Raw genomic sequence first — 280,985 nt, 5'->3', positions numbered from 1 at the left:
ACAGTTTAAAAATGACAATGTGTGAGTATTCCTGTGTGTGCTACATTTGAAGCAACATATCACCTAGAAAAGTAAAAAATAGCATAACGGAAACCAGCTTTTTTAAAAAACAAAACAAAAATGAAATCTACATAAATGAACAACAAATAAATCACATGCTTTGCAAAATAAATGACAGTACTAAATGCATGGCTTCTATTGGTCTTCCTAGACAGAAAATCTAATTCTATAATATAGAATACAAAAGACTTTTCTTGTGGGTATCCTATTGCTGAACCTTAGGTTGAAATCCTGTGCTTCAGAAATGGGAGAGAGTATTTCAGAAGTTTTAAGAGTACACGTTTTAGCATCCCTAGCCAGCACAAGTGGTAAGAAATAGACTAGTTGTAATCCAACAACATCTGGATAACCACTGTTAGGGAATTCTCCAAAAATAGCAGAGCATCCAAAAATATAAACAGGATACTTAATTGAGCAGACAGCTCACAGCAAGCAGAAGGTGAAGTGTTGTGGCTGTAAAAGAATTCTAGAACTTATGAGGCAAAGATGCAGAGTTCAGTCTTTAAAGTTTCGAAAAGGTTTATTTAAAAATATAAGAACCACATTCCTTGATAGAAAAGAATTGGGTCTAAGCCTATCTCTAACTCCATTATTTCTAAGATTCAAAAGAGGAAAAAACCTCCAAAACACAGTTCTTGGAGCCCCTGGTGGCGCAGTGGGTTAAGGCCTTGTGCCTGCAGGACTGATGACTTGAAGGTTGGGTTGCTGACCTGATTGAATCCAGCCCAGGGAGACCATGGATTAGTTCCCTCTATCAGCTCCAGCCCCATGTGGGGATATAAGAGAAGCAACCCACAGGATGGTAAATACATCTGGGTGTCCCCTAGTCAACATTTTTGCAGACTGCCAATTCTCTCACATCAGAAGTGACTTGCAGTTCCTCAAGTCACTCCTGACGCAAAAAGAAACTACATTTCTTCAAATACCCAGAGTAGAAAGAGGTCTGCATACAAAGGTAGAAAAAGCAGAAGTAAGACATGAGGTTTTATTTAGGAAGTGGGAAGAGAAAGAGAGAGAGAACAAGTGGATACATGAACAGATAGGAGCAGGGGGGGGATTCCCTCAGCCTAGCCTAATGCTAACCAACTGTTCCTTATTGAGGACTGCAGATGTCAGCATTGTGAGGTTGACTTGCAACAATTCCCATTTCTTCATACACATTAACTGGGAATAAGTCCTACTGCATTATGTTAATTCTGATTAGATCTACACATGTTCAAGTCAAGATTGTGGCCTCCAAGTGCTGTTGAACTGCAATTCCCAACATTCTTCACTGTTGTCTCAGTTTTAATGGGGGTTGAATTTGGTTGGCAAAAGAGGTTCTCTTGGCATCCTAAGTGATAGTGTAGGATATACAAAATGAAGTGCTACATTTATTAGCAGTGCCCTTTTTGCACTAAAAAAAAAGTAGATGAAACCCCCTTCTTTCAACTTTTACCACCGATAAGTAAAATGGCTGAATTGACTATGGGAGAGCATTTTCACTCAGCCTTAATCAATATGAAGCTGGAAGTCAGTTGCTATCCCCCAAGTACTAGTGCTACACTTCTCCAATTAGTATCAATAATTTATTTAGTTAAAATGTTTTTGCCCTATGCTTCAGTCAAGAGGTCTCTGAACATGGTTTACATATGTTCTGTAACAATAAATGCCGTTCTTTTCTCTCCAATCAGCTATTTATTGGGGAGAAGTGTTTCTCTCCTGGTTACTGCTTGTCAGAAGCTCTTTCATGGAAACTTTGTCCCATGCTGCTGATCTGCATGCATTACCTGAAGAGAAGAACTAGCAAGATTATATGTACATGTGTGAATCATGTGAATGAATTCTGTCTTGGATGATTAGCATCTATGTAGAAATGATGTGTTATGTGTGTGTATGTGTATGTCTCTGTGTGTGTGGAATAACAACACCCACTGCTGGTATGCAGCCACTGAGAGGTTTCTCAAATGGTGAGCCAAAAATAAAAAAATCTCTTGTTGCTGTAATAAGGCCCGTTCAGTGAGAAAATCTTCTATGCGTAATCTCCAATATCCATTTGGCTTTCCCCCCCGTTCATCAAGTTTAATTGTCAAGCAGGAGTTGTTTCAGAACCTAGACTGAGAATGTAGGCTAGTTTCTGAGAAATATTAAATAGTGCTTCTCTCTTCCTGCTTTGAATTTTGGCACCACATGAGAGTCTGATGTAATGCAGCAGAAGCTGATGTGACATTTTGTCAACACTGGCTTTTAATTGCTACTTGATCCTTTAATGCTTCCTTTCTTTTCTGTCCAAAAAGTTGAACATTTCAGATGGTTGTCTATTAAACCTGAAATCCAGTGGTATTACTCATTTAACTTTGAGTCCAGATTCTTATGTTTACTATGTGGGTGCTTTCCATCAAAATCCTTCCATTTCATTCTGGAAAACATTTTCTCCTTTTAACTCTGGAGAATTCTGAGAACTATTTTGTTTCATGTATTCATGCATTAATAAAATCCAGATTGGAACCAATTAGCCGACTGGATTCTTGCCTGCTTGCCAAACCCATTTCTCACTAGAGTAATATCCTGCACAGATGCAAGAATGAAGATAACAGCGGAAGAAGCAAGTTATTCAGAAGTAATTGTCAAAAGATTTCAGATATATGCTTTTGAGATAAGTTTTCTATTTCTCTAATTAGAAAACTATGAGGCTACATAAAGGGACATTCTGGTACAAAGCTCTAAGAGGATGTTTTGTGAAGTTCCTCTTCTTTTATAAGAATCCGGTCATCTGCTGATGCTCTTTCCTAGTGGGTCTTCGTAACAACATTGCAGCAGGACTTTTTCTCCAAATACTACTCCAAATAGTTCCATGGTAGAGCTAGGAAATTACCCTCACTGCATTTTAATGATCCCCCATTCAATTTGTTATTATATTACAAAGGTCCTTTAGAAAACCCAGGTTGATTTATCTGATCCTGTAACATCTATCTCTTTTTCTGGCTGGCTGGCTTATATTCCATCTCTTTGCTCAGCCTGGAAGTTATACAAAATGTACAAAACATGTACAAACAACAACAAAAATCAGAATATAAAAATATACAATGTAATTAATGATATTATGAAAACATAACTGGCTAGCATCCTGTTCAATATATACAAGGCCATAAGTTACATTAGGACATTGTAAATACCGAAATTTATGGCACAGTGGCGGAGAGTATGCCCAAACTTACCTAACAATCAGGCAATGCCTGATTTCTGAGATGTTGAGGAGGGGGGCCATGAGGGAAGAAGCACCCACCCTTCTCTTTATGGCAAAGGGCTCTCCAACAAACAATTGTGATAGGACTCCATGGGGAAATTCCTATGTTAGTAGTGGTGCTTAGCTTCTAAATGGAGTTACGGGGTTAACTACGGAGTCTTAACTACTTCTCTTGGTGCAGAATCTTGGCCAATTGCATTAAAGGCTATTTTAACAACTCCAGAATGTTTCTATATAGCTTTATGCTTTATTGTCTTTAAACAAGTTACTCCACCTATTGAACTGTCTTGTTTAACCAAGGTAGCAACTCGTGTTTGTTTTTTCAACAGGAATGCACTAAATACCATGACAGAATCACATCCTGTCTGACCTGAGCAGGACTATTCCATATTAGTATTTGGAAGGAAGACCACCAGGAATTACAAGTCACTAAAGCAAGGGTGTTAAACTCATTTTCACCAAGGGCCACATTAGCCTTACAGTTGCATTCAAAAGGCCATTTGTAATTGTAAGACTATAAATGTAATTATGTTGTCCTGGCACTGAAAGCCTCACAGGAAGCATAACATTACGTGGTGGTTCAGTTTTGGCCCATTAGGCCTTACATTTGATATGTGTGCACTATAAATTATAGTCAGGGGAAATCAATGGCAAATCTCTGCTGAAGAAATCTTGCGAAGTCACATTTTCTTTGCAGAAAATAGCACTTTTGAAACAGAAAACAATATTTGTCCATAGGCACACTATTTTCTGCAGAAACAGTGTTTCCTGCACACACAAAATGCTGTTTTCTATAGAATTCACCAATGACCAAATTTTGCACATAGTAGTCCCCAGTTGCAATATTTTCTGTGTGAGAAATAATAATAATAATAATAATAATAACAACAACAACAACAACAACAACAACAACAACAGACATTGACAAAATTACGATCTGACAACTGCAAAAAGCCACCTTACTGGGATCTGCACACATCATCTGAAAATACATCACACAGTCCTAGACACTTGAGAAGTGTTTGACTTGTGATTTTGTGATACGAAATCCAGCATATCTATCTTGTTTGCTGTGTCATACAATAAAATAATAATAATAATAATAATAATAATAATAATACTCTTTATTTATTTTCTCCTTTATCTTCCCAGAGGGATTCAGAGCAGATTACAGTACACATGTAGGCAAAAATTCCGTGCCCTTTGCACAATGAACAATGACATACAATACACAGATGAAGTAAAGGCCTTCCTGTTTTTCCATCTCTGGCATCTGGAGGCAATACTCAACTCCAGCTATGAGGAGGTGCTCTTGTTCCATTTTCCATGCTGTCATAAATGTCTCCATTTTGCCACTTGATCTACTTTCATTGCATGCTTTCTAACTGCTGGGTTGACAGAAAGCTAGGGCTGACAGTCAGGAGCTCACCCTGAGTCACAGCTGTGAACTGCTAACCCTCTGGTCAGCAGCTTTTTCCTGCAGCCAGCAGCCAGCATAGCCAACTGTTATGCTACCACAGTCCCAAATAACATTTTTGTATACAAATATCCTTTTTGCGCAGACAATGACAAACATTCTCAGCAAGGTTATTTTGACATTTGTAAAATATGTTTTCCAAGAATGTTTCAAATGTTTTCAAATATTCATTTCATCGCTATGCCGGAGGGGTCAGTAGGTACCAGAAAGAGAGGAACTATGCCCTACTGATGATATCTCCAGATGTGAAGTGTCATGCTTGGATGCAGTTCTTACTTGAAAAAACATACTTTTATTGAAATTGGTATCTTTTGATAAAAATGGTGGCTGAAATCCTGTTGGGCAATTACAAATACTGTTGGGCAATTACAAATATGTAATTGCTACATGTTAATGCTCCCTATGAATCCCCTAGTTGAGGACCTATGTAGGGACCATGAAAATCCCCTAAACCTCATACATATTGTAAGCAGTTACTGGAATAGATAGGGGTTCTTTCTCTTGTTTTTCAAGAAGTGCAATTCCCACCTTCTTGCACACAATTTCTGGTGTAAGGTAGATTTGCCACTGTGCCCTTTTCTGCCCCTTGCACCAGAAATTTAACATGGAATGGGATGGGAACATCAGGCAGCCACTTCTCAGTCTACTAGTATGGGCCCCATTTATTCCAGCAGCTGCTTAATAAGAATTAAGGTGGGATGGCAGGGTTATGACCAATACATAATATGTTATGGCCATACAGGATTATGCTAATTTTCTATTACTCTTTCTGAAAATAGTTACAGAATAAAGGAAATGGAATGGTTCCTAGATCACTTGCTATTGCAACATTTCTCATTGAAACCTTTTTCTCCCTTACCCTCTTCTCCAACAGTTGTGGTTCTTCTTTCAAATCTACAGGCTAGTTCTATCAGGCTGATATAGATGATGTTTAGAACAATGATCATATTTGCCCTATAGAGAATAATTCAGAGTAACCATTCTAAGCGTTCTGACTCCTGTTTATGAACATAGTTCCTCTTCCAAGGCAAACATTCCAAATAATTTGTGTACCACATTTTGATCCCCAGATAGTTTGACAACAGTTTAATGGGCTTTGGTTTAGCTGCAGCTGTGATTTCTAAATGGCCTTATTTGTTATTTGATTGTTTCCAACCAACGCTTTGTATTTTATCCAGAAACTACCGTATTTACTAGAATCTAGTTCACTCCTCAGTTTTCAAGATCCTAAAACCAAAAAGGAATTCACTGTCAAATGTAATGCAAAGTGGAGAGATAATGGAAAGAAGTTAGAAGAAGGAAGATCAGAGAGGAGCATTGAAAGAAAAGGCCAAGAGAGGGGAAGGAATAGAAAGAAGATAGAAGAAAGAAGGCTGTGGCTGTGCCAGTGTAGGAGTGACCTCCTTGGCTCCTGGGGCCTGCCACAAGAGCAGCAAGTGACCAGCAAAGGCACCTGGGGACTGCGTGGCTCTGTATGTCCTGACGAAGAAGAGGAACTTGAGCTTAGTGCGGAGGTGGCGTAAAAAGTCTGGGCATTTGGCAAGAGGGAGGAGAGGAGCTAGGTATTTACTAGCATGGGTTGCCAGGATTCAGATGTGCCATTGAATGTAATGTGCACTCTGGTTTTGGCTAAGCAATTTAGCCAAAAAAGGTGTGCATTATAATCAAGTAAATGCGGTAATTGTCAGCTGCTAGAGTGATCTTAATATAGGTAGATATACTATTAACACACCACACTGTACATCTAAAAATGTAATAATTTATGATATTGAAAAAAATAGATTATCATGTTAAAACAATTCCTGAATTAAAACCATTTAAGCCCCATTTGAAAGCATATCAGAGAGAAGAGAAAATGTATAATGCACATACCTACATCTCATTAAAAGGTTTCAGTTGGTTGTCAAAAGCCTGTCGGGATACAAAGTCTTTTTGAGTGAAAAGGGTTTCCATCTAGTGGACTAATGGAGAAATTGTACACAGCCGGCAAAGAATGTGGTTTCTCCATTAAGTACAAATGCTTAGCATGAATAAAGATGCTGTTTTGTTTTTAAGCAGCCAAAAAGGAAAATATTTTACACTGGGACAATGAAACTGGGCTGCATACTAACAATGTTTCCTTCAAGAAACCACTAATGTATATCACACAAATACATTCACACATCTATTTGCCCACTTAAGAGAATATATATAGCAAGATCTCTGGTTTTCAAATCACTTACAATATTATACCACTCTCTTAAATACTCTGCCCATTTTTAGCACCCATATACCTATAATATGGTAATGTAAACTCAGTGTGTACTTCATCTTTAAAGTAACATCAATTCCTTGCTGGTAGAAAAGCTGGATATTAGATGAGAAAGATAGATTTGTGTGAAAGGTCAGTTGTATAGACAATATGTTTGGAGTGGGAGCATTAATATAAAAGACTGAGAAATTACACTACCATAATTAAACTGGTTGTTACCCTACTACACAACCTTTTGTTGAATACTGACACTGTACAACAGATTGCAGATTTGCCACTGTGATTACTTATTAGCCCATTGTGCAAGTAACTGTTTCCACAGTGAATCAAGTGGTATATTAAAGGCCCTAAACAATAGTCAGACACCACCCAAGAATGTGATGTTTTGCATGGAACTATGAACTGAATATGTCAATTGCAAAACATCCTTAAAAGTATAAACAACACTGGAAGGAAATTTCACTGTGTGTGTGATGCCAAAATATAGCATCATACACCAGAAATGTGCAATGCCTTTTCCAAATATCATTTCTAGTGCTGCCATTGCATACAATACAGTTCTCTTGATCTTCAGTGCAATGAAATGTCTTAGTCCTCTCTATTGATTCTTGTCTAATTTGCAACATTCTCTAAATGCCCTCCCTTGTTTTTTTTATTGTTTACACTAAAATTCTTCCAACTCCCTTCCCTATCCCTTTAACATTCCTTCCTCCTGGGACCTCTCCTGAGAACTCAGTTTATCTGAGTGTGGGATTTTCTCTGTGAGACTGGATTGCAAATCCAGTTTAATTCGCTTAGCAAGAAGAACTGAATTTTCATAATCAACAAAGAACCTTTCAAATTAACATTCTGTGGTGGGAGCTGCCATCATGTTCACTTAAGCTCCAGTACAACAGTAAGTTAGGGCCGAAACCACTGAAACACAGTACCCCCAATTCCCAAGCCTCTTAGGTGTTCCTTTTTCTAAGTATAAAACTTAGTGTCTACTATCCACTCCACAAAATTGACTATAATGATGGACAAAGATTTATCTGCTCCATTCTTTCACACAGGTTAAACTACAACACCATATTTCTCTTGCACCCTCACAAGATCAGCCAACGAACGTCAGGGGATCTCTCCCTCAGGTATAAGAACAGAATAATCGCCTTCGTTCTTGTATGCTTAGACTTGTCACATATGCTGCTGAAAGAGGGAAATGAAACAAACATGCACATGCATTCAAATAATGTGTGAGAGAATAAGATGCTTGACTGATACAACGGGCCAGATGCTTGACACATCAGGATCAAGATCTTACATGTGTACCTCACTCCATACACACAACTCCATGTCCCCCACCATCAGCCAGGAACTGTCAGGCCCTGTTGCTGTCGCATCACACTGAGGAAGGAAAGAAGAAGAAAAGAGATTCAGACCATAGAGAAGCAGGTGGTGGGAAGAACAAGCCTACAAAAATTAAACCAGCAAATATGGAGTGCTGACTATACAGTCCCCCATTGGTTCTCACCCATAGAGCACAAGTTGGCTCCTATTCTAAGAATTTATTAACTACATTTCTGAATACAAAAAGAGGAAAAATAGAACATACACACACACATCATGTTGTGATGGCCCCCATTTAATTTTTTTGCTTGCCTTCTGTCTTTTCACTCAGCCATAATGGATTGCTTCTTTACAGAAAGTTAGCTTGTTTCCTTGAAAATACTACAACCTGTCCAATCTTTCTCTGAAAAGTAAACCTATACTGATGTCATTTTTCACGTTAAATATTATCTCTGTAGATTGGCACTTTTCATGCAAATGAAACTGTGTCAACACCAACCACCATTTTCCTCTCTGCTGCCTAGACTAACACTATGTCAACAAATGGAGATATTTGCACACACAAAGAAATGTTGACTGTTGCACTTTAAAAACATGGATCTTTAGCTAGAAAGTCAACAGAATTTACCCTTCTACCCCACCTAACAATGTTTGAGATTTGTGAGAAGAACAAGATGTTAAACCAAAGCCTGGAAAGTCAATATTTAACACAGTGTTGTCATCTGTAAATGAATAATGTCACAAAAAAATCAGACTGATATAATGTGTATTAGTCATAGGCAAGTGAGTAATTTGAATGAGTAAAGTTACCAGCTCCCATGAAAAACTGGTCTTTTATATCTATAACATTATCTGGATATAATATGGAAGGAAGGAAAGCAAAACATAGTACAACAACCCTGCTGTTAAGTAGTTTCCATTTTGCACAACTCATTTTACCCTAAACAGGATTGTAATAAACTAACACATTGTCAGAAGTTGATTAGCACTCCCCTTCCCCCTTTTTTGTTCTCTACCTTTTTTTCCCCCTTTTCCTAGTGTCATAGAATCATAGAATCATAGAATAGTAGAGTTGGAAGAGACCTCATGGGCCATCTAGTCCAACCCCCCGCTAAGAAGCAGGAAATCGCATTCAAAGCACCCCCGACAGATGGCCATCCAGCCTCTGCTTAAAAGCCTCCAAAGAAGGAGCCTCCACCACGGCCCCGGGGAGAGAGTTCCACTGTCGAACAGCTCTCACAGTGAGGAAGTTCTTCCTTATGTTCAGGTGGAATCTCCTTTCCTGTAGTTTGAAGCAATTGTTCCGTGTCCTAGTCTGCAGGGCAGCAGAAAACAAGCTTGCTCCCTCCTCCCTATGACTTCCCTTCACGTATTTGTACATGGCTATCATGTCTCCTCTCAGCCTTCTCTTCTGCAGGCTAAACATGCCCAGCTCTTTAAGCCGCTCCTCATAGGGCTTGTTCTCCAGACCCTTAATCATTTTAGTCGCCCTCCTCTGGACGCTTTCCAGCTTGTCAACATCTCCCTTCAACTGCGGTGCCCAAAATTGGACACAGTATTCCAGGTGTGGTCTGACCAAGGCAGAATAGAGGGGGAGCATGACTTCCCTGGATCTAGACGCTATTCCCCTATTGATGCAGGCCAGAATCCCATTGGCTTTTTTAGCTGCTGCATCACATTGTTGGCTCATGTTTAACTTGTTGTCCACAAGGACTCCAAGGTCTTTTTCGCACACACTGCTGTCTGGTTTTTTATGTATATGTAAAAGCATAAATAATTTTTTTTTTAAAAAAAAAGAAGTTGATTAGCACTATTGTTGCCTTTGCAACTAGGCATAAGGGTTGTGATGGAGTTCACAATCTGAATTTTGATCGAGGGTCAATTTGGTCCAGAAAAATCTGGACAAAATCCAATCTAATCGAGAATTCAAACAAAGATTTGGAAATCCAGATTACACATTCTTCCACACTGAATTGCTTCAGGAAAATAGAAATAGTTATAACTGGTATCTAGTATTGTACTTATGGATTCATAGAGTTATGGATCTGTATCTGTTCCATAGTCACAAATACTATATAAGCAAGTGATGGAACTGTTTTCAGCATTGAACTACGATTCTGGAGACCAGGGTTCAATTCCCTGCTCAACCATGGAAACTCACACTGAGCATCACCATCATGATTTGTTCGGGTATAATGAAGCTCCGTATGTGTTAAAGAAAAAACTACACTGCTCATCATAACATGCAAAAGCTAATCTAGGTCAGCAGTTAAGTAATTAGGTTTGGACCACACCAGGTGAGGTGTGACTGTGTGTGTGTATTAGCTTCTGCTCCTGCTTTTGGTTTTGCTTTTGGATCTCTCTCTTTTGGAAGAAGAGGCTGAAGAAGCCATGCTCTTTGTATCTTGCAATGCTTTTTGCATCTTGAAATGTTTACAAGGACTATGTAAGTTTGTTTTAGTGTAAGATTTATGTTTTGATGCAGCACTGTAAGTTTATGTTTGGACTCTGCTGTAAAGAGTAAAGTTTTGCTGTTTTTTCCTTTTGCAACTGTGCAAAGTTATTGTGTCTTTGTTGCACTAGACTGAATTCTACTTGAAACGCAACATGATTATCACAATCTTAAATCTCTCCCTCCCCCCCCTTTAACGGCCAGCAGCTATATCAAGTGATGGAGGTCAGAAGGATGACATTTCCGGCTCTCTCACACCAGAGATTCGCAGTGTGATGAAGAATTGTCACAGGTGGGCAAGAGATACAAACATTATACTTATGTGCTATAATCATGAGCAAAGCAGATCTCCATCTCTTGGTTTGGCTGCTGGCTCTTAAAATAGGCTTGTGCAGAAGTCTGGGTGATATTACTTAGTCATGCACTTGTAGTTAGGCATGCATTGTACCATAAAAGCCAAAACATTTTTTTACAAATCTGCATAAAATTTGGAGACATAGTAGATCACAAAGGATGGAATACTGTAGCCAAATTGCAGACTGGGTGGCTCCTGTATGTGTATGTGATAGGTATCAGTATCAGTAATGCCTGCTGCCAATAACATCTACCATTATTCAGAAAACAAAAACAAAAAAAACCCATGCTATATCTGTTGATTGTTCAGCCTCGCCAGTTCATACTGCTTTTGTCCTGGTATTATCCCCTTCTTACACCAAAGAGCTACTAAAGTTTAAGCAAATTATATGGACTGAGATTTTACAGGTTAAAGAAAAATATTTGGGACCTTGATATTAATGTACAGTTTGCCATGCGTTCTGCAGGTAGAGCCACAAAAATAATTTGAGTCTGGAAAGTTTTATTCTGTAGAGGATAATTTCCAGTGATATAATATGTCACTTGGTGGAAGTTTCTGACACCTTTGCTAGACGACACAGAGACCATTCAGCATGCCAGAAGGCCGCCAACATGTTGTTTCTTGTGCCAGGGTTGTCACCATTTTGGGAATGATTCCAGGCTGTGCTAAGTGCCTATTTATGCCACTGAGCTCTTATGCCTTCATTGTGCCAAGCAGCAATGCCTTCCAGCCTTTAAATGTCCCAGACAAACTACAGACCACGTTAATATTTTATGGACAGGGATCATAAGACTAATGGTACTATTTGCATGACCAAAATGCCTGTGAATCAATGGAATCCGCTTCCCAAAATATCCAGGTGCTGTCTTGTAGCCATCACCTACATGCTGACAAGCTGTTCAGGAGAAAAACCTTAACTAGAAATATTGCTGGTGCTCCATGTACCATGAAAAGCATAGAGAACACAGTTTCTCCTTCCAGCAACACTTGTGCCTAAAGATTAGAATAAAATCTAAAGACTCGAATTGCATCTACATCTACTGAAATAAACTGGAGCAATGTGCTCTGGAGCTGCCCCAGATTCAGTATAGCAGTTGGGGCCACTGCAGCTGTTTCACCAACCAAAAGCAGTTCCCCAGCAGAACCTTGCTGGCAACTTTGCCTAGCCATGTGGCTGAAAAAGTAATGTCTCCAGCAAGATTCTGCTGGGGAGCTGCTTCCAACCGGCAACAAAACAGCGAATTTGTTTAGCATATGGACACTGGATCAGACCAGTCCAACCCAGCTGTCCATACTTCAAAACACGAAGTTCATTCCAGATTTTCCAGGAAGCTCCAGAGTGAACTGTCATTCCCCTTCTGTCAAATTAACAATTGGAAGCATCACTTCTACTGTAAAACCAGCCATTCATTGTGTGGATTGCTCACAGCAGTTGCAAGATGAGTCCATTTTATCTGACTCATGTAGACCCAGGATGTGGAGCAATGGATGCAACTACAGGAAAAAGAGGTTCCATCAAAATGTAAGAAAGAACTTCCTGATGATAACTGCTGATTGACAGTGGAATATGTTGTCTTGGAGTGTGGTAGAATCTCCTTCATTAAAGGTTTCTGAACAGAACCTCAATAATCATCTGCCTGAAGTGCTTTGGTTGTGTATTCCTACATGGCAAGTGTTTGGACTGGCTGGCCCATATATTTAAAAAAAGTCTCTCTCTCTCTCTCTCTCTCTCTCTCACACACACACACACACACACACACACAGCCTTTGCTGAAAACAAAATGTATTTAGTTTCAAAGTGTACACCACAGGGGAAGGTATTTTTAAATATTCCAGCTGCCAAGGAACTCAGTTGTGACAAGATGATGTTGTGATTAGGCTGTCATCTAAACTAGGTATTTACTAGCATGGGTTGCCAAGAAAACACTACAGGAAGAGGTATTTTAATTGGGGAAAAAGATTGCACACAATGGTCATCATTAGAAAACTTGCTGGCCTTAAGAGCCACTAGGGAGTAAAATGTGCCACCAAGTTGAGTTGGTGCAGAGACTCTTGTGCATAAGGTGATGAAGGCCCATCCTGGGGGAAAACAGACTGAGAAAGCCATCTTTGGTGTTGCTTTCCAGGAAGCTTGGCAATATTGACCTTGGCTCACACTCCAGATGATTTGCTGTCAAGTCAAATTAAAGCAGCATGGAAACAATGAGAGTAGTCTATTTGCCTGCAAGTTTGTTCAGTCACTGATTGCATTCATACCCAGAAAAGAGCAGCTGTGTTTACATCCAGAGAGTCCACCCTCCTCATTCTAATTAATGCACGGCCCATTGATCACCCTGTGAATACACTTACAGTGCCATGTGCTCTTTGAGACAAAAATGGATCTGTGCAATTATAATTCAGCCCTGACATTCAGGCAAAGAGGCACACTGTTGCAAAGAGGAATGAAATCTGTTACCATTTGGGACATGATTCTACATTTGAAAACGGGCCTATGTCCACTGGAGTCAAGAAAATTTCACAAGTTCCCAAAACACAATCATATTCTTTTGCCGCAACAAAACAAAAACAAATGAACAAACCTCGCAAGCAATTCCACACACAGGATATTTGGCACTTTTAAATATATATGTTCTGGAATTAAATCTATTTTTAGGAACACAGGAAGTGTAATCATTTGTTTAACGATTATACACACACATAACAGACATCTAAACCCATGTTTACTTTTATTTCCCAACATTTTGTTGGAAGAGAGAAGGGTTCCTTCAAAGGTTCTACATAAATGTTTGTGAAATAGATGTACAGTACAACCCCTTATTCATCGGGAGCTGTTCCTGAACTCACTGTGGAGACAGGAACAATTTCCATCAGGAGTTGCTGTAGAGTAACCCACCCCAAGCCACGAAGAGAGGCAAGTAAGAAATAAAATTATTATAATTGTTATTATTAGAGTTATCCTGGATATCGTAGAAAATTTGAAAGTGGGGAAAACTGTGGGAATAGACGGTCTAGGCAAGAATATTATAAGAAGTTTAAAACATTATTAGTACCAGAATTGAAAGAATTATACAACAAAATAATAAAAAGGGAAAAGATCCCTCCATCATGGGAACAATCTAGAATTTTACTGATTTTAAATCCAAATAAAGACCCTAAATAGATCTATATCACAGATAAACCAAGATGCAAAGATTTTAACAGCGATAATGGCAAAAAGAAATGCCAAATTTAATGGGTAGAGTATTAAATATAATTCATATAATTTTTAAAAAATGTAAAAACAGGGATATTAGCCCTAGATATATTTAAAGCCTTTGATGGCATATCATGGCCCGTCTTAAAACTAATTTTAGAGAAATTTGGTTCTGGGAAGAGATTCAGAGGATTAATTAATTTATTATATTCAGAAAATTATGCTTCAGTATTGGTAAATGATGGCTAAACAGGGAAAATAAGATTAACTCAAGGCATTAAGTAGGGATGCCCCCATTCTTCAGTATTATTCACAATAGTAATAGAAAATTTGAAAATTAAATTATTTTTTGAAGATATGGGGGAAATTTGAAGAATATGTGTTTGCTGAAGGGCAAGAGAGCAAACCTGCAGTGGAAACAATGATGTTTTGGAAATAATATATTAAGCAGTTGAGTCCAAGGGGAGGTAGCATCCATCTTTATTTATTGTCAAGAGTTTATTATGTGGATAATATGTTTAATTTTTTTTTAAAAAAATTAAAAAGTGTTACCCTGGAGAACATAGACAATTCATAGAGAGATCTACTCACTAGGAATTTGCTAGGTCCTCCAGGCTGCCTCTATGCTAACTTTCAGTAGAAGTATACACTAGAATCATCTGGATATGATTCCAAAAAAGGATGCATTTTGTTGGATGTAGGTAGCAACACTTGGGTTTTTCTTTCTTTGGAGGAAGGAGCACAGGGAATCTCTGGTATCTTGTTAATTTTTTTTTCTTTTTTAAAGGACAAGTCGAACTTCTATAAAGACATCAAAACCATATATCCATTATCTGCTATATCAGATCTCATTCAGAGAGACAAAGAGATCTACACTGGAAAGAAGAATTCAACCAATAATCTTCTATCTGAACTTCTGTTCAAAGCCTCTCCCCCCCCCCCCTTCCATTTACATTCTTGTTTAAAGAATGTCATTGTGATAAAACAACATGGCATGGCTGCATCCTTTGGAAGTCTGAAGTCTGACAAAGTACTAGAAGTCTCTAAGAATTCTAAATGTCCCTTTCTAAACAGCAAATCACAGGATTCCATATGATATCGTCATGACAAGTGAGGTGGGATAATAGTGCTATAGCCAATGTTCTGGAATAGTAGGAGCTGCAGGGTGATAACATTTGGAGGTTCACACATTATGTTATATTGTTAACCTGCCCACCTCCATGTCTTAGGACTGTATCACACCAGCCTGTTGTTTTATCACAATGACATTCTTTAAACAAATTGAATGGTCACTTTTACATTTCACTTCAATTGCTATCACTTTGTTGACTCACATTCGCATGAGAAGTCTTCCAAATAGCCTCACTTTCTACTTGTGCTTGAACTGCCCAGGTCATGCACTCTATATTTTCCCTCTCCTATTTGCCAAAACTGAGTGGTTGTGCAGATTCAACATTTTTGCAAGACCTTCCTCTACATGGAATATTGGGACTGCAATGGAAGGGCATTATTGCACAAGGAAAGTGACAAGAACAGCAATATTAGATTCACTGATAGACTTTTCCCATCAATGAAAAGAGACGATCCAATCAATAGGGGAGACATTATAACATGTGGGTGGTTCCATCCAAAAACGTACCTATTGTGCTTTAACTGCAATTTATCAGCCTCATGTGATGAAGTCCTGAGAGAATGATCTCTTAACCTGCTGTATCAACCCAACCTCAGCACTTGGTTAATAATCTCTCAAGTAGAATACAGTAATCCAACAGCTGTAGAAATACTTTTAACTAAAAACTTTGAATGCTATTTGCGTGTTATTTCCTGGTTAGTTTCCCTCCCTGATTTCAAAGCAAAAGCAAAACAGTTTTTCTCCCCCAGCTTCTCACGAATATTCCTTATGCCAAGGCTGCAAGAAATGCAAGTCAAAACACAGCCTTTGGAGTGTAGCCAATGACAGCAATCAACATTAGAAAGAAGTCTTTCAGCATCTACACATCAAACAGCTGGTCTTATTAATCTCTAGATAGCATATGTAGACAGGGAGATGAGAGACAAAAAGGAGAATTTATCTCATTTTAACCACTGGAGGGCATTCATGTACTTACTTAAAGCTGTTGCTACATTTTGTAATGCTATCTAATACATTGTGAAGATCACTCAGACAAGAAAATACTGCCAGCTATTGCTTCAAACTGAATGAATCAGACAACAAATAGTAATAATAAACTTTATTTATATTCCACCCTCTCTCCCTGAGGGGACTCAAGGTGGAGCCCAATGGTTAGTTATTTTAACTGATTGCTTTTTTAATTCTTTACTTTCCCATTTCTTTGAAAAAGCAAATAAATGGTTTGTTTTGGCAAAATTTTAAAAGACAATCCAAATGCTACAACCTGTCATACTCAACATGGTCTCATTCCATCCATCTTGTTACTGCCACAGCAATCATAACATAGCAAGATGTACAACACAAGCTATCATTGGAACCATGGTTAAAAACAGGATAAAAGTCACACTTTCTCAGCCTCAGTGGAAGGCAAAGGCAACCTCTACCCTGAACTCCATGATAGGGCTGCCTTAGAGTCACCACAAGTTGGAAATGACTTAAAGGCCCTTAACAATAACAACAACAGCATCAATAAATGGTTGAGGAAAGGTTTCTATATCTATTTATTTATTAGCTTTTCATTTGTGTCCTGCTTTTATATTTTTCATTTCTTTACCACTTAGGGTCTTCATATGTCATACATAACTTGAAGGCACAGCACCACCACAATAGCAACATCATCAACAACTGAAAGTTGTGCTAATACTACAGTATAATTTTGTTTTGTTTTGCAGGTAGCTAGATCACATCATTTACAACATTTACTTTTACTTCATTGGGGCATACAATGACCATAAGGAATGGCCACAGGACATAATGCTTGTGGGCATTCAGTCTTTTGAAAGCTCTCGTAGCCACTTTCAAAACTGAAATTCCTGTTTCAAAAAGGTGCCATAGGCAGAAGAAGGAATCATATTGCGCCTGCAGCATGAGAAGAGAGGGTCTTATCCTTCCCCCACAATGTAATGGCCCTAATCCAAATAACACACGATCCTAATCTTTATAAATTAATATAAAGATAAATGAATACCTATTACTCATGAGACAAGGATATAGTGGAAGCAAATATATAACTGGAGCTTGGAGGAGTTGCTTTTCTTCAGTATAGCTGCCAGAATCTCCAGCCAGCACAGACACTAACCTTGTTACCTGGAGGATTCTGGGAACTATAATCTTTAAAAGTGACTTCCAAAATCTGTGTACTACAGTTCTTATGTGACCCTGTCATGTAGAAAGGAAGTGCCCTATTCCCTCTCCCAAAAGGACTGACTTTTTAAAAAGCAGCAGTAGACCTTGGAAGTAATGAACTACAAGTAACATGGTTTTTTTCCCTCAGTAGTTTTGAAGATAAGATAATCAAACCACATTTCAAAAATAATGTAACTACATTACAAAAGAACCAAATTACTTTCTTGATGTGGTGAGTAAACTGCTTTCCAGTATTATTTTAGAAGATAATTTAATAAGCATTTTCACTGGATTTTTTTCAAATTGTATGCCTTTTCTGGTGATTAAACAGAGGCCCCTTCTACACTGCCATATAATCCAGATTATCAAATCAGATAAACCATGTTATCTGATTTGAACTGAATTATATGGGTCTACACTGCCATATAATCCAGTTCAAAGCAGAGAACCTGGGTTTAAAATGGCATATACTGTAATCTATATTATCAAATAAGATAATCCACATTATCTGCTTTGAATTGGGTTATGTGAGTCTAAACTACCATATAATCCAGTTCAAAGCAGATAATGGGTTTTATACAGCAGTGTAGAAGGAGCCTGAGATTGCCATACTTTGGACTAACCTGAGAGTGTACGATTCAGTGATGCTCAGCAAAGTGTAAAGCAAGAGGGAAAGAAGTAGACACAGCATTTGAGGTGAACTGATTCAAACAAATAAATCAAGGTCCTGAGCCAGCAAAACCTGAGCAGGACAACCATTGGCAGGGCTCTTGAAGATCTCTCATTCATAGAGTCACCAAAAGGCAGAGTTAACTTGATGGCAAATACCAAATACCAGTCTTAAGGGGCTTTTTATAATGGATAGTAATGGGAAAGTAAGCAGAATAATACAGTAAGTAATTGAACAAGTTTTTTGTCATCACTGCAACATGTAATGCCAAGAAAACTCCATGAAAGAATTGCCTTAGGCTCATCATATTGTTTAAAATGGTATTCAGTAACAAAACAAATTACATTTTAAAAACAACTTTCCGAGCTTTAAACAGAACACAGTTCTGAGTGAGTACATAGGAAAAAAATTACCAATCTGCCTATTTTTCCTTTACAGACATTGGTTTGGATGTGTTCTCGAAGGCTTTCATGGCCGGGATCACAGGGTTGTTGTGTGTTTTCCGGGCAGTATGGCCATGTTCCAGAAGTATTCTCTTCTGACTTTTGCCCACATCTATGGCAGGCATCCTCTGAGGTTGTGAGGTATATACCTCACAACCTCTGAGGATGCCTGCCATAGATGTGGGCAAAACGTCAGAAGAGAATACTTCTGGAACATGGCCATACTGCCTGGAAAACACACAACAACCCCATTGGTTTGGATATCGATTTTTCTCATATTGTGGGAGCCTATAAACCCACAGCAGTTCTGAATAGTGGCAAAGCTCAGTCCTATGTATGTTTACTCCCATTGCATTCCCTGGGGTTAATACCAATGTAAAGATCATGCTTCTTCTTTTCAGGCTCACAACATCTAAAATATCTAAAAATAAGTTACCCTTCTAAAGTAGGTCTGCCACGTTCAGTATGAAGCTACAGTTTCTACAGCAAACACTGGCATATATAGCTTCTCTATCACCCCTGGAACTCTTGCCAAAATGCGCTCACGCGACCATGCAATTCCTTTGTGGAGCTGTGGGGAGATTGCTAAGAGTCAAGGGTGTGAGATAAACACATTTATTCACACCACTATTCATCTGAGTCTTAAACCTCAGTCTAGGCCACAAACCCAACTGTACAACTTGTGGCTTCTCATTCATTTTTATCAGGTGGCAATAAAATGAGCCACAAATTCATCTAAGACAGGGACAAAATAATTTGGGTGTGTTTTCTCCCAAGAACCATGCAATTTTACTTTTCCATTTAGTGCAAAATCAGTACTAGTTAAAATACACTCAGCCCCCCTCCCCCCCCCCCCCCCCACATTCATGGGTCTGCCTTTCTCAATGTTTAACAAGTTTATAGCTGTTGCTTACCTAGCTTGACTTTTTCATCCCACTCCTTCTACTGACCCTCCGCCTCTCCATCGTTTGGCCCACAACATCAGTTCTTCTGTCCCATTTCCTTCTGTCCCATTATAAAGTGCCAGCCAGATTTTAAAACTTTTTCCTGCAATTCCGCCAACCATGCCAACCCTTTCAATCCATTTGGAATTTAGCTGGGGTGGCTTGGTGGAAGATGAGAAAGGGTATTACAGGATGATGCTGTTGGCAAGAGACGATATATAGAGGAAAGGGGCGCAGAACTAATGTGGCGAGAGGGTTTATCAGCACCATTTTGAAAGGGTTCAAATTGTAGCTGGGGAGTTATAGTGGCAGGAGGGGAAAGGTAGGTATGGGCTCAAGCTATTAGTGGAAAAGATGTCTGTAGTGTGCATGCTGATGTGGGGAGCTCACTATATTCATGGGGTTTCCAGTTTTGATGGTTTCCTGCGTCCCTACCCCTACCCCTGCAAATTGAGGGCTGGCTACATAAAAGTGAAATAATAATGGCAAAAAAATAGCAATTACATATCATCCAATATCTAATGGATGTCAAATTGAGTTTCATCTTTATGGAATTCTAAAGCCTGTAGTTTGAAAAGGCACTAGAGCTCTCTGAGAATTGTAAATGTCCCTCCCTAAACAGCAAATCTCAGAATTCTATAAAATGAAACAATGGCATCTTATATATTCATATATAAGTTGACTTATGTACAAATCAGGGGCAGGTGTTGGTGCCAAAATTGTGGAGTTTAATTTGGATAAGCTAAGGATCATTTCACAAGGAGGGAAAAGCACAAATGCTGTTTTGTGGAAACACTGTTCTTGCCTTCCCCACCATGGCATTCAAAAAGGCAGAGAATAGAGGGGGAAGTGCTTATTTTAGGTTCCCCAGAAACAGAATAATGACTTATTTATTTTATTTATTTACAGCATTTATATTCTGCCCTTCTCACCCCAAAGGGGTCTCAGGGCGGATCACATTACACATATAGGCAAACATTCAATGCCTTTTAACATAGGACAAAGACAAACAAACATAGCTCCGAGCGGGCCTCGAACTCATGACCTCCTGGTCAGAGTGATTCATTGCAGTTAACTGCATCTGGCTTGCTCTCCTGCCTGCGCCACAGCCCGGGCTTAGTCACATGCAATAAAATCAGTGCTTCTACACACTTAGAAACTGCAACCAATGGTGCCCCTCACAAGAAGCAAGCTTCAAATGTGGGGTAGAGTTATCTTGCCATTTCTAAAGTGTGGGTTTTTCTGATGATTCCTAAACTGGTTGGCAAGTGACTAATCCTTCAATTCCCTGCATAGAGATGTGTAAAAATGCCCAGTTTAACATGTGATGGGAATTCCCCTTCACCCATTTGCAAACATAATGATGATGTCACTATGGAGGGAGGATCCGAGATGGGCAGTATTGACTCCTTTATTTCACCATTACCATTTTGGGACTGAGGAGCAGGGCCGTAGCCAGAAAAAAAATTTGGGGAGGGTTTTGAAAATTTGGGGGGGGGGGGGGTTGAACCAGTTAATATATGAGATAGTGCCTGGAGGGACTCTTTAATTTTTTGCATCTCATATACTTAGCATGGGGATTTGGTTAACCAGTTAAAATTCATGAATAGACCAAGGGTTTTTTTTTTAACCTGAAAAATTTCCGGGGGGGGGGGGTTGAACCCCTAACCCACCCCCCCACCCCACCCCGGCTACAGGCGTGCTGAGGAGGTGTAGCAAACATTCAAAGATATTCAAAACATTCAGGAGAAAAACATAGCAAAGCATGCAAATCCCGCGCTTGTCTCTGAGCTCACTCTTTCAACTTTCTCTTCCTGTATTATCTCCTTTCTCATAAAAGTCCTTTTGAACTCTTACCTACTATTTTCTCAACTACCTTTCTGAAATTCCTGCTGTGCTGTCAGCCTTTTGTTTTACCTATCAAAAGGCTAGCAGAGAGATACATATAAGAGAGCTAAAGCTTCATTCTCCCCCTCCCAGGTTTTCTGTTTATCCCAGATTATCTGGCAGTGTGGACTCATATAATCTAGTTTAAAGCAGAAAACCTGGGATCAAATCCTGGGCTATATGGCAGTGTGGACTCAGATATCAGAGTTCAAATCAGATATTGTGGGATTTTCTGCCTTGATATTCTGGGTTATATGGCTGTGTGGAAGGCCCCTGAGAATGAATTGCAGTCTTTCTATCAGGGCCGGCCCTAGGTATTTTTCAAGTGTAGGCGAACAGAATTTTGGTGCCCCCCCCCCCCCAAACCAATCACTAAAGAATAAAAGCGTTGGATAAGCGAAAATGTTGGATAATAAGGAGGGATTAAGGTAAAGCCTATTAAACATCAAATTACATTATGATTTTACAAATTAAGCACCAAAACATCATGTTTTACAACAAATCAACAGAAAAAGCAGTTCAATACATGGTAATGTTATGTAGGAATTAGCACCAAACATTGAACAGGGATATAGGGCAGTATGGACTCAGATAACCCAGTTCAAAGCAAGATATTGTGGGTTATTCTGCTTTGATATTCTGGGTTATATGACTGTGTGGATGAGCACTGAAAAATAAAAGATAGAAGTGAATAGAATATATATATATATATATACACCGTGTTTCCCCGAAAATAAGACCTCCCCAAAGAATAAGACCTAGCAGGGTTTTGGGGGGATTGCCAAATATAAGGCCTCCCCTGAAAGTAAGACCTAGCAGCTAAGGCTGCAGCAGAGTTCCATTGGGAAGCATGGCTGCAGGGCAGAAGCAGCACACATACATACACAGGAGGGAGGGAGGGAGGGAAAGTGCTTGCTTTCTGTGCCTCCCTCCCTCCCTCCCTCCCTCGCCTTGCCTGTCCCCCAGCCGAGGCTTGAAAACCTTCCGTGGCTGCTGCCTGCGCTGCCGTTTCTTCCTTCTCCGCCCTGGCCATGCTGGCCATGCTCTCTTCTTCCCAGAGGCTTCTGATTGGCTCCTGGAGCCAGGGCAAGGGAGGGTGGGAGGGAAGGAAGAGGGCTTTGCACTCGTCCCCAAGGCTTCAGCTTCTTAAAGGTACAGGACGCATTGGGATTCTCCTCTCATCCTTATTCCTATCCTATGCCATGAAACTGATTATTTTATACTGTTATTCTATTGCCATATTATTATCATCATATTCTGTTACTATTATATCCCATTATTATATTATCCTATTAATATATTTTAAATCATTATATTATATTTTTCTATTATTATTATATCATTCTATTATTATTCTATTATATTTTCATATTATTATATTATTATTCTGTTATTATTATATTCCATTTTATATTACCCTATTAATATATTTTATATCATTATATTCTATACTATTATTCTATTATATTATCATATTATTATTTTATTATTATTAGCATATTCTGTTATTATTATTATATTCCATTTTATATTATCCTATTAATATATTTTATATCATTCTATTCCATTCTATTATTCTATTATATTATCCTATTATTATTATATTATTATGCTATTCTGTTATTATATCCCATTATTATATTATCCTATTAATACCATATTATTATCATTTTCTGTTATTATTATATCCTATATTATATTATCTCATTAATATATTGTATATCATTATATTATTATTATATTATCATATTATTATTATAGTATATTATATTATTCATCATTCATGACTACATTGAAACTAGAATAGAGAGAAATCAGCGTGGAAACCTTGTGAAACCTAAATTACAAGAGGTACCATAGATTGTTGTACATGTAAATAATGGTAGTAACAAGAAATTCTTGATAGGATTCATAGTTTGTCTGGTTATGCTGGTTTGTGATGACAACTACTTTACAGTATATAATAAATGTTCATTTTGTTGTTATAAATGTGAGCTCTTCTTCATGGAAAAATAAGACATCCCCTGAAAATAAGACCTAGTGCATTTTTGGGAGCAAAAATTAATATAAGACCCTGTCTTATTTTCGGGGAAACAGGGTATATATAGCAGGGGTCCTCAAACTTTTAAAGCAGAAGGCCAGTCCACAATCCTTCAGACTTCGGAGGGGCCGAATTATCATTTGGAAAAAAAACACGGACAAATTCCTATGCACACTGCACATGTCTTATTTGTAGTGCAAAACAACAACCATGAAAGAACAATACAATATTTAAAAATGAAAACAATTGTAACCAGCATAAACCTATCAGGATTTCAATGGGAAGTGTGGGCCTGCTTCTGGCCAATAAGATAGTCAAGTGAATTAGGATTGTTGTTGTTGTGTGCCTTCAAGTCATTTCAGACTTTGGGCGAGCCTAAGTCTAAAATTATTTATTTATTCATTTACTACATTTATTTATTACATTTATATCCCACCCTTCTCACCCTGAAGGGACTCAGAGAAGCTGTATGTACATACAATATATTATATTATTAGCATAGCACAATATTAGCATTATATATTACTATATTGAACTATATCACTATACTGTAATATTATATGTAATATATAACATATAATTAATATTATTATATGGTATTAGTATATTGTATAACATTATAATATTATTATCAATATTATATGTAAATACAATATATTATTAAAATAATATAAAAATATTATATTATAAAACTGAGGACAGGGGCCAGGTAAATGACCTTGGAGGACCGCATCTGGCCCCCGGGCCTTAGTTTGGGGACCCCTGATATATAGCACATACGGTTCCTTCATGTGTGTGTGTGTATCTCTTATATATACATAGACATACACACAATGTGGAGAATATGTAGCAAGGTAGATAGATAGGTAGGGAGCCTGTATGACCGTGTTCCAGAGGCATTCTTTTGACATTTCGCCCACATCTATGGTAGGCATCCTCAGAGGTTGTGAGGTCTGTTGGAAACTATGCCAGTGGGGTTTATATATCTGTGGAAGGTCCAGGGTGGGTGAAAGAACTCTTTGTCTGTTGGAGGCAAGTGTGACTGTTGCAATTGGCCACCTTGATTAGCATTGAATAGCCTTGCAGCTTCAAGGTCTGGCTGCTTACTCCTGGGGGAATCCTTTTTGGGAGGTATTAGCTGGCCCTCATTGTTTCATGTCTGGAATTCCCCTGTCTACTGAGTGTTGTTCTTTATTTACTGTCCTCATTTTAGAGTTTTTTTAATATTGGTAGCCAGATTTTGTTCATTTTCATGGATTCTTCCTTTCTATTGAAATTGTCCACATGTTTGTGGATTTCAGTGGCCTCTCTGTGTAGTCTGCCATGGTGATTGTTAGAGTGGTCCAGCATCCCTGTGTTCTCAAATAATATGCTGTGTCCAGGTTGATTCATCAAATTCTCTGCTATGGCTGACTTCTCTGGTTGAGAAATCAGGACAGTAAATTAAGAACACTACTCAGAAAACAGAGGACTTCCATACATTAATAAATCAGGGCCAGCTAACACATAATAATAATAATAATAATAATAAAACTTTATTTATAACCCGCCACCATCTCCCCAATGGGGACTCGGGGCGGCTTACATGGGGCCATGCCCAGACACCATACAATATAACAAAATAAAACAATATATCATAACACAATATAATAGTACAAAAATAATCATATACGTTACAACATAAATCAGAGCAGACAGGGCGGGCCACATGAACATTTAATTAAAAACTCGGGAGAGAGAGGCATATAAATAAAGAGAACAGGGGTATAAGATGGAACAGTCCAAACAGTCCAAAGGATAAAATCCAAGGGGAGTAATCAAGAAGTATATAACATTTACTCCCCGAAGGCACATCGAAAAAGCCATGTTTTTAGATCTTTCTTAAAAGCCAATAAGGTGGGGGCTTGCCTGATCTCAGAGGGCAATGAATTCCACAGTCGGGGGGCCACAGCAGAAAAGGCCCTCTCTCTCGTTCCCACTAGACGGGCCTGGGATAGAGGCAGTGGCGAAAGAAGGGCCTCCCCGGATGAGCGGAGGGATCGAATAGGTTTATAATAGGAGATACGGTCACGAAGGTAGGTGGGTCCCAAACCGTTTAGGGCCTTATAAATGATGGTATTCACCTTGAATTGGGACCGGAAGGTGAACAGCAGCCAGTGGAGCTCCTTGAACAGGGGAGTAGATCTCTCCCTGTAGCTCGCCCCTGTAATTAATCTGGCCGCCGAGCGCTGAACCAATTGTAGTTTCCGGGCCGTCTTCAAGGGAAGCCCCACGTAGAGCGCATTACAGTAGTCCAGTCTAGAGGTAACTAAGGCATGCACCACCGTGGTCAAGTCAGACTTCACGAGGTATGGTCGCAGTTGGCGCACAAGTTTGAGTTGTGCGAAGGCCCTCCCGGCCACCGCCGACACCTGAGCCTCAAGCGTCAGCGCTGAGTCCAGAAGGACCCCCAAACTGCGGACCTGTGATTTCAGGGGGAGTGCAACCCCGTCCAGGACAGGTTGCCACCCAATACCCCGATCCGACGCGCGACTGACCAGGAGGGCCTCTGTCTTGTCAGGATTGATCCTCAGCTTGTTCCTCCTCATCCAGTCCGCCACAGCGGCCAGGCACTGGTTCAGCATCCGAGGGGCTTCCTTGGATTCAGATGGAAAGGAGTAGTGGATTTGCGTGTCATCTGCGTAGAGATGGCAACGCCCTCCAAAACTCCGGATGACCTCTCCCAGCGGTTTCATGTAGATGTTGAATAGCATGGGGGATAGAATAGACCCCTGCGGGACCCCACAGGTCAATGGCCAGGGGTCCGAGCAGGAGTCCCCCAGCTTCACCATCTGGGAACGACCCCCCAAGAAGGACCGGAGCCACTGCAGCACAGTGCCACCAAGCCCCATCCCAGAGAGCCTCCCCAGAAGGATACCATGGTCGATGGTGTCGAAAGCCGCTGAGATGTCCAAGAGAACCAGCAGGGTCACACTCCCCCTGTCCAGCTCTCTGCGGAGGTCATCCACCAAGGCGACCAAAGCCGTCTCGGTACTGTGCCCAGGCCTGAAGCCAGACTGCGAGCAGTCCAGAAAATCAGTGTCATCGAGAAACTCCTGGAGCTGCTTGGCAACCACCCGCTCCAGCACCTTGCCCAAAAATGGGAGGTTGGAGATTGGTCTGTAGTTGTTACAAATAGATGGATCAAGCGAAGGCTTTTTTAATAGTGGTTTTACTACCGCCTGCTTAAAGCAGGATGGAACTGACCCCTGAACCAAAGAGGCATTTATTATGGTCACAAACCAATCCAACAACCCATCTTTGGCCAGCTTGACCAACCAGGAGGGGCAAGGATCCAGAGCGCAGGTGGTCGCCCTCACAGACCCGAGAATCCCCTCCACGTCATCAGGAAGAACAAGCCGGAAAGAATCCCATAAGATCGAACAGACAGGTACCTCGGTTACCTCCTCTGGAACTACAATTAAACTGGAGTCTAGCTCAAGGCGTATCTGAGCAACTTTGCCTGCAAAATGGTGAGCGAAATCGCTGCACCTAGTTGCCGAGTCATCGGGAAGCCCCTGTGCCTCAGGAGGCCGTAGGAGCTCCCCAACAACTCGGAACAACTCCGATGGCCTATTGGCCGCAGACGCTATGCGGGCAGTCGTGAAAGCTTTCCTGGCTGCTCGCAAAGCCACGGAGTAAGCCCTAATAGCGGCTTTAGCCCGTGCTTGGTCAGACACATCCCGAGATTTCCTCCAGATGCACTCTAGTCCCCTCCGCTCACGCTTCATCACGGCCAGCTCCTCAGTGAACCAAGGAGTCGACGTGGCTCTACGTAGCGAGAGGGGACGTTCGGGAGCGATCGTGTCCAGTGCCCTTGCCAACTCCCTGTTATAGCGATCAGCCAGGGCATCGACAGGATCGCCAGTCTCCAAGACAGTAAGATCCCCAAGAGACCTCAGAAGTCCATCCGGATCCATCAGTCTCCTGGGGCGGACCATCTTAATGGGTCCACCACCCCTGCGGAGGTTAGAAGAAACGGCGATACTTAAACAGATCAGATGATGGTCAGACCATGACAATGGAAGAATATTTTGCTCTTCCACTCTGACTGTCCCACCGTCCACAACAAAAACAAGGTCCAAGGTGTGTCCTGCCTGATGTGTGGGCCCAGATATAATTTGAGACAGCCCCATGGTTGTCATGGCAGCCATGAAATCCTGAGCTGCTCCTGTCAATGTGGTCTCAGCATGAATGTTAAAGTCTCCCAACACTATCAGTTGTTGGGAGACAAGAGCCGCATTGGAGACCACTTCTGCTAGCTCAGACAGAGAGACTGCTGGGTCGCGGGGTGGACGGTACACCAGCAGAATCCCCAAGCTGTCTCGGGCTCCCACCTTCAGGAAAACACACTCGAACCTCGGAGATTGCGGAACGGCGCATCTGATCAGGGCGATGGACTGCCTAAAGATCACCGCAGCTCCTCCTCCCCGCCCCCCAACCCTGGCCTGTTGATGCACCCCGAAACCTGGAGGACACAGTTGGGTGAGATTCACACCTCCCAGCTCATCCAGCCACGTCTCGGTGATGCATGCCAGATCCGCCCCCTCATCCAGGACCAAATCCTGGATGATAGCTGTTTTACCGTTGACGGATCTGGCGTTCAAAAGCAGGACCTTGAGGTTGGGGGGTCTGTCCTGAAGACTACCGCACCTAGACCTCTCCAGGGTCGCAAAAACTCTGTTGCGCTTCTCCCCGGGTCGATAGTGACCGTGCTTTCTCCTCCCCCATATCACCTCAATGGGGCCACCTCCATGAAAGCCTTCTTCCCCCTGATGGATAAACTGGGTGGAATTGCCAGTTGCCGGGACTAGTCAGCTGTCCTGGCAAGGAGAGCCTCCAAGGGTACTTGTTTGTTTAGAGAAGGAGCTTCTCTCCACTAATGGGAGAGAAGGGTCAGTTGATTTATCATCAACATGAATGGGAAGGTGACTAAACAAGCCTGGAGTCTTGTTGTGGGATTCGGAGGTAGAATAAGCATGACTTAGAATTGGGGACTCTTGAATGTCAATACTCAGCCCGATGTCCAAGGGGCGAATCAGTGGGTCTACCAGAACCCTCCTGAGAGTGATGCCCCATTGTTGCAGTTTGGGCCCACACAAAAACAATTTTTCCCTTAATATTTTATCTTCCAAGCCAATGATAAGACGCAAGGAGCGGTTCCAGGATTGGTATTCTCTACAAAGCCAGTCGATTGTCTTGATTCTCACTTCCGACCAGCTTATGGATAAAATTTGTGCAAGAGATACCTGGACTGCTCGCTTAGAAGTCCACCTGCCTCTGTTCAATAACGAGTCTGAAACTTCCACTGCAACCTTGTTTGTTCGTAACAGATGTTGAGCGTTGCAGGAAGTCTCCAAAGATTGTCCGGCCAATTCAGAGGGCAGCACAGTGTTAGACTTCTGCAGGACATTGTTGGTTTCCTTCCCATCCCCCCTCCCCAGACCCATTCCCCCAGATAAAAACCCACCCTCCTCTCTAGTCCCTCTAAGGCCTGGACCGACGACCACCTTCTGCTCCTTGAGCTTAATTTCTCCATGGCCTTCCGGAGTGTTTAGTTCCTCATTTGAGTTAATAAGCCTGGTTGGTATAGTTGTTATAGTGTCTGTAGGAGAAGGGTATTTCACAATCAGGGAAATTCCCTTGAAGAGATGGTTGAGCTTCGCGTTCAGTATTTTCAGCTGCTGCAGGACAGTACCGAACGATTTCCCCAACAGATCGCATAAGTGCGAGAGTTCATTATTGCCCGGAGTTTCCTTCCAACTCATTTCTTATTACCTTCTCAGAAAGCCTTCCTATAGTATGCCACTCTGCTCTTTCAAAATTAGCACCTCAATCCTATAGTCTCTTTCTGTCAAGCTTTCACTCAGCAGTATATCCACCAACATACACAGACCATCAATTCACATTCTAAACCCTCAATTACCCATCAGTAAACTCACGGTACTCTCAAACCTAAGTGATCGCTTCCTATGACATTAATACCAGGTTAAAACCCGCTACCTATCACGGTCAATACAGTTTCCCTGCATAGAGATAAAAAGTTTCTCACTCCCGACTCTGTAAAACACACATACACAAACACATACACACAAAAGGAGGAAAAAAAAAAAAGGCAGGCAGCAGACTATGAGGATCTTATAAATGCTGCTTAATACAAGTCCACCCAATTAAAGATGTCTCGAGGCCACCTAGTTTGATGTAAATTCCAGATGCAGGGGAGCAGAGCTAGCGAAAGTGTCTTCCCTAGTAACACGAGGTCAGAAGAAGACTAGTGGAGGCCACCCGGTCCGGCGTGGCCTCCAAACGCCTGGTTCTGCTTGTATAGCCGATGCAGCCGATGCAATGGGCCGAGGGAGGCCGCCCGGTCCGGCGCGACCTCCTGAGGCTAGAATTTCCTATGTAGGGGCCAAAGAGGATTGAGGCAGGTCGCCCAGTTCGGCGCGGACCTCTAGGGCCAAAGTCTCTTCAGCGCTGTTGCAGGGGCTAGATCCTTCTCCCAGGTAGCCAGGAAAAGGCCAAGACCAATGGCCGGCAGCCTCCCTGTTCGTTGCCTCCGCAAAGGCCGAAGGAAAGGTCTGTGAAGGGGGGGGGAGGCCGCCCGGCTCGGCGCGGCCTCCGGAGGTCTGAATCTTCCCCCCTGAGCAGCCAGCAACAGACTGAGACCGATGCCAGGACGCCGCCCGGTTCGGCGCAGCTTCCAGAGTCTTAATGAGGCCGATGGAAAAGGCCGAGAGGGAGGCCCGATGGAGAAGGCCGAGAAAAGGCCCGAGGAGGGGGGGAGCGGAGGCCGCCCGGTTCGGCGCGCGCCCCACCGCCGGAGAGGAGGCAGCTGGAGCTGGGATGGGGGTAGGTCTCCCCAATCGACGGGCCCAAGCCGGCGAACAGCTCCAAGGAGGTCGCCCGGTCCGGCGCGGCTCCCACGGCCGAGGGTGGAGGGAAGGAAGGAAGCCCAGCCAAGGGTGGAAGGAAGGAAGGAAGGAAGCCTAGCCGAGGCCGCCCGGTCCGGCGCGACCTCAAACACACCAAAAGCGCTAGGGCAGTCGTCTCACGCTCACCATTCCTGCCGCCGCCAGCCGCCAGCAACTCCACGCTGCAAACTCAAGCGGCTCTCAAGGTTCTCCCAACAAAGGATTCCCCAGGCAGGAAGCAGCCAGACCTTGAAGCTGAAAGGCCATTCAGTGCTCATCAAGGTAGCCAATTGCAACATTCACACTTGCCTCAAACAGAAAAGAGTTCTTTCTCCCACCCTGGACCTTCCACAGATATATCAACCCCACTTGCCTACTTTCCAACAGACCTCACAACTTTTGAGGATGCCTGCCATAGATGTGGCGAAACGTCAGGAAATAATGCTTCTGGAATATGGCCATACAGCCTGGATAACTCACAGCAGCCCAGTTACCGAGTGCTCCTTCAAACAAAAGTCACAGTAACTTTGCCGCTGTGCTGCCATCCTTCCTCTCTGTCAATCCCCCCTCTCTCGAGCCTCCAAGAGTTACCCCACCCCCAGTTATAGGAGTCGATCTACATGCCCTATATCCCAGATTATCTGGCAATGTAGATTTATATAATCTGGGATCTGATGCTGGCATATAGGGAAGTGTAGATCCAGCCAGGGTGTTTCCAGATGTTGAAGCACATTGGGCACGCCAGAGAAACCCCCGCCAAAGACTACCCCCCCCAAAAAAAAAAAAACCAAAAAAACACCACAGATCACCCTCGGAAGAGGATATGGGAACTGAAGGGAGGCTCTAATGCAGTAGAGGCTCTAATGGCGGCAATTTCTTTCCTCCTTCCTTCCTTCACTCACACACACACACACTACTCCCCTCAGTCCCTCAGAGGCTTGGGCCAGCCCTCCCTCTCCTCTTTCCCTTCTCCTCCCCACCACCGACAACCCCTTTATCTCTCTCCCTCTCTCTCACCGGGCTAAGCAGCACGGAGAGGAAATGAAGGCTGCATCGATGCAGCTCGACACCGCGTTATCTGCCAGGTTCAGTGCTATAGAATCGCATTAAGGGATTCTTTCTCGCTCTCCCTCTCTATCATCCCTCTCCCTCTCTCATCTCCCTATCATTGTGCCTGGGCCAAGTGGGCTCCATGCCTTCATTCTAGTCTCCCTGAGGTGTTTCCGAGCCTTGATATTCTGGGATATGGGGCTGTGTGGAAGGGCCCCAGTCCTGGAAAAGTCGGCTCGGCTTGGGTTATCTGTCCCGGCAGTGAGGGCGAGAAGGGAGGTGAAGAGTGGACTTGGCTGAAGGAAAACCCGAAGAGGGAAGCAAAACACAGCTGGGAGGCCAGCTGGGGGTGAGGCCGTGCCTGTGCGTGCTCCTGCCGCCTAGACGCCCCATTCTCTTTCTTTCCCTTCCCCTCCTGAGAGCGCGCTACCTGAGAGTGCACCCGAGTTCATCAACTTTCTGCCCAACTCCTCACTCTCTCTCTCAGACTGTTCTTTCCCTACCTGCTCCTCCTTCCCTCACGTGGGGGCGGCGGTGCAGCGCACTGGAGCTGCAGATCGCGCAGCCAGCCCTGGCAGGTCACCTCCAGCGTGCTGCTGAGGAGGGCCTCGGCTCGGGATTAGGGAAACCGGGTGTCCCTAAGCCGGGCCTTTGGCCCACCTCGCGAGAATAGCTAGGCCCCAGATAGGTCTTCTGCGTTCGCCGAGGAGGGAGGCGGCAGCGGCGGCAGGGACCATTGCCTCCCTCCTCGGCGGCCTCATTTCAGGCCTAGCTCTTTGCCAAGGAGGGAGGCGATGGTCCCCGCCGCCTCCCTCGGTAAATGTACAGAGGGGCGCCGTAGAGGCTTCGACAGTGCCCCCCCTGACGTGCGCCCGACGCCGCCGCTTCAACGGCCTCCACGTTGCACCGGGCCTGCTTTCTATACATATAAAAAGGATGTACCACTGAATTACAGTCCTTCCCCTTAAAGTTAGCAAATATAAATGTAATACTAACTGCATAAAATCCGGAAAAATACTTTATTGCTTCAAGAAATCCTGACTTCTGAGATGAGTATGGGGAGTTATGGAAAGTTTTAGGATTTCCAGCTTTAAGGAGCATTACCTCAAGGAGGGAGAAAACATTCCAAGCAAAGAGCAATGTCAGACTGAAATGTTTTTCAAGCAAAATACCAACATCTGTGTGAACAGAGCAAACACTGAGTCAGATATTACATTTTAGGATGATGTGGAATTTTTGGTTTAGGAACCACAAGTCAAAAATCTCACAGTTATCAAATGACACTATCTACTTGACAAAATTCACCCTCTCACTTAAAAAATATTTTGGTAATGGAAGCAGGCAGTGTTATATGAACTAGTTTAACTGGTTTGGGCTTAAATAACTCAAACAATCACATTCTTTAATCTTGTGTAGAGAAAAAGTGAGGTATAAATAAACATAATAACAACAATGGTGATCTTATAGGAAAGAAAAATAGCTTTTTTTTCATTTTCAGTGGAAGAAAATGTGGAAACATTTAAGAGAAAACCCTCAACAGTTGCTTGTGTGATATTATCACATCTCCAAAGTCCAATAGATGAAAAACAGTTATTTGCCTTCAACCTCTACTGCTTTTTAACTTCATTAATGCCTCTTCTACTCTACCATATAAAATCCAGATTATTTCCTTTGAACTGGATTATATAACAATGTAGACCCATATAATCCAGTTCAAAGAGGATAATGTGGATTATCTGCTTTGATAGTCTGAATTATATGGCAGTGTGGGAGGAACCTCAGAATCAATAAACAAGATTACAGGAGGAAGGAAACAGGCCTATAGTACTAATAGAAGGAGTTGGTTGTGAGTGTTTTTAATTTACAGTATGTTCTTACTTATTTCCCTTTCTATATTGCTCTTTGTTACAAAGTGTCAATAGAGATAAGTGAAGTCCTTAATCTCTCTCTCTCTCTCTCTCTCTCTCTCTCTCTCTCTCACACACACACACACACACACACACACAAAGCTCAAATCTTTGAGTCTACTAGTAATTGTATAGCTGCAATTATTTTATCCAGGAAGAATTTTCATAGCAAAGGATCAGAGAGTGCCGTGCGTTGTTGGTTGACCATACCAGTCACTATTTAAATCAATGGTTCTCAACCTGTGGGTCCCCAGATGTTTTGGCCTTCAACTCTCAGAAATCCTAACAGTCTGTCAGCCAAAACACCAGGGGACCCACAGGTTGAGAACCACTGATTTAAATCAACTATTCAGTAAAAACCCACCAAGTGTCACAAAATGAGTTCTCCAACTTAACTCATGACAATAAATGAGCTGACTAGGATGTGGCTGCTATGCCATATGGGTGGAATGCATATGGAAGATAGGTCTGTGTGACACAGAACAATAGCTTGACTACAAGCCAGGTTTCAATTAAGGTTGGCTGGTGCAGTGCAAGTTTAAACTAGAAGAGAGGGGATCTAACAACTTTTCAGTGAGTGTGAGGAAATACATGCCTCCGTTACCCTCATTTCAAGACCTCAAATTGCATGCAAGTGTGCAGTTTACTGTATAGCAATGGCTATTAAAATCAATCAGTAAATTTTAAATATTAACTTTCCCATATCTATTTATTAAGTTACTGGCTTTTTTAAAAAAAACGGGGGGATTTTCCAATACTGTTAGTTTGATAGTAGAAAATGTTCTGCTCCATGTAGAACTTGATAAACTCACATGTAGAACTTGGTTTATTTCAACATCCTAGACCAGTAATGACAACTATCTAATTTTAATATTAAGTGTGCTACTTAAAATGTTTTCCTAAGCAATGAATAATGTATGTGTTCACTTTCATCTGTCTTCACTGCACTGACACAGACTAGATTCTAATTACGTTAAAGTATTTTTAAACTTATTAAACAGTTTCTGCTCCTGGTCAAATAAGCAGCAGAAATAAGGTAAAATAAAAAGCAGGAGTAATAATATTGTATTAAAGTTTAACTCTTAATACTCTCCTAAGTTCACAGTCTAGTTCAGGGCTTCTTAAGCATTTTCAGCCCAAGAAATGATTACGTGACCCCGAGTATATAGGTATCAATCATCCTCGAACTACGAGGGATCGCCTAAGTAAGTAAGTAAGTAAGTAAGTATATAGGTATATAAAAAGGTACTAAAATCAAATATTTACTTATAATAAATCAGCATTTAGCACCTGCTAAGTAAGCTGGTTTTCCTTTTTATAAAATATAGCTGAAATGTCTTCTGTAAATACCACAAACTAGATTAACTTCAATGTCTAAAATAGCCACTTGGTGATATTCAGAAATCTTTTACTGTTGGGACCCCAACATTGAGCTAAGGGGGCCCAATTTGGGATTGAGACCCGCAGGTTAAGAAGAAATGGTCTTAACAATGTGCTTCTTATAACCTTGGTATATACTACAACTGAAGTCTCAATGTCTCTGGAATAGTTTGCAGTTTTGTAGCAATGCATATCTTTTAAGAGTGATGCCTATAAGCACTATTAAGGAACATTTTAGTCCACTTTAACTAATGGGCCCTCTCACACTCAAGAATTTTACCAGCCATGTCTACATATTCCATGTGGCCTGCTGGGATCCATGGTTTAATGAAGTGCCAAACATATCTGGCCGAGAATTCTCAATACTTCCCTAAACTGGTAATCCCAGGATTTCATAGGGTGTTGCCATAGCAGTCAATAGCAGTCAAAGTGAAATCATAATGGACATTTTCACACAAGGCTTGTAAGCACATGTTTGAAGCTCCCTAGTCATAAGCAGAAGCACTTACCATCACTCAACATCATTGTAAAGTCATTCCAAACCAGTTTCCACTCATGCTGAAGGAAATCATTTTGAAACTGTATTCAAGATGTTTTCAGGTGGTGTGATTATCTACAAAAGCTCAAACCACAAAATCCTTAGTTTCAAAGATGCTACAAGATCCCTTTTATAAGCAGATACATGGTGCCACAATGGACATTATTACTACAGTTCTGGTATTATTAGAGGTATTAACATTTGTAAAACTGGTGTTAACATTTACACTGAATGCTAGTTTCTAGTAACAAACAATAAACTCCTCACAGTGAATGTACTGCCATACTACAGTATTATTTTTCCTACCATGTTGTTTAAAATAAATTAAAGGCAGTTCATGAAACAGAGCCACAGAAAGGTGCTGGTTGACACGCTAAATACATGAGGAGAAGGAATACAAAAGATAAGATAAGCACTTTACTTTAAAATTCCTCAACATGGAGAATGAATGACTTGTAAAATATAACATAGCATTCATTTTCTAGGCACAAGCATTGTTGCACTTGTATGTTTTTCAAAAGAAGAAATAACTGTGCACGGTAACTTCAATTTTTCATTGGGTGCTCTCCCTTTGCAGAAAGACATTTCCAAACGTATCACCAATATCTATATATATAAAAGAGTGATGGAATCGCGGCACCGAGGAAAGCAACTAAACTACGGGCCCCCCAACCTCGAAATTGGACAACACAACCCATCATCCACGCCTTAAGGTTGAAACAACATAAAATCACTTCACGCACCTCCACATGGAGAGAACCCACAACACACAATCGGGAGCCATGCCAGGGAGGGAGGGAAAGAGAAAGCATAATGGCTGCCGGCAACAGGGAAGGCAGGCAATGGGAAAAAGCTGTCCCCTGGGTCCTAGCGCCCGCCCATCAACCGAATCATTTATCTCCACTCCAACCTTCTACAATATCCAACCCATTTTATTTTAATACTCTATATTTTAAATATATGCTATGAACCATGACAATCAACACAATCTCTCTCCTAATATTTTAACACGCTTAAAATCACAACACCAAATAAAAAACAACACTCTTAAAACACGGGAATGCCAGACACTAAACAATCAGGGCCAGCGAACACCTCCCATGATCTGCCATGCAGGACACAATCCAAGCACTCCCAACAGATGGCCACCCAGCCTCTCAATAATAATAATAATAATAATAATAATAATAATAATAATAATAATAATAATAATAACAACAACAACATCATACAATCCTAAGGTTTGCAGAGGCTGACTATTTCTGTGGCCCTTACATGTCACATCTCTTTTTATGTTTGGAAACTTTAGAGTATTTGCTTATCTTTTTCACATAGAAAGAAGATAGTTGTATACTCAGAGAGGCCTGACTATTTCTGTGGCCCTTACATGTCACATCTCTTTTTATGTTTGGAACCTTTTGTGATGACCCATGGGCCTTGTAGTCCTGCTCAGGACATTGTAATCCCTGATGAAGAAGAAAACTTGGGTTTTTTACCTTCCCAGTCAGAACTGGAATCTTCTCAGCCAGATCTTTCCCAGGCAGATCTGGGAACCTTGCACCTGCAAGAAAGTTGTGTCCCAGAAGTATGTCAAACAAACCCAGAGCCCACATCTCCCGTGTTCTTGCGCCGTGAGTTTTGTAAACAACAGAGGGGTTTGGAAGCAGCTTCGCGCAGGAGTGCTAGAATTGCAGCTAAGAATGTAGCCAATTAAGACTGCTTTCCGTGAGAATCTTTAGGGAGTCAAACATCTGGTCCCAGAGTTTAGCTTTCGTTTCTGGTTCCCAGAGAACTGCTTCGGCGAGAAAGTTAGACTCTATATAGGTGTTTTACCCGCGTAGTAACTTCGCGGAGTCAATTCGTCAGCCTCCGGAGCGAGTTGTGTCTGGACAGCGCGCTCCGTTTCAAGCCTCGTTCCTGCTCAAGCCTTGCCCTGCTTTCCAGCCTTTGTTTACCTACGGACCTTGCTTGTTTTCCAGGACTATACCTTGCCTTGTATCACGGATTTTACCAAGTTATTCCATGGACCTTGTTCTTGTTCCTTGTTACCTTGTTCCACGTTTTAAGCCTTGCTTCAAGTATCAAGTTATTTCCTAGCCTTGCTCAAGTTTATGGACTAAAGGACCTTGTCATCTCCCCTCACTTTGCCTGGCAAAGTGAGTGTTTCGGTTATTGGATTACAACTTTGGAACATAATATTTCATATTGGACATTGCTTTTTTGGACTAATTTTGACCTTTCCTGAAAGGTCTGCTTCTGAACTAACTTTTACATTTATTTTTATTAATCTTATATATTTCCTTAATAAAGACATTAGATAGAATCTGGCCTCTGCGTATGGTTATTGGTGCTCTGTAGCCTGGGTCGTGACAGTTTGACTCCGCCACCCTAAGCACCAATTAACCTCGGCCAGAATGTCTACCGGAACCGTACCTGGGCCGAGCGGCCAGCCGATTACCTACACCATCGACAAGGATGAGGTGGATCGAATCCGTGATAAGCTCAATGCCCAGGATGGAGAAATAAAAGGTTTGAAGGAACGCGGAATCCGTCTACCGGCCATGGCGTTGCCAACCAAGTTTACTGGAGAAGCTTCTAAGGTTCATGTTTTCCGTCGCCAATGCCAAGCTTATCTAGAGGCCCGTGCTGCCGAATTTCCCCAAGAAGACATCAAGGTGGCATGGGTTTACAGTCTTCTAGACGGGCCAGCGGCCAACTGGGCGACGGCACTGTTCGACCAAGCCTCTCCACACCTAAGATCCGCGCAACGCTTCTTGGACCACCTTAAAGAGACTTGGGGAATCGAGGACAATTTGGAGGCAGCCGGTCACAAACTCCGTCGCCTCTTCCAAGGAGACAGACCTATGTCTCAGTACATAGCCGAGTTCCGAGTGCTGGCCCACAACACCGGCTGGAACGATGTAGCCCTCAGAGGACAATTCCGGGAGGGTCTCAACATCGAAATGCTGGAGGAAATCTCCAAGGTGGATCCTCCCCAGACCCTCGAAGCACTCATTGATCAATGTTTACGGGCTGAAGTCATGATTGCCAACAGGAAACAGTGGGTTCGAGGCCAGAGCGGTAGAGCTGGGGCAAAACCCCCCGCTCCCGCCAGCGTTCAGCCACGTCCAGTGTGGAGACCCCCACCACCAACCCCATACCCCAGAGGAAGCGAGGAGGTGCCGATGCAGTTGGGCAACGTGCGTCCCAGATTAGATGCCGCCGAGAAGGCCCGTCGTCAACGCTTAAACCTCTGTTGGTACTGCGGGAACGGGGGCCACTTCGCCAGAGAGTGCCCAGCCAAAGGGAAGCCCGCCGCCCGTCTTGCGGCGGCGTCCTCCACGGAGACGAAGGCGTCTGAGCCGGCTGGCACACAGCCGGCGGGGGAAGCCAACGACCGGGCGTAGAGAGGCTCGCCAACCCGGTCAAAAAACCCGTTCAAGAGCCGCCAACCGGGGTCCTGTTCCTTCTTGTGGTCACCTTATGGTCAGCAAAAAGGGGACCCGTCATGATCCACGCCATGATAGACTCCGGAGCCACCAACAATTTCATTGATAGAGAGTATGCCGACTCTCTGGGATTACAATATCATGATTTCAAGAATGCCCGTGTGGTGCAAGCCATAGACGGCCGCCCCCTCAAGACGGGCCCCGTAAGTCAGTGGTCGGAACCCACCAGGATGTGGATAAGGGAACATATGGAAGAGATTTCCTTCTTTGTTACCGAGGTTCCCCATTTCCCTGTGATTTTGGGAATTCCATGGCTGACTCTCCACGACCCAAGCATCTCCTGGTCCAACAGAGAACTGCAGTTTGCTTCACAGTACTGCCAAAACCATTGCCTTGTAGCCAAGGTCTGCCATGCCACAGACACCGAGCCCATCATCACCCTGCCCAAGAAGTACTCCGAGTATTGGGATGTATTCAATGAAAAGGAAGCCGAGAAATTACCCCCACATAGACCTTATGACTGTGCCATTGACCTGGTGGAGGGGGCCCCGATCCCGCGAGGGCACCTATACTCCCTGACTGAACCAGAGCAAGAAGCTCTCAGGGAATTCATAGAGACAAACCTTCGTAAGGGATTCATTAGACCCTCTCAATCCCCAGCCGCCTCCCCAGTGATGTTTGTGAAGAAGAAGTCAGGGGAACTACGCTTGGTGGTGGACTACAGAGCATTGAACAATATCACCAAGCGGAACAGCTATCCCCTACCCTTAATCTCGGATCTACTGGATCGGCTTCGAGGAGCCAAGGTTTACACCAAGCTGGATCTTCGGGGGGCTTACAACTTAGTTCGCATCAGAGAAGGGGACGAGTGGAAGACCGCCTTCCAGACCAAATTCGGATTATTCGAGTCCCGAGTTATGAATTTTGGATTATGCGGAGCTCCCGCAACGTTCCAGCATTTTGTCAATGACATTTTTCAGGACTATCTAGATAGGTTCTTGATAATCTACCTGGACGATTTTTTGGTGTTTTCTAGATCACAATCAGAACATGAGAACCACGTCAAAATGGTGTTACAACGATTGCGGGATCATGGACTTTATGCCAAGTTGGAAAAATGCGCTTTTGATCTACAAGAGGTAGATTTCCTTGGTTACCGTATCTCGCCTCTAGGGCTCTCCATGGATCCAGCCAAGGTTTCAGCAGTATTGGAATGGCGGGCGCCAACTAACAAGAAAGAGGTGCAGCGTTTCTTGGGGTTCGCGAACTATTACCGCAAGTTCATTCCAGATTTTGCCCGCTGGTCTGACCCAATCACTAGCTGCATCCGTGGAAAACAGCCCTTCCGCTGGACTGATCAAGCAGAGAAAGGGTTCCAGCAACTAAAGAAATTATTCACGTCCCAGCCAATTCTACAGCACCCAGATCCTGGAACCCCTTTTGTTGTGCAAGCGGACGCCTCTGATGTGGCAATTGGGGCTGTACTCTTACAACCGGTGGGAGACCACCTTCATCCCTGTGCCTTTTACTCCCGTCAACTAACCACACCAGAGAGAAATTACACCATTTGGGAAAAGGAACTACTGGCCATAAAGGCAGCCTTTGAAACTTGGAGACATTGGCTAGAAGGGGCCAAATTTCCCATTGAAGTCCACACTGATCATCGAAATCTAGAACATCTAAGAACTGCCCGCAAACTAAATCAGAGGCAGCAACGTTGGGCTTTGTTCTTTGAACGTTTTAACTTCCAGATTCATTATGTGACCCCAGCCCAAACCAAGCAAGCAGACGCCCTGTCACGTAAACCGGAATACGCTGCAGGACGCAAGGAGACCTTTGAATCCCAATTACTACAACCCGAGAACTTTGCCACGCTCACAGTGGGGAACACCAAATCCACTCCCATTGGTTCAACTTCCTCTACTCCAGGACCCATCTGTGCTCAAGAAATCAGGGCTAGTCAGCAAGCAGATGCCTGGGCGCAGGACCAACTTCGCCAAGGTCTGCATTTTCCCTTTTCGCTTAAAGATGGACTGCTATGCTATAGAAATCATGTTTATATCCCACCCGGACCGGGCAGGGAGAAAGCGCTTCGTCTGTGTCATGACTGCAAACCAGCAGGGCATTTCGGACTATTTAAAACCATGCATCTGATCCTAAGGGATTTTTGGTGGCCCAAGATCCGCAAAGATGTGGAAAAATATGTCAACACCTGCCCAGTATGCCAGCGCTCCAAGATAAGAAGGGAGAAGCCCTCAGGGCTTCTGCATCCCCTTCCTACCCCATCTCGGCCATGGGAAATAATTTCTGCGGATTTCATCACTGACCTACCACCTTCCTGTGGATTCACCACGATCCTAGTGGTGGTGGACCTTTTCACCAAGTTAGCCCATTTCATTCCCTGTGAAGGTCTTCCCACGGCCAAAGAGACTGCAGATCTATTCCTTCAACATGTTTTCAGACTACATGGATTGCCCAAGAGTTTAGTCACAGACCGTGGATCTCAATTCACCTCTCGTTTTTGGAAGGCACTACAAAAACTATTGGGCATAGACTCTCGCTTATCTTCAGCTCATCATCCCCAAACAGATGGGCAAACGGAGCGCACCAATGCCACTTTGGAGCAGTATCTTCGCTGTTATGTAAACTACCAACAGGACAATTGGGCTTCTCTGTTACCACTGTCAGAGTTTGCCTATAACAATGGAGTTCAAGCTTCTACAAAAGAAACGCCGTTCTTTGCAAACTACGGCTTCCATCCACGTTTCTTTCCCCCTGTCATTGAAACTTCAGAAGTTCCCGCAGCAGAGGATTGGCTGCAGGAACTCACAGCGGTACAACAACTTTTGCTCCAGCAACTAGACCAAGCCAAGGAGGACTATAAACGCCACGCTGACAAACATCGCCAGCCGGGCCCCGAAATCAAGGTAGGAGATCGGGTTTTCCTGTCCACTCGCTTTCTGCCCTCCCACCGCCCTTGCCGGAAGTTAGATGCCCGTTTCATTGGCCCCTATCCAGTGGTGGCGCAATTAAACCCCGTGACTTTCAAACTCCAACTTCCGCGTTCAATGCGCATCCACCCAGTGTTTCACCGTTCCCTGCTCCTTCCGGCGGATGGTGTGCGTCCTGATACAGACCAACCGGCCCCCCCTCCTGTTTTGATGAATGGGGAGGAGGAGTTCGAGGTTGAGGACATTTTGGATTCTCGCTTTCACCGCCGCCGCCTACAATATCTCATTGACTGGGTGGGTTTTGGCCCTGAGGAACGCTCTTGGGAAGACGCCTCCACAGTCCATGCTCCTGATCTAACCCGTCGCTTTCATCAGACCTATCCCGCCAAGCCGCGACCTCGCGCCTCGGGGAGAGGGCCCCAGTTTGGGAGGGGCCTTGAGGAGGGGGATAGTGTGATGACCCATGGGCCTTGTAGTCCTGCTCAGGACATTGTAATCCCTGATGAAGAAGAAAACTTGGGTTTTTTACCTTCCCAGTCAGAACTGGAATCTTCTCAGCCAGATCTTTCCCAGGCAGATCTGGGAACCTTGCACCTGCAAGAAAGTTGTGTCCCAGAAGTATGTCAAACAAACCCAGAGCCCACATCTCCCGTGTTCTTGCGCCGTGAGTTTTGTAAACAACAGAGGGGTTTGGAAGCAGCTTCGCGCAGGAGTGCTAGAATTGCAGCTAAGAATGTAGCCAATTAAGACTGCTTTCCGTGAGAATCTTTAGGGAGTCAAACATCTGGTCCCAGAGTTTAGCTTTCGTTTCTGGTTCCCAGAGAACTGCTTCGGCGAGAAAGTTAGACTCTATATAGGTGTTTTACCCGCGTAGTAACTTCGCGGAGTCAATTCGTCAGCCTCCGGAGCGAGTTGTGTCTGGACAGCGCGCTCCGTTTCAAGCCTCGTTCCTGCTCAAGCCTTGCCCTGCTTTCCAGCCTTTGTTTACCTACGGACCTTGCTTGTTTTCCAGGACTATACCTTGCCTTGTATCACGGATTTTACCAAGTTATTCCACGGACCTTGTTCTTGTTCCTTGTTACCTTGTTCCACGTTTTAAGCCTTGCTTCAAGTATCAAGTTATTTCCTAGCCTTGCTCAAGTTTATGGACTAAAGGACCTTGTCATCTCCCCTCACTTTGCCTGGCAAAGTGAGTGTTTCGGTTATTGGATTACAACTTTGGAACATAATATTTCATATTGGACATTGCTTTTTTGGACTAATTTTGACCTTTCCTGAAAGGTCTGCTTCTGAACTAACTTTTACATTTATTTTTATTAATCTTATATATTTCCTTAATAAAGACATTAGATAGAATCTGGCCTCTGCGTATGGTTATTGGTGCTCTGTAGCCTGGGTCGTGACACCTTTAGAGTGTTTGTTTATCTTTTTCACATAGAAAGAAGATAGCTCTATACTCAGAGAGGCCTGACTCTACTGTACATACTAAACATAAAGACAACCATACAACAGACATTCAATACCACCACTAACTCAAATTTCTCACCAACACCATCAGGCAACGCCACAGCAACGCGTGGCCGGGCACAGCTAGTAGCTTATATAGGGATCTGGTATTTTTTTGTAAAAAAAATGAATTACATTCTGCACCCCAACACCCAAATACTCAATTTGTATATCACAATAAAACATGGACCTCGGGCCCTTCCACACAGCCATATAACCAAGAATTATCAAGGCAGTTAATTCACAATTTCTTCTCTGAACTGGATTAACTGAGTTCACACTGCCATATAACCCAGTTCTAAGCAAGTAATGTGGGATTTTATACAGTGGTGTGGAAGAGGCCTTAATCTGTCTTTCAGGCCTGTTTAGTCCTGTCTCCCCCCTCCCCCTCTCCTTCCTCATCCTCCTCCTCCTCTATACAAGAGGACAGGAGAAGAGAAAGTTTTGAAGCTTTTGCTTTTGACAAAACCACAACCCTGCCATATCACCCAAAAATGACAAGTTGTGGTTAAACCTAACTATGGCATGCTTAAACAAACTAATCTTAAATCATGGTTTGATCATGGTTTCAAGTCCCACCAACATTTCAGTTAAGCTAAATTGGAAGTGGAAATTCCCGATCTCCTCATGGCTACACCAGACAAAGGGAAAGAGATGGAACACACAAGTCTGGGCTTGGCTAGCTTTGTTTTCACCAGTTTAAACTATTGTTACAATGTAAGCAATAATTAAAGCAAAATGGCCTGACCAGGTAATGATGACAGCAACAAAGATTTCAACGCATTTAGAAACTATACAAAGATCAGCAGCTAGAATGCCTTTGGCAGGACATTCCAAAGGTGGGTTCATAGTAATTGTTATAGTAAAAGGGAAAGAGAAGGGAGGATGATCACTTCCTGTCAGTAGTAGCTTGCACCTTCCAATGTTAGTGGGAAAGTGGCTCTGCCCAAAACTTCTGAAGTTTAGAGGAGTTTTTCAAGGTCATGAATCCTTTCATGAAAATAGTTTCCGCCCTTCAGAGGCCTCTTTTAAACATTTTGATTAACATGCCCTATGGAGATGGAAATTGCCATTGACAACTGCTTGCTGGTCTCAAAAAATGAAATGTATAACTAATTTAGGGTAGTCACATTTTGCATTTTGCAATGAGCCTCTATGTAAACCAGAGTTTGGAAGGTTTGTTATTAAAAGGAATTAGCTAGTTACACTTATGGAGAAAAATAATGGCTCACTTCTATTCACAAAGTTAAATCTACTCTTTCCATCAGTATATTCAAAGTAAGAATTTTTGCTTTTTATAGCTGTATAAGATAACTGATTAGTAACACCACATATCCATTATAACTATAATTATGCTAACGGTGTAACTATGATGAAGTTACACTGCAAAGGAAGTGTGATTGTTAAACTTCTTACACTCAAAACAGAAATTAGTTAATGCAAAAGGGAAATAAGAAGCAATTTGTGGGTTGTTGTGTGTGTTTCTGGGCTGTATGGCCATGTTCCAGAAGCATTCTCTCCTGACGTTTCACCCACATCTATGGCAGACATTCTCAGAGGTTGTTAGGTACCTCACAACCTCTGAGGATGCTTGCTATAGATGTGGGTGAAACATCAGGAGAGAATGCTTCTGGAACATGGCCATACAGCCCAGAAACACACACAGCAACCCAGTGATTCCAGCCATGAAAGCCTTTGACAATAAGCAATTTGTTATTTGTAACCGAACACTGACTAGATATGAGGAGAACACAGCAACTTAATCAGTACAAAAAATGCATGGGAGATCGCAGTCCTATTTTGCAATATATGATTAGGATCACTCTGTGGGATTTTACTTCTCAAGGGGCCCTTTGGTACTGTACAATTATAGCACTGTGATTCTACATCAGCTTCCATGGTTCCATCTAGAGAATACTGGGATATGCAGTTCAGGGAGGGGCATTTGAATTTTCAGCCAGAGAGCTCTAGTGCAGAGGTCCCCAAACTAAGGCCCGTGGGCTGGATGCGGCCCTCCAAGGTCATTCATCTGGCCCCTGTCCTAAACTTTAGATTAGGGTTGACCTGAAATGACTTGAAGGCACACAACAACAACAATCCTAATTTTGGACTATTTCATCATAGTCTGGGCCCCCAACAGCCTGAGGGACCATGAACTAGCCCTCTACTTTAAAAGTTTGAGGACCCCTGCTCTAGTGTCTCTCTAAACTACAGACTCCAGAAGTCTATGGGATGGAACACAGTGAAGTGGAAAATATAACTAGAGGGAATCAGGATAGTTTAAACTGTGCAGTTCAATCATAGATGGATGGTTCTGCCAAACATAAACAGAGTTGTGCCACATGTAGGCTTTGCCCCTGACAAATCCACTATCAATACCACAAATTGTAATCATCATGAAATAGCTGCAACAAAGGATCATGTCCCTTCAGGGTAAAATGTTTTTGTAGTTTGAAATACCTCCTATTTGTCACTTGTAACATCAACCTCAAATTTCTCTGCTGTATGCCATGTTGTTGTGGGAATAGAGGCCATATAACAGTTGTGAGAAACAGCAAGGCTGGTTGGCACAATTTTGAAACTATTAGCTTTATTTTTGTTTTCCCCAAATTTCTGTCCTATATATACAAACACACATACTCACACATGTGTGTGTATAAGTATGTGTATATGTATGAAGAGTAGAAATTTAAAAGAGAAACCACTGCACATGAATTATATACACTTTGCAAAAAGAGAGAAGCACATGAACCATCAAAATTAAGTGAGCATTTGGTCATCTTCCCCTTGAACAGCCTAATCTTAGAATATATCTCCAGAAAGGATTAACTGGGAACAGAAATCTACCTGCCTGGACATATTTACAGTTTGTCATATATAACATCCCAAAATGGTTTCAGTTATTGTCTCATCAATTATATCCTCTGTCATACATGATTTATAATGTTTCCTCATACTAGATTTATTCTAGTTCCACTGTCTCTGCAATCAAGTTTTTCTTGGGAGACTGAAAAATGTCTTTTAGCTTTTCTTGTCAACACCTGATTCATAAGCCTCAAAATACACCTGAGGCAAATGAGGTGATGAAATGCCAAGCTGGGTTACAGGATTAAGTGTGCTCACACCTCCTTTTGTTATCATTATGGTAATTATGCCTCAACAAGAAGTCTTAAACCAAGGCCTTACAAAGTCAGGGAGTGCATCGTTTTGAACAAGAATTGGCTTAGTGTAAGGCCAGAATATTTTAGTACCTTATTTCATGCCATTCATTCTCCCTCCTTTCTTTCAATATGAGACCTAAGACAGCTTACAATTTGTGTGTGTGTGTCAGGAGCGACTTGAGAAACTGCAAGTTGTTTCTGGTGTGAGACAATTGGCCATATGCAAGGACATTGCCCAGAGGACGATGGGATGTTTTGATGTTTTTACCATCCTTATGGAAGACTTCTCTCATGTCACCGCATGGAACTGGAGCTGACAGAGAGAGCTCATCCGCGCTCTCCCCGGGTTGGATTTGAACCGGCAACCTTCAGATCAGCAACCCAGATAACTCAAGTTATCAGTCCTGCCAGCACAAGGGTTTAACCCACTGCACAACCGGGAGCTTACAATATCTTGGCCCAAACTCTCAAAAGACAAAAAAAAATCCCTCTAGGTGAAGACACACTAACATATGGTGGAAATGAGATTTTAAAAAATCCTTTTGCAGAATTCCAGTACATCTCCCTTCTCCTCCCAAAGATACAGAATGTATGTGCAAATATTTCTGACATACTCCAAAGGAATGACTGTCTTCATCCCTTTGTAGTGAAAATCATTTCAGGGCTAAGGAATCTTCATCCAATGACTTCACTCTTGCTGCTTCATATTAAAACTTGGAAAAATCTTCACATTTGTATTCAGCATCCTAGATTTCTTCAGAGTAAGAACTAGGATTCACACAAATCTTAGAAGATGCAGATGTGTTGCCTTTTATACTACACAATTATAGTGCAATGATTCTATTTTAATTGCCTTGGCAACATGTTATGGAATCTTGGGATTTGTAGTTTAGGGAGGGTACTGAGGATTCAGAGCCAGAGGGCTCTAATGGCTCACCGATCTATGTATCCAAGGATCTACCCATGACAGTTAAAACACAGTACTATACTGTATAGTATGAAAGAGCTCTTTATTATTCTATTGTTCCTTGATTACGTATTTTTCTTTCAGACTCACCAGTTTAACTAAATGGATATTTGAGGCTGATACAAATTGAAATAGTAGTTGTGGCTACTTCTACCCTAGCAGTCATTTTGTGAGACCCATATGCCTTCTTGTCTAAAAGGTTTGGGATACCCTAAGAGATAATGGGTTCAAAACCCAAAACAGTGCCCTTTGTAGGAACGCCTTTGGGGCACTGAAATGTACTGTACATTTGTACTGTGCTTCCTCTTGTTCCTTGTTTCAATAAGAATTTTTGGATGAGGAAGTACTGTAAAGTTAGTGCAACCGAAAGATAAAGAAATGCAGCAAATATTCAGATGTAAACAAATAGGTATATGACTGGATAAGTGATTGTTCAGCACATCCTTGGTGTCTGAGTAAGATACAGAACAACTGCACAGAACTGCATATAAGGCAAACTGTCTCAGAACTATAAGATTGATGCTCCTGGAAAGCCTTCCAAGTATAACCACATGATAAGGTTAACATTTTCTCAATGTAAAAATATTTGTGGTGATAGAGAGGGAAGGGACTTGTGTAAGATTGTGAAACATAATAGCAGTTAACATTTGGCTGCAGAGCTCTACGATGACTATACTATGATCTATACTCAAGTTGTTTTAACATGTAAACATGCATAAACCAACTCAAACTTTTAGCTTCGACTTTCTCCTTCCATTGTCTGTACCCAAATTAAACTTCAATTGAATTTAAGATTACTTTTGCTCACACATGTCTATGTTTTAAAAAGAGGGACTTTCTATGATTAATAGGTTTGATTTAAGCATGTCTTACTCCACCCTACACCCAACTCTCTCTGTCTCTCTCTCATCAGTTTTGTAGCAGGAAAGGTATCAAAGGAATGTGACCTAACCAGGTAATTTCTACACATATGAAATTTACAGTCCCTTTTTTTCCCCCAAAAACACATGTGCAAACAAGTTCAGATTACAGATAGTAAAAGTCTTCCTTCAGCAACGTCTGCGCTATTGGATTGTGAAAATTGTGTAAACAACTCAAGTTTGTTTCACATATTTCCAGGGAAGACTGTGGGCTGAAAAGAAGAGAGCGTCTACCCATTGTTTCAGGGTAGGCAGCTTCCAACTGCTTGGTCCACAGGCTGCCGCTAGATGTTTTCATGCAATCCCATACCCAAAAGTATCTGTAAATATCTCAGTAGAATATTCAAAATACAGAAACTGAATAAACTTGAAAGCATGGAAGATAAATCATAAGAAGACACAAGACAATATTAGGAAGTGATATTTTAGCTTGGCTTCTAGATTAGGTAAATTGAAATGCTAGAGTCAGGCCCACCCAGACTGGCCCAAAAACCAGAACCTGTCTCAGTTTTCTCAGAGACATCCAAACGATACCTCCAGTAAAACCAAATTAATTTGGGAAAAAGCAGAGTTTCCCTGATTTGTTCAAAATTAATTAAACACCTGGTAAGATCAAGATCATATGGTAAGATCCGGATCTTACCAGGTGTGGGCCCTGCGTGGATTGGACTCAAGGGTCATGCCACACAATTCCCGCGCCCAATCCACACAGCTATCCAGGAGCCTGAAAAACTGAAAAGACACCCATCCCCTCCCCTCAAGCCCCAAATTTCCCAGTAAAAAATAAATAAAACTTACCTGGCCACAATTAAGTACTTCCTTGTGCCCTCCTGGAATGATGTGCCAGGAGCTGGGAGGGGGGCAAGGACGGATTTTCCTTTTATTTACTTTTTACTGGGAAATTTGGGCTGCTTTGGGGTGGCTGCCTGTCATCCCGATTGTTATTGGAATGGCACATAGACATGCACACGCACACGGGAAATCCTGGGTTTTTGAAGGGCAGTGGGGCCTTAAACCCGCTTCAGCCTTTGTTTTAGTCCCATCCCAAGGCTTAACTGAGGCTGCATCAACACTATAGAACTGGTGCAGTTTGACACAACTTTAACTGCTGTGGCTCAGTGCTAAGGACTTGTGGAAATCGTAGTTTAGTGAGGCATCAGAACTCTTTTCCAGAGAAGGCTAAAACCTATAATTCTATTGCATTGAGCCATGGCAGTTAAAGTGGTGTGAGACTGCATTAATTCTGCAGTGTAGATAGAAATTGTTATCTACAATAAGAATTGTGAGTATAGCAAATGGAGGTGGTACTTAATACATATCTATTCCAGAACATGTGCTGCTCTATGTATAACAGTGAGTAATTAATCATTCTTGTAGTTTATCGTTGTCTTCCAAAAGATACCTATTTGTATGGCGCTGGTCTCTCAATTCAAGTTTAACCCTCAGATCAACACCTTCAGTAGTAGATTTGTGCTTGGGCATTCTCAATATTACATTTGTATTTTTGGCCATCAATCATATGTGTAGAACTCTTGTCCAGAGCTATATTTCAAATGAAAGTGTCTTCCTGTCAACTATCTTCACTCTCTGGCTTCCATAACTATGTATAGAACCTATATGGTATGGACAATTCAATGAAAGATCTGGTATATTCAATGGTATCAATTTGATATTCAAAAAGATTGATTTATATTTGAGGACTTTTTTCTAAGTCTCCATTTTGATCTATGATTGAGCCACAGTTTAGAATGTCTTTGACTCTTCCGATGTCTTCATCATCTACAATCTGCTTGCTCTACCCATAAGGAATTGTTCTGGGACCCACTGCAGATGCCAAAAAACATGGATGCTCAGGACCCACTATGTACACTGATGTAGAAGAATGGCTTCCCTGAAATAAAATAGCAAACTTTACAAATAAGTGCCAGAGAGAGCCTGTGAAATGGCTAGAGGCTTTAGCAGTATATGCCTACACATTACTGAAATGCTTGTCACATGGCAAATTCAAGGTTCTTTTGTGATTTTCCTTATTTTTATTTTGTTGAACTATGGTGCTTGAATCCATAGAGCTGGAGCTGATGGATACAGCAAACTAATTGTGCTTTACAATCTTACAACAGCAGGCAGTCCCTCCTCCACAGAAGAATAGTGTTATGACAGATAAAATGTACTACTTGTATGAAATTGCTGTAAGAATAGAATCAAAGAGAAGACGTGAGATATTCCTTCATTTCCTCTTGATGATTTTTACTTGAACCTGGAAGATAATATATTAATGTTGTCACCCTAACATGCATAGAAATGAGATCATTCTGACATTTCATAAATTATGCTTTTGTTTTGATGGCTCAGCCAATGTTTTAATGAGGGTGATCTTCTACCGCTGCCTTTCCAAAGAAGATAAAATTTAATTGCAAATTATCTCAGATAATAATTACTCTTTATTTTCCGTTTAATATGCAGAGTGCATTGCAACCCTTATTTTTTATTGCTCTTTTCCCTCATTGCACAGAGCCTCCTAGTTTCTACAAGGTGTGTCTGATAATTTGCTGAGGTCAGATTTGAAGAGTGTTTTGTCTAAGTGTATTTATTATTTAAAACTGATTTTCATTATGCAATCTTCTGAGTGCAAAGTATGTAGACACCAAATTTGGATTCCTGATATGCAAAAACATTTTAAGAGAGAACTGTGCATCCAAATGAATACTCAGTGAAGACAAATTGACACACACTGTTTTAATCACTGAACCAATAAAAGATTTTCAAACTGGAAGCTACACCACTTAGTGCAAAGATCTTTCTGTGTGCAAAGGCATTTGAAGTTTTCAAAACCATTTTCACTCCCAGAGCCTGGATTGTGTGTAACCCCACCCTCCTTGCCTTTCGAAAAAGCCTTAAAACCTGGCTTTTCCAGAGGGCCTTCGACGACTAATTTTTGGGGGTTGATTTGTCTGCCCATTTAATTTAATTAGAGAGTGTTCTGCCATGATTATTGATACCTTGCTGAGTACTTCTGCCACGAAGCTACAGAAGCCCTCTATTTCGGCCTAGAACTGTTTTATCTCCTTGTTTTTAACATGTGATGTATGTATTGATTGTATGACTGCTTTTCATGTTTGATTTTACAATGTGTAATTTGTCACTGTTTTTATTATTGTTGTGAGCCGCCCCGAGTCCCCTCGGGGAGATGGGGCGGGATATAAGAATAAATTTATTATTATTATTATTATTATTATTATTATTATTATTATTATTATTAACAAAGTGATTTGTGCTTATGAACTATTTTAATTAGAAAATGGGCACCCAGTAAAATTTACTTTTCAAAAATGACCCATGGCATCCTCATTTCTCACCACCTGTGCAGTTATGATCATCTCCATTATTAATCCCTTCATTATCCAAAGTGGACATTAACTATAGGCTTACGTTTTTTCTGTTGGCAAGGGCATTCCCCACTGTGGTGAAACTGATTTTTTTTCCTCACGAATTCCCTCCACATGCAACATCAAATTCCTCCCCCCCAGTTTTCAGGGAGGGGAACCCAATTCCCCACAGATTTCAAAGGACATAGAGAAAAGCAGTAAAGTTAAAGGTTTCCCCCTGACATTAAGTCTAGTCTTGTCTGACTCTGGGGGTTGGTACTTATCTCCATTTCTAAGCTGAAAAGCTGACATTGTCCATAGACACCTCCAAGATCATGTGGTCAGCATGACTGCATGGAGCACCGTTACATTCCTGCCGGAGCGGTACCTATTGATCTACTCACATTTGCATGTTTTCAAACTGCTAGGTTGGCAGAAGCTGGGGCTAACAGCGGGAGCTCACCCCACTTCCCGGATTTGAACAGCTGACTTTTCAGTCAGCATTTTCAGCAGCTCAGCAGTTTAACCCACTGCACCACCGGGGGCTTCCACAAAAAAGCAAGGGGAGGGAAAGTCAAAAATGTTGCTGCCACTGCCACAAGTCTCCTTGTAGGATTCCAACATTGAAAAAGTCTTCCATTAAGGAAAGGCAAAGTCTGAATCCACAGGGAACCCACTAGCCTCATACCCATTGAGATTTTTCTTTTTACATCTATTATCATTGCTTTTTTATTTCCATAATGCAGAGAGAACCTTTCATGTGCATGGAAATATTTTGGTACATTTTTAATGTATGGATTCTCATATATCTTCTTGCTTTGAGCTTGTATTATTTATTTATTTATTTATTTATTTATTTATTTATTTACAATGTACATATACACGGCAAACATTCAATGCCATTAGACAAATGACATATATAGACAACTACATATAGACAGACACAGAGGCTTCTGGCTTCATGAGGATATGCTCGATTCCGGCCACATAGGAGCTGCTGCTTCATCATCCACTGTGACACCGAGTCCTTGATGGTAGTACTTCCTCATCTTCCGCACACTGCTGAATATTTTATGGCATCGTGAATTAGTTAAATTAGCCTCCCCACATAAGCGGTACCTAAAGTCCTACTTGACAGATGCAACCATCTTTCGGCTGCATAGGTCAACAGCAAGCTGGGCTATTAATGGTCAGGAGCTTACCCTGACCTGGGCTGGCTTCAAACTCATGACCGCACGGTCAATAGTGATTTATTGCAGCTGGCTACTAACCAGCTGCACCACAACCCGATACAGCTTTCCATACATTTGTCAAATATATTTTTGTCATCCATACACAATTTACAAAATTTCAAAATATTTTTATTCCTATTTTAAAATCCCTTGCAAATGAATGGAATTCCAAAGCAATATACATTCTGTTGTTGAAGGCTTTTACAACCGGAATTACTGGGATGCTGTGAGTTTTCCGGGCTATATGGCCATGTTCCAGAAGCATTCCCTACTGATGTTTCACCCACATCTATGGCAGGCCAACCTCTGAGGATGCCTGCCATAGACGTGGGTGAAATGTCAGGAGAGAATGCTTTTGGAACATGCCCATACAGCCCATACAATTCACAGCAACCTAATATACATTCTGTTCAAAAATTGATTTTTCCACCCCAAATCCAGTTAATTTTCTTCCAATTTCTAAATCTAACCCAGTTTATTAGTATCTTGAAGATTTCAGAAAAATAATTTTCTCTTTCAGAAGCTACTGAAGGGCTTTCAGCATCTGGTAGCAAATGCAGAACTATCAGGGAGACTTAAAAAAAATTATACAGTTTTACCCTCATTAATTTTGAAGTGCCTAGTTGTTGGTCAAAGTCAGCAAGAGAGTGGACCAACTCTATTTTCATGGCAATCTGATCTCATGAAGTATCACATAAAGAGCAAAATGTTGAAAGTGCTGAAGTCCTTTTTCATTGTGAGAGCAATGCAATGCATATGCTCTTTTAAGGGGTGTCAATACTCCCCAGCATGTGAAAAAAGGAAACCACGAATCATTCAGCCAGGGATCTGACTTCTTTAACCAGTAAAATTTAAGCAATAGCTATACTGGTATAATATCAAGACAAGATTTATGCCACAAACAGTTTAAAATCATCATCACCATCATCTGCTTCTTTCATTCAAAACAGAAGAGAATATAAAGTCTTCCACTAAGTCCTGTTAGAACTCACAACAAAGGGCTCCAACTTTATTATGACGAAAATTGGAATGCCTCTGTGCCAATCCCATCTCAGATAATGTCTCTCTGTGTTCTCATGACGCAGACAGTGGAGACAATACAATGAAAATTAAGAACATGCGGGCACATATCTAAAGTTCATTGCACCAGTGGGGAATTTAGTGGCAAATAATGAACCCAGAGAGAAGTAAATTTGCCCAGCTTCAGCTGATACATCAAGCTGTAACCCTTTCCAGATTTGGTTTCAGTGGGTCATAGCTTAAGTACCTTCTGATTAGACTTCTGTAATGTAACTAGAGTGTATACATGATATAGATATTGCAAAATGCATTATCTAAAATACAGTAAGACACTATATTTTGCACACCTGGAAAAATGGCACTGGTTTGCTTCTGGCCTCAATCTAAGCTGTTGGTTTAGAGCCATAAAGTCCTAAATAATTGGGCTTAAACAGGATACCTGAAAGTACACTTCTTCCAGTAGGGACCTGCTGAAATTTGAGCTCTTCAACACAGGGCTTGTAATGTGTCCCATCATGCTATGGATAGTTTGATGAAGCTATGAAGCACCATTTCCTCTGTGGCGCCATCTAGATTTTGGACATCCTTCTCAAAGAAAGCCAAGTTGCTCCAATTCTCTTGAAGTTTTCGCAAGTAGACAAAATTATATAATTTGGAAATGCCTTTATCTTTAAAACTGGACATGAAATTGGGTTTTAAGAAGCCGGAAGCTGTATCTAATGAATAATATGATTGTCTGGTGTATGCTTTAGAAATATGGTTATTCTCCCTCCCCATGACATTCATTTTCCATGAAAAGCTGGTTGTACAATTTGCACAACATAAACTAACCCATTCAGCTGTGTGATGTGAACTGTCATGCGAGACCAATGCAAAATAAAATATCACAACCTCAGCATTATGGGAATAGGAGTCTTAAAAAAGATTTTTATCCTTTTTGTTGTTTACAATTTTCTGCCCTGCTGCACATAAAAAATTACAAATAAATACTTTTCATAATTAATAGATAAATAAAAATAAAGACATGTATCATGACCCAGACATGCACCCTTGCAGGTGTGAGTTCATCCATTAATTTCAGTGCCATGGATTGTATCAAAAGGGATGAATGAAAAGAGTTACATCCTCTCCTAAAGAGAACAGGCAGCTTCTTTCATGCAGGAATGCATGTCAAGCTTTGAGCTTGGGACTGAGAGCTAGTTCACACATAATTAGTGGTGTTTCCTAATTGGATTCAATTATAATGAATGCTGTTCATTTAAACATCCAAGTGGCTTATATGTAACTATTTCACCCACGCAGTGATAAAAACAATTTAGCACATGAGCATGGTCCAGTTCTACTCTAGAGCTCTAAACTCTAACTGTGGAGACAAGAAAAAACTGTCTAGAACAAGACTGGCTCGAGGTTTGAGGAAGGCATTGGCAAAGAACCTACCACCAACACCAGTAGCAACATCCTGCAAGGATGGATTTGGAAAAGGCTTTCAGAGGGAGGTATTGGCATGGCGGATACAATCAAGAGATTAAGACCACAGTAGATGTGATACCTTGCTGTCTGGCCTGCCAGCACTTGCAATTGTGTGCCCTGCTGGATAGCTAGGAACACAAGAACTTCAAATAGTCCAGATTTATGTATTGGAAGCCAGCAATGGGAGATACATGCAATGGATACCTATCAGAAATGTTTATTCCATGAATAAACAGTCATATAGATTTGCATAACCTAAGCCAAGTAAACTATTCAGCTGACTCAGTCATTACACCAGAGATAGGATGGATAAGAGCTACTACTGTTAGACATAGCAGCCAACCTCTGTGTACAGTTGCTAGTTTGCATCTGTCTCTAAGGGCTGTTTCACACTGTCAGACTCAAGAGCTCTCCAGTTGAAGATTCTAAGTATCCATACCTAAAAGCTCTCCAAAATCATGCAGCAGTTAATTAGAAAAGCCCCTCGAAAACGTTCCATTCAGACCTTTGGCAAAATCCATCAGTCCTTCCCCACTCAAACACAGGCGAGGAAGGGAGGGAGGGGATCTGTCCAAAGCTAATTATAGCATTGGTGTCATGCAAACCTTGACAGATTATCATCATGGAACCAAAACAAGCTCTCCAATGTAGTGTTAAGACCCAATCTTCCAACTTTTGTCAGTAAAGTAGGGAACTTCCCTTTAAAAAGTGGGTGGGGGGATTAGTACAACCCACCAGAACATTAGGAAATATCTCAACTCTCTTTTTTAAATGGCCAAGCATCATAGAAAAACTAAAGAGTAGTCATTATAGAGAAAATATATACATGGAACTAGCCCCACCAAAACATGGGGAATTCACATACAGAAGAACTGGCCAGTGTCTGTGAAAAAGTAGTAGAAAAGATGTGATGGGAAAGACCTGGATGCTGTACTTTAAACTGTCCAGATGTTGACCCTGGACAGAAAACACAAACACATTCACAGAAGTTGGCCATTACTGAGAGCGCTATCAATTTCTTGAGAAAATGCTGAGGCCTCTTCTACACTGCCATATAAGATCCAGATTATCTACTTTGAACTGGATTATATGTCAGTGTAGACTCATATAATCTAGTTCAAAGCAGATAATGCTGATATGACAGTGTAGAAGGGGCCAGAATTAGATTCCAGTTGCCTTATTTCAATATCCTTTCAAGTGAAGACTGAATCTTGGAGCCAAAGATAAGGGGATCTTGACAGATCCCCTTATCAGGCAGGCTCTGTAGTTCCAGCCCTTGTCTATTAAATTTATTAAAACACACAAAAAGCACATCAACCATTTCTGGTTCTTTTCTTTTACAAGAGACCTGCTTTATGTGAAAAAATTTACTGTACCCAACTCCATCAATTTGAACAATACATCAAATACAAGTGGTATACAGCCCCAAACTGCATGTCTGTCTGCCTAGTGAAGGTCTGCTGACTCATGTAGGCTTAAAGTTTTACAGTATTAGCTGTACAGCTTTTTAATGTTAATGTGCAGTTATGATAAACAATACCATGTGTGGTACTGCATACATGTGCAATACATTCAGCTGTCTGGCAGATGAAAAGCCGTCTTGTTGAATTGTGTTAATGAGAGCTTTCAGAGAAAACAGAACATTGCATGGCTAGCATGATAACCAACCAAAAGAAAAGAATTTTTTTATCATCCCAGCGTTTGTTTTTCAGATTAATGAGCCAAATTTATGAAAGAATGAACAATTGTTAAGAGCAAGCTCTGGCATGAATGCTAGAAAATTTAAGCTCATGGCACGGACATTAATAAAACAAAGTGGAGAAGGTTCATCTTCAAAGTTGTGTTTGCATGAGGCCTAACATCCAAGCCTTAATACCTTCGTCCAAAAGAACGTGGGAAAGCAGGGAAATCTTTGTCTCTCAGAGGTGGCACAGCTATGAGACAACACAGAGTAAGATTGGCTAAAGCAACTAGCAGGTTTATCAGAAGGTGGAAGAGACAACAAAGGGATTGGCTCACAAGAAGAGAATAATGGGGTGCCACAGGTTCTATCCTGATCCAGTTCTATTCAACATCTTCATAAATGACTTAGAACATGGAATAGAGGGCATACTTTGTAAATGTATGGTGTCATACATTGTAAATGACACCAAACTATGGTTGGTGTTAGGCTTAATGACATCACCAGGAATTATCCCTATCATCTGAGGTTTAGTTCCTAAGGAATTGGTCAGTGCAGTAGTAGCCAATCGTTGAGATATAAATTAAAATGTTGCATATGCATGAAAGAAATTTCTGCATGCCAGCTGCTTTTCTAGCTGAGACAAAATATACCCGTGATAAATTGCATGTGATAAATTGATGTTTAGCAGAAGTTCTTCTCAAAGACAGATGGAAAACAAACAGTCTTACCCGCAACCACAAAGGCTGTGTGCTTTTGTGCTTTGGCACCTGCTGAAATCATGCTGGAACAACAGGCTTTCTCCTTTCCCAATACCCTGACATTCTCCTTTCTGCTCTTTAGATTTGAGTCATCAAGTTCAACTCTCCTTTATCCAACACCACCATCATGACTACCACCCAGACAGCCTGGCTCCTCATTGTATGAGAACATTCTTTCTCCATCAGGTGGTTTACAAGGAGTACTATGTCATGATTTGGGACAAGTCACTATGTGCCTCGACTGGTGCCAAGGAGCAATGGGGGGAGATAGGATCAGTTAAACACACATTTGGAACTAAAAATTTTAACATACAGGGAGTAACCAGAGAGCTGAACCTTGATTTGAAACATGTTTTCTTCCAGGAATAGAGAAGTTTTTACTCCATCTCCATTCCAGAAAGAACTGCGGGAAGTGTCCAGGGCATTCTTTGCCAACTCTCCCTGATTCCATTATTTTCTTGGCATGAAGAGCCTAGATTCTTAAGCATAGCTGTCAAATAAATATTCTCCTTTTTAAAAAAATGAAGGTTTAATACCTGATCACAAGACAGCCCTATGGTCAAGATATACACAAACAATTGTGGTCCAAACAACACTTTGGTTCCTATCCCCAACCCAGTATTTGCAAGTGCTTTCAGATTCATTCAAACTGAAGACACCATATTGGTGCTGGTTTTGACCGTTAAAGCCCTACATGGTTTGGGTCCAGGTTACCTAAAGGACTGTCTTCTCCCGTACAATCCACCCCAGACACTTAGGTCCTCTGGAAGGAAGTTACTCCAACTAGCCAAACCCCGACTGGCAACCACCATCCAAAGGACCTTTTCATCGTCCTCTCCACAACTGTGGAACGACCTGCCGGTAGAGCTCTGGCAGCTGGATCAGCTGTCAGAATTTAAGATGCAAGTGAAGACCTATCTCTTCTGGTAGGCCTACCTAGACAATTGAAATTATGAATTTTAAACTTCCACTGTATTCCTAACTTTTGTTTTATGTATTTTAATATGTATTTTATGGAAGTATGATTTAATGTATGTATTTTATGGATTATGTGTTTGTTTATGTTTTCGTAATGCTGTAACCCGCCTTGAGCCGTGAGGAGAGCCTGGCATGAAATAAAACTACTACTACTACTACTACTACTACTACTATATTTCACTGAATCTAACGTGCTATTGAATATAAGGCACACCTCATTTTTGAAGCTTCAAAATTGAGGGGAAATTGTTTTTTTAAGAATATTTTTTCAAATCTCCTCTATATGCACAGTACCTTTTGTGTTTATTTCAATGCAGCTTTGTAGTACAATCTTTCATATGAGATGAGCGGAGTATATGAAGAAACCTGCAAGTCATCTGTCTACATGAGTTTATAAAGCAGACCTGCAAAACATGGCCCGAGGCCTGCAAGCAGTCCGTACCAACTATTGCTAAAGCCCACCAAGCATCGCCCCTACCACCGCCGCCCACCTCTGCCACTTTCTCCCACCCACCACTTCTTGCCCTCTGCCACCGCTTTCCCACATCCCCACCACCCGCCTACCCCTGGAAGGGGAGGGAGGGAGGAGATAGGTTTGGCCTATATCATTTTGGCCCCTTACTACTAACCAGTTGTGCAAACCTGCTATAAAATATTAAGACTATGGACTCGTTGGGGAGGCAGGAAAAGCAGGAAGTGCAGTCCGAAAAATAGCAGTAAACTGCCATCAGGCTGAAGACAACATGGTGAGGACTTGGCAGCCCTGTTTGCGGCTGAGGTCCTTCCTCTTTTTCCTCCTCTCTTTTGGAGGAAAGACTGCTTTGCAGGGGGGAAAAATCCTGGCAAACCTAAGGAACAATTGAATCTAAGGCCCCTTCCACAAAGCTGAATACAATCCCACATTATCTGCTTAGAACTAGAATATATGGCAGTGTAGACTCAGATAACACAGTTCAAAGCAGATACTGTGGGGGTTTCTGCCTTGATATTCTGCGTTATATGGCTGTGTAGAAGGGCCCTAAGAAGCACCCAATTTTTAAAGACCTTTAAACAGTGTGACTTAGATTCAATGAAATATGGTATATCCCTTTGGGTTTTTTCCTGCTCATTACTTGGTAATTCAATTGTAAATGAGACGATCAGTGAATGCATGAAGTAGCTCGAATGTGAAACTCTGTGTTTAGGCTGCTATGACATTTCTATCTGGAAATATTTGTTTTGTGATTGCTTGTTCATATGTACTGGGTTTGGTTCCAGGACCCCCATGAATATAAAAACCGATGGATGCTCAAGTTCTATTATATAGGCATAGAAATATTGTATGCCTTATATATAATGGCAAGATCAGGGTTTGCCTTTAGATTACCTTTTTAAATATTTTCAGTCAGTGAATGGTTGAATTAATAAATATGGAAACTGTAGATACAGCAGTTATCAGCCGATGTTTATGAATTATCCCTTACTTCACTAAATTTGCATCTACATTGTAGAATTAATGTAGACACCATTTAATGGCCATCACTCAATGCTATGAAAGCCTGGGAGCTGTAGTTTTATAAGGTCTTTAGTCTTTTCTGCCAAACAATGTTGGTCCCTCAACAAACTACCATTCCCATGAGCCCAAAGCTTTGAGCAATGGCAGTTAAAGTGGTGTCAAACCTGCATTAGTTCTACAGTGTTAATGTACCCTCAATTATTCCATAACACATGATGCAACAACTCCTTAGTGAAAATGGAGTCATCTCATAACCCAATTCAGTTGGAAACGTGGTTCATATTATTTCATCTTGTGATTTCTCCAAATCTATAGCAGCCCCCGATGGCGCAGCAGATTAAACCGCTGAGCTGCTGAACTTGCTGACCAAAAGGTTGGCAGTTCAAATCCAGAGACTAGATTGAGCTCCTGCTATCAGGCCGAGCTTCTTCCAACTTAACAGTTCGAAAATATGCAAATGTGAGTGGATCAATAGGTACCGCTCCGGCAGGAAGATAATGGTGCTCCATGCAGTCATGCCGGCCTTGGAACAAAACATACAGAAATAAACAAGCACATACAACATATAAACAATGAAATTGTTCATTTAAACACACTTGGTACAGGATCTGTAATTAGATCTCGTGATGTTTTGCTTTAATTTAACAAAATACAGCCACAGGGTTTGGAAGTGTATTTGTTTGGAAGAGCCATGGTGCTTGGGAAGGCTTCTTTTTCAGCAGTGCAATTTTTCCAATTGAAACCAGACTTGGAAAAGTTACTTTTTTGAATGACATCTCCTAGCTGGGAAATTCTAGGAGTTAGCATCCCAAAAAAGCAACATTCCCAAGGTTTAATTGAAACCACCAGGGTCTCAAGATTTAAAGGTCAGAATGCAAACCATTCTATCTCAGCTTGGTTTCCAAAACCTCCCCTGTCTCCCCCATTGTGTGAAATATCTCCATAATGATGAAATACGTTTTTATACTAGTGGACAAACTATGGTGATAATGAGGAAGATAACAGCAGGAGGCAAAAGAAGAAGAAAAACACGTCTTGGCTGAGATCTTGCATCAAGAAGAATAGGGCTTGTCTAAATGAATAAAGAAATGTGGACCCTTCTCAGTTCCAGTACCAGCTGCCTTCATGATGCACAGGGACTTTCAGTAAGTATCCTGGGTTTTCTACCCTCAATCAAGCTTTGCTCTGCTTTGGACAAAGTATTCTTTGAATTCACAGGAAATGTTGAGGTGTACCAGGGCTTTGTGGTCATATGGACAGCTGAACTGGGTCTGTTTAAGCCCAATCTGCTGTCCATACAGACAGTCACTCTTTTCCGGTGCAGATTAATGCAGGGGGAAAACATGGGTCATCCTCATGTTACCACCACCACTCTTTTGCTGGTGGACGCCCCAAGGGCCCTTCCACACAGCCACATAACCTAGATATCAAGGCAGATAATCCACAATGTCTGCTTTGAAACTGAATATCTGAGTCCACCCTGCCATATAATGCAGTTCAATGTGGATTTTATGCAGCTGTGTGGAAGGGGCCTGAGAATGCCTAGCCATCACAGTGATGCAAGAATTGGGTGCATGCATGATCAACAAGACAGAGGGGGTCAATCATCTCTTCTTCTTGCTAATCATGCAGTTGCCCATTCTGACATCACATATATGGCTGGTAAGGGACATGCTCCAACAGAGCTCTGTAGCTGACTGGGAGCAATGGTGGAGGCGATACAGGCACAAGCCATCCCCTTTCCCTGTGCTGATCAAGAAAGAGCGATAGCAGCGGGACATTAGACTGAATCAGACTGAATTGTTGTCCAGACTTTACCAAACCCTGGAATATTCTGGAATTTCAAGCAAACTCTGGGGCATTCCTCTACTTCACCTAAAGTGGAACGAAGTTGGTTTAAAGCTCAACAAACATGGCATACTAATCAGAAGCCAATGTGCCTTATAAATACTGCCAGCAGTGCATTCACAATGAGTATAGGTTTTCTGGTTCATGTAGACAAGCTCCCAGAAGTTGTTCTTGTTTGCCTGACAACTGTTGGCTATATAACAAATGTCCATCCCAAGTCTCAGGATTTGGCACTATGATTTTATGGAGATCTCACAATGCTATTCTACCATGCAGTTATAAGATGTCGCCATTCTAACATGCTGAAATACCCAAGATGTATGACAAAAAGAGATGGGAAACAACAGCATTTATTCAAATTAGCAAACATTAACAGGTGCCCCAGTTACAGGAATTTTAAATGAAACAGATTACCTTAATTTGTTTTAGCCTGGGTTCAGGACCAGCTTGGGGACATAACTAGAGATGAAGGGAGAGTATTAATTCCCTTTCCTACAAAGATAACTGTAGGTTCAACCCTAAGGATACAAACTGCATTTCCTACTTCTTGAAAAACTATTTTGGCATGCGGTTCCTTCTTTCCATGCTTCCAAATTAGTACTAAGGACCACACAAGATGTGATACGAGAAATCTGTGACTAAATCTGCCAGTGCGTTTTGCTTTGCTTAAAATGGCATCTCCCAGAGGTGAAAGCAAATTGGAGGAAATTTTTTCACTATCTTGTTTCTTAGTTTAAATTGCATCCCTTCCCTAAAGGTGCTATTAGAGCATATAACATTAGGGTTTTCTTGCCCTCCCCGGCTAGTAGCAGCTTTGATAAAAGGTGATTTATACCATGGAAATGTCTTGTTGGGAATCTCTGCTTCTTCCTGAGGAATCTGTACAAATTAGATCTCTTTTGGAGGCCTTAAAATAAAGAGGAAAACATCAAGAGACTGTGTGTGTGTGTGTGTGCACTTTCAAGTTGTCTGTCAATTTATAGCAACCTCACAGGTTTCATAGATGTTTTTCTGTCTCTTAAACCCTGCCTATTCTCTATGGTTGAGCAGAAACCAGGAATGGAAGCTGTCTCTCCACAAATTGTTGGACTATAACTCCCATTACCACTCACCATTGGGCAGGTTGTCTCAATTTGATAGGGCTTGGAGTCCAGCATCTGGAAAATCCCAGATGCTCCAGTCATGCTATAAAGAGTTCAAGTCTTTGTTAAGGAAGTGGTTTCTCCTCCCAACAACCCTATGAGGTAGACTTATACTAGTGGTTCTCAACCTGTGGGTCCCCAGGTGTTTTGGCCTACAACTCCCAGTAATCCCTGCTAGTTTACCAGCTGTCAGGGTTTCTGGGAATTGCAGGCCAAAACATCTGGGGAGCCACAGGTTGAGAACCACTGGCTTAGAACATGAATATGGTTACTATGCAAGGTACCTTAGCTACATCATAAATTTCAAAAAGGAAAACATGTTTGCCATGACAAGCTGTGAACAACTATGACTGATACTTAATGTATAACACTTAATGACATCACCAGAGAATGTTCATAGAATGCAGGTCTTGGCCTCAAAACCTCAATGCCTGGGAAAATCCTGAACTGGTAACCCTAATTTCTAATACTGCCCTCTCTTTTCAAACCTGTTTTTTTTCTACTTAAAATAAAGTTTTAGCACTAGCTTGTTCATTGTACATGGCAAGGAACAACTAAGATTGAACCTACACTGTAGAATTAATGCAATTACACACTACTTTAGCTGCCCCGGCTTAATACTATGAAATTCTGGGAAGCAGTTGGTAAGGAACCAGCACTATTTGCATAGAAGGCTAAAGACCTTGTTAAACTAAAACATCAGTGATTCCATAGCATACATTTATAACAATCAAAGTGATGTCAACTGAATTAATCCAACACTATAGATGTACTATGAGAATGCTACTGTTCTTCCTTGATGTAAACACGTATATGCCTAGAAATTTTAGTTAAAAATCAGTTCCCAAAATCTGAGTCAACTTATACATGGGTGAATGTAAATACTGTACCTTAATTCTTTTTTTTTTACCATCCCCTTATTTGAGTAGTATGACAAAAGGAGAGAGTTTAGTCCATCCCAAGAGAACCTATAAAAACAGTAATCTACTCCAGTGGCCCCCCCCCTTTTTTATTTTCTTTTTTTTTGACCAGGGACCACTTTGATCAAGGACCACTTTCTAACACAAGTACCAAAAAGATTACAAATCAGTTTTTGGTCAACTTTAGATTTGGTTTGATTATTTGGGGTGTTTATTCAGAAAATTGCATTGGATAGACCACATCAACTCCAGTTTCTGATACAGAACATATGCCATCCAGTAGTTACCACGTGCTAGCCCACAGAAAACTATATTTAATAATCTAGAGGTGATGGGGTCTACCCGATGCAATTTTATGAATCAGCACCCCCAAAAAACCCAGGAACAGACCTAAAAACCAAGAAACCAAGAAACATATTTTTTTTTGAGGTTGGGCTGTGTTATTATCCATAGATTTTGTTAATTCTTGTGTAAAAAAAAGAGTGGGGAGGCTGAGTGTCAAGAGTCAGACGCCAGTTACAAAACAGAGTTTATTCCAAAGATAAGCCAAAAAATAACATAAACACAGGAAATATCCTTGAAACACTTCACTTATCAGTGTTTTGAGAGTAGATTGGACAATAGTGACTCAAAAACGAGCCACGCTAATTTCCCATGCTGGCATTCAATAAAAAACTAAATAACGCTTCAATTCAGCTTTGGAAAACAAATAGAATTAATTGCTGGAAAATAAACAAACTAGAAAAGCAGTAAAACTGCTTCCACGGTGCAGATAAGCCGAGAGCCTCAAAGGGATGATGAATAGCCGTCGTCAGAAGAATCCAAGGTCAGGTCAGGAGGCAGCAGAAATTCCAAAAGACAAACCAGTAGTCAGAAGCCGGGAGAAGTAGTCAGTCAGAGGGCGAAGACAGAAGCCAGGTCAAATACCAATCCAGAGTCCGAAGAGGGTGCAGTCATCCAAACCAGGTCCACGAAAAGGCACAAAGATGGTATCAGCAGATCCGAATCACAGTCCAAGTCCAGTCTTCACGAAAGCACAGAGATCCCAATGGCGCCTCAGCAACACCTTGCCACACGCAAAGTGCAGTGGCCAAACATTCCCATTTTATTCCCCTTCCTCCTGGGTGACCAAACACCCACACCCAAACACCAGGTGTCCCAAATCTACTCAGAGTCTGAACTCCACACAGCTAGAGTTCGTGGATCTGGAGTACCTAGCAATTCGTCGGAGTCCCAATCATCCTGCCCACACTTAGCCCCATGAACACTTAAAGAACCATCCTCCCTTCTCCAAGCATCCCAATTGGGATCAGCTCCTGCAGAAACCCCAGGTTCAGAAGTATCCATAGACCCCAAATCCCCAGACATCTCCGGTGGCTGTGCCCATTCAGTGCCCGCTTCCCCAGCCACCACCTGTTCTTCAGCATCCATCTCCCCATCTGAATCTTCCTCAGAAGATCCCCCATATAGCTCTCTAAGTCGCTTCCTGCGCAACTCCTCCAGTGAACCCTCATCACGAGGGTTTTTTCTTCCTCTTCGAATTCCATCACCATCAACCATAATCCCCGAAGGCGCAGTCACAACACTGAGGTTGAAAAAAAATACAAAAAGCAGAGTGTGAGACCCAAGAAACTGTTCTTAATGGCAATAATAATAATAATAATAATAATAATAATAATAATAATAATCTTACAAAAAACAAATCTCGGCTACCAAACATCTAAGAATTCTCACAAAATTTCACATTTGATGTACATGGATGACCTGAAGCTATATGGGAAAACGGAAACTGAAATCCAATCTCTGACCAACACTGTCCGAATTTTTAGCACTGATATCAACATGGAGTTTGGTTTGGACAATTGTTCGACAGTGGCATTGAAGAAGGGAAAAACCATTGAAGTGAGGGCATCAATATGCCCAATGGCCAAACAATAAAGTGTCACCAGCCAGAGGCCTATAAATATCTGGGCATATTACAGTTGGACAACATCAAGCATGAACATGTGAAGATTGTGGTCAGTAAAGAATACACACAAAGGGTCAGAAAAATTCTCAAAAGCAAGCTCAATGGAGGCAACACCATCAAGGCCATAAACACCTGGGCCATACCTGTCATAAGATATACTGCTGGCATTATAAATTGGACACAGGCGGAACTGGACAATTTGGACAGAAAAACAAGAAAACTCATGACCATTCATCATTCACTGCACCCTCGCAGTGATGTTGACCGGCTGTATCTGCCTAGAAGATCAGGGGGCAGAGGACTCTTACAAGTAAAACAAGCAGTCAAAGAAGAAGAACATGCCCTGGCAGAATATGTCAAGCAAAGTGAAGAACCTGCTTTGATTGAAGTCAAAAATCAGAAACTCCTCAAAGCACAGCAGACAAAAAACCAGTACAAGAAAACCGCACTACAAACTAGAGCTGACAGCTGGCACAACAAAACACTGCATGGAAAGTTCCTTGACAAAATTGAAGGAAAAGCTGATAAAGAGAAGACCTGGCTCTGGCTCACGAATGGGACTCTGAAGAAGGAGACAGAAGGCCTGATCCTTGCAGCCCAGGAGCAAGCCATCAGAACAAATGCAATCAAGGCCAAGATCGAAAAATCAGCTGATGATCCAAAGTGCAGACTGTGCAAGGAAACCGATGAAACCATTGATCATATCCTCAGCTGCTGTAAGAAAATTGCACAGACAGACTACAAACAGAGGCACAACTATGTGGCCCAAATGATTCATTGGAACCTATGCCTCAAGTATCACCTCCCTGCAGTTAAGAACTAGTGGGATCACAAACCTGCAAAGGTTGTGGAAAATGAACACGCAAAGATACTGTGGGACTTCCGAATCCAGACTGACAAAGTTCTGGAACACAACACACCAGACATCACAGTTGTGGAAAAGAACAAGGTTTGGATCATTGATGTTGCCATCCCAGGTGACAGTCGCATTGAAGAAAAACAACAGGAAAAACTCAGCTGCTATCAGGACCTCAAGATTGAACTTCAAAGACTCTGGCAGAAACCAGTGCAGGTGGTCCCGGTGGTGATGGGCACACTGGGTGCCGTGCCAAAAGATCTCAGCCGGCATTTGGAAACAATAGACATTGACAAAATTACGATCTGCCAACTGCAAAAGGCCACCTTACTGGGATCTGCACGCATCATCCGAAAATACATCACACAGTCCTAGACACTTGGGAAGTGTTCGACTTGTGATTTTGTGAAACGAAATCCAGCATATCTATCTTGTTTGCTGTGTCATACAACGTCGTTGTGTCAATAATAATAATAATAATAATAATAATAATAATAGCAGCAGCAGCTTTGGGGAGTAAACAGGATCTTATAAGAAGGTGCTTTCCCATTATAATTCCTGTGTTTGGAAATGGGAAATAATAATAATAATAATAATAATAATAATAATAATAATAATAATAATAATAATAATAGTTACTTTGGGGAAATCTCCTTCTCTCTCTTGCTCTCCTCTAACGGCATCCAGGAAGCAACAAGACGAAGAATGCAATGGCGCTGGCCTCCTTCTTTCTATCCCTCTCCTTCTCTCTCGCTCCCCTCCAATGGTGACACGCACCCCTGGCTCTGGACCTTATTTTAGGTCTCGCATTCCACAGGTTGGGAACCACAGATTTACTTTAATCTCTCTGCCACTTCTGACCTTTTAAAATGCCATGGCAGGAAAATGGTGCCAAATAAAGGCAACTGGCTCCCAGTTGTGGCATTACCCATTACTATTGTATGACTTTCAGCTCATCCACAGGAGACATCAAAATCCATAATTTTTTCACTAAAATTTGTCCTCAACTTATACATAACGTTTATTTATAAATGAGTATGTACAGTATATATATATATATATATATATATATATATATATATATATATAGGCGCTCCATGCAGTCATGCTGGCCACATGACCTTGGAGATGTCTGCGGATAACGCCAGCTCTTCAGCTTAGAAATGGAGATGATCACCAATGCCCAGAGTTGGACACGACTAGACTTAATGTCAAGGGAAAACCTTTACCTTATATACAGTAACTAGAAACTTTCTTCTCACAACTTCTCTTTTATTTTTCTTCCTGTTCCATATGGTTCAGCCATTCTGAGAACTGTCCAGCCCTGTATTGAGATAGCTATGGTTATTCCATACAAGGAGGGGCTTTGTTGTTTTTATCTTTTAAAATGAAGAGGAAAATTCTGAAACTTTGTTGAGTCGCTTAAATAATAAAGCAAAAAATATATATACCAAGCTTGACCAAGGTAGCATATTCTTTAAAAATGTTTCCATTCTCGTCAAAGGCATCACAGCAAGTTGGGCCTCTCTGCTAAAATAGCAAACAGAGGCAATCCCATGTGTTTTTACTAAAGCTGCTAATTCACTCTTCACATCCCTCATTCAAGTCATCAATCATAACATAACAAAAATAGAGCTCAGACTAAAGCAGCTGCTAGCATGCCACTGTAAGTGAACCTTCTGCCAATAGAACAAGCCCCGCCAAGTTGGTGTCATGGTGCAGGAGCGGGGAGGACTCAGCTTTTCACTCTCTCTTAAACTTTTAACTCTCTATTAAGTGTTTCAATCAATAGATCTTTAGTCAGAAGGTGACTAATAGGAACTGTAGCATTTTGATATCTCAGAAGCATGCCTATTCCTAGAGAACATCATACTGTTGTTCTGTGCCTTCAAGTTATGTCAGGCTTAGGGCAACCCTAAATCACAGGGTTTTCTTGGCAAGATTTATTTGTTTATAAGACATAGTTCTTGCTGTGTACCTTAAAATCATTTTTGTTTTATGGAAATCCTATTGAGAAATGTCATTAAGTTTTAATTGGAAGATTTGTTCAGAGGCAGTTTGCCTTTGCCTTCCTCTGAGGCTAAGATAGTGTGATTTCCCCAAAGTCATCCAGTAGTTTTCCATGGCTGAGCAGGGATGTGGTTTCCAGTGTTGTAGTCCAACATTCAAACCATCACACCATACTGTCTCTTTTCAATTAAAAAGCCATCAGTCATATATTTTTATTTAAAAAAACATTGTAATGTAAAAATGCAAGAAGTCGGAATTATAGATTTATTTAAGGTCAAGGTTTCATGGAGTTTTCTATCCATGCGAGAAAATATTGGAGACCATGTGAATCATAGAATGTCTCATACGAAACCATCAAGCATTTGATCTTAAAGCAAAATACTAGCTGACAGGTAAAGAAACTGTGAAAGAAAGCTCATTTGCATGTCATAGTTATCATGCATTTGGGACTGGCTACAAATATGGCTGCTGTTTGAATGTTATCATGTTCTAAATCTGCATCTCATTTCTTCAAATGGATTCAGGATTGTTGCCATTCTCCCTCTTCCACACTTCAAATTTCTTAGAAAATAAGAAGACTTATAGCAACCAAGGCACCTTCTACACTGCCATATGAAATCCCACATAATCTGCTTTGAACTTGATTATATGGCAGTGTAGACTCATATAATACAGTTCAAAGCAGATAATCTGGATTATATAGCAGTGTAGAACGGGCCCAAGGCTTCCTTCAGCAGTTCAGTAATAAACAACTAAGCCCTCCTCCAATTCAACAAGAAAGAAGCTGGAGGAAAGGACCTCCAAGACCTCATGAAACAGAATGACTGACACATGTGGTGCAGACCTTCAGATGTAAGGAAAAATTACTTCCCACAACTGTGAGATGTTTTCTTTAAATACTATTGGACATGTGTGTATGGACTGAGTACTATTAAAAGCAGTCAAGTTTCCTTCTGCATTGCCACTGAAAGACAACTTCAGTTCACCACTTGATGGCCCGCCCCTGCTGTTCCATGTCTTGGATTTATGTCCCTCAGACTGTTTACTGACTCCTTTACTTGGATTTTGTTCTGATTTATGGTTTCTTGACCTTGGACTGTTTTGTCAGGCAGCAGATGGAGAGAGTCTTTGTGGTGCAAAGGCTGTAAATTGAGTAAGTGCCTGGCACTTTAGGCAGGACATGGAAGGAGAGATGGAGGACAAGGAGGTCAAGCTAGTAAGCAATAAATACAGAAATATTATTAAATAAACGATGTTGCATAATGGGGAGGAAAATTAGAGGTGATTGTATTGTCGAGAACACAGCACCCTCATCCCAATGAATTAAAGTCCACTAAGGGCACCCATGACAAAATGGATGAAATTGTTTCCTTTCCCCACTTTCCGCAAAGCCTCTCCAGCCCCATGACAGACCAGCAGCAGTAGACCTCCCCTAAATGCCAATCCCCACTTTATATACCTTTATTCTTTATTAATAACCCACAAATATGTGATGATTTTTACTAGCGCACATGCGAACCAGGTCCGCTGCAGCAGATCTCTCACACAGGAAAGCCTTGATTTCTCCTTTGATAAAATGTATTCCTTTCTCTCCCCAATGTGTCTACTTGTGTCCCTTTTTGCAAACTCCTGCCCACGTTCCACATTATGCTTTTATCCCCTACCCTATCGTCTACAATATGTCTATACCCATCTGTCATAATACTGTATATTAATCAAGTTTTGATTTCTGCCTGGACAAACCAAAGGGGTTGTCACCCCTTGCTGACCTCACAAAGAAATTTCCTAAGAATTCAGGATGGGCTAATCCACAGGCAAAGAGGACCATCAAAAATTCATTAATCATAAGTAGTTCCACTGATCCTTACCTGCGCATGTGCGCATGATTTATGGTTTCTTGATCTTAGACTGTTTATCAGGCAGCAGACTGAGAGAGTAAGAAAACTGATAATATCCAGCCTCTTTAATAGAATGTAACAAACAATTTTCTTTGTCTGTTACCTCCCTCCCCACCTCTTTTATGAAATATGATATATATAGGGGGGACTTTAAGAAAAGGACAAGTGACACTGACATTTCCACCTTTGCCCGATCTCCAAAAAAGCCAGATAAAGCCATCCCCAGGAATGTCAGTCTGTGCCTCAGGTGGAGGGCACAGCCTGGACAAAGACTATCTAGACCAGGGGTCCCCAAACCTTTTAAGCAGAGGGCCGGTCCACAATCCTTCAGACTGTTGAGGAGCCGAATTATCATTTGAAAAAAATACAAACAAATTCCTATGCATACTGCACATGTCTTATTTGTAGTGCAACAACAACAACAAAAGAATACAATATTTAAAAATGAAAACAATTTTAACCAACATAAACCTATTAGGATTTCAATGGAAAGTGTGGGCCTGCTACTGGCCAATGAGATAGTCAAGTTAATTAGGATTGTTGTTGTTGTTGTTGTTGTATGCCTTCAAGTCATGTCAGACTTTGGCCGAACCTAAGTCTAAAATTAATTATTTATTTATTGCATTTATTTACTACATTTATATCCCACCCTTCTCACCCCGAAGGGGACTCAAAGCAGCTGTATGTACATACAATATACTATATTATTAGCATAACACACTATTAGCATTATATATTACTATATTGAACTATACCACTATACTATTATATAATATGTAATATATACCATATAATTAATATTATTATATGGTATTACTATTAATATTATATTGTATAACATAAGATTATTATCAATATTATATGTATATACAATATATTATATTATTAAAACTGATATAAAAATATTATATTATAAAACTGAGGGCGGGGGCCAGGTAAATGACCTTGGAGGGCCGCATCCGGCCCCCGGGCCTTAGTTTGGGGACCCCTGATCTAGACATTGTAAAGAGACAATACCAAGTACTGGATCCCATCTGGGACTGCCTCAGGTGCAAGCCATTTGGGCAAGGCTCAAAACAAAGAGACACTGATCACCTGAGATACATCAATAGACTTTTTAAAAATTTTCTTTTATCCTGCCATGCCTAGGACCAGACCTGAAGATTGCCACCCTTTGTCCCCTGGACCCTGGACTCTTCATTTTCATAATCTCATCATTGGCACACCCAGCCAGCCATTGACTTGGGATCAAGGGCTTAAGTTCTCCAAATATGTATTGAACTTCCTTGGGAACACCCTCCACCCAGGGAGACACCTCCAGGCAGTTGATTGGGCCATCCAGGACTTCCCTGCCTGGCAAGGAGGAGATTCCCAACTGCGTAATCAGAGCACTCACCACTTGAAAGGCGAGATGGTCTAGTCTCTCTCCCGATCAATCAGGAGTGGAGGTCCAGACGGCCAGCCCCCATGCTAAGACAACCACAGTCCAAAGTGGGAAAGTTAAATACAGACAATATTAGTGGGTGGGGTTTTTACTGTATAAAATGCCTACATGCTACAATAAGGTTATGCTTGTACATTCATAACATCCGTGCTGTACATTGAATCCTTTCTGAAAATCATAATAAAGTCTCTGTCGCTTGTCTTCATCACTGGTGAATCATACTTTGTCCAGGAATATTGGTGGTTAACTATGCTCACCTGGCATGTATCCTCCTTATACACGGTCTGTAGATTTTAAATTTAGAATTCAGTTGGGTTACATGTGACTTTTTTAGGAGATTGAAGAGGATAGGATTCTTAAAAGCAGGGTTAATGGTATGTCAGTGGAAGGAGTGAGGAGGATGTCAATGATCAGGAATTTACAATCTGACACAAGGAGGAGAGTGGAGAGAATGTTATTCCTTGGGAGGGAGGGGGCTATTTCAACATCACTTCTTCTGTTGTCAGATTTCATATCCCTTTCCCAATAAACAACATTCTCCTCTTAACTCATTTCTGCTGTGAGACTGTATATTTCATTCCCAACAAAAGACATTCACCCCACTCTCCCTCTAGAGTCAAATATAAAACCCTTTTGCCAAGGAATGAGAACCTTCCCATTCTCCTTCAGCTATTGTATTTAAAACTTTCCCCAAGGATCTTATCCTCCCTACTCTCCTAAAAAATCATATATCTTCACACCAACATGCTCCACACACTACCACCTCCTCCCCTCAATGCCATAGTGATGTGTTGTCACAGATCTGGCCATATGCCAAAAAATCAAGATTCTCTGGAAAAGCTGTGGTATAAGGACTTGTCTACACTGACCAAAAAAAACTATAACTGGTCACATATTCCCCCATCACAACCTCATCTCAGTGAAAGGGTGCGAATGTTCAACAATCAGTCCTTTCTCTGTGTCCTGCCAGATGTTCATGGCTACTCCCTTGCTCCCCTCCCGATCATGCAGCATGTTTGTAGCTGCTGCTTAACTAGGCCAACTTTCTCATACTTCTGCTGCACTTCACCTGCCCCTCCATGTCCCACCAAAAGTGCCAGCCCCTCACTCTTTTGACTGCCTTCGCACCACAGACCTCTTCCATCAACTGAGAGAGTAGTAAGAGAAGCCAAGCAAGACAGAAATGAGATTCATTACAGCTCATCACAAATAGTATTATATGATAGCATACAACCAGTTTAGATTACAATCAGTACAGATAGAAAAGTTTCTGAGCAGATAGATGATGTATGCACATCCCTTGGAAGGTTCCAAACACCTCCTTTCCCTCTCCCCACCCCATTGCACTTAATACCAAGATGAACATTTCTTCTTCCTCTCCTTTTTTCTTTCTTCTCAAACTCAGCTCTTCTTTATCCTGGGCCCTGAGTTTGGGAAGAAACATTCTCTCCTCAACCTTTCTCTTTTTCCAAAGAAATCAAACAGATTAGCCCAGCTAATATTAGAGACAGGTGATGCCTTCCTTCCAATTCTGGCAGTAAAACTTCCAGTTTTAATGAATGGCACATATGAAAATGCACTCACCTCAATGAATTCTCAAGAATTCTAACAAGCTAATTCATTAAAGCATATTTTGACCTTCAGTGCATTTTTTTTTCGTGTCAGGAGCAACCGGAGTTGCTTCTGGAGTGAGAGAATTGGCCGTCTGCAAGGACGTTGCCCAGGGGACGCCCGGATGTTTTGATGTTTTTACCATCCTTGTGGGAGGCTTCTCTCATGTCCCCGCATATTGATTTGTGAGTATATAACTTAATGAATTAACTTGAAAATAAGTGTTAAGTTCTAGCTAGTGTGGCTTTGGGGAACAGAGTTTACAGTGTGCTGTGTTCCACAATTTCCCTGAGGAGGAATTATTTTCAGATAGATTGGGCCAAGTAAACAATAACTTTTTCACCTTTGAGTAGACTAGTTTTTCAGACTAGAATGGAGATCCAGGTTTAAACAAACACTCACCCATAAAGTTTTCTGGGCAATTTTTGACAAGTCACTACTTCTCAGCCTATCTCATCTGCAAAGTTGCTGTAAAGCAAGTCCATGTGTGCCATTCCAAGTTCTTTAGAGGGAAAGGGGGCTTTGAGTACAATAAAGAAATAAAATGTTTTGCATTTCATATGTGAAAAAGAAGACCTCAAACATGGTGCCAACAATAAATTTCCTCTAAAGGGAAGGAAAACAATGCATTTGCTTCAATCAATTTGATATATGACTACCCCAGGGACCAGTCTAGTTTCTCCTATTCCATACAGGCTCGTTGTTATCCTGATGAAGCTGACCTTATCAATTCTAATCAGAACAAATCCCCTTGAAATAAATGGTGTAGAATTTTAATGCAATAACAAAATCAGACTCAAATCAATCCTATCATGAAGTGAGGAAGGGTGTGTTCTTTGTTTTTACCCCAAAAAGCAGTTTCCAAGACATCATTAACTTGGAAAAACATTCACTGGGAAAAAATTCGTCCCGCTCTTGCTGGCTTTTTTCTCCTACAGTGGAGTCCAAAATTTGTAATTGCTTGCAGTGATGTTTAAATTTACCCAAGGGTGGGCTCCAGTGAAGAAATAACATTGGATCTAATTATGTTTATATTCCATAAAACTTACACCATGCCATCAAGTACTACATAAAATTAAACCCTTAAACTTTGAAAAACAATGAAAACAGGAAGACCAAAGAAAATAAGAGATTCAAAGGAATTTTCCTACACCAAGTTTGCCTAAGTACTGTATTATTTCTGTTAAGCGACTCCAGGAGAATGGTCACCATTAAACTTCAGCCAAAAATGGATGGCACAACTAGATGCCATCCTAACTATAGGTATAACACACACACAAATATGGCAATCACCAACATTTATATACCTATAAACAATTCATATAATGTGTGGCAGTGTGCCCCCATGCCAGATACATAGTATTACTATTACAGATATGTAATAGTATAACCAGTACCCTCAGTTTACCTACCCATATCTGATAAAATATGTCTTCTCAATGAATTTTCTAGGTCCTCCAGGGTGACTCTATTGTAACTTCTAACAGAAGTTATTCATTTTATTAGGATTCACTGTTATATACATTGTTTCATTTGCTTGCTCAGTTTAGGTACATACCCCTTGCGAATACAGAGGTTGTATCATATAGTTCAATATGTTTGTCATAGTGGTGACACATGAGTGGATACAGCTACAATCTTCACTGTGGCACTGGGTATCTATTCTTAACAAATTTACATATGCAATTATTATTCTTTGGACAGGGACAGTACCAGCACACAGTACAGTGGAAGTACTGTTTGACATAAAACAATCGTTCTGGGAAGAAAATAAAGGAAAATCAAAAAGATTCAGTGCTAGAGAGAGGACAAGCCAAGCCAAGCCAAAAAATAAAGCTGAGAGTGAGCAGCAAGGCAATTGAACTAAAGCACCTCTCTAGAACCAGGCACAACTGAAAGCAATGGAGGTGCTTGCCCCATTAAACACACAGCTTGCATAAGACACGTCACAGATGTCTTCTGATTGGCTCAACAGTCAGGGCTCATGGGGAAACCCCATGTGAGCACACGGCAGCCTCTTTGTCCGCTGCCTGATGCCAAATAGGAAAGCAGGAGACCTGACCTGGGTGCCTCATTATTCGTTTCACCCCCCCCCCCTCAAAAAAAACAAGGTGGCTGAGCCCTTACCATTATAGACAACTGAACAAGCTGAACAAGCAGGATTGGCTGAAGGGAACCGACCAAACCAAATTCATGCACAAGCCTAGTAGATATTAAAGGTAAAGATTTCCCCTGATGTTAAGTCCAGTTGTTACCGACTCTGGGGGTTGGTGCTCATCTCCATTTCTAAGCCAAAGAGCCGGCATTGTCCATAGACATCTCCAAGGTCATGTGGCCGCCATAACTGCATGGAGTGCTGTTACCTTCCCGCCGGAGCAGTACCTATTGATCTACTCACATTTGCATGTTTTCAAACTGCTAGGTTGGCAGGAACTGGGGCTAACAGCTGGCGCTCATTCCTCTCCCGGGATTTGAACCTGGGACCTTTTGGTCCGCAAGTTCAGCAGCTCAGCACTTTAACACACTGTGCCACCAGGGGCCCCCTAGTAGATATCAAGTAGATATTACAACAATCTTATTGTAAGTAACCACACAAATCTTTAATCTGTTACATTGTGAACTCATTGCCGACACGAAAATATATGAATATATAGCTTCATCATGTAAGGATTGTAGTATTCTTGTATCAACCTACAGGGTTTACAATTTTAGTTGATAGTGTTTAAGTACTCTATTACATCGTTTCCAGTGAAGATTGTTAGTTGACACATAGAATCTGGATTGCAATCTAGTTTACAGAATACTTCCTCTTCTTCCTGACTTCTCTTAAATTCAGAAATGAAGTACATATGATGAAACAGAGTATCTATAAACACACATTATTTCCATACTCAACTGAGCATGAACTAAATTTACTTTCCTGCTGTTTTCTCTATCCCCCTTTCAGAAACCCACATCTTTTTTGCTTTTCCTGTCTGCCTGGTTGTTTTGACATAATTCATATCATGGCCATATTTATATTCCAGTATTTGCACAATTTGTTTTCTTGTTTTAACTATGCCAGAAGTTCTGCTTTATAGTGAGCATATAACCATTCATATTCATAGAAAGTAAAACCCTAATAATCTATATAGCAAGCATACAATGTCTACCCTCATAGTGGTATCTGATGTACAGAACTTTACAGTCAGTTCTCCATGTGCACAGATTCTGCACCCATGAATTCAACCATCCACAACCTAAAAAGTGGAGAAGAAATCTTCTAAAGAGATTTGATTTTTGATTAACATCTTCACATTTATCATACAGCATTTTTACACTTTTATACTGTTAAGATAAGAACCAGTAAAATGTATTGTTAGACTAGGGCTCTAGAAAACACCTCTTTCATCCATGGAAACACACTGGATGACATTGGGGAAGTCATAGCTTTCAGCCACAGAGGAAGGCAAGGGTAAACCTCTTCTGAATAAATCTTTCAGAGAAAACCCTATAAGAAGTCACTAGAAACTGGAGTCAATTAAACATATATAACAACTATAAGAGTCCATTGTGTTCAAGCAGATGTCTCCTGATCTGTTCCAGGATTGAATTGAATCTCCAGCTCAAAATTATTTAAACCTGTATGTACGTGCATATACGTGTGTATTTGTGTGTGTTCTTTCGTTGTGGGGTATAATACTCACAAGCCAGCTTACAATAACTAAATACAATAAAGACCAGATTTTCTTTCAACATTTGGTTATTCTGGTTAAAAGTTTTCTTTCAAATACGGAAAGAAAACGAAGAATCGTTAAGCACAAGGGACTACTGGCTCAGCCTACTGCCAAATGGCAAACATTTCTGTTTTTCCATGTTATTTCTTTACGGATTGGATTACATACCCTCACTCAGTTGTGCTATCCATCAAGACTTCTAGAGCAAAACACCACTGAAGGCAATACTGTTGCTTTGATTTCCCTCATTGTTTGGAAAATACCAGTCATAGTTTGGAACAGTTCTTAGTATATGGGAAACAAAAAGGTTGTGGCAGAGGTAGTTTTATATACCATTCACAGAATGGAGAGAAAGATGCACACAATAAAGATACATTGAAAGTAAAGGTGCTACCATCAATTCCTTCTAGGACGCAAAAAATCAATTATGATACTTCATCTGTTTTTCAAAACAAAGACATTTCAGATGGGTTTTTTTATCACAACATAATCCTACCTCGTTCACTGAATTTTAGAGGTTTCGGACAATGTCATGGGTGGCTCATAAACTCAAGAAATAAAGAAGGAGAGCTTTACCCAACCTTCTGTCCATCCAACCCGCAGAGCACTTCTGCCCAGTGCTAAGAAGGCTATGAATGAAATTTATATTTCTTCAGTATTTTATAGTCAATGTTTGGAACTGAGGAATGAAAATGACTGGGGTCGAGGGTTACTTCTTCAGTCCCCACCCCACCCATCCCCATGCATTTCTGACATTTCTTATAGCTGCTATTTTTTCAGGTTTTATCTAAACGAAAATGCACTTACTTTTCAAAACATCTTGTGACTCAGTTTGGGCTTGTTCCTACTATAATAATACATCAGCTTGATTAAACAAAGTTGACATCCAAGGCTAAGAGTGTTGCTTGCAAGTTATTACAAATCATTAATCATTTCATTTCTTTTGTTTTCTCAAAGCTCCATCTATAAATAGGCAGTCTGCTAGTTTAAGCCCAGGTAGTGACCTTGATATACAATTGATAAGGAACAAAAAGGGGACGATAACCAACCAGCTGTGGTTGACAAATACAAGAACAATGGCTACTTAGATACAGCCTGTTTAATAATATCCATTTATAACCCCAATTGACACCATAAATTGATTGAAGTTTTCTCCTCTGATCATTTCAGTTTCATCAATAAATATTTTATAAATAAGGCAGAAAGGAGTGAATCACCACTTAGACAAGATAAAAAGGAGAAATGTAAAATAATAGCAGTACCACATATCTAAGGCATAAAAACTGCTTCCAACCTCATATATTTGTATTTTGTACATATGTAATCCAGCAACACCATTTCCAGAGAAGAGAAAGGTAGCTTGATTCTCTCTCACCAGTTTTAAACATGAAATAACTCTTGTTCTGTTGTTGAGGATGATGATTCAACTTTTTCCCCATGAAGAAAGGATCCTGTTCCATTATCTGGGCGAACCCCAAAAGGGGCCTAGACAGAGAAGGAAAGTTCATTTGGGGGGGGGGGGGGGAGTTGAAGGAAGAAAACCATTTTCCCCATTTTGTCTGGCTATCCCCCCCTTTTTCCCATATTTTATTTATTTATTTATTTATTTATTTATTTATTTATTTATTTATTATTTAAACTTATATGCCGCCACTTCCCTAGGGCTTGGGGCAGCTTACAAGAAAGGCTAAAATCTAACAATTTAAAAACATCTTTAAAATATCTTTAAAACACACACACACACACACACATCTTAAAAACACTCATAACATCATAAATGATGGTTGTTTCCAGGGCAGGGAAAATAGGTGGGCGGGGGGAATAATAAGAAAACAGAGGGAAATGGTTTAACTCCTTCAATGCCCTTCCCTCAGTAAAATAGAGGATCCTTCTCTCTCTAGTGCCCCCTAGTGGCCTCCGCCTGGACAATGGAACAGTATCAAAAGAAGAAATGACAATTTAGCCTGCATTCACTAGTTCATTATTGATATTAGGAGGTTAAAAAAAATCACAGTTGTTTGAAAGCAGGGTTCCACCTTTTCTAACCCACATGTTTGTGCAGAGCCAGGTAGGAAAGCTGCATTCTGTTACAGAAGTTGAGCAAATAGAGCAAGGGGTAATTCTTCCAGAACCCTTGGTTGGCCAACCAATCAGAGTCTAGGTTAGCTCAGTGCGAAGGTGGTTCATTCTGTGGAAATCTGAAAATGGAAGTTGTCTTTCTGATTTTGCTAAGAAATATAAAATTGTTCCATTGTTTGCCCCATTTAATAATAATAATAATAATAATAATAATAATAATAGTAATAGTAACAATAACTTTATTTTTATACCTCGCCTCCATCTCCCCGAGGGGACCCGGGGCGGCTTACATGGGGCCAAGCCCAGAAGATTACAGTCACATCCAAATAAAACACATCCAAATATAAGCAAATCTAATAAAACACAATAAAATCATCAAAATAAAGCACAATTGGTTAAAAACCTAAGCGAGCTCATAAAATGAACTGGGCCAATGAAAGTGTGTAGAGTGAGGAATGTAAACTAGAAAAGATGTAAGCAATACAAACTGTATTCATTAGTAAGGGACTTGAGATGAGGTAAACATAGGAGTTGTTTCCAGCTGAAGGAGTAGCATAAAGTGCAATAGAAATGTTATTAATTACCAGTACAAACCATCTTTGATCTTTGTTCTGGTGGCAAACTGATTAGCACAGAATTCGGGCTTTCTCCTGTGTTTTTTTTAACCCAGAGTGCCATATATGCAATATGGGGAGGGGGGGGAGATATTTTCCACTTTTGTGGGGGTCTTGTGTCCCCTAACTCCAGGGAAAGTTTAGTGCCTATTATACACACTTTGACATCTTCTTTAACATTCATTCCTGTTTCCTATGTAATTCTAGAGTTTGGTGAGGTACTAGAGCCAGAGCCGGCCCTAGATAATTTTCAAGTGTAGGCGAACAGAATTTTGCCGCCCCCCCCCCAAACCAATCACTGAAAAATAAAAGCGTTGGATAAGCAAAAATGTTGAATAATAAGGAGGGTTTAAGGAAAAGCCTATTAAACATCAAATTACATTAAGATTTTACAAATTAAACACCAAAACATCATGTTTTACAACAAATCAACAGAAAAAGAAGTTTAATACATGGTAATGTTATGTAGGAATTACTATATTTGCGAATTTAGCACTAAACATTGAACAGGGATACAGGGCAGTGTGGACTTAGATAACCCAGATAGCCCCCAGGAAAAACTCTAAAATCAGGACAATAAATAAAGAACAACACTCTGAAAACAGGAAAAATCCAGACAGTAAACAATCAGGGACAGCTAACACCTCCCAAAAAAGATTCTCCCAGGCAAGAAGAAGCCAGGCCTTGAAGCCACAGGGCCATTAAATGCTAATCAAGGTGATTAATTACAACATTCACACTTGCTTCAAAGAAGAGTTCTTTCTCCACCCTGGACCTTCTACAGATATATAAACCCCACTTACCTAGCTTCCAAGTTCCCACAGACCTCACAATCTCTGAAGGCCCCAAAGGTGGGCCCGCACGGCATGAAGGCGGGAGGTCCAGGATGGGTGCGGCCGCCAGAAGGCCCAGCGCGGCTGCCAGATGGCCCGAAGGAGAAGGAGGTTGGGGGTGACGCCATCCTCCTGGGACGAAGGTGCCCCCAGGACGATGGCGCCACAGGCAAGTGCCTAGTTCGCCTTATGGTTGGACCGCCTCTGACTAGAGCAGTGGTTCCAGTTTACCAGCTGCTAGGATTTCTGGGAGTTGAAGGACAAAACATCTAGGGACCCACAGATTGAGAACCACTGCACTAGAGCTTTCTGGCTAAGAATTCTAAATATCTTTCAGTAAACTACAAATACCAGTATTCCATAGGATAAAATCATGTCAGTGAAAGTGGAATCATAATGTTTTAATTGTGTAGTGTGAAAGGGCCTGTCTGACCAACGACCTCATCACATGGACATTCAGCCCCGTCCTAGGACAGAGCCCACCAAAGCCCATCACATAAAATCATAGAATCATAGAATAGTAGAGTTGGAAGAGACCTCATGGGCCATCCAGTCCAACCCCCTGCCAAGAAGCAGGAAATTGCATTCAAAGCACCCCTGACAAATGGCCTGACATGATGCAGGACTACTTCCAGTGGGGCTCTTTGCTAGCTCCACGCACACTGCATCTTGGCAACATACTAAGCACCAGTCCTGAAAAGATGGGTGACTACCTGAGTTCTCATAGGACAAGCTGGGAACAGCACAGGAGCAAGCCAGGGCCAGATAGATTTCAGCATGGGATTGTTGTCAAACACACACACACACACACACACACACACACACAAATTATATCATTTCCTATAGTTGGTAGTTCACCAAGGACATCATAATGAAAAGAAATGAAATGATTCACCACACTGCCCCACAGATGTCCCTACTGTCTCCTGGCTTAAGGACCTCCATGTGATGAGGTCATTAGTTGGAATTATGAGAATGTACTTCTTTAGAAAATGTGAGTAACTAAATAGGATGACGAGGAAAAAAGAGTGATAAGGTTGATGATATTAACTTTCATTTCTTCACTTTAGGAGACTTAGGTTCAGCATTTACAGCTCACGTTATGCTCACCTGTAGTTCATTTCCACTTTTTAATATACATGTTTTAGAAATGAGGAGATTAGTGGGGTGTGTTGGGATAGAATGACTCTCCATCATACATCTAAATGTTGATCTAAATGCAAACAGAGAGAGCCTTGTGCAAGTATTGCTGGCAGGGGAGGGGAGATTGTCTCTGTAGAGACATTCAGTCAATGCCCCCCTTCTACATGCATCCACTAACACAATTCATAAATGCTTAAAGTTGGCTTGCAATTCAAAGAACTGTGGACATTTGGCACTGAAGATTCATCGCATCATATCTGCATGAACAATTTTTAAAAATTAGAAAGAACTGGCAATGGTTTATGAATAACTAAGTTATGCGCATTGAGAAATTGTTCTGAAAGGTTAATTATGGGTCTGGCATGGACAGGCTAAAAAAAATCAGAAGCATGTGGAAGGCATCAAGTTCACAATTTTTAACATGAGCAGCACTAACAGACCTTTCCTATTGCCAGGCACAACCTCTGTAATTCTACAAATTAGGCCAAGCCCTTGGGAATGGTGTGTCTGCAGCTGTTGAGCAGATGTGAGGATGAAAAATGAGGCAGATTCATCCAAATAAAACTGGATGGTTTTGCAGTTAATAAAATTACCACTAATCTGGTGCTAAATGACTACAGTCTCATAAAAAAGACTATGTGTTTCTTCTTAAAAGAGAAAAAAACACATAGAGAGGTTAAAAGGTAAAAGCAGCAGTTCATGGGAATCCCATTTCAAGTGGGAAGTAATTGCTATTTTTCACTAATGACAGAGATTGAGACTCAGGACTTCATCAGATGGAGCTGTGGATTAATTTAAAAAATTACTGTTCCAGGCTCGTGCAGAAGGACTTTGTAAACTATGACTAGCCATAGGAACTCTCATTTCTCCACATCACTGAAATGATTGAACATAGGAAAATCTGACAGATCCCATCCCACATTTTAAGAGCTTTTCCCCATTTCCAGGTGCATCAGGGACTCAGAAGATGATTTCTCCCCAGCTTCAGTTCCCCCATTTTCCACACTTTTTCCACAGTTCACTGACAAAACAACATGGATGACAGCTGGAAGTCTGTCTGCATCATATGATGGGCTCTGTGGTACTTTGTCTATGAACTGTTTTAGAACTGTGTGGAAATGTTGTGGCTCAGCCATCACGGCCTATATTTCATGAAGAGTTGGATTTGGAAACAGACTATGCTACGGATCCAGGAGACATTCCAGGCCCAGAACGAAGCCCCTTGGCCTTGCAGCTGCCTGATATTATTACACCAGAGGATCCATTAATTGGAGAACATTCCGATGCCTCAGCAATCTTGCCCACACCAGATGGTGTTGTTTTGGGCGAAGATGGGCTTTTCAATCGGAGGGAATGTTTTACGAGAGACAGGAACAAGAAGGAGGGAGTTTCAAGAAGCAAGAGGTTAGCTCTTAGGCTTGATAATGACTAACTGTTTCCCGTGTGAAGTTTTGTGGGTCCTGCATTCCCTTAATCTCACAACTTTGGAATCTCCTTAAAGGTGTTCCTCTTTGTGTTTCTTATTGCGGTGTCAACTTTGCCTTTCCTTGGAAGAGGTTCCAGTATCCAGCTCCTAGTCTTGTCTCCTGCCTGGAAACCACACCAGGTTCCCAGTTCCATGCAAGCTCTGCCGGGTTGTGACTCCCGAGTGGACCTTGCCTTGTTACCTTGATTTCCTTGTTCCTGAGTCGAGACTGACTTTGCCTTGTTTACTTCGATTTCCTTGTTCGTAACGGGACTTTCCAGGTGGATTATAGTGGCAGTCTGCAGCGCTTGGTTCTTGGTTCTTTTTGAAGGACTATCCTTGACTTTGCAGTGAAACTACCGAGTTTCACTGGTGGATTATAATAAGGACATTGCTGAATTTGTTTTGCATTGCTAGAGACTTCATATTAAGGACTATTACTCTTACTGACTTATTTCGCTAACTGCGCATAGATATATATATATGCCTCAATAAACTGTTTGTGTGTTATACTGGCTCCTGTCTGGTTTTCAGAGAGCTCCAGCAGTCTTGGGGTGCGACAGGAAACTGTAAAGGCTCAATTCTATGAAATCCTGGGAATTGTTGTTTAGTGAGACACCAGTATTCTTTGGTAGAGGATGCTAAAATTTTTGTAAAATGACACTGCCTATTATTCCATACCATTCAGCCATGGCAGTTAAAATACTGTCAAAACTACATCAGTTCTACAGAGTAGATGCACACTAAGGACCTTTTCACAATTTCCCCCTGTACAGTCACTGGCAAAACGACAGGCATGCAGGGTGCCTTGTGGTACCCTGCACATCGCCCACTTTCCCCCATCAGACGGGGGGGGGGGGGGATGGGACAAGGCATATTGGCATCCTGTCCCTGTCCCTATCAGATGGAGGAAAGGGTGGCAACGTGCTACCCAAAACACACCTTATCTTTCTTGTGACACTTCCTCGGCACTTTGAGAATCAATGTGATGGTGTTCGGCAGGTCCCCTCCCCAAAGTGCTACAAAGATTCCATTTGTCCTAATGTGATAAGGTAGTAGGTTAGCACTTCCCCAAAAGCAGCTATTCACAAAAGGCTGCAATTAAATAACATTACCTGGAAATGCAGAGGGCTGAATTGTGTTCTCATAAGAAATTATGATATTTCTTCTTTGTGGAGAGAGAGACTTTGAGCTGGAGAGGGAGGTCACTCCTCCATATATCCTGAACAAATTAAAGTCCCTCTTTTTGTCTGTGTTTTTGTCTTTGAAACATATCTTGCTGGTATTTTGAGTTTGACTTGATCTCATTTTATTTTTATTTTTTTAGAGCTAGTCACCTTTCCTTTTCACACTAGGAATTGTAACCACACATAATCTATAAGTGTTGTAGTGACTCCATCTTATTTTCAGTGCATTCGCATAGAGTATCAGCTTATGAATGCTAAAGATAGTAGGCAACGCACAGCTTGTGCTGTGCCATGTTTTATCAATGCTGAGGTACAGTTTGAACTATAATTTCATATTGCCTGGCAGGTATATTTTTTATTTAAAGAGTCAAATTCCTCATTGAATGAGGAAGAGCAGAGACAATGGTGCTCATCCCCTTACCCTTCATTAGTTGGTGGCATAGTCAATGTAGGCAGAGGAGAGCCTTAGACAACACACAGATGACAAGCTGGGAATCAGTCCATGACCTTTAGTATGAGAACAAAGATGCTATAAACATTTCTCTATTACCATCTGTTAAAGAACGGATGGTCCAACTGTCACATCCTGGTAAGAGCCCAGTTTTATGACTAGGCCAGGACAGTTAAAAACAGCCACGGCCAATCTCAAATTTGGATTGTATGTTCTTCAGCTCAGAATCTCAGAGATGTGGGGAAGGAACAGGACCTGCTGTTGCTGCTGTTGTTGTTTGCCTTCAGTTGTTTCAGACCTATGGAGATCCTAAGGTAAACATATCAGAGGGCTTTCTTGGTAAGATTTGTTCATAATTGGGTTGCCATTGCCCCAGCATTTTTCATGGTCAAATGGAGATTTGAACCCTGGTCTCCAGAATTGTAGTCTGATGCTCAAACCACTATTCCATACTGGCTCAGCCTGTGAGCTAGAAAAAATACAGTAGTACTAGCTGCATAGCTGCAAAGCAATGAATCTGTAATTTCCAATATGTTTTTAAGTATCACATATCTTAATCTGAGAGTGCTTTTAGAATCTCTACAAGTCTTTGAACAGCTATTCTGCCTTAACTGATAAACATTTGAGAAATATAATGAAGATTGAAGTTTCTCGAATTGGTGAGCAGTTCCAGCTGCCTCACTTGCTGTAAAGCAATTTCCTTTCCTCTCTTGAGAAAATATCCATAATGCATTGGGAGTTAAAGATGCTGTTTTGTCTGTGCAGCTGGTACTGTTGCTATTTCCTTTAGCATTTTTCCACAGCTGTTGGGACTTTTGTATGGTTTCCAGCTGGGAGTCATAACCTGAAGAATAGGTGCTGCTCTTTTCCTCAAACAAGGGCTGGTGGGCAGCCATGTATTCTGTTTTGTCATGAATTCCCATCCTGCGTTCATTCACTGTCTAGAGAGCTAAAACACATTGTTGTGATTTGTGTTCCATCGCAGCAATGTATGAAAAGTCCTTTTGCATTTTTTCAGAACTGAGCTGTGGCTGATTTTCTGAAACTTGACATGGAATCGCATACTCTCCAACATTTCACAGAAGAAAATTAGGACATTTTTGGACAAGATGGCAAAAGTTATTAATGGGGGGAAAAGCAACAAGAAACTGCAGGAGTTTGCTTTTGCCTGAGCCCACTGAAAAGGGCAGAATTCCCATCCCCTTTGCCCTCTCTTCTGCTGAATTAATTGACTGTAAATAACTTTTGGACCTTGAAATTAATTTGCAGGCATCGAAATGAGCCAAGAACAAAGGGGAATAAAAGGAGCATGAGATAAAAACTGGGTCATTTTTAGAGAAAAATTGTGATGGCAAAGAGAATGTATACTGTGGAATTTATTCAATTTGAAACTACTTTACCTGTCATGGCTCAATGCTATGGATTCCTGGGAGTTGTAGTTTAGTGATGCACCAGCACCCTTTGTCAGAGAAAGTTAAACTTGTAAAACTACAACTCTCAGGATTCCATATAATTAAGCCATGGCAGTTAAAGTGGTGTCAAACTGCATTCATACTATGATGTAGATGCACCCTAGGCCTGTCCCTGCCAAATTTGGACAGTTGGAAGATATGAAATTGTAGAGCCAGTCTTTCTCCTATGCAAGGCCAACATTATCTATGGTTCAATTGGTGCACTCACTGAAGGCCGTCACAGTCCAGGTGCCCAGTGCTGAAGTAGAAAGGCTACAGTTTTCTTCTTCTCCTTATCTGCTTTTTTTTTAATCTCCCATTGTTGCAGGCCCTTATTTATAAAGGAAATATTCCTTAAAATGAATTGCATGTTGTAATGAGTGCAATAATAAATGCATTTTATCCAGGAAAACACAATTAATATAGTGAATTCACTTTACACTGTTGATTCACATGATTTTCAGAGAAGACACATGCTGCTGTCTCAAGCTGTATGTTTTTCATGCTGCTGCTGAAGAACTGCCTTCCATTGAAGACTGATTCTTTTTCCCACAAGAGATTTTCAGAAACAAAATTAATTGCTATCCAAACATATATCTGATTCTTAATTCCAACGTCATAGGCTTGGCATTATGAAAAAGAAAAGAACTTCCTGCTTCTAAAAGTTCCTAGTGAAAACAATATAATTCTTTTTAAAAAACATTAAGAAAATGGCTTCAGAAGAAGACAGGTGCACATAAAGTAGGCAGATCTCTCTTGAGACAGGAGATCTGGGAGATGACTCACCTTATGAAATAATAACAAGTTCTCTGGTTTAGCCTCCATTGTGGCAGTTAATCTTGCAACTAAAGTATATGGATCTGCACTAATGCTTTCTCCTTCTAGTCAACAGCCTATTTAAACCTACATAGAGGAATGTAAGCTTTTAGTTTCGGACCCTAGGATAGCTTTGGCTGGATCAACTGGACTATGTCTTATTATCTTGAACATTATCAATGGATATTCCAGATCTTAGAAAGAGAACTCTTTCTTGGCGACCAGCACCTTTCAACCAATCAATTAAGCTAGATTTGTACTGGTTTAAGAATTGACTCAAACCTGTTAGTGAGCAAAACTCCTTCAATAGCCCAAACCCAGGGTGCATCCGGACAGCCCCTTTAATGCAGGACTTCCCACCACAAAAAGGAGGCTGTCCAGATGATGTATTTGGAACACATGAATTAATTCGCCACAAACCAGGAAAACCCTAATTTGTGGTGAATTAATTTGTTAGTGGGTTTATTCCGTGCCTTCCAAGAAGGCACAAGATAAATTCACTACTTTCGCTGCCTGGACTGCTCTCTCAAAAGTTCTGGACTTTTGAGTGGGCAGGCCAGACAGTAGTCCCGCATTTTTGAGGCTGAATCAGCCTGGAAAACTGTGAGGGCATAAACCCCCTCCCCAACCCCCCCCCCCCACACAAAACCCTAAAAAATAAAAAGGAAACTTACCAGGAGCCATTTGACTTCTTATCTGATGGAACATACCAATGATGCCCAAAATGAGGGGGGGGGGGGCAAACTGCTCCTGGCTCCCCCTATGTTTTTGGGTATCAATTGTATGTTCTCTCAGATAGGAAGAGAAGCCAAATGGCTACCAGTGAGTTTTCTTTTTCTTTTTAAGGGTTTTTTTGGGGGGTTGGGGGGTTGGATAGCCACATGTCATCCCAGGATGGCATGTGGACAGCCAAAGGGGGAAGCCTGTTTTTTCCCCTGCCTTTGTGGATTTAAACCCCCTTTGGAGCTGGTTTCTTAAACCTGCTCTGAAGTAGGTTTAATGTATGTGTGGAACTGACCCCAGTCGTGCTACAAAGTATAAGCACAAAGTTTGTAGACAAATCAGGGCAGCTTCCCCAACCTGAGGCCCACAGATGTGTTGGATTACAACTCCAACAATTGGAGAAAATGTAGAAAACTGAACTGACAGGAGTCCACTTCTCTTTTAAATGTATTTTCTCCATCACCAGCTTCATTTAGGCTAGAAAGGCTTCTTAAGAAACAGGAAGTAACTATTTATAGTGAAGAACAAACACATTTGGGACAGGGAGAAAATTGTGGAAACTAGAATTGACTGTTGGCGGTGATTATAATTTGCCAATTAAATGTAATTCCTTCGGAAAATTGTTTTAACCCTGAAAAGGCGTTTCTGGTCACTTTAGGTTTTATTTTTGTTATTGTTGTTGGGTTGTCTCCTGGCCTTAAACAGCCTGCCTTGAATTATTTATTTATTTATTTATTTCTAACATTTATATCCCGCCCTTCTCACCCGAAGGGACTCAGGGCGGCTTACAGTAATTATGTTTACTATACACCTGATTTAGCTGGGTTTTACCCAGATTTTAAGTATTAAACAAGCCTGCCTCCATTAAATGGGAAATTGCTCACCTGGAGTCTTCTGAGAATATGATTTCTCCCCGAGAACCAAATTTGTTAATTAATTAAAAGCATAGAGGAGGGCCTGGTGGGCATATTTGGTTAATTCCTCAACTAAAGTGACTTTGCCCTTTATGTTCAGAAAGAGGGCTTCCAGGCTGAGTCTCAGGCTACCAGCTGAATTTCAGGGAAGTTCTATGCTTCTCTTGATCTCTGGACAGAGCAGTACTGGAATGAATGAGGGTTGATTTTTGTATATGACTAGCTTAGGTACTCGGAGATGCCTGCGTTAGGTCTTTTATAGTGCTATCTATTCAAAATAGCCATTATTTGATTTTAGATTGTATGAATAGTCTCATTGGAAAATGCATAAGAATTTGGGTAAACTACAAGTCCCATAATCTGCTGTCATTGCCCCTATAACTCCCATTGCCCTCTTTTATTGCCCCCTAGACCCTTCTGTAATGAAGTGTGATTTTTTTTTAGCTTACAGATGCCATGTTTAATTGTGTTTTAAAAGGGTCAATGTTTCAATTACTCTGCACTCATGAGTTGGTTGCCATGGAGAAGTGGGTGGAGCCAACTGTCGTTTTGTGTGGAGAAGTGCAGGTTTGAAAAAGCAGCCATTAGTCTGTGCCCTGAGGAGGTACAGTTAAGACTGATCCTCAGTGAAGGGATCAAGGAGGCCCAAATGTTTGATTTTGAGCCAGTTTAAAATAAGTTTGGTGACTTATTTTAAGTTAGTCTGTGCCCTGCTGAGGTACAGTGAAGACTGGTTCTCAATTGGAGGATCAGGGAGACTCAAGTGCTTATTTGAGTCAGTTTAAAATAAGTTTGGTGACTTATTTTAAGGTAATCTGTTTCCAGATAAGGAACAGATAGTCTGTGATTGAAATTCACAAGGTGACTGCAGTTTAAAGCAGTAGGTAAAGAAGTGATGTTTTAAGAAGTTTGAAACACCTCAATATAGCTTTGCAACTGTTATTCAAAGTGCCTCTAAAAAGAAGTTACTGTAACCATTAAGCTTGTGCCTGAATAAACGTGTTATTGTTCTTTTTAACATCTCAGTCTCTGAAATATATATTACCACCAAAAAGCAAACAAGAAAGAAGAAAAATAAAATTTGAAAGTCTCCTCTCTAAGTAGCCAGTGGCTACATCTTCCATAGTGGTGGCAAGAGTTGATAATCCTCTTAACATCTGGTGGCCGCATTAATAAACATCTTTACATCTGGTGGCAGCTTTTAAATAAAGCATCTTTAATTACTGGTGGTAGCAGATATAAAAATATAATAATAATAATAATATAAATATAATTAACTAATAGAAACTCCTCCACATTTCCGCAATTGGTGTCAGAGGTGGGATTTTTTTAAAAAAGTTTTCCCCCTGTCTGACATCTTTGCACCTTCCAGTAGATAAAGTTGGTCATAACAACAGTGTGTGCCATGGTTGGTCCAGATTCATTGTTTGTGGAATTCACAGTGAATGCAGGGTGATCTACAACTCCTAAAAACGAGGGTCAATCCCCCCTCCCAAAAAAAAAACCCCTCCAATATTATCTGTATGCCATGGGGAGTCTGTGTGCCAGGTTTGGTCCAGATTTATTGTTGTAGAGCATTACAGTGCTCTCGGAAAGTGGGGGCCATATTGAAAAATACATACAAAGATAGATAGGTGGGTGGGTATATGTGGCTGTAAATATTGGTGATCCATTGTCATCCATTTCTGCTGGCACCAAGATTCACTGGCTCAATATGAACGTGTTTGTGCACATGTTGCACCTATGCAACACCCAAAAAAACCCAAGAAGGGGATAAAAGTCTGCAAAGAAAGTCTGCAGGGGATGAACTTGGACCCGTCATGCATTTGAATCATAGCAGATAGTAGTCCAGCACTGCTATTCATAAGCTTTCATGTTATACAAACCTTGGCAAGGAGGTACATAGGCTCCTGGGGAAAAGGAAATCCTCCCCTGAAAGGTTTGTAAGAGGCATTCCACAAGCCCCAGCAGCAACAGTGTAGGGCCTGGAGAAAGGCCTTGCATTTCATGTATGCTCTGGCAAAGCCATGCCAGATGCATGCCTTTCTGTTGGAATAAAGATTCGATTCAATCAGTTTTCATATATTACTATCCAAAGTATATAGCCCTATCTCTAAAACTAATAGCCCTGAAGGTAAGCAGGGCTACCTCTGGTTAGTATTTGGATGGGTGAGCACCAATGAATACCAGTTGCTGTAGGCTATATTTCAGAGACAACCCCCCCCCCCACACACCCCGTTCTGATTATCCCTTGTCTAAGAAAGCCCTAGGAAATCCATAGAGTCCCCATAAATTGACAGGCAACTTCTTGGACAGCTCCTTTAAAAATTCAAACTGTATACTGGAACAAATTCACCACCATTACCATGGAAACCACCATCCACCTCTGTAGTAGACCATCAAGTGGCCCATGAAATCGTGGGAACTTAAAATTATCTAGTGTTTGACTAATTCTGGACATGGATGATCAAGATCCAACATAGTGAATCCAATAGGAACAACATTATGAATCCAACATATTTCCATAAACAATTACACTTAAGGAGTAAATGGAGTGTTCAAATTTGATCAAAACCAGCAGAGTAAAGCTAAGAGTAATGCTTCTTCCTGTTATATTCATTCACTACTAGGCATATACACCACTTACGGGCTTTCCTTTATTAGAGAAACTGTACAAGTGTAAATTTGCTCATATGCATCCCTAATGTGGAAATACTAGAGAAAATTATGAGATGGGAGTTTCTTCTTTTCACAGAGCTTCCAAAGGACCTCTCACAAATAAAGCGTTTTGTGTCAGCTGTTGAGCTCAGCTTCCAGCTAACTCTAATCAAAACTGTTCTGCCTCGTTTCCTCTCTCACTGGAAGCGATGTGTATCTCCATTTCCTATTGGAAGCTGGTGCTATGGAGTGCTAAAACAGCTGTTGCCGTCCCTTTGCTGGGCTCTATATTCTGTGTATGGCCAGGCAAAGGCGTTACATAATGTGTTGCATGGAAATCTCCCTTGAACAAATGTGAGACATTTTCATTACATATTAGCTTACAAATTATGACACATGGCTCATGGGAAATTCATGCACAGCTGGAGCCAATGGTATTGCATGTGATTCTGTTACAAGACATGATCTAGTGGTTAACCCAGACCCTGGAGACCACCTCAGTAACAGCGTGTGGCTCCTGTCGTACGCAGGAAGATTGGGTTGAAAGGAACATTTTTCTTACATCTGCTGTCATGCATTCTGGGGCACAGAAAGTGTCTTTTGGCTTCAACCTGGTCACCACACCCCATTTCTATTTCCTCCCCACAGGAACCACAGTAACTAGGCTGGCCCCAGTCTGACTATGACTCCATCACATATGGTGCAGCTGTTCCAGACATTTTATAGTTGGCCACCACAGCACACAGAGATGTGCTGAAGGTCACATGAAATATGTTGTGCACTCTGATTTTCAGCACATACTTTCGCAATTTCCAGAGTTGATATCGTGGAGGAGCACATTGTTCCTTGAAGAATAGCAGCTTTCTCAATCTCTGACAAGAATATAAGAATGAATGAAGTGGTAATGTATTGAAATGTATTAGTTGGATAGGCAGAGTGATATAGATTTACAATAGTTATGGCTAAGGATTTGTTTTCCTCTCCACACTAGCATACCTCCTGCAAGTCGTTTTCCCTTGAAATAAATAATTTTGAGCTAGACTCTGACAAATGGCAATAACTTATTGCCAGAGTCAGGGCAGCTGCTGGTATGTTGTTGTTTGTTTTTAATCTAAAATGTTCCCCCATCTTTTCCAATTACCTCAGTGGAAGGGGTATGACGACAAAATAATTATGTCCTTTAAATGCCAGTGTGTGGTGTTCCAGAGCCTGGTTATATTGGCATGCTGAGAAAGCAGTAGATGTTTGCCTAGCAATTTTGTATGCTGCCTATATTTATCCAGGACACTGAATTAACTAAGGCTTGTGCTGCTATGGAAAAAAAATGACATGGGTGTTGGCTGTAGGTGACCAGCAGTTTTGGAAAACAGGATATACTCAGGTCACTCCAGAAAGAAAATGAACAAGTTCTCCCTCTATTCAAAGGTCTGCTGGTTTTTCATGAACCTCCAAGTTCAGTGTTAGTAGGCCTCCAAACTGAGTTTATAAGGATGTCTTTGCTTCATTTTTATATACCTGATTAATGAGGAAAGATTGAGCTCAAAATGTGACCCTGAAAAATAAAGCTGAAGCTGATGCCAGAGCCTAAGGACAAGGGATTTAGTTCTTTACCATGTTTCTAAGATCTAGTTGAGATGTCATGGCAATTTAGGGTTGTCAGATCTCAGTGCCTGGCCCTGACAATCTGGTTTTTCTGAGGTGTCTCCAGGTGCAAATTCTCCAATATTGGTGTTCTCTGCTCTGGGCAAGAGGAAAGGACTGTGTGTATATCTCCAGTGGCATCACTAGAGTTGGTGTCAGTACAGTAACTCATAGTATCACCTCAAAGCTATGGTAATTGAGAGCCACTGGAGGAGGGAAGGATCCTGTTTTGGTTGCTTCCCTCACCACAGCAAAGATGGGGAGGGACAGCACCATGGGGTTCCCCTGCTGCCCTGGAGAAAGAGAGAGATGGGGAGGAATGCAATGCCATCCTTACTGCAGCTCTACCCAGTCAAATGCCTCTCCCCCCTCCCCCTAGAGCAAGCAGTCCTCCCTCTCAGCCTGAGAATGGGATGATAGAAGCAGGAGCAGGTGGGAAGGTGACGTCCCCTGCCTGTCGAATGCTGCCTCTCCTCCCTTCCTCCCACTACGCTAGCTTGCCCTACCATTTGTTCTGGTAATGGGGAGTAGTCTATGGCTGCCAATGATGCCTCCTCCAATAGCCTTGTGCTGGTATCACCCAGTATGTTCCTCACTCCTTGCACTTTCCAGTGACATTGGTTACTACACTTCACTAGTTGAACTAGTAGAGCAGCAACATGCTACAGTTTGCAAGTCTTCATTGATTGGTTGCTGTAAGATGCAAGGATGTCTATCCATTTACAAGGGGTGTCTATGCATTCCAGGACTTTGCATGGATATCCTATACTACAGATAATAATGAACACTATGCAAAGGAAAGATTTCTGATTTCTAATACCATAGTCATGCTCAAGAACCTAGAAAAATGCCCAAGGAAAAAGGTTTTGCCCTGACATTAAGTCTAGTTGAGTCCGGCTCTGCGGGGTGATGCTCATCTCCATTTCTAAACCAAAGAGTTGACGTCGCCCATAGAAACCTCCAAGGTCATGTGGCCGGCACAACTGCATGGAACGCTGTTACCTTCCCACTGGAGCAGTAACTATTGATCTACTCACCTTTGCATGTTTTCTGCTGGGTTGGCAGAAGCTAGAGTTAACAGCAGGAGCTCACCCAGCTCCCTGGATTCAAACTGCTGGCCTTTCGGTCAGCAAGTTCAGCAGCTCAGCGGTTTAAGCTGCATTCAGCAAAAAGATTACACAACACAATAAACATGCAAATTGACACACAAAGATATCTGAAAAACAAGCCTGATGTAGGATCTCAGCCTATGACAGTTGTAGAAATAGAAAGGCAGCACACCAGTCCCTTTGCCCACAACCTAATACTGTACAACTCATCAACCTATTGATTACAAAAGGGACTCGGGGGAAAAATGAAAGATGTGTTCAGTTGAATGGCCAGCACTAACACATTTTGTGCTTTTGAACAGGGACAGTGAGAACTTAGAATTTTAGTGGCAGAACCTTAAAAAGAGGTCCAGGTCCACATTTTTTTAAATGCTTACTTTATGGAGGGACAATTACAAGGAGCTTCAAATTGAAAGCCCACTCTAGAAATAACAATTCTCACTTAGATAGAAATACTAATTGGAGACCAGCGTATGTAATAGTTGGGGTGATGGACACACAAATCCATCACTTTGACACAAAAACATACTTGGCGGCCATTTCTCAGCCTCCTCACTCCACAGAGTTACTTTGCCATTGACAGATTATGTACTTTCTGGTTCTCATTGGTAATTGATCTTGTCCCCTGAAAGATATTTAGATTTTTTTTTTTAAAAGTGCAGGAGTGAGGGAGGTCAATTTTTTTCTAAACTTGAGCTGCTCAAACTGTAGCATAATATGAGCACAATAAAATAAAATAGTTACTTCTGCATCCTGCTTTCCCAAAAGGCTTGCACATTCTTTGTAGCCTTGTCTGAGTGAGACAATGAGGAACAGATTTGTTCCTTCCAATTAAGTTCGACATTTCCCTTCTGTCCGTGGGTTGCATCCAAGAGGCCTGGCCCTTTGTGGACAATAGCTCATTTACTCCTGAGCCCCTGCAGAGGTCTGCTAGCAGCGCATAACAAAATATTTCCTCTGCACTCTTCCTGGACTTTTTAAACTCCAGGTGACCCAGAATGAAATCTGTTTTAATGGGGCCCTAGTTAAACAAGTCAACTGAGCCTTTGTTTAACCAGGCAGCAGAATGCAGAATGTTTTAGGGTGTTTAACAAAAACAAAAACAAAAAAGAAACACACACACATATTCTTGTTTCCTCCTTCGAGTTCAGAGTCACATGTTATTCTTCTTAGGCCACTGGAGAGAGGAAGTAATTTTTTATCACCTCTAATCTGCACTTAAGATGGGAACTGGCCAAATATTACTTCACTGGAATGGCTGGCATCCAGTCGATAATATGTAGTACAGCGCAAGTGAAATTAAATACTTTTAGGCCTTCTAATGTCAATGGAAGAGATAGCTTAGCACTCATATCAGAGGGATCGCAAATGTATACAAATAAGATTGCTGACACATCTTATCAGATAATGATGAAATTTCAGTTTCCTGCTTGGATGAACTTGGATGAAGGCAGCCAAGAGCTTCAGGGAGACCACCATGGTTTGTTCGAAGCGTTTCCTGCATCCCTGAGCTACTGCCATATTACACCAACATTTAAAATGAATTTGCTTTGGCAAAAGAACCAAGAAAATTTTAAGTGAAGCCAAAGAATTTCACAAAATTGGTAAAATTGCTTTGGTTGGAGTGGTAGGGATGAACCTGATTGTACCGGTAGCAAGGGAGAAGCCACATGTGTATACGACTCATAAAACACTTAGCACAATTGATAAACATTCATAACACCTGATATCCTCAAAAACAATTAAGGGTTTTTCTGTAGTTAAACTGTTTAACTATAAGTTACAGCAGTGGTTCCCAAACTTATTTGGCCTGCCACCCCCTTTCCAGAAAAAATATGATTCAGCGCCCCCTGGAAAGGGGGGCGTGGCTTAGAGGGGTGGGCGTGGCTCCTGCTCAAGAGGGTGGGGCTGAGCCTCCCCTAGTCCAAGATGCAGGGCTGTGAGGAAAGGTGGGCAGGGCCACAAATGGACAGCCAGGACTGGGATGGGCGGAGTTACGGGCTCTGAGGCAGGGTTGAGCTTCTATCCCTGTCCTGCGGTGCCTGCCAGGACACAGGAGGCGGGGCTAGAGGAGGGGGCAGGGCCTCTTCCCAAGTGCGTGATGGGGCTGAACCTCTAACAAGCACCTCAGGAGAGGTATAGCGGCTCAGCCCTGTCTCACGCTCTTGGGAAGAGGCCCCGTCCCCACCCCTAGCCCCATCCTCTGTATCCCAACAAGAGCCTCGGGAGAAGTATAGAAGATTCTCAGCCCTGTCTTGGGTTCTTGTGAAGAAGCCACGCCTACTCCTCTAGCTCCACCCCGTGTCTTATAACAAGCGCCTCAGGTTCTCAGCCCTGTCTCCGGCACTTGGGAAGAGGCCCCGCCCCTCCTCTGGCCCCGCCCCCGTGTCCTAATAGGTGCCATCACCGCCCCCCTGGATCACTCCAGCACCCACTGGGGGGTGGTAGCACCCACTTTGGGAATCACTGAGTTACAGCAATAATACTAGTTTCTTTCCATTTTGTCTCCAGCATTGTATCTTGTCAGTTTTTGTTTCTGAGAAAAATGGAGGGAGGCACAAGGTAATGGGATTCTGATGGATACATTTTACTCCTGAAACACATTTTGATGTGTTTGGGCAAAAGAGATTGTTACTCATGTTATAATTGTCCACGTTCCTTTGCTCCATAGCTCTGTAGCAAGTAGAGTTGCCTGAATGAAAAGTATAGGTAGCCCCTTTAGATTTAATGGCTGTGCAGAAAAAGAAACTTCAGCAGGTTTGCTTGTCACACATCAGGTAGCAAGCAACACTTGTTGAAATTCCCTCTTCTAGACAACCATTAAAGATACAGTTGGCCCTCTGTATTTATGGATTAAATTCCATGGTTTGATTTTTTAAGTTAAAAAAGCAAATATTTGCCATTTTATAAAAGGTACACCATTTTACTATGCTGTTGCATATAATGTGGCTTGCACATCTATGGATTGTGGTATCCACAACAAGGTCTTAGAACCAAACCCCAGTGGACATCAAGGACCCACTATATATCTCCTCCTCCTTTTCCTCATTATTATTATTCTGCATTCCTCCTCTAAGGTTAGGGTGACATGCATGCTTCTTTCCCCAGTTCCCCCTTGTTTTTTCACAACTTCCAGTGAAATAAAGAGCAAGAAGAAGTTATTGGCCAAACGTTACATCAGTGGTTTTCAACCTGTGGGTCCCCAGGTGTTTTGACCTACAACTCCCAGAAATCCCAGCCAGTTTACCAGCTGTTAGGATTTCTGGGAGTTGAAGGCCAATTCCTGCTTCTTGGCAGGGGGTTGGACTGGATGGCCCTTGAGGTCTCTTCCAACTCTATGATTCTATGATCTGGGGACCCACAGGTTGAGAACCACTGCATTACAAGGTCACAATCAACAATGCACAAACCTCTTCAGTCCAAATTCACTACTCCACCCTGACTTTCATATCACACCTGGCAAATTTCAACAGCTGTACAAGAATACAAAATTGGATTTTTCCTTTAAGTGCTGAGAGGACATGATTTTTTGAAGTAGGTCATAAAAATCTGATGTTGTTGTAGTTGGTCTTATGTAAAATGTTCTCCAATATATAACTCTTAGATGTGATTCTATAATGGTAATGGAGTATTTCAGATCAGAAGTCAAACCAAGAGCACTCAGTACTTAAAACAAAATCCTTTAGCTGATGATCTTTCAACTTCGTTTTAAGCACTCCATTCTGCTTGGGTAATCAATCTCAACCAAGATAAAGTGGGATGTTTTGAAAAACAGTTGGCTGTCCATATCAAAATACAGAGCTCTCGTAATACTCGAAGTATGGTGCTGTAAACAACAGTTCTGTTATTGTTTCTCTCCCTGTGTAATAATCTAGAATTATTTTTTTAGAATAAATTGACACCATCTTTTAAAGAGAAGGAGGGTTGGCTCTTCCTAAAAATTTTCAGCCTGAAACCGATCTCGGTCTTGAATTGCTGTGAATGCTACAGCTTGTTGAATTTTGCTTGAAATGTACCTTTCTATTCTGAAAAGCTAAAGCCTGAGAGAGAAAGAAAATAACTGAAACCAAATGTCATGTCACTGAGGCCAACCATAACACATGGAGCTCCTAAAATAACAGGAGAGAGATTGTGGTAATGCCTGACCTTCTGAACCAGGCATATGGATGCAACAAAACAGACGGCCCACAGTCACTTTAAACTGCTGCACTTATTCTCACAAGTGCCTCAAACAGTCCATTTATTATACACACAGGAGAACCAATTGGTAAGATTTTGTCCTGGCTTATACCACTTTGAGTTACAAGCAAGGGTGATATGCTGGAACGCCTAATGCAAATAGAAAATTCTGGACCTCTTGCATGGCAACCGGTTTTTGAAGTGAAACCACAATCCTACCACAATCTGAAATAGTATCATCCTAAAAAAAAAAAATGGAACTACGACTATCTACAAAATGTATAAGCCAGGGCTAAGGAGAAAGGTAGAAGAAAGGGAAAGTTCACATCCTCTCCCCACCTTTTCATGAAACAGGCACAATTTTGCAATTGAGATTTAAACTGAAATAATGGAGGATGGAACTAAAATTAATGGAAGCTTTACTTGTGAAAATGGCTTAAAGATTCCTTTGAACTGAACATAAAATCCATTTATAAAGCCACAGTTTCAAAACTTTACTTTTTTTGTAGAAGATGCCAGAAATCATGTCATATGGATCAGTGTAAAACAGGATCTCAGTTGAACTCTATGTACATATATAGATAAAAAGCAAATATTTTCAGCAGCATTGCAACCAATGTGGCTTAAACAACAGCAGCACCAATAGTAACAATGCATTCTTGAAGTGTGGACATGTGGACGGAACATGATTTTAGAAGCCTTTTTTGTTACCAGCTCTTTTTTAGGTTTGGAAGGGAGTTAGTTTTCAAAGCTGTAATTTAAAACCACAAAACTAATTCTGCCCCCCAAAAAATCCCAAAGGATATGTCAATATTTATGGTAGCATCTAGAGCACTGACCAAAGATACCAGCTTTCATGTTCTTATTCTATGCATGCTTGCTTAAATGGTATTGAATTTTATAATGGGAAATCCTTTTAAGTGGAAATGTTGTGTGGGGGGGGGGGGGTAGGACAGAACACTTAGAGATGTATAAAATTACTGACCATTTTTGTGATAATAAGTAATTAATTTCTATAATGTCAGAGGAGGGGTTGAGTTGAAATCTATTAGTACACTAGATTTTTTTCCAGTTGCAGATAGACATACCAAATTTGGGAAATTAAAAAAAAAAGAAATGCCTAAGGAATTGGTGAGGATTAAAAGGGTGTTTGCTGCCATATTAATTATTACAAGTGTATCTCTCTCTAAAAATAGGGGAATGCATGATCCACTTTAGAAAGCATACATATGAGTGTGGATGTGCTATTTTCAACATCAAGAGCTTTAATATAAGCAAAGGAATATTTGTTTTATTTTAGTACCTGATTAGATTTTGGTTGGATTCTTTAATGAATTGAATTGCTGTTATAGAGGGGGGGTTGGTTGAGTAGAGGGGGTCTGGCTTGTAGTTGCTTTATTTCTAGATAAATGTTTTCCATTGTGCCTCCTTTTTGTGTATTCTTGTTAAAGTTCCTCCCTCCTTCCCTCTTCCTCCTCCTCCTCTTCCTCCTCCTCCTTGCCATGCTACAAAGCTTTGCCCACCTCTCAGAATTTGGGCAACTTGTTGAGTGCATCAATGGTAGCTTTCGAAAACCAAATATTTCAAGTGTGGCCCAAAAGTCTGGGAACTCATTTCAAGATACAGTTAGCAGTACAAGGATTTGGCCCTCAGAGAGCAGGGACCTGCTTCAACAGAGGAGCAAACCTGAACTTGCTGCTATGAGATGCACACAATGACTTTCTGAAGGCTGACAAAAGCACTCTTGGTGCTCATGGTGGCCTATTTTGCATTTTTTTTAACCCTGTAAGTATTTTTTTTTACCATAAATGCTTCTCACAAAGAAGAATCAAAGTTTTCCACTATGTAGAAAAAAGGTTCCTTTTAACTGAGTTGGAGCATCTAAAGTTTTGTCCCACGTGCATGGTCACCTTTTCACGTATCAGTGTAAACTATTTACTCCTTGAAAGTTCCCAAATGGAATGCAATTGCAAGCAATCCACAATTCAGTTCTAGATTTCGACATGGACGTAGTGCCTTTTTCCTGGCACTCTAACAATAGAGTGAGACGTCACCAGATTTATGATCTTGCTCTGAATATTTGAGAAGATAAGAAATGTGGCTTGAATGTAATGAAGATAAGAAGCTTGCCTGAAGAGACTTTGGAACAAATTTAAACTAGCAAGCATTTGCACTTTTAAAGGCAGAAAGGGTGGTGGGGGGAGGGGGGTTCAACACATAAATCAACCTTGACAGGAGAAACTGAGATAGAAGTTGACTCCACCCGAGAAAAGAATATCTGCTTTCCAATCATACAATCTGCAAAGGAATATATACATGGGAAAACAATGTATACTATCTTCCAAACTCTATTTTACTTCCAAAGTCTTAGATTGGGTTGATAAGGTAAAACAGTTGACTAATTGTTTTATTTCCCCCTAAACTAGCCTCCATTTCACACCATATACATCTCAGTCTAAAAAAAATATCTACCACAGATCCTGATTTACCTCAATAAAAGGGTCATTTAAGATGGTCCTTTTCTGGGCCATGTTGTTCTCATTATCATCAGTACTGGTAAAGGGTGGGGTTTTATGACTTAAAATCACTTAATGAGAAAACATTTTTAAAAGGTAGCATTGAAACACTTGTCAATGAAAATACTTCCTGCTGTGCAAACTATATAGCTTGTGCAGATGTTAAAACTGTTGTTTCTTGCAAGAAATAATAGAGGTATAACAATGTGAATGGTATAGGAATGTGCGTGGACTGTAGTGGTTAGGGGACCTCCCCATTGTCTGGATTGTACAATAAAAAATACTGAAGAGACTTATTTGTATCCAAGACATTTATTGTGGCACAAACATTCACTTCAGATATATGAACTGTTATTCTCAACTTGTGCACTTGTGGGTATAGAGTGGGGGGGGGGGGAGAATGTCAACAACAAGATGAAAATAAAGAAGACATGCAAAAAGTACAACATATACTCATTATATTAAAACTGTAATGCAGGCAAAACAAGCACTGACAATTCACAGCAGCAGTATATTACAACTCTTTTATACATGGAGCATACTTCCCCAGACTTTGTGTGGATTTCTAAAATCATGAATTATAGGGAACCATATTATTTTCAATACAACAAATTATGGAGGTACTGAAAAGTGGGTGTAACTTCTACAGGAGGCCCCAAGTAAATATGTGAAACTCTGGAAAAGTAAAAATGCATATATCAGTTCTGCAGATATTAGGTCCCAACGTGATTGGTGATAATGCAGGCATCGTCAGCATTGCTAACTAAATGCCTATAATGGGTCAAGAAATTATGGCTTCTAGTCAGTTTAAATAAATTATATTAAATTTTGTCATTAGTACAAGTTGATTTTTCTCGGAAAATGCAGTGTGCACATGCAATATATGTAATTCATTCAGTAATTCAAACATCCAATGGATGTTACATCATTTAATGAATGTTACATAAATGTGGTTCAATGTACAAAGGAGCAGTGGGAAGCTAACGTGTTGATGCAGCAGACTGCAGCTGTTGGATACGCATCTGTGCTCCCTCAAGAAAAGTGAGGTTATTCCCATGCCTTCTCTTCCTTGATGTTGAATTATCCAATTCATCTGAAAACACAAGTTGTGTGGAGAACCATTACTTTTTCCTTTTGTTTCTGATAGACAATCATCTCCTACTTAACTCTCTGCAAGGAATCCATTAAGACCTAAATTATATATTTCCTCATTTCATCAAACAGACTCTTTCCCTTTTGAGTTTCTCATATTTCTTAGCTAATTTCTATCTTCAGCAAACCTCTGTTAAAACAATGAAACAAGAAGCTGTATCACTCATGGTCCTAATGGTTTGTGCTGGAATTATTAAAAAGAGAACTCAAGGGTCCTTTTAATAGGTAAGATTTGTTTGAATTAAAATACAAAGAATGAACAGTCAGGGTGGGTGGCCATGTGTTATGCACTGAGCCCTGAGGCTTTCATTCCTCAAAGTAAAGAGGTGTTTCCCTTGACTGGATTGATGTAAAAACACATGGCAAACACCCAAATTTTGCATTGAGTTGAGAGTTTGAAGAGAAAAAAAGGCAAATTCACTTGTCAACTCAAGTTCTTCCATCTTTACTCCACAGGTATAGATTATGATGATACCAATCCATTGCTTTAATTCTCCACCTATCACCCAAACCATAGTGAAAAGTCAGTGCATCTAACTGTAGTGCTGTAAACAGAATGATTTCAATAATTTATCTATGACTATGATGATGAAATTGAACCATCTTTTCCCCTCTAATTCAAATACACAGCTAATGATATTTGCAGTTGGTGACACTAAAGGCCACTAAAACCATATGGTCCAACAGATCCATTAATTCAAACAGGGAAGCCACAACACTAGAAATAAAAAAATTGAGTTTGCCCAAACTAACATTTTTTGCGTGTGTACATAGGTAGTGAAAGGTGTAGTAAGATGTGACATGTAACTCATACATTCCATAACTGTAGAGGGATTATGTTCCAGCACAAAGTAGGAGGAAAAAAATTATCCTCTATACATGATGCGAAGCTGACAATTAAATGTCAGTCCAGTCCCCTATTTTATCCTTTAGTACCATTCTATAACATTCACAAAACTTCTGTGAATATAATTACCTGTCCCCTGTCTCCATATTCAGTCTTCCTCCGCTGTGCATGAATCTTAAAGCCCAAGCAATGTGCATAAAATGAGAAGGATTGTGGTGAATATAGCGGTTGTGCAATGTAGTCCTCCAAACATTGTACTACAACTCCTGTCATTTGTCAACATTACCTATGCTGACTAGTGCTTCTAGGAGTTGCAGGCCCACATCTGGAAGGCAACATGTTCTTCATCCATAGACTTCAGAATTGGTTAACACTCATTTTCCATTCCAGTATTTGCTCCGAATGTTGCAAATATGCAACACCGGGGAAACATGACCATCCTAAGCTCATTGCAGATCCTTTGACTTTGGCAGCTATGATTTCATAGGGATGGATCATACTCACAATTTGTGGAAACATCTCTTGGTCACATGTTGATCCACCAGTAAAACTGATGTAATTTCCACATGTTGTGGAACAGAGCACACAACTCTTTCATCATGAGACTACTGGAGGAACTCCACTCCTGGTTCATTCTACTTGACACGGGGAGACTATGATTCTATAAATTCTCCCTCATCTTGTACCATGCCCATTTTAAGTGTTTAAAAAGAAATAACATGGCTCTACTTTTTTCTACTCTTTTCATTGACTTCAGTTGACCACAGTAACCTAGACCTTTCACCATTCCCAGCCAGCAAGGCTAATAACCATACTGACTGGTAATTATGAGTTTTTGTTCCATTGTCCTTGCAAGTCTATCCTTCGGGAAATACTGAACTCAATAATGCATGGATGGAAAGGTGCAAAATTCCATTTCCTTAATTTTAGTCTTGTTAAAAACCTTCTATTTTTTATTACTAAAAATAGTTATTACTAAATAACTTTCTGGATTTGTGCCCAGTACTATGAAGCATGAAGTTACTAATTTTTTAATGAAAAGCACCTCTTTAATATACAGTAGAGTCTCACTTATCCAAGCTGGATAAGTGAGACTCTACTGTATATTAAAGAGGTGCTTTTCATTAAAAAGCTGCCTTTTCTTATCCAATGTTCTGTATTATCCAATGCTGTCTGCCTCCTGCCAAGATCTACAGCTGTTTCTCTAGGCAGCAACACACAGTGGGCCAACAAAATAATGGGATTAAAAGTTTAAAAAAAAAGTATGAAAATGTAACACCAAAGTGCCTCTTAAAAGTAATTTGTGAAAAAAGCCAGAAACTTACTTGTTGCAAAAGTAAAGTAACTATTCTTTCGTACTGCACTGCAACCTCTTAAAGCCTTATTAGTCAAGAAAATGTTTAGTAGTTACAGCTGACTACATTTCTTGTAATGTATTACAGTAGTCTCGCTTATCCAACCTTTGCTAATCCAATGTATTATCCATTGTAGTCTGCCTCCCGCCGGGATCCACAGCTGTTTCCCTAGGCAGCAACGCGTAACGGGCCAACACGCCCAACAACAACACAAATGCAGTCACGCTCCCAAACAAGTGGCAGACTTGTTGTAAAACATGATGTTTTGGTGCTTAATTTTAAAAATCATAACACAAGTTGACATTTAATAGGCTTTTTCTTTATCCATCCTTATTATCCAAAAAATTTTCTTATCCAACGTTCTGCCGGCCCATTTATGTTGGATAAGTGAGACTCTACTTCCAAATGTTACTCTCTCTTTCATACTTACACCCTTCTTCCAGGGGTTCAAATAATTCATTCTTAAGACTAGCAATTCCAGAAAAAGAACAATAAAACAAAAAACAGATTTTATCACAAACATAACTTTCTTTGGTTTCTTTATGGCTACCTTTCTATATCTAAATAATAGTGAACTATGCTGGCGTTGTTGCTTTCTTAATCCAAAGCTGCACAAATCAAAACTTTAACCAGCGTCCAATCTTTAAAAACTAGCCTTAAAACCATAATATTTTTCTCCCTGCTTTATATCCTTCTGGAAACCAGCGAAATAATACTTTCCTTCTTCTCTGCTTAGGAAAACCATTATGTTGATTGAACATCAGCCAACATGTACATAACCAACCTTGCCTAAAATCTAACTCGGGAGGGAACAAAATTGCATTTGTGATACCATAGATAAGATTGTGTAAGGGCTTTCATACTGAAGTTGTCATATAAGACAAAATGCTCATCCTCCCCTAGAAATTTGAGGAAGATACAATCAAAGCATTTTTTTTAAAGAAGACAATTCTATATCTCACCTTCTACTTTCAAGTATTATAAGGGGGAATAGAGATCCCAGATGGTGGTATCTATCGTTTTGAAGTATGGCTGAAATAACAAAGGCAGATGCCTTTCAGTGTAAGAATATGTGAATAGATATGCACCTATACTATAGAGCTAATACAGTTTGACACCACTTTAACTTCTATGGCTCAATCCTATGAAATCTTTGGTAAGGCACCAACACTCTTTGGCTGAGAAGGCTAAAGATCTTGTAAAACTACAACTCCCATACTTCCATGGCATTGAGCCATGACAGTTAAAATGATATCAAACTGCATTAATTCTACAGTGTAGATGCACCCTATGAAGTACTCATCTTCATATAGCCAAAATAAATTAAGGTGTCAAGATCACGTTTAAAGAAATATTATTCAGAATAGTGCAAGACCATCCAATTTTTTCAGAAGTGCATTATAAAAGGCTGACAATTCTGAACTGTTCAATTATCTCAGCAGCAATATCCATTTCCAGATAAAGTGCCCTAAGTCCAACAATGATCTCTATTCTTCAAGATAGATCTTACTCATCTCTAAACACTTCACTGTGCATTCCCTTCTTCATTTTTGAATAAATTTTGGACTGTGCAGCTCAATTCCTATTATGGATTCAGGGGTTCAATGAGCCAAGTAAAAATGTAGCTTCACTAAAAGTGTACTCTGGGATCAAGAATTTAAAAGACTCCAGTCCCCTCCCTTTTAAAAGGTAAAGGTTTCCCCCTGACGTTAAATCCAGTTGTGACCGACTCTGGGGGTTGGTGCTCATCTCCATTTCTAAGCTGAAGAGCCAGCGTTGTCTGTAGACACCTCCAAGGTCATGTGGCCGGCATGACTGCATGGAGCACCGTTACCTTCCCGCTGGAGCGGTACCTATTTATCTACTCACATTTGCATGTTTTTGAACTGCTAGGTTGGCAGGAGCTGGGGCTAGCAGCGGGCGCTCATTCCGCTCCCAGGATTTGAACCTGGGACCTTTCGGTCTGCAAGTTCAGCAGCTCAGTGCTTTAACACACTGCGCCACCACCAGGGGCCCCTCCCTTTATTTATTTATTTATTTATTTATTTATTTATTTATTTATTTATTTATTTACAGTATTTATATTCCACCCTTCTCACCCCGAAGGGGACTCAGGGAGGATCACATTATACACACATAGGGCAAACATTCAATGCCCATAAACACATCAAACAGAGACCGAGACAGACAGACGCTGAGGCAATTTAACCTTCTCCCGAGGAGATGTTCGATTCTGTCCACAGGGGGAGCAGCTGCTTCATCATCCACTCTGACGGCACTTCCTCATTCCAGGTCGTAAATTAGTTAAACTTGCCTCCCCACTTTTTTTATAAGTGGTACCTTATTTCCTACTTGATAGATGCAACTATCTTTCGGGTTGCCAGGTCAGCAACGAGCAGGGGCTATTTTTTATTTTTAATTGACGGGTGTTCACCCCACCACGGGCTGGCCTCGAACTCATGACCTCATGGTCAGAGTGATTTATTGCAGCTGCTCAACAGCCTGCGCCACAGATAAAGTATAAAAGAAAATGATTGTGCTGAGGTCAGCAGCCTACCTCCATTCCCAGCCACCAAGGACAGAATCGAACCATCAAGCATTGCAACTAACTATTGTAGGACTGAATCATTGTTTTTCTCCTTTGATGATACTGTAACGTTTACTGTGAGAACTAACCTTTATTCACACTGAACATTGTATGAAATCACTGAACTCTTTAAAAACTCTTGTGTTCCCCAATAAACTGTTCCTCTTCTCTTCACCAAGAGTTTAGACTACTGCAACTGGTCTGCTTGTTCTTTAGGTGAAGGGGGGAGAACCCCTTTGACCAAAGGCTAGTTATCTTCCCATTTTGATTCAGTGTATCCCTCCACAATCTGTTTATACACTGGGTGATATGTGGCAGGTCTAATATTTAATATCCATTAAAAAAGTAAAATGCTAACAAAGCAACAGGTAATGAGCTACTTTCTTTATAACATAATAGGAACACATTAGCTTTTTCAAATAAGATTCCAATAACATTTTCTTTCATAGTTCACCAGCAACTCCAACTCACTGAATGTCGACTGCATATGTAAATATAGAACATGTCCAACTCTACTACTCCTTTTCACCAGCTACTAAGGAGGCTGTTCTGGTCCTGAACCGGTGCCTGGCCACTGTGTCGAGCTGGATGAGGGTGAACAAACTGAAGTTTAATCCAGACATGACAGAGGTACTCCTGGTCAGTCACAAGGCCGAACAAAGTATAGGGTTACAGCCTGTGCTGGATGGGGCTGCACTCCCCATCCAGCACAGGTTCGCAGTTAGGGAGTCCTCCTGGGCACATCGCTGAGCTTGGAACCACAGGTGTTGGCGGTGACCAAGGGGGCATTCGCACAACTAAGACTTGTGCGCCAACTGCGCCCGTACCTTGGGAAGTCTGACTTGGCCATGGAAATCCACGCTCTTGTTACATCCTGTTTAGATTACTGCAACACGCTCTATGTGGGGCTGCCTTCGAAAGCTGCAAATAGTCCAACGCGCTGCAGCCATGTTGTTAACCGGGGTGTTGCACTGGGAGTATAACACCCCTGTTGCGGCAATTCCACTGGCCACCTATTAGCTACCAAGCACAATTCAAAGTGCTGGCTTTAGCCTATAAAGCTTTAAATGGCTCTGGTCCAACTTACCTGTTTGCAGGCCTGTAGTGGGGTGCGGGGGTTAGGGGTTCAAACCCCCCCCCCCCGAAAATTTTCAGGTAAAAAAAAAACTGGTTTACTCATGAATTTTAACTGGTTAACCAATTCCCCATGCTAAGTCTATGAGATGCAAAAAAAAAAAATTAAGAGTCCTTCCAGAACTGCAAGCATTATCTCAAGCAAATATTGACAGGCCTGCAGCCGAGGGGGGGGGGGGTAGGGGTGCAACCCTCCCCCCCAAATTACCAACCTCCCAAAAAAAATTTTTTTTCTGGCTACAGCCCTGCCTGTCCGAATGTATCTCTCTCTATGAACCAGTTCAGAGATTACGATCTTCCGGGGAGGTCCTTCTCTCAGCCCCACTGGCCTCACAGGTGTGACTGGTCGGGACGAGGGACAGGGCCTTCTCAGTGGTGGCCCCACAGCTGTGGAACTCCCTACTGAGTGAGATCAGGTCGGCCCTCTCCCTCCTGACCTTTAGGAGACAGCTAAAGATCTGGCTGTGGAACCAGGCATTTGGCCAATCAAAGTAATATTTAAAGTTAAAGTGAAAGTTGAAAGTGCAATGACCCAGGACTGTTTACGGACAATGACTATGTCTTTGTGTGATATATGATGTTATTTTATGTGATGTGTTTAATAATGTTTAATGTTTTATTAAGGGATGGACAACTTTGATGTTTTATACTGGCATTGAATTTCTGCCAACACTGTGAACCGCTCTGAGTGCCCTTCAGGATTGAGAAGGGCAGTATACAAATACCACAAATAATAAATAAATAAATAAACTATGACATCACAATACCGAGAAATTTTGCAGTGAACCAAGCTTTTAAAATCTTTACTGAGGGTCTGGCTCTGGGTTCTCCCACCATTTGAAGTAAGGTGGATGACTATCAGGAATAGTGCCATCTTGTTGGTGGCATCTCCTTTGTACAATGGCCCCTATGAAAATTCAAACAACTCCTATTTTGTTGGTTTTAAAGATACTATTAGATATGTTGCTATTTGAGCTTATAGTGACCTTTACTGTAAGTTATTGTTTCTCTTTTAATATTTGAGCTCTGATCTAATACAAGCAGTCCCCATGTTACCGGCATGATAGGTTCTCTTATGTTTGTTTTTAAGATGAATCTGTATGTAAGTTGGAACAGAAACATTTTTAGTGTAACTACAGCCATAGGTAGGTAGGTAGAAAGGCAAGTAGATAGATAGCATAGGGAAAGGCTAACCCCCCATGGTGTTTGTTTCGCTGTCTGTGCCCCTGTTAAGAAGATTTCACCTCACTTTTTGTCCCGGTGACAATTGGATTTTAAAAAAATTGACTTGATGTGGAAACAATGATTTGTGTGAAAGCTTCAGTTGAGACACCTTTTTTCCATGATAACTCTTTCAGGAGTGAATTTCCCTTCCTGTGGAGTAGATTTCTCTCACTTCTCGGTTGTCTCACCTCCGTTCTTAACTATTGGTCATCTGAAAGTCAGGTGTTTGTAACTCAGAGACTGCTTATACCAGTGGCTCTCAACCTGTGGGTCCCCAGGTGTTTTGGCCTACAATTCCCAGAAATCCCAGCCAGTTTACCAGCTGTTATGATTTCTGGGAGTTGAAGGCCAAAACATCTGCGGACCCACAGGTTGAGAACCACTGGCCTATACTATTATAGTAAACATACATATTTAAATAAAATGACATTGTAAGTATGGGTAGATGCCAATTACCTTCAAAAGAAAAAGGTAGCTTCCCCAGAATGCATGTATGTTCATGGTATAACCTAAGAAAAGAGCAGCATTACAACAAAAATGATTTTGGAGGGGGACATCTAAATACTGATCCCAGGATCTGATCCCAGATTATCTGCTTTGAACTGGATTATATGGGTCTACACTGCCATATAAGCCAGTTCAAAGTGGACAATCTGGATTTTATATGACAGTATAGAAGGGGCCTTAATGATCTTTAATACAAGCTTTCTTTTTTGTTCTTGGTTCAAGAGAATAATCCCCAAGTCTACTATCTAGCCATTTGAATAGAATTTGACCAGTGCAGCTGTAATAGGCAGTAATTGCAGATCTGCACAACTTGTAGCCCTCAAGGTGTTTAGGACTCCAGTTCCCAGAAGCCCTAGACAGCTTGTCCAAAGGTCAGGAATTCTGGGAGCTGAAATCCAAAATATCTGGAGGGCCACGGGTTATGCTGGCTGGATTTAGTGCAAAGCAAGAAATAATCTCATTATTAACTATTTCCATTCAATTAAGGAGCATTGATTTTTTTCATCCATCCAACTTTCTTGATCAGGTCAGACAACAAGGTGACACAAGCTTTCATTTTACAGAATTTATATACAAAGGGAATGAGTAATTAAGGTCCAATTAAATGTTAAGGGAAATATGTGTTCTTGTCCATTAACATGTCTTCCTTCCAGAAATAGGAAATGCCTCATCAACCAGAATTGTAATATTAAGCCCATGTTTATGTCCCAGTGACCAAAGGGAGGAGTGATCTCTGCCTGCATTGATAACCTTCCTGATCATTCTAACTCAATATCAAAAGCAGTATCTTGGCAAAATGTAAGCCAGTGACTCTAACATTAGCATTCCTTTTCTTCTCCTGTTTGATTTTTAACACCTTTGTTTGATGAAGATGCCAGTGAAGCTTTGAGAGTTAGCATGAGGTATTCTGTGCGCTTGGGATGTTGTTGTATCCCAATGACCAATCATGCTGCAAGCTAAATGCAGGTCAAAAAACATAAACTGTTTTCCTTCTTGGAGAAACCATTTCTTTTAAATACATGTACAGTTTGGTCTCCATATTTGTGGGCTTACCTTTTGTGGATTTGGCTATTTATGGATTAATTTAATTAATATGTTCTCTCTAGAAATCTCTAGGTCTTCCAGCAGGTCAATACCTGCTGAAAGCTGACCACAGAGTCATGCTGGAGGATCCAGAGATTCCTATAGAAAACACTTCTCTAAGCATTTGTAAGTCATGCTCCTATGACCAACTTCCACTGGAAGTTGACCAGAGTTACACTGGAGGACACAGGATTCCTAAAGCAGTGTTCTCTCAGGTTAAAAAATAGTTTTTTAAAATTCTGTTTCTCCACCTTTTGCAGAGGTCCTGCACTACAGAAAAAGTGGTAGGCCTACAGTAGCTTGTTCCTTAGACCTAAAATGAAAGTTTTTACCTAGTAGTACTTAAAGTTTAAAGGGAAAAAACACCATTATTACTACTATTTACTACACTCCAGCAATACTACCACTCACTGTATGTTGCACTCTGCCTTCCATTTATTTCACTGCATGCTACAGGATGAAAAGCAGAGGAGCATCCCGTTGTTTCACTTCACTCCCCAAATAGACGAACCTGGGTTGACACTGGAGCTCTGCAATTACAAAGACCAGACAAACAGTGAACCAGAAGAATCAATATGGTTATAATCATTTAATGTATATATATAATGGATTTTACTTGACCCCTGGCTAAATCAGGGGTGGGCAACTCTGTAGGGCCTGGGGAGCAATTTTCCATCTCTTCCTGTGGTTGCACCCTTTACCACACCAAAATACAATTTTACCTCCCAAACGGCAATTGGAAGAGGTGCTGCATCATTTCCTATTGGCTTTTTGAAGATGAAATGGAAGGAAATGCAAGTATTGAGGATGAGGGGGTTTAAGTGGTTGGGGAGGCATTTTGTGCCTTCGTTTAAAAAAAAACTGGACAAAAATAAATGTGGTATTTTGGGGGACTTTGAAAGTCACCAAAGTTAGATTAGGGCCTGCATGAGGCTCATGAACTATACCTTCTTCATCCCCAATCTAAATGAAGGCATCACCAAACATCTGTTAACATTGAAATAAGAGTACATAGCACATTCAGCAATAGTAATCTATTTCAACGATGGTTGTAGAAGTTATTATTAACACATTCAAATATATCATATTAACTCTCAGGTATTTGTAGGGGAAGACATGTATCTGGAAGTGATGGATAGCACTTCTGTAAATTCAAGCAGGTACATATAGAGGTAATGTTGATACCCAGTAATGTCTGGCAGTGCTAGACATCTTGGGGAAGAGTAAGGTTAAGCTTTTTCTAGCCTATTCCTTTAAAATGAAAACATGCCATATGCCTTGGGACCACATGCCTGCCTATAGATTCATCATGCACTGCACTCATGAGATCTGCGTGACTGAAACTATTCAAAACCTAGGTATGCATGAGATGCAACTGGGAATTGCACACTGTCACCCATTTCAAAGACTGTTTTCTATACTGGTTTCATCTGTAAGTGATTGTCCAAATTTCTCCAGTAAAGACAATAGCCAAAGACCAAAGTTAAATTAGTTTCATCTCATCACTGTTATTCAAATCTTTAATCTTGCAAAACTACACAAGTTAAACACTGAATGGAATACTGAGAAACATTTAAATGACTGAACACCTATGCTAGGTATTTCTGTAAGTTTGCATTAACACCAGAAAGAGGAAACACATAATTGATATAAACCAGTGGTAGACAAATTGCAAGCCAATGATCCGCATGTAACCATCTTAAAACCCATTCTATGGAACCCCACCCTTAAATATTGTTGGTAAAAATGTTTTTCTAATCCTGTAAGTCTCTAGGAAGAGCAATACTCTATTAGAACACGGGAGAGGGGATCACCAGAGTATCCTTCTACACTGACCATATAATGCAGTTTGAAGTCGACTCGATGCTGCAGTGGTCACAAAACACACACCATTATTGTGTGCTGCAGCATGCATTAAAGGAGATACAAATAATTTTTAAGTCTCAGAAAAGTCTGACTTCAGTCAAAAATGTGCTGCAGCAGATGTCACTGTGTTCCAAATACAAGGTGAAATTGATTGCACAAAATGTGGAGTGCATTGAAGATACCTTCCCCTGCTGACACGCACTAAATAAATGGTCTCTGCAATAAATGCCCCAAAGGCACGGCTGGGCAGCATGAGGACCCCCCAGGGAAGAGTAACTGATTACCTCCGCTGCTGTCACTTACACCTTTTCCCTACCTATATGCCTCTGGTGCACAGATGCACATCTCTCCCAGAAATGAAAAACAAAACAAAACTGCAAAGCAGTACAATACATAGAGTGCAATATATGTCTCGATATGATGCCTCATGAACTTGAATGTATGCTGTAGTTGTTTTTCTTAATCTATCCTATTATGCTTATATTATTGATGTAATCTGATTATTGTTTATGTGATTTTAATATGTTGTAAGCCGCTTTGGGTCCCATGAGGGAAAAAAGCGGGATATAAATAAAGATGATTTATTATTATTATTATTATTATTATTATTATTATTATTATTATTATTATTAATTATTACAACAAGGTCAGGTACCATGTTCCTTCACAACCACAAGTGAAGTAATGATCACATGTGCTACTTTTAAATCATATGTGGGAATGAAGCCTACAGTATGGCCCTGGGAGGCAACATTGCTCACTCCTGTAAGAGTCTAAATGCTCATGTGTGCAAAAGAGAAAACTTTGTGCATAAATGTGATCATTAAGATACACTTCTATCAATCCCACCGAATGACTTAGAACTGCCATTAAATTATACTTGTGGAATCACAGAGTGTTTTATCAATAGCTCCTGTTTGCCCATGAAACTTTCATATATATTTTTATTATCATATGAGGGTTGCCAGAGTACAAACTGGAGAAGGCACCAAAATATCTAATGATTGCATTAAAGAGGGGTTGCTTTCTCCCTGATTACATAACAAGCAACATTAGCTGAAATTCTCTCTTTGAAATAACAATTAATGATACAGGAGACTTCACTAGCATTGAGTCTGGCAACACTATCACACACAGCTATTTAGTCATAAAATATTCTGTAGAACAATACTCAAGCTGGGGATAAAGTAGCAACAGCATTTTTTATGAATGGCTGAAAATTCATTGTGGGGAAGATCTATTATACCTAATCCCAAGGGTTTCTCCTCTTATTCACTCCTTTAATGCAGGGCTGTTGAGGACTGGGTGACTGACTTTGAAGTCTCTCATTCATAGAGTCACCATAAGTTGAAATTGAGTTGAAGGTGGTTAACAACAACAGCAGCAGCAACGTGTGTGTGTGTACAGGATGACCCCTGTATCCACAGGATTGGTATTGATGGTTTCACTTATCCATATCAAACAAAGTATGTCTTTTCTAGATTTTTTCTAGGTCCTCATGCAACACTTTATGGTGTTCTTGAGCAGGAAATCCATTATTTCAATAGGGTTCAATATTATCCATGGTTTCACATATCACAAGAAGTCTAGAAACATATCCTTCGTGGATATAGGATTAGTACTGTACTCTTTCTAAACCTTTTTTCCAAAGACTAGCTTCAAAAGAAAGTGAAATTTAAATAAAAAGATCCAGGTACTTGTTTACACGCACTTGGTTAATGGCAGCAACATCTCCATGCCCTGAAGTACATTTCATTATGCCATATGTTATCAGAGTAGTAAGATAGTGTTATCTTGCTGACAATTGATTTTGCAAAGTTATTTTAAACACTTCCCCACAAAGCAAAATATTTGAGTCTATTTAAAAGTCACAACATCCTCATAATTATAAAATGTGTTGACAAACACTATTATATGTACTAGTTTAAGAACACATTAAATATGAATAACCACTATTGATACATATAACACTCAATAAGAAGAGACAAAGTGAGCTGAAAATGTAGTATACTGAAATGAAAACGTAGTATAGCTAAATTACACTACGTTAAATGACCCCGTTGCTTATTCTGTAATAACCCATAGTACATTAAAAGAACCCACATTACAAATCATTCAGCAAACATGTTATTAGAACGTTCTCCAGCATCACACTCTGCAAATATGCTATGTAAACATTGAAGGAATCGAGCCAAAAGCTCACTCTCAGTGAAGCTGCTTTCCTTTTCTACTACTCTTTGAAGCAAAAGCTGCCTAATCAGCAAGTTACATCTGGAAATACAGTACCTGAAGTCCACAAAATATTAGGGGGAAACTGGAAAAATTACTTTTTATTGTTAGGTTGTAACTCAGAATACATTGCATAGAAAATACATTAAATATTTAAATGCCATTTATTGTCTCTTAGATCCCTTTTGTACATACAAAAACATTTGCTAGAAGTGTTACGAAATCACAGACACTTACAAAATTTTGGCCTTAATACAACATCTTACAACATTAATTAAACATTTAAAATGAATAAAAATGCCCAGGGCTATCTCTTAATCCTGCACAAGGGTCCAATATAAAGATCGTTCTTGGATTTATGAAAAAGCATTGAAGAATGTCTATGTGAATGACTCGGTATAGGCCTCTTATTTTTCTTCACTGAAACATACTTCTCTTCCTTAGGAGGAGGCACATGGATTGGTTTCCAAGGTATGGGGTTGCAAAAAGATGGAGCTGGATGGATACTTCCATCTAGGAATCCTGAAATGCGTCAGAAAGCACACAAGATTAAAAAACTCGTAATACCTGGATTAATAATAGCAGGAGTTGCTAACATTAACATTCATTTCCTATCATTTGAAGTGTTGAGGAACTTTGTTACGATAGAATATTATATACAACATTGCAGAGGTTATTTTACTTTTTAAAAAACTGTCCATATAAGACTACAAATCATTCTTCCAACCATGGTCCACAAACTGCCTAATTTCCTTTCCTACATTAATCAAGCTGAACTTTCACTGTTCACAGTGGTTACAGTAAACATACCCTGCATGTATTCACTGTACACATATATTGATGGCCTCTGTTTTCCATGACAGATTGATAACTGAAATTTCATCTCACAATATGCTAAACAAAGGTATCGCACACTGTAACAACAAACAGAAAAATGCAATTTTCGAGGAGAGGAAGATGTATGTATTTTAAAGCCATTGCTGAAGTTCTGGTTTTGACTGGCCTCCTGTAACATATGTCATGTAATGCTCAACTTAACCCTTCATATAGTTCAGTATGGTTGAACTAGAGCTAGATATCTACTAGGAGGGCTAGTCCACAACCTCAAGTTTTTGCCACATTAATAGTTTCATCTGTAATGGCCTCCAGGATGCAGTGAAAACCTTTTAGAACAGTTAGTAGAACAATTATTTTATTTGGATAGCACTCCGACTCGCTCTGAGCTTTGCTGTTACAGCTCATTTAGACACCTGCAATACTATGCATGCATAAATTCTCAGCTCGATTGAAGAAAACATCAGGTGGTCAAGTAGATTCATAAATTTGGGTCAGTTAACCTAATTCTACCATTATAATATCATAAAATTGAGATACAATGTTATCTTAGCAAAGAATCCTAAATCTGCTCCATACTCAAATGTTGGACAAACATTAGAGGCTGCATTAGGTATCTAAAGACTTATATTAAAGAGGCTATACTCTCTTAGAATTCCTACCATTTATCTAAATATTTCTTTGACAGGATTTTTGGAACTCTCTCCCAAAGGAAATTAGACAAGGTCCTACACTGTCTTCCTTTCTCAGGGATTTGGAAACCTGGATGTTTCAGATTGCATTTGAGAACACCTAGTCCCTAGTTATAAATGCCCAGTCCCTAGGTTCCATAATATTCTGTTCTCTGTACTTCACCCAATACTCGGCCGGCCCTATGATATGTTGCTTGCACTGTCCCATGTCCGGCCCTTTTATAGCCTGGTCACGCTCATTGTACTATGGCAATTGGTTTCATTGAGTACTGTTTAGATTGAGTTTTAACACTGCTGTTTTTAATTCTTAGGTTTTATTGAATGGTGCTTTCATCTGGATTGTTATATTTAACTATGTTTTTATTTTAATTGTATTTTTGCTTTGATGGATTGTTTTGTATTTTTGTCTATGGGCATTTGGTCCCATAAGTTCGCTGTGCCAAGTCCCTTTGGGAAGATGGTGGTGGGGTATAAGAATAAAGTTGTTGTTTATCAATATCAAGATTATTTCTCAGGTGTTAAATACTCATTTGCTCTCAGTATATTCTCATGTGAACAATTTGGATGGACCTGAAGGATATAACAGGATACATGTTGATGGTAGCCATCACCAAAAGGAAATTGTGTAGCATGTCAAGCCTTTTCCATCTATTTTTTCTTTTTGTCACAATTGTTCACTTATAATGATGGCAAGATTTTCAAATTACCTTAGCAGGCACTCAAATATTCAATTGCCCACATTTGATAAAGATACATATACTATTTTTGTAATGTTTTATGAGCATTTATGTAATTTTTTTCCTTGACCCAAACGGTTAAGACCAAAAGTTAAATTAAAAATAAACACAATACAAAAATGCAAGGAAACTTGTTACAATGTCATAGCCTGAAACAAAAAGCTCATTTTAAAAACCCCTCTAAAACTGTTGCTTCTGTGAATCCTGAAGTAACTGAGTGCCCCCCCCTTCCAACACGAAAAAACACTTAGGAAGGGGAGAGATTCCTCCCTGCCTATATAAACTCATTTTTTCTAGCCTAAGACCTAACCTGAGGGAATACCACAGTCTGTCAGGACTAATGAAGAACCTTGTTTTGGGAGTCTTTCCTACAATCTATTCAATGATATTGGATTTTACACATTTTAAAGTAGCATCTATTTTAAGAGAGTCGACATTTATATCTGATTTGCTATAAGGTACACATCATCACTATGTAGATACACTGTCAGATATCACGTAGTACCTACTTATATGGTACACCTTCCACTTTTATAGGGCTAAGTGGGAGCAGGCTCCCTGCGAAAATGGAGAAATTGTGAATAAAAATGTCTCTAGGTCCTCCCAGTGGTCAGCTCCCAGATGTTGATCACAGAGTTGCACTGGAAGAGCTAGAAATGCCTATACCGCATTAATCAAATCTATGAACAATCAAATCCACAAAAGTTAAGCCCAAAATGTGAGGGATAATTGTAATTAAAAACAAAGCTATGTGGAAGTTGCCCAGTTTTTCTCCCCAATAGCTCAGCAGTGTAATTAATTACATAACCCTGTATCTGGAAATGGTAGTTCATGCAAAGATATATTACTGTCAATCTTTATGCTTAAGCTTCTTTGAGTGTCATGACTATTCTTTCAATTACATGGGATGAGGCATGGAAACAAGTGTCAAGGCATTTTGTGTTTGCAAGGTTCTTGCCTGATTTGAAGCAAGCCCTTCATTCCCTAACAGCTTCTAAGATGCTACGCAGCAGGGTTTCTCAACTCTATGGAAAAAAAACTTTTTTGTTAGCACTGGGTAGGTGAGACAGGGAAAGAAGTCAGTTCTTCAGTTTTTCCACACTTATGGTTCTCAGCATCCAACCAATATTATTGGAATAGCTAAGTCAAAAGCTATAGCTAAGTTGAAAGTTAGTTTATTTTCATTACGGCTTAATTTTTTAAACACATTTCCCCAAAAGGAGAACATTCCTTATGGGCTATACCTAAACTATGAAAGCAAGAATGCAATCCTTTGCCATGACAATCCTCTTCGTCTGAAAAGAAATTTCAACACATATTTTAATGAGGTGGTCAAAACAAAGTCTGGTATATTTTCCATTTTGTGAATAAAACTGGAGGGGAATATTTTTAATATATCACTTAGAAAGTGATGATAGCTGTCAGCAAGTTAACTATGTCTCAATACAAGGCATGAAATAAATATATGTCACAATTTGCAATCAAACTAATACAAAAGTGCCACTGGTATTTGTGTTTACTTATGTCTCCCAAGAGCAACAACTCTCTCAAAATCTTTGTGTTAACAGATCTATAACAGCAACATATTTGGCAAATGAGAAAAATGAAAAGGAAATGTAGTTTAAATGATGTATAGTTATAGAAATTATAGGCTTTTTAAAGGAAAATAAGACAGTCACACTCCTTGAATGTGTCTTTCTTTAGGAAAATGGTCAGAGTAAGGACATAAATCAGCCAGGCTCATCTTGACTCCTCCAGCCCTTCAGCGTCCGGAGACCGGAGCCGTCATAAATCAGCATGGAACAAGCTGGTGATAACTCCGACATCCCAGGAAAGGTAATGTCGTCGGATGAGAAACTGGACTTTTTGATGACTTTGATGACAGAGATGAACTCATCGATTAAAAGTTTAGCATCTGAATTTGTGGATATTAAAACAACCTTGTCAGAAATTAAACACCATGCTGATGATAATGAGTCAAGAATTGAGTAGTTAGAAAAAGAGACTAAGTTTTTGAAAACTAAACTAATCGACTCTGAGAACCGGATGAGGAGAAGAAATCTGCGGGTGAAGGGGGTCCCCGAGAATATTAAGGACATAAGTCAGTTTGTGATAGAACTGTGTGCTAACTATGGCATAAGCCTCTCAGAAAATGATATTGAGAGAGCTCATAAATCACCCCCCTTCAAGAAGCCTCAGTCTGCATTCCCTCGGGATACCATTGTGGCTTTCGCCAGAGAGAAAACTAGAGACCTAATCTTTAAAAAGCTGAGATCTATTTGGAACCTACACTATAAGGATTACAAAACATTTATATACCCAGACTTGGCAAAGGAAACGAGGCAGGACCGGGAGGCTCTACGTCCGATAACTAGAAGCTTAAATAAGGCTGGAATTAGATTTATGTGGAGTTTTCCTGCCACAATATTGTTCCATAGAGATGGAAAAAAATTTACAGTTAAGACTTTAGGAGAAGGCATTGAACTGCTCAAAGATCTGGGTATTTACCAAGACATGGCCGGAGATAAGACATTTGGCAGAGGGCCAGAAGATGGACGAGAAGTGCCGAAGGACACCACACGAGAGGAGAGAGGGGGAGGAGAAGAGGCAGAGAGAAAGAAAAGACAAAAAACTGGGAATAAAGATAATTATCAACGCATGCAAACCAGAAGCACAGACAAACAGTTTGACTAACTTTAAAGTCCAAGGGGGCAGCAGAATTATGCTACCCAGCAATTTCAGTTTAAAGGAAAGATTGTGAATAACTATAAGGGAAAATCTACAATCTACAATGAGGGGGAGGTTGGGTTTTGGTATATTGTATAATGGTGTAGGGAAGGTGATTTTCTTCGAGACAAACTGAGGTATAATTTTATGAGGGCTTTGCCCTTGAAGTTAAGATAAGGGACTAGGATAAGGGATCAGTGTTGTACCAAAACAATCAAGGAGGGGAGGGTAGGCAAGACACCGGCCCTGAGCAAGCTGTCTGGTAAATGGTAGGAAGTAGCTTCCTTGCCATTCCTTCCATAGTCAGCAGGGAGGAATCGAAATCCAGACAGGGAGGAGGGGAAGGGAAGGGAGGAGGGGAAGGGAAGGGAAGGGAAAAAAGGGAACAGTTACTCAGAATCATGAAATAAAGGGAATGAAAAGTAAATGGAATGTTAAGCAAAATGAATGTTATTTAAATGTTGATGGGTGATTTAAACATTATGTCAGTGAATATTAACGGTCTGAAATCAGAAGTCAAAAAGCATAGATTATCCAAACTTTTATCTGAAAATCAGATTAGAGTCGCCCTCTTGCAAGAAACACACAGACAGGATACAAGAACTAAGCTGTTAAACTTTACTAATTGGGAAACTCAGTATGAATCTAAGGGTTCAAGCAGATCTCGAGGAGTAGCTATTATTATAAAAAATGACCTAAATTTTGAAACAGGGAAAGTAATCACAGATGGGGAAGGGAGGTTTATAATGGTATGTGGGAAAATAAATAATTGTAAAGTTTCATTTATCAGTGTTTACGGTCCCAACCAGAGGCAAAAAAGATTCATTAATAAAATCTTTAAAAAAATAGATCAAGAGGCAGAGGGGGATATCATTATTGGAGGGGATCTGAATTTAGATCTGTATAAGAAAAGAAAGAATGGGGAGAAAAATAAAGTTAATTTTAAGAAATGGAATATTCAGGAAGTCAATGAAAGAACTGGAAGAAGAGTGGACACCCCCACATTTTATTCAACCAGGCACAATTCATTTTCTACATTAGATTATTTTTTTGTGGGTAATAACAATACATGGCCTATAATTGAAACATCAGTGGGAAGTAGGTGGCCAGGAGATCATGCTCCACTCTTTCTTAAATTAGGAATTAGCAGTAGGAAGATAGAATATAAATGGAGATTTAACCCATTGGTTACGTTCAAGGATCAAGATAAACAGGAGCTAAAAGAAGAAATAAAACATTATTTTAGAATTAATAGATCGCCTGACTTAAAGGAAAACACAATTTGGGATGCCTTTAAAGCAGTGATTAGGGGAAAATGTATCACAATGGAATGGGGTATTAAAAAAAGATTAAAAGAGAGAGGAGAGGAACTAAAACAGGAAGGAGACAAATTATTTCAGAATTTCCAAAAAAACCCTTCAGTTCAAAATAAAGAAAGATGGAAAGAGAATAAGAAGGTATTAGAAGATTTGGAAAAAATTGAAGTAACAAAAAAATACTTATTCGTAAAGAATGATTTCCATGTTAACTCTATAAATAACACAAAGAGATTAGCAAGCTATTTAAAAAAAAAGAAAGGGAGAAACATGGTAAAAAAATTAAAGGATGAGAATGGTCAAATTAAAACCAAGGAAGAAGACTTGAGGGAAATAATGGCAAGTTATTATGAAAAGTTGTATGCAAACAAAGAAACAGAAAGGTCAGAGGGAGTTGTTGTAAGAAAATTAGACCCACAGGACCAAATAGGACTAAATAAAAATATTACTAGTAAGGAAATTGAAGAAGTTATTAATAATCTTAAACCAAACTCTTCCCCCGGACCTGATGGTTTTACCTCTAACTTTTATAAAATATTTCAAACAGAAATTACTCCAAATTTAGAAATCTTATTTAATGAGATACTAAAGAATAGAACAATCCCTGAAACATGGAAAAGATCCGAAATAATCACAATCTTAAAACCCAATAAAGACGAGTCCGATCCCAATTCTTACAGGCCAATCACCCTATGCAACGTTGATTATAAAATTTTTACAAAACTCCTTGCTAATAGATTAACAGACATAATCCCAAAACTGATAGGGGAAGACCAATACGGTTTTATTAAAAATAGAAGACTCGCAGACCCAATTAGAAATATACTCATGGTAATCAATCAAGCTACTAGAGAAAAAGAAAAACTGTTGTTATTAAAATTGGATGTCTACAAAGCGTTCGACACGGTCAACCATCATTATCTTCAGCAAGTCTGTGAAGAATATAATCTGGGGAGAGAGTTCTGTGAAGTAATTAAGGAACTTTACAAAGATAACCTAGCACAATTACTTATAAATGGAACCAGGACAAGAATAATCAAGATTAATAGTGGAACTAAACAAGGCTGTCCACTCTCCCCCATTCTATTTGCTTTGGCAATAGAACCGTTAGCAAATTTTATTAGGGAGGATGACAAAATTAAAGGTTTCAAAATTGCAAGGGAATTAATCAAAATTAATTTATTTGCGGATGATGCCATGGTTTTAATGGGATCACCAATGGAATCTATAAAAGAAGTTATTCAGACCGTAAAAAAATTTGAGAATCTGTCAGGATTGGCCATTAATATCCAAAAATCAGAAATTTTACATAAAAATCTATCTTGAAAAGAGTTAAAAGAAATACAGACCATATCTGGGATAAGATTAGGAGAAAAGAAGTTAAAATATCTAGGCGTTTATATTCCCAAAAATTTAAACAATATAATTCAATTAAATTATAACCATTTATGGAAAAAAGTAAACAATCAAATTCGTAATTGGAATAATCGGAACTGGGATATATCAAACAAAATTAAGATAGTTAAAATGATGATTCTCCCCAAATTTCTATTCCTATTTCAAGCCCTTCCATATAGTATCCCCAGTAAAATAATTAAGAAATGGGACAACTCAATAAAAACCTGGATAACAGGTAGAAATAAAAATAGAATTCCCAATTCAGTATTCTATTCCTCAGAACAGCACGGAGGATGGGGGGCACCCAATCTACAAGACTATTATGAAGCCTGTCAACTAACAAGATTGTTTGAATTAGATTTTGATGACTCAAGAAGATGGGTCAGAATCGAAAAAACAATAAACGGATGGCACAATTGCCTATGTTTAAAAGGATGGGTAGATAATAAAATTCTAAAAGAAATTAAAGGAGGGCCAATGATCTCATCCATGGAGTGTTGGAAAAAATGGCAAGGTAAACTGCCAATAAATAAAGTAGATATACTCCCAATAGAGTTTTTAAATAATAAAAAGGAACAGATATTTGGTAAAGCGATAACAAATTTTAAACAAAATGGAATGAAATTGATAAAAGACCTCTTAAACCCAGATGGGACAATCAAGGATTGGGAAATGATAAAAGACATTTGTGGGCAAAGTAACTGGCTTCTTTGGAGTGGACTGAAACAAAGGATTATGAATTGGAAGAAAAAGGAAGGTCCAGAAACAGATTTTGACCAAATTTTAAAATGGAAATTAGAAAAGGAAAAAGGCCTGATGGGTTTTATTTATAAGATATTAATTGAAAAACAATATAAATTGAAACAAACATTGGCTGAGATATGGAAAGAAGACATGAATATTAACGACTCTGATATCGAATACTGGATCAACTCAATTAAAAAAATCAAGCAGATAAGGATAAGAGAAACCCAAAGGAAAATACTGACTAAATGGTATAGAACCCCAATCCAATTGGCTTATATAACTAAAACAACCACAAAATTGTGTTGGCACGGATGTGGGATAACTGGCTCATATATTCATATGTGGTGGGAATGTGATAAAGTGCAAAAATTTTATAACAAGGTAAAGAAGGAAATGGAAGATTTAACGGGACATAAATTGATTTTGAAAAATAAAGAATTCTTCATCCAGAAATTAGATAAGAATAAAATTACTAAGGACTGGGGGGAAATCATAAAATACATGTTAGTTGCCGCTCAAGCAACAGTTGCCTTGGGTTGGAAAGAACAAACAAAATGGGATAGAGTCAAAGGACAAAGAAAATATAAAGAATTGAATCATTCTCTACTTACGATTGATCAATTAAAATAATATCTGAATGGAAGAAAGTACTGTTCCCAGAGGGAGGGGGAGGGGGGAGGGGTGAAAAACTACTGGACATAAGTGGGAGATAAAAGTGGAACTAACAAGTGTAATGTTACCGAGAATATGTAATTGGTGTGTATGTTGATGGATTTTGTTGTTGTTTCGCTGATATCTACAATAAAAACATATTTAAAAAAAAAAGAGTAAGGACATAAAGAATAAATCACATATGTGGTGTCATGGTCTGAAGAGCAATTAATTTCAACATGACTTAAGGCCTGTATAGTTTAATGTTGGTCACAGTCAGTCAGAACTGACTCCTATATTGCTCAAAATTTAGCTCTAGTCTGAATTAAGCAAAAGGATGATTTTATTAACTGTCAAAATCAAAGAAGGAAAAACAAAAACACAAGCATGGAAGACATTGAACCTAGGGAAATTTTTATATGTTGTTCTATATCATGATCTAGCAATATAAAACTTGATCTGGTCATGTAAGTGTGATTTATTGTTATAATTGTATTATTTTACCTTGTTTAATAATGTGTATTATGTCGTTATGTAATGTTGTGTTGCTTTTATGACTGTAAACCGCCCTGAGTCCCATCCGGGAGATAGGGCGGTATATAAATAAAGTTTTATTATTATTTATTATTAAAACCAAAAGAAACAACTTAAGCAGATCAAAAATACATTTAAAATTTGAGAAAATTAAAATAAATATAAAACCATATTTATTTTGGCATATTTCATATTTGTTGTGGCATTCATGACCACTTTCATATCTTGCATTGATCTGAGGTTGTTTTTGTTCTAATGATTCATGACTGATGTATATAAAGATAAATCAGTTTGGTAATATTTTTGTTTTACTTCACAGAACTAGGATTTTATTTTATGAATCACTACAAATTGCCTTGGCCACTTATCAAGGGAAAGATAGAATACACATTTCATAAATATACTTGTTCCTACACATTTGCTGGTTATGTAATATGGATTTGATTATTCACAGATTACTGCATTTACAGCTGCCTCCACTGCTACCCTAAATAAAACCTAAAAATGCCCTAAATACGACCTAATGTTCTTTCTGGGCATTTCTAGGTTCTCCAAAACAAAACTATGGTCAACTTCCAGCAGACATGCCTACAAAGTGTTTTCCTAGGTTTCAAAAAAGTGGGGCCATATTCATGATTTCCCCACTTTTGCAAGAATTCTATGTCTCTAACTTCTACAAAGGTTAATGGTCAACTGTACATATGTAGGCAATCAATTCATAATAAGGTAGTCTTTGAAAAAAATGTCAGAATGCATTTTTAAATTCTCAACATGTCAACTCAGATGATCAAATTTAGCATTTTCAAAACCAAGAGATATAAAATGATTTAACATTGAGCTATGGAAAACTAATACAAACACATATACTTTAATACAGTTTGTAGTCCTGAATACAGCAGGCTCACTTGTAAATGGGAATTTGATGTCATTTTTTTATAAGTTCCACTGATTCAACAGTTCCATTGATTCAATTAAAGTCTGTATTAATAACTGGATTTAGACCACACTCCTCAATGTGGGGCAATATCTGCCTTTTGTGGTATGTTTTTTTTTCATCAACTATAAATAAAAGTTGCTAGCTCTTGAACACTTTTGAATAAAAACCTTTGAAAATAAACAGGAAAAATATCAGAAAAAAGATACTACTATGCAAGTTATGGAGGTATTATGTGTACTACAGATACAAACCAGTATGTTTCCCATTGTCGTTGACACAAACAGCTGATTCTGGACGGGTCTTCTGTTTAGCGTTTTGCAGCCATTCTTTGAACATCTTTTCTGATTTTTGTTTTTTCTCCTGCAATTCAGCTTCTAGCTGCTTTTCCTTCTCCTACAAAAAAACAAAAGCCAAACATTTGAACAAATATTCTTACAAAATGTTTCTAAAGCTGGAAAGACCGTCAAAGCAAAATGAAATGAATGCTAAGAAGTATATACATTTTGATCTTACTTACATTTTTTAAGAAAAAAAATGTTTGGGTTGTGACAAGACATGTATTACAAACTACAAATACTAGCCAAGATCCTATTTCATCAGATTTAACTATGACAGAGTCCTTGTGTTTTGGCAATGTCTAATGAAGCTACTCCCACCTCCCCCCGCCACACACACACACCTTTTCAGCCTGGCATTGCCCCATCTGAAAAGTTTTTAAGATGCTGCAGATTACGGTGCTGGGAAATGATGCTTAAAGTGTTCTTGTTGTGAAGTGCATTGAGAACCCACACAAAATTGTACATAGATACCATTTTCCAGCACCATGACTGGCAGTACCTGGGAAACCCTTCAGATATGGCGCTGTCATACTAAGAAGGTGGGTTTTGCCAATCACATTGGGTTGTTAGTAACCATCAACATGAATTTCCAGCATTTATAAGACCATAAATCTAGTTTACAATCTCAAAACTAACTGAACAGGATGCCAACCACTGTTTTTGAGAATGCTTATCTCCTTATTTTGTAAGATCTACAGTTTATTGACCACAGAGAAAAGCAAAAGATTTTTAGAAACTGTAAGCATCTTTCAAAATCTACAATGTGGAGGGCACCTGATGTGGAGGCGTGCAAGCTATTCAATATAGATATCATATGTCCCTCAACCAGCCTTATTTCATGTATATCCCTATTTGAGAAACAAATGTTGTGTCTTCCACACACAGCATACATGTTCATCACCCCACTGATACATTCAAAGGCATCTCCACATCATAGTGTTACACAATCAGAAGCAGAGACCACACACTGTATCATTGGTGCCTGAATGATTCAATAATAAAAGAAAATAAAACCAACAAATAAGCAAAGCCACATGGTAAAAAGACTCAATTTTCACAAGTCAAGTTGAAGAGCAAAAACAAACAAACAAACAAACAAAACCCCAACAACGAACAAACAAACAAACTCAAGCCAGGTCACAAAACGTTGATTAATTACATCCCAAAAAGGAGGCTAAAGTGCCCTATTTTTTCTTGAAATGACAAACTGGGATCAAACATACCTTCTCATCCTTCTTCTTCTGGACCTCTTCTGTGTTCTTTTTCTTCAGCCATTCCAGATACACTTCTCTTGCTTTTTCCTTTGACTGTGCTTTCTTAAGTTCTTTGGCTGCTTTTTCTGCCATCTCTTTGCTGAGCTTACGTTCCCTTTCCCTCTTTTCCTATAGATGATATTGAGTATTTTAGAGAAAACAGGTGTACAAACTAGAAATATAATAAGGATAAGAAGATGGGAGGGGGGAAGAGGAAGAAGAAGAAACAATAACCAATGATAGAAGCTACAGTTTCGCTACAATTAATAGTTGATGTGCTTGAGCACATATTAAAGAGAACAAAACTCTTTGAGGATTGAATCAGCATATTAGTCTTTGATGTAAACAAAGTGCATAGAATTGTGATGTCAAAGTCTTTTCATGGCCGGAATCACAGGGTTGTTGTGTGTTTTCCAGCTGTATGGCCATGTTCTAGAAGTATTCTCTCCTGACGTTTTGTCCACATCTATGGCAGGCATCCTCAGAGGTTGTGAAGTATATGGAGAAAGTAAGCAAGGAAGGTTCCTTGCTTAATTTCTCCATATACCCCACAACCTCTGAGGATGCCTGCCATAGATGTGGGTGAAATGTCAAGAGATAATACTTCTGGAACACAGCCATACAGCCCAGGAAACACACAACAACCCTGAATAGAATCGACTCAGACAGACCTTTATGAAGAACTTCTGTGCAGTTCGTGCAGTGTAATAGAACTGTCTCTTAACATTCTATGATTCTATGTTTCTAGTTTGTCTTTTCCTTCCAACTATTATCTGCAACAATGTGATTGACCCAGCTCTCATGTCTCATCAACAATGGTTCACAAGATATTAACACTGATGGTATGTCTGTTATAGTTATTCAAGCTGGGAAATACTGAGCCAGTTTGTTGTTTGTAGCTCCATTTAAAATTAAAGTTGGTGAAAAGAGGTTACATATAGCCCATTCAAGGATGAATGGCTATAGGGGGAAAACATATTGGACCTCAGAAACAAAGGATCAGCATCGTAACTGCTCATGCTCAATAACTTAATTAACCATCTTCAATCTGAACCCAGTCTGAGCAATTTTTCTCTTGTTATTTACTAATGGTGATTATGTTATCTCTTAATTAAAGAACAGTTTTGTAAAATAAGTATTTGCCAATGAGTAGTTCGACTGCAATCATATCTCAAGAAAGAGTCTACCTAGACTGTTTGGCTTGCCTTGTGCCCATATTAGCCAGGGAGCATGCAAAGGTCTGGCTGGAACACAAGAAGATACATCAGAACCTAGTCAAATTCTTTCCACTGCTCAGGCTTATTTCACAGTAGCTGGCATTGATTCAAAATTTGCCTATTTAATTCAGTAATTATTACCAAATCTAATATTGCTGAATGTTCCCTCTTAAGGTATTTGCTGATCTGGGATGGTGCTGGAAACCATTTTCTCATTGCCCTGCAGTTCTTCCACACCATCTCTTCTATAGCTGCCTGGATAAACCAGGGAGAGGGCTGTGAGCTGCTGCTGCTCAGGGATTCAAGCATACCATTACCTTGTTCCTGCCCTGTAGCTATTTCCCTTGAAGCCTGCATGCTGGGATTTATCTTCCTGTATTCTGAACTGTCTGGTGCTTCCTCTCAAGGTGCAGGGGGAGCTGTGTGTGCACATGTCTTCAAACTACCTGTTGATTTATGCCAATCCCATGAACTTCATAGTTTTTGTAGGCAAGGAATAGAGGTGGTTTTGCCAGTTCTTTCCTCTGAAATATAGCCTACAGGTTTAGCAGTCTTCCTTCCAAGTACTAACCATGGCTGGTTCTGGAAAGCTTCCAAGATCAGACAGGATCTGGTGCCTATAGGGTAATAATTAGGTAACTGGTGCTGTAATGCCTTAGTAATGTACCCATGCCCATCTGCTACCTTCAATGAAAAACAGAAGGTTAGGCCTCTACTTCTAAGGGATCTCAGACAATGTTTTGACTCAGACTGCCTGCCTTTTATTTTGGGGGATGTTGCAGAGTCCTCCTGCTGGCACTGGAAGCAGGCTTGCTCTCATTCTTACTCCTAGCACTTTACATTTACTATCATTGAAATTACTGGCCTTTACATATCTTAACGGGAATGAAGGAAAAGCAGTCAACTTCCACTGTCAATAAGCGCACCATCTTCAAATTAGTTAAAGCTAGATACTATCTGCAATTTTAGCATATTATTACTATTATATTATACTTTTATTTTAAGATATGACTGGCAAAATATGCATTTTCTCCATTAAATGAATATAATGTTCTATTGTACTAAGTACACTGAGGTGCACAGATGACTTCAAAGCCCTCACCCCAAATTAACATTTTTACCACCAAATGTCCCTAAATGCCACCTGTGAAGGCATTTTTACCATTTTCAGTCCTCTAGGTGATGGCCCTGGTGGCGAAGCACTGAGCTGGAGACCGAAAGGTCCCAGGTTCAATCCCCAGGAGCAGCGTGAGCGGCCGCTGTTAGCTCCAGCTCCTGCCAACCTAGCAGTTCGAAAACATGCCAATGTGAGTAGATCAATAGGTACTGCTCTGGCGGGAAGGTAACGGTGCTCCATGCAGTCATGCCGGCCACATGACCTTGGAGGGGTCTACGGACAACGCCGGCTCTTCGGCTTAGAAATGGAGATGAGCACCAACCCCCAGTCAGACATGGCTGGACTTAATGTCAGGGGAAAACCTTTACCTTTACCTAGGTGATGGCTAACACCTTTTAGGGCTGTCTAGAGGCATGTGCCCCTTCCCTATAAGTAATGGAACTTGAGAAGGGTGGTAACCCCAGGAAAGTCTTCCCTAGGCAATAACAGCTAATTATCTCCAAGCTTACAGTTAGTGCTCTGATGCCTTGCCCTGTCTCACTAGGGGTGAAGCATGTGGAATCTCTGCCCCAAACTGTCTGCACTGGCCAATTTTCTCTTCAGATTTTATTTAAACAGTTCAATAAAGTGGATCCATATTTATGTCTGCTCCCTTTATTTCTATGTGGGTTGGCATTCAGGGAAGAATCTGCTCATGGTGGATTACTCCTCCATGGCATCCCAAGAACGCTGTTTATCCCCAGCTCACTAGCTCATCTATATGGAATCCCATTCATCTCTGAAAACATAAGACAATAGTGGTTGTTTTTCAGACCACTGTCAGCCTTTTCCACCTGGTGCTGGTGTTAGCATGGAATGCAATATCACTGTACCCATCTACAAAGTGCTTCTTCAGAAACACTGCTGTGGCGCTAATGGATTGGAACATGTCACGAAGGCTTTACATATTCAGAGTGTCTGAAAACATGACATATACACTGAATATGTTGTTTTGTGGCTTTAAGTTATTTCCAACTTATTTACACTAAAGAAATCTAGTTATTCATGATAACTTTAATAACCTTTGTACCATCAGGAGTAGTATTACACTGAAAGGCACAATCCTAAATTGGACATATTCCAGAGGGAAAGGGACTACAACAGGTGGAGAGGGGCTACAACAGGGGGCATGCCACTAAATTTTGATGGCATATTAGTGTAAAAAAAGGATGATGCATGTGAATGAGATACTACGAGCATTTATTACATAAAAGTGAAAGTTATGGTAATGTCTAGTTAATGTAGTAAAGAGTTGGGAAGGTATTAAAAGTATTGGCTGAATGTCTGAGGGGATTTTTTAAAAGGCTGGTGAGACAAGGAAAGCTGAATGTGCCAATGTTAGAAGTTATTTATGATTAGGAGTTCGAGATTTGAGTAGAGTTAGACAAGGTCAGAATTAGGATCTGAGTGGGAAATGTGAGCGCTACTGCCAGTCAAGAATAAGCACATTAAAAAGGTAATGTCCAATGTTATACTCAATTTCTGTTTCATAAAATATTTTTGTATTATACACTTGTGCCCCTGAGAATGTCATATAAGGAATATTGAGAAGCTTGAGATCAGACACATTGTGTCTGTGATGGGAACAATTAATCAATGGTGTTGGTGTCCACTGGAGAGACTACATGAATACGTGTTTCATAGGAACCATGAGGGTATCATGGTTCCTATGAAACCATGTAGTTGCTAATATCCTGTTTTTCCTTTTTCTGGAAGTGTGATTCTGCTGTATTTAAAGAGGTCTTGCTCTGCAGGCACCTTGTTTTCAAAGAAAAATGCAGGGTCAGTTTTATTTTTTGACATCACTGTGCCAAAACTGGAGGCCCAGTGGAGATTTTGGTAGCAAGCCAAGCATTCAGGTACATATGGCCTAAAATCATAGAATAGTAGAGTTGGAAGAGACCTCATGGGCCATCCAGTCCAACCCCCTGCCAAGAAGCAGAAAATCGCATTCAAAGCACCCCCGACAGATGGCCATCCAGCCTCTGCTTAAAAGCCTCCAAAGAAAGAGCCTCCACCACAGTCCGGGGCAGAGAGTGCCACTGCCGAACAGCCCTCACAGTGAGGAAATTCTTCCTGATGTTCAGGTGGAATCTCCTTTCCTGTAGTTTGAAGCCATTGTTCCATGTCCTAGTCTGCAGGGCAGCAGAAAACAAGCTTGCTCCCTCCTCCCTATGACTTCCCTTCACGTATTTGTACATGGCTATCATGTCTCCTCTCAGCCTTCTCTTCTGCAGGCTAAACATGCCTAGTTCTTTAAGCCACTCCTCATAGGGCTTGTTCTCCAGACCCTTAATCATTTTAGTTGCCCTCCTCTGGATGCTTTGCAGCTTGTCAACATCTCCCTTCAATTGCAGTGCCCAGAATTGGACACAGTATTCCAGGTGTGGTCTGACCAAGGCAGAATAGAGGGGTAGCATGACTTCCCTGGATCTAGATGCTATACCCCTATTTATGCAGGCCAGAATCCTGTTGGCTTTTTTAGCAGCCGCATCACATTGTAGGCTCATATTTAACTTGTTATCCACGAGGACTCCAAGATCTTTTTCACACGTACTGCTGTAGAGCCATTCTGTATCTTTGCATTCCATTTTTTCTACCAAAGTGAAGTATCTTGCATTTGTCCCTGTTGAACTTCATTTTGTTAGTTTTGGCCCATCTCTCCAGTCTGTCAAGATCGTTTTGAATTCCGCTCCTGTCTTCTGGAGTGTTAGCTATCCCTCCCAGTTTGGGATTGTGCCTTCTAACCCTTCGTCTAAGTCGTTAATAAAGGTATTGAAAAGAACTGGGCCCAGGACAGAACCCTGCGGCACTCCACTCGTGACTTCTTCCCAAGATGAAGACGACGCATTGGTGAGCACCCTTTGGGTTCGTTCGCTTAGCCAATTACAGATCCACCTAACCGTAGTTTTGTCTAGCTCACATTTTACTAGTTTGTTTGCCAGAAGGTCGTGGGGGACTTTGTCGAAGGCCTTACTGAAATCCAGATAGGCTACATCCACGCGTTCCCTGTATCAACCCAAACTCTATCGAAAAAAGAGATCAGATTAGTCTGGCATGACTTGTTTTTGGTAAATCCGTGTTGGCTATTAGCAATGACTGAATTTGTTTCTAGATGTTCGCAGACCACTTCCTTAATGATCTTTTCCAGGATCTTGCCTGGTATCGACGTGAGGCTGACCGGACGGTAATTGTTTGGGTCGTTCTTTTTTCCCTTCTTGAAGATAGGGACCACATTTGCCCTTCTCCAATCTGCTGGGACTTCTCCTGTTCTCCAAGAACTCTCAAAGATAATTGCCAGTGGTTCTGAAATAACCTCAGCTAATTCCTTCAATACTCTTGGATGTAGCTGATCTGGCCCTGGGGACTTGAATTCGTTTAGAGCAGCCAAGTATTCCTGGACGACTTCTTTCCCTATTTGGGGTTGGATTTCCCCTAATCCTTCGTCCATTCCATGTTGCTGAGGTTGAAGATGGCTTTCTTTTTGTGAGAAGACCGAGGCAAAGAAGGCATTAAGTAGTTCTGCCTTTTCCCTGTCCCGTCTCCATCACCCCATCTTCTCCTTGCAGAGGCCCTATTGCCTCCTTGTTCTTCCTTTTTCTACCAACGTAGGCAAAAAAGCCTTTTTTGTTGTTTTTAACGTCCCTGGCAAGCCTGAGCTCATTTTGCGCTTCAGCCTTGCGAACCTTTTCCCTACAGGAGTTGGCTATACGTTTGAATTCTTCTTTGGTGATTTCTCCCCTTTTCCACTTCTTATGCATGTCTCTTTTGAGTCTTAGCCCAGTTAGGAGTTCTTTGGACATCCATTCTGGCTTCTTTGCGCTTGTCTTGTTTTTTTTCTTTGTTGGCACTGTTTGCATTTGCGCCTCCAGTATTTAACTTTTAAAAAACTCCCATCCATCCTTAACTCCCTTGTCTTTTAATATTGGCGTCCATGGAATGCTGCTCAGTATTTCCTTCATTTTTTGGAAGTCAGCTCTCTTAAAGTCCAGAATGCATTTTTGACTTGTCTTAGTTTCAGCCTTCCTTTGTATTGCAAACTGTACGAGCACATGGTCACTTGCCCCTAAGGATCCAACCACTTCGACTGTATTTATCAGGTCCTCTACGCTTGTTAGGATGAAGTCAAGAGTAGCCGATCCCCTTGTTGCCTCTTCTACCTTCTGGACCATAAAATTGTCTGCAAGGCAAGTGAGGAATTTGTTGGACTTTGTACTCCTGACAGAGTTTGTTTTCCAGCAGATATCGGGATAGTTGAAATTGCCCATGACTACTATATCTCTTCTTTGTGCTTGTTTGGTCAGCTGTTGACAGAAGGCTTCATCAAGTCCTTCATCCTGACTCGGAGGTCTGTAGTAGACACCCACAAGATCTCTTTGAGTCCCGGTTCCCTTGATTCTTATCCAGATGCTTTCAAGCTGGTTTTCCGGATTACAGTCTTACATTTCTTCTGCATATAAAGCTACTCCCCCTCCTCTCCCCTTTGTTCTATTTCTATGAAAGAGGTTATAGCCCTCAATGGCTACATTCCAGTGATGGGAGTCATCCCACCAGGTTTCAGTGATGCCTATGACATCATACATGTGGTGCTGTGTTAAAAGTTGAAGTTCGTCTTGCTTATTTCCCATGCAAGCTCCTGTGACTTTCCCCTGAGCTGTTTATTTGGGATTATTGTGCTCTTGGTACTTGGTCCTTGCTGTGTTTGTGCAGCCCTCCGTTTAGCCTTTTGGCGGTTCCCTGTGGTCGTGGGTAATATAGTGTTTGCCAGGCTGTTGTTCCCCTCCCCCAGTGGATCTAGTTTAAAGTGCGCCTGATGAGGTTTGTAAGTCTGTGTGCAAAAAGATGTTTTCCTACTTGTGTGAGATGCACCCCATCACTTGTCAGTAGGCCATCCTCCTGGAAGAGTAGGCCATGGTCGAGGAAGCCAAAACGCTCCTCCTGACACCATTTTCTGAGCCAGTTATTGATCTGTACTATTTTTCTGGCCCTTGTAGAGCCGTGTCCTACAATGGGGAGGAGGGATGAAAAGATCACATGTACATTACACAGTTTTAGCTTTGTTCCCAGAGCTCGAAAATTGTTTGTAGTCTTTTGAAAAGTATGCCTAGCGGTGTCATTGGTTCCTACATGAATCAACATAAGGTAGGGAGGGTGATGGGGCTTTAGGAGCCTGCTGAGCCTCTGAGTGGGAGGCAGCATATTTCTCGAGCCATCCCATCTGGTCTGGAAATGATGGCTTCCGTTCCTCTAAGGAGGGAGTCACTTACTACCAAGACCTGTTTCCTTTGAGAATTGACAGGGTCCCTTTTGTGCAAGACAGTGTGTAGGTCCCCTGAAGAGTGTTCCAGTTGAAGTGAATCATGTAGGTGTAAAGTGTTGTTCTCCTCCTCGACATCCCCAGTGCATTCATCAATGGCAATCCATTGAGATGCGTCCAAGAGCCCATCACTCTCCCAAGGGTGTTCCTGTTGTGCCTGGTCTACGATTGGGGATGGAGCATCTGCATGAATGTGTAAGTGTGAATGTGGTGATGCATCGCCTCTGTCAGAGCTATCCTCCGTGCATTGATCAAGGGTGGCCCACTGAGTGGTATCTAAGTAAATGTGGTCCTCCACAAGATGTGTTTCCTGATCAGATATTAGTGGTGTAAGAATTTGGAATCTACTGTTTAAGTCAAGCTGAGCAGAAGTATTCTGCGGAGGTTGCCTGGTCCTGTGTCTCTTTCTACGGGTGACCTCCTTCCAAGCCTGAGGGTTGTGGACATTTGAATAAATCTCCCCATAAAATTCCTCATCATGCTGTTGGTGTGATGTAGGTTGTGTATCTAGAACAGTGTGTTGTGCAGTGTCCAAGAAAAGCTCAACTTCCTGAATGCCCTTAAGGGTCTTAATATGGTCCTCGAGTTGTTGGATCCTCTGCTCCATCAGAGTAATCTGTTTGCATTTGGAGCAGATGTAGTTGACTACTTTTTATGTGAAAAAGCGGAACATGCCACAGCTGGTGCATGAGACTGGAAAGTTTTGCTTTCGTTGCATCTTTTGGTGAGTGAAGTAGCCTAGTGGGATCTTTATACAGTTAGGTAATATGCACACACTTTATGTGTAGACTGCCAAAAACCACCTCTTTCTGTGTGTGTTTATGTTGTTTTGTTTTCTGCATGTACTGTAAAGGATAGTTAGTAAAGGTGTCTTTTTCGCACGCGCCGTTAGGGCACAATGCCTGCTGTCAATCAACTTAAGTACCTGGCTCTCTTTCAATACAACAGTCACACAACAGTTAGACTTTGATCACAGAAGCCAAGCCCACACTCAGTTTCCAATCTTGACCAAATCTTAGCCAAATCTTACCTGAAGCCAGGGAGCAAAACTTTCCTCTTGCTGCCTCAACTTCTGTGAGAACCAACTTTGATACTAGCAGTAGAGGAACTATACTCTTAACTAAGCAAAAGTATTTCAATTATTATTTACATTATTAAAAACTATCTGAACTAGTAAGAAAAGAACTAAGGCTAGTGCAGGAGTAATTCCTAGTGAGTACAACTGTATGTTTATAAGTAGACATAGACAGGATTGATCTGTTAGGTATGTTCAATCATAAATTGATGTTAATTACTGAGACAGAATTTTTCCTAGAAGCCCTATGTAAGTGCTTGTAGGAAAAAAATCTGATCCGTATTTTCCCATGTAAGAAAGTTAATATGGTGTAGCACTGTTGAGTGTCGGATTAAGATTCCCAAGAAATGCAAACCCACTAAGTGACCTTGGGCAAGTAACACTCCCTTAAGTCTCAGAAAAAAGCAATGGTAAATCCCCTTTGAATAAATCTTGCACAGTAGGATCGCCCTGGAGTCGCCATGATCCTGAAGTGACTTAAAGGCACACAACAACAAACTATGTAAGATAATCATTTCTGGTGAACTACATGAAGTAGGAAAAATAATTTCATTATAATAAAAACCCAATGTGTTTGATAGGCTGATAACCAAGCATATTATTTACAGCCCAGATTAACTACTATAAAGTAGAAACATGTCAACATGTCAAACACATTAAATAAAACGTAGAACATAAATTAATCACCCGTTTCACCTCTTCATTCTTTCGCTGGACCCATTCTTTGTGTTTCTCTGCAGCAATTATTTTTTTCTTTTCACGTTCTTCATCCTCTTTTATTTTTTCCATTTCTTTATGCATTGCCTATAGAGAGGGGCAAAAACCATCTTGATTGCTTTGCACACAGTTCAGTAAGTTTAGATCTTAATACCTTCTCACTGCAAGTATTGGGCAAAATTTATTTTAAAGCAACAAAGATACAACAATTTCCCAGTTTTTCTTCTCCTAAATATGCTTTAAAATATCAAAAAGACACTAGTAATATTCGTATAATCTGAATCATATAATCAACAGACTAAAATGCAGCTCTAGTAGTTCCCTTATTAATTCTTAGGGTGGCACATAACATGCACAGGACCCATAGAAGGAAGAGACTACAGAAGTCTCTCACACACATTATTTGCATTGTCTGTGTAACATTTTTTTTAAAAATAAGTCAATATAATTTCAATAATTCTTACCATTGTTATTTTTCAACATTTCTATAGTATTTTCCATGAAGAACTATTTCGTGATTTTTCCCTTTGTGCAAAAAGATGCAAGACAGGGCCTGCACTTTCCATCAATATGGACTGTCTGCTCCTTCCCAGATATCCATTCACAGCTATATGGGGATGGATGTTTCCTACATGTGTAAAAGCCAACATAGGTAAGCCAAAAATTGTGCAATTAACATACTTTTCCTAAGATATCAACTGCACAAGTTTAGGCTGTGTAACATTATGGCCCGACAGAGATGTTGCAGTGGGTGGGAAAGATATGGAAGTGGTCAAAGGAGGGGCCCATATTTTCAATCTACTGAATACAACAGACTAAATTAAAGGAAGAATTAGGTTAGAGACTTTCTCAAGGCAACAGATGAAGTGAAAACTGAAATGTTTGTAGTAGTGCATTTTTCCAAATGTAATCTTCAATATTGTTTTACCATGAAGGTGAAATACTAGAATGTAGCCAAGTACAGTGACAAAGAAGGTATTTTTATGATGTTGCTAAAACAGTATTTAAACCTCATGCTGGTAAACAAGACATTCCAACGCCACATTTTATTACTGAATTCATGTAGACCAAGACCTACAATGTTGCACTTTATGACAATGCCACATGACTAAAACAATATCCCTGAGTTTCAGTCAGGCTTTTTAAAAATCTAGACTAAACAGCTGAAAAACACAACTTGTCCCAAGAAATCTATTGCATCTTGCCATTGGCATACCTATTTGTAATGTAATGCATGGGACAATGTTCCATGTCATTATGTGACTAAAAAAGAATGCTAATGAGCAAGTGTAGGTGTTTGGATAAGAAAGAGCCCCCTACCCCAACAACTTGACAAATGTAATCTGAAACTTTCCATCTATATGTCTTTAAAATCTATTGTTTATTAAAATAATAAAATATCCTGTTTGCAAAGATAAATATACACTATCAGTTGCTTCACAGCCAGGCATTCGGAATACCTTGGAGACCCAAGAGTTCACAAGAGAATAACTCCATTGCTACCCCCAACAACAGTAAATATATATTTATACACATTTCCAAATTATTTTGGTGTGATTAGAATGGATTTGATGGGGAGGGAACATACTACCTCACTTCTGTTGTTTCTAGAGGAGTGGATGGATGGCAGAAATTGCACGTGCTCTTGTGAACTGTATGTGTATGTGCTCTTGGGATGAGATAACCTATAAAAATCTCTTTGTTCAGTATGAAGCAAAACAGGGGAAAATGGCCTCTGCAAAGATATGTGAGACCCAAGGTTTGGTAGGTTTCTAATTCAGATGTAACAAATCATTGTTTCTCATCACATGAATGTGGCAAGCCTCAGGCTCATGTATGCTCATCTGCAGAACCGGCCCGAGATCATTTTAAAACATACGCGGAAAAAAAATTCCGCCCCCCCGCGGTGCGGGAGGCGTGGCCACGCAACGCGGGAGGTGTGGCCAGACCTGGCCCCGCCTCCCGCATCGTGCGACCACGCCCCTGTGTTGCGTGGCCACGCCCCTCGCGCTGCGGGCGGCGCAGGAGGCGGGGCCAGGGCGCGCGATGCGGGAGGCGGGGCCACGTCTGGCCCCGCCTCCTGCACAACGCACCCTGGTCCAGCCGGGCTGCGGCTGGAGTCTCTCCAGGACACAGCAAAGGCTTTGCTGCGGCCTGGAAGGCCTCTGCCACAGCTTGGCTGCCCCAGGGCGGCTGGGCCAGGGTGCGCGGCGCGGGAAGTGGGGCCAGGGAGTGCAGCGCGGGAGGCGGGGCCAGGGAGCGCAGTGCGGGAGGCGGGGCCAGGGAGTGCTCGATAGCGCCCCCGCAACATGGCGCCCAACGTGGGGGCGTGGTGGGCGTCCCATGTTGGGCCGGGCCTGCTCATCTGCCTAGGCAAAGGAAAGATATTTAACTAGAAGTTAGTAATAAAATGCAGTTTTCTATTCTAGGCTTGTTAACAAACCTGGACAGAACTCTCCAGATAATCATATTTCAGTTCAATAAAATGAGATGGCGGGGGGGGGGGGGGGCGGTGCAGTAGGGGTGGATCCTGTTGTCTGGGAATGTAGCTCCTTCACATACATGTCAGGCAATGTTAAGAAGACTACGTCTATCATTTCCCAGCCATGATTATAATAATATAACTCATAGAGAAACTCTGGTGGGAAGGGTCAAGTTTCTGCTCTGGAGATCCTTTAAAGGGCAGATGAATTGCCAAAAATACACCAAAACAGGGAAAGGGGGGGGGGGGGAGAGAAGGACAGAAGCATAGGAAAGGTGAAGCAACACTCTTGGACATTTCTATTTTTAAAATATAATCTTTATTAATTTTCTAGATTAAAATATTGATACAGTAGAGTTTCGCTTATCCAACCTTCACTCATCCAATGTTCTGTATTATCCAACGCAGTCTGCTTCCCACCTGGATCCACAGCTGTTTTTCTAGGCAGGCAAGGATCACAGATTTTTAAAAATCTTCACAAGACTGAACTTTTTACGGATTTAACTTCCGACTATGTTGTTACTGTAAGTTCATTTTATGCAATTCTATCCTTATTTGTAGTCAACTTTTTAGCAGTCTATGTTTGTGTAGTCAATGTTTTCAATACATTGAGATGTTTTGGTGCTAAATTTGTAAATATAGTAATTACTACATAACGTTACTGTTTATTGAACTGCTATTTTGGTCGATTTGTTGTAAAATATGTTTTGGTGCTTAATTGGTAAAATCATTACATAATTTGACGTTTAGTAGGCTTTTCCTTAATCCCTCGTTATCCAACCTTTTCGCTTATCCAACGTTCTGCCAGCCCATTTATGTTGGATAAGCAAGACTCTCCTGTAGGTCCAAACTAGATAAAAATCCAAAAAGAAGATAAGGTATGTGGTAGGAAAGGGTAGAGGTATGACAAAATATAGTGCAGAAGAGTGAAGAGTAAAGAATAGAAAGAAGAGGAGGCAAGGTGAAGAGAAGAAAAAATAAAAAAGAAGGAAAATGGAGGAGGGGGGATAAAATAGAACATAAAAACAACTTCCTAGCATCTTCTTCAAGGTGTTCACCTTTTCTTTCTTCTTTAAATCTAGTCTTTTCTTTCTTGCTCATCTCTCCTTTTCTTCTTTTCATGTTGTCATTCTGGTGAGTGGTGTTGCTCTTCTCTTGTGTCCTGTCTCTTCCCCCCCCCATTCAGTTTATTTTAAATATTCCATTATTCTACTCCAATCTGTTTCTTTTATTGGTTTTCCTTTGTTTTTTGCTAATAAGAAGTAAGTCATTTCTAATAAATCAATTCATACTTTTGGGAACCACAAAAAGATCTCTCTAGCAGTTAGGGAGGAGTTAACGGCCATAAAAACATCTTGCTCCAGGGCCACACTTTGCCTACTCTTGTCACAGCACAATAAATCAAATACAATGTAATGTGCCCAGACGTTTTATGATTCATCGCATACCTTGGCTTATCTGGGCACAGCATAAACCATTGTGCCCTAAATCCTTAAATGTAGACATATATAAACCATGGAAAATAAAGGTTCCAATCAAAAAAAGTTCAGGTTTAAATCATTATTACAGTTAGATAAGTAAAATGTAGTTACCAAGCAAGCAGAACACATAGGACAAGACACACACTTGCAAACAATAGAGAATCATCAAAGAATGGGCAAGTGAAAAAGCATCTATGGAGTCATTATAATATAAAGAACGAAGTAATTTTTAACGGGGGAATGTGTTTTTCCGTATCTGTTTAGTCAGTGCGAGATGTAAAGAAAATATTTACCTCCATAGCTTGTGCTTGAAAACGAGCACGCAGCTCTTTTTCTTTGCAAATGAACCACTCTTCCCATGGTGAGAGGGAATTTTCCAAAGATGACAGATCTTCCGTGTTTGTGTCGTTACTGTGTTCAGCACTGTGAAGCAATACTGTATAAGTCAGATGCTATAACTTAGATGACCATCATTATGGAAACATTGTAACATTGGATTACACAGTGGGAGAAAGCTAGAATATAAAATAAATAAAATACATCTAAAATATTTGAACATTTTAACCACTCTTCATCAGTATTCTCATTTCAAGAGGCCAAAAAACCCTGTGTCGTAATACCATATTAAAAGTCTTTTTAGTTCTGAATTGAAAGCACTTCACAAAATGAGAACAATGCGGGAGAAAGCTGTTTTACACGAGCCCAGGAATGGCTTCTGCAAGCTAAGGTGTCCTACAATGGAGACACTTCTTGCATATTTACGACACTGATGTCATTGTGACATTATATACAATGTTTTAGGGAAATAGAAATCACTGGTAAAAAAAGATACTTTGCTGTATCATCCCCAATCTAAGAGGATTTTGGAGCCATGTCACATTAATGTAAATGCACTCACATGATGATGAATGGATTCTTTAGTTTAGACCACATAATGTGAATAAACACATTCATTTAAAATGGAACCTATTTTTGGACAGTTTGGACAGGTTACAGAACCCATCTTTTCTGATAACAACATTGTATAACCTATTATCCTGAACAACTTCCTTCACTTTCCTAACCAAAACTGAAAAATAAAGTCAGATTGTTAAAAGATCACTTGTGGACATTACATTATTAAATAGTTTAAAACCACACAAAATAGTAAAATGCATTGCTTTAAAAATCAGCTCTGACTATCTGCAAATCCTTGTGATACCCTTTATCTGGCAAAAGAAGCTTCCACAACCAACATTTCTCTTAATACAAGTTTGAATCATGCCCCTGCCACTGTTTTTAGCATGCATGCTTTAAAATTATAATAAAAACAATTTTTCAGTAAATATGATTCTTTAAAAATGGTTAAACTATAACTATAAATTCCATTTTGCGCATAGTTTTGCAGCTGACCTCCTTTTTTGCAGGTTGTCTTATTATTTTTTAAAAACAAATCACAATGTTGAATTTTTTCTACTGAACTATGGTTGAGACAGAAAGCAAAATCTCTGCCTCCCATTCAGAAGGTCATTTAGGTCATTCAGAAGTATGATCCCAGCCCATGGAGATGTGTGTCATTTGTATACCCAGGATGGACTGAGAACAGTGCTGTGTATATTGTTTTCAACTAGCTTACTTTGAACGTTATACATAAATATAGTTCTAGCAGGAACTTTTTCTTCCAGTGAACATCTGAAGTTTACCTGAAGCTATGTAAATACCCTTTATTGCACCCAGTGAACACTTCTGATCAAAAACTGAACCAGGGTGACTCTAAACCAGTGTTTCTCAAACTCTGCTCCTTTGGGCTTCAACTCCCAGAAATCCCAAATATCTTACCAGACGTTAGAAAAAGTGGGGGCTGCAGTGCAAAACATCTGGAAGGCCAAAGGTTGGGATGAAACCACTGCTCTAAATCCATTTCTCTGGAATCCAAGCAGATTCCACAATCACATTTTCCCCATTTGTTCCATTCAGCATCGTTGTAGCAATACACATTTACCAGTGAGTTTACATCACCTTTTTAAGGGTAGACCACCAACACTTTAGTGGAAAGTCTGAAGTCCCTTATGTCTAGACATAAATGATTTTGTTCATCTTCAAGATTCAACACTCAACTGTCCTGAAATTTGTTATCTCCTCTCCATATCCAGGGGTTCTACATCCATGCCACAACCCAAAAGTATCTGGGAAAAAATTCCCAAAAGCAAACCTTGATTTTGAAAATAAAGAGCATTAAACTGATGTGTAGGTATACTCTGCTGTAGCCTTCCACCACTTCAGATTCTCAGGCTCTCTCTAGCATCATTTGCATTGTTCATCATTTTATATAGGGACACAATTTTACTATAACATTGTGTGTCATGGGATTTGAGCAACCATGAATTTTGTTATCCATGGTGGGTTCTCAAACAAAACCCTAAGGGAAACCAAGGGTTCACTGTAATGTGCTTATTTGAAAAATGTTGCTTTCTTGGAATCTCTGACTTGATTTTGTCCCTCTTCCTGACTATATTCCCATTTTTTAAAATGTTTGTGCTGTGACAGAAATCCCGCAGCTTCCCTTTGTAGAACTAATGGTTTTCATTTTAACTGAACATAATAATCCCTCTTCTTTCCCCCCTCATGCTTTCAAGTCATGCAGCACCTTTGCTAACACTGGCAAAGGTGATGAGCAAAAGCTAGGAGCTCTCTGCAGTGCCATGGCCACTATACAGCAATTAATGGCAGCAAAGGAGATTATCCAGCCGGGAAAAATGGGTTCAACCCAAATTGACAGTGCACTCTGCTCCCACAACCAATGCAGTTCAGAAGCAGGGCTAATCTGGCTTTCTTCCAAATAGGCAACTAAAAGACAATGTAAGGACAATTATCGATATTATAGACTACTATGAGACAAACAATGAAAAAAAATGGCCTTACTTGCAGTCGACGCTGAGAAGGCCTTCGACAACATCAATTGGGACTTTTTTAAATTATTAATGAAAGAAATAGACTTAGGTTTCCAATTTACAAACTCCATACGGGCTATCTACGAAGATCAAAAAGCAACAATTTGGATCAATGGCCTCAAAACTGAAGAAATAAGGATCAATAAAGGCACCCGTCAAGGATGCCCTCTCTCCCCCCTTATCTTCATTTTTGCCTTGGAAATTCTACTATAGACTATAAGGGAAGATACGAATCTGGAAGGTACTAGAATCAGGAGTAGCCATTATAAAACCCGAGCATTCGCTGACGACTTGATTTGTGTTATAGAGGATCCAACTGAAGATATAAAAAAATGGTTAAACATAATAGAAGAATACGGCAATGTAGCAGGCTTTAAAATCAATAAAAATAAGTCGATGATGCTGACAAAAAATATAAACAAGATGGAGCAAGGAAAATTAATTGAAATTTCGGGACTCCAAGTCGTAAACAAGATTAACTATTTAGGAATATCAATTACCGCCAAAAACTCGCAACTGTTGAAAAACAACTATGAAGTGAAATGGTCAGAAATAAAAAAACAACTGGAAAACTGGAAAAATTTAAAACTTTCATTATTAGGAAGAATCTCGGCAATAAAAATGAACGTTTTGCCAAAAATGTTATACTTGTTCCAAAATCTTCCAATTCTCAGAAATATGTCCATATTTAAGAAATGGGAAAAAGACTTAACTAAATTTATTTGGCTGGGAAAAAAAGCAAGAATTAAATATACCAATCTGATTGATGATACAAAGAGAGGAGGTCTAGGAATGCCAGACCTGAAATCATACTACGAAGCATGTGCCCTAGTATGGGTTAAAGACTGGACAACATTAAAGAGAGAAAAGATTCTAACTTTAGAGGGCCATGATCTTCGAATCGGATGGCACGCATACTTGTGGTATAACAAAACAAACGTAGAAAAGAACTTTGGAAATCATTTTATAAGACCTGCAATTATGAAAATCTGGAACAAATATAAAGTAAGGATATATTCTAGAACCCCACTCTGGATATCCCCGCTAGAAGCGGGACAAAGGAGACTACTAGGCTGGAAGAAGTGGCCCACATATAAAGATATATTAAAACAGAGTGACGGAAGACTAGAAATGAAATCCCAAGAAGAACTCAAGGAAAATTTCAAAGACATATCGTGGTTCCAATATAGACAACTGAGAGAATATTACAATAAAGACAGAAAGGAAGGTTTTATGTGTAAAGAAACATTCTGGGACAGAATTATGGCTTCTGAAAAAAAATTGATAACAAAGATATATAAAAGGATCCTCGAATGGCAAACCGAGAAAGAATTTGTAAAGGACTGCATGATAAAATGGGCATTAAATATCAAAAAAACAATTCATATGGATCAATGGGAAAACCTATGGAACAAGAAACTAAAACATATGTATTCCTATGAACTGAAGGAGAACTTGTTAAAAATGTTCCATAGGTGGTACATAACCCCAAAAAAATTAGGGCTCATGAATAAATCACTACAGAGCAATTGCTGGAAATGTAAAAAAGAACAAGGATCATTCTTCCACATGTGGTGGACTTGTGAAAGAACAAAGAAGTTTTGGAAAGAGATACACGAAACTTCACAGAAAATACTGAAGATTAAATACCAAATGAAACCAGAACATCTACTCCTGAGAATTACAGAAGAGAATTTAAAAGAAAATGATGATCTCTTATTAAATTATATGATGACGGCAGCAAGAATTGTCTTTGCAAGAAATTGGAGACAAGAGAAGATTCCTGACGTAGATCAATGGATAACAAAATTGATGGAAATTAAGAATATGGATAAACTTACATACTTACTTTCTAAACATCAAGGACCAAAGAAAAGTACGGATTGGCAACCCTTATTAGACTTTTTGGCAAAGGAAAAGCACATTAAAACAATATAACTATAGAAGGAATGGGATATGTTATTAAGAACAAAAAAAAATAAAGGAATATAGGGAAGCTACGACAACAATACATATGAGAAACATTTGGGAAGATACCCCAAATTACTATTCTTCCAATATAGAGAAAGATGGAAGTCAAGGAAACCTTATTACTTTTTTTTTTCTTTCCTCTCTCTTCTTCTTTTTTTTCTCTTCTTTCATTTTCCTACTTTTCTTCAATCCATTATTGTTCCCCCACTTTCAATGTTTTTCTCTTCAAAAAAGCACATAAATAAAATTAAAAAAAAGAAGAAGCAGTGCTAACATAACAGCAGAATCTGAGGCAAGTTTGAAGCAAATTATTTTGGACCAGCCTCAAGGTTTTTTGTCCATGTAGAGGCACCCTGAGACTCATAATGGATAAAAATGAGGGCTTAATCCTTCCTTCTATATTTCTATTCAGAATTACCTCCCAAATAGGCAAAACAAAGTCGGAGGAAGTGACCATGAATCACACAGTGGGAAAAGACACTTCTCTCGGCACTCATATAATAAAACTTACAATCATTTTTCAGTAAGAAAACTGTTGGTTCACACAAATAACATAGCTTAAACCTCATTGAATTAATTAGCCATGACGGGGATTGTACTGTCAATGAAGTACCAAATTCCGAATAATGTACATTTCACAATTGTATCCATCTGTGATTAACAAGTAAAGCTAGGCTATACAATAAATATAGAATATGGTGTAAATATCAATTAGATTATTATTAGTATTATCTAAATATTAATAATTGATCTTTATTTAGTTTTATTGAGGGTTTGTGCCACTTTGACGCCATTCCGTATTATATTGATCAGAACTGTTTGCATTATGATTTTCAGACTTGACGCTTTGTGACAGCAAGAAATAAGACAATCAGGAAAGCTATTAAAGCAGATATTGTGCAAAGGCACATTACTATTGCTTATCCTCCTCAATGGATTGTCACCTTATCGTGGTGAGGGGGCTTGCATGTTCCAATGAACCTGCGTGCACAACCACCGGAGTCATGCATTCCCAGGAGGGGCTGCAGGGGAGGTTCCAGACCAAGCACAATCCAAAGACCTGAAGACCTCAACAGCGAATCAGGTGGAGAATAACATGGTACATGTTACAATGGCTGTGAAGGAGGAAGAAGGCTGCAACAGACTGGGAAGCAACCATAACTGTGTCAACCATGCCACTGGTTGGGACTCCACCCTCTGAAGACTGTGTGTTGATCGGCTGTGCACTGACCTCCACACATTAAAAAAACTCACGCACAGTTGTCTTCCAAGAAAATAAAAACAAATCAACGAAAGTCCCACGTCAATCAGCGAGTGGTGACAGGGGCAGGACTGTGAAATCCGGAAGCCCCTAGTCACAGAATGGCACATGGGCGGTGGATATGGACTCATTCACTCTACCTCAAGGTCCAAGGCAGTTGAGTAGTCCGGCAGCTGTATCCATGACTGAGCAGCCCTTTTTAGGATCCACTCTGCTTACCCCACACGGGGAAGAGGCTAGAACATAGTCTAAGTTTGTTCTGTCTGTTGAGCATAGAGGGTGTATGCCATGATTAACATAGTCTGCCTCTCTTATTCCTGACTGGACTGCTGCATCCAGAGAGGTCACCACCCTGCGGCCAAAAAAGAAAAATGAACTTTGGAACATGGAACGTACGGACACTGTTGGACAACCCAGACAATTAACGCCTCAAACGCAGGACTGTTATTATTGCAAGGGAACTGAGACACTTTAACATCGACATACCAGCACTTCAGGAGACCCGGAGAGCAAGAGAGGGACAGCTGAAAGAAGAAAAAGGAGGCTATCCCTTCTTCTGGAAGGGGCTGCCTGAAGAAGAGCGAAGAATACACGGAGCCGGCTTTACTATCAGAAATAACCAGGTGAAACACCTGCCTGAAGCACCCATTAGCATTAATTAATGACTCTCAAGCCTCCAAATTAACCTTGCCAAAAACCAACAGGCAACCATCATAAGTGCCTATGCACCAACACTAGATGCTGACATGAAGGAAATTTTTTACTGACAGCTGGACCAAATGTGCAGAACACTACCTTGTCGTCACCAACACACTCTTCCACCAGAAAAACAAGCTGAAGACATCATGGAAGCATCCTTGGTCAAAGCATTGGTACCTCTTAGAATATGTAATTACACGTGCCAGAGACCGCTGAGACGTGCTTCTCACAAGAGCCATGACAGGCACTGATGACTGCTGGACGGACCACAGGTCAATCCGATCCATGATGGCTATCAAGATCGCCCCCAAATGCAGACTCCAAGGAAGAAAGATGAGGAGCAAAATGAACATCCAAGCCCTTCAGGAGCCCTCCAAACAAGCCCTTTTCCGAAAAACACTCAAGTATCATCTACCCACAGAACACCCTGAAAATGTTGAGGAACACTGGAACAAACTGAAGACTGTCGTCATCACAGCCTGTGAAGAAACCATTGGATACCAAACTAAGAAACATCAAAATTGGTTTGATGAAAATGACAAGGAGATCCAACAGTTAATTGATAAGAAAAGGAAAGTCTTCCAAACATGGCAGAGAGACACCAACTGCGTTACTAAAAAAAAGATCTATGCCAGTGCAAAAGCTGAGGTCCAAAGAAAGATCCGAGAACACAAAAACGTCTGGTGGACAAAGATGACTGAAGAAACCCAACACTTGGCAGATACCCATGATGCTCAGGAACTTTTAAAGCCGCTAAGGTCATCAATGGACCAAGAAATCATGGCATACACCCTCTACGCTCATCAGACAGAACCAAACTACTGAAGGACAAAAAAAATCAATTGCACTATGTTAGAAAGAGCACTACCACAACCTCCTGAATCGCAGCTCCAATGTAGCCAAAGAGGTTCTCTCACAAATCCCGCAGCAACAAATCAGGGACAAGCTTGCAGCGCTGCCTAGTCTGAAGGAAGTCAGCAATGTCATCAGCCAACAAAAAAATATCAAAGCCAGCAGCCCTTGGGATCCCTGCTGAAATCTTTAAAGAGGGTGGACGTGAGCTGACATAACAACTCATTGAAAAAGTGTGGGTGACTGAGAAAAACCCAGCAGACTTCAGGGATGCCACCATCATCAACCTTTTCAAAAAAGGAGAAAGAACAGTGGAAACTATCGAGGTATCTCCCTTCTAACTTTTGCTGGGAAAATCCTTGCAAGAATCCTTGCAAACCACCTTCTACCTGTCTCAGAAGACACTCATCCAGAATCCCAGAACAGCTTCCGCCCCTCCAGAGAAACAGTGGACATGATCTTCACTGCAGAGCTCCAAGAAAAATGTAGGGAACAAAATCAACCTCTATACATGGCATTCATCAACCTTGCAAAGGCATTCGACACAGTGAATCACAGTGCTCTCTGGATCATCCTCCAAAAAATCGGGTACCCTGACAAATTTGTGAACATCCTGCGGCTCTACCATGATGACATGATGGCAACAGTCTTGGATAGCAATGGCTCCCAAAGTGACCCATCAAACAGGGATGTGTTATTGCCCCAAACTATCAGACAGATGGCAAGCTATTTTACCTCAGCAGACTGAAAGCCAAAACAAAGGTCACAACATGTTATAGAACTCCAATATGCTGATGACAACGTAGTCTGTGTGCATTCAGAAGATCTACAAGCCACTCTAAACACCTTTGCAGAGGCATATGAGAAGCTCGGCCTCTCATTGAATATCGAGAAAACCAAAGTGCTCTTCCAGCAGGCACCATCCAATCCCTCTGCAATGCCAGGAATACAGCTTAATGGTGTAACATTAGAAAATGTTGACCATTTCCGCTACCTTGGCAGCCACCTCTCAACAAAAGTCAACATTGACACTGAAATACAACACCACCTAAGTTCTGCGAGTGCAGCATTTCTCCAAATGAAGCAGCGAGTGTTTTGAGTATCGGGACATCCGTAGGGACACCAAGGTGCTTATTTATAAAGCTATTGTCATTTCAACCCTGCTGTACATCTGTGAAACATGGACTGTCTACAGACGTCACACTCAACTCCTGTAAAGATTCCCTCAGTGTTGCCTCCGAAAAATCCTGCAAATCTCTTGGGAAGACAGGCAGACAAATGTCAGCATGCTGGAAGAAGCAACGAAGACCAGTTGAAGCAATGCTACTACCCCATCAACTCTGCTGGGCTGGCCACATTTGTCTAGATTGCCTGATCACCATCTCCCAAAGCAGTTACTATACTCTCAACTCAAGAATGGGAAACGCAATGTTGGTGTACAGGAAAAGAGATTTAAAGATGGGCTCAAACTTAAAAACTGTGGCTTAGACACCAAGATCTGGTGAGCACTCTAATTGGAGGTCAGCTGTTACCAACAGTGCTGCAGAATTTGAAGAGGCATGAATGGAGGGCCTAAGGGAGAAACGTGCCAAGAGGAAGGTGCATCAAGACAATCTTGACCAGGACCGCCTTTCATCTGGAAACCGATGCCTTCATTGCGAAAGATGCTGGTCAAGAATAGGTCTCCACAGACACCTATGCATCCACTGCCAAGGTACTACACCTGGAGGACCATCATCCCTGAACTACGAGGGATTGCCTAAGTAAGTAAAGTACTATTGCTTATAGGAGCTTATAAAGAATCATAAAAAACAAGCATGGAAAGGCTGAAGTGTTGGTTATTTACTGTGAAAACTCACTCTTCTAGGTGCAGAGGAGTCATCTACCATGTGGATTAATCTCTGTGCCAGAACACGAGGTATTACCTGATCTTTCAGAATCTACTTTTCTTCTTTGAACTCTGGTAGGGCAAAGGCATGATAGTGGATGCTTCAAGAAAATTATGAAAGATCACATGACTCCTGTCTCTGATCTGGTAATGCACAGTTCATTACTCCTCTTCACCAGCCAGCAAACTGATGCTTTCATGAGAATGCTAACATATCTTACATTCTCAACATACTGTAAGCATTCACCAATATTTATTATTACATTAATTTCAAGGGTGTGGGGACAGGAACTGCCATCTTGTACCCTAAATATATTATTCCTGTTGAACTTTTCCAGACTAAGAAAATATTCACACAGATGGAATTAACGGATTTTACTCCTAGGTAAATGTGCCTAATCTAAGTGTTAATAAGTAAAAATGATTCAAACTTTGCTGCATTTATACCCTGCCCTTCTCACCCCGAAGGGAGCTCTGAGCAGCTTGAAAGTAGGCAGCAATTTAATGCCACATATACAGACGCAAGTACAATTCAATTCCGCATATACAGAAACATGCAACATAAAGAATAGGCAGAAGTACAAAAAATCTGGTCATTTCTGTAGCCCAGTCTGGATATACAAAAGCCCTATTGAATTTGGTGTCTTAAAACAATATTTTTAGTCACAGTTTGCTTCACCCAGGCTTGTGTAGGTTACCAAGATCATATACTTGTTAAATTGCCATAGTTAGCAATTTGAAACTTTATTGTTTTATTCATACGTATATTTTTGTTCTACACTACAATTGTTATAGTTTTTTTATGATGTGCTTGAAAATGTATGATTAGCTACTGTTGCAAAAGTTGTTGAGATGCATTAAACTAAGTTCAAAAGCTGTCTAAATTCAAGAGTGAGCTTCATGACTACTGTAATACTTGCGATGGAAAATACAATGGGCCTTTGGTATTTGCTAGGGTTTGGTTCCAGGACTGTCAGTGAAAACATGCATAAATAAAGCTGATTCAATGTACAGTAGAGTCTCACTTATTCAAGCTAAACGAGCTGGCAGAAGCTTGGATAAGCAAATACCTTGGATAATAAGGAGGGGTTAAGGAAAAGCCTATTAAACATCAAATTAGGTTATGATTTTACAAATTAAGCACCAAAACATCATGTTATACAACAAATTTGACAGAAAAAGTAGTTCAATACGCAGTAATGTTATGTTGTAATTACTGTATTTACGAATTTAGCACCAAAATATCATGATATATTGAAAACATTGACTACAAAAATGGCTTGGATTATCCAGAAGCTTGGATAAGTGAGACTCTACTGTATTTACTTAACTCAGGCTTAACAACAGGATTTAGGCTGTCTCTGCCAATGCTTTGGTGTAGTCTTTTCCCTGTAACATGAAGCAGTGATTCCCAAACTTTGTCTCTTCAGGTGTTTTGAACTTCATTTCCCAGAAGTCTGGTTGGGCAATTGTTAGGAATTCTGGGAAAAGGAAAGAGCTTGAGGTTGTTTGGAATTGTGGGAGTTGAAGTTCCAAACACCTGGAGGGAAGGCCGAGGTTTGCCCATGCCTGGTGTACTGTAAGGGCAATGTCTCTATTGTGGTTGTGATCCACTCTGGCGGGGCCTTACCTGTGGTGCCTCATCCTCTGAGGGATGCCTGACCTGCTGCTGGCGCCCTCCTCTTGCTCCCTCCGATTGCAGCCCTGGAGGCTTTGCGAGATCAGGGAGTAGAGGGAAGCCCGGCGGCCCCCCTCGAGGTCGGCGTCGGAGCTCGCGGCCGAGGGCGGGGTGGAGTGGGCTGCCCCTCGCGTGGGCCTCGGGGGCGTGGAAGTGGGCATGGTGGTGGTGGTGGTGCGAGGGACCTACGGGAGGTAGACGGCGGCACAGTGAGCCCCTGCCCCGCTTCCCCCCCCCCTCCTCCTCCTCTTCGCCCGCCTTCTCCCTCCCCGCCTGAGGGGTTACCTCGACCTCCCTCGCCGCCTCCGCCTCAGCTGCGAGGGGGGGAAGCCGTTCGACCCGACGCCGGCGCTTTGAAGCCCTCCCGGCGGCCCCCGCGGCGCAGGCGGCTCCGCCAATCGCCACAAAGCCGCCGGAGCCATGGCAACGCGGGGGACGCTTTTGAGGCCTGCTCGCCCCGGCCGCCCTCCCGCCTTCCCTTTTGGCGCCTCTTTGCCCGCCTCGAAACCCGCCGGTCTCCTCTTCCTCCTCCTCTCTTTTGGGCCTGAACTCTTTCCTGTCTTCTTGCGTTCCCCCTCCCACACGTTTTAAGTATAAAGAAAAACAACGTCCTTACGTTTGAAGTCGCCCCCGCCCCTTTCTCCTCATCTCTTGAATGAATTACCTCAACAATGCCTGTTTCCGTCACCACCTACCTAAAGCCATGTCTTTCTTCCATCAGGATAATAAAGCCTTTTTGAGAGGGAGCTGGGGATGGATCTACGCTGCCCAAGAAGGCAGTTTTGAACGGCCTACTGCATTATTTGGCATTGTAGAGTAGTCATGGGCAAACCTCGGCCCTACAGGTGTTTTGGACTTCAACTCCCACAATTCCTAGCAGGAGGTAGCCTACTAGGAATTGTGGGAGTTGCAGTCCAAAACACCTGCAGGGCCGAGGTTTGCCCATGCCTGTTGTAGAACCAGCCTAGGTATTATAGAATCATAAAGCTGGAAGGGATCTCGTGGGCCAAGCAGCAGGAAAATCGCATGCAAAGCACTCCAATAGATGGTCATCCAGCCTCTGTTGTTTATTCGTTTAGTCTCTTCCGACTCTTCGTGACCTCCTTGACCATCCCACGTCTGAGTTCCCCTGTTGGCTGTCGCCACCCCTAGCTCCTTCAAGGTCAAGCGAGTCCGACTGCTCACTGGAGGGAAGGATATTAGAGGCAAAGCTGAAGTACTTTGGCCACATCATGAGAAGACAGGAAAGCTTAAAAAAGAGAATAATAATAATAATGATGATGATGATGATGATGATGATGATGATGATGATAATAATAATAATAATAATAATAATAATAATAATAATAATAATAATAATAATAATAATAATAAACTTTATTTATACCCCGCCACCATCTCCCCAATGGGGACTCGGGGCGGCTTACATGGGGCCATGCCCAGAACAATACAATATAACAAAATATAATAGAACAACAAATCATAGCACATTAAACAACACAATAAAAGAAAATATACACTACATTAAACAAGATCAAAGAACAATAAAAAGAATGATGCTGGGGAAAATGGAAGGAAAAAGGAGGAGGGGCTGACCAAGGGCAAGGTGAATTGATGGCATCCTTGAAGTGATTGACTTGTCCTTGAAGGAGCTGGGGGTGGCCACAGCCGACAGCTGGTCCATGAGGTCACGATTAGTCGGAAGCGACTGAACGAATAAACAACAAAAAGAAATACAGTTTGTTACTGCCTCCACATTTTCTCCCTCTATTTGTCAATTATCAGTCTGGTTGCCATAATCTTGGTTTTCTTGATGTTTAACTGCAGCCCAGCCTTTTCACTTTCTTCTTTCACCGTGGTTATAAGGCTCCTCAGCTCCTCCTCACTTTCAGTCTCCGTTTAAAAGCCTCCAAAGAAGGCGCCTCCACCACACTCTAAGGCAGAGAGTTCCACTGCTGAACAGCTCTCACTGTCAGGAGGTTCTTCCTAATGTTCAAGTGGAATCTCCTTTCCTATAGTTTGAAACTGTTGTACCATGTCCTAGTCTCCAGGGCAGCAGAAAATATGCTTGCTCCCTCCTCCCTATTGCTCCCTTTCCCCCCAAGGATGTGCTCTGAGGCTGCTTCCACACTACAGAAATAAAGCAGTTGGACACCACATTTTTTTTTTGTGTCAGGAGCAACCGGAGTTGCTTCTGGAGTGAGAGAATTGGCCGTCTGCAAGGACGTTGCCCAGGGGACGCCCGGATGTTTTGATGTTTTTACCATCCTTGTGGGAGGCTTCTCTCATGTCCCTGCATGGAGCTGGAGCTGATAGAGGGAGCTCATCCACACTCTCCCCAGGTGGGATTCGAACCTGGCAGCTTTCAGGTCAGCAACCCAACCTTCAAGTCACTTAGTCCACTACGCCATCTGGGGGCTCCATGGACACCACATTAACTGCCATGACTCAATGCTATGGAATCCTGGAAATTTCAAGTTTTGTGAGGGATTTCCTCTTCTGCGTCAGAAAGCTCCCAGAACAAAACTAGATTCTGCAGTGTGGATGGTCTCTGAGAATGCACCTATGCTGTACATACAGGCATGGGCAAACATTGGCTCTCCAGGTGTTTTGGACTTCAACTCCTATTCCGGTAGGCTGTTAGGAATTGTGGGAGTTGAAGTCCAAAACATCTGGAAGACTAAAGTTTGCCCATGCCTGTTATAGAGCCAGCCTAGGTTTCACCCAAGGGTTTCCTCTGAGGCTGCTTCCACTACAGAATTATAGCAGTTTGATGCGACATTAACTGCCATGACTCAATGCTATGGAATCCTGGGAATTTCGAGCTTTCTGAGGGATTTCCCCTCTTCTATCAGAGCGTCCTAGTCCCACAACAAAACTACAGATTCTGCAATGTGGATGGTCTCTGAGAATGCACCTTCGCTGTACAACAGGCATGAGCAAACTTCAGCCCTTCAACTGAAGTCCAAAATACCCGGAGAGCCGAAGTTTGCCTATGCAAACTGTACAATGAATACATCTTGGCACTACTTTATCGGCCATGGCTTAATTCTGTAGAATCGTGGGTACTTTCATAAGATTTTTACCTAACTCGGCTACCACGAGATGCAGAGCTAACCTTAAGAAATTGGGCTATGAAGTGGAGACCACGACATGCGAGCGTGGAGATGAGCAAATGCAGCCTGGGGGATTAAAGATTGAGCACTGTTGTTATATTTCATACAGTAACCCTGCCATCAATAAGTAGACTTTGTTTTAAAACAAGAATATGTAATTTTCTCACTTTAGGGACTTATTTGTACCACCTCATCTTAACATTCACTTACATCGAGACCATAAGGCCCAGAGTACTACTTATTTTGGGGCTAATGCAAGCAATATTTTTTTACAGTAGATTTAATTGAAAATAGACATAGAAGAAAACCTCCTCTGCAGGATCTTGTTAATCTAGATCATCCTCAGATACCATGGCTTTAACATTGCCTGCATAAAGTGACACCTGCCTAGGCCACAACTGCCTGGAGAAGGTGATCTTATAGATGTTATCTGTTTAGAATATCCATCAACAAACCTTTCTCATATTGTTCACATTATATTTAAAATATATTTGAAGAGACAGATCATATAGCAATATAAGGGTAGTCTGAAAAGAACACATTTAAAAACAGGAATGATGGTTTAGATTACAGCTGTTAGCTCCAGCTTCTGCCAACCTAGCAGTTCGAAAACATGCAAATGTGAGTAGATCAATAGGTACCACTCAGGCGGGAAGGTAATGGTGTTCCATGCAGTCCTGCCGGCCACATGACATTGGAGGTGTCTACGGACAACGCCAGCTCTTCAGCTTAGAAATGGAGAAGAGCACCAATCCCCAGAGTCGGACACGTCAGGGGAAACCTTTACCTTTACCTTAGGTTCCAGGACCACCCGCAATAAGTGAAAATCTGCAAAATAGGGCCACTATATTTATTTTGATATTTATAGATTATTTTAGTAGTTATACACTATTTTAAGTCTTTATCAACCAATCGCCTCCTTCTCCTGTTGCCACTTGGGCTCCTTTTCTCTCCCTTTGGCTTCTCCTTCCTCCCTTCCTTAGGCTGTAAATTGTAATTTTTTTATGATTTATGCGAAGTAGTGAGGGAACACTGTATCTGGTAGTTACTCTGGACCGTTTTCTGACTTATAAGAAGCACTGCTTGAATATCAAGCAAAAAGTGGGTGCTAGAAATATCATATGAAAGCTGACTGGCACAACATGGGGATCACAACCAGGTACAGTGAAGACATCTGCCCTTGCACTTTCTACTCTGCTGCTGAGAACATACCCAGTATGGAATACATCTCACATTAAAACAGTGGATGTGGCCTGTAATGAGACATGCTGCATTATCTCAGGATGTCTACACCCTACACTGCTGGAGAAATTATACTGTTTAGCCGGTATTGCACCACCTGACATCTGTCCGGAAGTAGCAGCCTGTAATGAACTGACCAAGGCATTTGACATCTCTGGCCCATCCTCTGTTCAGGTATCAGCCAGGGCAGCAATACCTTAAATCAAGAAAGAGCTTCCTAAGATCTACAGAGTTACGCACAGGAACACCTCAGCAAGCGATTGTCCAAAAGTGGCAGGCTAAAACTCGGAACCTCAATCCATGGCTGATACCAGAAGTTAAACTCCCCCCTGGGCTCACAGAAGTGGGTGACTTGGAAGGTGTTAAACAGACTGTGCTCTGGCACCATGAGATGCAGAGCCAATCTTAGGAAATGGGGCTCTAAAGTGGAGTCCATGACATGCGAGTGTGGAGAAGAGCAAAAACCACAGACCACTTACTACAATGCAACCTGGGCCCTGCCATATGCATAATGGAGGACCTCCTCACAGTGACACCAGAGGCGCTCCAAGTGGCCAGCTTTTGGTCAAAGGAAATCTAACATAATGCCAAGTTTTTAACTGTATGTTTTAAATACATTATAACTGTATCCTCAATTTGCTTCTGACACAATAAGTTGTTTGTAATAGATGTTTTTGGTTAGACTATAGCTATCCAACACTTTTGTTATTGGAGTGTTCGAAGGAATACTACTATATTTTATTCCGTATAAGTTACAGCTTATCAACACAACAATTGAAATGCTTCACCATGTTAAGACGACTGCTGTTAAAAGATTTAACATACACAAATCATTTAGTCATTCATCATGCACCAATGTTGTAACAACCTATTATATAAATGCTGCAGTGCAGGAAGGGGAAAATAAAAGTGTGAATGACTGGTTTGCCTTAATGCTTCAAATACACAAGACAAACTTGCAGTTTTGGCTTTTCAACAGTAGTTAATTAAATCCTGTGTGTGCAAGCAAAAGCAGATTTTGAAATCTGAAGAACTCAAGTGGGGAGCAAGAGAATTTGAAATATATTAATTTTCTCATTGTAATATTAGCTATAGGTTGCAGGCTTTCTTTTAACATTCTTCTGAACATTAGTTTTTTCAACAGTCTACTAATGATCACCATTTCCAGAAAGTCTTGTTTTACATGGCAGTTCCTACACAACCTGATATTTTCTTCCCAATAGAGTCCAATATCACCTATACTCCAAAAATGTTTACAAAGCTGAATAAATTGTTTTCATTTCACAATGTCAAATACAGGAATTAGTGCTGTGCAAAACTTCACTTGCACAAAAGCACTACCATCTCTCAGAGTGAGACTGAAACACACACACACATATACACACATACTAGATTTCAGCCTTCTGTAAACATTGCTGAGTTCTATATTTAATTTTATTTTTAAAACAATTATGGGAGCCAGTGTGGTGAAGTGATCTGTGCTTTGGACTAAGCCTCTGGGAGACGAGGGTTTGAATCGCCGCTTGGACATGGAATCCAGTTGAGTAACATTGGGTAAGTCACACTCTCTGAGCCTCAGAAGCATGTACACAAAGAACACACTAGCCTACTGCTTGCCACAAAATAATGAGCAAAAAAGAAAAAAAAATGCTGTGTGTGCACATCTGAAAAAGGTAGCATTCTGGATTTAAGTGAATCATTATGAATATTGTAGCTTTTAGCTCTGAAAGCACATTTCATATGGCCAAGTCTTGTTTTGAATAGTATACAGTAAAACGTCACCTTACAACACATACCAGCATAAACATTCATATTGAATTTGCAAGTCTATTTCAGCAATGGAAGTATACAAACACAACACTTCACCTCAACCCTTGTTCTCAGTTTCTGTAGATTTTACTATGAATGATTCAGGCTTATAAAAATTACAGTATACAAGAATGATAGCATCCCATATTTTGTACAAGCTAAATAATTTTTGATATACAAAGTTTCTGGTTTTATTATAACAACAATGTACAACCAATGTTTATTTACATTGCCAAAAATATATAAACCACAATTTAAACATTCTGCTACTGGCAGCTGCTCTATTTCAGGAGGTAGCTTTAATTAACAAAATGCACTGAAGCCACATTTCCTGTCATGTATTTTATCCAATAATTTACAATACAGAGGGAAAAAATCTTTTTATACACACTATATACAATTTAGTTTTCCTAAAAGCAAGCTAGATTAAATCATTTTGCAAAAATTGAGCCAGAATTTCTGGTATGGCAGTGGAACTTCAAAAAAATGTTAGCATTTGTTTTGAAAATGCTATGATTTAGTTTGATCATGAATTCAACATTTTATGCTGCACAAACTTCAAACTAAGGAGAACAAGGATCAGACTTAGTAAATATGAATCGAGCAGGACCTTAAAATGCAAGAATTAACTTTATCCCAACCTTTGATTTTAATTGAAGCCCATTTACACACTACTGTAATGTAGCAGCAAAACATGTTTCTATGTGGGAGGGCAGCTTACATGTTTCACTTCTAAGTTTAGGAGGGTCCCAATAATTTTTATTCCAAATACAGTAGAGTCTCACTTATCCAACATAAATAGACCAGCAGAACATTGGATAAGAGAAAATGTTGAATAAGGAGGGATTAAGGAAAAGCCTATTAAACACCAAATTACATTATGATTTTACAAATTAAGAACCAAAACGTCATGTTTTACTACAAATTGATAGAAAAAGCAGTTCAATACATGGTAATGTTATGTAGTAATTACTGTATTTACGAATTTAGCACCAAAATATCATGATATGTTGAAAACATTGACTACATAAACACTACTAAAAGGCAGACTGCATTGGATAATACAGAATGTTGGATAAGTGAAGATTGGATAAGTGAGACTCTACTGTAAATGCTATGTTGAGGCCTATTATACTGAGTGCAAAGTACTATGTGCTGCAGTTGCAATTCAAATTACACATATACTCATGTATAAATCTATTTTTTGCAGAAAAAATAGGGTCCCAGCATGAAGGCAGTGAGAAAAGGCAGAGGTGAAACGTTTCTAGCCCTATAATGGGCCCAAACCAGACAAAGAAAGATTTATACATGAGTATATGCATAATTTGAATTATAATTGCAGTACATAGTACTTTGCACTCGGTATAATAGGCCTTTTCTCCTACCTCACTTCGGCCTCAGCAGAGTTCGGTAGCAATGTAGAAGAGCCATTTGGGGCACCCAAGGTGGAGCATAGTATGGCCATTTTTAGTAGGGGCTTTCTGCACAACCTTCTATGCAGATAGACTGTGGTCACTATTTTTAATAGGGGCAACCCCTATTCAAGAATCCAAAATGCCTCTGCCACTTGCCACTGTGCTCAGGCTGAAAAAGAAGGTAGGGAAGACTGCCGTTTTTTCTTCAGTTTGGGTAAAGGTAATGGAATGGGAGCTTCTCGCTTCTGCCTCTTGTTCTTAATAGAGTCAGATTGCTTACCTTTCCCTTTTCATCTTCCCACCCCGTTCCCTTTTTCAAGCTGCATTTTTAGTCTTTTCCTCATTAATATTCTGTTTCTTACCCATATTTGTATAGATGTAAACATTTTCAGATCAGCAATGCATTTTACCATTATTCCCCATTGTGTCCCCTCAAATAAACAAAATCTTCTCCTCCTCTATCTCTTAGGTATGTTGCCTATATGCATTTTTGAAAAAAGAGGGAAATGACTGTTTGTTACATATTCGTAGTATTTGCTCTCTATGGGTCATAGAAAAATCTAACTTTGGTCACCAAACCTACCCTTGGCTTATACATGAGGTTGACTTATACAAGAGTATATTCAATGTATTTCCATTGCTAAATAACATTTTCCCCATGACAGCTGTTTATGATGTTACACAGTGTAGATTTCTATGGCCCATTTTATTATCCCAAGACTCATAGCATAACTCAAATATTCACAGGCCTTCCATCACACATGTGCAGTTCCATCTTGGTGACCCGGGCGTAGCCTGTCCTCCTCTAGGTTAAAATGCTCTGGGGATCCATGCCCTCTATATTTTCCTCATTCTGCAGGTAACGACATGCTCCCATTTGTAGGCTGCTCCATATGCACAGTGGAGGTTGGGGAAATCACCATAATGGCAGAAACCAAACACAGATTTGGAGATCAGGAGAAAAAGCAAACTGAGCCCACAGAGTAACACATGAGTTTAGCAAACATGTTTTGATACTTGGCTAATAAGAGAAATCCCCAACTTGTTAATCGCTAGAATTCTAAAGATAGAGCATATTGTATCCAGAATTCATCATGAGAGCTGGAATTTTCTATAATAATAATTCTGTAAATTCTGTACAACATATTGAAGTAAAACCATATTCCAGATCAGTTAAGCCATTGATTGTATAAAGATATGTTTTGTCTGTATTTGTCTAACAGTTGCACATGGGAAGAATACTGCCAGATTTTGGCCCTGCAGTGAATTGTCCTGAGATTGAGTCAGAAATGCTATACAAAAGTTAGCAACAATTATTTCCCCTCCCCTCATTTACAGCTTTGTTGTATTTTGTTTGATCGTAAAACGTGTCAGATTTCACATTACAACAGAAGCAGTAAGTTACAACTGCATACTCATCTGAAAGAATATTGTAAGAACATAAACATAATATATAACTGGTTGCCAAGGGAAAAGGGAAGTTAAAATGATTATATAAATTTTGGTTTTCCAATTATTTACACTAAGAGCAACAGCTCTTATTTTAAATGATAGCTCAACACATTTACTGCTTATATCCCTTTTTTATATCTAGCATCAAACAATGATTTTTAAAAAGTGCTTCTAGGTAAAAAAGAAAGTTGAAAAAAAGCTAATGTCTATAGGAACGATCATGTCCTTTTTAGCACATGGTATGTAGTGAAGTCTTTCAGTCTTTAATCCTTGGGATGTTGTAGGCATAACGAACCAATGGAAAACCTCTGGTTTGATAAAAACAGGCACGCCCACAAGCCTGTACTTGATCTGAACTGTCAGAGACAAAAGAGTCCTCTTCATCAGCATAATCCGAATGGGCAGACTGGGTACCACAATCTGACCAATAGCCATCTGGCCTTTGACAAGGGACTACTGTCAGCGCAGGACAACTGTGAGATTTTATTAAGTGTTTACATGGTACAGGCTTTGATATAAGCAATGACTCACAGCACTCACACATGGTAAGGTTGCCCTGCAGATGCGTGTACATGCCACAATCGTAATAGAAATCCTGTGTCCCACAGCCACCTTGAGTATTGACAGCAACTGTTCCGGTACCATTCTTCTTGGTGATGTGCCATATTAGCAACTTCCAATCTTCCTTGAATTTAGGGTTGAAGAACACATACAAGACTGGATTCAAACAAGCGGGCAATGGGAAAAAGATCAGAGTGACGGATTTCATGATCTCAGGGCTAATAGAGATTGCAGTGATGAGTGGTGCAAAGGAGAAAAATGCCACAGGGCAAAAGAATATGCAGTTGGTGAAGATTAGCCAAGCAACATGTTTAATCATGCTGGCTTGTGTGTTCTCAGACAAGTCTTCTTTTTCCAAGTTGCAGTAAAGTTTGGTATAAATAATAGCCATTAGCAAAAAGGCTAAGGAGTTTAGGAGCACTAAAGTCACTGTAAAGCCCAAGGAAGGTGTTTCCCCAGTGGGAAAGGGTAGGCAAAGGGGTGATGCAGAATACTCTCCCTTATGGAAAAGTGGCAAACACCCTGCTACCAATGCACAGAGGAAAGCAAGAGTGGCTGCAATTCTAAATTGCTTTTGATGATTGCTTTTACCTTTTTTAAGAATCACTTTTGCAGATAAGCTCCGCTCAATAGCAGCTAGCATTAGAAACAAAATGGCACTTTCTGAAGAGAAGATAGCCAGAAATCCAGCACCTTTACAACCACTGCCTGTCTCCCACCAGATACCATATTCTGCAAACCTCCCCCAGGAGACTGCATCCAGGAAAGTTAATATACCGGTGTAGATCCCCATAAGTAAATTAGATACAGAAATCAAGCCTATAAACAGTTTGCATGAAGGCAGTGAAGTACAAGAAGCAAATATGGTTAATATGACAAGCATGTTGAAGAACAAAGCAACCAGAAAAATAAACCAGACGGTAAGACGAATCATCCAGCTTCCAAGTAAGTATTCACAGGGTTTGAAAGCACCTTAAAAAGAAAAGAAAAACAAAAGAATAATTTAACGAAGTAAAAAACAAACAAGCAAGTGGCTAGTTAATGATATGTTTTCTTAACATTGTTAAGGCCATGCATTACTTCTGGAAACAGCATTTAAAAACCTACATAGAGTTAGATGACCCTAAAGAAATGCAAATATAGCATTATCTATAAAATCCCCCTGAAGTGATAATAATTCAAATGAGGAAGAACCATCTGAAAATATCTCTCAAGCAAGAAGGGAATGTTTTAGATTTTAGTGAGGCTTCAGCTAATTGTACATTTACAGCACACAGGCATAAATAAACCCATAAGGCTCTATATTACTATTTCTCCCACCTCCCTTTTAAAAAAAGGGCCCATGCTCTAGATTTTATTTATTTTAGATTTTACTTTTAAGACATCATTTTATTATTTCTATTTTTAAATCATCCTTCTTCCACTGAAATTAAGGTTAGTGCATGATAGTATAAACATTATTAAAACAAATAAGGTTATAATTGAAATACGCCCCATAAAAGAACTAAAAAGTAGTAAAAGCATTACAAAACCTTGACTACAACCATTTTTGGAGAGATCTAAATGGACTTGTTGTCTACATTGTATTTAAGAAACCCATAGACTGTCTTAGCAGTTATAAAATAATTCTCAAGGAAGATTACAATACAAAGAAATGTTATTTTATAGCACCACATAACATTTATTACTACCAGGAAAGAGATTATTTGAAAATAAGCACAATTTATCTTACGGGAAGTTTGTCACAGTTGATTAAAATGTAAGGCAAAGCTTACATTTCCAGAGGTCCAAAGAACTAGGCTGTGTTAGAAGATTCCCTAGTTCTATTACTGTGTGCATTTGGCTGACAACTCGTTTCCAGTGATCAAATCCCATTAATTTAGCTCAGGGGTCCCCAAACTAAGGCCCGGGGGCCGGATGCGGCCCTCCGAGGTCATTTACCTGGCCCCCGCCATCAGTTTTATAATATAATATATTGTATATACATATAATATTGATAATAATATTATAATGTAATACAATATAACACTAATAATAATACCACATAATAATATTAATTATATATTCTATATTACATATAATATTACTCATAATATTACAGTATAGTGGTATAGTTCAATAAAGTAATATATAATGCTAATATTGTGCTATGCTAATAATATAATATATTGTATGTACATATAATTTGTAAGCCACTCTGAGTCCCCTTTGGGGTGAGAAGGGTGTGATACAAATGTAGTAAATAAATGCAGTAAATAAATAAATAATAAATAAATAAATTTTAGACTTAGGCTCACCCAAAGTCTGACATGACTTGAAGGCACACAACAACAACAACAACCCTAATTAACTTGACTATCTCATTGGCCAGAAGCAGGGCCACACTTCCCATTGAAATCCTGATAAATGTATGTTTGTTAAAATTGTTTTTATTTTTAAATATTGTATTGTTCTTTCATTGTTCTTGTTATTGTTGTTGTTTTTGCACTACAAATAACACATGTGCAGTGTGCATCGGAATTTGTTTGTATTTTTTTTTTCAAATGATAATCCAGCCCCTCAACAGTCTGAAGGATTGTGGACTGGCCCTCGGTTTAAAAAGTTTGAGGACCCCTGATTTAGCTAGTTGACATTATGGCTATGAAAAGCTATCCCCAAAATTAGACACTGTAAACACAGCAAGGATTTGGTGGAAAAGTAGCGGCAACAGCTTTGAATCTACTAGGATAAGCTATTTTTCTTTTCTTTTTCTTTGCATGCACTTCAGTTTGGAAATCAGAAGATAATTTACATGACCAATCTTAGCACCGAAATTTGAAATCCTGCATTTGGTAGATATATTGGGGCTGATAGTAGCTCAGATAAGCCACTGTACTACAGAAACTATCTTGCACCTTTTACTAAAACGAGACCATGGCCTTCAGCAGGAATTAACAGAAGGAGAAAAAACAGGGATGTCTAACACTTGACAGAAATGTGAAAGATTAACTACACGGTTTGAGGGAGACATGCAAGCAGCTGCTAAAATGGTTGAAAGTATAATTGTTAGATGTGATGCAATCAGTCCCTGTGTACAGCTGGTAATGTAGAACTTACACTAAATGCTTGAGTGAAAAAGAAAAGAAACTGAAATTAAGTGGATTGTGACAAAGAGAACTGTGTTCAGCCCATTAAAAAGTATTGGAAAGAATTTACAGTTGAGAATAGTTGAGGCACTTTTTAAAGAAGCCTAGCTACTTTGAATTCATTTTTAGAAAAAATGTAATCCCCAGATCTTGAAAGTGTTGACTATCAAGAATCAAGATGTGTTTATTAATCACAAATTATGCCTGACTAATTTCACAACTTTCTGTAACAAAACTACCAAGTTTTGTGGATCATGCAAATAATATATATTAATTTCAGCAAAGCATTTCACCAAGTGCCATGATATGGCAACATGATAAAATTGTGGTCTGAATGCTACCATGTGTTAGGAGGCTCCATTACTGGTTGAAGAACCAAAACCAGCAAGCTCTGTTTGTACCAGGAGGGCCGTCTCATGTGGAATTCCTCAGGTTTCTGTGGGGTTCAACATTTTGTAAAATACTTTGACAAAGGAGTAAAGACCTTGCTTACCAAGCTGCTTATAAGAACAAACAACTGGATAAAATAAAACAAGATTCAAAATGATCTTGATAAACTGATGGACTGAACCAACAAGACGAACTTCAACAGAGATAAAAGTAAAGTACTATATTGAAATATCAAGGCATACATATAGCATGGAGAAGATCTGGCTTCACAGTAGTATGTGTAGAGATGATACTGAAGTCCTAGTTTATTGCAAACCAGAGATGGAGAAAGTGCAACCTGGGGCTACATGGCCCCGAGAGCCTCACAAAACCCCACTAAAATGTACATCTATAGTTTTACTAACCAAAAGTGGCTCAAAATAGCTGGAAAAATGGCTGCCTTGTCTCCATAAGCCCAAAATAGTGCTTAGTTCACCAACCTTCCCTGACAAATTGGTGATATGACAATTTTAAGGTAGCAATGCCAATACTGCCCTCAGAGGGAGGGGGGCTCAGTCTCTGATCCTTCTGCAGCTGATATGCTCAGCTTTGTTGTAAAATAAAATCTGAGACAACTGTCTGAAGAATAATTTTTTAAAAAAAGTGAATCCAAACTTGGAACACATCAGCAGAAGTCAAGTTCTATTCTACCCTATTATTGTATATAATTCTGGACACCACATTTTTAAAAAAGGAAATTGACAAATGGGAGCATCTGTACAGAAGGGCAACCAGAAAGATGCATGATCCGAACAGCTAAGTCTCACGGCGAATGGATAAAAGAGAAAGCTTTGCTTGGCCCAGAGAAACAAAGATTAAGAAGACCACAATGTGGACACTTTCAAATAATGGAAGACCTGCACTCTGTAGTTGCAGAAGGCATGTTTAGATCCAACAGGCAAATTGCAGAGGATCAGATTTCAATTGTTTTGGCAGCTGGTAGACTCTCCTTCAATTGTTCAATCAAACATCTGTTAAAAAAAGCAAAATGTCAAGGCATAAATGTAAGAAAGAAAGCAGTACTTTACCTGTTGTGGGTGTACAGTGAATTATGGTTTGTCCAAGTTCTTCATTTTCATCACCATTTAGAGCATCTGTATCTGATGTGCCTAAATGAAAGAAGATTAATCAGATAAATATTAAAATATGGAACTACTTGATAGTTTTCAATTAAAAAAACAAAATTGAAGCTTAGTATGTGACATTTTCACTTAATATTAAATTAAAATATCTTAGAAGGTTTATATTCTTGCAGATATTGGAGAACAAGTCAGCAAAGTTCTTAGGCAAAACCTTTAATTTCTAGTCTGTTATCTGTACAAGGCTACAAATAAATGAAGGCTATATAATCTATATCCAAGTTTAATGCATGAAAGTTCACAGATCATAGCACAGCAGAGCAGTAATAAACATGTCCTCAAATTGGAATGGAGAAGAGGGAGTCTGAATCTTCCAACACACATCAGCAGCCACAGAAAAAAAAAAGGATTGACGAATTTCCTCCCCACAAACTATTTTAATCTATTCCATCTGAATAAACTAGCAGCACAGAAACGTGACAGCTGAACAGTTTAACATAGGAGGGTATAATGAGTATTGTCCATTTCCAACTCAAGAAAGTTATTCTTTGACTGAAAATTCCTAGCCTCTTTTCTATTTTTCCTCATTCATTCTAATGATCTCACCACCATTACAGATTCCAAATAAGGTGATCACACTAAATTTCCAACCACTTAAACATATGGTTACTAAACCAGATCACTTACCTTGGTCATTTGAAACTGATTGACTCTGACTCTGATGGCTGGAATCTTCAGTGTTAGAGTTTAGGTAAGAGTCACAAGACCAGAAGGCACAGCACTGATAAGCATATGGAACGGATAAGGATCTAGACAGTTAAACAAGAATGAGAGACAGCTTTTCTTTATTTTTAAGCCAGCAGCAATTCAAATTTACCATTTCCCCAAATCCCTCCCAATGAAAGATTTAATATAATTATAGAATTTCCCAAAGAAGTGAATTTATAAGAAAGAGAAAAAGACAAAATGCAAGTTCTGACATTACTACAAATCTGTTGTGTAACTGAATGTCCAGGTGAGCACAGAACTAGGCACATACCTGTCATTCTCACTGTTTTTATTTGTATGAAATCATTCACTGCACACCTCTGATGTTCCTTTTCTGTATCCTTTTCTTGACAAATGCCAATCCCCCACCCTCTCTCTCTCACACACACATCTACAGAAAGGGGCTAGCTATGATTTTATTTATATTCAATCATATAGCTTACAGCCAGTGAGGGCAACCTTCCCAGAAGACCATGCCCCCATATTTGATCTTGTGCCACTGGATTCCAGCTGAGCATTGATAGCAGGGGAAAAAACCCAATTTGTTTTGAAAACAAGTAATACAGACACTATACATCTTTGTTTTAAAGTAGAATCACACTTCCCCGTGTCTTCTGGAAACATGAGTCTGCTTTAAAAAAAGATTGTACTCTCTACACTCCTTGTTTTTAAAATAACTGCAACTTTTCTGACACAGCCAAAATTCATCAACAGAAGAAATGAAAAATTGAGTGAGTGGACCATTTTGGTATTTCCTATTGCTTGCTTCTGGCTTACAACTGCAACAATGTTGATAACTATAAAAACTTGCAGTCAACACCACCAGTAAAACACAGTATCACAAATAATCGATCCAACATCGCAAGTTTATTTATTAAATTTATTTATTAAACTTGTATACCGCTACTCCCAGTTTGGCTCGGAGCGGTTTAATAAGTTAACTTATTAACAACTGTGCAACATGTGCATGATCCCAGATTCAGTGACTGACTCACCTGAGTTTCATGAAATCCTTTGCAGAGAGTGCCTCTTTCAGTTCAGTATTGCCTACTAGTTTAAGCTGGTTTAGCCCACTCAAGCTTCCAGTTGGAAAAGAAGTCAATGCATTGAAACTTAAATCCCTAAAAAGATATTGGCAGGAACCAAATGTGAGCAAAAAGATAAGATGCAAAATATCTGAATAAGCAAACCTTATTGGGATTAGCACATGCAGGATTAATCCAATAGCAACTCTGAGACATGATGACTTCCCAAGGCCACCCAGTGAGCTGTGCAATTCAGAAAGAATATGTTTGGCTCTAGATTCAACACACTATCCACTTTCCTACATTGGGGTTTTAGGTTCTCTTGCTGTTTTGGGAGATGGCCAAATTTAGGACCAACCATCTCCTCTGACCAGTAAATCTAGAAAGTGGCTTTGACTATCCTTGATTTTCTTTTGCTTGCAAATGCTGCTTTTTCCAAAGATACAGTGGTTCCATCTCAAAGCAAGTGGCCTGTCTGGAAAGCTAGCTGCTGAATGCACCTGGTAAACTAGGTGTAGGAGACACTGAAGAGTAGAATTTTGAGAAAGAGTATGAAAAAAGTGATAGGGGTGTACTATCATGATGGGTAATACTGGGTAATCTAATGAAAATGCTTGTCTTAAAAATAGGTGACCATTCACAGTACATAAATAATCTACAAAACTACTGTAACAAGATATGGAGGTGACAATTTACTTATATAGCTACATACAGCCCGAATGGTGGTCTAATTGTTATTAAAACAGGAACATGTATTTTTGAGAAAGAGAAATTATACAGTTTTATGATTACAACTTGGACTGTGCTGTATGACATACTTACAGGTTGGTAATAGCACCAAGTGTAGTAAAAGCTTCCTTATGAATCTGGTGGATCAAATTTCTGCTGAGATCACTGCAATTTGAAAGAATACAGTGGAATTGGTGCTTTACATTGACACATCCAAATGCCTACTGTTTGAACTTCAATGATTATATCATGTTTATGTCACAGTAGGTTTCTAGCAAATAAGTAACTGCAGTTCAACTGTATTTTACAAGGTCGTTGTGACATTTTTTATACAATTCAAGGACCTCTCATATACTAGAAATCTGAGAAACAATACCTCTATAGTTTGGGGTTATTGACACAGCTCTAAAGTTATCTAGTTTGAAAATATAAAAGTCTATTCCTTTTTTAAATGAGCATCAGCTCATCTGCATTACTTTGCATTTCCTCCCAATTTAACTACTAGGGAGGAACTCAAAACTTTGCAACCCAGCATATGGTATTAATGGTTCATCTGTACTTTCTTTGATCAAAAACTTGTAATACTTCTTAAGAATGTATGTGTTTTTGTATTACAGAACTCTAACAAGTCTTAGATCTCCTAGCATTAGTCCTGCTAATTTTTCTAGCCCCAGTTTTTCCAGAGTTAATTTTATCAACATACCAATTCATCCAAAAAAAAATTCATGTCAGGAGCAACTTGAGAAACTGCAAGTCACTTCTGGTGTGAGAGAATTAGCCGCCTGCAAGGACATTGCCCAGGGGACGCCTGGATGTTTGATGTTTTACCATTCTTGTGGGAGACTTCTCTCATGTCCCCGCATGGGGAACTGGAGCTGACAGAGGGAGCTCACCCACTCTCCCCGGGTTCAAACCGCCAACCTATTGGTCAGCAATCCTGCCAGCACAAGGGTTTAACCCATTGTACCACCAGAGGCTCCATTATTAAAATTATGAACACACATAGCTAGTAAGTGATGAAAGTGACTCAGAAAATATATTTTTTTAAATAATACTTAAAAAAGAAACTAAACCATGCCATTGCATCACCCCAGAAACTAATACATCCTAAATTCTACCTCATGGCTCTCTCCCACAAAAACACTTCCTAAGTGTATTGAATTTCTAGTTTTCTGACTTAATTTTAATTTTTTAACAAGAAAAGCTAAAACTATTTTAGATATATAACACTGCAAAGATTACACAACTACTTACTGGACACTACAACTAAACAATTACAAGCAGTCCCCAAGTTACAAACATCCCACTTACAAATGTCTTCTAGTTAAGAACAGGGTGAAATAACAGGAAATGAGAGAAATCTGCTCCTCAGAAGGAAAATTCATTCCTGAGTTATCATGGGGAAAAGGTGTCTCCACTGAAGCTGTATCACCATTCCTTGTTTCCACAACAAGCCCACATTTTTCAAAATCCATTTATCACAAGGACAGAAAGTGAGGCGAAATCTTCTGAACAGGGGCACAGACATCCAAATAAACGCCACAGGCGTGTTAACCCTTCCCTATGTCATCCAAAGCGCTATATATATGTGTATATATATGGCTGAAGTTACACTTAAAAATGTACCTGTTCTGACTTACATACAAATTCAGCTTAAGAACAAACTTATAGAACCTATCTTGTTCTTAACTTGGGGACTGCCTGTATATAAAAAAACACAAATGTCTCCCTCTCTATCTGATAGTTTTAAACCCTTATTATTTCCTTTAAACAATAATTTAATCACACATCTACTTACAACCAAACCCTACTAATTAATGAAACCCAAAATAGCTAATTGCCTTGTTGTGAAAGGGTAATGGACAGGTTCCAGTCTTTCTTAATGCTAGTCAGCGATTAACCTTCTAAAGGTTAGAGATGTAATCAATATAGTAAATTTCTCAATTTCTGCTATTTAACACATCTTCATCAGCCATTCATCTTATGTTGGGGAACCTAATTTCTTTCACCTCTAAGCATACACAAGTATTGTTGAAGTTATATATTGTAACATTCTCCCAAATGTTCTGCGCTTTTCCACAAGACAGTATACCGCATGTTGTAAAATGTCCTAACACCGTGCTCATATTTTCCATATTTGTTTGCTAGAAGAGATCTGACAACTAAATGAGTTATCAAAACTTAAGACACAATTAAAGATCCATTTCTTCTGGCACACATACCAGTCAATTTTAAACTTATGAGTTTTAAATTTGTATTGTATTAAATATTATGTTTTAATCTTTGTATTATGTATTTTGATATAGGTATTTTGTTTTATCTTGGTGTTTCAACTGTGTTGTACCTCATGTCAAGCCATGAAAAGAGGCAAGTAACAAATAAAATGTATTATTGATATTGTTCTTATTACTACAACTGCTAGAGCTTCCCTTATACATCTTAGAAACCCCTGTAATATTATAATTTCTGCTTTTTATGTGGTATTGTTTTAAACACGAGGATTAGAGAAGTGCATATGAATGAAATATGGACATACTGGCCACAAAAGGATAAAATAAAATGAAACATTTTGCAGAGTGCTGGTCTGGACACAGTTGCAGACAGATAGGTATTTTACAGATTATTCTTTTGCTTAAGCATGCCAAGATTTACTAATATTAAGCACATCTTTTAGCTCATGTCATTTCTCTTAAGGCGAATATACTTACAGGGTACGTAGAGATGCTAGTCCCTGGAAAGTATCTTCTCTGATTTCCTCTATCTGATTATGCTGTAAATATCTGAAATTCAGAAATTATTTTAATCAAGGAGGAGGCTCACTAAGAGAAGGCACGTTGCATTATAGCCTATTTCATTCAACCACAAATAAAAAATGAGCTCTTGAATGAAGACTCAAGACAATTCTTCCATTGAAGAAAAGGTGAGGATGAGAGACCATGTTCAAGCAAGAAAGTATAAGTCAAAACAGAAGTGAGACAGCATTGTTTTATGTTAGCAAATGGTTTAAATTGTGGTACAGATGATAACACTATCAGTGGATTTAGAATTTGTTGGAAAACAGCTGTTAGACCCACCAATCAACAAAATTATATGTGTGTGTGGTAGTGGTGGTGAGGAATACATTGTTCTTTCCAGGGCCTGATACTCTTAGTCCATAGGATTTGTGATCCACATTGGAACCACTGGAAGCCATGGGTAGTTGTACTGCCTCAGTTGCTATTGAATTTCTGAGACACGTGAACAGCTATCACCTCCTCTGTATCAGAAAAAGGAAATGAAATGACACGAGGAAGCGAGATAATAAAGTAGATTAGACAAAGTTTAAATTAGAATCCAAACTCTGGTGAAAAGGTAGTGAAAGGTTCAACATATTGCCACTTAGTGTTTACTGTCAGTTTTCCATTACAAACACAAAACATAGTCTAGGGTGAATGCTTGTTTTAAAACGCTATCTTCTTACAGCAAAAGTTAACCTGACATAATGATTCATGATTTGTGGCACAGATACCGGGGTGGAATGAGATTTGTTCTGTTGTGGGAGTTACTTACATTTCTTCCAGGGAACTGCAGCCTTTAAAACTTGGAATTTGTTTTATATTGTTATAGGACAAATCCCTTGACAAGGGGGAAAAAGAAACAAAGAGCATAGTTAATTTTATGATTTAATGGGAAGATTCCAGATTCTATAATAGAGCCTCTTCATAGTATTTGTTGTAAATAATTTTTTTCTTAGCCATCTCTTGCCACTCCAAAGGGGTTCAATATCACAGTGCATAATTTAAACTAGATAACTAGACTGGTTTCTTTTGCATATTAACCTGACAGTAGAGCACAATGGGCGCTATTTCTAAATAGACATATATATGAATTAGATTAAAATGGGGTTGAATGGTTAGATTAAAAAAGTGTACTATGAATTAAAGAGAGACAACTTAAAAAAAAATAGCAGCTCCATCTGCTAAATGGAGAGGAGGTAAAAAGAAAGAGAAAGTAATACTACTGGTTGCTTTCCCAAATATCTGTGATTGTTAAGTTCTATACATTTCATATTTTTTCAGAAACTAGGGAAACAAATGGGTACCCAATGGATAAACGATATACTTCCCTAAATATCGATTAATCAGGTTATCTCATTTGATGTTTAAGGTAATGCCATGTAGTGGAATTTCTTGCAACCCTACAACTTTGTCAGCCATTTTTAGAACATTTGTGCAATAAAATGCTCCTAATACCAAAATCCGGCCTGGCAAGTCTTTTATTTTTGCCAAAAGTTAATTCTTCCTTAGCACATTGTGCTGGTTATATTCCATTTCAAATCTACAACATTAAAGGTGACCAACATCCAAGGATATGGCAAACATTAATATATATTGGATTGGATATCCATAATGAGAGGCAAATTCACATCATGCAAATTGATTTTCCTCTGAAATAAAAATGAGTAAGCATCTACTTACAAAGTTCGAAGTATCTTTTGCTCTTGACACAAATCAACAGGAATAGTGCTTATTTTAGTGCCCGTAAAAGTCCTGTTTAATAGAGCACAAACATTTGAGTAACCTTTGAAAGGCCTATATTAGCACTATTTTAAAAGCATCAACCTTTCTAGAAGATTAAGGATATCTAACACTGTAAAAATATTTTTAATCTAAGTGTGCCTTTGAACAAATGCTTTTGTAGTACTGATTTATTAATTAAAAACTGACCTGTCTAAAAACATCTTCCATATCAATTTTTTTAAAAGCTGAGTTAAAAAATACAAATATTGTTAGATATAACAATAGTTGCATTCATACTAGAACTGCTGAAAATTATGTTTCGTTGGCAGTGAACAACATTGCTGGTGCCTAATCTTGGGTGTTTCTGAAAGTTGGAGTGTTCACATTAACCTGGAGCAAGCCAAGCACAGACAACTTAGTGTTTTGTCCTGAGAGAGATTCTGGCTTTTCACTTTACTAAGTCATGCTCCTGAAGGTAATGGCACACTCTGTTTTAAAACTTCATTTTGTTGGAGGAGAAACAAACCCACATTCCTGGACCTGGTAATTAATACATATTGTCTCCTAGCCCACCAAGTGATGTACTAAAGATAAAAAAATTAAAATACAGAAATAAACACTTTAGAAAATGCAAAAAAAAATTAAAATAAAATAAAAATAGTTTTTAAAATAATTGAAAATAAAACAGACGGTGTGATTTCAAACACCAAAGGTCACAAAGAACAACATTGTTTCTGCTGCCTGCCAGATACACAAAACAAATGAAGCCATCCTAATTTCTTTTGACAGAGACTCCCAAAAACAGTGTGCATGGCATGCTATCTAGGCTTGTGAGCTACTCATACAAACAACAAGGCCTCTACTGAAGAACTCAAATTTTGGGCAGGCCCATATTAGAGGAGGTGGTCTTTGAGAAATTCTGACCCTCAAAACATTTAGGATATTGTAAGTCTAAAATCAGCATCTTGAATGTACCCTGGAACAAATCAGAAGCCAGCGAAGTTCTCCTATGACTGGTTTAGAGACTATTAAGTCTCTAAAATGCATACTAAACACCAGTCTACCTGTTGTCTTTGTATTCGTTGCAACTTTTGGGCATTATTTCAAAAGCAGCCCCATACAAGGATTACATTAGTCTGTTTAGGTCATATCTAGGCTATGACTATCACTAGCAAATCAATTCTTTGCTGCAAAGGCTACAGTTGGCAAACCAGTTGAAATCGGTGCCATTTGACCCATTAAAAGCAATCATGAATATAAGAGAACCGACAAGCCAGGAACTTTATCTTTCAAAGTGTGTACAACTCCATCGGAAACAGGCTGCAATCACAGGTAAACTTTCCTACTGACCAACATGTCTGTCTTATCTGGATTAAGCCTCAGTTTACTCAACAACATGAGTGATGCATTTCTAATTATCAAAGTCATTCCATTTTCAAGGGAAGCCAAGTGGGAACAATGAGGCAATAAGCCCCAGCATGCTTGCTCTTTACCAGCAAAATAAAACTTTTAGAAATTCTGATTTGCACAACTTTCAGCATTAGGGAAAAAACCTATACTTCCTCATCTTGTATGTTCACATCACTGAATTCCCTAAAATCTAAAGAGGCCCTAAGCTGTTGATAAGAAATCAGATTTCCTAGTCAGCAATATTTTTCTTAAGACATTCTGAACATTTTTTTTAGTTTAGTTTAATTTCATTAGACTCTAATGTAAAGCACTTACAGACTCTCCAGATTGCTAGTTTCTGTCAAGTTAGGAAATGATTGTACCATGCTGGCTCCACGGATGACTCTGAAGAAGAAGCAGAAACATGATACTCATGGCTTAATCACTAGCTTGAAACACAGGCAAATGTCACAAGAACACAGACATTTGGACCACAACTTGATTAACACATATTTTAATGAATATTACAAAAATATTCATTAAAATATTAATAAAAATTCATTAAAAGGGGTACTTTGATTATACTTTTTCCTGCATGGCAGGGGGTTATATTGGATGGCCCACGTGTTCTCTTCCAACTTTATTATTCTATGATTCTATTTGGAGAAAAATAGGTTCAAAATGTTGATCGTCTTCTAATTGTATGATTCTATAAGATGCTTCAGTTTGCAAAATATTGCTGCACCCATTAAGTATTCCAAAATGCAAAGCTGTTGAACCGTTTGTTTTAATTTTCCATAGGTCCTTCTGCAGCCCTTCTCGAAAGTGGAATAAAGAATATACAGTGGTTCTCAACCTGTAGGTCCCCGTGTGTTTTGGCCTACAACTCCCAGAAATCCTAGCCAGTTTACAAGCTGTTAGTATTTCTGGGAGTTGAAGACCAAAACATCTGGGGACCCAGGGTTGAGAACCACTGGAATATGAGCTTATCACCTTCTCATAAATGTATGTGGCAGGAAGCAATATACAAAGGAAGCATGGTGCTTCTAAAAACAGAACCATCACATTTCAATAATATCCACTGTCAAATACATGCTAAAACAGATTAGATCTTAGTTCTGAAGTGAAGATAAAAGAGTAATCTAAACCAAATCCTTATTTTACTTCAAGCTGGAGGTGATAGTACAAAAAAACGCACACACTTTACAGTTTAGCTAAGATTGGCAAGGGTTTGATTGATCAAACCTGCCAACTTCATGTTATTAAAGGGTGTGCATTTTAAAGGATGTGGGTACTCAGCTGAGCTTATGTAAACATGCCAAAACATATAATCTACCATCTTCTACTGAGTGTTAAAAAGAAAAGGAAAAACAGCAAGAGAGAAAGGAATGCTCACAAGCAAGCACAGTAAAACAACAAATAATTTATCCATCTAAATTCATAAGAGTAAATAAAGGTCTGTAAAATTTAGCACACCAGAGTTATAATGGTATGAATTAACAATGGAGCAGTTAATGTGTGTGTCAAAGGGAGTATGGCAAGAATACTATAATGTAACCTAACAGGAATAGCATCTGTACATAGTGAGATACAAAATGGAAAAATATATGTAATAAAAAAGAGATCTGTGAATAGGAATTCTGCAGCCTGGTTATAGTAACCTAACAGGAATAGCATCTGTACATAGTGAGATACAAAATGGAAAAATATATGTAATAAAAAAGAGATCTGTGAATAGGAATTCTGCAGCCTGGTTATACAATACAAGGTTGAAAGAAAGGTAAATTACATGTTCTGCTTTGTTAAGACTTAGCCATGAATCTAAGCAGTCTTAAAAGGGTCTTGAGATATATATATTTAAGACAGAAAAAAACTTGAATAAAGGTGCAACAAAGACGACAAATACTATCTTTGCCTGCCTTAACAGAAACGAAGTTTCCACATCAAGAGAAGTAATAGTTCCTCTATATTCTATGCTGGTCAGACCTCATCTGAAGTACTGTGTTCCATTACGGGCTCCTTACTTTAAAAAGGACACAAAGAGAGAATTTTGAATATATTCAGAGAAAGACAGCAAGGATGATAAGGGACATGGAAAGCAAAACATATAAAGAAAGATTGAATGAGCTGTGCATGTTCCATTTGGTGAACAGATGGCTTTAGGTCATGACCACATCTCAAGGACTACCATACAGAGGAGAGTGCAGGCTTGTTCTATGTTGCCTCAAAGGATAGATCTAAGTCTAATGTTTTTAGGATACAGGAGGACAATTTCAACTGAATATTAGAAAGAATTTTTGGTAATTAAAAGCAGCTCAGTAGGTGGGATCTTCTTCTCTGGGTGTCTTCAAAAAGAGGCTAGACAGCTACTTGCTTTAGCTTGAGATCCAACACTGAGCAGGGGTTGGCCCTCATGGCCCATGAGACCCTTTCTAGCTGATTAAAAACAGCTATTTTTAACAATCTCAGCTACATACATTAGGGGTGGACAAACTGGAGTTTTCTAGATGTGGTATCAATGAACAGTTAGCATAGCCAATGGGAAGACATGATACAAACAGTAGCCTACAAAAATTTGGAGGACCCTAAGCTGTCCATTCTTGACATACAGCATCTACTGAGGAAACAATACAACTGCTTCTATAATCAACATACAGCGGGGCCCTTTCAAACCATGTATATATCAATACTTGGTCTTCAGAGAACAGTTTGAGTGTCTAATTTATATTGGGCAAAATAGATGACAGTGTTACTTCACAGATCTTTCATAATTACCAAGGAGCAATGCCATTTGTTTGTAATGGTATTCTCTTTACTGCATAATGTCAACAGTCGGAATTCCATTGTTAACACATCATTACAATCATGCTTGTGTAACAGATTTTATCAACCACGTCTATTATAATTATGAGATTGAGAGTGCTCCTGCTGTTGTTTTGCGTTTTGCAACACTTAGCAAAGCCATTACCAACATTCCCATAATAGTTTTATTATGACTACTAAATAAGCCAACAGAATGACAACCTGCCATAAGAATATGAATTATGTTTATTGTAATCTTGCTATAGATTTGTTATCTTCAAGAAATAACTAGCCACAGTTATAGACTATTCCAAAGGTGAAATCAACAGGATTTTTTAAAAAATGTAGGCAGTCCCTGATTTACAAATAATCAATTTACGTATGACTCCTAGTTACAAGCATGGAGGGGAATGGTGGCGTTAAGTAGGGCTAAGAGGAGGCGCGCGCCAGCAGTGTGTGCCAGGCCTTTTGGAGTATTTGAAAATTTTTAAACATTTACATGCACAGGTAAAAATAAATACTACATTACGACACACATCTGTCCAAACAGTGTTTAAAGTAAAGCTCCATGTAATTGTTTTTTGTTTGCTTTGGTTAGTATGGTGTGGGAGTTAGAGCCACTGTGAGATTTTTACTGCTGTCTGTATCCTCATTACACAGATTTAATGTCACTTCCTGTCCCTGAGATAACAGGAAGTGTGAGGGGATCTATCTCTAGGAAAGAAAATTCACTCCTGTAAGTGTTATCACAGGAAAAAGGTGCCTTCACTAAAGCTTTATCACCAGTCCTTGTTTGCACAGCAACACAACATTTTCAAAATTCAATTGTTACAGGAAAAGGAAGGTGAAATCTTCTAAACAGTGACACAGACAGAAAAACAAACAATACAGGAGTGTAAACCCTTCCTGTGCTATTCAAAACAAACAAACAAATATTTGGCTGGAGTTAAACTTAAAAACACACCTCTTCTAACTTATATACAAATTCAACTTAAGAATACTCCTACAGAATGTATCTTGTTCGTAACCTGGAAACTGCCTGTATATGCATTTAGGACTGGAGTACTAAAAATAAGTTTTTAGTTTTTCATAGAAAAATAAAAGAGGTAGGAATATAGTAGAATCAACTGAAAGAGTACTTACAGGGAATGCAAATCTGACAAGTTTTGGAAAGCCGAGTTCCCAACAAAGGATAATGGGTTATCATACAAGTGTCTGGGTTAAAAAAAAACAATTATGTGTCAATCCAGAGTTGCTTTTTTATCAATTAAAGGGGAAATATAATTATTTGTAATAAAAACTTACATAGTTCTTAGAAGTGGATTCCCTATAAATGCACTATCAGGAATCATGGAAATGGAATTACTGTGAAATCCCCTGAAAAACAAACATTAGGAGGGGGAAACACATACACGAACAATCAAAATCTGATAACAAGTTGCAACGTCAAAATACACTTAGAGTTGAATGCACATAGGGATGACAGCTCAAACAAATGGTATCTTCACAAGCTTGGTGGGACCCTGTACATTCTTCATGGCCAAAACCTGGAAATGACTTTTGGGGGTGGGGACTAGAACGCCCAAAATTTCCCATACCAGAATACTCAGAGGAACAACAAGTCAATAAAATAACCTTTTCATGCTCTGTTGACGACAAACATGTACAGTTCACATGTGTATGCATTTGTGTGTGCTCGTGTTAATTATGAACTGCAAATTCCATTATTTCTCATCATTGGTCGTGCAAGCTAAGGGCAATGGAAACTATAATTCACAGTATCAGGAGGTCCAAAGATTTACCTCATTTATGGCAAAGACTAAACAGACTAAGATACTGAATTATGATGATTTATTACTGAATAGTACCTGTATATTTTTCAACAAATGTTCATAACGCAAATAAACTAGAGGTACTGATTTAAAAATGTAATCTGATTATTCAGGGTAAATTCCTAGAGCAGTGAATCATAACATGTGACTCTCCATTTAGACTTCAGCTACCAGCATTTCTCACCATTGGACAAGCTAGCTAGGGCTTCTGGGAGTTGGAGTCCCAAACACCTGGAGGGTCACAGGTTGTGCACTATTCTAGAATATCCCTGAATGAGCTACTCCCCATCTTCTCTGCCAATAGCTATAGCTCTGAACAAATATTGTTTTACATTGTTTACATTCAAATATTATAGTATACATTAAGATAGGGGAGAATCTACTAACACTATTAAACAGAAAGCTGAGATTTGTTTTTGAAAGAGCAGATTTACATTCCATTGAAGAAAAAAGACAGCACCAAAGATAAAATCTATGTGTATTCAATTTATAGGTAAATCTGTCAAACTATAGAATGTAAACGGACTTTTACAAAAAAAAATAGCAAAATCTGTTTTTCAAGAACTTTCCCAGCATCATTAAAAATAAAGAATAATAAAGGAAGAGTTCCAGCTAGTTGGTTTAGTCACTCTGTGGCTGGGGAGGGGGGTATCAATAAAAAAACTATTATGATACAATTATTATAATCCAAATCCAAAATCCAGTTCCATTTTGATTTTTAGTTTCATTCTGACAATATTAATAATAACAACAATTATTTCAGTAGCACTCACAATTCCTTCAGACTTGGAAGTGTTTTAATTGCTTCAGGGAATTCAACCATGTTGTTATAATTTAAATCCCTGGAAAAAACAACATTGGTAGCATTATCCAATATGGCCTTTCAAAATTTAAAATAGAATTGCACACACATATGAAAAGACACATAGCTGATAAAAAGCCACAGATATGACAGATCTTCAAGTTGTGTAGTACTCTAGTCTCATGATTACACATAAGCACTAGCCACTGTCCTCAATTTACCTACAGGTTTGCTTTTTGTTTACTGACCAATTTGATGTATAAATTCCAATAGCTGTTGTTCGGTGTTGAGTTAAAAAAACCATAAGAAGGTGGAGACAAGTTATTTTCTAGGAACTGGGGTGACCGCAACAACAGTGCTTCTGAGGTGGCAGTGCCTAACCAACAAGCTTCTGGGCTAGATGAAAACATTTAAGTAGGCCCTGCTTTCCCTGCAGCCTTAACATTTCTTTTATATATTTCTCTAGCTATCTTACGTCCTCCTTTTTTGCATTCTTTGTCCAGTGAGCTAGACCCCACCTATGGAATTCTAAAGTATTGCATAAACAAATCTCTCAGTAGTTTCTGCTCTTCCACTACAAGGGGGGGGGGGTATTCTTTCTGCTATACAACTACTTTGTTTTGGCCCTCTTTCTCTGAGTTTTCTGGCCTAACATCTCCACCTGTCATTCTCTTTTGTAGTAGAAGAAAATGGGCTAAAGTGAATCAAAACCAATCTTGGTGTCATGGACTTGTATCTGCTGTGTGCAAGACACCAGAACACCTCCATGCCATGAGTTCACAGCCAAGTTCTTTCCCTTTGTGGGAAAGAACCTGATAACACAAACCAGCTCAAACTGCAAGACCTGGAGGCTGAATGGAGGAACATTTGGAAGTTGAGGGGGTGGGGTTTGGGGGTACTGAACTGAGAAGTTGCCCGCATTTTCTTCATTTGTATCTTTGCTGTATACTAATAACCTAGCATTAAAGAAATTTCCAATACTTCCTTGAGTGATTTTAAGTGCTACTAAGATTCTGCAGTCATCACACTTGGAACTTTGAATAGTTAGTTACGAGTTTTCTTTAAGATAAAACTTCCACAAACTTCTAGTCATCATTGCCATGGTTGCTAGCCAAAAGGACTGTCAAGTGGACACATAAACTACTTCTACCTCAGCTGCCAAATCTTCTGCCCATGCTGAAACACTTAGGAAAGAAAAACAAGCCATGTTGTGACCAGTTCAGTGTTTTGCAACAAAGCATTATAAATATTTCTATAATACAACTACTACAACGTAATTATAAAGCTTAGCCAAAAACTTTAAAGGATTGTTTCAAAGTTTGACAGCATTAAGTCTTTTGTAATGTGTTTTATTCAATTACAAAGACCTACGGGCAGGAAGGATACTTACAAAGTTTCTAGATTGTTTAATCCATCAAAACAGTGATGTCCCAATGTTTTTATTTTATTGTTATGGAGATGCCTAAAGGAATACAAAGAAGGGAAAGGGGAAAGATATTAACAAGTTACGTTTTAAAAAATAATTTTCCTTGATAACAAAATGCACTGGTCCACTACCCTGCAAAAAAAAGTTGGTGGGATTTTAATGCTAATGCTAATAATAATACGAAGTCTTTGCTGTCATGGAAAATCAACATGTACAATAAGGAATAAGAATAAAACATTACATAAACATACATGAAATAAAATCTCCAACATCTATCACTACCCATCTCAGCAACTTCAAGCACAAGTCAGCAGCTTGATTGGTGAATCCAAGAGAAAGACTGACAGGTGAGATCCTCCTCCAGCTGGAGATCCAAAGGAAAACAATTCCACAGGTGCAGAACCAGGTCTTGAAAGGCTTGCAGCCTTGACAGAGTTGTGCACAACAATGGAACAGACAATAACGTTTTGCCTGTGAATCTGAAATTCCTAGGTGTTCCATATCATGCCAGCTGAGCTGCGAAATATTAGGGGAGATTAAAGGGTAGAGCCTTAAATACCAGAACCAAAAATCTGAAACAGGCCTTGATCTGAACTTGGTAGCCAGCGAAGGACTGTAGAGGGAGAAGAAATGGTGAATATTTAGGAAGATTTTAAACCCCAGATAGCACTGTTCTGAATTAAAGCCAGAAGCAGATGTGAGCAGGAAGACAAACCTGCTAGTAGGGTACTACAATAATTTAAATGTGACATAAACAAGGTTTGGATGATCAGATGGGTAGTCTCAACTATCAAAATCTAAGGATCCTGTGGAAGTTAAAAATATAGAAATTACACTGTGCCAAAAAAAGAGTGGAGGGACAAATTACCACCCACAAGAATCTTCAGGCACAACTACATTGTTGAATTAATGCTATTTGATACCACTTTAACTATCACAACAATGCTGTGGAATCACGGAAGTTGTAGTTTTACAAGATTGTGATCCTTCTCTGCCAAAGAGTGCTGGTACTTCACATTAATGGCCTTTCTAGTACCAATGTTCTGTTCACACAGTGGCCGACATCATGTTCTTTGAATCAGAACATGATAGCAATAACACCCTCCCACTCACATTATGTTCCCCAATGATAGAGGACTACTGCCTCAAATGTATTATTTAGAAGTGTTATTTGTCAACTGAAAACATGGGCAAATTATCAGCTATGGGAAAAGGATGCAAACATAAATATTTTAAAGTACATCCTCTCTCCTCAACAGGTAACCAAATTTTCAAAGCCAATTCCCATGAGTACTTCATTAGGCAAGATGATTCTCATACACAATAAGATTCATTTAGTGATTGCTTTAAGCTAGCAGAATCACATCTTTTCTTTGACTTAACAATACAGTACTTTTATATACAAGTTAGTGTTAAACAACAGATGAACTGAATTTCCATGTAAATTAGATTCCTACTCTGATGACAAACTAAACACTTACAGAACAACAAGGCTTGAGAGATTTGTAAATGCAAAGTCAGGGATGTCAGTTATTTTGTTGAGTGCCAAGGTTAAGGCTTGTAGGGAGGGAAGATTGCTGAGTGGAATAACAGGGACTTCAGTCAAGTTGTTATCATCCAGCCACAGGTGACGCAGTTGAACCAGGCCCTCAAAACTATCTTCTGGCACTGCAGTAATGTGATTAGCATCTAAACGCCTGCAGAGAAATGATATGAATATATAACACATCACAAAAAGTATGAGAAACAGGCTTTAAACAAAAAGCTCCAAAGTCTGGAACAAGAGCTTTAAAAGTGAAACTAAATATACCATATATACTCGAGTATAAGCCGACCCGAATATAAGCCGAGGCACCTAATTTTACCACAAAAAACTAGGAAAACATCGACTCAAGTATAAGCCGAGAGTGGTAAATTTCAGGAATAAAAATAGATACCAATAAAATTACATTAATTGAGGCATCGGTAGGTTAAATGTTTTTGAATATTTACACAATACTGTAATTTAAGATAAAACAGTCCAACTCTGCTTAAATCATCGCTCTCATCTTCTTCAATGTAAATGTGCTTATGTATCCTTTTAATAATAATAGAGTAAAACTAATAAATGTAATAATAATAATAATAATAATAATAATAAATACAGTAAAATAATAAATGTAATAACAGAGTAAAATAGCACATGTAATAACAATAATATCAGAGTGAAATAATAAATGTATTAATACTAATAATTAGAGTATTGAGCCGCCCCGAGTCCCCACGGGGAGATGGTGGCGGGGTATAAATAAAGTTTTTATTATTATTATTATTATTATTATTATTATTATTATTATTATTATTATTATAAAAACAGGCAGCTTCACAACTACCCACTGATTCAGTAAGATACTTTTAAATATATGCACCTGCTAGCCCACTGTAAGTAATAATTAATCTCTTCCCCAATGCATATAAAACTGACCAGAGACCTCAAAATAGGTACTCTCTAAATTTAAGCTGAAAATAGATTTAGTTAACAATGATTTGAAATATCCCCTATGAGAAGACATAGTTGTAAAACATGTTTATAAGTTAAGAGTTTACTGATATCTTTTAAGTACTGTATATAGTTATGTATAAGTTGGAAAAAAATTGAGAATAAATCAACTTAAAACATGTGGATTGGCTTATCTACCGGTCAATGCTATAAACAGAAGACAATAATACTGTGCTCCCCACCATTTGGGATGCTTGAGGCAGAGTCATGGCAGACATTTTTAATAAGGTAGCTTGGCAAGTGAGGCTTATGTGCTGCATTCTTCAAGCTTTCCCATACTGCTGCAGAATGCTGCTCAGGCGAAAAAAATAGCGAGGAAGGACAAAGGACTGCCTTTCTTACTCCAGTTTGGCAAAAAAAAAAAGAAAAAGAAAAAAAGAAAAAGGGTGTGTGTGTGTGTGTGTGTGTGGTTGAAGCACTGTTTCCATGCTTACCCAGCCAAAGGGGGCTTCCCTTCACCCAGCACAAAGTCTTGCACTTTCTTTGTTGTTCTCTCATTTTTTCCAGGTTGCATTTTCATTCTTTTACCTCATTTATATTCCTTTCCCTATCTATATTTGTATAGACATTTTAAGATAAGAAATGCAATTTACATCCCACCCCAAATTGTAACCACTCAAATAAGCCTCTCCTTCTTGTCACGTTTCTTAAATATGTTCACTCTATGAATTTTTGAAAAAGAGGAGAAAAGATGGGTTTGTTAACATGGCCCAAAGTTTTACCCTCACACTAGTCATAAAAAAATCCATACGTTTGGCCTCCAAACCTGTCCTCAGTTTATACATGAGATCAACGTATACATGGGTGTATATGGTAAGTAATGTTCTGTAATAGCAATCTTCCATATAATATTTGAAGAAAACTGTACATATTAATTTTCATACAAAATAATGAGAACCTTCTCTCTTCATATTGTACTTGTTACTCAAATAGTTTCACTATGCGTTCTAATCATCTTTACAGCTTTTGTGATATGTACAAGCCACATTAGCAAACTATTATGAAATAAAAATAAAAATTAACAAGATCCACTTCAAACAACTGCGTATACTCTTTCGATATTTGTATCTCACCCTTTCATATACAGCAATAGTGAACCTTTATGCGGCATATTATTCAAATGTTACTGCCTGAACAGTTACCGGTATATTATTTTTACCTAATGATAACACATGTTCAGTAAACAACACACCTGGGTCTGTTAACCTGGAACTCCAAAGCAGCAGGGTGAGGCAAAAGAGAAACGGTAGTATTGTTAAGTATTTACTCTTTACCCACCTTGCTACTTTCATCAACACAATCATAATTTATACTGTACCATTAATGTATATGGTACTTTATAAAAATAAATAAAAACGAATCACCCTGTTAAATATGTATAATCTAATTTTGAAAAAAAATATGGAAGGAAAGAAATGCATACAAAAATGAGAAAGACAATCCACTTACAAAATCGTACTTATACTAGTACACATAATCTGAATGCACAAATTCTGACAATAATATTAAACTGAAATCCCAAAAGCTTTAGATAACAAGAAGCGGTTTAATTGAGATTTAGAGGAGCAGGACAATGGAATCACTGCCTAGTAAGGGTGATTTTACCATGTTGCAACAAAAGGTAGCTGAGGAAGAATGCTAAAAACCAGAATGAAAATTAAAGCTAAAGATTTTCTGCAGCAAATCTCTCCTTCTTTACTATCCTTTCACTTTTCCAATTTTGACAAACACCAGTCATTGTGTGTGGCATGTGGCTGGTGCCATAAAAATATCCTCATGACTACTTCCTCTCCTTTAATAACCTGAAATGCAACTCATCCCATATCTTTACTTAACAAAAATAGCAATCAGTGAGAAAACACACAAGAATGTAAAATAGAAGCAAGAAAAGAAGAAATTCACATGTGTGGAATCAAGACATGCGTAAACTCCAGACTCTTCTTCAAGAACTTATCTATTGTCGTGTTTTCATTTGGTAAAGGAGACATGAATGTTAAGATGTTACAAATACAATACAGGTATAGTAACAAGGTGTGAATCTTTCATTTTAAAACATGTAGCCATTGTAAGCAAAAAAATACATAATTGTTTGCATTGAATTGGCTACACAGGGCAGGAAGAGCGAATAATTAATGCTGCTCAACTGAAATTCCATATGGTCTATAGCTAATAGGCCACTATTATCTAAGTCATCTGCAGTTAGCTTCAATGCAGTAGAAATTTAAATGGGTTGGTTGCTTCTCCTAAAATCCAAGACCAAGTTAATCAGGCTATACTAAAATTGCTTTCTATATTAACACAAATATATTGTGGAAACAGGGTGATAACAGCACTAGGTTATTACTGAGGTCAGTTCAGATATACAACCTGTAAACATTTTCATGTTGTATATATTCACTCTATTTCAGTCTGAATGTTTATGAATATACTAGGGCCTTGAATCGTATCAACTCAAACAACAGGTCAAAGTTTTGTTAATGATTACACAAAACCTATGGTACATTAAAATAATGATTAATTGGGAAATGAATAGTTGTTTTGAATACATTACAAATGCAGTGAGAATCAGCTAAAATAATACAGTATTTCCTTTATTTAAATCCTACTCAAGTTAGGTGGAAACTTCGAATATCAACACAAGGAAATAAGCCTATGACTCATATCCTAACACGAGTATTATTTTAAAATATGCACCAAATTCTAGCCCCCAAACCTTCAACAATTAAACTACTTATCTAATATCTAGCACCCTACACATAATCAGATCTGGGCCATTCCTATTTTGAGCCAAACGAAACAAATTATGCCTATATGTTATTTTTTTTCTTTTCTGAAAAGAGGAGTTGCTATCCAGTGAGTAACATTTCTATTACTTTCTGCCAATTTACTCTCATATGAAGAATAAATATGTAAATGTGGTGACAATTTAAAATGATGTGTCTACTCACTCTATATATCTTAAGAAAAACGTTTGTGGTGTTTACTTCGTCTTAAGTTCAAACAAAATTGTGAGGAACAAAATAATGTTTTATGTTACTTAAAGAAAAATCATTGCAAGCTTAAACATGCATGTGCATTGAAATTAATGTTAAAGGAGAATTTAGTCAAAAAGTCTATGAAACTGAAAATACAATAATTTAAGAAAAATGTACTGTATATACTTGAGTATAAAATTATCAGTTTATCTTCACCCTTTAAACTATTTCTAGTAATGATCTTAATTGGAAGGCCTCATAATAGTATTGTAGATTTAGAAATAGGTTAAAAAGGTTTCCCCCTGAGGTTAAGTCCAGTCGTGACCGACTCTGGGGATTGGTACTCATCTCCATTTCTAAGCCGAAGAGCTGGCGTTGTCCGTAGACACCTCCAAAGTCATGTGACCGGCATGATTGAATGGAGCGCCATTATCTTCCCGCCGGAACGATACCTATTGATCTACTCAAATTGGTATGTTTTCAAACTGCTAGGTCTCCAGCTCAGTGCTTTAACGCCACCGGGCCGAAGATTTAGAAATACCCATCCTAATACTCAACAAAGAGAAATGTAGGATACTTCATTTAGGCATAAAAAATGAAATGCACAGATACAGGATGGGTGATGCCTGACAGGACAACAGGAAATGTGAAAAAGATCTTGAAGTCTTAGTGGACAAGTTGAACATGAGCCAACAGTATGATGTAGCAGCTAAAAAGGCCAATGGGATTTTGGGCTGCATCAAAAGGAGTATAATGGCTAGATCAAGGGAAGTCATGGTATCCCTCTATTTGGCTTTGGGTCAGACCTCACATTGAATACTGTGCCCAACTCTGGGCACCACAATTTAAGAGAGATACTGACAATCATAGAATCATAGAACAGTAGAGTTGGAAGAGACCTCATGGGCCATCCAGTCCAGGTGGAAAGTGTCCAGAGGAGGGCGACTAAAACAATCAAAAGTCTGGAAACCATGCCCTATGAGGAGCAGCTTAAAGAGCTGGATATGTTTAAGCTGCAGAAGAGACAGTTGAGAATAGACATGATAGTCGGAGTTCCGGTGAGCGGTGATGGCGGAAGGCTGGGCTTGCTGAGGGTTCTCAGCAAGCCAACCGCTGAAAGTGGCAAGGTAGAGTGATTGCTCCCCTTCTCTTGGTGGATTGATGCCGGGGAAGCCACAGAGCCTGGCTGGCACCCATCGATGGCCTCAAAGACCGTCCTCCCCTCAAGAGTGGCATTCGAGAAGGCCCGATAGAGTAGCCATAGGTGGAGGCGGATCACGTCGCGGGAAGCGAGGCAAAAAGCCTCGTAATCACTGCCGACCCCTCTTGTTTTAAACAGCAAGAAAGAAGAAAATAAGAAAGCTGGGAGTCTGGCATGGAGAAATAGTGAGTTTCCTAAGAAAAAAAATCTATTCCTCTAGGGAGGAGGCTTTCCCCTAATAATGGACTATAAAGTTAAATTGCAAAGGGTTCTTTCTTCTAAAGGGAAATAAAGGGAAGAATCCAGAAAAGAAATAATCTAAAAACAGGAAAAGTTCTCCCTCACTACAAACTATGCGAAACAGAATAAAGTGGCAAGAGATATAATAGTTAAATTTGTGAGGAAAAGAGTAGAGATGAAATTTGAAGGCAAAATAGCACAAGTCCGACATTCTATAAACAAGAAAAAATTGCAATACTCAAGGAATTCCCAATAACAAGTCTAAACATAAGAAGGAAATAGCAATTTTAACGGTGGAACTTAAAAAAGAAAACATCAGATTTAGGTGGGAAAAAGTTGAAGGAATTATGATAACATATAAAGAGAAACAATATTGGCTGACCACAGAAGAAAAGGCAAAGGATTTTTACAAAATACTAAAGAAGGATATTGATTTAAATCCACCCCCCGACAAATCAAAAAAGAAAAGAAATAAAAAGTCCAAGATTTCACTCTCTGGAGGACGAAGATATGCAACAAGGACAATCATCCATGAATCTGGATAACGACGATAAAGATGAAATCAAGGCAAAGATACATGAAAAGGGACATGGATAGATTAACTTCTTTTAAGGGAAAAAATTTTTTACAGGCAGACCAATGAAATCAACTGTCTGGGGATATTTCAAAGAATATATGAATTGGTAATTGAAGATCAATACAATTCTCCTAAAGACTTTGTTAGACTTTTAATCACAGCAAGGAAGACCGAATAGAAGAAAAGGGGATAAGAATTGCAAATTAATCTCCATAAGGAACAGAGAAAAAAGTGAAGGAAAGACCTAGAAAAAAAAGAATGGAAGACCAAAAGAACCCCTCCCCTCCCTCTTACCTTATTTGTTCCTGGATCTTACCATACCTTGACTTCCCTCCCCCTGTCCCTTCCCATCCTATCCTATATCTTAACCCTCCCCAACTATCCTCAGTTATCCTCCCTCTTTTCCTAAACTACCTTTTATGTAATTCTGAAAGTGACTGAATAAATATGATATAAAAGAGAATAGACATGATAGCCATGTATGAATATGCCCCACTTTGCTAATGCCCGGTTCGCTCCTGCAGAATTCAGGGAAATGTAATTTAGGGAAGCTGAAGACCTCTCTAATTAAGAAGGCTCCACTCTAACTACATTTCCCAGAAATCTGCTGAAGCAAATTGGGCAACTGGGAGATGAAATAATAATAATAATAAACTTTATTTTTATATCCCGCCCCATCTCCCCGAAGGGACTCAGGGCGGCTCACAACAGGGACAAGCCCAAAACAATGACACAACATATTTGGCAAAAACTTAAAACATTTCAACGATACACAAAATAAAACAATGGACAATAAGTTAAAATCCAAGCAGATAAAATCAGAGTAATTAAAAGCAAACCAGCGGGGACAGGTTTCATAAAGTGCTGTACCATGGAAATGAATAACAGTGATAAAGTGCCATACGCTTTTAAAGCATAAAGAAATATTCTGATGACAGCTCTATTGGGCCTATTCATTCAAACGCGCTCCGGAACAACCATGTTTTCAATTCCCGGCGGAAAATGGGCAGGGAAGGAGCTAACCTGATCTCTTTAGGGAGAGAGCCTCCCTAAGGGAGAAAGCCTCCAATCTATAATGCGAATGTGATCTCATCAGTGGACGCAGAGCAATGGGTTCAAATTACAGGAAAGGAAATTCCACCTGAACATTAAGAACTTCCTGACCATAAGAGCTGTTCAGCAGTGGAGCTCGCTGCCTCAGAATGTGGCGGAAGCTTCTTCTTTTGAGGCTTTTAAATAGAGGCTGGATGTCTATCTGTTGGGAGTGCTTTGATTTGTGCTTTTCTTGCATGGCAGGGGTTTGGATTATATGGCTCATGTGGTTTCTTCCAACTCTATCATTCTATCCTCTACTCTCAGCACTGTTCTAACCTCTACTGCGGATTGTATTTTCACATGACTCTTACTACTCTCTTCTGTTGCTTCACCACCACTATATCTACATGAGTCATGAAACTCAAGCACATCATTCTAGAGGTGAAAACCCTGGTATTGACACAAGCAGTCACCTCAGAGTGTACAGTGGAGATAAACTGCTTTAGAACAACTGATGTCTGGCCTGAACTTTGTTCTTTTTAAGTGCTACTTCAAAAACCACAAGGAAATCACTCCAATGACTGTGAAGTAGCTATTAAATTTGAGAGGGAAACACTGATAAGGCTGGATACAACAGAAATCACATTATGACAAGAACAGCAAATCCACTATGAGTGAACAAGCACTTTTCCAGCTTGTATGCTACTTGTAGTACAGCATGCCTTGGCATATCAGAATAAAACTTATTCAATTTCATAAATGCAAACACTACAATTTCTAGCTGTAGATCACAAACATGACCCAAAGAGTGCTTGCCAACACTTCTTCTTCATCCTGGAAAGAAGTGATGAGTGGAGTGCCGCAGGGTTCCATCCTGGGCCCAGTTCTGTTCAACATCTTTATTAATGACTTCGATAAAGGGTTAGAAGGCATGATCATCAATTTTTCAGATGACACCAATTGGGAGGGATAGCTAATACTCCAGAAGACAGGAGCAGAATTCAAAACGATCATAACAGATTAGAGAGATGGGACGAAACTAACAAAATGAAGATCAACAGGGACAAAAACAAGATACTCCATTTAGGCAGAAAAAATGAAATGCAAAGATACAGAATGCGGGACGAGTGGCTTGACAGTAGTAAGTGTAAAAAAAATTTAAACATGACCCAACAACGTGATGTAGCAGCAAAAAAAGCCAATGGGATTTTGGTAGGAGTATAGTGTCTAAAACCAGGGAAGTCAGGCTATCCCTCTATTCTGCTTTGGTCAAACCACACCTGGAATACTGTGTCCAATTCAGGGTACCGCAATTTAAGGAAGATGTTGACAAGCTGGAATGTGCCCAAAGGAGGGCGACTAAAATGATCAAGGGTCTGGAGAACAAGCCTTATGAGTAGCGGCTTAAAGAACTGGGTTAGCCTGCAGAAGAGAAGGCTGAGAGGAGACATGATAGCCGTGTATAAATATATGGGGGGAAATCACAGGGAGGAGGGAGCAGGCTTGTTTTCTGCTGCCCCAGAGACTAGGACGCGGAACAATGGCTTTAAACTACAGAAAAGGAGATTCCACCTGAACATTAGGAAGAACTTCCTCACTGTGAGAGCTGTTCAGCAGTGGAACTCTCTGGCCTGGAGTGTGGTGGAGGCTCCTTCTTTGGAGGCTTTTAAGCAGAGGCTGGATGGCCATCTATTGAGGCTGCTTTGAATGCGATTTTCTCGCCTCTTGGCAGTGGGCTGGACTGGATGGCCCATGAGGTCTCTTCCAACTCTATGATTCTATGAGAGAAGACACGTCTGTATCTGTAGACCATTTGGCATTTGAGATATGTTTTGCACAAAAAATATGTATGTAATAGATTAATTCAGTAAACACTTCTTATTTAGTGAAAGTATGATATTTGTATAATAACTAATATTAAATATTTAATTTGGCTATAATGGCAAATTAGGTATTTAGGACGAAGGTTGATTATCTATTTGTGACTGAATTTAGAAAGGCTACGAAAAGGGAAAACTGTTGGAAAGTACTTAGTTTATTCTTCCTAAAGGAAGTCAGAAAGATCTGATAAAGATATAACACTCTGTGATCACTTTGTATATTAATACTTTATATAATTTGCTATCACATTAAATTTGTCAGTACAGCAGAGTCTCACTTATCCAACATAAACGGGCAGGCAGAATGTTGGATAAGTGAAAATGTTGGATAATAAGGAGGGATTAAGGGAAAGCCTATTAAACGTCAAATTACGTTATGATTTTACAAATTAAGTACCAAAACATCATGCTTTACAACAGGTTTGCCAGTGGTATGGAAGTGTGGCTGCACTTGTGTTGTTGTTGGGCGTGTTGGCCCACTACACGTTGCTGTCTAGAGAAACAGCTGTGGATCCGGGTGGGAGGCAGACTGTGTTGGATGGATAAGTGAGACTCTACTGTACTTGTAAAGTCCGGAGTGCAACTGCAATTTTGAAGCAGGGTTTTAGCACCACATACAACATTGTTAATACCTGACATAATTCCCTCCCAAGTGTTGTACAGTAGAGTCTTGCTGATCCAACATAAGAGCCGGCAGAACATTGGATAAGTGAAAATGTTGAATAATGAGGAATTATTAAACAGCTGTTTCTCTAGGTAGCAACATGCAGCGTACTAGATGCACCATAGTGATCTGAATATTGGGCTATGGATGTGGAGGCCAGAGGGCATTTATCCTGGAATTTAATAATAATAATAATAATAATAATAATAATAATAATAATAATAATAATACTTTATTTATACCCCGCCACCATCTCCCCGACGGGGACTCGGGGCGGCTTACATGGGGCCATGCCCAAGACAATACAATAAACCATAACATAATACAATTAAATAATACATTACATAAAATAAACAGTACAACATAAGATCAAAACAGCAATATAACACGAGCGGGCCGCATGAATACTACATTTAAAAACTAGATTAAAAATTAAAACTCTGGGTGAGAAAGGCATCAGAATAAAACCTCGAGGGACGGGACATCAGATAGTGAACCAGTCTAGAGGATAAATATTGGGGGGGAGTAGCATAGAACATTTACTCTCCGAAAGCACACCGGAAGAGCCATGTTTTTAAATCTTTCCTGAAGGCTAAAAGGGTGGGGGCTTGCCTGATTTCAATGGGCAGCGAGTTCCACAAGCGAGGGGCCACCGCAGAAAAGGCCCTCTCCCTTGTACCTACAAGGCGGGCCTGAGATATAGGTAGTGGCGACAGGAGGGCCTCCCCTGATGATCGGAGAGGTCGGCCAGGTTTATGGTAGGAGATACGGTCACGAAGGTAGGCGGGTCCCAAACCGTTTAGGGCTTTATAAATGATGGTCTGCACCTTGAATTGGGACCGGAAGATGATTTAGACGCACTCCTGATCGCCACAGCCAAGCACTTTGTACATGCCAAGAGACATTCTGTTGTTTATTTTGCGCGCACTGGGGATAAAATGTGGAGAAGTCTGGCTCCAATGAAAGCAGAGGGAGGATGGAAAAGGGAGGAGGGCTCAAGGAGTCCGTTACCTGTGGAAATCAGTGGCAAAGGGCATCCTCGGGGCAGAGAGAGCCTTTATAAACCGAGAGGGATGATCCACTGTGGGAAGATCTGACCCACGAGGCAAGAGGAGGAGGAGGAGGAGGAGGAAGAGAAAGGGAAGGGAGGAGGTTGCCTCCCTCCCTCCTGCACTCATGCTCCCCCTCGCATCCCATGGCGGTCCCCAAAGACATGCTGCAGTCCAAGCATTGAGCAACCTTGAATGAGTGCAGCTGGAGCTACAACACATGCGCGGACAGACCCACTGAGCGTTGCTGAAAAACAGCTGTTTTTCCAGATAGCAAAGCACAGCAGGCCTCTCCAAGTGCTGGGTGCTTGCCAGGAGGCAAAGGTCTGCACTGGTCGTGTCTCGCCCCTCCCAGCGGGCACCCAGCGCTTGGAGAGGCCCGCTGCTTGTTGCTGCCTAGAAAAACAGTTGTTTCTCAGCAACGCGCAGTGGGCCTCTCCAAGCACCTCGCACCTCTCCAGCATGTGGACAGGCCTGCTGCGCCAGCTCCAGTGCATGGAGAGGCCCCGCTGTGCCGGCCCGTTGGATAATATGGACTGTCAGATAAGCGGAGGTCGGATAAATGAGACTCCGTACTTCTTTGTAATCTCTATGGCTCTCACACATTGGTGGTCTGTGCCCACACAGAGGCTTTTCAGTTATGATCCATCACTTTAAATGATTTTTGGTGGCAGACCATCCACGTCTGTAAGTGCACAAAAGAAAATGCAAAGACCCCCAGTTAAAATTAGGCAGCTTGTTTTTCTTTAACTCATAACTCCTCCAAGTCTGCTTCACTTTCTCTGTTTGCTTTGGTGATTTTATTTCAGTTTTGAAAACAGTTATCCAACTTAAGAACAAACCTACAAAACCTATCTTGTTTGTAACTTGGGGACTGCCTGTCACCAATTTATTAATGTACTAGCTGTGCCCAGCCACGCGTTGCTGTGGCTTATGGGAATAATTTGTTGGGCAGGTGGAATAGTAGTGAATAGCCTTGCAGCCTCAAAGCCTGGCCGTTTTCTTCTTATGGGAATCCTTGTTTGGTGAGCTGGAATGCAATGGAATAGGCTTGCTGCTTGGAAGGCTGGGTACTTGCATTCTAGGGGAATAGTTTTTTTGGGCTGCTAGAATTGCAATGAATAGCCACGGCGCTTCAAAGCCTGGCTGCTGCTTGCTACCTAGGGGAATACTTGGTTAGCTTCAGTAGTACAGAGTAGTATCGCTGCTTCAAAGACTGGCTTTGATTGTTTCCTGTCTGGAATACTCCTGTTTTCAGAGTGTTTTTTATTTACTGTCCTGGTTGTAGAGTTTGTAATGCTGGGTGTGAACTCATTTTCATGGTTCACAGCAACTTAATAATAATAATACCGTAGTAATAGTGATGACTCTGAAGTGGGGTGTGTGCAGAGAAAGAGAGCAATTAGCACTGAATGGCCTTGTAGTTTAAAAGCCTGGCTGATTCCTTTCTGGGGGAATCTTTTGTTGGAAGGTGTTAGCTGGCTTTGATTGTTTCCTGTCTGGAATTCTCCTGTTTTCAGAGTGTTCTTTATTTACTGTCCTGGTTGTAGAGTTTTGTAATGCTGGGTGTGAACTCATTTTCACGGTTCACAGCAACTCAATGGTAATAATAATAATAATAATAATAATAATAATAATAATAATAATAATAACAACAACGACAACTCTGAAGTGGAAGGTGTGCAGAGAAAGAGGGCAATTGAACTGAATGGCCTTGTAGTTTCAAAGCCTGGCTGTTTCCTCCCTGAATAATAATGAGAAGAATAATAATAGTAATAATAATGACTGAGGTGGGAGATGGCCAGAGAAAGAGGACATCTTAAAGGGATGAATAATCCCTCTGAAGAGCATCTTAAAGTGCTGGGTCTGTTTACCTGTAGAAGAGAAAGTTAAAAGGAGACATGACAGCTATGTATTTCTCTCAGGGCATGCTGTCGCTTCTGAGGGGGAAGGGGGCCGACAGTTTATGACAGTTGCATAAATCTTTTTGGAGCAAGAGAGAGGAAGGGGAGAGAACTCACACCAGTTTTCTAGTATTTTGCATGCTAAGAGTTATTTGCTTTAAGATTACACATCTCAAAGTCTTTCAAAGCATTTTTTTGAGAACAAATCTATAAGGAAACTAGCTGTGCTCGGCCACGTGTTGCTGTGGCTAATGGGCATCCTTTGTTGGCCAGGTGGAATAGCAGTGAATAGCCTTGCAGCCTCAAAGCCAGGCCATTTTGTTCTTAAGCAAATCCTTGTTTGGTTAGCTGGAATACAAAGGAATAAGCTTGCTGCTTGGAAGGCTGGGTACTTGCATTCTAGGGGAATGGTTTTTTGCCAATTTAAATTGCAATGAATAGGCTCGCTGCTTCAAGCTCTGGCTGCTTTCTATATAGGAGCATTCTTCCTTGGGCAGGTTGAATGGGACGGAGTAGTCTCGTGGCTTCAAAACCTGAGGGTTTTCTATGTAGGGGAAATCTTGGTTGGCCAGACTGAACAGCAGTGAATAGCCTCGGTGCCTGAAAGCCTGGCCGCTTTGTGCATAGGGGCATCCTTTGTTGGCCAGGTGGAATGGGACGGAATAGCCTCATGGTTTCAAAGCCTGGGGGTTTTCTATCTAGGGGAAATCTTGGTTGGCCAGGTTGAACAGCACTGAACAGCCTTGCTGCTTGCAAGCCTGGCTGCTTTCTGCCTGGGGGAATCCTGTGTTGGGAGGTGTTAGCTGGCCCTGGTTTTTCCTGTGTGGAAAATATCCGTTTTCAGATTGTTGCTCTTTATTTACTGTCCTGATTTTAGAGATGATATTGTTCTTTATTTTTATACCATAGTCATTATTATATCTTATAGTTATAATCCTATATTATCTGCTTAGAACTTGATTATAGTATGAGCCCCCTTCTGCACAGCTATTTAAAATCCACCCTGAACTGAATTATATGTCATTGTGAACTCAAGATAATCCAGTTGAAATCAGATACTGTGGATTATCCTGCATTGGCATTCTGGGTTATATAGGTGTGTGGAAGGGCCTAGAGTCTACACTGCCATATAATCCAGTTCAAATGAGATAATCTGTATTTTCTAGGCAGTGTGGAAGAGGGCTAACTGAACCTTGGCTGTCTAACCTTGTAGAACTAAAACTCACAGGGTCCCATTAGCATTGAGCCAGGGCAGTTAAAAATGGTTTCAAAGTGGGTTAATCCTATAGTGTAGATGCATATAGAAAAGTCTGGAAACCTTACGCAACTACAACTCCCTGGATTCAATTAGCATTGAGTCTGGACAGTTAAAGTGGTATCAAACCGGGTTAATCCCATAGTGTCAATGCACATAGAGAAGGCTGGAGTCTTTCTAAAACTACAACTCCCATGGACAGCTAAAGTGGTATGAAAGTGGGTTAATCTCATAGTGTAGATGAGGCCTGGGCCAACTCGGTCCTTCCCTCCAGGTGTTTTGGACTCCAACTCCCAGAATTCCTCACAGGCCAGGCCTGGTGTAGATGCACACAGAAAAGATTGAAGACCTTGCAGAACTACAACTCCCAGGGTTCCATTAGTATTGAGTCAGGTCAGTGAAAGCGGTTTCAAAGCGGGTTAATCCTATAGTGCTGATGTGCCCAGAGAAGGCTGGAGGCCTTCTAAAACTACAACTCCCAGGTTCCTATTAGCATTGAGCCAGTGAAGCTACAGTGGTATGGAAGTGGGTTAACCCTGCTGTGTGGGGCAGGCTGGGGTTACCGGGGTCTGGTGGAGCCCCCCCCCTCCCCCGCGCTGGGTGATGTCTTGCTGTGCCGCTCGTTGGCCACCTTCATGCGCTGCACCCCTGCCATGGCCAAACTGGACCCTGCTGCTGCTGTTGTCGTGGCGTCTGTGGCGGGCGGGCGGTCCCTCGTGTGGCCACACCCCCATGCATGTGCAGTGACGCCACTGCCCCCTGGCGCCGACAGGGAGCGCGCCATTGGTCTGGCCCGCATTTCCCAAAGCTAGGCATTGTGGTTGTTGAAGTCCAAAATACCTGGAGGGAAGGCCCCAGTTGGCCTGGTGTAGATCTCCCTGAAGGCACTCCTGCATTGCCAGGTACTGCTAGGCTGCACATTGTTAACAGAAGCTTTCCACAGAATATATACAGTCGGGGATGGTGGTAAAGATGGATGCAGCGGCTTTTAGAGGCTCGTGCGGGAGCGTCGGTTGGGGGGGGGGGTTTGCTGAGCGCGCACCAGTTCGTGTTTGACGCATGCGCTGTTTGTTTGTTTTTTTATGTTTTTTGGCTTTTGGGGTCCCTGTTTGTTTCCAGATGTTGGGTTTTGTTCCAGGAACCTAGCGGCAGGGCCGCTGGGTTCTGTTGCCAAGTTTTGAGGTTCTGGGGCGTTTAGTTTTGCTGCTTACTTCACGGCCCCCAGGCCATTACCTTTTTATATATATATAGAAGGTCAGGTTCTATTCATGCCAAAGTACAGTGACATAAAACTACTTTTGTGTTCATTTTTTTATTAGATTAGTCATGTTGGCATGTTCTTTAAACACAAAACACATAGGAACAAAATGAGGATACATTAGTTTTCAAATGTAAACCTTTAAACTGCTCATCATTTTCTGAATTTGAGGTTGAGGTTCAATGGCTATAATATGCTTCACATGAGGTTACCCTTTATGGCTAATCAGTTTTGACCAGTACAGAAAAACGAAGTCTAACTGTAGGATCAATACTGTACCGTCATTTTCTGTTGCTAGTTGTCATGCTACATTAATTTTTTAACATCTGTTGTCTAATTAAACAAAAACTGACTCCTTTGCTTTCACTATCTTGTTATTTCAGATCCATAGCAAAAGTCCCTATTCTTTATTAATGATGTGCTAAGATTGAATAGCAAGAGGAATGCATACAGGGAATTATTTTCAGCCCTCGTCTCTTTAGGTTCAACATGCCAAAGCAGGTTTTCCAAAGCATCTTTTGAAAAATCGGTGTCTACATTTAAACAGAGCTAGGAAATAGTACATTTACTTTGCTTCACAGCTAGTTTCACACAACATCTGTTATAGAACAACGTAGATGACAACGAAGTCTGTGTGCATTCAGAAGAAGACCTACAAGCCACTCTAATACCTTCGCAGAAGCATACGAGAAGGTCGGCCTCTCACTGAACATCGAGAAAACCAAAGTGCTCTTCCAACAGGCATCAGCTAATCCCTCTGCAATGCCAGGAATACAGCTTAACGATGTAACATTAGAAAATGTTGACCATTTCCGCTACCTTGGCAGCCACCTCTCCACAAAAGTCAACATCAACACTGAAATACATCACCGCCTGAGCTCTGCGAGTGCAGCATTTTTCCGTATGAAGCAGAGAGTGTTTGATTATCGGGACATCCGTAGAGATACCAAGGTGCTTGTTTATAAAGCCATTGTCCTCCCAACCCTGCTCTACGCCTGCAAAACATGGACGGTCTACAGACGTCACACCAAACACCTGGAGCGTTTCCATCAGCGTTGCCTCAGAAAAATCCTGCAAATCCAGGCAAACAAATGTCAGCATGCTTGAGGAAGCAAAGACCACCAGCATAGAAGCGATGCTCCTATGTCATCAACTTTGCTGGACTGTCCGAATGCCCGATCACCGTCTCCCAAAGCAGCTACTCTACTCCGAACTCAAGAACAGGAAACAGAATGTTGGTGGGCAGGAAAAGAGATTTAAAGATGGGCTTAAAGCCAACCTTAAAAACTGTGGCATAGACACTGAGAACTGGGAAGCCCTGGCCCTTGAGCGCTCTAATTGGAGGTCAGCTGTGACCAGCAGTGCTGCGGAGTTCGAAGAGACACGAACAGAGGGCTTAAGGGAGAAATGTGCCAAGAGGAAGGCCCGTCAAGCCAACCCTGACCGAGACCGCCTTCCACCTGGAAACTGATGTCTTCACTGTGGGAGAACATGCAGATCAAGAATAGGCCTCTTCAGCCATCTACGGATCCATCCCCAAGATAGCGAAGACGAAGGACCATCATCCTCGAACTACGAGGGATCGCCTAAGTAAGTAAGTAAGTACAGCTAGTTTTGCAGTAATGACCTGAAATGGTGCTGCTCTTTTGCCTATAACAGACAATTAACTACTTTTCAGTGGAACATAATAGGAGTTTCGGCCAGTTATGCATTATTAGGCATGTTTTGGCTCAGTGTGAACAATAGAAAGGGGAGAAGGAAGGCTCTCATGGATGGCTGTCTTGTGCTGTTAGTTGGTGGGGTATTGTGCAGCTAATCAGGACCACTAGAAAAAAGGAGGAAGAGAGAAAGGAGACAGAGAAAACATGAGCTGCAATAAAACTCAGGTTACTGAATTTAAAAAAAACTTTTTAGAACTCCCCTTTAATTTCTGCATCTGTCCACTTTGTTTGGTGTCATAGGAAAGAGAAAGTGTGTTGTTTTGCAAGGTAGATTTGCCTGCCTGACTTACCAAAACAGCAAGTCCTCAAAATCTGCAAATTCTGCAAATGCAGCAACAACCTGCCTTGGTCTTCTTATTTCAAAAGATAGAAATCCCATCTCACAAAGATAGAGATCCGAGGCAGATGAATGAAAGGGTGAAAAGAAAGTGCCAAGCAAAGACTGGTTTCAAGGGTCTTTGAATTTTCCTTAAAATGTCCATGTTGGAATATATGACTAGACTATTCAGGAAAATCACATAGTATTTTCTTATATTTTTCAATGGCACAGTAGTTAACAGTAATGGCAACCCACTAATAATGAATAACAAAGCAAGCTACCCTTTTGGACAGCAGTAAAAGTAACACGAAACCAATTTGCAAAGAGTTCTTGTAGAAGTTTAGAGACTAAGTGTATTAAATAATTTGTCGGAATTTGAAAAACTGAAGACCTATCTCTTCTATCCAGTTAAGTTTTAACTATGAATCTCAAGTGAACATTCTATGTTCATTTTGTTTCAATTTTTGTTCCGTATGTGCAGAAAGATGTTTTAATATATGCTTTTATGATATGTATTTTAATACTATGATGTCTTTTAACTATGTTGTTCCCTGCCATAAGGAGAGGCATATTATTATTATTATTATTATTATTATTATTATTATTATTATTATTATTTTACCCATCTCACCCTGCAGCATGGTAATATTCCAAACTTAAAAGAACTATGTTTTTGAAGTACAGTAGAGTCTGACTTATCCAAGCCTCGCTTATCCAAGCTTCTGGATTATCCAAGCCATTTTGTAGTCAATGTTTTCAATATATCATGATATTTTGGTGCTAAATTTGTAAATACAGTAATTACAACATAACATTACTGCATATTGAACTACCTTTTCTGTCAAATTTGTTGTATAACATGATGTTTTGGTGCTTAATTTGTAAAATCATAACCTAATTTGATGTTTAATAGGCTTTTCCTTAATCCCTCCTTATTATCCAAGATATTTGCTTATCCAAGCTTCTGCCGGCCCGTTTAGCTTGGTTAAGTGAGACTCTACTGTAATTCTTAATGTGCTATCAGAATAATGTTTAACTAGTTCCTTTTAAAAGTAGAATTCCAAACCTTGCATTGAAACTAATATACTGCCTATGTACAAGAGTGAAAGTTACAGTTGATATAAAAAGATTTATGAGGCATATTGGCTATTACGTGTCTGCTGTATAATAAATGCATTGAATTATTTTTTTTAAAATAAATATATTTTTGAAAAAAATGAATATATTGCCATTCCAATAATTTTAATATATGTTGAGTTAATTCTAACTGCCTGCTTCTAACTCAAAATGTTAGAAAAAATCATGTTAACACCAACATGTGACATAAAGTATATTTATTAAAAACACTGAAGTCTGTCTTTACACTACAAGCATAATTTTATTAGGTGGGTGAGTGGCTGGGCCTCTTATTAAATTATTTGAGCAAAAGTAATGTCCCCTATTTGAGAAATGTTATACAGTGTGGGTTTTACAGCAATTATGACACACACACACACACACACACACACACTCACAGAGTCCCATTCAGGATCAATTAATCCATTGGGTTGGGTTGCAAAATAGTAACGTTCTTCCAAGTCTACATGTATTTTAGAAGAAGTTTTGTGACGAGTTTGTCCTTTAGCAACAACTTATGAAAACCAGGAACGGTTGTTAGTAAGAGGAAAGAATCTTAAAATGTCAAAACCTATTAATTAAAATTAGGCACAGACTTAACATAGCCTCATCTATTAATAAAGATCCATTACATTATTCTATGATTCTATAAAAGACAAGGAATGAAAGCAGGGGGGCATCAGCCCCTCTGACACCTAGGCAACACCGGGTATATATGCTAGTTTTGTATAAATTATGTTAAGGCTGTGTGTTTAAGGTGTATATTAAACATAAATATATTTCATTTTTAGATCTGGGTTCCATCTTCAAGATACCACCTTATATATGCAAAATATTCCACAATAAAAAACCCTGAATTTCAAAACACTTCCAGTTCCACATATTTGTGCAAGAGATTGTTGTAGTAGAGCCTGTGAGTAACATTACAAACAGTAGTATGGGTGTTAGAAGGGGGGAAAGGGCTACTCGGGAGAAGGAATCCGATGATGAGCAGCAGAGAAAGAGGATTCAGGACATACTTACAGCACCTACAGATGAAGAGTCGTTTGAGGGATTCTCTGGGGATGATGGGTCAATGAGTGAAGGAGAAGAAGGAGACACCATGGATTGGACTAAGATAAGAGAAGTGCAAGCTATTTGTGAGGCACCAACAACTAGTGATACCTTTATGGGGTTCTCTGGGGGTGAAGACTGGCAATCAGGGGATCCAACTGATTCTTGGGGGGATCTAAGTCTTGACAGGAGATGGAGGAATGGTGGGAGAGTCAAGGGAATTCACGTGAAGAGCTGGGAGCAGCTGCGGGGGATGGTGATGGGGCAGTGGTCATCTTCTGATGATGGTTTGTAGATAAAAGTGGGTTCAGGAGTGAGGGGTCTTTGCAGAAGGCAAGGTGTTGATGTGCGTTCGTGTGCTGTGTATTGGGAAAGTTTCTTGTAGTATTGCTGCTGCCTGTTTCATGTTCGGCGTTGGACTCGGATCTGCAATTTGGACCTGAACCGGTTTGGCTGGAGATGCTGCTTCTGCGGACACTGGAGCAATGATGCTTTGGATTCCTCCTGCGTCAACCTTGAACTTCGGCTGACAACGCTTCTCTTCTTGCAACTCCCTCTGTTAACCATTTGTGTACTGTGCCTTTTTGTATTGCCTTAGAGCACTTTGTTTGACTTGTTGCTTTTTGCATCTAGTTGATCTGGATTACATTTCTGTTTACCTTTTGGACAAGGTCTGGTTTGGGTTTTTGAGTTTTTGACCAGTGGAACTGCAATTAAGTATCCCTTTTACTTTTGTTTCAATAAACTCTGTTTTGAAGACACTTTTAAGTCTGGCCCTTTAAGGAATCTGTGATTCCAACAGAGATTTTCGATCGGTATAGTTCAGTTTAGGAAAGTCTGCCATTTGCAAACCCATGCAGGCAATTTCCAGATGTTTTTAAAGTCAATATTAAAATAATGAACAGCACCATGTGCACTGTCTTACAATTACAATTTCAGTGATATCTAGAATGCAAAATATGTTCAAAGATAAATAAAACTGAAAAGAAGACTTAATACAGAAGCAGACAATAATTCATTTGAAAACTTACAAGGATTGCAGCCCGCTGAGTCCTCTGATAGCCCCATTAGGAACGGTTTTCAACTGATTGTTCTGCAGAGTGCTGCAAAATTAAGCATTAATAATATAAACAGATTTGAATAACCATTTTCACCATTATTAAATGCCATTTTTCTTCCTATGTCAATCTGTATGTCTTCTCTCCCACTAGTTCTGAGCTGAAAATCGACTATAACTTGTGCCCTGTGTGAGGATAAGGGAGATTTTCATATCCTCCTTGAATGACTATTACTGCTATGGGCCCTCAAGTCATTTCCTACTTATGAAAGCCCTAAACTGAACTTATTAGCGATTTTTTTGGGCAAAAATTTGTTCAGAAGGGAATTGAGTTTGCCTTCCTCTGAGTTTGACTTGTTTGGGTCATTGGGTTTTCAAGGCTGAGCGGAAATTTGTACCCTGGTCTCCAGAGTCATAATCCAAAATTCAAACCACTATACTATGCTGGCTTTCCTTGAATCATGTAATGTCTTATAATTCCAGTTCTCTTATTGCAGAAAGCTATTAGAACCAGACTGGTGAGGTGAGAGATGCCTTTTGTAGTTTAGTAATTATACCTCCATCTCAAAACATTTTTCTCTGACTCATAATCTTATGTTTAATAAATGGTGATCACCCCGGAAAAATTCAGGTATAAGCTAACTTATACAGCAAGGAGTTTTTTTTAAAGCTTATTATCAAAAATATTTGGATGTGTTTTAATTCTGGTGTTGTTTTTAAAAAATCACAGTAGCCGGCTGCTAGCTTACAGAGCAGCTTCTATTCACTTCTAATTCAAGATAAACATTACCCTTCAAATCAAATATGTAACCTGCAATTAAAATGAACAATGAGAACATTTAATTAAATCTACAAACATTTTATTTCCCCAGCACCTGAAAGGTTAATGCTGCATTCATATTATGAAGGAAGTGACAATATAAACAGCATTTTTCACATTACTGGCACTCTGTGGTTCAAAAAGCTACAGCAAGACACTCAGTTCTGTTAATTCTATCAGCAAATATGCTGAGTGGACAAGAAAGTAGTAGAGAACTACCCCATGAACCTCTGAAATTTGATTACTTACAGAACTCTGAGTTCCTTCAACCCAGACAAGGCCTTGGGATGAATAAAAGCAAGGTCATTGCCAGCCAGTCGTCTGGAAAAGATTGTAGAAATAATAACAAAGCATGAAAATCCAGCATACTTATATTTGCCTAATATATTAAATTATCAGTGCATCAAAATGTTCTAGCAGCTGATGTGCCCCAAATTAAATGGCACATTTTTGCTTTTGCTTTTTATTTGCAAGAATTCACTCAACTCATATGTTTTTTAAAAAAACAATAATGAATGGAGTTATCATAATCTGTATATGCAAGCAACATTTAAACCACAAGCATCAAGCCACAATCACCACTGTGTGAATGACAGTCTGCTGCAATAATCCTATATTACACAAGGTAGCCTACACAAGGAATCTGAGTAATAAGATACACCTCTCAAGCCAAGATAATCATTTTTATTTCTGCATAAAGGCCTATAACGTGTCAAAAGTCAGACGCCAACTGAGAGCAAAATATAGTTTATTAAAGTAATCGTCCAAAAATAGTTCAAAGAATTAGCAGAAACTTAAAACACTTAAACTTCAGGGTTATTAAGTAGTTAAAACAGAAGAAATGCCAAAAACACGAACTGACATATAATCCGGATTAACCAGAGATAAAATCCGGACTAAACATAAAATACTTGAACTTAGCCCAAAAGCGCAAAACGGGCTTAAAATGGTGAAACAAACAAAAGCAAACAGCTATGAAGCCCCCCAAACCTTCCCAAAATTCAGGAGTATGAAAGTAGCTTTAAACCAAAACAAACACCCAAACCCGGCTGGAGAACTCTCTGTTGAGAGCAGCAAAGCAAGCGGAACAGAAAGACGCTGGCGAGCCCGCAGCAAACCGCTGCGGGAGCGAAGACCAAGCCAGGAGTTAAAGGAGCAGAGCAGGAAAGCGTTGCAAAGCCGGTCCGAAGTCGGGATAAGCAAGCAGCGTCAAACCGCTGCAGGAGCAAAAGCCAAGCCAGGAATTGAAGGAGCAGAGCAGGAAAATGTCGTCAAGCCGGTCCGAAGTCGGGATAAGCAGCCAGCGTCAGGGTCAAGAGCGAAGCCAGTAGTCAGCAACAGAAAGCAGCCACGGAATTGAGAACGACACCAAAACACGTTTTGGGAGCGAAGAGCAAAGCCGAGTCGAATTCCAGTCCAAGGTCCAAGGAGTTGAAGTCATCAAAAGAAGGTCCACGTCATGGAATGGCACAGAAAGCCAAAACAACGAAGGCGAACAGCAGATCTGTTGCAAAGTCCCAAGCCAGTCTTCAGAGTCACGTACAGAAAACCCAATGGCGCCCAGCAACACCTTGCCACACGCAAAGCATAGTGGCCAAACATCCCCAATTTATTTAGGTTTCCTTGGGCGTCCAAATTTCCAACGCCCTAGGATCAGGTGTCCCAAATTCTTCATCAGAATCTGAGCTCCAAACAGCCAACGCCCTTGGATCAGACGTCCCAAATTCTTCATCAGAATCAATATAATTCTGCCCACACCCAACTCTGTCCACACCTGTGGAACCACCCTCATTCCTCCAAGCAAACCATGTGGGATCTGCTTCTGAAGATACCCAAGCCTCTCCAGCATCAACAGCATCCATGGATCCAGATTCCTCCCCAAGCCCTTCCGGAGCCCGTGCCCAATCTATGCCAGCTTCCTCTGTCACCACTGGTTCCTCAGCATCCATTTCCACCTCATCACCCTCTCCCAAATCCACACATGAAACTTCCTCAGAAGATTCCTCATCAATCTCCCTGATTCTATTTCTATATAAATCTTCCAGCGAGCCCTCCTCACGAGGATTCTTCCTTCCTCTCCTGATCTCACCATTATTACTCACAGCCTCAGAAGACTCATTCACAACATAACGTCTACCAAGACTATAGTAAAAATAGCCAAAGCAGAATTTCTACTGAATTTCCCCAGAATTAAAAAAATACATATCCCAGTTCTCACTGCAATTTAGTCCTACTGTTTCATACTTTTTCTCTGTCATCCATAGATGTAGCACTCTTTATATATTAAGTGGTTTCTCTCCATATCCTATGCAAACCCCCAGTAATTTAGAAATACCTTCCGTCCAGATAATGCTTCACATTACAGTACTTGAATTCCCAACACAAAAAACCACCACTTATGGTGAATGTCATGGATCAACACGTATCATGAGAAAACATGATGTCCTGTGATGCAATGAGAGCTGAAATCTCTCTGAGTACAGTAGTGCCTTGAAACCATTAGCATGCAATTGGCTCTGATGTTATTTTATCCAATAGTTTAAGTCAGGGATATCCAATAGTGTAAGTTGTTTGAAGCTACAAACCAACTATACTTGGAGGTCCAAACTATTAAAAACCCATTTTAATAGTTTCAGAACTATCCAGAATCTTAGCCACAAGTCAAATTATCCACATTTCAGAATCACAGAGAATGGTGGTTAGTTTAGAAATGAAGTAGAAACATCTGATCTCCTCCTTACAGTCATGAAAAAGGGTGGAGGGAAACTTCAGGCATAAGGTTCACTAGACCTTGTTCACGAAGCACATTAATATGGGTTATGTAAAAGTAACATTTCTTCATTGTATTCCTGAAAAATACCCTCCAAAATACTGAAGCCCTCATCATTAGCTGAGAAACAGCTTTGAAATGAAATTACTAATTTATCTTTTCTGTGTATTCTCTTCAAATATTTATTCTGTAGTAAGTCTTTGTAGTTATATGGTTCAATTTCTTCAGCTGGAAATACTTATGACACTATTTAGGCAAGAGATAAGAACAGGCTGAACATCTGGTACTGCCTTGTTGCCAGCCAAAATAAGAGATCATTTTCAGCCAAATTAGTTGTTTCCTTGTTTGCTTTTATGTCTCGGCTGAGATCTGAAGATGCCGGTACAGATTACACTATGTAACAAAATTTAAAGAATTTTTTGTTTCTGGTTTGAAAGTATTATTTCCTGTTCAATTGTGTGGTGCTTACTTTGAAAGTAGTTGTTATACTTCAGAAACTTCATTTTTGTGGCTGTCACAAATTATGATTAGTTGGTTTGACTTTATCTAAAAGCATATGCTACGGCAATCAATGCCACAAAAAAATCTAAATTTTTAGCAAACATTGCATCTTCAAAGAACCATCCAGCTGAGCTGTTCCAAATGGTTAGAGGTTTGTTAAACCCCAACCCTCAAAATGGGGTCCCTGATCATTCGCCGGCCTGCTGTGAAGCATTTGCTCGGTTTTTCGCAGACAAAGTTGCTCTGATCTGCTCTGACCTGGACGCCATGTTAATGGCAGACTCTGTGGATGTAACTGGAGCACCTGCCTGTCCAGTCTTGATGGATTAATTTCAATTGGTGTAGCTCGAAAATGTGGACAAGATCCTTGGAGAAGTGAGAGTAACCACATGCATCCTAGACTCCTGCCCATCTTGGCTGGTAAGGGAGGCCAGAGGGGGTTTGGCCTAGTGGGTGAAGGTGGTGGTAAATGCCTCTTTACAGGAGGGCAAATTTCCAGTGAGCTTAAAACAAGCTATTATACAACCGCTGTTGAAGAAACCATCACTGGACTCCACTTAATTGAACAACTTTTGGCCTGTGTCCAACCTCCCCTTTTTGGGCAAAGTCATGGAACGTGTAGTGGCCTCACAACTCCAGGGGTTCTTGGAAGAAATGGATTATGTGGATCTGCCGCAATCTGGATCTGGCGCAATCCGGTGGAATCTTGATAGGGGAATGTGACCCTGTTGGTTCTCCTGGACCTCTCAGCAGCCTTCGATACTGTACACCATGGTATCCTTCTAGGGTGCCTTGCGGAAATGGGTCTTGGAGGTACTGTTCTACAGAGGCTCCAGTCCTTCCTGGAGGGTCGTACCCAGAAGGTGTTGCTGGGGGACACCTGCTCGGCTCCACAGCCACTGACTTGTGGGGTCCCGCAGGGTTCAATACTTCCCCCATGTTGTTTAACATATACATGAAGCCACTGGGAGAGATCATCCGGGTTTTGGAGTTGGGTGTCATCTGTACGCAGATGACGTCTAACTCTATCACTCCTTTCCAGCTGCTGCTAAGGAGGCTGTTCAGGTCCTGAACCGGTGTTTGGCCACTGAGATGGTCTGGATGAGAGCCAACAAATTGAAATTGAATCCAGACAAGACAGAGGCTGGACAGGGTATGGGATTACAACCTGTGCTGGATAGGATTACATTTCCCTCAAAGACACAGGTTCGCAGTCTGGGAGTGAACCTGGACTCATCACTGAGCCTGGAGCCCCAGGTTTCAGCGGTGACCAGGAGAGATTTTGCACAACTAAAGCTTGTGCGCCAGCTGTGCCCATACCTTGAGAAGTCTGACTTGGCCACAGTAGTCCACACTCTGGTTACATCCCGTATAGATTACTGCAATGCGCTCTACATGGGGTTACTTCTGAAGACTGCTCGGAAGCTTCAACTAGTCCAATCTATGGCTGCCAGATTGCTAACTGGAGCAGGGTACAGGGAGCATACAACTCCTGTCACACCAGCTCCACTGGCTGCCAGTCTGCTTTTCAAAGTGCTGGCCTTGGACTATAAAGCCCTAAACGGTTCGGGCCCATCTTCTGCCCAAATGTATCTCCCCCTACGAGCCCACCAGGACTCTAAGATCATCTGGGGGGGGGGCTGCTCTCAATCCCGCCTCCTTCGCAGACACGACTGGCGGGGGCGTGAGACAGGGTCTTCTCAGTGGTGGCCCTCAGGCTGCAGAACTCCCTCCCCAGTGACATCAGATCTGCGCCCTCCCTCACGGTCTTTAGGAAGACACTAAAAACCTGGTTGTGGCACCAAGCCGTTAACAACAGCAATAAGAGACATTTAACCATACGTGCAATGAAGAATTGACATTGGATTGGCCTTGGATTGACGCTTTCGTATTGTGTGATTTTAATTGTTTTTACTTGCAATGTTTTAATCTGTTTTTTACTTGGCATGTTTTAAATGCTATGGGTTTGACCATTTTTAATACTCTGTTCATTTTTGTATAGTATGTTGTAAACTGCTTTGGGTCCCCTAGGTGAGGAAGGTGGCATATAAATGATGTAAATAAATAAGTAAATAAATAAATTGGTTGGGACTCTATGAGATATTCATTGAAAAATTATAGCAAAATGTGCTGCAGGGTATCCCGCAAAAACAAGTTTTTGCAGTTTAATTAAATATTTTCTATGTTTTTATAATAGAATCAATTAGGAAATGACATTTATAACCCAAGAACAAAAATCATGGTACTTAGTGTTAGGAGCATGTGAGGACACATTTCCTTAACTCGAAGTGACAGAATAAGAAACACACAAAAAAACAGCGATATTTCAAATTTAAGGCATATGGAAAATGATATGTGCACCTGGAGAACTATGGAGAACTGTTATTTTTAATGTATAGCTTGCTTTTTGGTTCAGCAAGCTGAAGTCAAAGCTTGTGATTTGCTAAAGCATTCCCTTGAGACATTACTTTTCAGCTGATGTTGTGGCGCTATATCTTCAAATCTGAACTATGTTAAGGCCAATACTTCTATGATCAAATTACAACCCAATTTTCTTTTCCTACTGAATACCAATCAAGTCTGAAACTGATCAAAATACTGATTTTAAAAAAATTGGTGGACATGAGTGCGGTGTTGTGGATAGAAACTATAGGCAATCAATGTTCTTTGGAAGGAAGGAAGGAGCTTAGTGAAACTGCAATTGGGCAAACATCACAGATGAGGATAAAGAAATCACAAAAAGGAGAATATGAGACTAAAGTTAATCAAGAATTGATACATGGGGAAGAAGTGGCTCATCAGAGTACGATGGCTATTCCAAAAAGGTTTAAACTGATTTTAGTTCTGACATCCCAGTATTTTGAAAAGTATCCTATAGATGAAAAAGGAGGCGAATGTAGAGCAAAAATTGGAGTAGCCTACTGCAGCAGGTCCTAGACTCCTTGAGGACTGCATATTTTCAACCATTTATGCTAAAAAAAATTATATGCCATTTCAAAAAAAAAACCCTCTTCTGATAATAATAATAATAATAATAATAATAATAATAATAATAATAATAATAATAATAAATTTATTCTTATATCCCGCCCCATCTCCCCGAGGGGACTCGGGGCGGCTCACAACAATAATAAAAACAGTGACAAATTACACATTGTAAAATCAAACATGAAAAGCAGTCATACAATCAATACATACATCACATGTTAAAAACAAGGAGATAAAACAGTTCTAGGCCGAAATAGAGGGCTTCTGTAGCTTCGTGGCAGAAGTACTCAGCAAGGTATCAATAATCATGGCAGAACACTCTCTAATTAAATCAAATGGGCAGACAAATCAACCCCCAAAAATTAGTCGTCGAAGGCCCTCTGGAAAAGCCAGGTTTTAAGGCTTTTTCGAAAGGCAAGGAGGGTGGAAGCCTGTCTAATCTCCCTCGGGAGTGAGTTCCAGAGGCGGGGGGCCACAGCGGAGAAGGCCCTCTCTCTCGTCCCCACCAGCCACAACTGCGAAGGTGGTGGGAGCGAGAGGAGGGCCTCCCCCGAAGAGCGAAGAGATCGTGCAGGTTCATAGGGGGAGATGTGGTCTCTGATGACAGTGCATTAGATAATGCCAGCAATAACAGTGTCATGGAGTCTTCAGAGAAGAAAGACTACAATGTTTTAGTATTTAAATTTGTTTCCTGGACACACTTGGATATGTTCTCAAGTTATTTTCAACATTGCTTTATTAAACTTGCTTTATTATCACTGTTTTGGAACAAGAAGGAGTTTTTCCCTTGTGTAGTCGCATTCCCATTTTTCAAAAAGGGGGGGGGGGGAGAGGTGTGACTATTATCCAATGAAATAATGTATATTTGAAGTTTAACATTCCCAGTGAAATGTTTGATTCAGTGTTAGTTGATTTATGATACTCAACATTCAGATGTTTCACTCACTGGGATTACTGAACAACAGAAAAAGGGAAATGACATAGAAACACTGGTGAAAATCTTTGGCCCTACACAAAAGACTCCCTGGCTTTTCTTTCCTCCATTTCACCCTTTTGTGAAATCCCCAAAAGCCCCTTTCTCTGTTCCGGATAGTATGGTGACCCCCTTACTCCAACATATGGATGAAATGGCCTTCTTCCATATCTTTTATAAGTACACATGAGCTATGCAGCTGTACAAACATCACCTGAAGTTCAAGGAAAGTTTGCAAAACATTTACTGTAGCTGATATTTAAGTGGGTTCACTGTGGATTTTCCACAGAGAAACACTTAATATTATCCATCTCAGAGTACAGCGATTGGCCAATCTTAAAGAAGAAATTAAAGCAAGAGGGAAATCCTTGACACATTTACCAATTTGTTAGAAGAAGGTCTCAATCCTTTTAGTGTCCATCTAAAACCAGAGGCTGAACTGCTGACCTGGAATTGTCTCATAAACTCATATATAGTGTATGCTATGGACAAAATTGCTCAACCATGTGATCAGGATTGTAATCCAAGCCTGAGACTTACAGAGCATGAATACCAGGACAGTATAAAAAACTCAAGAAAATAAACAATACAAACTGACAAAATGAACTCAGTGGCTACTTGAGTCCACTGCCATGTTAGAACCAAGAATCATCTCAAAATAATAAAAAACAAAAAACAAATACAGTAACCTGTACAGGGCTATAAAGACTTTGTAAAAGAGGTCGGGAAATTGAAGCCAACCCCTCCCTGGATTTCTAACTTCTATATCATATTCCAGGTTGTTGCATATCCATGTTAACATTTGGAAGAGAACACACCTAATTAAATACTACGACAAAGTCCTTGGTGGTCTGCTGTTCCTAACAGACTTTGACCAATGCCATTTCAGTAACTTTTAATTACTTCCATATGAGTTTCTGTTACTGACAGAGACTTCCACTATATTCATAAATATTACAAGGTTCCTGGGGATATGTTACAGATAGTTTGAATTTACTAACCGAAAAACAGAGATGTAAGTAATGCTTAAAGCTTCCCTGATTTTCATCTGTGTTAAAACTGGGGTTTATTTAGGCCTATCCTTCCATTCATTAGCACTTACATTAAGTAAACAACCACCTCTTCAAAGAGCTATGAACAGAGAGGAGATGAGAAAACAAGCTGATAATATAAATATGGCATGGAGAAGTCTTGATTAACCATTAAACTAATTATATCTCTGGACTCAGGACAATGGGAGCTTCTAAATATAAACTAAAATGGTGAACACGAACTATGATTACTATAATATCTAGGCTTGAATAGTTCTCTGTGGAATTCAGGAAAAGCCAGATGGATGCAAAACTAGTCAGAGAAGTATGAAGCATTTAAATACAGTCCCTATTTCAAATCTGTCTCTTTATCCAGGTTTGCAAATTAGATTGATTTGTGATTGTTGGGGCCCTCATTTCATAAATGTCTATGTTTAGCAACTTAAACTCAAACTGTTATAAGAGTACTTTAATTGGTTAACAAGTGAGGGCCTGAATCTAATTATTTATTAGTCTTAACTAGAGCAGACCCACTGAATCAATGTGTGCTTGATAAGTCAATGTGTATGTAAATTCAATTGATTTTAATGAGTCTACCTTAGTTAGGACTAGCAATCAGATAGAGAGACCTAAGATTTTAAGAAACTAGAATTGCGTTTAACATTACAATGCAAATTTACACAAACTGAACTTCTAAAAACCTGTTTTAATTATTTTAAAATACGCTGAAGAGATACCTAAATGGTGGTGGAAAACACTATAAATAGCAAGCAGTTCCCAGAACCAACAAAAATTAAAATGCATCACTGTACAGAAACAAAAACGTTAATTTTTCATACCTTCATTCATGAATATTAAAAAAATCTTATCAGAGGATTGGGAAATGGTTCCAAACAACAACTAATTTAACACTAAGATTACTTTAAACAAGGATTGCCAAAAAAGTGAAAATTACAGAGGTTCTCAGTCAAGTGATTGTCTTCAAGCCTTTGTGGTTAGAATTATGTTTGAAAACATGGATTATATTTCCATCTTCCAAATCTCAGCTGTAGCCATATTTACTAGGTACAGTTTCTTATCAACCCTATTGCTAAGAGTTTGTGTTCTATCTAGAAAAGGTATGAGTAAAAGGAACCATGACCAACACATGCTCTTTTTGACCATTTCTATCCTGGTTATCTTCTTTCATAACATTTCATCTTAAGCTCCAAAGGGGCATTCTGGAAAGAAAGAGTAGAGATTACCTCCCTGGTGGGCATTCACATGCAAATGATGCACTGATTACAATGCAAAGAGCTAAATTAGGTGGGAGTTTTAGTCTGATTCAGCTGACTAATACTTCAAGCAATCAAACAATTGCTGTTGGCTCTGACAATGTTGCAGAAATCTGAAGAAGTTTCTTCACTTTTGGAAAAAAACTGTCCATCACAGACAGGATATGCTTCCAGTGCATTTGATGATTTTTCTGCAGGTGTAATCTTTTTCTATTTTCTACACCACAGATCAAATTCTTCCATCAGTGTGTCAGTATCTTGAAGGCATTCACTGTAAAGTTCTGTGCACTTGTTCGAATTGGATTTTAAATGGCCACAATTATTAGGGAGGAACACTTGCAGTTCCTGAACTACTTCCCTGTGCCTTGTAAACTTTTCTTGAAGCTGACTGCATAAAAAGTCCAGAAATGGGATGTACACATTTAGCCTATAATATTCCATTGGTGTTGATGAAGTTGCCTGCATGTTGCTTTTACAAGTCTGTCTTGAACAGATGGGAGGAATGCTAACTTCTCTACCCACAGACTCCACCACTGATCTTACTGTGTCAAAAGTTCTCCTGAAATTCTTTCACAGATTCTGTGTGCATCTTCTTGGCTTTTTCTAAGAATTGCCAACATATTGCAGACCACAGAAACTGTTTATATCTACTCTTTGTAATGTTTTGCTAAACTGAAGGAATGATGACAGAAGCTTTTTTAGAATGTGTATGGTAACTACAAATTCCGGAATTCAGAACAGCTAAAAACAATGTCCAGCTTGGGAAGAAGTCTTACTGTTTATAGAGGACTCTCTTTTAGTTCCTCAAGTGTTCTCACCACCACACTGGAGCCTCCGGTGGCCCAGGGGATAAAAGCCTTGTGACTTGAAGGTTGGGTTGCTGACCTGAAGGCTGCCAGGTTCGAATCCCACCCGGAGAGAGTGCGGATGAGCTCCCTCTATCAGCTCCAGCTCCATGCGGGGACATGAGAGAAGCCTCCCACAGGGATGGTAAAACATCAAACCATTCAGGCGTCCCCTGGGCAACGTCCTTGCAGACGGCCAATTCTCTCACTCCAGAAGCAACTCCGGTTGCTCCTGACATGAAAAAAAAAAAACCACCACACTGTCAACAAAACGTAATGTTGCTCAAAGTTTCACAAAGCGCCAACATGCTGTTTATTCTTGATTCAGTTCAACAGTTTCAGTCTGATGAATGAAGAAATTGCACATAGATTATATTGTTCCTTGGCAGTTTATGACAGGTGAAATGCTGCAAGTCTTTGCTAAGGCTAGATTTAGTGAATGAACACTGCAGTGGATATAGACAGCCATTGGATACTTCTGCCAAATAACTGCCTGTGCTCCATTAATATGACCATTCATATTAGCAGCTCCATCAAATATTACAAGTTCAGCTCAATTTTCCCAGTGTTTTCAAAATAATGCGTGCAGGTCCTCCACTTGTCATATCACTTATCTTCACAAAGCCTATAAAGCAATGGTTTTCACCCTGTGGGTTCCCAAGTGGTTTGGCCTACAACTCCCAGAAATCCCAGCCAGTTTACCAGCTTTTAGGATTTCTGGGAGTCAAAGGTCAAAACATCAGGGGACCCACAGGTTGAGAACCACTGCTATGAAGTCTTCCCTTATTCCTGCAACTATGACAGCAACGTACCTTTACTGAGAACGATAACTGTTCAGAGGTATTCATATCTAAAGTTTCATCTCCCAAAGCAGAGAAACACTGTTATACACTGCAGCTTGAAACATATTTTTTTACTATGTTGTCACCGCCAATGTCTATCAGTTCATTCTGCATTTGAAAACTACTATACTGGGCATGAATAGCTGAAGTTTTGAGATGACTTCTCAGGTCAGTGTCACCTGATCTAGCACGAGATCTCAACAAGGCCCTGAAATTACCACCATTGTGCAAAGGTTCTTCACAGGCAATAGGTCCTGAATAATTGTTTCCTCTTAGAGCCAGTTCTTGTCGGCCACAAAGGACAGTAGTTTCAACAATTGGCAGAAGTTTCTTTCTGCTTTCTTCTGCTTTCATTTATCGTGATGATGGGTTACATCAGAACATTTTCCACTGTGAATTAGCAAGAAGTTTTCAGTCAAACATAAGTTGTTTTAATTGTTTTCTCTTTTTTGGTGTACATTGAAGACTTCTGTTGCATTTTCCCATCGCACAAATGGCAGCAAATGCCCTGTGGCAGCAAAGCAAACAGTTTCTTCCAGAAAGGGCCCAACATGAGGTGAAAATATAGTCCTAAAGGCCACAGCCAGGATACCCACCCCAAACCAGGCAGTTGGCCACATAATGATTTATACTTCCAAGGGTGTGCTTGTGCCTGGCTCTGAGGCCAAGAGAGTATGACTGCACAGCTTGCAGAACTGATCTGATGTCTTCTAGTTTGTTAGGCCATGAGTCTGACCAGGCAAACCTGGAGTGCCTCTCAGATACAGGGGAAAACCACATGGCCTCCTCCAGAATGGCCCCAGCCTGAGGCAACAACAGCCCAAAGGCATGAAGGCCAACATGAGGTCTGATCAAAATGCAGACCTCAAAATGAAGGCTTTCTAATATACTGGCAAAGGCTATAAAGCTGAACACAAGGCCTAGAACAGGATGGACGCCTCCCAATATAATGGCAAGATTTAAGGCCTGAAACAAGAGAGCCCCACTAATATAGTTGCAAGAGCTAAGCCTAACATGAGGGCAAAGCTTAACTCCTAACATGGGGCATGCAATAAAATGTAGGCCTCAGTATGTGATGATACAGTTAATTAGTGGAATTGCTGGTACCTACCTGGGGCTGAGAGAGTGTGACACCTTCCAAACAACAATTCATTAAGCATTATTTTAAAGGAAGGAGTTGTCTGCAACCTTCCTCTGTGGCCAGAAATCATGGCTTGAGGCTGAGAGTGTGTGACTCACCCAAATTTATTTATTAAGAGTTTATTAAGAGTTTATTCTAAAAGGGGGGGGGGAACCTCTGCCACGATGTGCTTTTCCTCTCGAAAAGGGGAGGGCGCAAGGAGGGAAAAGCCTAATTCCCTGCCTCCTACCTCAAGCTGAAGCAAAGAGCAGAGGAAGGGGGCTGAGAAGTTTTAAATAGCCTGCAGCTTTGCCCCTGTCAACCGGCCGCACCAAGTCTGGTCTTCTTCATGAGGGCCTTCAAATTCCACCCTGCACCTTAGGATTTACCTGCCAGTTGTGGATGGGTCAACTTTATTGTTTCCACTATATCGGTTATTGCTGCTAATGCTATGTAAATTGGTGAAAAGGTTGGTAATAACAGTGTGACTAAACTGACAAAATTTGAGATAGTGTTTGCGTTCTGGGGGAACTCTTAATTTTTGCTTCTCATAGATTTAGCATGGAGATTTTGTTAACCAGTTAGAATGCATAAGGAAACCATTTTTTTTTACCTGAAAAATGTGTGTGTGTGTGGGGGGGGGGGGGTTGAACCCCTAACCCCTCTTCCTTTGGTTACAGGCTTGAGGCTATTTGTGTTGCTTTGCTTGAGGCTATTGTCCTTGAGTGGACCCATTTTGTATCAGAGGCAGTTCGGACTGAGTAGGTTGGTGAGGCTTTTTAAAAAAAGTTTCTGTGCTTCTGGGGATTTCAGTGGAAAAAATAAAACACTGTTACAGAAAGATCGGAGGGCAAATCAAGTCAAGCAAGATTTTATCTCCCCAGTAAGAAGAGAAAAATACATCTAGTTCCATTTATGTCCAGTGCTTTCTAATGATTAAACTGTCTTAATTTGCTATAGAAAAAGGTGGGATAAAAATAAAAGTAAATACATAAATAAATAAGGTGCACAATGATGCCGATCACACAACTGTAGCTATACCTGCTATAGAACTCAATCAGCTGTACCTAGTCCCAGTTCAGCAAATTTTCCTGAGGAAATAAATTAACTTGCTTAAACATTAAAGAGCTTATTAAAGAGCTTATTAGAGATTTTTCTTATACAGTAGAGTCTCACTTATCCAACATAAACGGGCCGGCAGAATGTTGGATAAGTGAATATGTTGGATAATAAGGAGAGATTAAGGATAAGCCTATTAAACATCAAATTAGGCTATGATTTTACAAATTAAGCACCAAAACATCATGTTATACAACAAATTTGACAGAAAAAGTAGTTCAATATGCAGTAATGCTACGTAATTACTGTATTTATGAATTTAGCACTAAAATATCATGATGTATTGAAAACATTGACTACAAAAATGCGTTGGATAATCCAGAACGTTGGATAAGTGAATGTTGGATAAGTGAGACTCTACTGTATTATCAAATTAAAAACATTATCACATATTATCTTTGCAAAAACACATGGCACTTTGAATATTCACAAATATTTTCATCATATCACAACAATTCTTCCAACCAGAAAGAAACTGTGTATAGTCAGCTATCTAATGAGCATGATTCTCAGAAACATGTTACCACCTTTTGACCAGTTACAATCCGTTTCTGGGTCCAATTCAAAATACTGGTTATGATCTACAAAGCTCTATATAGTAGATTATATCTGGTCTCTTCCAACTCTATGATTTTATGATCTCCCAATATGAGGATTGGCAAGCTCTGAGATCTTTGCAGGAAGACTTTCTCTCTTTTCCATCACTCCCACAGCAACATTCAATAAGGATATGAGAAACAATCTTCTTTATGGCTTCTTCAAGGCTATGGAACTACCTTCCCCAAAAGGAACAACTGTTATCTTTTCATTTTCCTTCTGCTGGTAGGCAAAGCTTTTTTTAGTTAGATAGGCTTTTGGTCATAAATTGATTATTGCATAAAGGATTCTAGTCTCGGTGGCATTCTACCTCTTACATTATGCTTCAAAAGCTTTAAATTCAATGTTTGGTTTTAATGTGATTACTTTTTAAATTGTTCTTCAATGATTGGCTTGAGTGTGTTGTGTTCTAATCCATGCTGTATGTCATCTTAGGCAGGATAAAAAGAACCAACAAAAAGTAACATTTAAATCAAAAGCCCTCCAGCTTATATTCTAATACAGGTTATATCTAATTCAGTAAGTAAAACTTTATTTCTATTCCAACCTATCTCCCCGAAAGGACTCAGAGCAGCTCACAACATAAAATGCAAACATTCAATGCCATAAAAGACAACAATTAATTAAGAAAAATTCAGTTCCTTGTCTGTTTTTTAAAGCTTCTGACAATTAATCAAGAGCAGCTGCAGCCCAAATTTATGATGTTTGTATTGAAATGATATACTACAGTATTGTTCATTATTCTGAACCACCTTGTTGTGCTATTTACAAAAGACTCCTATAAATATATCCACATCTCACGTCTGTCTTACTGGAATGTTATGTTTGAACAAATAATTCAAAAGAATAACAGTTTGTATTATTCTTTGTGTTCAACTTAATATTATCAAAGCTAGTACTAACTTAGTCCTGTCATTTACATAGTCATAGGCAATAAATAGGAAACATTTCTGGGTAACCAGAATGAAAAATCTTTGTAAAACATTTCCCCTACATCCCTTTAAGGCCAAAAAATACAAAATTATTGACATAGGTATGTGCCACAAGGCAAACTAATAAAAATTTGGCTGATCCCATCTACCGTTTTGTGGACTATAACTCACCGAATTTTCCAGATAGCATGGTCCCTGATTATGCTATCTAGGGTACAATGGGAACTGCATTTGAAAAAAAAAATGTGTTCTGCTCTGAGTAATGACACACCATTTGGGAATAACATCTTAGTTGAAGGATGAGAGAAAATGTGACCCTGCCAATGCTGTATAGCAATTTTGATCAGTTTTCACCACAGGTTATGAAGGCTAAGACTAGTGGGAGACGAAGTCTAGTATCAGTAGAAACACTGCTACTCAAAGATCCAGACCCCATTCCAATATTACTGTTTAGATCAGTGGTTCTCAACCTTTGGGCCTCCAGGTGTTTTGGACTTCAACTCCCAGAAATCCCATCTAGCTTACCAGCTGTTAGGAATTGTGGAAGCTGAAGTCCAAAGCACCTGGAGGCCCAAAGGTTGGGAACCACTGGTTTAGACTAAAGCTTAAGAACGTAAAAATAAGTGCTTGCAAGCTTGTTTGTTTTTTTAAAATAAAAAAAAAACAGATGGATAGGTCTGGTTTAGAAAAGATGTAACACACATAGAAATTGGCTGATATTGTAAAATATTACATTTTCTGCATTAAAAAAACAGATGGGAAGCTCTATGTCAATGAGTGGAAAACCCAAAGGGATAGTACAAAAATTTCTTTCTCATCCTCTTACAACATGACCTATTCTCTCCATGTATAGCCCACAGTTCTCAGTTTGGGCACAAACTTGAGGAAGAAATATCCCCAAATGTGGAATATTTAAGGACACAGAATACCTGGTGATCTCCAAACAAAGCCCAATGCTTACATGGTGAGCAAGACAATGCATTTTCCTATAAAGTTTTGCATTCTGTCTCAAAACATCCTGACCTTTCTCTTCCACCTATTCACATCAGCTGCATCTGTCCTAAATTTGGCTGACGGGAAGCACTGTGCTGCAATACATTTTATAGAAGCTATAAAATCAGTCTACACCACTCCATTTAAAGCAGTTGAAATTGCATGGGTTCTCTTGTTATCTTTGGATAACACCATAATTAAACTATGTCATCACTGCACAATCAAAATTAAAATAATTACAATTAAAATGATCCTATGTAGCTGGCAAGTTTGCTTTGAAGTTAAAAAATTTTTTAACCAGTAAGTACAATGCCTTCTTTGTTTGCAGTGAATTCTCTGCAAACAATTTTTTATTTTAAATGCATTTTTCAGTCAACCTTCATTCAGTCTTTTCACTATAAAACGATCTTAAGATGTAATACTTACAGCTCTTCAAGATAAGGGAAATTCTTGAATGCATCCTCAGGTAATCTTGTTATATTGTTCATACTGATATCTCTAAAATGTGGGAAAGAAAAAAAATCAGTTGTATAGGTAGAATGCATCGATCAGGCAAACGTGCTACTACATCTGAAGACAAATCTGAAGTAGCTGTCTGTGTGTGTTTTCAAGTTACTCCTTAACATATGCTCCATGAATTTCATGGGGTTTTCTTAGACTAGGAATACAGAAAAGTGGTTCTGGCTAATTTCTTCCTCTACAATATAGCTTACAGCATCTAATATTCATTGGCAGCCTTCTATCCAAGCAGCTATTTCTGTGATAATGGAAAATGTGATCATGGAAAATGCTATCTGGTAAAAACAATTTCTAATAGCCTATTTTCACCATTTGATCTATTTATGGTCCAAATCACACAAAATTGATTTTATACTATTTTCTTTGTTATAAGCTGTAGCTGTAATGAAGTAAGACACCAGATACCGCCCATAAAAGTATATACACACAAATACACACTAAGGAGTCAATCCAGCTTCTGAACCGAACCTAGCAACAGCAAGTCCTCTGAATCAAATCTTGAATGATTAAAATAAACACTTATCTAAATCCTACTGATTCACTGGGTCTACTTTATTTGGAATTCCAATTAGGGTAAAAAGTGAACTCGTTTTCAGAAGGCCATGGCATTGGCCATGTACCTCCCCCCCCCCCCCCAAAAAAAGAAAAAAGCTTAGCAGCAGAACCATAGCTTGTAGAATTAAAAAAACAAAAGCAAAACCAAACAAATATGGAGGCAAAGTAAGTCCATTAAGAGAGTACGCTTGGATTGATGACTGGCTATTGGGAACAGAAGGTGGGAATATAGAAAATATAATGCAATATCCTAGAAAAGAATATGACTGGCTGGAATTTGGCAAGGAGCACTCCATGCTGAAACATTGTCCTTTAAGGCCTAATTCATTTATTCTTTCTTGGAAAATTGAGCACCATACTAAACAGGAATAAAAAAGCAAGCTAACTTTTTATATGGCATGCTTTGTGTAAGATGCTTTGAAACATGATACAGAAATATAAAATTAAAGGCTGGACATAACAGAGGTATTATTGACTTGCTTTTCTGTGTTGTTCTATCAAGCTGTGAGGAAATGTTTGCCCTTATGAGATGCAACATATAACGTGTAGTGAAATAATGTTCAGGCTTCCCGAATGTGTACTTAATTCTCAGCTAATGCTCCCAAGATGGTTGCCTAAATGGGCTTTCTATGTTTTCGTAGTTATAGCATCTCTGTGTTCTTCGGTCAATAATCATGAGAAATGTGTATACAAACTCTAGCATACCCCTAAAGCGACTCTTGTAGTAATAGTAGTTATTCACTTTTAAAAGATACACGACCACCCAGCATTCAGGCATTCATAATGTAGCAAAGGTATATAAATGAATGCATTCAGACCTGATAAAATAAAACCCCTTAGGCAAGTGAAGCTTCTGGGATAGCTGACAAGAATAGCAGGAACATGCCTCGGCTCTACCACATTCATACTTTTCTACTGAATGTATGTGAAAGTCCCCAAGGTAATAGTTTTAAGCAGATTTCAATTTTAGTGCATTTGCAAACTTAGGCAAGTACCTACTTGATAGGTATGCAAAGCAATTTGTTTGTTTCCTCTTACAGCATGCCAAACTTTGGAGAGTATTTTTCCTTATGTGCACCATTGCTAATTGTATGAGAGGCTTACTAAGGGGAGCACAAGAGGCTAGAATACTACTGAAGTATTTATTTATGAGGGTTAACTGCTTCTCCAAAATAAAAATAAAAATAAAATTGCAGCCTTGCTTAGCTTTAATCTTAAAAACATAACACAAGTTTTTGGGAATCAAACTCCACCACACCACAATTTCAGTTTAACTATTATGAGTACCTATGGTATTCATTATTATTTCAAGAAACTAACACATCAGGTTCTCAGCTTTTAATGCATCATATTACTCTTGTCCTTCCCCAATACTATGATAGATATCCACCATCAATTTAAACCCCTGGGTTTATAAGATTAACAGATATATTTACACATGGTAGATTCTCACGTTGTTCCTGACACCAAAAAAAAAAAAAGATAGAAAACATAAGTACTAACACGAGAAACTGAGTTTGTACTGCTCTTGCATGTATCATTTTTGCTGAAACAATCTGTCACTTAAACAGAACTTGTTACTACAAAATATTATTGCAGGGGGTTGGACTGGATGGCCCATGATGGTCCAACTCTATGATTCTATAAACTTAGAAAGTAATTCCAAAAATTGCAAGACTTTCTGATGTACATACAGGGAACACAATCATAAAGCTGTCTGGATGAAATACCATAATGCAGTGTAGTTCATAGCTTGAAGTTTATTATTAATGTACTGGTAGTTTTTCCCCAATTAAATATAAAGGTAGTGAGTAGTATGACAGATATTGACCTACTGTTTACTGGCTTTCTTCTCTCAAACTCCTCTGCCAACAATTTGTGCTAAACAGATTTTTGTTGCTGCTGCTGAGATTAGCAAGCTTCAATGACTGAAATGAATGGGAGATATTTTAGCAAACACTAGAAAATAGCAACTGTGAAAGTTGCAGATTTGGCACTATTTTGATACAAGAATGAACAGCTGGCATGTCCACTCCGGTAGAGTTTTGAAAAATGGATTGTTTGGGTTATTTCTGTCTGAAACAGGCCAAACACAAGCGTTCTAGAAAATGACAGCATAGGGAGAGGAAAGAAAATGCCTTACTGTAGAAACTGTGATCCTCCAGATGTTGTTAAACTGCAAATCCTAGTAACCTTGGGCAGCATAATCAATGCTTGCAGTTGTCATCCAACATAATCTATTACATGGTTCACACCCCAATGCAGGTATCAGACAGGGAAAAAAAACATGGGTTCAAAACTCATTTCCTTCTTTGACTTTCACATTTTTTTATTTGTCACCTTAATTTAACCAAGTCAGATTGTTTCCTCAAGTAGATGGCTGTAAAAGCCCCTTCCCGTTTTGGAATGCATATGCATTCATTCAACTAAGCAGAAGGAAATATGAAGGTACCTTAACAATCACAAAGAAATAGATATGTGTGAAAGCCATATTTTAGTAGAAGCATGCTCCCACTCTTTCAGAAACACCCCCCCCCAAACACACACAGTTTGAAACACCATTTTATGAACTGAGCTCTAAGAAAAACATTTTACATATGTGCATCTCAAAAGAACACTTTAAAATCCCCACAGTATTTTATGTCTCACACAGGAATTACTTCATTCATGACTGGAATGCAGCATCTGTTTGAATGGAAAATAAACCGTTCTTTCACAGTAACACAACTGTTTGGGAAAAATATTGTAAAAAGGCACTTTTTGTCAGTATATACCACACAGCCAGCAGACCATGAAAATTCAGCAATACACTTAGAAGCTGTTACATTCCCACACTGATTTAAGTCAATACACATTAGAACATCAGGGGTGAATGAGGAAATAGTATTCGGTGAGGGCAATCTATCCCATTAGCATGCATCTATTCTCATATGCACAAAATTTTTTTTTCATATATACAGTACCACTTTTCTGCTAACGCATTATTTACCTTGCTATCTATTAGTCATCCACAAGCAAACAGTCCTGAACATTTTCTGTGTTCAAGTAATACCACCAATAACAAAAAGTGATTTTAAGTGGAAGCATTGTCTCATTTTAAAAAACTTTACAAAATAAAAAGTCACATGCTAAATTAGTATATAGATGGCATCACACCCTACACCAACACCATTCTGGGGTGTCCAGATCTGACATCTCTTCCAAAGGTAGCAATATGTTTTATCTAAAGAGGATTTTCCAGTATTGACAAACAGTTCTAATGCATAGCGAGACCTTTTTTATAAATCTTCCTCCCTCCAAACACTCTAAAATATGCCATGAATTCCTAAATCCTACATTTATGCCTGGATGTTTGATGAACCTTCTAAAGAGAATTGGCAATTGGCACACAGGGATGCTGCATTATGAAGGAGGGATCAGAGAAACCTGAATGTGTACCACCTGGTATGAACATGAACAGTGTCTGTTAGTGCAAAGTTGCCACTGTACCACCCATAAGAACAGACACTAATAACAATGCACATTGCATTATAAATGAATAACCGCAGCCTATACTTCCAGAAGCTATAGGTGTCACTGGATAATTAAACCACATCCATAAAGACTATCAGCTACTCTATCCAGTGCTAGAGTGAAACCTGGCAGATGTTCTAAAACAGCCTTGACTGGATGAGATGACAAAAACAAAAGCGGCTCCCTGGGAACATCCAAGTGTATTTTCTTCACTTTGAGCTCAGCAGGTGCCTTTCAATATGAAATTTGGAATCAAAGGCCTGAACTCTGCTGCAAGTCGCAAATAAAGTAGATATGTTAGATCACTGGACTTTATGAATTGACTCATTATTCAACAACTAATTCAACAGAACTACTCTAATATGGATGAACAATAGGATTTGTCCTAACACAGTTTAAAAATTGAAGGATTTACCTAAGAAATCTTGAAATCAAGAGATATTAGAACAGCTGTAGTGCTCCAAGGGGTATAGCGAAGAGGTTCCCAGCATGTTAACTGGGGGCAGGCTAACTCTGCTACAAGAGCTCTAGAAGTTTCCAAATAGCACCTGCACAAGGGGCAGGAATAACCCACTTTTGTGAGTCACAAGTCCATCTACACTGCCAGATTACAGTGCAGATTTACTGCACTGAACTGGATTATATGGCAATGCAAAACTCATATAATCAAGTTCAAAGCAGTTGACCTGCATTCTGAAACTATGGCAGTGTAGATCCAGCCACAGAGACCACAAGGAAGAACCAAAGTTCCTCCCCAGACTGGAAGGTCCAGGATTCCATAGCATCAATGAGCCATGATAATTAAAGTAGCATCAAACAGTTACTACTCAGAGTAGTAGCCAATACATGTTTTTATGAATGTTGATATATGTTAATAATTTTTAATCTGATTTATAGTGTATTGTATAATTTTTATATGTGTGTTTATTGTAAGCCGCCCTGAGTCCCCTCCCAGGTGAGAAGGGCGGGATATAAATGTTGTAATAAATAAATAAATGATACAATATCCAAAAACAATTTAAAAGATATATAACAAATAATAAGTGAAAAATTAAAATCAAACCAATTAAATTCTATATGTGAGGATTGAGTATGTTTTATAAACACAACTTAAGTTTTTTAGAATCAAAATGTAAATGGAAGTACTTCTGAAACTGAAAAGCAAAATCAGCATTTTCAAAGCTTGCTAAAAAGGCAGTCTGATTTTCCTTTTTTATGAAGCACAGCTGAGGCTTTTGCTTTAGAACATATTGAAAAATATCAAGTAAGTATCTAAAACAGCCACTAGATGGCATTCTGAAACCTTTTCCTGTTCCCAAATATTTTGCAACCCCCACATGTAGTTACAGAGACCTCATAAGGGGTCGGGACCCACAGTTTAAGAAGATTTGATATAAACAATTTTCTTGCTGAACCAGGCACACCAACAGCATAAAATCTTATCTTCTAAATTACTTGTTGCTTTTATTAAACCAAGAACAATTAACCATATCATCAGCTATCTAAAGCAAAATGTTAAGATAATGGTCTCAAAATTAATTTAGATTTGCATTAAAGGCTTCCCTGAGGCAAAGGTATACACAATAACTAGAAAAAAGAAGCTCTCTTATCAACACTTTACTATGAAAATAAAGCAAAGAATTATCCATAAAAGTAATATGTAGAGATTTAAACCACCCATAAACATTTTTCTTAAAAACAGGGTGATGTCTGTGAGTAGACTAGGCATAGCCAAGGCACTTTCTCTACATGTCCAAAGGCATGTGCCTTTTAGAGCTAATATTATTATCAGCAAAGATAAGCAGCCCCAGATAATAAATTATATTTATTCAAAACTAGGTTGCATACATTGGGGTCCATCCAAGACAAGAGTCTAAACTGAAACAAAAACCACCAGGATGGACTAAGGAACAACAGATTTAGGCTTGGACAAATCACTCTCTCCTAATTTCACTGTTGGGATTAATGTCCTTTGTGCAGTTGTTCTGGAGAAATAACATCAAGTTATGTCAATTCAGGACTGGAAGCCAGTATGGAGTAAAGACTAGGACTCTGAAGACCAGAGTTTGGATCCCCTTAGGAAAGTCACACACATTCAGCCTCAGAGGAAATCAAAGGCAACCTTCTCTGAACAAATATTACCAAGAAAACCAGCAACAGATTGCCTTAGAGTTGCCATAAATTGGAAACAACTTGAAAGTACACAACAGCAACTGTAAACTCTATAATTACTGCCCAAATGAAGAAATACAACTACAATAAATTCTCAATTTTCCTCACCATTCATATTAACCTACAGGACTATTCTAATTTGAAGAGTGGTAACCTAGTTGAAAGTGTTCCTATAGGGCAGGAAGAGTTTCATTTGCGGCATAGTACTGATATAGTTTTGGAAGCTATGTTCCTTTAGTAGTAACTTTCTACAAGTATGTGTAGTGTATGACTCAGAATCCATCTCTATAAAAAACTGGTCTACAGGATCCCAACAGATGTTGTGCCTCCTTCTCAGTACAGTACAGTCTCACTTATCCAAGCCTCACTTATCCAAGCCATTTTTGTAGTCAATGTTTTCAATATATTGTGATATTTTGATGTTAAATTCGTAAATACAGTAATTACAACATATAATTACTGCGTATTGAACTACTTTTTCTGTCAAATTTGTTGTATAACATGAAGTTTTGGTGCTTAATTTGTAAAATCATAACCTAATTTGATGATAATTGGCTTTTCCTTATTTATTTCGTGTCAAAAGCATTGGTACAGCAAATACATTTCAAATAATGGAAATAAAATAAAAAAAGAAAAGAAATCACAAGCAACTAAATAGTTTTGGACCAAAAGCAGGCAACAGCAACCGCATTGTCTGTAGCTTTAAGGCTGTTCCTTAATCCCTCCTTATTATCAAAGATATTCACTTATCCAAGCTTCTGCCGGCCCGTTTAGTTTGGATAAGTGAGACTATACTGTATTTCAAAAAAGTTATTTTTTTAAAAAAGAGAAGGGCACTGACTGCTTTCTTTTGTACATGGGAGGTGTGCGTCCTTCCTAAAACTGTACAAGCCATAGAGCTGATGGTACTTTTTGATTGTACCACACTGTTATTGTTTTTGAACTTTTTGATTTGCTCTTTTTAAAATGTTTAGTGTGGATAGATGTTAGCCATCTTGAGTCCCCATGGGGAGAAAGACAGGATAAAAATAAAGATAATAATAATATTTATTTATTTATTTATTTATTTTCCCTATTTATACCCCGCCTATCTCACTCCGCAGGGGACTCAAGGCAGCTTACACATGGCACAATTTGATGCCCTAAAACACATATAAAATTAAAGCTTGAAATATTAAATATTTTAAAAAATTAAAACACAAAAATTTAAAACATTACAGTTGAAAATCACGCCATCCAAAACATTGTGGTCTAAAGCCATTCCGAGGTCATTATACATATTAGACATCCATTATTGCACTGCACAGTTATCCAAAAGCTTGATCCCAGAGCCAGGTCTTCACTTTCCTTCTGAAGGTCAAAAGGGAGGGGGCTGATCTTATATCGATGGGGAGGGAGTTCCACAGCCGAGGGGCCACCACTGAGAAGGTCCTGTCTCTTGTCCCCGCCAGCCGCGCTTGTGAAGCAGGCAGGACTGAGAGCAGCACCTCCCCAGATGATCTTAATATACGAGGTGGTTCATAAGGGGAGATATGTTCAGACAGGTAAGCTGGGCCAGAACAGTTTAGGGCTTTGTAGGCTAAAGCCAGCACTTTGAATTGTGCTTGGTAACAGACTGGCAGCCAGTGGAGCTGGCATAACAGGGGAGTTGTGTGCTCCCTGTACGTCTCTCCGGTGACCAACCCGGCAGCGTTGCAGTAATCTATTCGGGATGTAACTAGAGCGTGGACCACCGTGGCCAAGTCAGACTTCTCAAGGTACGAGCTCAACTTGTGCACAAGTTTTAATCTGGCACTGCAGGGATTCCAGGCTCAACGATGAATCCAGGAAAACCCTCAAGCTGTGAACCTGCATCTTCAGGGGGAGTATGACCCCATCTAACACAGGCTGTATCCCTATGCCCTGTTTGGCCTTACGACTGACCGCGAGGACCTCTGTCTTGTTTGGATTCAATTTCAATTTTTTTGCCCACATCCAGTCCGACACAGCTGCCAAGCACCGGTTCAGGATCTGAACAGCCCCCTTAGGGACAGGTGGGAACGAGTGACAGAGTTGGACATCATCTGCGTACAGGTGACACCATACTCCGAAACTCCGGATGATCTCTCCCAATGGCTTCATGTAGATGGGGCATGAAGCATGGGGGACAGTACTGATCCCTGTGGGACCCCACAAAAAATGGTTGTGGGGCTGAGCAGGTGTTCCCCAACAATACCTTCTGGGAACGGTCCTCCAGGAAGGACCGGAGCCACTGCAAAGCAGTACCTCCAAGCCCCATACCCATGAGGCGTCCCAGATACTGTGGTCAAAGGTATCGAAGGCTGCTCAAAGGTCCAGCAGAACCAACAGGGACACACTCTCCCTATCCAGTTCCCAGCGTAGATAATCTACTATGTCGACCAAGGCTGTTTCATTTCCGTGTCCCGCCAGACAGCTCCAGATCTAGATAATCCGTGTCTTCCAAGAACACCTGGAGTTGTGAGGCCACCACACGTTCCAAGATCTTGCCCAAAAAGGGAAGATTGGAAATAGGCCTGAAGTTATCGAATTGAGTGGGATCCAGTGATGGTTTTTTCAACAGCAGTTTTATTACAACCTGTTTTAGGCTGGCTCGAATCTTGCCTTCCCAAAGGGGGGCATTAACCACCACCTTCACCCACTCTGCTAAAAACCCTCTGGCCTGCTTTACAATCCAGGATGGGCAGGGGTCTAGGATGCATGTGGTTGCTCTCGCCTCTCCAAGCACCTTGTCCACATCTTTGAGCTTCACCAATTGAAAAGAATCAATCAAAACTGGACAAGCAGGTGTTTATGTTACATCCTCAGACTGCCGTTAATATGGTGTCAAAGTCAGAGCAGATCAGAGCAACTTTGTCTGCAAAGGACTGAGCAAATGCTTCACAGTGGGCTGCCGAATTGTCAGGGGTCCCATCTTGGGAGGTGGGATTTAACAATCCTCTGACTACTCGAAACAGCTCTGCCGGACAGTTCTTTGCGGATGCAATATTAGCTGCAAAGAAAGATTTCTTTGCAGTGTCTATTGCCGCAGTGTATGTCCTCAGGAAGGCACAAAGCCATGTTCGGTTTGACTCGCTCGGCTTCAAATGCCACATGTACTCTAGTCTCCTCTTCTTTCGCTTCATCGCTGCCAGCTCCTCGTTGAACCAAGGAGATGGTTTAGCTCGGCTATTCCAGAGGGGACGTTCTGGAGCAATCGTGTCTACTATCCTAGTCATCTCCTCACTCCAGCGAGAGACCAGAGAATTGACAGGATCACCAACCAAGGTGGCGGGAAACTCCCCAAGAGCCGTCAAGAATCCATCCCGATCCATAAGCCTCTTGGGGCAGACTATTCTAATTGATCCTTCACCCTTGCAGAGGTTAGGGGGCAAAGTAAGCCTAAACCTGATCAGATGATGGTCGGTCCATGAAAATGGAGCAATGGTCAGCTCTTCCACACCGCCACCCTTCTCCCATCCCTGGCAGAAAACCAAATCTAATGTGTGTTCAGGTCTGTGGGTCAGACCAGATACCTGTTGGGACAGCCCCAGGTTGCCATGGTGGCCATGAAGTCCTGAGCTGCTCCAGAAAGGGTGGTCTCAACGTGGATGTTGAAGTCCCCAGCACTATGAGCTGTTAGGACTCCACCACCAGCCTGAGATCACCCCTGCTAGCTCAGGTAGGGAGACTGTCATGCAGCAGGGTGGTCGGTACACTAGCACAATCTTTATTCTGTCCCGGTCACCTACCATCAGGTGGACACATTCAAAAGTGGTTGACTGCAAGATGGGGCACCTGATCAGGGAGATGGAATCCCTATAGACCACTGCGAACCCGCCTTCCCTCCCTCCAGATCTTGGTTGGTGCTGCACAGAGTAGCCTGGAGGGCAAAGCTGGGAGAGATTAACCCCCCCCCCACACACACACACACACACACCCAGCCTCATCCAACCAGGTCTCCGTTATGCATGCCAGATCTGCACGCTCATCCAGAATTAACTCCTGGATGGTTCTCATTTTTTCCATTAACAGACCTGGCATTCAACAGCACCACCCTTAATTTGGAGGGACCACCACCCTGGGTACTCAGTTTTCCCTCACCAGGAGTCTGTTTTAGATCTACAAATACCCTTTTACATTCCCTAAGCCGATTTAGTGGTCTCCCTTTCCCATATCTCCCCCTCCCCATTATTACTCCTATGGGGCCCCCCAACCACTGGAACTTCCCCATCCCCCATCCCAACTTGCTCTCCTGCCTTCCATCCATGGCTCAGTAGTAGTTGTTAAACTTGATGGCTCTTCATTAAAAACTGGATCTCCCTTCCACTCATTTCCCACCCCTGCCTTACAATCTTCAAACCCCTCCAGCCCACCCCAGCCTCTTCCATCCTCACAAAGTGCAAACATAATTGCTAGATACAGGGGGCTGAAGAGCAGCGTGAGACATAGGTCTCTAGATCTCAAAAGACTATAAAGCGCAAGTATGCAAGAGTCTATGACGTGCAGACAGGTAATATAAGAGTCTATGAAGTGCAAATTGGTTGTGCTGTAAAGTGCAGCCAGTGGGTAGGGTTAGCAATTAAAGTGCCAATAGTTAGATCAAGTCTTAACAGTGCAATGTCCAATAGCAATAGCAGTGTAAATGGCAGTGTAAACAGGTCCAGATCTTCATTCTCCCACTCCTTAGGTCTTACAATTGATAGATTAAATTTTTAGATAGAAAGCCCTCCTCCCAGGATATCAATAGATAAAATAAACAATCAAGTCCTCATACCAGCAAATAATGAAGAGCCTTCTAGGGGGAACAGCAATGTTGAAAGTGGAAAACCAACCCCAACAGTGCCAGCAGCGATGGTGAGCTGTAGTTCTCAAAGGCCACAACAATAACCTTTGCAATGGCAGACGATAGCGATGTTCCAATAATCGCAGTACAACTACAACAGCAAGGTGGAAACGCTGGAGGGCACCAGGGCAATCGGAGGCAGCAACAATGCTGAGACGAGGATGATTGAGCAGTCAGGGAGGCACTGGGCAGTGAGAAACGACAGCAACTGTAATGGATGGCGAGTAGTAGCTGAAGCAACAAGAAGGCCTCCAGGAAAAAAGGGGGCCTCTAACAACAGCGGTGGCAGCACGAGTAGAAGCCTTTGAAGCCTCTGAAGTAACAGGCACTGATGATTAGGCGCTGGCAGCCTTGGAAGCAGCCAGCCACAGATGAAGAGCAGCCTCAGATGGAAGGCAGGCTGCCACGAGTAGAACAGGCAGGCAGGCAGGGTTAGGCCGAGCAGAGCGGCTGGCCGTGGGGCAATGGTCGGCCCTGAGAAATTCAAAGCGAAGGGAAGTGGTGTTAGCTGCAGGGGAAATACAACTCCCCCCCCCCCAAGCTGGTCATCAACGATGGAGAGGTTGGGGACCAGCAGTGGCCCTGGTGACAAGAGGTAAGTTCAAAAGCAGCAGCAGTTGTTTAATATAGAGGCGCAGAATGGGGAGCACGTTCTAGCCGCGTTGTAATGGCGGAAGGGGAGCAGGAAAATGTTCATGAATCTGAGGGTGAGTTGGAATCGGAGGAGGAAACTTTGCAAGTACCCTTATTCCAGGAGGCGAAAGGAAACAGAGCAGAGACGTCATTCAGCTAGATTAGCTGCCAGAAATGCAGCTGAATAATTAGGAACTGCCCTAGTAGCTGTGCAGGGACTCAGAGCTATAAAGCAGAAGCAGATGCAGCCAGCTATTGCTGGTAACAAACTGACTCTAATGCCTTCACTTCACTCTCCTTGTGCCTCCTTTGAGTCTGCATCTGGATTTATTGCTGTTTCTTTAAAGTAAGACAGCTGTTTGATTTGGGAGACTACCAGAGACTGTGTTTGCCCTATGACTTCCTTGTTTCTTTTTGCATTATTCCATTGAATGTGCTATACTTTATGTTTGCTGAAGTAAAGCAGTTTTCATTTACTTACCATAGTGTGTTAAGGTTGTTGAGAGACAAAACTGGACATCCGCTCTGGCTTATTATAAAAGTAGGAAAGAAACTTATATAAGCAATGTTTATGTGTAAGTAATTAATGGCAATTTGCATTTTGCCAGGCAAGAAGTTAGATCCATTTACTTCCTGTGATTTACTATAAAAGCAGCAGATGCCCACTGAATGTAATAACTAGCCCACGAGTCATTGTGTAGAATTAAATACTACTTATTCACAGCATTCTGCAAAATATGGCATAGCTCTGCCTTTTCAGAGCTTTCAGATCAAATGTATTTTACAGCTGCAAAGCAACAGTCAGAGAAGAAGGGTTCGTGGCTTCAGTTCAAATGGGCCAGGATCCAAATGATTTTGGATAGTATGAGGTATGGTCATTTGTGTATGTCCATACTATATGCAACAAAATTCATCCAACTTGGGAGAAACATAAAAATAACCACAGAAAGAGAAATCACAAACAGACAAATTAGAAATGTGCTTTGGTAGATATTCATCGAAGCCATGTCCTACTCCTGCTTACTTTAGCTCACTCAGCCCAAACATTGCAACATGTATGTATTCCATTTCTTGTCATACTATGTCTACCTTCCCAGATTCATGCTTCTCACATTCCATGTTCCTGAAATGTGTTCTGCAGATTTGGACCTTCTCTTTTACCTCTGAGCCCATCAGCAGCTGAATGTTCTTTTGGCTTGAACTCAGTTGAGCCAGTAACCAAAGTGCTACATGTACCTGTCCTCTGTTGTATCCCATTAGTTCACTAAGTGCCTTCCTATCTGGGAGGATCATCTTCTGGATTAACTCATCATACGGCTTTCATGGTGATGACATTCAAAAGGGGTTTACCATGTTTTCTTCTACACAGTAGAAGCTTTGGCTATGCTGTCACTGTTGTCTTTGAGAGTACCCCTGCCAGTGTCAACTTCCACTACTGTTCCTGCCAGAGCAGACAGATGCAGCCAATGAGGCATCAACAGCAGAGTCAATTGACCCAGAGTCAAATTTGTGCCTTGCAGCTGCTTAACCCTCAGCTGTCCAACCACAGCCCATCACTTGAAAGAGACAATAAAATCAATCTAAATATACAACAACCACAATTTCAAAATTAGAAATCGTACCAACACTTTCATCCAGTGCCACCCTTGAACAGATGCCCATGTATGCCAAGGACCTTATGAAGGCTCTGAACTGTGCCTAGAAGTGAGAGCCAAAGCATATTTCAAAAGGGTAGAATGCCTGAAAAGGCACATGGAATGGGAATGGGAATATGAAGACAAAAGCTTTATGAAAAAGAAAGAAAATGAACTCCTTGAGCTACAAGAGTTACAGCAGAAATTGGATCAGCTCTCCTGGACATCTTCATGCCAGCAAACTGCCATCTGTTCACCAGTCTTTTCTAAGCACTACAGCGGATAAGGGCGGCCCATCTACACAAATCAGCACAGGTCAGTATTGTCCAGACTAGGCAGCACCTTCCTCAGAAAGATATTCAGAGTTTTCTTTGAATTTTGGGAAGGAGCACCAACGTTTAGCAGAAGATGCATCAATTTTGTGGCCACGTAGAAATCAGTTTAACCTAATGCACATAATTTTATTGTTATTTTTTGTTATTTGATTGTGCTGTATTTTTGTGTTTTATATCTATGTGTTATTCATTGTTTACTCCGTTTTCTGTATTTTATTGTATTGCGCTTACTGTATTATTTATGTTCTAAGTTGCCCCGAGTCCTCTGGGGAGAGGGGGCGGGATATAAATAAACATTGTTTAGTTTGGCTCCTCAGAAAAAGCTTATCTGACATGGGAGACCCTACTAGCACTGTTACCATTAACACAGCTTCTTACTTCACAGGAGCACTCAATCTCATCACCACATAAATTTAGCTACACTGTGAAAGATAGTACCATGTACAATGTTTCTAAAATTGTTATAAAAATTAAGAAGACTTGTGTAATCTGCCTCTCATACTTTCAGACTAACTAGAGAAATGTATGTACTGTACACATATGGATTACTCCTATATCTAATGATGCCACACTCTGGATTGAAAACAAGTTACACCCAGACTGAAAAAATATTGGGGAAGGAACACTAGTTATTAAATAACTATGCCAAATAGTACTTAAACCCCCTCAAGACTAATTTGTAAGCTTTCAAAACAAGAAAGTCAGGTGCTTCCAAACATTACATACGCACATGATGGTAAAAGTGATACTAACAGAAGCCTATGTAAGCAGATTTATGTTTTAAAATCCCTACATGTTTCCTTTTTCTTTACTTTCTTTCCTGTTTATCTGATCTTTTAATGAAGAAAAAAGTGTTTCAAAAACTTGCCTTTAAAACCCTGTTACATGTTTTATTAAGCAAGCTTGACTTGTTTACTACCTGAGGGTTGAATGAAATCCTTGGAGCTCCCATTCAATGACTAAGGTCTCTGATATCCAATTTTTTCATTGTAACTTTTTACAAAATGCACTTTTCCATATTTAAATAATATCCTTTAATATTACCAAAGAACACTAAACAAGCACATCCCTTGCATACCAAGTCTGAATATAAGGAATTATTCTTTTAGTTATGCTAACAGATATCTGGAAGCCTCTGGTGGCGTAGTGTGTTAAAGCGCTGAGCTGCTGAACTTGCAGATCGAAAGGTCGCAGGTTCGAATCCGGGGAGTGGAATGAGCACCCACCGTTAGCTCCAGCTTCTGCCAACCTAGCAGTTCGAAAACATGCAAATGTCAGTAGATCAATAGGTACTGCTCCGGCGGGAAGGTAACGGCACTCCATGCAGTCATGTCGGCCACATGACCTTGGAGGTGTCTACAGACAATGCCGGCTCTTCGGCTTAGAAATGGAGATGAGCACCAACCCCCAGAGTCAGACATGACTGGACTTAACGTCAGGGGAAACCTTTACCTTAACAGATATCTAAGGTAGCATGCCACAGAGCTGAATGGAACAGATCCATTCAAGGTGCTTTCTGAGTGGCATCTAATACACTTCACTTCAATTAACAAAATCATGAAATTTCTGTGAATGGACACCAGATCCTAATAAGTGTTAGCCCATGGCTTTTGAAAGAAATACAGGACTTTCAAGTAATGATGGCAACCAAAACTATTCTAGCATCATCTCAAAAGCAATCTTTTCCTATGCTTTTTCTGTCTAGACTGGATAATGGCAATAAGATACAGATCAAATGATGGATAGTAGTGAAGTTTTTCTGAATAAACACACTACAGCTAAGCTTAATTTTTTGCCACTTTACTACGGTCTAGATTAGAGCAGGGCTTCTTAAACTTTTTCCAACTATAACCTTTTTATCTGAGAAATGTATATAAAATAGATATACAAGTCAAACATTTACTGATAGTAAATCATAATGAAATTTATTTTAAAACAATTTACTATACATGTTTTACGTATTATACATGGATTTGATTTTTAAAATTCTCTTTAGTAATTTCTAGATCAGTGTTTCTCAAATTGTGCTCCTCCGGGTGTTTTGATTTTAGCTCCCAGAAATCCCAGCCAGTTTACCAGCTGTTGGAACTGTGGGAGCTGAAGTCCAAAACATCTGAAGGAGCACAGATTGAAAAATTCTGCTCTAAATCCTTCAGTGTGGCTGTATAAGTCAACTTCCTCCATTCCAGACAACCTAGAAATGTCTAGAGAACATCTCTCTAGAAATCTCAACTGTGATTCTATGTTTAACTTCCATGAGAGTTGACTGTAGAGCCATGCTGGAACACCTAGAAATTTCTAGTGTGTAGTTCTTTTGGGTTAAAAAAAGTGATTTATTTATGTTCTTTCACTTTCATGGGGGACTTGGCTCCTAACCCCAGTGAATGTGTGAGCATTGGACTATGACTCTGGAATCCCCACTCAGCCATGGCTACCTACTATGTGACCTTAAGCAGGTCACACTCTCTCTCAGCTTCATAGGAAGGCAAAGGCAAAGGTAAAATCCCTCTAAACAAATCTTGCCAGGATAACCCTATGATAGGGCTACCTTAAGTCGGAAATGACTTGAAAATACGCAACACCCAGTTCTAAAGCTATTTTTATCAGCCACAGTATTGCATTTTATCATTTTATCTTTAAAAAAAACATGTCAAGTAAATAAAATCATTGTTTTTTAAAAAAAATGGTTAAAAGATGCTTATAATACACAGCTTCCTTACCCTACTCACTACAAAATCTCTATTTCAAGGCTTTACCATTCCAAAACATTTTTGAGACATTTCAACCAAATTTTCCCAGCAAACTTCTAGTTTGCAATGCATATTGCAACAAAGCTAACAACAAAAAGAAAAAAAAAGGAGTGGCAGAAGTTATAAACCATGTTTTGAATAATACAAAGCCATTATCCTTTAAGAGACACATTACTTCATTTCTAAAGCTACTGTTTTATGCCTTAATTGTCCTGGCTATGAAGCAACTTCTATTGCAAAAAAAGAGGGTGTGTTCCAACAGAAGGACGCCAACCCTAGGGGTGAAATCACAAATTAGAATCTAGGGCAAATCCAAAACAGTAGGGGTGGGGGGAACCATCAGATTTATTTTTAAACATTAGAATACATTCCTATTTTGTTTTACAGACACTGGGGTACTTGATAGTATCTACAGCCTTGTTTCTTTTTTTCTTTTTTTTTTAGATTATACCTTATAAATTCTGTCTTTTAGATTATACCTTATAAATTAGTTTTAATGTGCCTGAAATTTTGCAACTGATTTGGGGAATGATACATATATTGGCTTGTCCAAGGGGCATGTGTCTGGTGGGTACAACTACACCCACATTAGCCATTTTTAGTTCTTACTCCTCTGTAAATTGAAAGCTAGCTTAATATGCTTGGCTTTATTCATTCCCCAAATAAGCCATGAGATTGATTAAATGTAATATTCAAAGATCCTGATAACAGGACTCTCTCCTGGACAAGCAGACTGGATATTGACCTAGAAGTGATGCTATTCTGCACTGGAATGTCTCAGAAATACTCCCTTACTGTTTTAATCAGGTTTCTTTGCAATAAATAAGATTTTTATTTTAGAGTTTAAATTTGGTTTGTTGTGAAAACTACCATCACCTATTACAATCATTCAGATTGAGAAAAGATAAATGAATGCAGTAGAAATAGAAAACAATTTGTTCCTTCAATGATTATGGGAGAAACCAGAGCCCATTGCCAACAATGAAGGCAAACAGCTGTGAAAGTAAGGAGGTCTACAAACAAACAATGGGAGAATCCTCATTTGCACTTGCTAATTGGATTGTGGCCATGATCATAGAGGAGCAAACATAGGCCAAACCAGTGTAAAATGTGTTATTGAACAAACAAGACAAATGTCTTTGTATATTAAAATATTTCAGCAAGATCCTGAATCACACACACTTTGTGGATTTATAATTACTTCAAAGCTATTAAATCCTTCTTTTCATATTCTATTGGATCAGGTCCACATGAGTGCACAGGGTGGGGGTTAATTCAGGTCTGTTCCTGAAAAGGGAAGTAAATTCCTCAGTACTTGTCAGCCTTGCTTCGCTTATATGTCAAGCCATTCTTCTTTACTCCCCAGCATAATGTCTTAGCTTGCTTTTGGACACAGTAACTAGCTTTAATGTACCCTATTCATGTGTCAGTCAAACTGTTACCAAGATTTCAGAAACAATACTTTAGTGAAAGGTTTTATTTGGCATTAGTATTTGTATTACTGCATGCATTGCCAACCATTAAGCAATCACATTTACTGTTAATGTTCTACTGACACTTAGCATAGCATACATAACATGGTTGGAATGGCACAGGAGAGAAAAATTGGTTGTATAACCTCAGAAATCAATGCACTATTTAAATACAGGGCAAGATGATATATGGTAGTACTATTTCTGTTTAGATTTCCAGAGCTATACCTGAAAATATGGCATTTTGAAGCATGAAATAATATACTTTTGAAAATAAAGGAATTTTGAAGTGAAATCACTGAGTAGGTTTTTAAAATGTAAAGACCTACTAGTAAATAAAGTTTCTACAGATGACCTATACAAAATGAGATAGAGGGTTGGGAATCTTATCCAATTCAACTACTGTGCAAGGAGCTAAATCTTTTACTCTGTTGCACCAGCCCTAAGTGAACCAAAGCTCTAACTACAAAGCTCTATTTCTATAAAGAATCAAATCAAATCTGCCAAATCATTACAGTGGAACTTCTGGATGCATGGGACCCAGACCCACAATTTACAATAACCGCAGATAGGCACGCTCATATTAATAAATGGTGGTGAAGTAAACACAAACACACTGGAGCATGCACATTCTTATTGCCACCATTTAACAATATTGGTCGTGATCATTAGCATTTTTTCATATCTTCTGTGGTAGATCCTGGAACTAAAACCCCATGAATACAGAGGGCCTCATACAAAAGTTAGAAACAAGACCATTAGTAGCACACATCCTGACTGCTCTGTATCTAGTCAATTCAGAACTTTGGTAAAATTCGACAGCGTCTCTAGGAGGTACTGGAATTGCGTTAATATTCACACAACCTAGCATTTTAGAAAACAAGTTCATTTGCTTTTCGTAACATTTATTTGTTACCACTGAGATTACATTTCCTCTTAACTAAAAGTTATCAGAATTCAAAACTGTCTAAAAAGATCTCTATCTAAATTATGTGTTGATTGCCAAATTCACAACTGATACAGTGTATCCTTTTAAAGAAGGTTTTTAATATCGTCAGGGGCTGCTGTGATTCTATATGCTTCAAATCATGCCTCATACTGTTTTAATACTTGAATATTTGTATTTTAAAGTTGTATTACACTGCTTTAGTTGTGAGCTGCTTTGAGTCTTTGCATTGAGAGAAAAAGTGGGATATAAATAAATGTAAGAATAATAACCCTGGCCTTTTGCATCCTTTTAAATCATGAAAGAGCCAAATTGTTATTTTTTTGTGACTTTGTATGGAGGTCTGGCATAGATACATGATCACATCCATCCAAATTACACCAAGTTGCACAGGATAAGACCATCCACCCCCACAGTTCTGAACCATTCCTACTAGATGCTTACTAACATTTTTTGGGAAACATACAGACACAAAAGCTTCATTTGACTTTAAGATTATTCAGTTATTATGTAGTGGTTATGTTGGAATCACAGATGCCTTAAAGGGCCAGACTTAAAAGTGACTTCAAAACAGAATTTATTAAAACAAAAGAAAAGGGATGCAGGGATACTAAAAATGCAGTTCCACTTGTCAAAACTCAAAAAACCAAACCAGACCTGGTCCAAAAGGTAAACAGAAATATAATCCAGATTAACTGGATGCAAAGAGCAGCAAGTCAAACAAAACACTCTGAGGCAAAACAAAAGAAACAGTACACAAATGGTTAACAAAAGGAGTCACAGGAAGAGAAGCGTAGTCAGCCGAAGTCCAGGGTCAAAGTGGGAGAAATCCAAAACAGCGTCGCTCCAGTGTCCGCAGAAGCAGCGTCTTTAGCCAAACTGGTCCAGGTCCAGAAAGAGAGAAGTCCAAACGCCAAACAGGCTACAGCAAGTCTACAAGAATCTTTACCAATACACCTCACCCAGCACACGAACGCACATCAACACCTTGCCTTCTGCAAAGACCCCTTACCCCTGAACCCACTTTTATCTACAAACCATCATCAGAAGATGAACTGACCACCACCCCATCACTATCCCCAGCAGCTGCTCCCGGCTCTTCACGTGAATTCCCTTGACTTTCCCTCCAATTCCTCCATCTCCTGTCAAGACTTAGATCCCCCGAAGACTCAGTTGGATCCCGATTGGCAGTCTTCACCCCCAGAGAACCCCATAAAGGTATCACTAGTTGTTGGTGCCTCACAAATAGCTTGCACTTCTCTTATCTTAGTCCAATCCATGGTGTCTCCTTCTTCTCCTTCACTCATTGACCCATCATCCCCAGAGAATCCCTCAAACAACTCTTCATCTGTAGGTGCTGTAAGTATGTCCCAGATCCTCTTTCTCTGCTGCTCATCATCAGATTCCTGCTCCCGAGTAACCTTTTTTCCCCTTCTGGCACCCATACTACTGTTTGTAATGTTACTCACAGGCTCTACTACAACAGGTTAAGAAAACTACTTCAAACACACACAAGGAGAATAATTACAAAAGCCACAAACTTAGAATTTTCCTCTTTCATTTGTAATTAAATTTTTGTTTCACCTCGATATTTATTATGCCCCACCTAAGTATCTGCCACTAAATTTTAATATAATCAAGCCATAACATTAAAAATCTTCATTCCACAAATACATTGAGGGATTTTGGTTTATGCAAAACTGCATACGTGCATCCTGCAATCACAGTGACAGCTGCAACTACAGGAAAATTTAGGCTGCAGACCTTATATCTCGTATTTACTCCACTGTAATTTGCTCCTGAGCAGACAGCACAGAACTGTGCTAAAGAAGCATTCCTTGTACAGCTACAGCACATCCGCAATCTGAACTAAATTTTTACTAATACATATTTGTGTGTGCATGCGTGCATACATATGCTTTTAAGTCTTGGTGACCCCATGAATTCTATAGTTTTCTTAGCAATAAATCAGATGTGATTTTGTCAGTTCCTTCCTCTCAAAATCTAACCTGCAGTACTGCAATTTATTGAGAGTGTCCCACCCAAGTACTGTACTAACAAGGACTGGTTAAAGATCCAATAGGATCTGATCCCTTTAGGGTATTTATGTCTGGTACTGGCCTAGCCCCTTGCATCCATGAGTTTCACATTAGATTTGAGAAAACAAGAGAGCTTTTCCTGAATATCTTTACTGAGAGGAGACTAGATACTTTCTGATTTTCTAGCATATGTGAAGAAATCTTTTACTCATGTGAAGATGCATTTTTTTCTTAGAGATAGCTATGAAAAAAGATTTCAGGGTTGAAATATGATCAAAATTTCACAGCGATTCTGTTTTCTGTAGTTGAGTGTTAACTTACATTCACTGTAGTCCAGGTATGGAATATATTGATCTAAGTCAAACAAATAATGTAAAACTTGTATAAACAGTTTAGTTGGATTTGGTATTTTAACAAAACAACATTTTCTGTTTTGTTGCCTAAAACTGCCGGAACAAAAATGTCCTTTATTTCAGCCCAGTTTATTATAATATATATGGGGAAAATATTGGAGATAAGCATATATATGCATGGGGGGGGGGGGGGGATTAAAACAGCTGTAGAGAACATCATAATGTCTACAAATCTAAAAGAATTATAACTGCTTTATAATATCCTATTACTGGTGCTAAAACGATCTGACCAGTATTTCAGAATACATCACTTTTAGGTTCAAAAGATAGGACTAGCCAGCAAAAAAAGAGGATTTTACCTCCCAGATGCAACTACATAATCATCATCATCATCATCATCATCATCATCATCATCATTTTTATTTATACCCCGCCACCATCTCCCCAACGGGGACTCGGGGCGGCTTACATGGGGCCATGCCCAGAACGATGCAATATAACAGAATATAAATAGAACAACAAATCATAACACATTAAACAATACAATAAATGATAATATACACTACATTAAGCAAAATCAAAAGAACAATAAAACAAGGGCGGGCCACATGAAAACTAAGATTAAAACAGGTGAGAAAGGAAATATGAGTAACAACCACGGAGAACAGGGTCATAAAGTAGTGGTGCAGTCTGGAGAGCAGATAATGAAACCATATATCTGTACACAAATTCTATTAGCCTCATGCGTATGGCCTAAAGACAACAAAATATTGTCTAAGATACCAACTCCCTAAAAGAAGTGCTGAAAATTCAAGATTGTTCTAGCAAATTCTTAACTGATAGCATGTATGTGGGCTGAGTCTCAGACAGCGAAACTGGAAGCCCTCCAGAATACATTTCTTAAGAAATGGCTAAGACTCTCATCAGGCATCCCAGCAGCCTTCATCCAGGCAGAGATTGGTCTCCCTCCCGTTAGATCATTTGTTCACTTCACACTATTTAATTATTGGAGAAGTGTAAAAGATTCCTCAGTTAGAGTTCTCCCCAAGGGATGTTTTGAACAGCTAGCAAAACTGCAAAGCCTGGAATACAAGATTTCAGAAGCTGCTTGAATTTCACCCCACTCTGTCTGAGAAGCTCTCTATCTTGAACGCAATGGAGAAGTTCCATGATTTTATTTTTAATCATGGTGCTCACCAGGGTTAAGGTAAAGGTTTTCCCCTGAAAACAAGTCTAGTCATGTCTGACTCTGGGGGTTGATACTCATCTCCATTTTTAAGCCGAAGAGCCAGCGTTGTCCGTAGACACCTCCAAGGTCATGTGGCCGGCATGACTACATGGAGCTACATTACCTTCCCGCCAGAGCGGTACCTATTGATTTACTCACATTTCCATGTTTTTGAACTGCTAGGTTTTGCTGGAGCTGACAGTGGGAGCTCACTCCGTTCCCCGGATTCAAACAGCCGACCTTTCGGTCAGTAAGTTCACCAGCTCAGCCGTTTAACCCACTAGGGGCTCCTGCTCACCAGGATAGGCAGGCTATTAATAAGGACAGGTTGCTTACCTGTAACCATGTTTCTTCAAGTGTACTCTGTGAATTCACACTAATGGAGAGACTGCACCTGCGCAGGCTCCAACAGATACTCTTCCAAGCTAAAGTTTGAAATTTGGCGGTAACCCCGCCCCTCTCCCCAGAGGGTATAAGAGGCGCCCTCCGAGCTCACTCCCCAGTTCCTACGCCGCAAAGGCGACGAGAAAGGGAGAGGTTTGCACGTGGGGAAGGAAGGGCGGGATTGTGTGAATTCACAGAGTACACTCGAAGAAACACGGTTACAGGTAAGCAACCTGTCCTTTTTCTTCGTGTACTCTGTGAATGCACACTAATGGAGACTAGCAAGCTGAGGTATAGGCAGGTGGGACATAGCAAACCAGACGAGTTAAGTGTCCAAACAACACCTTTATTTAAGCACAAGGTGCAAAGGCAAGTGCAATGGCAAAAAGCACAACAACATATAGTGCAGAACAGATCCTAGCCATTAGGATTCAGAAAGTAGGTAATCACAACATTGCATGTGAGCAATAGTTAGTAGGAATGACAGAGGTAAGTATATATCAGTTTTCCTGAACGCAGGTACTGGGAGGTAACAGTATCGAGGAAAACACCACAGTGTAATGGGTAAGTATAGTACACAAGCACTAGATTGAAAAACAACCAACATAACATGTCAATACACCTTGAGTGACATAAATGAACTTGGAAAGAAAGCATCAAAACTGGCTTTGAGTAAAACAAGGAATGTTAGGAAAGGCAGGAGGAAAGGATGGACCTGGCGAAGGCCGAGTCCCTGAGGTTCTTTGAGTCCATCCTGTAGTGTGAAACAAAGGTAGATAGGGTAGACCAGATAGCCGCTCGACAGATGGAGTCAAGAGGAATGCCCCGGAGGAAGGCAGTAGAAGTAGAAAGACCCCTCATCGATCTAGGGCGGATCGAAGGGGGAGGTGGGCGTTTAGCCAGCTGGTAGGCCAGTTCAATAGCCTGAGCAATCCAGTGTGAAAGTCTTTGAGAAGAAAGAGGTTCACCCAGCTTATGGGTAGCATAAGGCACAAAAAGTCTAGGTGACTTACGTATGTCTTTAGTTCTGTCTCTGTAGAAGAGGAGAGCTCTTCTGACATACAGGAGATGAAGTTTCCGTTCTAAGGCAGAAGAAGGATTAGGAAAGAAAGCAGGAAGAATTATATCCTGGTTAAGGTGGAAGGCAGAGACCACCTTAGGTAGGAAGGTGATGTCCGGGCGAAGAACGGCCCTGGCGTGGTGGAAACGGAGGTAGGGCTTGTCCACCCGAAGGGCAGCCAACTCCGACGGTCTGCGCGCGGAGGTGATGGCAACTAGAAAAGCAGTCTTCCAAGAGAGACGGTGAAGGTCGGCGGAGGCCATGGATTCAAAGGGGGTTGAAGCCAGTTGAGAAAGGACGAGTTCAAGGCTCCACCCGGGGGTCGGAGGTTGAACTGGAGGTCGGAGGTTGTTGTAACCTCGAAGAAAGGTCTTAATGAGGTTGTTAGAGAAAAGAGAAGGTTGTCCTTGACGTTGGAAATGCCAGGAGAGAGCAGCGAGATAGGATTTCATCGAGGCCAGAGAGAGTTGACGATCCGCAAGAGAAAGTAGGAAGTCCAGAACTAGCGGGATCGAAGTGGAGGCGGGATCGACGTCTCGGTCCCGAAGGAAAGTTTGAAACTTAGCAAGCTTGTAGGCATAGGCCCTTGACGTAGCCGGCTTATGAGCAGCATGAAGAATTGCCTGCAGGTCCAGGTGGAGAGAATTTATGGAAGTATCCTCCAAGCCGTTAGGTGTAGGGAAGGAACATCGGGGTGGAGCACTTGTCCCCTCTGTGAAGAAAGAAGATGAGGGAGAGTTGGGAGAGTGCGAGGAGACCCGATGTCGGCGTTAGATAGAGTCTCTCTATCACCCTCGAAATCAGAGGGAAGGGAGGAAAGAGATAGACGGGTTCGAGAGTCCAGTCGAGAAGAAACGCGTCTCCGAGACAGCCCGGGACCGAGTTTGGAGGGAGTCTCGCTCCGAAGCGAGGAAGTTGAGCATTCGAGGGGGAGGCAAAGAGATCTAGGGTTGGCCAACCCCAGTCGTCGAAGACGGCTTGCAGGACTTCGGGATCGAGACGCCACTCGTGGGGGGACGTCGTTATTCTGCTTAGAGAGTTCGCTAGTGTGTTTTGGGCACCCAGTAGGTGAACCGCCGAGAGGGTTATGTTTCTCGCTATGCACCATAGCCAGATGTCCATTGAGAGAGCCATGAGCTTCCTCGAGCCCGTACCTCCTTGTTTGTTGATGTAGTACATGGCTACTACGTTGTCCGTCTGGATTAGAACAGTTTTGTGGGGAAGAAAGCGAGCAAACGCTCAAGAGAGCTTTGAAGATTGATAATAGTTCTATAAAGTTTATGTGGTGAGACTTCTCTTGGGCTGACCAAATGTCCCTGACGGTGAGGTTCGACATGTGGGCTCCCCACGCAAAATTGGAGGCATCGGTCGTGATGGTGACTGATGGAAGTGGGGAATGGAAGGGAAGTCCCACACAAATGTTCTCCGGGTCCTGCCACCAACGAAGGGAGAGGCGAACTTGGTCCGGTACCGTGAGAAACATCGAGCTCGAGTGCCGATGGGGTTTGAAAGAGTTTATGAGCCATCTTTGAAGAGGTCTGAGGCACAGCCTGGCGAAAGGGGTGACCATGACCGTGGAAGCCATATGACCCAGGAGAACCTGGACAGAGTGGGCTCGAACCCTGCGGTTGCGGAGGAGGAGAAGAAGGTGTTGCTGAAGGGCTAGGAACCTGTCTTTCGGGCAGGGAGGCAGTTTCCGCGAGGGAGTTGAAGAGAGCCCCGATAAAGCGGATTTCTGTGGCCGGGAGGAGCGGGGATTTTTCGGAGTTCAGCTGAAGGCCCAGCCGATGTAGAAGAGAGAGGGTTTGAGAGACGTGGGTTTGAAGGGACGAGGGGTCGGATGCGACAATCATCCAATCGTCCAGATAGGGGAAGATCATTATGCCCTGTTTTCTTAGATGCGCTGCCACAACGGCCACCACCTTCGTGAAGACCCTTGGGGCCGTAACGAGGCCGAAAGGGAGAACTGTGAACTGGTAAGTGTGAGGACCTGATGAGGTGACAGAGAATGGAATCCTTTTGATCCCACCGCTGCCACCAATTTATGTAAAGATGCTGAGGTGACAGAGAATGGAATCCCTTTTAGAATCCCACTGCTGTCACCAATTAATGTAGAGAACTGAGGGTGATGTGGCAGGGAATGGAATCCCTTTTAGAATCCCTCAGCTATACCACCAATATGTACAGAGGTGAGGTGTCTGACAGGAATGTGTGCCAGAGATGGAACCCTTTCGATCCCACACACACACACACAGATGCCACCACTTAATAAAGATGTTTTATGAGAGATGATGTTAATTAATTATTTGTTTAATTATCTTCTTCGCTGCCACCATTTGAGGAGACGTCAGGCAGATGGTACTGGTTCTTATAAACTTTCTCTAGTTGTTCCACTTTAGATGTTGATGTTACTTAACTTAATATAGGAGTATGACAGAGGCTTGATTTGAATAAAATCAAAACAAGTTTATTGCAGGTACAGAGCTTGAAGGTTTCATATAACTTGGTAAAGGCACTTCGCTTAATGGTTACAAACGGATATGAGGTGGTCAAACTTTCAAAATACTTCTTTCTCTGGATTACACTAAACCCTGATCCTCCTGGATCCCCTGGGATTAATGTTCCCTAATCCACAGACTCTATAACTGACCCTAGACAAATCACCTAACTTGCCTAGTCTGGTCCAACCTAAATCTGACTCAAATCTTTCTATTTAAGCCAGCCTGATTCTCCACACAAGAATCAGATCCTTCTCTGTGATTAGAAAATCACAGACTCCTAAAATAAATCCTTTATTTTAGGCCTGACTCAAATTCTTTTGAGTCACCCTGATCCTCTACACAAGGATCAGTTCCTTCCCTGTGAATGGATATCACGGACTGCTTCTGGGTTTTAAAATATTCCCCCTCTTCCTTTCCAGGCGGCGGTTGGCTCCGCCCCTGTTGCTATGGTAACCTGTTCTAGCATTCTAAGATGGCTACCTTCCCCCATACATAATGTCAACTTAAATACTCACCATTTTAAACATTAGCCAAACCTGACTGTTTAAACAAAATTAAATACACATTTCATCTATATACAAAATATAATTATACACTTCTTCACAGTAAGATTGTCCCAGGAGCTTGAAGGAGAGGAAGTGTCTGTGGGATCGGCGTATCGAGACGTGGAAATACGTGTCCCGTAAGTCTATAGAGGCAAAGTAGTCTCTGTGTTGGAGCATTGGAAGAATGGAGGCCACCGAGACCATTTGAAATTTTGAAGGCAAAATGAAAAGGTTTAAGGCTCGTAGGTCGAGGATGGGCCGAAGACCTCCGCCCCTCTTGGGAACCGTTAAGTACCTCGAGAAGAAACCTCGAGTGTCCTGCCCGGAAGGAGAAGGCCGGATTGCGCCCTTCGTTAGAAGGGAGTCGACCTCGGAGCAGATCTCCGGTGAAGGGTCGGTGTGGAGGACGTGACCCGTGGGGGCAAGGTTTCGTATTCCAAGGTGTAGCCGTCCCTGAAAATGCGGAGAACCCAGGCATCTGAGGTGATAGACTCCCATTCGTGGTAGAAAGGGGCTAGACGATCTCAGAAAGTGCAGAGAGGAGAGTTTGGGTTGGAGCTTAAGAAAGGCATGGCAGTGGCAGTAGTAGCGAAGGTAGAAATGGCTCCGGGAGAGTGGGCGTCAGGCCCTTCGTTGGGGTTGTGGCATAGCTGTAGCACCTTTGCCTCGACCTTTCGGGACCTGGTGCTGACGGCGAGGCTGTTGGTGGTGGCTGTGCTGACTCGAGCTCCACGAACGTCGAAACAGTTGGTGACGAAAAGGCTGAGGGAAGCGACGGTATCTTTGAGGGAACCATCGGGTCCGTTGAGCCTGGGGCTGATCGGTGCCACACTTCGCTGCGAGGATCTTGAAGTCATGGTTGGACTTCAATTTGTCGTCTGTACCCGAGTTAAAAAGTCCTTGGGTGTCGAAGGGGAGGTCCTCGATCACTTGTCAAGAGGAAGAAGAAAGTCCTGAGGACCTAAGCCATGCATGCCATCTGATCGCAACCGCGTGGGCAATCATTTTTCCAGCAGTATCGCCAGTGTGTTTCGCCATTTGAATCTGGTGGTGTGCAAGGGAGTCCGCCTCCTGCTGGAGGGTTGACAGAACTGAACGGTCTTCATCAGAAAGTTTGGCGAAGAAAGGTTGGGCCTTTTCCCAGAGGATCTGTTGGTAAGCGCCCATACAGGCTCCATAGTTCGCCATGCGGCAAAGGAGGAGAGCACCGGAGTAGAGTTTCCGGCCTACTGCATCAAATCTTTTACCCTCCCTGTCGGCAGGAGAGTTAGACTGTCGACCCGAGGATTGGGAGGCCTTTACCACCATGGAGTTCGGGTCAGGGTGATGTTTAAGCCATTCCAAGGCTTCATCATTGGTTCGGTACCAGGCCTCTATTTTTTTAGAGGTTGGAGGTATCGAAGATGGGGTCTTCCAGGATGCCTGGATTACGTCCAGGAGGTAAGGAAGAAAAGGCAGCAAAGTGGCTGACGGGGCTTGAGCCTGGACCCTCTTGAAGACGGGGTCGGTAACGGCCTTTGAAGTTTGTTTAATTTCCATCCCCAGAGCGTCTGCCATTCTAACCATTTGGTCGGAGAAAGCCCGGATATTATCCGTCGGGGAGGGCGGGTCGACCTCGTAGGCATCGTGAGGTGGAGAGAGGTCGAGGCCGAGGGAGACGACTGAGGCCGAGAGGATCGACTCGGGGTGTTCGATATCGAGGTCATCCTCCTCGGCCCCTTGAGGGGACCGAGGAGGAGAAACAAGCGCAGAGTCCTGTTGAGGTATCGCCTCAGGAGCGGCAGCGGGCTGTGGACGAATGTCCTTGGAAGCAGAGGCCTGGACGGCACAAGCGAGGCGCATCATCTGTCTACCCCTCTCAGGTGTTTGAGCCGGAGGGAAAAGTTCTTGTCGAGCCTGAGGGCGCGATGGCGCTGGCTGAGGAACTTTAATAACTGTCCTGACCGACCGGTCGGGAGAGACTTGAGCGCCCGCATCCGAGGACTGACCATGAGAAGATCAGAGGCGTTGCGCCGGTTGGATAGGGGAGGATCTCCTGGAGGAGGCCACGGAAGAGGGGACGTCCTTCTTAGAAGAGGCTGAGGAGGAAGACCTCTGGATCATTCGCCTCTTAGCTGGAGGTTGCTTCGACGCGACCCTTAACGATTTTCCCAGCGTCGGTGGAATCGGGCACACAGCTGCCGAGTCAGATTGGGCTCGTCTGGATTCCTCCTGGGCCCTCTTAAAGGCAATCTTCATGGTGGAAGAAGATGGCGGCGAAGCTAGACGGGATCGAGTAGAAATGGCCGAAGCCACAGAGCTCGAAGTCGATGAGGGGCCCATTTTGCCCGACCAGGTCGAAACGGTGGCTGTAGTCACCGTGCAGGGCGGTTTGGTTGGTTTAGCCCTCAAAGTCTTCGAGGCCTTGGACGATACCGACGGAGTAGGCCTAGACGCCATCGAGGCCGAAGTAGAAGTAGAAGCTTCAGGAGCAAGAGTCTTTTCGTAGAGGGCTGCTCGAAGTCTCGCAGCCCTATTTCTTCGGGCCTGAGCTGTAAAGGCCAGGCAAAAACGGCAGGTACTGACGACGTGACTTTCGCCGAGGCAGAAAGCGTGGCCGTCGGAATCTGGAATTTTAGTGGCACACTGAGTGCACCGCTTGAAGCGCGTAGTCGACATAGGAACCAAGAGTCCGAAGTGAGCTTTGCGGCGGAAAAAAAGGAACAGGGGAGTGAGCGCGGAGGGCGCCTCTTATACCCTCTGGGGAGAGGGGCAGGTTTACCGCCAAATTTCAAACTTTAGCTTGGAAGAGTATCCGTTGGAGCCTGCACAGGTGCAGTTTCTCCATTAGTGTGCATTCACAGAGTACACGAAGAAAAACTCCAAATTTTCCTACTGGTTCAGACTGTACAAACTTGACCATGAAAGGGCTATCAACCCGACTAGGTTCACATTTCCTAAACTTAGGCAAGCCTTCACAGCCCTTCACAAAGGATTGCAGTGACCGATGATACACGGTGCTCCTCTGGCTCTTTGTTTATGTGTTTACGGGGCCTCGGAAATTGAGAATTTGCCTCACTATTTGTTTTCCTGCCCTCTGTATTCTGAGCCAGGAACTAAAATCCTGGGGCCTATTCTTTATCTTTGTCAAACCAAAACTGTGTCTAAAAAGATGTTCTACCTTTTGGCTGACACTAACCCTGTGGTACTCACAAGGTGTCTCTTTTTGCCTTGGCAACACAGAAAATCCGAGCAAGACTAATTTCTGATAGTGCAGCCAACTGTGCTGGAGATGCATTTAATTAATAGTGGCTGTTTATATTCAAGGTGTTCCCTGCTTAAGTTTTAATAATGCTGCATTTACTTGGTTTTACCTGGTTTTTAATTATGCAGGTGCTAGTCCATGCAGTATTTTATGAAGTATTTTAAGGGTGTATCTCGCCATTAATATATGTAACATTTAATTATTTATATAGGATTTAATGATGTATTTTTAATTGTATTTAACAATCTGGTTTTCATATACTTATTTGTTTGCCTTATATATGAAAGACCTATGGTCTAAGCATCGAATAAAACTGGAAACTAGAATATATGTGTACTATGTTATCTCTATTATCACTTAATATCTGTAAAGATCTAAGATCTATTTTCCCAAAAAAAGCCAAAACTAACAGGAAAATTTCTCCACTGATAATGGATGGAAAAATCTTTAAATTAAGCCACATTATTAGGAGTGGAAATCAGTAGCATTTATGTCTTTGAGGTTTGGAATCTGTGCCAATATTCCTACGAAAATTCAGCAACACACACAGTCTTTCCTCTCATGCTAACTTTGAAAGCTGAGACTTACTTCTTGAATATACACTCAGCCCTATAAAGGTTCTTCAAATGATCTTCAAAGGAAATGCAGAAAAGAGGGGTCAGTACTGATGACTATTCAGACTGTATATATAAAGATGGTATTCTCCCATATGAGTTCGTCTTAAGTTTTAACATCTTGTTGAGGCCCTTCTTTCAGACTCACCAATATCAAGCGAACGTATAGGAGGATGTGAGACAATTTCATATTAGGTGTCATTAAATTCATGGGCAATTCATGCTCATCGACAGCTGTATCAGAGTCTTATTACATTCAATGGGGCTTACTCCTAAGTAAGTATATAGAGAAATTAGACCTAAATTCACATCATTTTGCAATGGGTCTTTATATAAATGTGTGTATTATCTTTTTTGATTTCTTCATTCTGTTCCAAAGGAGAGGAAAGTCATTTTGATTCCATTCGTTGACTATTTTAGTAGCTGCAAGTATTTTAGATTTCTTTCAGCTTCTTCCAGCTTATTTTGGTCCTCTTTTTGGCCACACCCAATATTTAGAAAGCAACATGAGCCCTACAAGTCAGAGTAAGCCTGACATTTGGAAAGCTAATATTTAAAAAGTGCAATAAAAGCAAAGCAAAACTGGAATATAAATACAGCCTTAGTTGTAACTGAGCCAACAAGAATAGCATGTTTAAAGCTGTCTAGTTCCAGATAAAAATAGTTCATGTACTTCTGTGTGCTAATTAATTTTTGGAAAAATTGGTAGATGTATTATTGAATAAGGTGCTGCTTCAGTGGCAATAAAAAACACCCACTAAGTACAAGCTACTGAACATACTAATATCAAAATGGATTTTAATCCACAGAACTTCATACATGCTTTTAGCATATGCAAAAGTATCTAAACTGATGATTTTCTAACACTAGCTTCATGTCAATGATCTGTATTTGTACAAACACAAGTGAGATCTATGGCTGCAAACTTTACTCTGCAGGTTCCATACTATACACCTGAAAAACACTATTCTGTAATAAATTTCCTTAACATTCAGAAAAGGAGACAACGTTAACCTCCTGGACCATATGTTTTAAATTTTCACAACTATTGTTCCCAATAATTCTTAAAATACATTAAACATGTTTTGCAGGTTATTTTAATTTCTAAAAACCAGGAATTAAAGGTCAAAACTTAGGACTGAAAGGGGCTACAAAAGTAATCTAATCCCATTGCATATCATGCAGCAATATACAACTAAATCACTCCTGAAAGATGGCTATTCAGAATCACACAACTCACCAATTAGCTGTACTATCAAATTCTCCTAGTACTCTCAATTCAGTCCTGCCTGCAGTAAGTTCAAGTTTATTCTTTTTCCATCTTCTACAAAATAATGATAGAAAATTATTTGATTAAGTGCAAAGTTACAACTTCTGGATCTGCAGAAAAGGAAAAACAGAGCTCAGTATCAACACCCCTTTAATCCCTTTCTATATGACTGCAGGTGATTTCTGAGAGGAGCTTCATGCAGATGTTTGAAAAGCATGAAAAACCTGACTGAACCCTGTGGAATCGCACAGCCTAATCCTACATAGAAAGAATCTCATTATACAAACGACCCATTCAGTCCAAGGCTGACCCCAAGGCATCCATTCACAATTTTGTAAAATGACTTCTTAAAAGCTACCTCAACAAGCTCCCCATGGCCTAGAATAGGTGTGAGATTGGTAATTCTACAGTATTATAAACCCAGAAACCTTTGCTAAAAATCAAACATAATTTTATATACTTCCTGGTTTTAAAGATGTCCTAATTGTGCTCGTGCTATTCCTAAAACAGTTGGGGTGGCAGATGAGAACCAAAAAATTTCAAATTTACAACACTATTATCACCACTTCTGGGAAAGAAAAAGGAATTTTGAGTTTTAAAAGTTTCCAAAATGGGAGTGAGTAGCTCTTCAAAGTCTAGAATGGAGTATTTGTTGACCTCAGACCTGTGGTAGCTTCTAAAAGTGTAAGAAACTGCAGATATTGTTTCAGATTTTGGAAAATGTGGCGATTCGGAGATATGAGCTGCCGAAATACAATGGGGGGGGGGGGGCTACGAAGCATTTACGAATCAAAACACAAGCCTCTGAATTTTTTGAATAAATTCAGGAAATTTGTTGATTCAGATTTCTTTTTCAGTGTAACATATTACTCTGCCACCCCGCGGATGGGGACTGGCTGGCATGATTGACAAGGGCAGCTGCAGTTTTTTTCCTTGCTAGTCAATCAAAAGAAGAAAGCCGATCATAAAGCGTTTTGCAAAGCGGGTCTATATACAGCTGCACAGAGCTTCTTCATTTTCTGTGGGTGGCATGGCGTTGGAAAGAGAATGTGTCCTTTCAGCCAGTTTCTGACTGTTTCTTAAAACTTAGGACTGTTATTCTTCCTACTAGCTTTTGAGAATTTCCTACAAATTAGTGGATGACCAAAACAATCGGAAACTTGGCAGGCATCCGGCCATAAATGTGGCCTACAAGTGTGGCAAGTTTCATCCCAATAGCCAAAGAAAAATATATCAAATTTTCAATCCTCTGAGGCTGAGAGAGTGTGACTCGCTCAAGGTGCTTAAACTGGAAAAATGTCCTTACAAATCAGTGGATGACTGAAATGTTCTGAAATTTCGCAGGAATGATGCCATACGCATGTTCTGTTGCTGTGGAGAAATTCAAGGGGATACGTCTTCTGAGTTTTTTAGATGTGGGCGAAACGTCAGGAGAGAATGCTTCTGGAACATGGCCACACAGCCCGAAAGACATACAACAACCCCATAAATTTTATTTGTAGACACTTTTAAAATTTTCTAGAAATCAGTGGGTAACTGAAACATTTTGAAACATGGCAGGCTTACAGTCATAAATGTATTCTACAAATGTGGCAAGTTTCATTCTGATAGCCGTAAAGATTATTTATTTTTATTTTTATCCCACTTTTCTCCCATGGGTAGGACTTGAAGCAGCAAAAATGACAAAAAGATTAACCTTGTAAGTTTCCCCATTGGTGCTAATGGAGTGAATCTTACTAAAACAATAACGAAACTCCAAATTTAGAATTACGAATCAAAACGCCCCCACTTCTACATCTTCCCAAAATAAAGGGCAGATTGGGGGCATCTGAAATTCAAAAAGGAAACCAAAACTGTTATCTGCCATTTCACACCCCTCTAGTAGCTTCCTATCCTGTTTTAGGAAGTCACTGTACTCCCAACCAAGAAAAACAATTATGTGAGACACCAGAGCAAATAATACCAAAGTCTGAGCACATCAAAAATGTAACATCCCTTGCCTCTCGTCCAGTATACATCATCATCCAAGGTTATTCCAAACTGGATCGCAATACTACATCTTAATTCATCTGTTAAGCTGAAAAAAGCTTGAATGGTCCAGCCATGATCTCACTGAAAAATTGTACATCTGACATTGGCCTTTTGTTACTGAGATCGGTAGATATGCAGGTACAGTAGAGTCTCACTTATCCAACATAAACGGGCCAGCAGAACGTTGGATAAGTGAATATGTTGGATAATAAGGAGAGATTAAGGAAAAGCCTATTAAACATTAAATTAGGTTATGATTTTACAAATTAAGCACCAAAACATCATGTTATACAACAAATTTGACAGAAAAAGTAGTTCAATACGCAGTAATGCTATGTAGTAATTACTGTATTTACGAATTTAGCACCAAAATAGCATGATGTATTGAAAACATTGACCACAAAAATGTGTTGGATAATCCAGAACGTTGGATAAGCGAGTGTTGGATAAGTGAGACTCTACTGTAGCTATCTTCAGTAAAGTTCAAACAAGATGACCAGCATAAACTCTACCTCCCAAAACAGGTGTACATATTCTGCCCGTGTCAACCTCTCATGGCTAGTTGTAATTCGTCAGGACAGTATGAAGTAAGCCGGAACTTCCTGTACTGGCAAAGGTTTTTTTCCATAGTTCTTTAAATGTCTTTTATTAATTTGAAGGTGTAAAATCAACTACAAGTCATTCAAACAACTGAAATAGGCTAAAATGAAAGAACTTCTGTTCATATGCTTGATTGCTTACCAGAAATACAAAATCAATTTTTCTTGACTGCTCTGAAAATAAGTTGTGGGAAAATGTTCATACAGTGACAAAAAGCCAATGTTATGATAGAAAACTTCATACTTGCCTTTGGTTTAATCAGTCTGCAGTTACTCTGTGGAAAACACTGCCAATAATTAGCTTCTTTCACCTCTGTTAAACTTGAGCAAAAGTGTCATTAGGTTTCAAAATAGACAAAATACACCAATGGGTACTCAACTAGCTGAGCCAATGGGGTGGAACAACAATAACCTGCAGCATTTTTTCTTTGTTCAAACTTTCAAAGCCCCTAATTAAGACCTACACAACACTCCCCTCTACACCCCACCCTGGATCTTTTCAATGAGGCATTACATGCTTGTTTTCTTATATTTAAAAGGGGGAGGAAAAGGTAGGTTTTTGAAGGTGATTTCTGTGTTTTTACAAGTGCAAAATCTACCAAAAGAATGTATCTTTACCATAATTCTGAGAAGGTAAGTGGCACATGGGTCATAAAAAGCAGAAAATAATGAATAGCTCATCCTGTCAGTAAATATAAGTTGAAATCAAAAGGAATAAGCATACAGACCATTTTACTGAAAAATCTTTGTATATTTAAAGAACCCAACTCTGATTGACCATGAAAGAAAAAGCACAATGCTTTAATGTTGCTGAAATTAAGAAAGTACAGAACATATACTTGGCTGCTAACAGAAATACTCCTGTACAGTCAACTGTATGTATTTATAGATTCTGTATTCATGGATTTAACATTTCATTTCATGAGCTGAAAAAAATTAAATCCAAAAAACAAAATTCCAGTGGATACAAACACCCTTCTTATTGTAGTGGAGGAAGAGGGAAACAGAATAGCAGTGAGAAGGGGGCACATTTCATCTGCCACAGCAAACCAGCAGCACTTATAGGTGTGGCAGACTGCTATCATTTCAGATTCACAGATACAAAAGACAAAAAGTTCAAATTTTGAAAGCTATTTTGAGTGACTTTGGGGGACCAAATATTTGTACATAAACAGCATCCCCAATTCCAGTGAACATTTAACAGGCCGGGAGCGAGAAGGGAGCCCCCCCCCCCGCTTTCCATTTGTGTGGGGGGGGGGGGGTGAGAGAGACCCCCTGGGGAGATAGGGCAGGTTACTGCATATAACACCTGGAGGGAGGGCCCAAGTTGGCTCATGCCTGAACTACAGCTTCCAGGACTCCTAGGCCATCCAAGGCCGAGGAAGGGGGCTTTCAAGGGACCCACCTGCACCCTCCCCTTGCCTTCAAAGCCCCACCGCCATCTCCCCCGCCTACTCCGGCCACGGAGCATCGAGGAGAAGCCGGAGGAAGGAGGAGCCTCCACAGGCAACTTTCCCACCATCCCTCCTCTGTGTGAAGCACAACTGAACTTTAAAAACCCTTTCCCATGTTTTTCCGGGGAAGGAATACAGTTAGACCAGCCATGGGCCACCTTGGACCCTCCCTCAAGGTGTTTTGAACTCCAACTCCCACAATTCCTGATAGCCGGTAGGTTGTTAGGAATTGTAGGAGTTGGAGTCCAAAACACCTGGAGGGAGGGTCCAAGTTGGCCCATGCCTGAACTACAGCTTCCAGGACTCAACTTCCAGGGAATATTTTAAAGTGTAACTCCAGCTGTGTGTGTGTATGTGTGTGTGTGTATGGCTGGAATTACACTTTCAAAATGCCCCTGTTCAAACTTACTAACACATTATATTTCTTTATATAATGCATGTCTGTATAATATATAGATATTTATATTACATTTGTGTGTGTATGTGAGAGAGAGACCCCCTGGACAGATAGGGCAGGTTGTGTGGGTGTGTGTATGTGTGTGGCTGGAATTGCACTTTCAAAATGTCCCTGTTCAGACTTTCAAATTATATTTGTCTAAATTAACTATCAGGGCCAACTAACACCTCTAAACAAAGGATTCCCCCAGGGAGGAAACAGCCAGGCTTTGAAGCTGCAAGGCTATTACATGCTAATCAAGGTGACTAATAACAGCATTCATACTTGCTACACCGAGAGTACTCATTGTATTTCAACTCACCAAACAATGATTCCCATAAGAAGAAAGCGGCCAGGTTTTGAGGCTTTGAGGCTGTTCACTGCTATTCCACATGGCCAACAAATGATTCCCGAAAGCCACAACAATGCGTAGCCGGGCAAAACTAGTTATTGATAAGAATAGTAGCCAAATAACTGAAAAAGGCTGACAGCTAGAAACATGCAGTGTTTGCTGTAACTGAGCCTAATTAAGTTTTAGCAATCATATTCACTGGTATTAACAGTGACAAGTTAATTTGAATCAACAGCTTTGAAAGGGCTTTGTCGATACACTGTCACACAGGAAGCCTATAATCCTATGCTCTTATACTGCTATTTTATGTTTGCAAAGGCATGACGTATACAGTCATTCTTCTTTGTCTACAATAACAAAGATACACATGAACAATTCAAGGTTTCTTCAGAAATATTTGCTTTACTTTTGAATATCAAGCTTTTGGCTGTGATCATGTGAGGCAACACCTATGCCTATTCCCAAAAAATGCAGAAATGACCATGGCCTTATTTTCATTATATGGGGATTATTACTTTGCACTCTACATATAACCACCTCTTAAACGAATTCAGTGTGTCAAACTTTGGAAATTCCGTTGGTAACAGTGACCACATACAGTAGAGATGCTGGAAGCTTTGGAAAAAAGATACCTTGATTCCTATTGGTTTCTGAATAATTAGAAGTTCTGGTTGTCAGCTTTAAAAGTGCTCAGTGACGTAAGATGACATCTACTGAGATCATCTTTGAGAATCCTCCTGTATGCCTCAGAAACACTACATTGACTCTTCAAGAGAGCAGTGCTTTGGAAGCTATCAGTAGATCTTTTAAATGAAGTCATGAAAACCCTTTTTAAAAGAAGACCATTGATTAGTGCTCTGCTTGTTAAAAATTTGCATGCATTTTTAAGAGTTTTAAGTAAACCAAGGATTCCAGAAATCAGAGTCAACTTGAAGGCACATAGTAACAAAAGCAGCAGAAGTATTTTATTTGCTGCTTTATTTGTTTTCCTCATGTTTGCTTTCTTAACATATTATTAACCAGAGGTAGTTACCAACAACATTCAACATTCTGCCTTCAAGTCCAGCAGCTGCTGGTCTATCTCCAGACACTTTTCAAAGTGCTGGCAATGTCCTCTGTGGCGTATGCCCAGGCTATCTGACATATTGTATTTCCCTACGGTATATGAACCTGCCTAGGTTTCAAGATCCATGTGAGAGTCATCGCTCAAACTTCATTTGTAGAAAATCAAGATAGGTTCTTATTGGCAGCTTTAGAACATCCTTCCTAGGAAAGTTATAACACCCCACCCCTTGCTATTCTTCTGACATATGGCAAATAATTTTTTATTCTGACAGGCTTTTCTAAGAGCTGGAGGTGAAAGGTGGAAAAATAAGGGGATCTTTAACGTCAGAAAACATACACTCCAGCTAGTGGCATCTACACACCTATATGGCCATTTGATTAATTATGGCCATCAAGAAATGTCATTTATGACCCAACAAATCCTGGAATACACTATTTACGTTCATCAGATAGAACCAAACTCCACTGCACTATTTTGAAAGGAGCATGGCCATAACCTCCTTAACCACAGTTCCAAAATGACTAAAGAGGTTTTCTTGCAAATCTCTCAACAAACCAGGGATGAGTTTACAGCACTGCCTACTTTGGAGAGAGTCAGTAAAGCCATCAAACAACTAAAAATGACAAAGCCAGTGAACCTGATGGGATCCCTGTTGAAATCTTTAAAGAAAGTGGGCCCGAGCTGACACAACTACTCCACAAGCTTACTGAAAACCGAGAAAATCCCAGCAGACTGCTTGAAGTCCATTATCACCACTCTTTGCAAAAAAGGAAAAAGGAAAAAATGAAGAAACAATCAAGGTATCTTTCTTTTAATCTCTGATGGAAAAATTCTCAAAAATTGTCTTCTACCTATTTCAGACAACATCCTCTCTGAATCCCAGAACTGCTTCCACCGCTCAAGAGGAACAGAGGATATGATCTTCACTGCATGACAGCTACAAGAAAAATGCAAGGAATCTTTGTATATGGCATTCATCAACCTTGCAAAGGCTTTTGACACAGTGAATTATAATGCTCTCTGGACCATCATCTTGAAAATTGGATGCCCTAATAAATTTGTGTACATCCTGTGATTCCTACATGATGACATGATAGCAACAGTCTTGGACAGCAATGGCTCCTAAGGTGACCCATTTAAGGTGGGATCAGGTGTCAAACAGGGATGGGGTATTGCCCCAATGTTTTTTCTATCTTCATTGCTACGATTCTATACCTTGTTGATGGGAAGCTTCCCATCAATGTGGAAATTACATATCGGACAGATGGCGAGTTCTTTCACCTCAGCAGGCTGAAAGCCACAACAATTTTTGTTATAGAATTCCAATATAATGATGATAATGTAGTCTATGCTCTTTCAATTGAAGACCTATAACCCACTTTAAATGACTTTGCAGAAGCATATGGAAAGATTGGCTTCTAACTAATTCATAGAGAAAATAAAAGTGTTCTATCAGCAGGTACCAACCAATCCCTCTGCAATGCCAGAAAGAAAGCCCAATGGTGTAAAGCTAAGAAATGTTGACCATTTCGACTATCTTGGGAGCCACCTCTCAAAAAAAGTTCACATCAATACTGAAATACAACCCGGTGAAGCATTTTTTCAAATGAAGCAGAGAGTGGCTGAGGATCCGGACATTCGTAGGGATACCAAGATGCTTGTTTATAAAGCTATTGTCTTTCCAGTTCTATTGTATGCCTGCAAAACCTGAACCATCAATAAACGTCTCTCTCAACTTCTGGAAAGATTCCATCAGCATTGCCTCTGAAAAAAATCCTTTAAATCTCTTTTGAAGAGAGGCAGACAAACATCAGCATTCTAGAAGAAACAAAGACCATCACACTGAAGCCATGAATCTCTGTCATGAAGGAAAAGCACAATCAAAGCACTTTCCCCCCTCCCCCAATCAAAGTGGTGGTGTTGAGGTTCTCCAGGCCACACAGTGACTTCAAGGCTCAGTTGGGGCTCTCCAGGCAGTGTGGCAGTGGCAGGGTACTCCCTAGGCCATGTGGTAGCAGCAGGGTACTCCTCAGGCAACGTGCTTTGGGGAGGCCCCATAGGCTGTGGCAGCAGGTCTCCCCAGGCTGCGAGCTATGCAGGGGAGAGCAGGGGGGCACAGGGAGCACAGTTTGAGAACCGCTGGACTATAGCATAGCATAGTATGGGGTCTTTTTATAGAAACCAGATAACAAGTAGAAAGTTTTGGTATATTGCACCAATGCCTAAAAGACACAGTTTCACTGCTAAAGGGATCATATGACATGTGTCAGGATCAAGGCAGCTACAAGGTGAGTGCAATTTTGTCTTGTCTGTGTAGACAGATTCTCAGTGAGGAGACAAACACTTCACTTAGTTACAGGAGCTTTTTTTGATCCCAAGAGTATGATTCTACCTTTGTGCTATAAAAGGGATAGGGAGGTACACCAATGACTTATGTATGTCTCCCAATATTGTTTTTGCTAGCGCCCTATGGATTCCTCTGACCCCACCGCCCCCATACTAATGTAGATAATTCCCAAGGACTATTTTGTTACACTATAGGGACTTCTGGTGCTCCCCTTTTTTGGCAGAAGTAAGATTTTCTTCCAAACATGAAGTGGTCATTATGATACTGACATATGCAAGGGATAAAAATGCAATAAAATATCCATGCTGAAGGATTTAAGACTAAAGAAAGAGTACCAATGACCATGGTGATCATTTCTTTACAAGGAACTTTTTTTAGCTTGCCCTTTCCCCCTGACATAAGACAGGCTCAGATATAGACTTTGTTCTTACCTTTACAGATCCTCTCATGTTTGTTAACAGAGAATGTTCCATCATGTTTTTGTATCCTTATTTGAAATGCTTGGTACAAGATATAATTTGATTTTTTTTTCATATTTTGAAATACCTGTATTTGCATATACATACACAATGAAACATCCTGGAGATGGAACCAAAATATAAATACAAAATTGTCTATGTTTCATATACATGCAACCTGAAGGTAATTTTATACAATATTTTTAATAAGTTTGTGCCTGAAATCAAGTATGTGTACACTGAACCATCAGAAAGAAAAGGTGTTACTATCTCAGCCACCCAAGTGAACAATTTTGGACTTTGGAGTATATGTGATTTTGGAATTTCAGATTAGGGGCTACTTAGCTTGTACTTTGTCTATAATACAAATTATGTGCATCATTTTATATCATCTACTTCCTCCTTGTTATCATGATCTAATTTTCCTGGCTGGGTGAAAATAAAGACAGTTTAGAAAGGTTAAAACAGGCACAACTTAAAATTCAAGTCATACAAAAATATACAAATCTATTTAAATGAACAACAATTAAAAGCAGTTAAAATTAAGACCATTAAAAGGGGGGCAGTGCAGCACATTATCAAAGGTGTTTTCCACTAATCAACCAGCCATTAAACAACAAGAAAATCACATAACACTATCCATTAAAAAGTATAAATATACTAGTATAATTAATCATGTGTTCATAAATAGATTAATTTATTTTTTGGACGTAAGTACTAAGTTATGTGTCACTTTCACTAAAATTATCATCAGTTACAGGATCTAAGGACAAGTGAAATATCACATCAGCTGATTTACCATGTACACCACAGGCTATCACAGCATGTCTTAATTATTCCAGACAGACAGTAATACACTTAATGAACCGTAACATAAGCCACATAGGGATGATTCAGATGTTTGGTCAATGACCCCAATAAGAGCTGCACCAGGCTCTGCAAACAGGCAGTTTGACACATTTTCATAATGAGAACAATTTTAGTAAGGGGGCCTTGTCACAGACCATCAACCTCTGCTCTTTATTCATGACTACCTACTTTCACCTAGCTGTTTCAAAAACAGCTCTCTTGTTTATCTAGTTTACAAGACACCACCAACTTTTATTCATTCTGAACACTGTGGTGCTGTGCTTTGTCATTCATGACTACCCCTTTGCACAATGACAAGAGTTAATCTGCATTATGCATATCAGTTAATGCTAAATTTTGAGCAAGTCAAAAATAATTACCTCCAGCAATATGACAAATCATTGAAAAATACCAAGGCAGCCTACCAGGAATGTGTCTATGTATTTTAGCTGTAGCACAGACATCATCTTGAGTCATTAGTATTAACTACCTTAAATTAAAATACAGTAGAGTCTCACTTATCCAACATTCTGGATTATCCAACACATTTTTGTAGTCAATGTTTTCAATACAATATTTTGATGCTAAATAAGTAAATACAGTAATTACTACATAGTATTACTGCATATTGAACGACTTTTTCTGTCAAATTTGTTGTATAACATGTTTTGGTGCTTAATTTGTAAAATCATAACCTAATTTGATGTTTAATAGGCTTTTCCTTAATCCCTCCTCATTATCCAACATATTCGCTTATCCAACATTCTGCCGGCCTGTTTATGTTGGATAAGTGAGACTCTACTGTACTGGTCAATATAAATTGGACTGTAATAAGTGCAATGATCATTGTGAAGTAATTTTGAATTGAAAATCCCTAAACAGATGCTTATTATTACATAGCCACTTCGAGTATAAAAATAATTACCTGTTACAAGATAGCAAATCTTTGTGACCTAAAGCATCCTAAGAACTTAAGATATTTTGCTATCTAAATCTAAAATACCAAGTCCAACCCCTGCTGTTGGAATGAAGATTTTCATAAAGAACACAAGACTTTAATGAAGTCAACATGGTATAGAGGTTTAAGCATTGAATTACAACTCTGGACTCAAATCTCCACTTGGCCATGGAAGCCCACTTTAGGCAAGTCATACACTGTCAGTCTCAGAGTAAGGTTTGCCTTAGGACAGAAGTGGGGAACTTTTTTCTGCCAAGGGCTATTTGAATATGTATAACATCATTCATGACCCATGCCTTTATTTGTTTGTTTTATTTAGTTATTACAAATAATTATTAAATAATTAAATAATAATTGTTAATGCGCTGAGCTGCTAAACTTGCAGACCGAAAGGTCCCAGGTTCAAATCTCGGGAGCAGAATGAGTGCCCGCTGTTAGCCCCAGCTCCTGCCAACCTAGCAGTTCGAAAACATGCAAATGTGAGTAGATCAATAGGTATCACTCTGGCAGGAAGGTAACGGCGCTCCATGCAGTCATGCCAGCTACATGACCTTGGAGGTGTCTACAGACAACGCCAGCTCTTCAGTTTAGAAATGGAGGAGCACCAACCCTCAGAGTCACGACTGGACTGAACGTCAGGGGAAAACCTTTACCTTTTCACCTTATTATTTAATTATTAATTATATTATATATTAAAAATTAAATGAAAGTTCCAAAGGCCATGCAGTATAGGCAGCTTACTAGACACACATGCTTACTGGCTTTGACTTGCCCAGCAAAACAAGAGTTGAAGAAGCAGAATATGCCTACGCAAGGAGAGGAACTTGGAAATGGCTCGGGTCTGAACAGTAAATGGCACCTGGCCCACAAAAGACTCAGCATGGTGACTTGGAGGAGTAACAGGAGCTGCGTTAAGTGGATGGACTGGGGCAAGCATCCTTTCCTGCACTAGGCCAGATCAAATGAATTTGCAGACCAGCTGTTTCCTACCCTTGGATTATGTCCTGCTGGGAAATTCATGGCAAACTGGTCACAGGCAGAAACAGTTCACATTGTATGGTAAAAGCCTGAGAAACAAAGGCATAGTATTTAGAAGCCTATTATCCACTGGGAGAGGGAAGGAGAGGGAGCAAAAAGGGTAAAATCTGGTTAAAAAATAGCAACCAGTCTCCCACCTTCTAGATGACTGCCAATTCAACAGTCCACCTTCATCTCCATGCCAACCCTGCAACCACAACAAACCAGACAAAAAAACATCCACACAAATCATGCCCAGGGATCCTGTGGTGCAATGCAACAATCTTACTAATCCAGCTGTAAAAAGAGTGGAAAGAGGGCCAGAGGAGGGCAGCCAGAGTTTTAAAAATCTCTGGCCCTGCCCTCCCCATGTGACCTGACCTGCCTCAGCAGACACACATACCAGGCAGTTTAATTCTGGTCTCTATCCAAGGAGGTCATCAAAGGTGCTGTGCAGTCTTGGATGCAAATTATTTTGCTCTGATCACTGTTCTAATCCTGCATCTTGGCTTTGGAACATATCCAACATTCATATAATTGACTCTTGAGGTCTTTTCTGTGCACTGTAATTTCCATAATCTTAATCTGATATTCAGTTTTTATGAGGATTATTAAAAGCCCCAGAACTGAGTCAGGACTTGGTTAATATTTTGGGGGATACCAAGGCCTAGACCAGGGGTCCCCAAACTAAGGCCCGGGAGCCGGATGCGGCCCTCCAAGGTCATTTACCTGGCCCCCGCTCTTAGTTTTAGACTTCGCCTCGCCCAAAGTCTGAAATGACTTGAAAGCACACAATACCATCAATCCTAATTAACTTGACTATCTCATTGGCCAGAAGCAGGCCCAGTCTTCCCATTGAAATCCTGATAGGTTTATGTTGTTTTTATTTTTAAATATTGTATTGTTCTTTCATTTACTAATACTGTGCTATGGTAATAATTGAATATATTGTGTATACATATAATATTGATACTAATATTATAATGTAATATAATATAATACTATTAATTATACAATATAATAATATTAATTATATATTATATATTAAATGTAATATTACTAATAATATTACGGTATAGTGGTATACGACAATATAGTAATATATAATGCTAACATTGTGCTATGCCAATAATATTATATATTATATGTACATACAACTTGTAAGCCGATCTGAGTCCCCTTAGGGGTGAGAGAGGGTGGGTTATAAATGTAGCAAATAAATAAATAATTGTTGTTGGGTTTTTTGTTTTTTTGCACTACAAATAAGACATGTGCAGTGTGCATAGGAATTTGTTTGTATTTTTTTTCAAATGATAATTCCTCCCCTCAACAGCCTGAGAGACCATGAGCCGGCCCTCCACTTAAAAGGTTTGAGGACCCCTGGCCTAGACAAAATGATCTCGGTTCCCCACCCCTGTCTTAGGGTCACCCTGAGTTGGAAGCATCTTAAGGGCAAACAACAGCAAAAAGTCTAACTACTAAACTCAATTACCTATTGCCCAGTACAAGAATATATGATCTTTGCTTTTTAAATATCTGCTTTTGTAGATTGGTTTCAATTTAAAAAACATAATTGTTTTGTTGTTTTTATTGGTCCCTCAAGCAATTCCATGTTTGGTAGTAAAAAAAGCAACCTCTAAATATCTAAACAAAAAAAACCCTGTGTTGTCGAAGGTTTTCAAGGTCAGGATCACAGGGTTGATGTATGTCTTTCGGGCTGTGTGGCCATGTTCCAGAAGTATCCTCTCCTGACGTTTCGCCCACATCTATGGCAGGCATCCTCAGAACCCCTATAAATTGAAACCCCTATAAATTGAAAATAATATATATGTGTTTATGCACATCCGGATGAGTATCTGTCTCTGCCATAGCTTCAGGAATGTGAAAGCTAGATATCTGAAACTTAGCACAGATACTAATAGAGTCCTAGAAGTGTGCACTCAGTTGTTTGTGTGGGCTTTAAAAATAATTTAGTTTTAAATATCCCTGTACCCTACAGTAGTATTTTTAGATTCTAAGTGGCCATTATTCAGAAGAACTGCGTCTATTTAAAAAAGAGATTCAACCAAGAACTAAGAGTAGCAGAGTGGTAAAGCTTCCATAAAGTAACCCTATTATCCACTGGGACAGGGAAGGAGAGGGAGCAGGATAGGATGCTAAAACAACAGCAATGGTTGAAGGCAAAAACTACCTCTGGAGCAAAAAAGAGAACTCTTCATTCTCCTGCAGTCTGACTACACCTCATGGTTATTACACATTGAAGTTACCTCCATACCATCTCCTTGCACCAGCTTAAATTCTGATAGATGCAAAAAAGAACCTCTGGGAATATGTTGCTATAGTGACAAGGTTTAATTGCACCAAATCCATAACTACACCTCCAAAGATGTACGTCTGACAAAAAGTCAGTGCTTATATAGTTCCACAATGCAACACTTCATTATACTGGATGGAAACAATATTATGTACTGAGAAAAACAGGATATAAATCTAATAAATAAACACCATAAAGTTGCTCAAAACCCTTTGCACATTACGAGTACATTACAAGCAATATTTTAATGTACACAAAATCATGTATTTTTAGTTATAATGAAATAAAACAATGTTGTGTGTATTTCCTGGTTATACTCCAACAAATTCTAGGTGGTTATCCTCATTTGGAAAGTTCTCATTGGTGGCTTATTTTTCTCCTACTTGCCATTTATCTCCACATTTCCCAATACTCAAAATAGTATTTATTTAAAAACCATGCAAAGTTTATACCAAGTACAGAAAATGACTATAATTATTCTGCCTTTTCCAGAAATCAAGGCTATAGCATCACAGGTTTATACTGCGATATATAACCCTTCTTCTAGTAAGGGTAATATATTGCAGTAATATATTTTGGTTTGGGTCCAGATTGCTTACAGAATTGCCTTCTCCTGTACAATCTGCCCCAAACACTTAAGTCCTCTGTGGGATGGCTACTCTAATCAGCCAGAACCCATCTGGCGACCAGAGGACCTTTTCATTGGCTATGCCAACACTGTGGAATGACCTCCCAAAAGAGCTCACACACCTAAATGAGCTGTTTGAATTTAAAACCCATCTAAAGACCTATCTCACCCAGGAAGCCTACCCAGCCAGTTTTAATCATGAAATTTAAACTTGTGTCCTGTGTTTTAATCTTTGTTCTGTGTATTTTAATGTTTTTGTAGAAATATGTTTTAATATATGTATTTTATAAAATAGATTAGATTATTGTGTTTTTAATAATTTTGAAACCCACCTCAAACCACGAGGAGAGGTGGGTGAGAAATATTATTATTTTAATTATATTTTTGTGCAGCATGATGTAGTTTTACAGTTTTGCACAGCATATATGTTGAAATATTTACAGTCCTCTTTTACAGCTACAGCTATATACACTTATAATCTTATAATTGTATATAAAAATACATCTCCAAAATTGCAGTCCTATCTCCACATACATAGAATTAAGTTCCACTGAATTCAATAGGACTTTCTTCTGATTAGACATGCTGATGACTGCACAATAAAGGGGCATTTAACTTTGCTGGATTACCAAATACATGCATACAAGACAAATGAGCTATACATTTTTTATGGATTCTGTTCCAAAAGTTAAGTAATTAATTTTTCTTTCCACATAAATGTTTGTTTTTTATGGATTCTGTTTCAAATGTTAATTAATTTTTCTTTCCACATAATTTTTTTTGCTTGATTGCTAAATTTTACATTAAGCAGCAGCAAAGATTTCCAATTGTCATTTAACACATTTAATTGCACTTTGGATTTCCTTGTACTGAAAGATAAATCTCTTATACAATTTTCGGTAAGAAAACTATGGACTAAATAGTTAGGAAAGCTAAAGGAAAACAATGTTATGAAAGAGGCAAAGAAAATGAAAAACAATTGTGGTATTACTATAGGATAAAGAGGGAGGGGGGAATAGAGGGAGGGACTGTAAATCAATACAAATAAACATGGATAAACCCTGTACACATACCATATTGAACTACTTATTTCACATGGTTGTTAAAAACGAAAGAAAACAGGAACATTAAAGTTACATAACTTATGATAGATTATAAAGGCTAGATATGCACTACAACGATCTTATAACCAGGGAAACTCAAAAGGATTGGTGTGATGGGATTCACACCTATAAAAGCAAACATTTTAGCCAGTTGGCAACTTCATTCTCATACAAAATTTCCAAAACATTGACTTTCCATATGAATAAAAATTCCAAACACAGCCCAGCAAAAATATGGTGAATGAGTCCAGCAGAATTTCAATCTTAGAAAAAATGCTGGAATACTGGGAGCAAGCTTTTATTCAACTCATCACGACCATCATCATGAGTTCAAACAGAATGAACTGCAACACAGAACTATTATGTTCACATAGTCAGCTTACTTGACCTTAGCTACTTTACAACAATGGGAAGTCCACTTATGGTGGAACTGGAAAACTAATTACATGAGACATTCTATTAACTAGCTGAATCAATAGGATTTAACAACCATATATACATATGTACAATTCAATGATGTGTTTGAGTTAAGGGCAGGTTTGGGGCCAAAATTATGGATTTTGATACCCACAATAAACTGAGGAAGGTAGAGTAACAGTGATGCTTCAGGGGGTCTGCTTCCCCAGGTTGCTACCATTTTCCCATCCAGGCCTGGTATAATGATAGATTTCTTCTGTTCTTTTAAACTTTTGTCTTCACTGCTATCCCCCACCCCACCCCCCACCCCCACCCCGAGTGAACTACACTTCTTCCCTTCTGGGCTGCTCAGAGCAGAGAGAGGGCAGTTCACACATAAATAAGCAAGTGGAAGATCACTTTTCCTCCCCCTTTCACCCATGTCACCTCCCATTACAGCTATTGCTCCTGCTGTGGGTGCTGCTACTGTCTGCTCCTTTAATGGAAAGACTTTTGTACACACAGCCCTTCTTCAGCTCTGTTGGTGGTGGTGCACTCCTTTCCTCAGACTCCTACGTGGCAGGATGGTGACAGCAAGCCCAAAGGCTGGTGGCAGTTCCACAGCAGCCCTATAGAGGAGCCAGGACAAGAGTGCAGGACCTCACCAGCCCAAGAGTTGGAGATAGTGGAAGCAGCAATGGCTGAGACGAAAGGCAACCTAGACAAAGGGAGAACTGTGACCTTCCACTTGCTTATTCGTAAATAAACTGCCTCCCTAGTCTGCACAGCAAACAACAGAAAAAAGTTTATCATAGGGGAACCTAAAAGATGCACTGTCCCTCTCTACTCTCTTTGCTGCAGCAGGGAAGTGTCAAAGATATTTCATTTATTCAAGTAACTAGACATGTGACTTGGGAAAGTTCTTAGGGTCATCAGTTCTCTAAAGACTCCTGCTTCTCAGTCTTTGAGTCTCATTTCTCCTTCACTGCAATTTTTTGGATCTCTCTTATTCCTTCAGCTATGCTTTGCTTCTCCATCAACAAGATGATGTGTTACGAATGAGGCTATTACCTTTTACTTAATCTTTTCATTGGCTAGTTAAAACTTATGCCCTCTAAGCAAATGTAAAAGCCATTAGTAAACTTTTCTGAATTTGTAACCTGAAGCTTCCTTCTTTGTTCATTTTGAGCCACTATCATTTCAAAGAAGCAAAATAAAATTGAGGCATTCTTGTCTGCCACTCTGCTAAAAAGAGGCCTGACTTCTAACAGTGTTAGCTTTCATATTTTTCCCAAGAAGGCCAACATCCTGGGAAACTAATTTCCAACAGATTTGTCAAACATTTTAATGCTAATACACAAATACATATGATCTGAACTGGCTCACCATTCTAGAACAGTTTGTATTGTAGATCAAATAACAGCACATCTGGAATCAAATATGTTGAAAAGTATTCAACTCATTGAATGGATCTACTTTATTTGTGACTAAACTACAACTGCAATCCATGTAGTTGCACATTATTAGATGGTGCATGGCTTTTTGTAAATGCCTTTCGTATAAATTTATTTACTGAGAATGGAGAAACTGCTGCAAAGCATTCCTTTACAGTAGGACAAGACTGGAAGACATACAATCTGCTACACAATGTTGGCATTCAGTACAAAAGTAGTGTACAGGGGTGGGGTAGCGTAACCATAATGTAACTATGCAATTGTAGATTTACACTGCATGAGCATAATGCAAGACCTCGATCTATAGTTTCCAAGTCCACCTCAAACTACACTTCACAGACAAGCCAGTAAACAAAACAGACATACGAAGGAGAAAGAGCAGTATGTAGAAAAAACGGGAAATGAAAGAGAGAGAGCCAACACACAACAAGGACTGTACTTCAACACATTCCAAAGTGTTCAAACCATCAAATTAAGCATGAACTTATAAAGTTTTAGTTGGCCTAATTAAATAAATGAAAGTGAACACAGAACTAATCAGGTTAATTCGCAACACAAATGTTTTCCCATAATACATGAAGGTAGGGAAAAGGTACCCAAGTCTTTTACCAAGTCATTTTTAGGCACAAGACTGATTAAAAAAAAACAATTCCCTCTTAGAGCCCAGACTGCTAAATACCAACATATCCATGATGAAGCACACTAACGCTTGCAGCAGAAATACAACAAATTTGCTGCAAGGACTTGCAAGCTCCCACTGCAAAAATACACTACTTGATTCACAGCTTGATCCTATGCATATTTTCTGGGGTTTGCTTTAGAATAGTCACCTCAGAAGTCACACTGCAAACCTTACAAATACTTATACATATGTATATGTGCCCTCAAGTCACCTTGAAATTCAACTTCATGAACTTTTGATTTTCTAAGGCAAGTAATACTCAGAGATGGTCTTTGCCAGTTCCTGCTTGAAAAATAGCTTACAACACCTGGTATTTGATGGTGGTCTCCCATCTTAGTACTCACCAGAGCTGACCTGACTTAGCTTCCAACATCAGATAGGATCTGGTACATTAAGGGTATTTAGGCACATCTTATTGAAACCACTAATAAACTTAAGATATCTGACTTACAAAATGTATAAAAACAAGTCTTGCTCATCCACAGGAACACCACTGAATAGATGGATAGCTGGATCAGGAATAGCTGAATATTATTCGTAAGAAATTGACACTTGTCTGTTAATAAGCAAATCTCTTCACATGTTTGTTACTGCCATTCTGTGATGAGGTCTGCTACACAGTATGGTTTATGGTTTTTATTTATAAAGTGAGCCCCTGATATCCGCTGGGGTTTGGTTCCAGGACCCCATGTTCAGGTTCTATTATATACAATGGCAAAGTAAAATGGTATCCCTTATAAAATAGCAAAATCAAGATCTGATTTGGGTGGGAGGAATTGGGAAAGGCGTGTTTTCTAGCCACAGATGAGATGAATCTGTGGATGCAGAATCCATGGTTATGGGGGGTTGACCATACTAATTGTGCTCCAGTTCTAACACAGCACAAAGAGTGTTAAAAAGTAAAGTAAGAATTTATTGTATTGGTTTAGAATTCTATAGATTCTAGATGCAGCCAAGCAGACAGTAATTCAAAACATGGTATCACGCTTATCCTGACTGGTGAGGGTATAATATTCAAATAAGGTATCACGCTTATTTTGACTGGTGAGGGTATAATATTCAAATCTCAATGTACTAATGTATATATATAATATGCTTCAACAAATAATGAGGCCTTAAAATCTGACTGCAGCTCAAAATGTCTTATTATAGGTTTTTTATTATTATACTCTGGCTGGAAGGTGGGCACACCCATCGTGCCCTGTTATAAAAATAAAGTTTGTGGGAAATCTTGCTTAGTATGTCATTTCTTGAATATGAACTTTTCAATACATTATCCTTCTAAATGGGATGTACCATGTTATGAGATTCTTATATGCTTTAAGAACTATCTGTAGAACTGAAATGTGAATTCAAGCTGGCCTGTCTACAAACCTATCCCTACCTTATGAGTGGCATCAGAAACCCTGGTGCCAGCATATTGGCCCTCCTTTAAAATCTGTTAGACTCACAAGCACTTGGGCTTTCCGAATTATTGACCCAATGTATAGTATCTCTTCCAGAGGACATATAGTTGGATAGTTGTAATATTCAAAATGGGCTTAAAACCCAACCATTTCACTGGCTTCTGAAAAATTTGTTTTGAACATGCTGCTAACTTGTTATGCTACTGCTGAGGTTCTGAATTTATATCAATTCAATATTCATATGAAGGACACATTTATTATTAAAATATTACCATAATATATGAAGTATTATATTACCATAATATATGAAGTGTTGGGCCCCTGGTGGTGGCGCAGTGTGTTAAAGCACTGAGCTGCTGAACTTGCAGACCGAAAGGTCCCAGGTTCAAATCCCGGGAGCGGAATGAGCGCCCGCTGTTAGCCCCAGCTCCTGCCAACCTAGCAGTTTGAAAACATGCAAATGTGAGTAGATCAATAGGTACCGCTCCGGCAGGAAGGTAACGGTGCTCCAGGCAGTCATGCCGGCCACATGACCTTGGAGGTGTCTACGGACAACGCCGGCTCTTCGGCTTAGAAATGGAGATGAGCACCAACCCCCAAGAGTGGGTCACGACTGGACTTAACGTCAGAGGAAAACCTTTACCCCTTTACCTTATATGAAGTGTTGTATTGTGTTTTATTGGACGATGTCAAGGAAGAAAAGATCCAAATTAAATAGTAAACAAAAAAAGCTTTTTATTTCTATTGCCCAATAAAATACATTTTATCCAGACTTCCTTCACACTTCTGGTTAAAAACTGTAAGGTAGATGTTAACATATTTTTATAATTGGTTTATTATTTTAAAAATCATAGTAAGTTTTTATGCACTCCTTTCAAATTTCTTTGGCTTCACACACCTATTATTATTTTTCCCTATCTTCTCTAGGACTGTTAGTCTAATCCATAATCCTTTTCAAAAGTAATTACCCACCTCAAATCTCCTCAGCTAACATGTTCCTCATTTATTTTTCACCTAACTATACACCAGAGAACACTGTTCCTAAAATGTCTTGTTTATTTTAAATATCTTGAACCCTCATGTAAGCATAGAATCATAAAACCATGGAGTTGGAAAAGACCTAAAGGGACCTCCAACCCAACCCCCATGACATGCACTGAACACAAGACTGGTTTTTGGAATTTCCTCAGAGCTTTAATAAAGTCTGCCTATTAAGTCCAGGCATGATGAAACCACAAACACACATACACATTAAAACACCACACCCTTGAAATCCTAGTTGCAGCACACACCTAACATTGTTTTCTGTGGTATTTTATCCTAATTATAATAGCTTTGTTAGACAGAAGGGCTGAGGTTACTTCTTCCAGAACCCAGTTTTGCTCAATCTGCTTTCAAATATATAGCTTTCCAACCATGTCCCAGCAATACTGCCTGGATCAACTGATTTATACAAAAATGTAGGAATATAGAAGAATGCAACTTGTTCCCATACTGAAGCAGCTAAATATTCTAACGGACTCCATCAAATTTTAGAGCAAATCTGTTCATCTAGCATACTGTAGTTTGCCCACCAGGTAGAGCCTAACAAATACTCAAGCCCTGCTTTTGCCTCTCTTCATAAATCTCTTTAGACTGGATCTCTCCAACAAACTTTTGGGTGAGAGAGTTGGCAGTTCAGTGAACACACAATAATATAATGTATCATATCTATAAAATTGACAAGGAAAGCTAAAGGGGATACCCTCCACTAATTAAGAAACAAAAAAAAATCTGAGACCACAAGGGCCAATGACTCAAAACAGAAAATGTAAGTTAATTGAAAAGATTCCACACAATTAAGAACTAAAATACCTTTTGGTTTGGTAACCAGTGGAGCAAAAGAACTTAACAGCCAAATCTTATAGACATTACTACTTTAAGTTCAGTGGAGCTGAATTTCATGTAAGAATGCACAGGGTTACAGTCTACACGTAACACAAGACACACAAGCGATTTGAAATCCCAAATGTCAGCTTGATGCTCTACAGGTAGGCTATGCCTTATCCCAAATGCTTGGGATCATGAGTGTTTTGGATTTGTGCATCATAAGATACCTTTAAGATGGAACCCAAGTCTGAACAAGAAATTCACTTATGTTTCATTAATATCTTATACACCCAGAATGAAGGTAACATGAGCAACAAAGAAATTAATACCTGTACCTGCAATTATAGAATCATAGAACTGGAAGAGACCATGAGGGCCATCCAGTCCCAACTTTGTCAGATAAAATGTGTTGAAGGGGGGTGGCGGGGATGCTATGAACCAGGGTCATGAACAGTAGGGTTGCAGTCCTATGGAAGCACACACTGGCATGCACAAATGCCCAGATGGTTTTTTGTTTTTTTTTGGGGGGGGGGGGTTGGGGGGGGCTGCTTTATGTGTATGTGTTATGCCTTGGAGTCATTCCCCAGCAAATAATAGTATTCAAAGGGACCCAGCAAGTGGATAGGAAAGCAAGCAGCCATGAAACCCTCTGGGCTTTGCTTCCCAGGAAAACATGCACAAGTCATGCATGGGCCTTTCCCTGGGGACACAGAATGATTTCGGGGGTGAAGATGTTTTTTGGGCAACTGAAATAACACTTCTGAAACTCTGCTGTATTTTTGTGCATTGGCATATCTCTGTTCCTAACAGATCAGAGACAATAGGTTCAGTCTAATAACTGAAGCCACATTGCCTTGTATGAATGCTAATGGACATTTACCACTAAAGAGAAGATTCACTCAAACGAGTTCTTAGCTCTTCTCTGGAAGTTATGGGTCCAAAAAGTTATGGGTCCAAAAGGTTTTTATATACAGGTGTTCTGTGTTTTTAAAACTGAGCAATTTTATTTTATGTTATGTGTATTGGTAGTGGTGGCTGTTATAATTTTATGTGTTACCGTTTTATACTTATGTATCGGTGGCGCAGCAGATTAATCGGCTGAGCTGCTGAACTTGCTGACCCAAAGGTCGGTGGGCTGAATCCGGGGAGCGGAGTGAGCTCCTGCTGTTAGCCCCAGGTTCTGCCAACCTAGCAGTTTGAAAGCATGCAAATGTGAGTAGATTAATAGGTACTGCTCTGGCAGGAAGATAACGGCACACCATGCAGTCATGCCGGCCACATGACCTTGAAGGCCAACAAGGACAACATCGGCTCTTCAGCTTAGAAATGGAGATGAGCACCAACCCGACTAGACTTAATGTCAGGGGACCTTTACCTTTACCGTTTTTATGTTATATGCTGCACCCTGGGGTGCCTTTGTAAGCCGCCCTGAGTCTCTTTGGGGACTGGATATAAATAAAGTTTGTTTGTTTGTTTATTAAGGGAGACACCACCTCCAGCCAGGTATAGGCCATAGTCTGGTTGCAGGAAGAGAGCCTCAACATGGGCAATGGGAGCCAGTTTCAGCGCTGTTTGGCAGTGGAATATGCTGCCTCAGAGTGCGGGGGGGGGGGGGAGTCTCACTGCCTGGATGGTCACCTGTCTGGAGTGTGTTGATCGTGGCAGAATGGGGTTGGGCTGGATGCCCCTTGGGGGTCTCCTCTTCCAGCTTTAGGATTCTTTTAAAAAGGAATTAACATTCAGCTGTGAAAAGAATTAAATCTTAAGAAGTTGGATCCAATGTGTTGTCGCAGGCTTTCTCCCACCCTGAACATTGCACAGATATATAAACCCCAACTGCCTGGTTTCCAACAGACCTCACAACCTCTGAGAATGCCTGCCGTAGGTGCAGGCGAAACGTCAGGAAAGAATGCTTCTGGAAAATGGCCATAAAACTCACAACCCAGTTAAAATCCACTCAGCATGGCATAATGGGGTTGGGTTGAGGTTCTTTCCCAGCTCTAGGATCCCACGAGGAGGGCAAAGAGAAGAGCCTCAAACACACACACGCACACAACCTGTTTGCCAAGGTGGAGGCGCGGCCAGGCGGCCTGTACTTACAGGGAGTGGGTGAAGGCGCTGAGGCCGTGGGGCAGGGCGGCGAGGCCTCTCCCGGAGCAGTCCGTCCCGCCGTCCCCGTCGCAAGTGCAGGGCGCCGGGCACGGGCCCGAGGAGGCGCCCCCGCTGGGCCCAGCCGCGCTCAGCAAGCCCCAGGCCAGCGCGGCCAAGAGAGGACGAGGAGGGAGAGGCGGGCAGCGCATGGCCGGACCACGCAAAAGGCAACCCTTCGTCCGGGACAAAGCCCTCCGCCTGCCTGCCTCGCTTCTCCTCTCGGGGCCTCCTCCTCCTCGGCGAGCCCGCTTCCCTGGTCCCCTCAGCTTCGCCCTCTGCCTCCCTCCTTCAACAGCGCTTTCTGAGGCGAGCAGGTAACAACACGCCCGGCGGCGGCGTGAGCGCGTGAAGCGCAGTCCCTCGAGGAAGATAACCCTTCTTCCGCGCGCGGCCCAACCGCCTGCCTGCCTTCCTCCGAGTGTTGCTCTGCCGCGCAAGCAAACGCACGCAAGGCAAGGCGCGCGAGGGCTCGTTTGCGCCGCCTCAACGAGCTCACCCCCCCCCCTCCTTTTTTTTTCCAGGCGTCTCGCTCTCTCTCTCTCTCTCTCTCTCTCTCTCTCTCCCCCCGCCCATTGGCTGGGTGTGGAGCTATGCCAAACAACGAGGTGTGTATGCTAATGACGGGGGGCCGTGCCGCCCGCTCCCATTGGTCCGTCAAGAATCTCAGCCTAATAAATATGCAAATATTATGTCCACTAGAGAGAGAGTGAAAGAAGTCACAACGCAGATCGACAGGAGAGAAAGCACGCCCTCATTGGCAGGAAGGACAGCGGGTGGGCGGGGCAAAAGGAATGAGTGCCGGTGTATTTAGTGAATTGGGAGAGAGAAAGAGGTGTGTATGCTAATGAAGGGGGCCGTGCCGTACTCTCGCATTGGTCCGTCAGGAATCTCAGCCTGATAAATATGCAAATATATCCACTAGAGGGGGGGTGAAAGAAGCCACAACGCAGCTCGGCAGGAGGACAGAAAGCACGCCCTCATTGGCAGACGGGACGGCGGGTAGGCGGGGCAGAAGGAGTGATTGACAGGATGGATTTAGTGAAGTGGGAGAGAGAATGGATCTTCGAAAATGGAGCCTTTTGTTGGATGCTTTTTTTCTCTCCTCCTCGCTGGGTTTTCCACTAAAAAGATTTGCGCTTATCCAGCTTACGAGGCCTGCTGCTGTTTGTGTCACAACGAAAAGCGCCAGCAGGAGATCTGGGGCGAATAAAGCTCAGCACGTGTCAGTAAACCTCTCTGCCAAAAGGGCTGCAAGCTGGGTTTGAGAGGCTGCTGTTGATGGATTGTCACTTTTTTTGGTTTTGTTTCTATATTTTGAACACACACTAATAATATAGATAGCATCTAACACAGGCACGGGCAAACTTGGGCCCTCCAGGTGTTTTGGACTTCAACTCCCGCAATTCCTAACAGCTGGTAAGCTCTTAGGAATTGTGGGGGTTGAAGTCCAAAACACCTGGAGGGCCCAAGTTTGCCAATGCCTGATCTAACAACGTACAAACCACAGCGACACATAAATAAGATGGAAAAAAATGAAATAAATAGGGCTATTTAATACAAACCCGATCCCCCCTCCACTTTTAACCCACACACATATATACACCCCACTTTAGACTTAGGTTTCTGTTTAATGTTAGATAAGTTGTGGTTGTCTAGTTACGTTATTTAATTTTATTTATCGGTTACTTTGCTATAGTTATGAATTTACTTTTGGAATTAGGTGGGGTTGTTTATTTTGTGTTATCGAAAGCTTTCATGGCCAGAATAACTGAGCTGCTGTGAGTTTTCCAGGCTGTATGGCTATGTTCCAGAAGCATTCTCTCCCGATGTTTCACTCACATCTATGTGAGATCTTCTGGAATATGACCATACAGTCCGGAAAACTCACAGCAACCCTGTGTTTATTTTGTCTTTGTTTAATGTATAATGGCACTGAATATTTGACATTTTTATTGGAAGCCGCCCTGAGTCCCTTTGGGGAAATTGGGTGGAATATAAAAATTATTATTATTATTATTATTACTTTTAAAGTTAACTTCCCATTGCACTTTCCTACCCTGCTCCCCAATGTGGAATACATCTCACCACGTTAAAACAGTTGATGTGGCTCTTAGTGGCACTGCATTATCACAAGATTCCTATGCCCCGCACCACTGGAAAAATTATACTGTTTAGCCAGCATTGCACCATCTGATATCCACTGGGAAGTAGCAGCCAACTGTGAAAGGACCAAGGCAGTGACATCTCCAGCCCATCCACTGTTCAGATATCAGCCAGCATGCCAACGCCTTAAATCAAGAAATAGTTTTCTAAGATCTACAGAGATACTCGCAGGAACACCTCAGCAAGCAAGAGTCCAAAAGTGGAAGGCTAAAACCCGGAACTTTAATCAGTGGCTGACACTGGATGAGAGACTCCCCCTGGGCACACAGAACACTGGGCAACTTGGAAGGCACTGAACAGACTATGCTCTGGAACCACGAGATGCAGATCCAACCTTAAGAGTGGAGTCCACAACATGCGAGTGTGAAGAAGAGCAAACCACAGACCACCTACTGCAATGCAGCCTGAGCCCTGCCACATGCACAATGGAGGACCATCTTACAGCAACACCTGAGGCACTCCAAGAGGCCAGCTACCAATCAAAGGACATTTAATATAATGCCAAGTTTATAAAACTTTGTTTGTGTTCTCAAATATATTACAACTGGTTCACTTCTGACACTATAAATAAATTTCCAATTTGTCCAGGAAAAAAGCCCTTTATTCCTTTCATACCTTCCATTCTTATTTCTACACTTTCTGCTTTAAACAAGAAAAATCAAGTCAAAAACGTCATTATGACGTTACAAATATATTATAAATGCATTATGGAGTGTTATAAATGTACTAAATACATATTATATCAAAAATTGTCCAAATAGGTGGCTGAGATAGTGACACCTTTTCTGATGATTCAGTATACACAGGATTGTGTGATTCTAAGCAGTTGTTTGAATTGACATGTTTTAATGATGTGATTTTAAAGTATATGTTGTTTATGTTGATATGTATTCAAGACATCAAATTGTGCCTTTGTTATAAGCCGCCCCGAGTCCCCTTCGGGGTGAGAAAGGCGGGACAAAAATAAATTAAATAATAATAAAATACACAAACCTTCAGGGACAAAATTATTTAAAAGATTGAATATAAAATTATCTTCAGACCACGTGAATAAGGTGTATATCCGTGGTTCTCAACCTGTGGGTCCCCAGAAGTTTAGGCCTTCAACTTCCAGAAATCCTAACTGCTGGTAAACTGGCTGGGATTTCTGTGACTTATAGGCCAAAACACCTGGAGACCCACAAGTTGAGAACCACTGGTGTATATGAAACATAAATAAATTTCATGTTTAGGCTTTGGTCTCATCTCCCAGATACCTTATTGTGTAAAGTATATGCATATAAAAGCATTCCAGAACACTTGTGATCCTGAGAATTTGGGGTAAGGGATACTTGACCTGTATTATGGATCAGTGCTTGTCATTCCTGTTGTTGTTTTCTGCCCCTTTTCTTCTGATGGTCATGGTTTCAGCCAAAACATTAATTCCAAAGTTTTACAAAAGCAAATGGGACTATCCTAGATCCAGTTGCCTGGAAGAAATCATAGAATCATAGAGTTGGAAGAGACCTCATGGGCCATCCAGTCCAACCCCCTGCCAAGAAGCAGGAAAACCACATTCAAAGCACCCCCAACAGATGGCCATCCAGCCTCTGCTTAAAAGCCTCCAAAGAAGGCTCCACCACACTCCGAGGCAGAGAGTTCCACTGCTGAACAGCTCTCAGTCATTTGTAGTACTATAGAAAGGTTAATGAGTCACACAATCTCAGCCTCAGAGTAAGGCAAAGTCAAACTTATTTTGAACAATTCTTGCCAAGAAAACCCAATTATACAATTGCAATAAAAACAACTCAAAGGCACAAAAAAGATGAAAATTCCAAACTTATTGCACAGTTTTCTTGGCAGAATTTATTCTTTTTCTGAGAGAGTGTCACTTGCCCAAGGTCACCTAGTGGGTTTCCGTAGCCGAGTATGGATTTGAAGCCTCATTTTAATTACTGACACCTATAAATTATTCTCTATAACTTTACCCAATGTACTTAAAAATAGGCACCATCCAATAATTCATGTTTAGTTTCTTCCCATTTA

The 280,985-nt window shown here is 40.2% G+C and overlaps 2 protein-coding genes across 3 annotated transcripts; both read right to left on the bottom strand.

The window, feature by feature from the left end:
• Nucleotides 1-111,899: 111,899 nt before the first annotated feature.
• Nucleotides 111,900-152,904, bottom strand: ccdc34 (coiled-coil domain containing 34). 2 transcript variants are annotated; one of them, XM_062967778.1, is made up of 8 exons: nt 152,755-152,904; nt 152,422-152,654; nt 141,484-141,613; nt 137,207-137,314; nt 127,716-127,874; nt 126,406-126,547; nt 116,013-116,103; nt 111,900-112,016 (listed from the first exon to the last, which is right to left on the bottom strand). In XM_062967778.1, the coding sequence occupies exons 2-8, from the start codon at nt 152,628-152,630 to the stop codon at nt 111,977-111,979; spliced, it is 879 nt and encodes a 292-aa protein (XP_062823848.1). In that variant the 5' UTR covers nt 152,631-152,654; nt 152,755-152,904; the 3' UTR covers nt 111,900-111,976. The 2 variants fall into 2 exon arrangements, with proteins under 2 accessions (XP_062823848.1, XP_062823847.1); XM_062967777.1 differs by lacking the exon at nt 111,900-112,016 and having other exon boundaries at nt 115,656-116,103.
• Nucleotides 152,905-158,701: 5,797 nt separating this feature from the next.
• On the bottom strand, nt 158,702-277,327 carry lgr4 (leucine rich repeat containing G protein-coupled receptor 4). Its single transcript, XM_003225628.3, has 18 exons — nt 276,747-277,327; nt 221,044-221,115; nt 204,882-204,953; nt 203,787-203,858; nt 183,451-183,666; nt 181,934-182,005; nt 180,515-180,583; nt 179,215-179,286; nt 179,053-179,124; nt 175,444-175,512; nt 173,677-173,748; nt 172,769-172,834; nt 171,928-171,999; nt 169,313-169,384; nt 168,461-168,586; nt 167,385-167,506; nt 166,647-166,727; nt 158,702-163,036 (listed from the first exon to the last, which is right to left on the bottom strand). The coding sequence occupies exons 1-18, from the start codon at nt 276,944-276,946 to the stop codon at nt 161,760-161,762; spliced, it is 2,874 nt and encodes a 957-aa protein (XP_003225676.1). The 5' UTR covers nt 276,947-277,327; the 3' UTR covers nt 158,702-161,759.
• Between the last annotated feature and the right edge of the window lie 3,658 nt (nt 277,328-280,985).

The sequence above is a fragment of the Anolis carolinensis genome, chromosome 1 (genome assembly GCF_035594765.1).
Source record: "Anolis carolinensis isolate JA03-04 chromosome 1, rAnoCar3.1.pri, whole genome shotgun sequence".
Classification (NCBI taxonomy): domain Eukaryota; kingdom Metazoa; phylum Chordata; class Lepidosauria; order Squamata; family Dactyloidae; genus Anolis; species Anolis carolinensis.
This window is presented reverse-complemented; position numbering and strand designations above follow the sequence as displayed.

Bases quoted from the DNA above. Each gene is read 5' to 3' on its own strand.
- lgr4 (XM_003225628.3), bottom strand. From the start codon at position 276,946: ATGCGCTGCCCGCCTCTCCCTCCTCGTCCTCTCTTGGCCGCGCTGGCC. The intron at 203,859-204,881 runs GTAAGTAATCAA...TTAATTTTGCAG, and splicing joins TTGAAGGAACTCAGAGTTCT to CACTCTGCAGAACAATCAGT. The intron at 169,385-171,927 runs GTAAGTATATTC...TTCAAATTGCAG, and splicing joins CTAGCATCTCTACGTACCCT to TGATCTCAGCAGAAATTTGA.
- ccdc34 (XM_062967777.1), bottom strand. From the start codon at position 152,630: ATGCCCACTTCCACGCCCCCGAGGCCCACGCGAGGGGCAGCCCACTCC. The intron at 141,614-152,421 runs GTAAGGCCCCGC...ATTGCTTCACAG, and splicing joins CAGAGGATGAGGCACCACAG to TGCTGAACACAGTAACGACA. The intron at 116,104-126,405 runs GTTTGTATCTGT...GACGCATTTCAG, and splicing joins CGACAATGGGAAACATACTG to GATTCCTAGATGGAAGTATC.